The sequence below is a fragment of the Nothoprocta perdicaria genome, unplaced genomic scaffold (assembly GCF_003342845.1).
Source record: "Nothoprocta perdicaria isolate Ctin4 unplaced genomic scaffold, notPer1 scaffold_18, whole genome shotgun sequence".
NCBI classification, from domain to species: Eukaryota; Metazoa; Chordata; class Aves; order Tinamiformes; family Tinamidae; genus Nothoprocta; species Nothoprocta perdicaria.
Genome location: NW_020454982.1, coordinates 4578243 through 4866600, shown reverse-complemented (window position 1 = coordinate 4866600; position 288358 = coordinate 4578243). Strand labels below are relative to the sequence as shown.

The 288358-nt window shown below is 36.9% G+C and overlaps 6 protein-coding genes and 1 long non-coding RNA gene across 12 annotated transcripts in view; 4 read left to right on the top strand and 3 right to left on the bottom strand.

Annotated features, from left to right (window-relative positions):
* SIAH1 (siah E3 ubiquitin protein ligase 1) overlaps positions 1 to 15812 on the top strand; it is a 20270-nt gene extending 4458 nt beyond the window's left edge. The window contains exon 2 of the mRNA XM_026036530.1: positions 13762 to 15812. Within this exon, the coding sequence (XP_025892315.1) occupies positions 13764 to 14612 (849 nt within the window). The 5' untranslated portion in view covers positions 13762 to 13763 and the 3' untranslated portion in view covers positions 14613 to 15812. The remainder of the gene's footprint in view (positions 1 to 13761) is intronic.
* Positions 15813 to 18721: 2909 nt separating this feature from the next.
* Positions 18722 to 50762, bottom strand: LONP2 (lon peptidase 2, peroxisomal). The gene is made up of 15 exons (XM_026036529.1): positions 50454 to 50762; positions 49896 to 50133; positions 49528 to 49659; positions 47858 to 47980; positions 46919 to 47082; positions 46247 to 46341; positions 44638 to 44896; positions 38537 to 38678; positions 32785 to 32935; positions 31531 to 31657; positions 30322 to 30455; positions 23789 to 23931; positions 22527 to 22734; positions 21497 to 21687; positions 18722 to 20068 (listed from the first exon to the last, which is right to left on the bottom strand). The coding sequence occupies exons 1-15, from the start codon at positions 50684 to 50686 to the stop codon at positions 19847 to 19849; spliced, it is 2562 nt and encodes an 853-aa protein (XP_025892314.1). The 5' UTR covers positions 50687 to 50762; the 3' UTR covers positions 18722 to 19846.
* Positions 50763 to 61044: 10282 nt separating this feature from the next.
* ABCC12 (ATP binding cassette subfamily C member 12) lies at positions 61045 to 87937 on the top strand. Its single transcript, XM_026036495.1, has 29 exons — positions 61045 to 61151; positions 61711 to 61866; positions 62982 to 63129; positions 65439 to 65672; positions 65930 to 66103; positions 66926 to 67073; positions 67731 to 67879; positions 69667 to 69774; positions 70349 to 70636; positions 71216 to 71287; positions 71571 to 71695; positions 72411 to 72483; positions 74308 to 74511; positions 75012 to 75146; positions 75242 to 75332; positions 75413 to 75478; positions 76757 to 76846; positions 77217 to 77332; positions 78059 to 78262; positions 79040 to 79266; positions 80684 to 80821; positions 82364 to 82550; positions 83828 to 83917; positions 84057 to 84246; positions 85315 to 85474; positions 86029 to 86107; positions 86417 to 86530; positions 87027 to 87191; positions 87845 to 87937. The coding sequence occupies exons 1-29, from the start codon at positions 61045 to 61047 to the stop codon at positions 87935 to 87937; spliced, it is 4131 nt and encodes a 1376-aa protein (XP_025892280.1).
* A 22874-nt stretch (positions 87938 to 110811) lies between these two features.
* On the bottom strand, positions 110812 to 113333 carry LOC112945014. Its single transcript, XR_003248913.1, has 3 exons — positions 113243 to 113333; positions 112921 to 113039; positions 110812 to 111685 (listed from the first exon to the last, which is right to left on the bottom strand). It is a non-coding gene; the product is annotated as an uncharacterized LOC112945014 (long non-coding RNA).
* A 12923-nt stretch (positions 113334 to 126256) lies between these two features.
* Positions 126257 to 182314, bottom strand: PHKB (phosphorylase kinase regulatory subunit beta). Of its 4 annotated transcripts, XM_026036540.1 has the most exons (33): positions 182192 to 182241; positions 179865 to 179959; positions 177545 to 177562; positions 176167 to 176256; positions 174803 to 174941; positions 173481 to 173580; positions 170710 to 170817; positions 169866 to 169946; positions 166930 to 167045; positions 163939 to 164002; positions 159121 to 159216; positions 157548 to 157745; positions 156838 to 156895; positions 155553 to 155630; positions 155127 to 155285; positions 151559 to 151653; positions 143999 to 144054; positions 143680 to 143773; positions 142810 to 142893; positions 142330 to 142434; positions 141468 to 141550; positions 141292 to 141382; positions 140813 to 140874; positions 140564 to 140726; positions 139644 to 139725; positions 137562 to 137619; positions 135787 to 135877; positions 134495 to 134697; positions 132303 to 132437; positions 131103 to 131232; positions 130595 to 130702; positions 129102 to 129242; positions 126257 to 127123 (listed from the first exon to the last, which is right to left on the bottom strand). In XM_026036540.1, the coding sequence occupies exons 2-33, from the start codon at positions 179917 to 179919 to the stop codon at positions 126986 to 126988; spliced, it is 3279 nt and encodes a 1092-aa protein (XP_025892325.1). In that variant the 5' UTR covers positions 179920 to 179959; positions 182192 to 182241; the 3' UTR covers positions 126257 to 126985. The 4 variants fall into 4 exon arrangements, with proteins under 4 accessions (XP_025892325.1, XP_025892326.1, XP_025892323.1 ...); XM_026036541.1 differs by lacking the exon at positions 177545 to 177562; XM_026036538.1 differs by lacking the exons at positions 177545 to 177562; positions 179865 to 179959 and having other exon boundaries at positions 182192 to 182314.
* A 155-nt stretch (positions 182315 to 182469) lies between these two features.
* ITFG1 (integrin alpha FG-GAP repeat containing 1) lies at positions 182470 to 253564 on the top strand. The gene is made up of 18 exons (XM_026036480.1): positions 182470 to 182635; positions 183833 to 183905; positions 184632 to 184777; positions 185908 to 185965; positions 186212 to 186286; positions 188184 to 188278; positions 203279 to 203340; positions 205539 to 205623; positions 213258 to 213352; positions 220938 to 221110; positions 228437 to 228587; positions 228675 to 228783; positions 232348 to 232391; positions 233857 to 233935; positions 246365 to 246489; positions 247356 to 247438; positions 249474 to 249591; positions 252921 to 253564. Exons 2-18 carry the CDS (start codon positions 183901 to 183903, stop codon positions 252978 to 252980), a joined length of 1563 nt encoding a protein of 520 aa, XP_025892265.1. The 5' UTR covers positions 182470 to 182635; positions 183833 to 183900; the 3' UTR covers positions 252981 to 253564.
* Positions 253565 to 258576: 5012 nt separating this feature from the next.
* On the top strand, positions 258577 to 282084 carry NETO2 (neuropilin and tolloid like 2). Of its 3 annotated transcripts, none has more exons than XM_026036532.1 (10): positions 258577 to 258624; positions 267457 to 267513; positions 268958 to 269098; positions 270020 to 270268; positions 270418 to 270462; positions 270557 to 270684; positions 273389 to 273617; positions 276119 to 276232; positions 277334 to 277891; positions 281915 to 282084. In XM_026036532.1, exons 1-10 carry the CDS (start codon positions 258591 to 258593, stop codon positions 281947 to 281949), a joined length of 1590 nt encoding a protein of 529 aa, XP_025892317.1. In that variant the 5' UTR covers positions 258577 to 258590; the 3' UTR covers positions 281950 to 282084. The 3 variants fall into 3 exon arrangements, with proteins under 3 accessions (XP_025892317.1, XP_025892319.1, XP_025892318.1); XM_026036534.1 differs by having other exon boundaries at positions 277334 to 277927; XM_026036533.1 differs by lacking the exon at positions 281915 to 282084 and having other exon boundaries at positions 277334 to 280354.
* Positions 282085 to 288358: the final 6274 nt, after the last annotated feature.

Below are 288358 nucleotides of genomic sequence, written 5' to 3'. Positions count from 1 at the left end.
AAACTCCAGAGCTGGCACCACGCATTCCAGGGGGGGAGGAAGAGGGAAGGGACTTCTGCAGCCCTGAGCTCTCCAAGCTGGCCTGTAGGAAGACTGGAGGAGCTGACACATGGCTGGGTTGTTACTGAGGCTTTGAGTGTAAAATCTGTATTTCGGGACTTGCTACCAGCTCCAGAAAGTAACCTAAAGAAAAAAATCAGATTAGTCGTAGGTTTAACACTTGTTTTATGCTGTAGCAGTGGTGTTGAAATCAAGCGCTAGAAATAGCGTTGCATTAATGGAAACGTGTTCTAAAATACTACAGCACTTCTCACAGCAGTGAAAAACTAAACAAAAAGAACAGAGGCTCCCAACTGTAGACCTTAGAGTTTGTTGTTTCCCAAGAGTTCTGGCACATGAGATGATGAGCAGTCTGCTCTTGAAAACATGTCATGACAAAGTATCTTGTCCATTAATCTATCATTTGTCTTGGAAAGGTTTTAATACTATAGTCTAATTAGACTGTACTAGAGGAGTTAGCTCAGAAATCTGGTGGCTCCAGCTAAGTAGGTGTGAACTAAGGAAAGCAAATATTTTAAATAGCAGGAGTACTTACTGCTGTTTGAGACATAATCTGTACTTAGATTGAGCGTTGCTGCTGTGGTTAGCCTGAATTGAGAAGGAAGTCCTGCTCAAAGACACCTGCCCCGAGTGCAGAAAAGGGGGGAAGGATGAAGGTGTTCATGTCGGGAGCAACTGTTACTGGTCTCCAGACTTAGACAAATTAAGTAGGACAGTTCATGAACTCTGTTCTTCAGCTAAGATGCAGTGGAATACTGTGCAATTTCTGCAAGAAACACTGTGTTCTTAAGCCTAAGCTAAAATAGCTTTGTTTTATTTTTTTCCTTCATAACATTGTTTCTCATCTTGTAACTCTTGGCTTTACAAGTTGGACTGTAAGTCCTGCCAAATAGATTATCAGTGTGTTTAGCTTTAATGGTTGTCTGTTTTTTTGGGAGTTAAGCTGAACCAGAAGAATCAAGGTAAATGGCATCTGAAACTCCAGGCAGGATATAGGAAACTCAGAATTGTGCAGCTGTGGTGCATATTTCCAGTCTGCAGCAAGCCAAGGTGAAAACTGTGCAAGGTGAAATTGTGTTAGCAGCTGCTGTCGGTGAAGTCACCTGGGTGCCTGGTGTGAGCGTTCCTGCAGGGAGCTGCCCTGGGAGGACACCACGAGCTCTGGCGCATCTCGGCCATTGCTCAGCCTAGACCCAAAGCGCAGGGGTTCCCCGCACGTATTTATTATGTTAAACTTCATGGCTGTAGATGGAAAGTATCGTTTGTACTGGAGGAACTGCTTTTTTATTTGGCGGAAAATTTTTGAAGGAAAATTGGCATTAAGAAAAGTGAAAAACAGTAGTGGGGAAGAAAAAAAAGATTTATAGTTGCTGTCCCTTTTGATGCTAATAAAAATGCATTACACAAATGCATTTTTTATCTTAAGTATATAAGTAATATAAGTACTGGGTGATTACCAGGAGACTTTCTTGCAGGTTTACCTGACCTTTTTTTTTTTTTTTCTCCTCTCCTCTCTCTCCCTGTAAGCACTTAATTATATATAACAAAAATCTTCCCAAATCAGTGACTTGGGTTTGTTTTGTGCCTGTTGCGTGTTTCGCTTTTAACTATGTATGGAAAGTAGACAACACCAGTATTAATGCGATATTAATACATCTGGGTTTTATCAGTACTTTGTTTTGTTTTAATCCAAACTGCTTCTGTAAGGTCCTGGACAATTAATTTAAATATATACCTATTTGTCATTATCTGTAAAATGGTGATTCTTTCTGTTATCGCAGGAATAATGAGAGATTTGGTTACTAATTCCACGGCGCTTTAATCAGATAAAGTGCTAGATAATTACAGTTAGCCAAATGGTGTACGCCTGATTGTGACCGGTTTCCCTTTGAGGAAACCTGGTGCTGAGAACTGACAACTAAAGCTGAGATTGACCATGTTTATAGTGGGAGAAGAGAATTATTTGAATGGTGAAGACAGTATTTGTCCTTTCGCATCTGGAAAAGCATTAAAAGGAATTACTGCACGTATCAGGCAGGGAAAATGGTTTTATAAGTGCAGCAAAAACATCTTCAGACAGTTGTTGACCATTTCCTTTTCTGTTTGCATTATCTAAAAACAGTCTTGTGTCTTTCCTACTAACAATTGATGACCTTGCTGGGATGTGAAAAAAAGCAACAAGAGTGTAATAATAACTATTACCTAAAAATTAGTCATCAGCTCCTTTAAAGTTCTTTGAACTTTGGTATGCATGGTATAAGATCTTCATATTTGCATTTTAAAGTTCTTTCCTATATTTCTCACATATAATACTAAACAGAACTACAGTAACTTAGTTTTGATAAAACACCAAGGTGTTTTTTCAGAGTCTGTGTTTGTATTTCAAACTCTCAAGGAAGAGCATGTAGAATGCCATATGTTTTTAGGAGCTATTTTCACAAACGTGTTCAGATGAAACATGTGAAAGAATATCATAGAATCATAGAATGCCGAAGGTTGGAAGGGACCTCAGAGGTCATCGAGTCCAACCCCCCTGCTCACGCAGGGTCACCTAGAGCACGTGGCACAGGGCTGCATCCAAGCGGCTTTTAAAGATCTCCAGAGAAGGAGACTCCACAACCTCTCTGGGCAGCCTGTTCCAGTGCTTTGTCACCCTCACAGTGAAGAAATGCTTCCTTAAGTTCCTGTGGAACTTCCGATGCTTCAGTTTGAAGCCATTTCCTTTAGTCCTATCCCTGCCCACCACTGAAAAGAGGCCGCCCCCCTCCTCCTCACTGCCTCCCTTGAGGTATTTATACACGCTGATCAGGTCCCCCCTCAGCCTCCTCTTCTCCAGGCTGAACAGACCCAGCTCTCTCAGCCTTTGCTCATAGGGCAGATGTTCCAGGCCCCTGATCATCCTGGTAGCCCTGCGCTGGACTCTCTCCAGCAGCTCCACATCCCTCTTGTACTGGGGAGCCCAGAACTGGACGCAGTACTCCAGATGTGGCCTCACCAGGGCTGAGTAGAGGGGGATGATCACTTCCCTCGACCTGCTGGAGACGCTTTTCTTAATGCACCCCAGGATCCCGTTGGCCTTCTTGGCCACCAGGGCACACTGCTGCCTCATGGTCAACTTGTCGTCCACCATGACACCCAGGTCCCTCTCTGCGGGGCTGCTCTCCAGCAGGTCCACTCCTAATCTGTACTGGTGTCCAGGGTTATTCCTCCCCAAGTGCAGGACCTTGCACTTGCCCTTGTTGAACCTCATGAGGTTTCTCGCCGCCCAGTCCTCCAGTCTGTCCAGGTCAATATATATATATAAATATGAAAAATATACATTAAATTCAGTTAATCTACACATTGTCAAGAAATAGAAAAGGTTTTAACTGGAAGAAGAATATTTTAAAATAAGTTAAAGTGGTAGAGGAGATACTTGAAAATAAATTCTTCAATGTAAAAGTTATAAAGCTGATGTCTAGCTTAGAAATGTAGGTGGTTTTAAAGAGTTCATTACATTTCTTTATTTTGTATCATGTATCTTTCATGGGAGAATATTCTATGTCATCTGTATTTTACGGGGCAGTGATAACTAAAATACTAAATTGATAAGCTGTTTTGCAAATCTTGCTGCAGGCTGCAATGTGATGCAGGTACTGTTTTAAAGAATTGAGAGGTTAGTTTTCCTCTGATAAGGACATGTGACTTATTGCTGACACCATGTCACTTGGGAAGAAGAAATAAAAGAAGATGTAACCCTGAGCAAGGTGTAGCACACGGCAAGTGCAACTCTACAGCAACTGAAGACAGTTTCTGCCAGGACCATCACAATCCTGTTCCTGCCAGGGCTGCCACTCTCCCTGGCAGTGATGCTGGCACTGATGTGCCCAGGATCAGTCCCAAATTTAGTTGAAAACTAATCGCCTGTGAGGGATGCATCGCTGTGCCCTGGTCGCCTCCCAGAATAGCTTGCAGCCCGGTCACGGAAGAGTCAGCGGCGCCGCGAGCGGAGCCATCCTCTGAGGTCACTGCGGGAGCCCTGGGTCCCCACAGCCCCTGTGCCAGCGTGAGCGCCCAGGCGCTCTGCTGAATACATTATCTCCAAGGGAGGAGGAAAAGTAGTGGCAGGCAGCACAGCCTTCCCTTGTGATGGGAATTGGCTCTGCTCCTTACAGAAAGAGTTTACCTCGTGCTCCAGCTTATTGTGCATTGGTGCCCACAGTCAGGAGGCCTGCATCACATGGATTTTTTTCCATTGTGGATGCACTGTTTTCAAGTGTTTGTAATGGCATTTGAAAGCTGTTAAGAAGTACATAACTGAGCAGTTTGTGAAAGTGCTCCTGAAGGATTCAGGTGCTCTTTGAACATCTAGAGCTTCTACTTTCTCTTTGAAAAATAGTATTATTTTTCTAGACTGCCTACAACTTGATATATTGACTTAGCATCAAGACCTTAATGTTGTCTTCTGGTCTGTGAAAATGAAAACTATGACTTTATTTATCTGAATCCACATTAACTTCTGACAGTTTTTTGACCGAACATAGGACACTATTTTTCAGCCTTGTGATGGAGTACCTTAATTTTCTTAATTTATCTAATATAGTTTTGGAAATTATATTTGAAATGAGATTCTATGTACATTTGTGTACATAATTGATGAAGACTTGTTTAATTTTTGAGCCTTAAATTTTGATCTTCTCTCTTGTTACATTTACATGCAGATGTCTTTTAAAAAGGCCCTGTTTAACAAATCTTTTATTTTTGACTTTTGGGGGGGGAAATATACATATATCCCTATAATAATAATGGAAAATAATAAAAATGACTTACAGGGGTTTTTTTGGAGCATGAAGGTGTCAGCACAGTTAAGAGTTAGAGTTACGTATGGCTCATTGCTACATGGCTGATATCGGTGCTTGTGCAAGGATGTAATTTGAAGACTGGTTGCACTGGTGTGACTAGAGGATAATTTGGTTGGCAGAATAGTTATTGTTAATGGTGCCTTGTAATATTTTAGGTTGGCATTGTGCTAGGTCAAGTAAAATCACTAGAAAATGCACTTTGCAAATAAAAAAAAATGCATTCCATAATAGAAATTGAGACACATATTCTTCTTAAACAGCCCCTGTAATTCTAGGTCATTAGAGGAAAATTCTCAAGCACATTAAAGAAACAACTCACCTCAATAGCTTTAGTTTAGATCATGTGTTTACAAGTTAAAGTGCACTTCAACTTGTAAGAAGTTAAGTTCTTCCCAGAGTGCACAGAGGCTTCTCTCCTGAATAGAGCAGGGGTTCGGTGGAGATAACGCCAGAGAAGCTGCTCCTGGGCACGTGTAGGAGGAGGCTTAGGGCTGCCTGTGAAACTTCCCATTTGTTATTTCCTAGTTGTGAGTGCTGGATCCTCAAGCATAATACACTTTGTAACACTTCTGTAAAAGGAAAAGGTTGAAAAATAACATAGTTTACAATTGAGCTCCAGATACAGTCACTGTTAGGATTTGATGCTGTAGGTTCAGCACTGATTTACCTACGTAACAGAACAAGGGATGATAGTGTAGAAAAAAGGATGTGTTGAATTTAGAAAGTGCTGAGAAAGAGAGCATGAAGTAGGAGAAAGACTTATTTGCTCCTGTGATTTCTAAAGCATTTTTATTATCTTGTACTTTTTATTTTCTTATAGTGAACAAGTGAACTGACTTCAGAGTAATTGTGGTTGGATTTTAACTTTGAATTCCAGGAAGCATTTCTAAGGTGATACAAATAAATTCCTTACCAAGGAATTATTTCTCTGTTGCATTAACATTTGAGATTTGCAGCTGGTTGAGGTATTTTAAAGCCTCTGTGAGGCAGGGAAATACTTGCCTGTGATGACTCAGAAAGCTTGTGACAGAGCAGGAACTGAAGGCAGCTCTCCCATGCATCTGCCGTGCCACAGGCCGCTGCTCTAGCACAACTAATCCTTTTTTGTTAGGTTTCAAGGAATGCTGAATCCTGTTGTGCAGTGTGAGAGCCTGTGGAACAGGCAGCCTGCCCCATTTCTGTTTGCCACGTCTCAGGATGATAGTCCTCACTAAAGAGAGCTCTACTTGTGAGATAAAAACACATTTTCTAAAATAATGCTTGTGTGGAAAGCATGTTCTGCAGAGATGAAGTGGCTAAAACTGTTGGTTGAGCACAGTATGGCCAGGGTGAACGTAGCAGTGGCCAAGTTTGAAAATTCAAATAACATTATAAGTTTTTGTTTGTTCTCTCTCTCTCTCTCTCTCTCTCTCTCTCTCTCTCTCTCTCTCTCTCTCTCTCTCTCTCTCTCTCTCTCTCTCTCTCTCTCTCAAACTCTCCCTTAACATAACTGAGGTAATGAGAGTTTCAGCGTTGGTTAGTGCTGGAAGGCCTGATCAGTAACCAGTAACTTCAGATGATGTGAAAGTTTCAGTTGTTGGCAAGAATGAATAAAAGAGGGTCCATGAAGATGCTGGAGTCCTGCTGTCCAGAGGGGTGTTAGTTTTACGGGAGGCATGGAGCTGTGGATCGCAGTGCTAGGTGCCCAGGGCTGCTGTTCCGGGTGCAGGCAGCGTGCCTGACGTGCCTGGTGGCACAGCAGCTGGGGTGTCTGCTCTGCAGTTGCTATCTCGGCTCCTCACCATCTCCTGTGCACTCAGCCGCTTTCATCAGGACCGCACACAGCAATGGCAGGCAAAGTAAGGATTGCAGGAGCAAGTCATTGTGTAAGATTGAAGTCTGTGTGAAGTTAAGCAATACACAAAGCAGAGACACCTTTATAAAAATAGTCAGTGTTCACAATTCTGCCCTTCTGGCTCTTCCTTCTACAGAGCAGCTTTCTGTGTTGTGATCGGGGTCTGTTATGGGCCAGGTCTCAATGACGAGATTTGGTTGTTTTGATCAGGTGTGTTCCCTGATACTGCTCAGTTATGCAAAAAAGTCACCCAGCATAAAACAGGGTTTGCATTTGATTTGGAACAGTTACTGCTGCGTCTTCAGGCACCAAGGTTTTCCGCACAGCTGGGGCTTCCTTGCGTGGCTGCGTGTTCCTTGCGCAGCGGGTGCTGTCCCGGCGCAGGGCGCTGGCGGCGGTGATGCAATCCCGCGCGCGGGTTGCAGCACACGGGAGCCGAGCGCGCAGAGCCGCCCTGCCGGCGCAGGGAAGGGAACGGCCCCGCGTCCGCCTCGCTCCCAGCACTCGCGCAGCTCCCCGTGCCTTTGGAACTGGGAGACTAGGATTGCAGGCAGGGTGCAAGCATCAAGCAGCAATAGGCACTTCCTGAATGCTAGCACGCTACAGTGTGAAAAAGAGCATTTTTTGCCTGGTACTAGTAATTTATTTTGTAGTTGCTCTTCCTATGGGTATCCATCAATTTTATGGCAACATGCAGTAAAACTGGAACTTTTAAAGAGGATCTATTTGGGCTTATGGAAATTACTGGGATGAATTTCTGTTGGAAGATGATCCTGATGAATCTCTTTTCATTGTGCTTTGTGTACAGGGAAAGGAAGTGAGACATTACTGAAAAAAAAACCCAAACTTTTCCCTGTTACATGTTGTTTTAGTAGTTATCTATATTTCCATATGTAGCTTGTCTTTGTTTTCTTAAACTCTGTGGTTTCTGCCCTGCTATTTATTCTGAAATCTGTACTTCTGCTTTATCTTGGGTTTATTACTCAAACTAAGGCAAACTGCAGAAAGGCACTTTCAGTTTACAGCAGAAGTGTCTGGAGGAAGCTCGTGTGGGGCAGCTGCGGTTTTAAATTCAGCGTTTGTTGTGCTGCTTGCCACATGCGTGTGTGTGGTTCAGGTCTCCTCTGCTGGAGCTGGACATGTTGACACTGGGGTACAGAGGTGGCCGACGGGGAAGGGGGTTGGTTGCAGCAACCAGCTGAAGTGCCAGAATATGTAGTACTCATCACCGAACAGGATTTGCCTATCACCGTCCTCACATCTCAGCAGGAGGGGGTTCTGCCATAGTAGCAAGTTTTTTATTTGTTTATTTTGATTTGCTTATTTCTAATAAGGAATACGATAAAGTCCCATTTGTAGGCTATCCGTGATGTCTTATATTTTAATTTTGATTTAAAGAATTTTTCTCTGTATTTTTGTTCTAAGTAAATATATCTGAAAAGATTTTTTTCCTACTTCCTTTGCATCTTTAGTTATTATTGCAATAGATTGCCAAGTGTCAATAATCTTTACTGTTCTTACTTGTATCACTTGATGTATTCGTTTTAGCATATCTTGAATTTTCAGGATTTTCCCTTAGAGTTTGCCCATCTCTTTCCTTCTATCCTACTTCTCCTCCCAAGCTAAGAAGAAGGGCAAGACAAACTTCCTAGTTTGCTTTTTAACAATTTGTTGATAGTCTGAATTTAAAAAGAAAGTTGATTTCTTATTTAATACCAGGTATAACTGTAAGATGTGTGAAGGTTGGGATGTTTTCTTGTTTGTGTAATATGGGAATTCTGAACTGGGGTCTCCACTGCTGGTAGGATGTTTCTATAGTTTTCATTCTAGAATGACGTTTTCTAGTCAGCGAGAACATTGTTCTTTTCACTGAATGTTGTTCCCGAGGAAATCTTTCCTCACAAGACTGGAGTATCCTGGCTGCGTAGTCTCTGAAAGGTCTTGATAACTTTTATTCTCTGGAATCCAGCGCTGAGAAGAGTATGGATTATTCACTTAATTTGTGAAGTTCTTTGTTCTGTTTAGAAATGAGTGCTAGACTCAAGCTGGTAGTTACTGTGCTGAACCTTTGGTAGCTAGAATGAAGTGGGTGATTGCTTAAAATAGATACACAGGACAAATAGTTAATGATGGTAGTTAGAGTCATGTCGCGCTAGTCAAGGCTTAACTTTTTGTTTTTGAGTTAGAAACAGGTCATTACAATTTGGTGGGTGTAATAATAAGCTGTTTATGTTTGTGTAGTGCTGTTTGCATCTACATCTACCACGTAGTCTGTGTTGAATTTGGAGGAGATCTGGATTACCCACTCGCAATGACTCAACTGGTGACAGTCTTATGCAGGAGAGAACACACGTGATAGCATCAGAAACCCGCTGAGTGCTGGGGTCTGGTGGTTGGCTGCAGAGGATGCCGCAGGGAGCACGACGGCTTGCGCAGTTATGTGATTGTGCTGGGGTTTCCTTTGCTTGTGGTTGACGCAGGGAGTTGCGGGGGGGGACTTTCCTCCCAGAGCTGCAAGCAGAAAACTGCTCAGGCAGGCAGGGTCGCTGCAAAGGAAGCTACTAAAAGAGTTTATGCCTTTGGTTTTCGGAATGATGGAATTTGCAGTTTGTAGGACCTATGACTATGTCTGCAATTGGGCTGCGGTATTTTGAATGCACCTGATTTCTGATGAAAAAATGACAATGCGCTTGAAGTTTGGTATGAAAAGGAGAGGACCTGGACAGATATTTTGGGAAAGGAAATAATTTCAACCTATCTCAGTTCTTTAATTTTACCCTGGGATAAAATATTCTGTTACATTAGATGCCTCTGGGTTTTGGTTATCAAGTAGGAAATGAGAAGCTCTGAGGTGTCTGAAATAACCAATATTAAGGGCACTAAAGAAAATGGTGTCTGCCAGGTTGGAAAAATGTATAATTCATAAATAAAACAGAAGCGTATGGAGCCAAAATTATGTTAGGCAGTTGGTTAATAATTTATATCATGAACCGCAGGTATTCCTGAAAGACTTGAGTGGGGCTAGAACCACTGCTGTTGAGCAGCTATGTAAAATTCTGCACCAAACGTAGTGAGGTTTACCGGAGTACCTGTATGTTTTGTCTTCAACTTGTTGGGCCTTTTGTGATCTAAGATCTTCCAAAGTGGTGTAGGACATTGATAGATTCCAAGATGGAAAAAAACCTAGGCCCTAAAATGAGGGGTTTCTTACAGAATTGAAATTCACCGGTTTGTTATTGCTTGAAAAGTATTTACAAGCCCCTCTCAGATATGTTCACACTTGATAAGCTTAATGTTACATGTGTTTGATGACCAAAGTGTGGATTAGGAGGTAGCTGCCTGCTTTGCTGCACACTGACTTTCAGGAGGAGAGGGGAGAGTGGGAAAAGAGATTCCTTAGAAAACTGTTTTCGGTAGTACCTGGCACGCAGAGCTAAAGAGCTGGCTGCTCTGTGCAGGTGTGTTATCCTCAGCAGTTTAAGACTGTTTGTATCATGAGCAGACATGGTACCAAAATACAGTGTGCTAAGGATTTTTAAAACAAAATTAACGGTGCTTTAAAGATGCTGAGAAAGTTCCCCATTGAAAATGCACTACTACCTCTTTGTAATGGGAACAGGCTTTGTTTTTCAAGTATCTTCATTCTCAGTAACATACCAAGTAACATACTTGGGGCTTTGGCATCAGTAACACTTGTTACACTAGTCTGTATTTTCAGCAGCTCATTTAGATTTTATATTTTGACCATTTATAGCTTGTATAGCATCCTGAAGAAACAAAACAGTTTTTCACAGCTTTGCATGCTGGCTCATGAAAAGTATCGATTTCTAGTGCTTTGTGTGCCCCCTTTTTTTTTGAGGAAAAGAAAAAATGCCTCGTTTTCAAATATAATAGGTGGTTGGAAAAAAAAAAGTTAAAGTTTTTTTTTATTATTTTTTCATGGCTCCAACTCATCAATGGAAAGTCTCTGAGTTAAATCAGTTCTGAAATGTGAACTGAAAAAAGATTTTATTGCATCACCTGTAGGAATTTATAATAAGGCACCTTATTTTTTTCTTGAGTCACTCTTTAGTATTATGCAATAAGATCTTTCCCCTCCAGCCATTAAGATGACTGTGCAAGTTGGAGGAGTTCTGTGGATTTGTAATTATTTTTCTTTTTCCAATGCTAACATGCAGTTACCCTCTGAAAAGCAAATTAAGATACTAAACGCAAGTTTACTCAGTTTGATACGAGTGAAGATTATGGAGAAGTGGCTGCTGTTGGCTTGGGTCTGCTGAGGGTCCCATGGGCAGGGCTGGTTCCTGGAGGGGCTCTTGGGCCCGGTCACAGCCCTGGGGCTCCTTCCATGGCACCTGGGATACGTCACCTTCCCAAAGCCCTCCTGAAACAGCCTCCCTTATGTCTGTGCATCTGCCGGGCTTTCCATGCAGGAGGATTCTCGCCTCTTCCTCCAAGGGTGTTGCCAGAAGGGTTCCCCCTCTTTGGGCCCGGCATGGGCCACGTCCTGGCATAGCAAAGGGGCTGCCAAGCCTTCCCCTCGTCCGGAGCAGAGCTGCGGCCGCCCTGGGGCAGGGAGCTGCTCTGCTGTGGGGAGGAAGGCTGCGTGGTTCAGGCGCTGCAGCGTGAGGTGCTTTCAGGAACCTCCATTTCTAGAAAGCCATTTCCGTGCTTGTTTGTTTAAGCGTTTTTTGTGGTCGAGAGCAGTGTTGACACTTCACTGGTGGGATGTTCATGTTTTGCACATATAGTGCATCTTAAGCACACACTGTATTGAGTTAATGGTTGTTGCTGTGGTAGTAATTGCAATTTCTCATACCTGGCTCTATTTGCACGTGTACAACTGATCCGAGCTTCCTTGGGCTTCGAGGAAGAGCAGTGTGGGCAGGACTGGAACTTCAAATGTTTGGGAAAGCATTTTGCAAGACCATTTTCTCAACTCAGATACTGTATCTTGGCACTGGGGTCCTGATTTTGGAAATCAGGAAAGGAAAAATGCACTTTTTCCTTTAATTAAACTGCTTTTCAAATCTGTACAATAGTGCAAACAGTTTGTGCTGCAGAAACTAATATTTTTGAGTATGATATCTATAGGACCTTACTTCAGTCTTGCTCAGGGACTTGTTCCTGCTGGGAGGGAACGAGGAAAGTATCATAAATTGAATTTATTTGATTGATGCAAGTCAAGAACTTTTTTTTTTTTTTTTTTTTATACTAAGGCTTTTATAACAAAAACCATCTCCTAAACCTTTATATCCTGTTGTGTAGTTGTTCTTTCTTGTTCTGTATCTTCATGACAGTATTTGTCAACACCAAAATACATTACATTGTTAACACTTGCCATCAACTTGTTGTCTATAATACAGCTTAAAAAAATTAACTTGCCTGACTTTTCCATGATGAAGTGCCATTCCTTTTTTTCTGTTAGCCAGAGTGGTGAAATGCAGGCTTTGGGCAGGCTTAGGCTTGGTCCCTTCCAGTTTATAATATCCAGTTTCTTCCTTGCCTGTGGAACTTGGCAGTCTGGCTCATGGGTTCCTGCCCTGCGTGTTGGGCTGGGTCTGGCCTTGGAAGCATGTGGGAAGACTGGGCACACACAGAAATGGCAACAAAACAGGGCTGGATGGTGCTTCGCTTCCTCAGGACTTCTGCAGCTTAGAAAGCTCAAGTGGAAGGACACGAGAGCACAAGCAGGTCTACTGCAAAGGTGGTAGGCTGCTTAATTGAGCTGCTGTCTGGCTCTGCGAGGTGTAGCTGGAGAAGCCGAATGTTGCCCAGTTCGTCGGGCTGCCCAGGGAACTGGTCTGAGGCCAGGCTTTCCAGCAGCACTATCTGTGTGTTGTGGATAGTTGCAAGCAAGGTAAAGCACACACAGACTTGCTTTTCCTATCAAAACGTGTATTTACAGGCTTTGAGGGGAAATGTTTGTAGACTCCCACAGATGAATGTGCGTGGCATTTCCAAGCTCTTTCCAAGCAAGTGGCAAGATCACAAGGCTGGTATTCAGCTCTCCATAGCTTGTTCTCCTGGCCTGTGGTACAGTAGTGCATCATCATGATGTTGGATGCTTTGGTTTGCAAAGAAGAAAAGTGGCATTTCTGTTTCAGGAAGCTCACAATGGAAGGGAGAGGTGAAGCTCATGATGGGCCTATGAGAGCCCCCAAAAATGGGGGGGCCCCCAACAGTCTTGGACATAGATGGTTTTCTAGCTCTGGGCTGGAGAGAGAGTCTTTTGCAGAATTTGAAATTGCCTAGGTTGAATATTAAAGGATAAGTTTATCAGGTGTTTAAGGTAAGTTGTTTTCCGTGTTTGACTCTGTTCCTGCCCTTGGTGCCCTGCCAGTGCACATCGTGCCGAAGCATGTGCACTGTGCTGCCTGAGGTATCCAGTCCAAGTATGAGTAAGTTGTGGGTGAAGTGATGATAAATATGGGAAGCTTGCCTATTGCCTAATATTCCCACGTCGAATATAAAAGATTAAGGATGAGATTTATTTTGAGAGCTCTTACATCATCGAAAGATACAGAAGTAGGATACTTGCAAAGTAGCTCATCAGGTGGCTGAGAAGTCTGTTGTGCAATGGAATCCATTTCTGGGTAGCATTTTACTTTCTGGTAGCATTCCTTCATCTAGTGAGGTAAAGTTTACTTTTTCAATTTAGGTGCAGTTTGTGGGTTTTTTTGTTTTTTGTTTTTTTTTTTTTAAGTTGCATTTTTTGGTGTATCGTTACTCATCTTTCCTGCAAGTTCCAATAAGCAAATTCCACTTCAGAGTAATTATTAGGGCTTCTTCACTTGTTAAACTCCATGCCATGTAAGCGTCTGGTGTTCTGTGCTGCAGAATTTGATATTCTCTGTGTCAAGTACCTACAGTTTGCAATGTGTGGGTTTTTTTTATTACCATTTGTATCTTATTTCTTTTGAAGTTTCTTTGTAAATCAAGAAATACTGCATGCAAAAGAAAAAAAATGTGGTTACATGTGCTACCTGCTTTGTACTCATTCTTTTTCTCTCTCCTTTTTTACAGAAATGAGCCGTCAGACTGCTACAGCACTACCGACAGGTACTTCCAAGTGTACGCCATCCCAGAGGGTGCCTGCGCTGACTGGCACAACAGCCTCCAACAATGACTTGGCTAGTCTGTTTGAGTGTCCTGTGTGTTTTGACTATGTGCTGCCACCCATTCTTCAGTGTCAGAGTGGCCACCTTGTTTGCAGCAACTGTCGCCCCAAACTTACGTGCTGTCCAACTTGCCGAGGTCCCCTGGGCTCCATTCGCAACTTGGCTATGGAAAAAGTTGCCAATTCTGTACTATTCCCATGTAAATATGCCTCTTCTGGATGTGAGATAACTCTGCCGCACACAGAAAAAGCAGACCATGAGGAGCTGTGTGAGTTTAGGCCTTATTCGTGTCCATGTCCCGGTGCTTCGTGTAAGTGGCAAGGTTCTCTGGATGCCGTGATGCCCCACCTGATGCATCAGCACAAGTCAATTACCACGCTTCAGGGAGAAGATATAGTGTTCCTTGCTACAGACATTAATCTTCCTGGTGCTGTTGACTGGGTTATGATGCAGTCTTGTTTTGGCTTTCATTTCATGTTAGTGTTGGAGAAACAGGAAAAATACGATGGTCACCAGCAGTTCTTTGCGATTGTACAGCTGATAGGAACACGCAAGCAAGCAGAAAACTTTGCTTATCGACTTGAGTTAAATGGCCATAGGCGGCGATTGACTTGGGAAGCAACTCCGCGCTCTATCCATGAGGGAATTGCAACAGCCATTATGAATAGTGACTGTCTAGTCTTTGACACCAGCATTGCACAGCTCTTTGCAGAAAATGGCAATTTAGGCATCAATGTAACTATATCAATGTGTTGAAATGGCAATCAAACCTCTTCAGGCCAGTGTTTAAAACCATTGCATTTAATTTAGCAGAAACTAGGGTAACCATCTTTGACTGTCAGAGAAACTATTTGGTAGACGAAGGATAGATGTAAATGAAGGTAAATAAAAGGAAAGGCTGTTAAATCACAGGAAGCAGTTGCATGTAGTAACACTAATATATTTAAAATAAGTCAACAGTAAACCACTGAAAATATATATACACCCAAAATGGGCATCTTTTGTATTAAGAATTGATTCTACAGGAAATGTTGTAAAATAATTCTAAAAACTTGTTTGTAGATTGATTGTACTGTTGAAAAGGATACTGTTTCGTGTTTTTGTTTGTGTTTTTTTCCTCCCCTTTGACTGACAAGCCATGTTGAGCGGTCTGACCTCTGGCCGCTGCTTTTTCCCCCACCTTTGTAAGTCACTACATAGTATTGCTGCTGTTTGTGTATATTTTTTGTGTATTTGCTAATTTTTATTAACTTCTAGTTTTTCATTAAATAAATATGACTTTCTTTTCTGTAATTCAGGTTTTCTCTTTTTTGTATCTTTTTAAAATTAATTACAGGTGTCATCTTTTGATATGCATTATTGCTATGGTAAAACTTATATTTCTGTATGTTTGGTAAATTTTGTCTCTTTCCAGTAGTCAATTCATTGGTGATACTGTTCTTAATTGAGCTATTTTGTGAATGTATTGAACTTGAAAGGAGCAATTATGTTCAAAGCTGTGTTGGGAAAGAAGGCTCCTTTAAAAACAGTCTAGATGTTGTTGTACTTTGAGTTATATCTTCTAACAAAAATGGAGAATTATTGAGATTTTTTCTAAATTAAAAAACAAATTCACATTTCAAATTTAGAGATGCTTAGAAACTCAGTTGCATCCTTGTATTAGTTGTTTTTTCAGTACAAAGAAGGTATTGTATTACACAGTATTTGTAGCTATAAAAACAGAGCATTTGTTTAAAAAAGAAAAAGACAAAGCAGTCAGAATGAAATGTTTTCAGTCTTTTTATATTTGTCATTAAAAGAATACCTGGCAAATTTAAAAAAAAAATTGCTTTTTGCTTTAGCTCAAAGTTTGACACATTAATACTATTGCTCAATTTCTTGTCTTCATGTCTTTTGGTTGTTACTAACAAAAGTAATTTTCTTGGACTGATCTTGTATATCATTGTAGTGATATGATATACAGTAAAATGCAAATAATTTCTTACAGGTATAAGTCACCAGCCATAAAGGCTTTTTGTAGGATATTGGGCTTTATGCAGGTTGCCTATATGTGAAAATTTTACCATGAATGTATATGGTATGTGTGTTATAAAACATGGAGGCAGAAAAAGGAGTAAGTTGAAAAAAAATGTTAAATCTCACAATATTTGAAAGAAATCGTTGTCAAACCTAGTAATGATGGACATCTGTTTGGAGAGGTAGTCTGGCTATTAACTACTTTTGTAACACATTAAAATACAGTTTATTTACTGTGCACTGTCTTTAATAGACTGATTTCTGATAAGAAATTTAAGACAACTCTTGCTCAAATTGTTTTGATGCAGGATGAGGTAAGTAGTTTTCCAGGTAAGGACCATGAAAAACAGCAGTGGGGATGCATAAAATATAGAACCAGAGGTGGCTTTGGTTAGTAGAATTGGGAAGTGTCAGGTTTTACAAGACTATTTTATGCTGGTTGAGTTTTCACAGATTTCATCTACAAAATGTACTGGTGTCTTGTGAAAGCAGGTAGATGCTTCAGAGGAGTCTGCAATCCAGCATTATTTTCCTCATGAACATACAAGAATTGTTTGCCAGTCTTCTGAATCCCGTAGTTACTCTCACCTTCATCCACTTGTGTATGTTACCTCAGTTTTATCTTCTAGTCTACTGACAGAAACTTGGCCAAACTTTACATTATTTTTATATACATATATGCACCCACCCAGGCGCTCTCTTGTGAGTGGCTGACTGGCAGCGACAGTGGCTCCTGCCTGTCAACATGATCTGATTTTAACACTCAAGTTTTGTTAAGAAATCCTAGCTAAGTACTTGCTAGGCCAGCCCTGAGCAGGCTCTTTCTTACATCCAAGTGTAACAGGATGGGTAAGCACAGGGTTTACTTAGGGGTGTTCAGCGGTGCTGCTTGTAATTTAAATGGCTCTGTGTCTATCACCTGTCCCAAAAGAACATGGCTTTTAAATTCTTATTGCAAGTCAGTGCTATGATTTAATTTAGGCCAGGAGGAGCTAGTTCTTAAAAAGAATGTATTTTTGAGGAGGATTTTAAAAATTGTGATGATTTTTAGAAGCTACTGGCATAGTCAGGTTCCTTTTGATTGTGTGTTACAGGTAAGAAATGCTATAGCATAACTAATGTGTGCTGAACTGTTACATCGTAAACTAGTACTACTGTATTTGTTATAAAAATTTATATAAAGCATTTGATGTCCACCTGTACATGGAACAATGAAGCATATAAATTATGCTTAGGCCATGATCTTCAAAAGTATTAAGAGTAAAATTCACTAGACCTCCTCTAAGTAGTTATTATAAAGTATTATCTCTGTGTAATTGGGAATTGCAAGTGGAAATACTCAGATTTCTCTTTAAATGAAATGCAGCAGAGCTTGCATTTGTCCTCATTAATTATAGTGCTATTGCCACTGCTATCTCCTTGTGCTTAAAGAACAAAAATTTTATCATAAAGTTGGATGTGAATATTTGGGTTTTGTCTTGATGTATCTTGCTACTTTTTTGTTTACAGTATTGCTTCAAAATTGAAGTAGGTTAAAATCTTCTGTATTGCTGCCTATACCACTGTATTATTTATTGCTGTTTCTTTTCAAAGCTAGTATGATTAAGAGTATGAGTATCACTGGCCAGCTAGTTATATTTATAACTGTTTATAGTGTGGGTAGAAGAAAGGCAATACCACTGGATTCTTAAGCTTTGTTATCGTAGGTAAATGCTGTGAGAGGCACAAGGGACACACTTTTGTTTAATGGCAGCTTTACTTACGTACCCTACCAGTGAACTGGAATTACCTCAGAAGCCCTCAGCTGTTCTAGCTTGCTCAGGCACTTGATTTTTATTTTTGCCTACGTTCAGTAAAAGGATAAAGCACTTAAGCATTAGCCATAGTAACAGAAACTATATGGTCTTTAAAAAAGGAAAATAACAGGACTAAGTCAGCTCTGCAAGTAAGAACACAAAACCCTGTAAATCTGTGTAAGGCTATTTGAGTGGCATAAAGTACTTTACCTTTCAGTCCGCAGAAGCGAGATGTATGGCTAGGAATGGTGTGGCAGGGGAACAGCTGTTGTTTGACTCTTCTTAGATTAGAAGCAGCTCCCTGGTTTATCTGAAGTGAAATCACTGTAATTTATTTATATATTTTCCCCTTGCAGTTAGTTATTCCCCTTTATTTATTTTCCCCTTGTATCAAAGTACTTAATATCTTTAAAAAGTTAAGGGCTTGCTACATGTCTGAGCAGACTGCGCTGGGACCCCCTGCGCGTCTGTCTGTGCCCTGTGCAATGCGCAGGACTGGGACTTGAGCCCCAGTAAGCTGGGTAAGAACAGAATGTTTTTTCCTGCTGGTTTAGATTAAAGGCAATCAGCATATTGGCTATGATACCTTTCTGGTGGCTTACATATTGTCTAGTTTCTTTGAGGTTTTTATTTTTTTTTTGTATTCCAGTAAGAAAACATCCTGGGACTCCCTGCATTGCACCCTGATTATTCACTAGCTAAGTTCCAAACTATGTTATTGGTAAGAGTAGAATTTTTAAAATAATTAAACAAAAATATATTTTTCATTTTTATTAGGTGAAATTTAATAGTCTTCCCATGAATGCTTTAAAAGCTCTTATAAATTGGGTGCAGAAATACCATTCTTGTGTCATTCATAACAGTACTATTATATTCCAAGAAAATAAATTTGTATATATAAATTAAAAGAAACAATTTTAAAGGCTGCTTATATCATGTAGTTTGTGTTTTATAAACTCACCTCCCTTGTTTTGAATTAATGAGCTATAGACTGTAGCATGCTGGTTCTTTCTTTTTTTTTTTTTTTTGCAGTTGACTCTAGTACAAAGCAAAGAAAAACTTAAGAACCTTAGATTACAGAAGTTTAAATTTCTATCTTCACTAACATCTAGGGAAAATGAGGATAGCCTTGTCTCTAGGATAGCTATCTTGAGATGGGATACTGACAGACTTTCGTAAACCTTAAATAATTCACAGCCCCTAATTCAGTATTAATGATCCACTTTTCCTGGCACTGTTAATTAAATAAACCAATTATTTTTTATAGGCAAAACTTGAAGCATAAACATCCCAGAATCACAATGTTCCTAGTTTTGGGTCAGGTAAGATGCAAGAAGGAGGTGTACTCTGTCCCTCCAGAATGTTACCAGGCTCAATCTTTTCATAAAGTCTTCAGCTACGCTCAACCTACTACTTCAGTACTGTTAAGTACAACTTTGCGTACATGAACTTTAGTGCACTCCTTTCTCAACCAAGAACTAGTACATTTAAATTCCTCCTTAGTTGTTTCCTGTATATAAGTGTGAAAAATGAGATCTACATTGGCATCATTAAAATAAGAGTTACTGTGAGGTGCCAAAAGGGCTTGATGATTCAGACAAAAATGCTTGTTTAAACCCTTTAAGCAATTTGGAGATCTCCAAACTGTGCATTTTTCCTATGATGCTATTTATTGTATTGCTTATCTGCATTTAGGAAATTAATATTCACTATTTTACTATTTTTGCACCAAGTCAGTTGGTTTTGGAGTAACCTCCTTGCCATTAGCTTCTCTTGCTGCAGGGATGCTTTTGTCTGAACATCCCATAGAATTTTGTTAACTCCTATTTGTGGGTTTGTTCTCTTCAGAGATGTTATCACCAAATGACAATTATATAACATTATACCAAATAAGCTAAGGAATAGGATTTTTCTCATAGCTTCAGCTCTCATGCTTGAAGCTCTCAGTATCAGGAAATTAGTAATTTTTCCAAGTCTTTTTGCCAACAGTAGTAAAAAGCAGGAAACACCTCCAAAAAATATGGTTGCAGGATGTTAACTGCTGAAGTAATAGCTTTAATTGCATTCACATCTGCATTTAAACAAATCAACTAAAGTTGATAGTTATAATTGCTATATGGTTGCTCATTAATTGATCAGTATTAAAATTTGATGCAGAAATAATCTTAGGCTGTCTGCTTAAAGTTTACTATTCAAACGCTCAACTATGGGCTTAACTGAAAATCCTCCATCAAAAGCTGCATTAAGAACTTCGTCCAGACAGCTTGCCATAACAAAAGTCAGGTCTTGCCGCACGTTCACCGCAATTTCTTCAAGATCTTTTTCATTTCTTTGAGGAATAATAATTCTCTTCAGTCCAGCTCTGTGCGCAGCCAGGACTTTGTCTTTAATTCCCCCAACCTAATAAAGAGGAAAAAAACATTAAAATGAGACTAATCTAATAAAGAATTATTGTAGTAAATTCAGCAATCACACCAGGAGATAAATTTTAATAAAAAGCTTTTCCTCCTCCAATCATTTAGAAAAGTAATTAAAACTGTAGCAATAGTTCTAGCTCATAATATACTTAATAAGGGAAATAAGGTGGTAATGTACTACAGTATACTTTCAGTAACAGTTAAGGGGGGGAAGTTCTGGATTAAAAGAATAATCTATGAATGCAGATGCAAAGAGTATCAACAGTGGGAAACACATTACTTGCAGGAAAAGAACAAATTCTAAAGAAAAACTGCTTTAACGCTTAATTCTTTCACTACAGCATGCTGACATCCTGCAACTGCATTATAAGGCGCCTTCAAGATAAAGGCAGTGATAGGTGCTGCTGTCAGTCTTACCTGATAAATAACTTCAGCTGTACAAGGGAACACACACAGAAATACAAATGTGCACCCCACAACTGCCACAATGGCTCTGGTCTAGGAAAACAGGCTTCGCTTCAGGAAGGCACCTGTTTGAGTTTGTAGTGAGATACTGAGAGGATTTTAAATTTGTTTCTGTTCCAGTCACAGTTACAGCTTTTCCCTTCATCTTTTTTTCTAAACCTACCTCCAGACCAAGTTAGAGAAAAACTACCAATTTTAAAATGGTTTAGTCTCAGACCTATGTGTATATATATATATATAGCAAAAAAATGTAAGATTTACACTGTGAACATTGGGTTCACTTTAGCTTTTAACAGCAGGGAACCTTGCTGCACTAACTGCCACCCAACTCTTCCAGAGAGCCTCTGAGTCCATTACCATATGCAGTTTCTCTCGTTTACTTTCTACTGCGTTAAATAAAATGCTTTATAACCTCAGCGTTGGGTACAAGATAATTCCCACATCCACTTATAATCAGTAATGTCAAGCTCCATGTGCTGCTACTGTTTTTCAAACAGAGTGAGGGGTTTTTTTTTTTGTTTTTTTTTTTTGCCATTGTTGTATGAAAAAGCTTTATGGGAACTTCCATTGAGCTGAACCACATATATTGAACAGCATCTAGAAACCCATATATAGAAATGTCACACATGACTATTTCAGAGTAATTTATGTGAAATTACTGTAAGAGTTTTAAGAAAACTTTACAGTGAAACTAGAGATCCTCTTTTACTAATAGTTTGAGGAAATACATTTGAAGTTGCAATACAAATGTGGAACTGTTTTGAATATTCAGATCTCTAAGTCTGCTTTTCTCATCAGGCATTTTAATACACTTGCCAGGAAGGGAGCATGGCGAGCCCCTGGGCATGACCAGCAAGGCTCTGCTTTTGTAAGGAGGCGCGAACAGGTTTTAAGTCTAGAATTGAAGAATTACTACAACTTAGCTCGTTTCTCAAATGCTACTTACTGGAAGAACAAGGCCTCTTAGTGTAATTTCTCCTGTCATGGCTACATCTGAACACACCAGCCGCCCACTGAAGAGTGAAGCAAGGCAGGTTACTATGGTAACACCAGCAGATGGTCCATCTTTTGTGACAGCTCCAGCTGGGAAGTGCAGATGGATGTCAGTGTTGTCAAGGAGATCAAAACTTCCAGAAGCTTAAAGAAAAAAGAACGGTTTGAATGTGAAAAATTTGAACCTGTTTTGTTTTCTTGGCCTTTATTCTAAAAGGGCACCAGAGAACTACTACTCTTCGCGCTGTTTCTAATGGCACGCTGAAAAAGCATCATTGTATTCCAAAAAAGACAAAACCCCTCAAAACCAACAAACTTATTTAAATTCAGATTCCCATATAAAACCCTTACACATTAACCCATCTGCCACTGTTGGGAAATTCAATATAGAGATTAAATATATGAATTTCTTGATCTCTATATTTTTTTTCTGTTATGTTCTAAACATTAAATGTCAGCTTTCCTATGTCAACAGCAGGAAAGCAGTGCTCTATTTAAAAGTTAATATCTTCCTGTTTATGTTATCTATGTGACATTGCTATAAATAAATATACACACACACTTTCCTCTCTGGTTTAAAATATTGATGCTAGCAGTATTTCCTATGCATTCACTCAGTCCTTTTAGTTTACTAAACTATCTAAACCACTCTAAGGAATGATAAATACTCAACAATTACTGGGCTATTGGTTTGGCTGTTCACCAAATTACAAAGCATCCTCCAGGACTCTGGGGTGTACTTTAAGCAAGAAATCATTGATGACTTGAGAAGCCTTATTCTGTTAACACCCGTTTCTACAATGAACAAGAATAACTGCTAATGTCATTCTGCAATGCCACAATCTATGAGGCATTAGGTCTTTTTAACGCCAAGCAATATTAACGGCCTCCTTTCTGTGCATCTTCGCGCTGATGCAATGGGTGCACGGGAGCACTCAAAGGCTCCCATTCAGTGCCAGCAGCGCCCCTCATTGCCCCCGCACCGTTGGTCAGCTGGTATCTCTTTGCGTTGCTGCGCAGCCAGCTAATGGCCAGATGCGCCGACTCCTTCATGACATCTCCGAGCTGGCCCGTGAGCGTGAGCTGCCCCTCGCCATCCATGCGACTGGCTTCCACGAACATGATCTCGCCGCCCAGCGGGGTCCAGGCCAAGCCTATGGCCACCCCAGGCTGACTCAGCCGTTCTGACACCTGAAGGAAGAGAATGTAGGAAATGAGTTAGGCAACAATCTCAGCTTAAACCACTGCAAAAATACTTTTGATAGCTGCCTTTGAAACAATTGTATTCATTAAAAATCAAAAGATTAATACATTACTGTTGGGTTAAATGCAATCATATTTAATCCAAAAATCATTTTTCTCTGCTGTCTAATCTGTTTTCTCTGCTGCATCATGTTTGCTTTTTGGCCTCCAAATCCCATCAGAGTCCAATTCTTTCATCCAGGAGAGATGAATCTTCAAAGAAAATTCCTTAAAAGGTTTGAATTTCATCCTTTTAGTAGCTTTCCCTTCTGTTTTCTACACAAGTTTGTGGTTCAGTTATCTTTTTTTCCAGGACAAAGACAGCACAACCTGGTGTTCCAGCAGAGCTTTACAGGGTACACTGCTTTACAGATACACACTGCTTATACTCAAGTCAGTTCACTTGGACCTAAAGCAAAGCACCGAATAACTGGCATTGTCATTAAACGCAGCAAATGCAAAAGCAGGAAAGAAACTCAAGGTTCTGGAAATAAACCTACCAAGGAGCAGAGCTGCCTAATCATGAGACCTATTTTTAAGTTGCATTAATTTAAAGAAAGTTTGAGAAGTTTTAGTGTACAATGAAGTGGCTTTAATACCCCAAAATGCTGACTGGCTTTAGGGGATATGTGGGACAGTCCTTAACACAGCTACCTCCAAGGCAGGATTCCTGGGTTCCACTTGTGGCTTCTTTCCCAAGACCACAAACCATTCCCCAGACAAAAGCAAAATTGTTACAAACTGAAAGAACACCAACACATTCTTAAGCACTACTGCAGGCATCTTTGCTCACAGGAAGTCTGTCATGGCATTACTCATCCTCTAAAATAAGTAAGTAAACAAAAATTTCTTTAGGTGAAAAGATATCTACTGAAATATAAAGAATTTTTTACATTACATTTTTTTTAAAGGTAATATTGCACAAACTCAGTCAACAGCAGAACAACAGAGACTATTCAAAATAGAGCGACAGCAGTCAAACAGAAACAAATGAGGCTGTTACCTCCATTTCATACATAGGTGGCCCCAGGATATCTTTTAAAGCATGGAAATCAATTAAAATCGGCATTTCAGGTGGCAGAGCCAGGTCAGCTGTGTCACTGATGGAGTCTGTTTTTGCATCTTCTGTGATATGCTCTTTGCATTCTAAGAAAAGAAAAGATACATAGTCAAATTACAGATAATACGTCATCAAATTTCATTGAGACTAAAGACTAAACACGTTCTGAACTGTCCAGCAAAGACAATTTTAAATCAAGAGCACTGATGGAGAAGCAACTTGCTTCAAGTAGGTCATGTTGCAAAATACATGAAGTTCGTTTAGGATTTCGCTCTTTTCATTAGATATATATAAAAAACATTTGCAGATGATGATGTTTAATATAGTATAATATAAATAATGGAGCTGAATGTGACTATAATTAACTGCAGTCCTTTTTATGTACACTTACTGCTGTGCTGTGGTCTCCTGCAAGGGTTTCAATGCTTACTTCAACTTACTTCCGACATTTAGAAAGAATTGAGCTCTGTCGAATCCAGAAGTGCCACTTAGGCCACATTTACCCAAGTTGTTTTGCCACAGCACTGCGGTTATTAACTCTACTCCGCACCTCATTCAGTAATATCTCCTTTCCAAAACAAGCAGCCTTTTAGGTAACTTGGCCTTTTTGGAAATACCCACTGACACAATGCACCCTTCCAAAAGGGCTATAAACCCCAAAAACCTAATGCTTTCAGACATAAAATACTCAAATCATGAGGAAGGAAAGGCTCACACAAAGCTCTAGTTATGGATTCAGAAGCATGTTCCTTTCTTACTCCATTTTAAGTACCACTGTATTTCTGAGCAGTACAGCTGTTTCCTTAGTGATAACGTTTTAGTTTTCTACACAAATGTTAAAATGAATAATGTTAATGGAGACCCTGTAAATACAAAAGCCTGAAAACTATTTTAACCTCAGTGTGTAGCTGGTTGGTTGCACAAAGAAGCTGGAGAATTAAATATGACTTGTAGCAGCCCTATATTGTGGATGTGCCCAAGAGCCTCGATACCGACAGGAGAACCGGTGCTCACTTGCCCGCTGCATTTGATCCAGGTGCTAAAAGCTCATTTACTGTTTTCTTGAAAGTATAAAGCAGTACTTCAGTGAAACATTTATCAGAAAAATGAAAAATAGTTGAAATATTCCAATATTTCTAAGACTCTGGCAGTCTTACAGCAGTGCCTCCCTGCCCTGAGGCTACCATTAAGAAAAACACAGTGCGCACACACACACACACACACACACACACACACACTCAGAGCAAAGATGCTTCATTCCACCTCAATAATACCCATCTCAAAATCCATTTAAGGCAGGAGCCTGCAAGGCAGGGCCGTGTGCTGAGCCTCAGACCTCCAACACCAACATTGCAGAAATTGTCTATGTTGTCCGAAGCGAATGCCAAGAATGGCTTCCTCTGCATCCTGATATAGGCACAACAACTGAAGATTAGGAAATTTAAACATTACGGAAAGACACAAATCACCGATCTAATCTATTTAATGTAATACTGAAAGTGGGTGTACAGTGGTGCAAAAGTAATTTTCAGAATGGAATGGATGAAGCAGGAATGACTCATTGCACACGATACAAACGACCCTTTTATTAATCCTGATGTATAAAGGTCTTTTTACAGTTAATATTGTTACAATACAATTCTCACTAATGCTTTCATACAGAACCACGAAAAAATGCTCGACATCGCTATTATAATAATAGCATCAATTCCACTTTCATGCAGCACTCAAATCAGGTCGTTATTATCCAACGGCCACTAATCTTTCCATTCTACAACAACTCATTGCTCTACACGCAAACCAATTCCTTTCCTGGGAACACAGCTTTTGTCGGACAGCCCTCCTCTTGTTTCAGCCCATCTCCATATTTTTCTGGAACTACCATTTCTTGTACATTATACATTCAAATACACTAAAAACAGCAAGTATAGGAAACAGGTAACTCTTTGTGCTATACCTGCAAATCAGGTTGTAATTCTGACAGTATTCACCTTAAAAAGCTGAGTAATCTCATATGATAATTCTTATTTTAAAACAAAACTGAGTGTAACTTGTATCTTGTGTGATACTAAAGTACTTCACCTGCTCATGCACACAATGATTTACCATTTCTGCTTGTTTTTATTTCACTCAATTCTCTGTCAACAGCTGAAGCGACAGAGGCTTCTCATAAACAACTGAGTATTTAAGCTTTGAGACCACCTGCCCTGTGAAAAGAATAAGAAACCCTTTGTGCATATATAATCGAATTACTAGACCCTATTTTATAATCTTTAGCAATAACAAACTCCAGACTCCCCTGTTTTCAAAAATGTTAACCTAAACTCTGAGCTTTCCTAAGCTGTTATTAGATCATGCAGCCAGGTTCCCAAAGGTAATTACAAACACTAACTTTGAGAGAAAAAGTCTTATTTGATCACCTTATTAGATGTGCTGACTATAAGGAATTTATTCATTTTTCCATTAATGTCTTATACTTGTTCCCCTCCATCCTAGAAGAATAGCCATAAATTATTTTTAAAAAATAAAATTAAAAACCACCTGAAATGACACTTCTACCTATAAAGACAGGCACATTCAAATTTCCAGAAAGAGGAAATTTGGATTTATTCCAAAAAGGAATTTCATGGCACAAAGATAAACACCAAGAATTTAAGATTCCCACTTTCTTCCAGAGATTCAGTGTAAATGGAAGAGCTGAATTTTTTTTTTTTTTTTTTTTAATCAGGTAGCAATTTCTTATTTCCTCATAAAACATATTTAAAATTAAGCATTAGTAATACAATGCTTTTAAAAACAAAGATGTCTTGCTATAACACAGAAGAATAAAATGGAAACTTGAAAATATTAAATAGCTTTCAAATTGAACCTATCATGCAAAAATACTTAATATATGTTAAAAATAGCCTGCATAGAGAACCTACTTTTGATATAATTTCTGCTTATGGCCTAAACAGAAAAATAACTCCAAGCAATTTGGAGAAAGAACCATGAATTACACTTCTGTAGACCTGCTAAGTATATTTAAGTAATATTAAATTTATTTACTGTTGTTAAGTAGTAATTGTGCTAATGTCAGCACAGTTAAACTTGAACTTGAGCGCCTAAAGAGGCACTACCCTGGGATTCACACCACTCAGTTTTTGCAAAACAATTCCCCAGAGCTAAGGAAGACCCTGTGCTCTTGCCAAGTGCCAGATTTTGGATAGATTACAGAAAGTGTCACTTTCTGGAAGAGTAGCAATGCTACACCTGGCATACTAATACCAAAAAGAAAAGAAATTCATAACCCTATACTTTGCAAGTAAAATGTGTTATATCCAAGTTGGGATAGGGGGAATAAAGCCTGCACATTTTTGATAAAGTTGAGCACTTTAACTTTAAAATCAAAAAAAGTGCAGATTCATTCCCAAACATTAGGACAAACTGTATTACTGGGTTACAGAAAATCTTAAATATTTCTGAAGCCTTGGTTTCAATGTAGGTAGGATTAGTTTACTCAGTTTTAGTAGCTAAATATTACTTTTCCTAAACTTCCTTTCATGTCTGAATCCCATAAATCACTTCTTGCTTCTGGCTTCCAACTGTTGTATCATGTTATGCTGCCTGGGTACACAGCTGCTGCACCGCACACTTGAGGCAGATGCACTAAAATAGGTAGGAGAGACACATATTTTTGTAACTACTAGAATTTCCTCCAGTGTCAAAGACTAGATGAACGTCTCATAAATCTCAGATAGTGTTTCAGTAAAATATCAGATAGTGTTACTGTACACAAGAATGACTCCCTGGAGATGTGTGAAAAATGACTCCATTTGCTTTTGCTGAAGTTCACTGTATAAACTCAATGACTGATGCAAACTAACACTCCTCCACTTGTCATCTTTGTCATAAAGCTCGGGAGCTAGAAGAGGGAGGAAGGCAATACAAAGCTGCCCATTTATTCCAGCTATACATTTTTGGAAACCAGTCTGACAGCATATGCCCTCCATGAATTCTGCTATGGCAGGTGTCCTCCATCCTCATATGAAAGAGCAGCAAAAGCTTCATGTTTACAAAAAATAAACCTCCAAAAAACATTGCTCAGTTTGAGTTATTAATCTGATTCATCAATAATGGGATAGAAACTTAGTGGTTTAGCACCTCATTTCCTTCAATTTTTATTATAAAAGCTTAGGTGAGAGGGCACTCAAGCTCAACACATACAAGAGGCACTGTGCCACTCTTCTGATATGCCAAGAAATATGTGCAAGAAGCCTGCACTTGCCTTCTCATATTCAGAACTCCTGATAATGGAAAGCGCTAACGATGACTCTAGAGCCCACAGGTATCTGACAAGTATATACAGCAAAAATGAATTACAGGTCTTCAAAAACAGACAGAGAAAGAAAAAAGACTTAAAGACATAATACTTTAAAATTAACCTATTAAGAAGTGACTTGACTACCTATTCTTCAAGAGCCATTAATAATACAGAATGAAAAATATCAACACTATGCATAACAGCATGCACACTCATACACTGAGAAGATTAAAAAAACCTACTACAGTCAATTAAGTAATTTAGGCTATAAAGCACATTATGTCCATCAATTTGTAAATTTGGGGATATATATGTTTGGATTTTGTTTTAAATATTTGGTGCTTCCAGATTGAATGAAAGCTAAATGAAACCTAAAATAAACAAAAGCAACTGAAAATCCCACTTCCAACAAATGACATATTCTGCTAAAAATGCAGCTATGTACAAACACATTATTAAGACAAACCACCTCTTTTGCAAACTGCACAGTTTTGTACATATCTTGGTAATACCAAAGATTAACCAGAGACCCACGTGTCCCCTGGAATCCCTTGTGTTAATACAGTGCTTACCTAGTGACAGTTTCAAGGCCAGAGGCACAAAGATAACTGTTTCCAGCTCAGTGCTTTTGGGCCTGCTCCAGTTTGCCAACCAAAAATGCCAAAATGCCTTACATTTTGCCCTCTTTTGAAAAGCTTTGCTTGCAATTACTGTTTTTGCAAGATAAGTTGCAAGCCCAATGCTAATTTTAACATTGTTAAAACCACTCTCATTGGACTGAGTTGTATCTGCTTTAAAAGTAAAAAGATTCTTTCCATTGTACAAAGGGTTGTTCTTTCAAATTCTTCTTGTACTGTTTTATCAAAAGTCTTGAAGAGGAGAGAATGACACTGTTCTTAATTGATTAATCATATTAGATCTTTAAACACATTTTTGGTATGTCTATGCTTTCAGAAGAAAGTTATACTTTAAGTATGAGTTATGTCAAGATTACCAGCACAAAAAAGACAGAAACACAAGGTAAAGACACCTGACCTTCCCTGACTGTACCTCAGAACACACAGCCTGTGTTCTGCTTCAAAAGCCAGTGCAGGGGTATTTCAGAAAAATCCAGCACTAAGCAGCACAGGCGTACAAAATGCAGCATGCAGCATAAATAGAAAGCATTAATAAAGACATCTTAAAATGCTCTTCCTTCCAATGTATGTGGATAATTAAAATTTCAGAGTCTATTTTCCACATAAAGTCACAACTACTGAGAGAGTTCATTCTGCCAAGCTGTCAATGCATGGATTTCTAGAGACAAGCTGGAAAATCTTTTACTGTGGGTAGGAAACCTTTTAGTATATTTTTCTATTTAATAGCCCTGTATTTCTACAAACAACATTTTCCCACTCCCAGATTTTATTCTCTGAAATGAGAGATAGTCACTACTCAGACTTACAAGCTGGTTTGATTTAAAGAAGTGGATAAAGAGTCTTTTTATTTGTCCTCCTGTAAATTGGTCAGGATTCTGAGGTGACTGCATTATGCTCCAAAAAAAACCAAACTGCATACTGCAATCAAAACTGTGAACTGAGAAGGCAATACCTACCTTTCTATATGGGTAAGGCACTTACCTTTCTATGTAATGTCCTACTAAAATCCTACTAAAAGAGGTGCTCATGGAAAGTTACTCATAGAATAAAAAGTCCATGAATAATTTTTCACAAAACTGTAATACTGCAGCTCATGAAAGGCTTATAGATGTCTGGATCACTGGGAATGCTAAATACTTATCTTCTATAAACATGGGAGAGAAGAACAGACTTACTAAAGATGATGAAAGCTACCAGAGCTCCAAGGGACTTAGAACAAGTGCTACTTCATGCCAGGATCAAAATAAACTGTGATACTTGTAAAGTGCAAAACAATCAGATTTTTATCCTGCAGACTCCAGAGAAAAGCCTAAGCTTTCCTTTCTACCCAAGCAGTTAATAAAGTAAAAGACTATCACTAAAGACCACTGAAGCATCACTTCTTAGGTTACTATGTGAGCTAATGAGTTTCATGAATGGCCATAAATCCTTAAGTGACATATGCTGCCTTCTTAAAAGGCCATGAAGAGAGCCCCCAAACGTTCCCAATTACATTAGGAGCTTCCTTTTTAATAATGCATGCAAAAGATACAAACCTTCTCCTTCAGTCACTTCAGCACGATCTGGCTTTGTTTCTTTGTGCTGTCCTTCTGCCACTTTCACTGCCACCGCTCTGCAAATTGCTCCCAGTTTCCGATCCAGAGAGCGGACTCCTGCCTCCCTAGTGTACCTAGCACAAACGCAATCATTTTACAGGGAGACAAAGAGCAGTGTTCTTTTTAATAACAGAGATGTCTTTTGAATCTAATACTTTCTTTGAAAAATATGCATACAAATAAAATGAAATGTCAAAAGCTGTAAGGCCTTGGATTGCTCTGTTAAATGGGAAAAAAAATCATGTGCTAATATCAAACTAACTGTTATTTGTTGATTAAACTGTGAAGAAAAATCGAACTACTGACTCAGGAGATGACACTACTGACATCTGGAGACAAAACTTAGGGAAAAACTAAATAATGCTCTGAATACACTGAACTCCTCTCATGTGAATTAAAAAAATCATATTAGGAAGGGTTTTTTTTTTAATTCAAAATTTAATTCATTGAAAGCAGAGAAACTGACTGGAAAAATATATTTCCCTTCAATCTATGAGTTAAAAAGAAATACTAGACAATAATACTTCAAAAATGTTTTCAAAAATACTCCAATACATTGAATGCTGATGTATTTCCTTGTTTGTAAATGAATTAGTTTCAAGCCTAAAAGGGTTCTGATATCTTTTACGTCCAATTAAAAACAAAGTAGTTCCAATTAATAAAGTCCATTTTAAAACACTTCATTTTTTAATTTAATTTCAATTTTTAGACTAGTGTGGCCCACCAAGTACAAATATACAAAACTACATTCTCCATTTTTTTCTAAAATAACATACTTAAAGCTTGATTAAAATCAAGATTGTGTTATGCCAAAACCATGGATTCACACCAAATTCACTGAAGGCACTAAAGAAATTTTAGCTTGAAATGTTTCTGCCTGTTCATATTGCTTTGTCAACTGGGCCAACACAATCATCTAAGACCCACTCTTAAAATTAGATCAAGGAAACCTCAAGATAAGGAAGAATGTTTCTGTTTAGTGTAGAGAAAAGAGCTAAGAACAATGTGGAAAGACCATTCCATAAATTAAAAGCTGCTGAATTTTTGAATATATAAAGACTAAATCTGAATTTAAAGAAATGTTTCAGATTAAAAATAATTTAAGTACCAGCAAAAAGGTCATTTAAAAGCAATGAACAACTGATTTACCTGGTAATTATGTCTAAAGTGGTTACTTGTGGAATCTGAATCTGCTGTGGAGTCAGGCCATGCAGTTCAAGTTGTTTAGGAATCAAGTGTCTATGTGCAATTTCAATTTTTTCTTCCTGTGTATATCCTTCAAAAGAAAGAATGTATGTTTACTAATGATTCGGCCCATGCACTACTATATTAAATTCATAATCCACTCATAATTGTACCCAACTGAATTTAATAATCCTCCCCCTACTAAGATATCTCTAGATGCACAAAAATGACATGGACACCTAAAGTAGGATTTTAGAAGAATCTAACTAATTCCTAGATATTAACATTTACAGCAGCAACATTCTAGGTACTCAACATATTTAGCTTAGTGTCAAACCAGGTTAAAGAGTTAAGAAAGTCTGTAATTAGGATTGTATGATCAACCTCTATGTTCATTCTCTCTCTAAAGGGGACCTTAATGTGGTACCAAGAGGATTAGGCATATTCTCAATAGTTTAGAAAACTGGGTTTCACACATGCACAAAATAATAATAGAACAGAACTTTTTTTCTTTCATTCATGATGAAAGATGGATAGTTTTTATGCCTTCTAAAGTACCACCCTCCCTGGAAAGTTTTCTTAACAGTTAGGGCGCTCATTGTAAAGGAAAGAGATTTTACAGTACATTACCAAATTACTATTTAATATCAAATATGTACAAATAATCTTCGGTGCAAACCTGCTTTTCCTGCAGCCTGCTTAGTGCAACACTCACAAGACTTGCTTCTATACACGGAACTCAGCTTGGGAAACAGCTTGGGAAACTATAGTCTGAAGGAAACACTTAAAGGTACAAGCATGCCCTGCCTTTACCTCTCCACAGGTATAGTCCTGGTGGTTATTCAGAACATTGTACGAACAGCAAGAGAAGCCTTAGTCTTTGAAAACAGTCTTTCAAAAGTTTCTTCACTTAGATCTTAATAGATCTGTTAGCCACTAGCAGGTTGAAATACAAGCATATCAATTAGTGAAAAATATTACTACAGAATATATGTTATCTCCAAACATTTAGAACTGCATTTTCATAAACACAATGCTAAAAAATCTAGTAAGAGAGGATATAATGTTGGCAACCAAATAGGTGTCTTTTGAAAAGTCTGGTCATTCAGTCTAACTTTCTGTCATGTTTATCTTACAGAACTGCTTTTTACTTAACAAAAAACATCCCAACATTAAAGACGTGCAAGAGGCATTTTAATGAAGACACTTTAGTGTTACCTGGAACTTGAATGACTTCCATTCTGTCCAAAAGAGCAGGTGGGATAGTAGCTGTAGTGTTGGCTGTAGCTATAAAAAGGACTTGGGACAGATCAAAGGCTACATTTAAATAGTGATCGGTGAAACTGTGATTTTGTTCTGGATCCAAGACCTTAAAACAAGAATGAACGTGAATTGACATCCACATTTTATATATATTTTTATATATATGAATTATACATAAATCTGTCAAAACAGACTAACTGCTCTAATTTTCTCCTAAGCTACTATTAATTTTGAAATTAATATTCCATGCTATAGTCAATGTTTTGGTACAGTACTTAAAAGCACAGAGTTAATGATGCACAAGTGGGAGTCCAGAAGCTTTCAGCCACACACTGTCCAGACTGTGCTGGTCTCCAGAAAACCGGGGGCCTCCAGTTCTGCATCAAAAAGTCTTTATATCTTGAAGCTCAAACCACCTAGGGTTTTTTCAGAAGTTATTAGTAGGGTTTAATGAATTTTCTAACCAGCTTTCCTTGTGAACAGTAGCAGTATGTACCTTGCTAGAACCTCAGCACCTAATAACTGAAATAAGCTTGCAGTGCATTCATCTAAGCAACATGCAGATGCTTGATGACATGTAGCTCTATAATAGAGGGTCTATTTTCTCTTTCCATGCATTTTGCCTACTATCACAGAATTAAAAAAAAGTCCCACATTTCCTTTGCTTGGCCTTTTACTAGCAATACAGCCATAAAAGCTCTTCTCATTGTCGTTGATGTCTCTCCCTGAAGTGTCAACTCTGAGTGAGCTTTGGCTTTCCCAAAACCCTCTTTGCACCATTCCTTTTTCTCCCAAGATTTGTGATTTAAAAAACAAACACACAAACGAAATCTAATTATAAACACTGAAGAATATCAACACATACTCTGACAAATCTCAATAATTTACTACTACTGCAGGAAAAGTAAATCCATGTCTTAAAAACAGTATTGTCTTTCTATTGCTGTTATTACTATTTATAACTACTTGCATATATTTGAGCTGTTTCTCTGAAGGAGCTGTTTTTCACTATCAGTATTTACAAGAATCATGACTGCATTAAGTTGCCTCCCCCTAGTTTTGAAATAGAGCCAAAAAATGGAGGTTCATTGTATACTGTATTCTACACTTGGCCTCTATACCAGCACCTGTGTACCCACCTTAATTCTATCTCTTCCCTTAAATTACTGTCATGCTTTTCTTCCCACATGATGAATTATCTATGATATGCTGACATGAATAATTCTCATGTTACAAATAATGGGACCTAAGCATCTCCTGAGAAACAGCACACTGCTGTCAAAATAATTTATATGCTTATATCCCATGAATATACCCCTTGTCCTAGCAGCTTGAATCATAGCCAAGAACAGTGTTGATAATTCTAAAAAACTTTGAATCCAAACAGTTGTTAGCTGACTAGAAAAGAAAAAAAAAAGATTTAATTACTCTAAATCCTACCCAATCTTTGAAAAGTTAAAAAACTTTAGAATAGAAAAGCTTAAATCAACACACAAATCTATTAAAATACTTTTTAATTGCACAGAAGAAACACAGTGGATTTTTAGTAAAATTTCTTTTTTTTTTTTTAGTAAAAGTTCAGGTTTTGAAATGTTGCAGTTTTTAAAAATAACTTTTGGAATGTTATTGTCACTGTAATGAAGTCCCACTTTCCCCTTATGGTGCAATCTTTAAGCATACTGGAGCATGTAGCTAACTTCTGAACATAAGGCTGTATCTCAGTGAACATTATTGTTCACTGGCTGCAAGTTATTCAAAAGCTTCTTTTCTTACCCTCTCTAGTAGGCAGCTGCTATCGTTTACTCTCTTCTTTATTGCTGAAAGCAAAGGCCTTGAAGTATCATGACTAGCCAAGTACACTGATGAATAATTCAATCGAGTTAGTGATATCTCTTACCTCAACTAGTCCCACAGTGTAGTGTCCTACACTACAATCACATGCAGTGCGTCAAAACACAAAGAAAGATAAACTACATCAAACATTAGTCTCATATTCAAGTCTACTTTTGCAGATTTTTCCAAGAAGACTTATACCACAAATCCTAATTGACCTTACATTTTTTTAAACTGATAGGCATCATTTGCACAAATGCCAGTCTATGAGCTCAGCCACCTATAACCTCTTCTGAAGAGGCTCTAAATTCTGCATTATACCAGACAGTTCCTTCTCTTTTTTTTTTTTTTTTTTTTTTTAAGAAAAGCTATCTGTCTCACATGCACATTAATCTCTTTCCCCTTCTAGTTTATAACAAGATTTTCTTATGAATTCCACTTAGTGCTATGCTGTTGACTACAATATTACTGTTATATAGCAAAAAGGTTGCTGTGCTCCTGTCCAAGCAGCACTATCCAATAAAGGCAATGCAAGTTGTAATCAAAACCAATTTAGACAACAGGTATGCAGAAATGTGAATCATCTGAGATTTTTTACAAGTGCTAAAATTTCTCTGGACCAGCATTTTTTGTCTTGGTAAAAAAAAAAAAAATCTTAAAATAATACAGAAAATAATATAATGCCTACTGATTTTAAACAGATTTCCAAAGCACACAGAACTGTTCTTCAGCTGGGTTGCTGCTCTAAAGTTGACATTCAAAAATTCTCCAAAGACATTCAACTAACAGAAAAACACCAAGTACAAAAAGAAAATTCAGTGAACAAAACATCTTGCTTCATTTGTGTCCAGCAGCTCACATGCCTAGAGACATCTCTGTACCAGCATTTTATTACCACAAAATCTAGAATAATTTCCATGAACACTTAATTGCCTGGCTATGCTCCTGGTCTAATTTCCCTGCATACAAATACTTGCTATCAGACACTTGGATCCATTTCTACTTTCTTCTCTTTTAAACAGAGGTCATCTAAATTTAGAATAAAACATTCCTTTGTTGATGAACAGTAACTGGAAATAGGAAGACATTCTGTTTTGCTTAAGCAACTCCACAGAAACACCATAACTAAACACACATCCAGTAAACACAAAAATCAACCCCTGCTTCATGGCTTATAGGGTATGCCAGCTTTCCTTCTGAATATAACCCACTGTGCATAGTCAGTGGGGATTTAACATACCTATATATTAGGAGAAAAGGATGTTCTATTTAAACTTAATGATGGCACTTACCAAAGCAGCAAAGGAGGTTTGGAAAACAAACTCACCAGTTAAGTGACCATGTACTATTACTTGTTCTTCTACCAGTTGACAATTAAGCATTTTATGTGCAGACATGAGTTCTCCATTAGAAGAGGTAAAGCATCTGCTTCAGGATGTTTACAGACAGGAGTAGAGGTATACAGAGATCTCACATAGGAACAGCACCCAGACATGGTTACTAAAGCAATTACTTCTCCAGATGCAACTAATGGCCAATTAGCAGTAATTTGCACAGGGACTGTGGCCCAAGCAGACAGCTGGGAGCTGACCTGAAGAGCCTCAGCTGGAATAATCCATGGCAGGAACAGAATTCAATGTCACTGAGAAAACGGTTTTAAAATGCAAAAAAATAGAATCATTTCAAAGAACAGCAAAGTATCAGCAACTCGCACACAAAGTAATTCACTGATAAATTCATTGTATTTGCCCTCCCATGCCTAGCATGATAGGAAAAGGATGAAATGCTAATCTCTGCTTCAGTATAAGCAATGAAAAATAACCAAATATAAACAGCAGAGGTAGAATATAATTAACAACATTAATGAATGGTTTCACGATAAAAACATTCCCTCTCCCCACCCAGTGATTTTCCTACCAAGGAACGCCAAATTGTTGCTTCATCGCTGATTTTGCTCATCTCATAAACAACAGCCAGCTCACTAACAAAACACAATGTTTTGAATAGTTTTTACCATGCATCGACTAGATTAAGGCCAGTTTAGTTTGATAGTTAAGGGAGAAATTTCTGAAGAAATACCAGCAAACTTGGAAACAGATCCAGTTACCATTAGCAGCAAAGAATAAAAGCCTGCAAGAAATGGGAAGTACATATAGAAAAAAAAAAAATGCATTTGAATATCTGTTACACAATCCTGCTTGTTTTCCTTCTCCTTGGAGGCTTTTCATGCATTCTAGGAATGCGTACCACACACTTGAGAAATACAAAGCTATAGCATCATAATTATCATTTTTAAAAGTTAAGAAGAAAATCTAAGGTATTTTTCAGTAAATATACACTATCTATAGTGTATATACACCGTATTTTGCAGTATCTAACAGAAGGACTATATGGACATTTGTAGAAAGTCATAGAATAGGTGAGTTCATGACATTAAAAATAAAGAATCACTTTGAGTAGGAATTTTCATATTCAAAGCACTGTATTAAGCAATACAGGCAATACCGGTTCCAAAGATTCATTAAAATGACTGTATGCAAATGTTACCAGAGTCATTTACTTTCATTCCCACCCACACCCTCCAGCTACAGCAGTTACCAAACCTTAGCCTGTCAAATGAGATGATTCTAGGATTATTCCCTCAATTATTTCAGTGAAAGAGCCAGTATGGAATGATCACAAAAGCAGGTCAGCTAAAACAATGACAATATATCAGCCTCTTACAGACTGACAGAACACATGAGAGTGGTAAAAAGTAACACCATAGCAGCATAATGAAATTCTAGACACACACAAAAGCAAAATCATTAATGGCACTAGTCCTACATTTGGTGTGTCAGTCCCAAGTGTTTCAGTGTAGCCCAGCCTAACTGTGCCTTCACCTTTCCAATCCTCCACTCTGCCCTTCAGCAATTCCAGGAGGGCAAGATGCACCCGGCCTTCGGCACTGACAGTGGCTGGAAAAAGGCCATGTTCTGTTTCACTCCTATAGCCGCAGAGATGCTCCCTTTACTTTCCAGCAAACTGCTGGAAAGAAACTGCTGCAAATGTAAATCAGTGTGTCCCAGCTGTGGAGAAAGCAACCATACTGGCTTAGTCTCCTATCTTATACTCCACAGACAAAGGCAGGAAGAAGGTTCTGGCAGCTCACTGCTTGTTCTACTGCAAACTCTGTCCACAAGCCATACATCTTGATTCATCTTCATCATAATCTGCCAGTTGTAGCATCCTGAAATCTCCGCAACTAATCTCATTAATAACTTTTCTACAGCTAATGGATCTACCAAAAATTTCAAAATATCCCCTTCATAAAAGTCCTTATTCACATCTCTTAGATTTTGTGTCTTTAAGCAAGTCAGCTTTCACATCTCTATACACCCTATGACAAAATAACTGTATAATATACTTTAAAATTAGATTCATTTTTATCTTGATTTGAGTCCCAGAACTGAAGTAAAAAGAACACATACACATGCATTTAATAGCTGACTCTCATGGAAAACAAATGTATAATTATGCAGATCATAATTAGTCACAAACTGAGTTTTGGGGACTTAAATGATAACTTTAAGTGCAAAAGGTTAATTACAACATTAAAAAATACTAATAAAGGATGCACAACTAGCCCGTATTTATACACTTGTGGCATATGCCTGTGCCATCAAGAGCCTTCAAAAAAAAAAAAGATAAGAAATATTTGAAAAAGTCCAGGTACCTTCAGGATTGTTTACAATTCTTAGCTGTTATTTTAACAAAAAAGCTGTCTTTCCTCAAGTGATATCCTCCTTTCTGAGTGCAATACTTCAAGCTTTTAGTTGGGAAAAAAAAAAAAAAAAAAAAAAAAAAACACAGCTTGCAATTTAACACTTCTTACCTCGAGCAAGGCAGCTGCTGGATCGCCCTGTAAGCTCTTCCCCAGCTTATCAACCTCATCGAGCAGGAACACCGGATTGTTAACCCCAACAGTCTTCAGTCCATTGATGATTCTACCCGGCATGCTGCCAACGTAGGTGCGTCTGTGGGAACGGAGCACGTGGAGAAAATAAGTTGACATATGAAATAGGAGTACAAACAATAAAAATAAAACACAAAGGAAAACTTAGGTATCAGCAGTCTTGTAACAAATCCTGTTTTTTTCCAAAAACTTCTGCAACTAGTAGATAAAAGTACTGAATATGCATTAGAACTAACACAACTGATTATATTAACAGGTGGAAATTCCAGTTCCCTAGAGCATCAGTTGGTCCAGGAAGAAAAACCGCATACATATAACAGTGCATACGTGCATTATGGCTTACAGGCATTTCACAGGATTTAGTATAACCATCTTTGAACTGTACAAACAAGCATAAGCACATTCGGGAACCTCATCAATACCAACACTTAAGAATAGTGATATTGTTTTTCATCTTTTCAACAGAGTTCACCCAGTGTTTTAAAAATCTGGGAAAAATTCCAAATATACTGAACTGTTGATGCCTATCGTATGTGCCACATGCTTTAACTGGCAATCATAAAGAAAAAATCTTATTTATCGTGTCATTTCAACAATCGAATAAAACCTGGAACAGCACAACAGAACAAGAAATTATCAGTTCAAATTTATTTAGCAAAGATGGTAAAACTCCCTGACCCCCACTACTCCCAACACACATAGACAACCAGGATATACATACGTATATACCATTTGATGAATTTACCATAGTCTTTTCTGCTTGTGCAATAAGTAAACAAAACAGTGTGAGTATTTAAAAGTATGAAATGCTGGTCAGTCAGAGACACATGAAGTACTTGGTTACAAGTGCGTATCTCATGACCCTCACAAAGCAGAAATGCAGAACAGGCCTCCTCTGCTGTATGATCTGTTTCAATGCAGTCCAAAATAAACAGGATGGCATTTAGAAAGATGAAACCAAAAATACCGTGGGAGTAATTTCAAAAGATTCTAGGGAAGATTTAAAACAAGAAAATAACTCATAATATGGAGCAATGTTAGTTTTGTGTAATATTTAACTACTGAGGGAACAAATGCAGTTACTGTATTTAACTGCAGATTTGAGTAAAATCAAGTTTTTAGTATATTTTAATAGCTAGATAGAAATAGCTAGAAATGCAATATAATTTCAATTTGCCTATTACCACCTCCATGAGGCAGCTGTTAAAAGACTGACCAAGCAGCATGAAATAGTTTATCACCTCCCAGCTTTTGGGTAACCTCTTTTCCTGCAGTGAGAGAGTAGGTCCATCTCCACTGAGTGTACACCACATGACATCTACTGCAGGTCAAGAATCTGCATGGGGGAACTATTATAACTAGCAAGTCACTTCTTTCTCCACCTGCACACAGTCAACCTTACCAAAAGAATTAAAGCATCCTAGAAAGCACTGACAGAAAATTAGGAACTCAAAGCAGAGGCTCATTTGTCAGTGGAATTAAGTTAATCATTTTAGCTTTTTTTTTTTTAAAAAAAAAAAAAAAAAGGTGCTTATTGCACCAGGAGATAAAGTTTATATACTTCACAGACAATGCAACAAGAACATTTTTTTTAACATGGTATTTATCCCAGAAGTGGGATAACATATTTAGAAATCTTGATCCTTTTTTTCTCATGCACATGCTTACATTAATAAGATATGAAAGGATGTCTTATTTTTATTTTTATAAAGTAAATTACAGATTTATTGGTGTTATGTGTACATATATAAAATCTTAGTTGAGCACTGTAAATTCCATAAAAATTGCAGATACCTATGTACCATCCAGTTACAAAATAAACAAAAAGTTTGAAAAAATACAATTTTAAGAATATCAAAATCAGTGACTTCTAAAGCAAGAATGAAAAATATTCCAACATTATAGAAAATCATTAAATGCAAATGCTAAAACCAAAAATCTTTATCCAAAATATGCTTTGTGTTATGATCTACCATGTGAAAAAAAACACCTATCAGACTGAACCGAGACCAGCATTGTCAAAAGGTTACCTGTGCAAACAATGAATTCTTCAAGAAAATGGAAAAAAAAAACAGAGAATTATTGCAGGTAACACACATTTTTTTTTTCTGCAAAAAAAATTTCAGTTTCCACAGAAATGAAGTTAAAAGAAAATATGCACAGTGACTAGAAATAGTCTATTTTTCATTTCATCACAACTGACTGTTCTCACTCTTCCTTTGCTTGCACTTTCTTCTTCTCAGTTGCATTTTAAAAAATCTCAAGACACGTTAAATTTAAATAACTGACTCCAACATGTTTAATTAATGCATCAAATTTCTAATTAAAGCAAGCCTAAACGTATTTATACAATTTGATCAGTAATCATGAAATACAAACTAACGCTATAAATTTTATAAGAAATATCTAGATATTAATTCATTCTTCTCATTTATAACAGTCTAAATCTATGGTTTAGATCCATCCATTTAGAGATGGAACAGGACCTATTTAAATACAATATCTATTAAAGATCCAAAATTTTCAAGGCATGTCAGAAATGCTAGGGCAAATGTCATCTGCAGAATTATAAAAAACAATAGCATAGTATTTTATTTTAAAAATATAAACACAGATGGCTCCTTTCTACTCTAAGTGGTTTTTATGGAGCCATCTATAAGACATCCATAAAACAGACTCTACAGATATGTGCATTAAAATAAAATAAAATTACATGCAGATATGAGCATTAACCTCTGCTTTGTAATTTCTAAAACTGAACAATGCTATTTGTGAACAGTAGCCACTGACTGCAAGGATATTATTTTCCTCAATTAGACGGTTAAAAGGACAAAAAGCTGATATCCTTCAATCGTAGTGGTTTTCAAACTGTACTTGGCAGATTTGCCAGGAACTAGGAAGAGTTAACAAAATCAATATCACCAAAAAATCCTATTTCTAAACTTATTTGCACAAGTTCCCAATTTTGACAGGTTTCACCGACTCAAGCGAAACCTAGAGTTTCACTAGCCTTTAGAAGCCTATCTATGCTTTGTACTCATGTAACAAAATCATTCCTTGCAAGTGAAACTGTTTCGAGATTTGTTTCTTCCAGCACTGTGCTACAGTAGCACCAAGCTGGCCCTAAGAATTCCTGCTAGCGCAGCACTACCAGTCAGGAATCTCACTCGTTATACTCGGATGCACCCAAAAATGCTTTCAGACCTGGAGAAGACTATTCAGATTTCTGCTAGTTGAATAGTGATGTAATACAACAGTATTTCACACAGAAGGCAGTATGAGGAAAAAAAAAAAAAAAAACGCACAGAAATCAGTAAGCCTTATGGTGATCTCACTAGCACCACTAAAAATAACGAGCAACTACATTCTTCTTTTTAAAAATAGAAAATGACACACATGCAAGAGAAAGATCACACAGTTCCTGTATAAGACAATATATCAGCACTGAAAAGATCTGAAAAATAGGGAGCTTCTTAGAAAAAAAGTTCAGCAAGTCCTTCAGGATGCTTTATTTTTCTTCATAACCATCAAATGCAAAGCAGCAGAGTTTTACAGATGGTACAGATGAGTGGTAAACATTAACAGCAGCTGGAGGATGTCTGCTAAAACACTTCTGTTTTTGTACTGAGGTGACAACTGTATTTGGGAACAGAACAGTGGTTGCTAGTCTTCACTCAGTCAAGAAAGGAATCACGTGAACTCCAGCTGCAGACACATGATCCACAAAACCTGGGCACTTCCAGACTGCCCTGGTTACCCCTCGCAGCACACAGGGCAGTGCACTTGCTGAAACACCACCCTGCTCATTGCCGACTTGCTGAAACACCACCCTGCTCAGTGCTGCAAGCTGCTGTATTGCTTTCTGTACCTACCTTTCACCTACAGCAGTAGTAAGTGGCCAAACAGAGTAAACACTATTATAGTGCTAGTCTTGCTTTCAGCTGAAACTGAGCCAGTTTCTTCTTAAATGTTTTAGTACATTAGGCCTCTAGCAACATACCATCGTATTTCTGCAACATTAATGGAAGCTACTTTAACTTCAGCCTAATGCAGGGCTTCTTGCTTACTTTCTCTGAAGAGAAAAAGAATGGCTCATAATACATGTCAGAAAATATGCTCTCTTACAGTATAACTCAGAGAAGAACAATCGATATGTCCAAAACCTTCACATCACTTCTATGATTCCTTTCTGTGACTGCCATAGGAAGCACAATATGGATTCACTTGGAATCAACTTGGAGGATCTACTCATTCAAAACAACATCACAGAAAGGTTTATAGAAAAACTCTAATTCCAAACTTAATTACATCTGATTTTGAAGAGAAAAGCAGAAAAAAAATAGAACAGATTTTTAAAATTGTTAAATTATTGCTCTTAATTTTACATACACAAATCCTGCAAAAACAGTCGGCTACAAAGGGATGAATAATGCCTTCTCCTCTTAACTGCTACGAATTTTAGTTTCAGTCTTAAGCTATACACTTCCCTGTTTCCTGAACAGTTTTCATATGAAACTCTTAATTATATTAGATGGTATTTTTCCTGATGAAAAATATATTCCAAAAGCATCTACAGTCAGCTAATTGTAAGCTAAAAGCTTTTGATGTTAAATCTGTAAGGCAATTTAACTTCCAGCATGCATTTACAGTTTAACAAAGCACCAAAAAAAGCCACTTTAATGACCGTCACAATCTAAAAGCTTTTTCACTTTTACGTAACTCCGGTTGTCTTTATAAAAACTAAGTGCAAAATAGCCAAAAATAAAATAAGGAAAACAATAAGGAATTGGTGGCAACTCCACAGAAGCTGCTAACAGATTTCCTTCTGTTTATAATGTCTCTTTTACAGCCATGGCCTCCCTATCAGAAAGACGAAAGTCCAACTCCTCCCTGGAAAACTTACTTATGTCTTAAGTGCTGTAATGCTTAGCATTCAACAGCCTCTTGTGGCTTCAGTTTGAATAGCAACATCTTGAATCTCCTTTTACATAGTTTCCAGGATCCAAATTACAAGTAATTTGAAACATTAGAATTACTATATATTAAACAATTAACAGTGGTTAATGGCTAGCAATACAGTTTCTGAATAGTTTCTGGATACCAAGAATAACACATACTGAAGAAGGAGAACATAGTTTTCTTTAACATTCCAACAGTGCTTAAGAAAGGGAGGCAAAAAGAGCACATATTAAAGGTTTATAAAACCATCAGTATCACAGCATTGTTGTATGGATACATTAAAAATGCATTAAAATAAAATTGTTTAATGTTGACATAACCTATTCTAAGAAAATACTTCAAAAAGTTCCTCTCAAGCTAAAATGTAAAGGTGACAAGAACTCTCTGGAGTCCCTGGAACAAAAGTTCCTGTAAATCTGCAACAGAAAAATCTACATAGGAATAAATGCATATTTCTCATTCTTTCAAGCACGCCTAAGCAAAGGTTTACTACTCAATTCTGAATTTTCAAGAGGCCATCAAGTACATAATCACCATTTCCTCACTTATTCTTATCTAATAAATTCTAGTAAGTGATCAATTGTATATTTTGGTCTACATATCCCTAGAATGCCTGAAGTTTAGGCATAGCTTGAGCGTCACACAATATAGCAAGTCTCATGCATTTCTCCTAGTCTCAGTTGTCAGTTTTGTCCCTCTAACGTGTTGACACATGCAATTAGCTTATGCATTTGGAAGTTCTTGAAAAAGAAAAAAAAGTCAAACTGCATTATCTGGAATAGAAGCAAGAAATTATGCTGCACACTGCTGAAAACAGTCATAGTTCCTGGAAAGATAACTGGACATCAGAGAAAAAAACAACAGCTTTAGTTGCAAGAATTTGCTAACTTTTGCAAGGGGAAATTTTACTCAATAACACAACTTCAAATAATAAGATGCTCTTACAGATTCTTAGAGTACTATCAAGTTAATTATCCCAAACCTCCTATACTAACTGTTGGAAACATAAATAGTGATTACTGGAACTAAAAATTATAAGTAGGAGAGAAAGAAACAGTTACCTGTGGCCTCGAATATCAGACTGATCACAGACGCCTCCTAGAGCAATTCTGTGGAATTCTCGACCCAAAGTCTTGGCAATAGATCTTCCAACACTAGTTTTACCGACTCCCGGGGGACCCACAAAACAAAGAATAGGTCCCTTAAGGTTGTTTTTAAGCTGCCTGACAGCTAAGTACTCCAAAACTCTCTTCTTCAGCTTCTCCATGGCATAATGATCATTATCCAAAAGAATTCGAGCTGCACGAATTTCAAGGCGATCTATCGAACATTGACAACAGAAAAAACAAAAGAACATTTATCTTTAAGACATAAACAATATGCTCTGCAGTATGAAAGATACCAATACATTCTCAAGCACGTTGAATAACAGAAAATTCATTTTTTAAATGAATCACTGAACAAAAAACATCATCAAAGTTCCCAACTTTCTGGCCTCTAGTCTATTAACGTATATTTTTACTTACTGTACCTAAGTCCAAAGCACCTCATCTACACATGCAAATAGCAATCTTCCAACTTTGCTGAAAGTAATAATCCTCAAATCATCTATGATATGGAATAACTCTGCAAGCTTAAAAGCCAGCTTTCATGAATGAAACATTCTACCAGTACACTACAGTTTTGGCCATAAAAGTCAAGAAACTCTTCACTCATTTTGTGGTTCTTTGAATATACTGACCTCTGTAGGCCAATTCTTTTACAACCTTATGCTTAACAAAAATATTTACAAGAATATTTGTAAACATCCACGTTTCTATTTTAAAAAGGCTGAAATTCATCAACACATATACTAACAAGGCAAAAATTAGAAATGCTTTTGCTGGTATGCTACAGTAAATCACTTTTAAAAATCAGCTCGTTATAAATGCTGTTCAAAAGCCTCAGTCTTCAATAATTGTTAACGGTAATTAGAAATCCTTTTTTTTCTCATTATTTTTAAGAAAAACTAAATTTAATGCTAAATTTATTGCACCTCTCCCCAATAGCTTACACTAATTATTCTACATTCTGTATTTCCAAATGCATGTCATAAATGTAACTTCTGAATGCTGTGATCCTAACAGATTGCACAGTGACGTCTCAGTGAGCACCATGAACTTTGAACCTGTTTGCAGTGAGACATGAAAAACAAAGCAAGTCCCAACAGAAACCAGAGTACTGCCAGTGTGGAGACTAACAAAAGTAAAATGCAAGTATTATTCCTGTTTTCTAATTCTTCTTCAGTGAGAAAAATCTACAGACGAAATCCATCGTTTTGAAGAAATTGATTAATAGTGTTTTGCTATACACTATTATACACTACATCTTGCCCACACACACACACATATATATATATACACACAATACTAGCACAGATCGTAGTAATAACACCTTCATTTTTCTTTGTAGATATTCCTAAGACTTTTTTTAATTCACATTTTTACGTGTACAACTGAGTCAGCTATCCAGTAGATCTTATTTTAAACCTGGGAGACCCTAAGACCTTAGTAATGTATTGATGACAATTTTACTATCAAGACTAGGAAACAAAAATTTGTGACAGGTGTTCGTATGGTAGGTTCTTGTATTAAAATGTCTGTGCAAAAGACAGCCAACCACTTATATCACCTTTAGTACTCTTGTTCCATGGCAATTCCACCATCAGCTCCAAGTAATTTCTGGTCAAAGCATATTCTGGCATTGACTGAGGCATTTTCTTTAATCTAGAAATACATGGACAAAATACATTAGCTATGCAGAAATTAACTGCAAAGTAACATCTCACCTCTACTACAAGACAGATATTTAAAGTAAATCAAGCTCACACAAAGGATTATCTCCCTGCATGCACAGTATCTATGTACTTTCACTGATTAAGAAACATCATATCGCAGACAGTACACTCATTTCCCTTATCAGGAAAAAACATGGAGAAAAAAAAAGGAAGACTCAAGAGATCTCTGAATGAGAAATATTTGGATTGTTTTATACATTTATTGCTAACAATTGAGATTTGTTTGCCCTTTTTTGAGGTCTTTCCTTCATAATACAGAGAGACTACAGTTTAATGTTATATTAACTTCTAAATCTTGGAAGCCTTGTATTTCATGTCATAGACATGAAGTGATGAAATTTGTATAGAAAGAGAGTCACTCTACTAAAATTTATGAATTATTTCCCAGACAAAAATCAAGAAAAATGCAGTATCAAAGAAAAAAAGATGTAATGTATTTTTCTCAAAAAATAAAATCTTCTTGAAATCTCCTTGATTCTACTTGAATCTACTTGAAAATCTCCTACCTCTTTATTTCCTTAAGACAAACTTTAAGAGCTTGTTCTGACATACTGGATGTTCTAATCTTTTTTTCCAGCATGACAACATCATCATGATCTCCTTCTTCATCCTCATCTTCTGTAGCACTTGGAATGTGATTGATTCTTCTAATAGGACGAATAGCTACGATCTATAACACAGAAAACCGAACCACAGAATAGCACCTTTTTTTTTTTTTTTTTTTTTTTTTTTTTTTTTTATAATAAGACATGCTTTTTTCTTTGTTCAGAAACCAGGAGAAAAACATGCAAGGTACTGAGAGTGTCTTTTTGGTCTCCTTTGCAGTAAAAGACAGATAATAAGATGATAATCTTCTAAACTTTATTAAAAAAAAATAAGAATTATTCACAGCATTTTAAAAGGCTTGGACCTGGAACCTATCATATTAAACAGGGTAAACAAAATCTTTACAAACAAAAAAAAGAATCACCTTTCCTTTTTTATTTCTTGGTTACTTCTTTAGTAAACATGCAACATAAGACTGGGTTGCTAGACTTCAACAGACTACATATTTCACACTACTTATTTTTTAGATGTTATTTCAAAAGCTGTCATACGCTTGCAATGACGTTAATGAAAGGTACATCTTTCACTATCATATTCTGCGCAGGTCAAAATTCAGTCTGCACACAGAATGCAGATAAACTAGGAAATGATTCATTAAAAGAATATGAGGGTTTAAAAAAAAAAGATTAAAAAGTCTAACACCTATCCATACAGTTTAGATATGCAAATTAAAATTGTTAACTAGGTGTTCTCTGCAGCACCAGACTGACTATGAAACCTTATGACTGCAGATTAGACCTTTATGCACATTAAAGTCATATACATTTATTGGTCTGTTTAAAAGCGCACCTTTATACTTATTTAGGATATTTAAGAATCCCACATTTAAAGGTCCATACCCTTTTATCATCATCCTGTTTGGGCTTTCTTGTTTTCTGAAGCAGCTTCAGGCCTTCAATTTGTCTAACAAGCAATGGTATAGTCATCTTGAACCGTTCTTCCAGCCTAACAGCATCTAAAATCTAAGAGGAAGGAGTTATGAGTAGCCAGTATTTTCAGGCTAATAGTTCACCAACTTTGGAAAGGCAGAGAGTTCTATTACCATATTTTGGCAGAGCTATAGGATAGGTGGTTTGCAAAAAAAGTAGTAGTAAGAAAAGGCAAAGATAATATAGTACACAAAAAAATAACCTCAAGTTTACGATATTACTTCAGGATTTGTACACCTGTTGCCAAAAAAAACCAAAAATTGCACAACTGCAATCTACCAAGTAAACAGGGAAAACCTTTTAGAAAAAAGCAAATAAAAAACTTCAAAAAGTGGTATGAGAGCACAGTTTCTCATCTATTGTATGTTGACCATTTTCCATCAGCAAAGAAAAACACAGTATGTTACATTTACTCTAAGAAATTCCTTTAATGAAAGAAAAAATCTCAAGATTTTTCCCCGGTCCCGAGAGATTATATGAAATTTGAAGACTAGATACCCTTGATTTGTTAGCCTGAACATGCTTTGAAAAGTAGGAGGAAATTTGGATTTCAAAACTACAAAGTACCCCAAAAGAATTTCTTATCCTGTGTCTTTTTAAAGTGTCTTTTTATTTCAACTGCAATTTCTGTGACAAGCATCTGTCACTATTTTATTCCTCAGTTATTAAACCTCAGAGAAGAAACAGAAGAAACAATTGTACTTTATTCTACTCTCATGATTAATCATGCCGAAATATGGAAATAAGTAGAATCTGGCTGCCTCTTTTTCACAGTTTCTATTGGCTGCTCTGCTCTTCATCACTTCAAATCCAAAATTGGACATGCTAAGTTTGCTTTTTAACTGATTTTAGGTGAATGATGTACCTTTTTCCAGAATGAGATTCACCTCCAATACACACTTCACTTAAAATCACTGCACTCATTTCTATTTGATGTTTTTTGAAAGAACTTAAGTTATACTTTCAATTTGAGTGTGCAGCACTGGCAGCAGCAACAACAAAAAAAGCACTAAAACTTCCAAGCAAATGAATATAGAAATCAGGCAATTAAGCAGCAAAACCACAAGCACAATTTTACCATATAACCTTATTCTGACATATAATAAAACTACAGTGCCTTTGTGTTAAAAAAAAAAGGAAAAATAAAGCAAAAAATATTTAAAAAATAAAGTTTAAGATGAAAATATAACTGAATCAGGAGCTGTTTCAGGAACTTATCCAAGTACTCTTGAATAAGCAAGAGATCATTATAATTTGAAAGAAGATTTATCAATTTCTTCACCACAAAAAGAGGAAATCATATGATATTTTTATTACTCTATAAAATAGATTCTAACACTAACCAGAGTCATTTTACTATAATGTGAACTCTCCTACTTAAAAATAAATATCTATGATTTTCAAATAACAGGATGAAAACTTTTTAAAAAACCATATACTTACATGTAACATAAATAGTTCTAACAAAGTATTATCACTGTAAGATCTCAAATGTAAAAAAAACCTCAATTATCTAAAAACTGATTTAACTATAAATAGCGAACATTTGATTCCCCTTATAAAGTTCAAGAACATAATACCTGAAGCTTCTCTTGGTTAGATGTACGAATGATGGAAGTCAGTATATCTGGCAAAGCTTCTCTAGGCAGATTGTCCAAAAGACGTCTCAGCTTTGCAACAGCAGGAACAGACATGTCCAGCATCTCAACTAGCTGTGAGGAACACAGACCGAAAGATACTCACTACTGTTGTTTTTATTTTAATATCATCTAAACAAGTATTTAAATGAGAAAGAACTGCAACTTGCAATATAAAACTGCCTAGCTAATTTACTAAAGAGCTAATGAAATGTAAAATGTGAAACGTAAAAATATCCACACCAATCTGCCCCAAATAAACATATGGGCACACAGGATATAGAGACATGCATAAGAACCAAGTAATTCACCTGCACTGCATACTTGTAGAACTGTTCTGACAACTCTCCGAGTTCCTCCTCTGATTTATTATGCTGATTAGTGAACTGCTCTAGTCGATCCAACTGCTCGACCTCAGCCACGGGATAAGGCTTCTCCTTCAGCAGCTGCAGTATCTGGAAGCGGCACAGGCCGGTGACCAGCAGTGTGTAGTGTGGCTTGGGCCAGTTGCTGCCCACCACCTGAACAGCCAAGGCAGCGGTGCCAATCCTACAAACAGGTCAAATTCCTCTGTTATTTGCCACCTTTAATAGCGGATTTTGTGTTCTGCTTTACAAGGAGCAACAGAGATACAGGTTGCAAGAACTTCCCAGGTCATTCAATTCCTTATGAACAAAAACAATCACATTCTGCAGTACATCTTGACAGACCATAAAACATCAAAAATAACGAGTTAGCTATTAAACAAAGCAAAACAGTGTAACCAGAGGCCTGTTTGGCGAGCGCACTTTGGATCAGTAAGCGAATTTGCTGCGGATTAGCCGTTTAACCGAAGTGGCTGCCCGCGCGGCGGGGGCGGCCGGGCGCACCTGTGCAGCGAGGGCAGCTCCTCGCAGTCCGACGTGGGGTCGCTCGTGTTGGGGATGACGCCGATGATGGTGCTGCGCAGCGAGGTGCCCTTGAGCAAGCGGCTGCGCACCAGCTGCATGTTGCGCGGCGAGTCCACGCTGGTGCGCATGGTGGAGCCGGGCAGCAGGACGCCCTCGTGGGTGAGCAGCAGCGGCAGCCGGCTCGGGATCTGGATGGCGCTGCCCGACGCCATGGCCGCCCGCGACGCGAGGCGACCGCAGCTCCGCCGCCCTCCGCGCCCGCGCTCCGCCCCGTACGGGCCGCCGGCGGGGACACGCCGCGCCGCTCCGCGCGGAGCCTGCGCCGCCCGCGGGCGCCAGGGGGCAGGCGGCGCCTGGGCTTCCCCAGGGAAGGACCTTCCTGAAGGGTTATTTATCTACTTATTTATTGCCTTTTTTAACGAGTAAATGAAGGTGCTGTGAATACTAACTCTGACATAAGCAATATGTAACAAAGGGGAGTTTTTTACAATATCATTTAAATAATTTAAACCCTGTTAATTATACATTTTGGATATCTTCTCCTTAGATCCTTAAGCAAAAGCACTGCTGTGCCTCTGCTCCCAGCTTTTCAAGACCCTGCTTTTCATTTATTTATTTATTTATTTATTTATTTATTTATTTATTTATTTATTTTTCCCTGCCCTAGGCGACCCCAATCCCTGTGCTGAGTGGAGTCCAAGGCCAGCACCATCCCGGGCTGGGCACTGGGGAAGATGGAGGTACCACCGCTGCCCACTTTGCAGCAGAGGGAAAAAGGTGCAAGATCAGAATTGCAACACACAGGGAATGCTGGTTGCTAAAGGGCGGCCTGTGGTCCAGCCGCGTGGAGCGCGGAGCAAAGGTGATGCTGCACAGAGGTGAGGGCTCACGTGCACCAAGGGGCTGGCGAAAGAGCTTGCCACACACGGGGCAGCCCCAGCGACAGCAAACTTGCTCGTTCATGCAGTTTATTAATTCCTTCATAGTCCTTTGGCCTACTTGGAAATGCCATGGTAACAGGATATGTGGAAATACTAAGAATACATTTAAATGCAAGAAAATTATTACCTGTGAGAAACCTATCTTCTTTCCAAAGCAGCCATCTCAGGTAACTCAAGAAGAATCTGGAATTTACTGTACTGTTCAACATGACATTTATAAAATATTAACACAGAAGGGGATCTTACACAAGACTATGGGAAATCTTTCTTGAGCTTTCTAGAGCTAAATGTATTTACTTGCTAAAACATACACACAACACACCAGATGTTTAAGTTGGCACATAAACACAAGCCAAATGGAAAGGTTAAACACTTGCTAATCATACTTATTGTTTATTTTTTGCATCACAAAGCCTCATCATGCTTATTCTCCAGGCTACAATTTTCCCTCTCCACTGGAGACAACTATCCCTGTGGTCATTAGAGGAGGTTTCTTATCTCATTCTGGAACAGTACCAAAAAATCTCAGTAAGTGCCCTTCAAACGCCTTTCACTTTCTCCTCCAGCAGTATTTTTTACTACGAATATGCTACTGCCTTTCTCAACCTCTTTCTTGGCTAGCTGAACCTCCCTTGATTCGTGAAGAAACCACCAAGGCAGGAAGGTGTTAAGAGAAGTCTGCCCCTGATGTGAAGGATTTTGGAAAAGAAGGGACAACTGCCTCCTGATCTGAGCTCCCCTGAATCTCACCAGCAACCTCTGTGCAAGTCCACACTACCTGAGCTACAATATATTTCCCACAGAGATGTTCAGCCTTATCTAAGGATTTAATGTCAGAGAAAAGCTACCACATCTACAGCAAAGCTTTTCAATAGTTGTTCAAATTTTCACCTTACTTGTAATATCAAAGACTGGCTTTTGTTGCATCCTTATCTAATAAAGACGAATGAAAAAGTCTTCCATGATCAGGTCACCACTTAACTGCCAGGGATTGAGCTTCTGTATCCTCTCCTTGCTAGACACGATTTTATCATCCTTAAAAGGTGGATAACCTATAACATTTCCCTTAAATGATATATCTGCCTCATTCAATGCAGTGTTCCAAGCAGTGTTTCTACACCTTACAGTGATTTTTGTACTAAAGGGCAAGACATAATACAGATAAATTTTTTTTCTCACACATTTCTTTCTTGTACACTTTCACAAGCCCTAGACTGACTTTTACATAAATGAAGACATTTTTGCTTACATTAATACTCTCACTGGAAACTGCACAGAGGAACTGCCTAGATTAACCTAAGTTGACCTAACCTTTAAACTAATTGCACAAAGAAATTACTTTAGTATTACTCTATATAAAAGCATTTGCTTCAAGAATTATGTCCAAAGGAAAAAAAAAAAAAAACCTTTTTAATACAATAAGTACTTGAATCTAAGTTTTACATTGCATATTCATGATTTTTACTATAAATATTTTGGTTCTTTTGAAATAAATATGAGACACTCTACATGCAAACTCCAAATGAAAAGTCAGAACTGAAATAGTAGCATCCAAATTAGGCTTTGTTTTTTTATCCGGGGATCCTTTGAGTTGTTAAAGAGAAAAAGATTCCAAAGATAATCTGAAAAATGAATGTAGTCTAATTTCTGATGATATGTGTCCTTATACAACAAGCTGCCAAGATTTTTCCATGTATTCTACCTGTCCATCCCTGTTCCTCCTACTGCCCTGGTATTCCCCATGCTGCAATGTTCCTAGCTCATTCCCATGAGTCCTGTGCCCTCTTGGCAGGTGCTCCTGGCTGGCACCAGGGAGCCTGGCAAGCAGCAGTCCAAGAGCTGTAGGCAGTGGCAGCTCTGAGCACAGTAAGTTGCCAGAAGACAAGGTCCATCCCCCATGCACAAGCTGACCTGCATACAGTGTACGCTCACTTGATTATTTCCCTCAATATCAATCCTCCTCCCCACAAGCAATTCCTGCCATCCTGGCATGCAATAGGAGTCCCTCATGACTGGGAAGTTTATATAAAGCAATTTCAAAGGATATCACGATATAACTGAACTGCATTTAAAGGTTCATTGGTTTTCGTATCATGTACTTCTACTCACAGTAAAGTTGCAGTAGAAATTAAGTTGTTTTTTAATGTAAATTTCACATTAAATATCTTCAGTTATTCTTTCTTCATAGAAAAGTGTCTGATTTTGCACATCCAGCTCAATTAAAAGCTGCCAGTTGGATACACAGGCACAGAGAACTCACGCCAGGAAATGCTGGCAGTGCACTCCTAAGCACATGAACAAGCGTGAGACCTTGGAGAAATTTCTGAAGCTGTGTATGGCATTCTTTTGTGGTAATAGTAAATTGTATTTTAGGAAAAACTGCTAACAGACCTCACAAGAACAACTGAGCTTAAATTCAATCTCCTATTCAGAAATGAAAGAGAGCTCCATAAAACAGGGGAAAAGGAAATAGATGCAAAGAGAAAGAAATTTTGACCTTATTCAAATTTGAACTTGGAGTTAAAAGAAGGTAGAACTTTTTGCCTATCATAGAATCACAGAACACTTAAGGTTGGAAGGGACCTCAGAGGTCATCCAGTCCAACCTCCCTGCTCACGCCTACCCAGAGAAGGTTTACACAGCACACACACACCACAAAAGTTACACTTCTGAAGCTTCTGATGGACAAGTAATATTCATGGGGAATTAAAGTAATGGAATCAGTAGAGCTCATCAGCACAATTAACACTGATGAGGATTCAGTTGTAGAGAAAAAAAAATTGAGTTTATAGCTAAGAGGAGTGATTTTTCTCCTGACACCAAGGAGCACATGGAAAACAACAGAGTTCTGGCTTATGGAAGTAAACCATTTTCCAAATTAAACTCAATCATTTATTTGGTCCATAATTTAACAAAACAACACTTAGAAGGAGCTGCAAAATCACCTTTTCATATTCCTCCCACCAGACAAAAAAAATCCTTTTCTGTAGTTCAAACGAGTTTTTATCTCTCCAGCATAAAAGTTAAGCTTTCTCTGCCTCTATCTCCCTGCAGCTGGGCTGGTCTCTCTTTAAGGGGAGGGAAGGGAACCCTGATGCCAGAAGGTTCCTTGCAAGTTGAAAGTGGCAGCTGAGACTGTTAAAGAGCAGGAGAACAGTGGAAGCCAGGGCACAAAGGCAGTAAGAAGGGAGAGAGGCAGGTGACAGGGAAGTAAAGCATGGGGAGAAACTGGCTAGGACACGCAGACTGAGTAAAGATTAAGACGAGGACAAAGTAACAATATTAAAGGAGAAGGAATAGGAAGAAAACAGGTAAATGCCTTAATTTGAATCTCTAACAGACTGCTAAACTCTGCTGCCATTTTCTCAGCACCTCCTGCTGTTACTGTCTTGCACTGGGGTACTCAGGAATTCTCAAACTCACAGTTATATATACCTGTTTAAAAGCACATTATGTTCTAAAAAAATCTCATTTGACTGATTTAACATTGATCTAGAAAAAATAACTGACATTTTTTATATTAAAAAATATGTACAACTGCTAATTTTGATGACACCAAAAAGTGAAGAAAAGACTGTGATTAAAGCTGGAAGTAAGAATAAGAAGAAACCATTAACTAACCATTTCTCTCATCTCATCTAGTGATAAAACCAAAGCAGGACCAGGCCTGGATTCCCACTGGCTGTGGGACAGGCTATTAGAGATACTGTAAATCCTGTAAGGTCGTTTTCCTTTTTGAAGAATATAAAACAAAAATGAGAAGACAGTTCTCTTATTTATCGTATTATCCTTATCTAGTTAATTATAACCACAAAGTAACAAAATAACAAATTTGGATTATCTACATGCTAGGGGACATGTTCTTTTCCTTCGAAGGAAGCTGGGAACTAATGCACAACTCCGCACTACACAGACATCCTGCTTTGGCTCGTCATGGCGGCAGCACAGCCTAAGCTGCCCTCATATGCCTATCATTAATTGATGAAAACTTTCTAGTTCATCTAAGCATGCTTGTTGCTAAGCAATGTTTTGTTGCTATTTTTTTGCACACATTCAATATTACTAAGCTAACTGAGCACAATATCTTTAATGTTGCACCTATACTTATACAATGTTTGGTCTTCAAAAGAAATTTGTTCTGTAAAAGACAACTAATACAGCATTTCCTTAATTTGAAACCTTATTTCAGTGCAAAATCTCATTGAACTTTGGTTCTTATCATTCCCTAAGCTTCACCTGACATATTTTTGTTCAGATAATACCACTCTATTCCACATTTATTGCTCAGACTTCTTTTCCCTGAATCACTTGATGCAGGGTGCTGCAGGTGCACTGCTGAACACCACCCCCACCAGGCCGTTTCACTGTCCTTGCAGGCAGTTAAGACATGTTCAGCTCTTCTAGTGTTTTACCTTGGGCATTTAATTCCCCTTTCTCTGACTTTATACTGTTGCACTTTCTTTTTCTGTATTTGCTTGCCCCAATTTTACACTACAAGGTACTTTCTATCCTATCTGTTCACCTAGAAACTCTGAATAGCCTACGCAGACTGCATGCAGTCACTCTTCTATGTTGTCCACCTGTCTCTGCAGATCCAGTAATTCCAGAACGTTTCCTTTTGAACCTGTTGGATCATTCCCTACATGATGCTTGACCTACTCTTGCTTTTAGTTATTCACCCAACTTTTATCTACATTATTCATTTTTTTCCAGAGCCAAAAACCTTAAAAAAAAGCCAGATAGAAACAGTTATGCTGTTTCTGATACGAACTGAATAGAATCATTAGCCGAATGTTATTCATAATTCCATGCTTTAGAAATATGCTGCAAAATATTACAAATATTGTTCCAGCTGCATTGATTTAAAGGCACTGAGTTATCACTAATGTGTGTTCCTCAAGGATGTTTCGGGAAATTATATACTAGAACCAATTTCCTCTCCCAATACAGTTATCTAAATTCAGGTCAGGTAGCCACTGACCTCATTGTGCGAGACCCTGAAATCTCTATAGCAGAAAAATGCTCTGTGTACATGGCAACCATATTACTATTTTATGCAGATTTATCAAATATATATAAATTAAGTTTTATAACATTGTTTTTCATATAAATGATGTTACTAGTTACACAGAATCTGTGTTTTTACATTTTTATCCAATTGGCCTTCTGTTAGAATATTATGATAGTGAATATACAGAACATGGCAGATGTACCTACATTATCCTTAGTAATTGCTTCTTTAAGTTAATTTCAATATGTACAAACTTTTCTTCACTATGTATTGTAAAAATGTTCATCAGCATTCAAGAATTCCCCAAAAGTAATCATTCAACCTCTCACTTGGGGATTATTTCTTCAGGATGTGAAGAAAAATACAATCCCGAAACAGTGGTAAAGGCAACTGCAAGCAAAAGCAACCTTAACTTATTGAAATTTTAACCCTCTTTGTTCTTCCATTCCTTTCCTTTCATGTCCTCTTTACTAGAGATACAAACACAATTGTCCCTACTGATGTACCTAGGCCATCTGGAAAACAGTAATGTATGTTATTTTTAACATATTTTTTCCTAAATTATGGTAATACTGAATGGGAGAAGAAAGAAGCTGATTCTTTCAACTTTTATTTATATGCTATTTAGGAAGGAGGAGACCAAGTTTCACATTAACAGAGAATGCAAATTTCACATTAGAGAAAGCCCATTAGTTTCAGTTCTGGCATGCCAGCATAAATGAAAGCAGTGTTTTTGTCCTTATCCATTAATTAAATCTAGAGAATATTAAATTGCTCTGCACTTGCACATTTTGTAGTAATCTGCAAGCGGACTCAAAAAGGCAGCCTAGTGAGCAGAGCAGCCTCCTGGAGCGCTCTGCTTCCTCTGCAGCTCCGTGCAAGCTAATCGGCTCACTACACCGAAGGCCAGAGGCTGCGGCTGAAGGACATGTCTAATAATGGACTTCTGCTTTTCTTCCTCTTAATGGAGACACTCATTAAGATCTCTTTTTACCATTTTTTTCTCTTGCAAAATGAATGCAAATGTTATCCTTGATTTTTAAAATCTATCAGTAGGTTTGAAATTACAGCACTGTCACATAGAGGCTGATGGACAGGCCAATATTGTTCTGCCTCACTAGCATTGTTTACAAAGTGGTTACTTGTGATGTGCCTATAGACAGAGAATACTAGAATGTGTATATACACACATATACACACATACACAAACAAACTCTTATGGAGATACAGGTTAATGTTCCAGAAGCTCACAAAAGTTAAGAAAAATATATTATTTATAACGGCAAGCTCCATAAAAAATGATTCTACTGCTATTTAAAGTTTTTCTTATCTTTTATCCACTTCAAAACAAAACACAACAAAAAATGATTTTCCTTTCCTAATAGAAGCATAATGTGAATAAAATTAACCTTTGTATTTACTCACAATATCCATACTCAATTCATAAGGGTTTAGCCTATGCAGTGCAGCTTAATTTAGGTTTAATATCAACCCAAATGCTCAACACCAGGTGGCGCATGCATTATTTACAAGATGAGTACTTCATGATCCTTCATTCTGATTTACTGCTGTACTGGTTTTTTAAATCATTTACAGTACCATTGTTGAAAAGTAAGTATCCTGACAAGTTTAAAAAGAATAATTATTTTTCATTTACAATGGCTATATAAAGAAAGAAGAAGAGAAGAAATAGCAAACTCATTTTTCAAGAAAGATTGGGATATAAGAAATTAAGCAATGTAAAATATAACTGACATAAAGCAGTAGCTAAATTACAAAAAAAAAGAGAGAGAAAAAGACAGCAGGTAGACTTCAATGTGAGCAATTATGGACCACCTATTCCAGTGTTCAATCACTGTCGTAGTAAAATGATCAATTATTTTTATTTATAATATTTTATTTTAAATTCATGTTAAGAGTACATACTACAAGTTTAGCTTTAGAGAAGATTTAGTAGGATAACAGACTGCCAAGATCTCGCAAATCTACTGACCATTCAAGATGAGCTGACAAGCCTTCAGGAGTTTTCAGCAGAAAGCAGATGATGCAAATAGCTCCTTCAAACAACACTGACTAGAGCTTTAAGATCAGACTGACTAAAAACCTAAGACCCATTAGCTCTAGGCAGAGCAAATGCCAAAGGGTCACCAAAAATGGCTTTCTCCATTGCAAAAATTCCAAGAGTAGAAAGAATAAGCAGGAAAAAGAAGTGCAGAAGAGAAATAATACTTTTCTTCGGTGATGATTAAGCATAATATTTAGCATTCCTTTCTTACATTCTGAATTAATGAAAGAGGAAGTATAAGGCTAGCAGCTCTGGAACGCGGGAGCATAAATGTCTTAACCTGATTCAGTGCACGTTTCTGGTCTTGTACTATCATCACCTGAAAATCTACTGCCAGAATATGATCAGTGGTTTCAATACAGTCCTGCAAATCTCTTTGAAAGAGTAAGAATGATGTGATTTGAACATGGCAGTCTGAAAGATCTAACTGGCTGCTGTACCATTAGCATAACAATTATAAATGGTACAGCATTAAATAGGAGACAATTTCTCAGTATCTGGCCTCACAGCCACTAATACTAGATCTCTTTTAATTAATATTTAATCATTTAATTTTAATTATAATTTAATATTTGAATTAATATTTAATTTAACACTATTAATATTTATGATGATTGGAAGAGCTGTATTGTGTCTTGATCAAATATGTAGGCAACAAAATTCTGTAAGAGGAAAAAGACAGAACACAATGCAGGGAAATTATAATGGCAGAAAAACACAATGGAATTCAGTAGGAAATGAGCAGTATTTCTAGGATATTTGCAAATACATTTATGTAAATATAAAAATGCACACGCATAATTCATATGTACACACAAATATATAATCACATATACATCAGCTGTTAAAATACTGGCACTGGGACAAGCTAATTCACTTTGAAAACTTTTAAGTAGAAAATCTTGCAAAGAAATCTGGAAAAATAAATGAGTGGTTATTTTTAAAGTCCTAATGGGGCTTTAATCAACCATAACACTGACCCAATTAAAGTTTACAAAATTCAGACCCTGAGATGATGTTTTTGGGTTTCATCTAGATACAGCAAAACCCAAACAGATTACAGAGACAGGAGATAAGACTATTCTAACTGAATGGTTAGCCAAAAAAAGGTAGAACTTTTTTTTTAATCCCTGAAAATGCAAAATAACAAAGTAATAGGAATTTAAAAAACACAGAAGAAACAAAAGATATAACTAAAGGTCCTAAATTTAAGCAACTATATCTTCAGATGGATACAGGAAGTATATGGCAAGCTTTCAAAAAACAAAAAAATATGATGCAAATGAGTACTGCATTATAGTTCAGTAGAACTCTACAGAGTACTTAAGATCAAAAGGCAAAATGAAAGCACGCCCTTTATATTCCTTTCCATGCTCTTATAATTTTCATCACTGATACTGTGATAAAGGCACTTCTTAAGTTGGGAGATTACATGAAACAGATGCTGATTGTAAGCCTTTTGTAGCCAAACAGTAAGCCTGTTGCACCCATAAGAATACAGCAGAATAAGCAAGATATAATTAATATTTGCTTATCTTGGACACAGACATAAGGACACTGAAATAGCCTAAAAACAGCAATGGTGTATAAGCATTTTGCAAAACTGTAACATTAATAATAGAAAAAACAAGCAGTATTTCGTAACACAGCTATATATATATATATACACACACACACACACACACAGATATATTTGCAGGGGTGAACAGAGACTTGTACACCTACACAAATGAGATAGAAGAAATCATCTGCAAGCAGAAAATTTGTATGAAGGATGTAGAGCATGCAGGGAAGATATCTCGCGATCAGGAAATAAAACAAATAAAACAAAGCATACATTTCTGTAGAACCGAAGTAATTCTGCAATCCTGTATCTAAGAAGGATGACTGGCAGAACCCAGAAGTCTAGGCTTCCCCAAAATGATGAACTATGCCAAGAACAGATAAGCTTATCCCCTTTTCCTTTGAGGGTAGTATGAGGAGCATAAAACACTGAGGAGAGAGGAAAGATGCCTACTTCAGTTCTAGCCTTCCTTGCTGAAGAACCCTCATCACCTTGATTTCTGTGACTCTGACCGCCAAGCACCACGCCATCAGTGTTGACTATACTGTAGGGGCTCCAGGCTGCACACTCACAGCTAGTTCACAAGATGGTTAAGGACCAACTCCATGACTGTGCATTGGTATTGACTGAGACTGAGAACTAACTATTGGCAATGTTCACTGTTAATAAGCATCAGTCCTGTAAAGCTTTTTTTTTTTTTTTTTTTTAAGTTTGAAACTGGCCTGATTTTATTAGTCCTCGGAATATCCCCATCACTGCAATTTCTAATTCCTCAATACATACATGAATACACAGCTTTATAGATATACACATCTGTTCAGTTGGAGCATTTCCCATCTTACATTGTCATAACTTGGAAACTATCAGGGATATTGCCACCAGATGTAAATAGTTCCTTAAAATTGTTAAAGCTAATTATGTTCTTTTATTTTTTTCTCCAAAGGAAAATATGAGTAGGAGAGCCTTTCTGGAAACCAAATATTAGCACAATGACTACTCCGGCACCACACCAGGCAGCTGGGCAAGTAAACAGAAGATCCCCCCTTCAGAAATATGAACCCAGTTTAAAAACAATGATTCCTATACGCAAAGCAAAGTAAGTCACATCTATTTGAAAAATAAAAAATATGCAAGTAGTTGAAATTTCATTACTATGTTATTATGAAATATTGTGTCTTACTCACTTTATTTTATTTGTTAACTGGGTCAGTATGTTGCCAGGATAATTTTTAGCCCTGGTCTGAGCTGAGTGACAGACCATGACATTTCAGCACTGTCAAAAGGTAGTATGTGCATATGCCCTGATTCCCTGTGCATGCCCCAGAGCAGTATGTGAGAAGGATACCACTTATGTGCAGCAAAGTTGTCTTCAAAAAAGAAAATATCACTTCCCGTCTCAGAAGCAGAACGTGCAGCACATTCCAGAAAGAAATGGCTGTGCTCTTAGCCCAGGACTGAGACTTTACTATAAGTAAAGTGTTATTCAGAGCTAGCATCCTCCAAAAACATGCAGAGTAATCCCTCTGTAAGCGTCAAAAGATCTTTAAGTGCTTCAGAACAAATAATTTTTTTACAATTAGCATTTGGAAGGTCAGTCTGACAGCCATAAAACAGACTTCATGAATAGCACAATAATACCTTCTATTTTCCCCTAGGTTTGCTGTTAATCCAATGGATGATGCAGGGCTCTTCTCATCAGTTACATACTCTTGGCTTTCACCTTTAATGATGAAAGGCTATAGACACAGCGTCACTGCAGATAGCTTACCATTATTATCTTATTACGACAGTGCAGATCCAAATATTAAAAGGTAGCACTATTTCTATTCTACTGATTTATTATTCTAAGATTTCTATTTATGTGTCCTTATAGGGTTAGTGTTGATCAGAAACACATAGAAGGAACAAGAAATATATATTAGCTGCTCTTAGCTGCAAAGTAATTTGTAATGTTTCTATTTTTTACTTTGTACATCATACGCATGGAAAAAAAACCATTTTAAGCAGCAGAAATGAAAAAATAAAATGTGTAGGAATTGCATATAAGATGCAAAACAACCAAAAACAAACAACAAAAAAACAGGGGAACAAACTTAAAAATGCTTTGCCGCATCCCTTTCTAAACATTATGCAATGTAGGTTGTAGTTCCTACTCATAAAATGAAAAACGGGGTGAAGAATTGCCCTCAAAATTCAACCATTTGTCTCTTCAGCCAAATTACTGTGGGAGCCTAACCAAAACCAACTAAAGCTGCAAAAGGCTTTTGTGTAAGCTGAATCAGGCCCCAGTGCTCTGACTGGTATGAACATTGAAGAATAGAGCTATATATTTTAATAACCATCATATTACTCGTAATCATATTACTTACATAATTATACATTCATAAGTTCATAGACCATGGGATGGGGTCAGACTGCTCAGAATTTTACAACCTTGAGCCCATGGCACGGCAAAGTTTTCTAAAAGGACTAGTGAGTTTTACATGTGATGTTAACCTCTTGAAACTGCAGTTTCCAGTGCTGAAAACCAACATTCACTCCAGCTTAATATTAGCATTCTGTGAATTCACCCCAGAGGTTAAAAAAGACAACGATTTCATCTTGTTCCACTGTGGTCTACATTTAGCTGAATAATTAAGACTGTCTGTCCTCATGAAACAAATTCTCAATTAATCTTTCATTTTAATAATTTCCTAGAGGAGTCATTTGGCATAATGAATTCTTTTCATGAGATGCTGCTCTCTGGAAATGCTCCCTGTATATTACTTCTAAAGATGTCTTTAAATGAACAGATTGACAGAGTAAGAAGATGAATTCTACTACCTAAGTAGTTTCCTACACAAGTGCTTTATGCATTTTTGGGATTGGAAGAAATGGCATCAAACTTTTCAGATCTACATTGGCAAATTTATGTATTTATTAACAGATTTCGACGTCTTTGGGAAGCAGAGCTTGCAAGAGTTGGGCCTGAAAAAGCTTCATTGGGCAAAGTAGTATGGGAATTTCAAAGAACAAGATTTTTGCTGGATATCATAGTAAATCTCATTAGCATTATACTTGCTGCTTTAGGACCTGTAAGTTGTATTTCATATTTATGAACAATACTACAAATAAGTTTCTTTCTTACATATTTATGGCAGTTAGATATTTTTAGAAAATATTTAAAATTAATATATTTGAAATATTTGAAATGTCACCTGTTTTATGAAGCTAAGCTGTATTGCCTAGGAATTAGTATTAAACGGAAATGTATCAGTCAGTCTTTTTTGTGTCAAAAAATATTATCCTGAGCTACAATTCAAAGTTTGTTTATGCAACAGTTAAAAGAACAAACACAGGAGACAAAGCTGTGATCAGTGCAAAATGGCAAAGTCAGCAATTGTTGTCCAAAACATTTCCAAGCGTCTGTTAATTTTTCTTTAATATTTTTCTTAAATTTTTTCCTCAGATGGATCTTACCATTACTATGTTTTCTAATTTAAAGGTTTAAACTTCCAAACGTACCAAAGCATGACTGCTATTCCTGCACTGTCCCTGTGTTCTTTTTTTGCCTACAAGTCACTCAATCGAAAGTTGCCATTGATCAAAAAAGAGAGCAGGCCTGGTTGCTAAAATGGAATAATTATATTACAGTCAAATAATTTTTTGAATGAAAAAATAAAAGATACGGATGATTTTTGTTTCATTAAAGAAATTTTCAAAAAAAAAAAAACTATTTATCTCACCTTTAGTGCATCTAAAGAGAGATTGCCTTAAACAAAATGCATCTATATCTTTGCATTTTTCATGAAACAATGTCTACTGAGATTATCATTCTTATCTCTCAATGTGGAAGCCATGAATGAAAACTAGTGTCTTACAGCAAATCTAAGATTTTTAACAACACAGAACATGAGTTTCTAATGCTCAGATTCAAAAATCTCATACTCATTACTCCCGGAGATGGAATCAGGGGTGAATATTTCTAGTAAAGTCACTCTACACTAATTTATTTTTTCCAGTTCCAAAATCTTTTAGCAGGTTTTACCCTGCAGTTAGCTTTCTCTGGTAGCTTTCACTCATGTAGGAGAGCAACCGGATTTAGCACCAGTGCACAGCCTTCACAGAGACACTGATTGGCATTCTGCAATGGAAACAGAACACATGCATGGAGCACAGCTTAGCTGCCAGTGCCTTTGATTAAGGAGCAAGGAAAGACAATGGCAAGGCACGCCTCCTGTGACACCAAATAACTTCAGTGGTTGCATTTCCCAGAGTTTAATAACTGCAATTCTTCCCAGTTTTTACATGGATCTACTCCTCCCCACAATATCTGCGAGAATTTAAATAAAAATGCCTTTGCAAGAAGTAAATGTCCTTCTAACACTGAAGTGAATGATGTTCAATTCTTGACTAGAACTACTAGGCAGACTTCTCTAAGGAGTAACCCAAAGATTGCCACTCCTGCGGTCTGGCAGCGGCCTGCGCTCAGATATGGGATCAGGTCTATATCTGCAGTAACCTGGCCTTAACATATCATTCTTAGCATCATACTCTATCACACAAAAGACTCTGGGTTTTCAATTGCATTTAACATCATGGAGTACTGAATTCTTGAGAACAGCTGAAGATGGGGTAGAGTCCTCAAATCGTGATTACTCACAATAACAGTTCATGTATACACAATGTATCTACCCATACATACTCTGACTGTGAAATGGAAATTTCTTCCCTAAGCTGAGAATAAAAAGAAAATACTCACAGGGAACAGTTCAAAGACAGCTGCCTGGGAGGTGTAAGTGCATTTTACCCAATTTAATGAGTATGACTCACGATGAGCTGCTGGCCGGCACTGCAGTTCTCTAGCCTTGTGATGCAGGAGTCATTAATTCCGTGCTGCAAAGTATGAAACAGAGACTTGGTGATCCTTAAAACAGCACTGAGTCAAACCAATGTCTAAGAACTCACAGAAATTATATCTTAAGGCTGTTCCTGAAATGAACTTCAATAGGTACATTAAGACAAAACATACATGAGCAATAATCTAATTTCAGAATTTTTCCCCCATGAAAACCTCAGTTCCAGCCATCTAGTGAGATTTGGACCAAAGTCCACTAAAGCTGGTAAAAATAATTTGTCAGTTATACACGTAAAAGATGACACTGATCAGTGAAATCTTAATTACAGCATTTCTGAATTGCTGAAAAAATCACCTTCCAATAGAATTATACACTATAAATGTTTTGGTGCACTTCCTCTCTAATTTCAATAGTACGTTTAGTATCAAGATAAAGCAGCACATCTCCTGATTTCAGTGGTAAACTGCGTAAAGACTACAAAATAGGAAACTATCATTTACATGAATACAATATACAATTTAAAACATTCTGACATTACTTTGCAGACTGTGATCATTCATAAAATTCTACAGCATAGTGCAAGCACCTCAAAAAACTTTGCTAAGGGAGTTGGACTCTGCATGGCACTCTTTTTTGCTGAACTTCTTAAAATAATATTCTGGCCACTGGCATGGGCCATAAACTACCGCACAGCCATACGACTAAAAAATGCTATTTCTACCATAATATTTGAACATCTACTGGAATTTAAGTCTTTGACACAAGCTTCCACTGGGGAGGTAAGTCCTCATAAACAAATGCTATATACAGTTTGCCTTTTCAGTTATTTTTAAACTGCTTTTGTGAAATGTTGAGAAGATATGCCATATTCACTTAAATCATTTCTTAATAAACACTAAACAGGTAAGCTGATCCTGAAAATCATGGGCCTACAAAACTACTATCAATTCAAAAATTCTTTCAAAATATTTTCCATAAATGAAGAATTTTGCATATATCATATATTGCTCTTAATACATATCTCTATTTCTTGCAGGTAATCAATGTGCTTTCTCATGATGGGTATCATATGTTTGAAGCAGCCATTTTTTGTCCCTTGCCAATCAATGTGCCTATACTGATGATCATTTGTACAGTATATGGTTGTGTTATTCTTGGTCCCACAGCTCTCATAGGCACATTTGTGTACATTCTATTTATACCTCTACAGGTAAGGTGCAACGTCTTTTAATTGCCTTATTCCACATTGATTTATAGTAATATCAACAATGGAGTTTTCAGAGGAAGCTAAGAATAATGTAACTTAATGTTTTATGTGGAATGTGAGCCATCTCTGCTGATTCATCTTCCAAAAATGCTATTATCTGTGTCTTTTGTGATAAAGACCTTCAAATTCATTGTCACAGAAGTATGCATCTATTATAGTACTTTTGTGATCTATACTCGTGTTGCCAAACAAGCAGTTTTATGGTGAACTGGAAGGAATATGATTGGAAGACAAAATGGGGACCAAATTGTCAGGAAAGAAGATATTGTTTTAAAAACAGTATACTGTATACTAAACAGTTCAAAAAAGTCCCACATTAAGAAGTAGAAATAGAATTTCTCTGTTACTTAATGCAAATATTTATCTCCCTTGTTTTCACTTAGAAAGGCAGCAGTAATACAATTATTTAATCAAATATCCTTTAGCTTGCCTGAGCATTAACATGCTCTTTACAGCATTTCTATTGTTTCCACTTGAATTCACAATGACTGTGTCAGCAAAACTCAGTGAATCTACGAATCAAGCTTTTCACGGTTGTAAAAAAAGGTTTGTAAGAGAAGCGGTATTGTATGACTTGAATACAAGTATCTGCACACCAGTTTTTAAATCACCTATGTTTGTGTCAAATCACTTAATCCCAAATTAGCAGTTTGCACAAACAAGATGTCAATGAAGTTCTCAAAGCAAGCTCAGCAATTTAATCAGGTAGTTACTAACAAGTTTTTTTTGTTTGTTTTTAACAAGATTTTTACAAATTGATTGCAGATAAAGATGGCTAAATTCACAACTGTATTCCGACAAGCAGCAATTTCAGTTGCTGATAAGCGCGTGCAAATAATGAATGAGATTTTAACATGCATTAAATTGATTAAAATGTATGCTTGGGAAGAATCTTTTGCAACAACAATCAAAGGTACAGAAAAATATGATTTTAAAGTAGCATGTGCAATTGTGGTTTTCTCTTCAGTAGCAGGAGTTCACAGAGACAACACACATTATTTATATTTCTAAATATTATATATAAAAAGAACTTCATACCTACCTCTTCTGAGCTCTTGCTACAAAGAAGACACAAGAAGACACAAAGAGAACAAAATACCAAAAACTACCTCAACTGAGTAGTAGGAAGGGAAAAAGCAACAATGTAATTGTCACTACTACTTTACCTGTCTCCTCCTTCAGAACTATACTGTCTGTGCATTCTCATTGCCTTTACTGTAAAGAAAGGCATTAACTAGCAAAAAGGCAAAGAGCCACCTGAGGAAACAGGGAATCGCCCAACCATATCTAGGGACTATACTGCGTGGAATCTTAGAAAAGTTTATGCAAATTTAACAGTTTTAATCTCCTTATAAATGATTTGATTTCTCTCACTGGAGATTTTTTGAAATTTTACTCTTAGTAGAAGGGGAAAAAAAAAAAAAGAAAAAAAAGAAACTTTGCCAATACACATTTAATCCCAATCTATCCTGTCCAGTACTTGATTTACAGCCAACTATGATGGTTCAAACACATTTAGTGTGTGTACACAAACATTTTTTTTTTATTTTATTTTTTTTTTATTTTACAGGTACAAGAAATACTGAAAAGAAGCTCTTGGAAAAGGCAGCATATGTACAGAGTGTAAATTCTGCTCTGACACCTATTGTATCAACACTGGCTACTGTCCTGACATTTACTTTACATACCATTTTAAAGCAAGAACTAACTGCAGCAGTTGTACGACTTCTTACTCATTTTTTCATTAGACATTTGCTTTTCTTTCTTTTTTTTTCTTTTTTTTTTTAAACACCTTAGAGTCAAAGTGGTATTTTGTTCATTTGTTTTGGCCATAGCCTTTTAAATTCATGCACCTATCTTGGAAATTTTTACTAAAGGATAACTCTAAAATAAAATTGGCTGCATTACTTCCCTGTGGCCACTCAGCATGAGTGACTATTGTTAAGTACTGGAAGATAAATGTGTAGTTGATAAATGATGGTGATTACTAATTGGAGCACTTTCTAAATGAAGATAAATGGTTTTCTTTAAGAATGGAAAACATTTTTTGTTTAAACAGAAAAACACCTGGGCATTTGGGATCATACATTATCCACTGGTTCTTCAAAGGCTTCAGCTCTGATCAGTACAATATTCTGTTCTGCAAGGTGCAAATATTCATTGTCTTTAGAAATCAGAAACCAAATAGAACATTAATGCAAAGATGGACATTTTAATAGGAAAAAAAATGTACATGGAGTTTAACTTAGAAAAAAATAGTAACTCCATTATAAGATTTGTATGAGGACTTATATGAAAAGAAAAAAAGGTAAAGAAACAAAAAAAAATTTCATTTAATTCAGAGAGTGAGGGAAAGCATAAAATCTGTTACGAGAAAAATGACACAATATGAGTTTCATTTAACACAAAGAAAAATATTTAGTATTTGTGTAGGACTGCATCTCCTAACTGCTTCCTGAAATTTTGTCAAACCTGAACTACACTTATTCATAATCCAGATCAATTTTTTGTAACTGTAACTTCAACAGACCCATTTTCAAATGTAACTAGTGCTCACTCTGGGGACGCCCAATCTGCGATAGCTTTAGAAGAGATTGAGTTTGAAATGGTATGGAACACAAAACCTTTCAAAAATCAATTTCTTGAATATATTTCCAATTTGGCACCTCATAAAAACCGTTGAACATGCTGGCTTTATATATTTCCTCCTATATTGATCAATCATAGGAAAATAAAATGTATCTGCTCTTAAAAGATTACATCCAGCCAGGATTACTTAGGGAATTAACGTAGGACCATGCAAAAAAAAGGTAACACATTTGTGTTCTAAATAAATTACACAGAAATGTATGAAGAAGGTTCTTTGGGTAGAGGCCATCAATAACAAATCTGTCAACCTAATTCCAGTCCTAAGAAAACACTACATTCATTTAATAGGGATGAAATGAGGTCTCACTTGGATGTCAGTAGCAGTTAGATGTTTGCCAACACCAGGAATAAACCTGATTGATTTAAAGGAATGACAGAGAACACAAAGGAAACCAGGATATTGTGCAAGATTTACTCATATTTCAGTGAAATCTTTTGATAGGACATCACACAGGCAGCAGAGTAAAAAAATATGGCTTTACTACAAATATAATAAAACAGGCAGAGAAATTGCTGGAAGGAAGAGTTACTGTTAATGGACCAATTGCTTCCTTCATCTAAGCTAACCAAATTCAGTGATGCTAAACTAAGGAAAAATTTGCCTCAGGGAATACAAATCAGCATACAGTAACATTCCAAAAATCTCAGTGAGAGGACTAACGTTATTTAGATATTCATAAAGGATTTGAGAAAAATAAATGGTAACTAGATAACTGCTCAGTGTACATTTCTTTAAATAGAAGGCACAGATGAACAGTACATATTTATTTTTCCTCACTATATTGCAGAATGCAAATATAACTTTCTTTTCAATGTTTATTGGAAACAATAAGCAATTTTGGCTTTTTCCTTTACAGGTTTTCAGTGTGATTGCTATGCTTAATGTAATGAAGTTCTCAATTGCAATTCTACCCTTCTCAGTGAAAGCAGCAGCAGAAGCTAAGGTTTCTCTAGAAAGATTAAAGGTATATTCTGGTTTTAATACATTTGACAGATTTTTTTACATTATAATCTATTGATTACTATAGAGGACAAGAGTTTTAGGAGACCGACTTCCCAAACAGAGTCACAGAATCACAAAATGGTTAAGGTTAGAAGGGACCTCTAGAGATCATCTAGTCCAATCCCCTGCTCCAGCAGGGACACCTAAAGCACGAGGCACAGGGTGGCAAGTTAGTACTGTTTGTTTATTTATTTATTTATTTGTTTGTTCTTTAAATAAGTATCTTAAAAATGTTTTGGTATCATAAAGCTAAAGGAAATCCCTTTATATTCTCAATATAATACTTAAAATGAATTATCATCATCTGTACTGCTGTAGTATCTCAGTAGAGGTGATTAACTAGAGCAGGGCTAAGGTGTCAATGGGCAAAGATGCATAGGAACATAGTTTACTCAAAATTTTCACTGCATTTGACCATGATGGAAACAAGTCATATCTCTAATGATTTAGGAAAAAAAAAAAATAAAAAAAAAAAACCTGTTTGCTTTCTCATGTTTTAATAAATAATATTCCTAACTACATCTTTCTTATTTTAGAAAATTCTTGTAACTGAAATACCTCCTATTTATATAACTAACCTGAAAAACTCAGAAAATGCCATAAGAGTTGAAAATGCAACATTGTCTTGGGAACAGCTGAATAACTACAGTGAAAAGAGAAATAGTGATAACCTTACAAACACACACAGTGTCCATAAAAATCAAGCAAAACAAAAAGCCCTACCTTCTTGCTTGGAGCCACCATCTCGGATAACACCTAGCAAGACAGGAAGAGAGAACAGCACAACCACCACCTTGCAGAACTCAAGTTTTACAGTGAAAAAAGTAGGTACATCTTAAAGAAATTATACTAACATAATATGCCACAAGGACTAAGTCATCTCTATCACCACACAGCACTACTGCCGTTCACTGCTCTAAAAAATGTCATAAAACTTGACTAGCCGTTCCCATTCCTGCATTTTCTCCAGCTCTTTTCACTAAGGATTTCTCTGTGATGTATTTAATAGGACTAAAAATATGTATTATTATTTGCTAATATTAGAAAATATTAGCATGGATGTCTAGATCAACATCCTATTTTTCCAGATGCTGTGCATGAACAGAATATGATTGAGCAAGTTAAAGCATGAGGTTTGCTTTTATGTCCATGGCTGTAATTTTAAAAAGAAATTTTGAACAGTTATCTAAATTAAATGTTCTTATACTATGTGCTCCACATAAGAACAGATTTCCAAAAGGCTCACATCGTTGCATAAATTAACATGTCTCAGTTTATTAGTTTTACAAGTTTTCCATTAACTACTTAAAACATTTTAAACTTTGCCTCTGCAGATATAAAGACAAGACAGGAATTATTTTACAAATGCAGTTTAGTCATTTTAATAATATGCCTCTTTTTAGGGAAAAATTGTGGGTATTTGTGGAAATGTTGGAAGTGGAAAGAGTGCAATAATATCTGCTATTTTAGGACAGGTATGTATGTCAATAAAGTAACATTTCTCTTTCACTTTCCTTATGGAAAAGACACGTATTTGAAAGAGTTGCATGTGAGCACAGAACGCATACGGTTACTCATATTTGTTTTCCTACAGTAATTAAATAGAGAAGGGCAAATTGTTTACTATCAACTGCATTGCTAAACTCTGTTTCCAAAGGCTCTTCTCTGTTACGTAATAGCTTTACTTACTAATGCTCTAGTGTTTCAAATCATAATTATTCATAAAACATTTTATTGAATACAAAACTGCTGTTTCAGATGAACCTCCATAATGGTACTGCAGCTGTTGATGGAACATTAGCTTATGCATCACAACAAGCCTTTATATTTCATGGAAGCATAAGAGAAAATATATTATTTGGAGAAGAATACAATGAGCAAAGGTAAATGCCAGACTACCAGTATCCCTACAACTGACAACATCTGAAAATTAATAGCTTAAAAAGCCATTGTATATGCATGAATCTGTGGTTATATCTTTTTCATGTTTTGAAATACATAATCAGAACAAATATCTGAGGATATGTTAGTCAACCTCACAGGCTGAGGAAAGATGAAGCTGATAACCGACAGACTATTACATTTATTGTGGTTTACTCATTTGTTCAGTCTTTAGAGCTGGAAGAACAGGAATATTAGGGTCATATTTAATACACAAGAAGCTATGTACTTTATTTTTTTTATACGCTAGATCTTTGGCTTAAAGATGTAGCCATTAACACCAAATAAAATTTCCCCAGACGCTAACTCCTGAGCCATGGCTAGGAAGAGATGCATGTTACACTCTCAGAGAGGTCACAATTTCAGATCCAATGATCCTTGCTCAAGATGTAAGCTAGAAAGTACAACTATGTTTATCTTCTCATAAAGATCTTCCTAATAAGAATTAACAAGACAACACCACAGGTCCGACAACATGATAGTATGATACAGCTACAGCTTTACACAGTGAAAACAAGAGAGCTAGCTGAAGGGCTCTGCCGTATACCTATATGGTTCAAAACACTGTTCTGGGACACAGATGTAGTAACTAATAAAAATGCACAAAGTATTACTCAGATAAAGAAAAATTTAAAAATGCTGAACTTTCATTTTCAGATACAATTATGCAGTCAATGTATGCAGCTTAGAGTCAGATATGGAAATTCTTCCTCATGGAGATATGACAGAAGTAAGTATTACTATATATACTAAAATAGAAACAATTATACTGCCATATAAGAAAGAAGAAGGAGGAATAAAAGAGAAACAAGGGTAGCTTTTAAGATTTTTCTTACACTTTTGTGAATAAAGTTACATTACATCCTCATAAAGAAACAAAAATAGCAGAACTGACTAACGATATCAAGAGAGATTGACTGGTGTCTCTATAGCAAGAAGCTCTGGTTAGCACACTCAGGAGAATCATCATTTTCTCTTCTGCTGTTGTTTCCCTGGATTTGCTTGGTTACTGCCCGTCAGGCATTTACAGTCGAGTAACAAGCGCCAGTATCTCAGCTGGGGTAAATTGCAGTGCATGAAGCTATACTGTACGGCAACTGCTAAGCAGCTGTTACTAAACGTTGAGATTGGCTCTTTCCAAATGGTGAATTAACTAATAAATTTTGCCCTTTTGCTTTTCTGTTCATGTATTTAAGAATCTCAAATGTTTTCAAGTTGATCATAATTTTCAGTGACTAATACCTGGCCTGCATTTAGGAATTCAAAATGCAGATGAAAAATTTTACAGTAGAAAATTATACTATGGCTGATTAAGCTAATTCAACTACTCAAGCAGCATGAATTTCAAATTATATGATTGCTTCTAATAATGACAGCAAATGCTAACCTAATCAGTCTCAAGATCAGGTAACAAGACATTGCAGTGTCTTATATAATCACTTTGTTTCCCTTGAGATATCGTCTTTTTCTTTTAGAAATGGTGATGGAAACCAAAATGAGTTTCAGCATTAGAGACATCTATCTGTCAGCTTGCAATAAGCCTGTTATTCCCTGACTGACCTGCCAAGAGAGGCCACTGTCAGCAGAAAAGATATCTAAATAAAAGCTATATAATTTTCTACTCCTTTTAACTCCCTTTTCTAATATTGTCTAATATTGTTAAGTGTCCCTTGTGGGCATGCTGCAATTCCTATCCTACTTCGAAAAAGGTACAGGTTTAAATCCTTTGGAAAGATCTAGAATGAAATGCTGTATTGAATCCAAAAACCTGTTAGATTTGGGAGAACTGACATCACGAAGGATCACTCTACCCAACTTCTTTCCTTTTACTACTTATGACCATCTGTGAAAAGCACTGATCCTCTTGAAAACTACAAGAAAACTCATGCTCCAGCTAAAACAGATTGTTAAAATTATATGCAAACTATTAGCAAACCTGCAGTAATTTGCATGAGCAATAACCAGTTTGAAGAATTGAAATAATTTTAAATCTAAGTTACTACTATCCACTGAAGATCCCATACTGCTTTTTCACTGTTGAGATAGTCCATTAGTACCTTTAGACAAGTTCTCTGTTTTTGGGGTTTTTTTTTTTTTTTTTTTTTAATTTCATTACACTGAAAAAAACTACTACAAATCTCCATTTTAGTGACTCCTGATCTCTAAAGATGTGATAAAGTAATGAAATTAAGGTCTAAATTCGCTATAAATTCCCATAAGGTTCAGGGACATGTCAGTCAGATTATGTCTCTCTGTGAGGGAATCCTTTCTTATAACTATAATATTATGAAAATGATCAAAGATGAGGAGACCAATTACAGAGCCCTTGTGTGAATGTGTGAAAGCCAACACCTGCACCCCAGTAATACACACATGCACAAGGCACAGAGTCAGGCCTGCCAGAGTTTGAGAGATGTGATGTATCTGCTCAAAGGAAAGGTAAAACTATTTTAGATAAGAATTCAGCCTAACAGCAAATGAAAAATCATGGAGCAATTGTAGTTAGAAATGTAGAGCTATCCTAACAACACTAGTTATTTCTTCCTGTTTAAAGATAGGAGAAAGAGGTCTCAACCTTTCTGGTGGCCAGAAACAAAGGATCAGCTTAGCACGTGCTGTTTATGCCAACAGAGATATTTACTTGTTGGATGATCCCTTATCAGCAGTTGATGCACATGTTGGAAAGCACATTTTTGAACAATGCATAAAAGAGGCCCTTAAGGGAAAAACAGTACTGTTAGTAACTCACCAGTTACAGGTAAATTTAAAAAATTAGTTTAACTGTCTTTCATTTATGAATACTATGGTATAAAAAATATGCAAATATTTGCATAAAATAGGAATATTTCTTAAAACAACATATACAAGTGCTTTATATTTGTTTCCAAGTTTTCTTCTCAGTCATAGGAACTGGAAGCAATCTAACGAGCAAGAATATAATGGTTAGGACAGACATGTTTTGGTGAAATTCATCTACTCAATTTTTACCATTTAAGGTTGAACGTTTATAACAAAAAATTGGTTATATCAGAAAGCTAGTTAAAGTCAGTTTTTTAATGTATATAATTTCAAAGCAAAGATAAGAGCATAGACATTTATATGATGACAGCAAATGATCACCAAACTGCAGAAATTTTCTGATCTGTGAAATGAAAACTGCTTACTTTCATCATTCCATTTGCAAGTACTAGATATTTGCATTTATTTCCATGCCACTGTAATATTTACAGAATTAATTTTGCATTTACAAAACCACAGTATTTAGAATTCTGTGATGAAATAATTTTATTAGAAGATGGAAAAATATGTGAAAGTGGAACTCACAAAATCTTAATACAGAAAAATGGACACTATGCTCAGCTAATTGAAAATCTTCATATGGAGCAAGCAAAGGTAAGTTACCTTTTCATATCAAACACACACCACTATTCCTACGCTTCAGAATATGGCATTTCAAGTTTCATATGCATATTCATCCTATCTTTCAGAAGCCAAAACATATTTTTATTGACTCACTTACAGAAGCACAAGACAAAACTGACATCTCAGGAAGCTTTCATGAAGCAGCTGAAAGTTATGGTAAAATATTTTTTCTCTAAAATCTGAATTGCTAATACAAAGTCTAGTAAATCTATTTAATTATTTTTTCATACTTGTAGTTTCTGATATGGCTGAGGAAGGAAATAAGATACCAAGGGAAGGACCCCAAGAGAGAAGCAATGCAGGTATGCTAACCAGAAACACTTTCCTCCATTTTTCTCCCCAGATCATTGTTTTTAAATAAATTCAGCTTGAAGCTGAAAGTATTGAGCCCTACAAAACACGCTCTTGACCCAGCACAGCCTGTGTCTCCTCCTTAGTCTACTCAGGCTGCATTAATTGTAAGCATCTGAGAACAGATACTCATGCTATTCTCTCCTCCTCCATTCGTGTGTTCTGAGTGGAACAGGACCTGTTAAGCATTCTCCACATGTTCATCAGTTCAAGCTCTGTAGTTTATATAAGCAGCAGTAAAGATAACTTGTATATCTTGATAAAATTTAGGAATTGATCTGGGTTACTCAGATGACTGAGAAACTTCAATTCTGAAAATCTGAGGCAAAAAAATAGTAGGAGTTTGAAAAATTTAAATTTTGGAATGACGCAACCTACAGGACTTGAATGTATTTAAACTCTACTAATCTACATAGCATTCCGAATATTTCTCTTGATATACCCAACTTGCAACTATTTTAAAATCAGAGCCTTCCTGAACCAATTGTAATTTCTAAATATTTAGTAATCCTCAATGGATTTCTTTCTTGCGGACTTACACAGTCCATACATAATGCCTTATAAAAACATATATTTCTACAGATTTACTGCATATGTAATGAAGAAACATTGTCTTTTGCTTGGTTTGCTTTGTATCAAAAATCACACTTACTGTGCTGGAAAATACTGAGCACTGAATTCCTACCCCCTCTCTTCATTTCACTCATGCTTTTGAGGATATCTATCACACCATCCCACAATTACCTCTTTTTAGCTTGAAGGGTCACTTCACAGATAGCAAATCATTTCTCAGCTATGAAATTTCTGCCCTCTTACCTCCATTCAGAAACACTAAGGGACAAAATAGATTAAAAACTGTTCTTTCTTGGAAAAAAAAAAGGGGGTTGCATTCCTTTCTACTGATACTTTTTTTTGTCAGGAATGAGGAGGGAGAAATGAAATACTAAAAGGGTTTTGCATGCAGACCTAAAAGTTGCTCATCACTCTTAGTAAACACATGTAATTCATCACAATCTTCTAGTCATTCAACAACCATTACAAAACCAGAAGGGCTATTTATCATATACCACCAGCCTTTAGCCAAAGCACAGATCCTATGAATAAGTATGTTTTACAAATGCTTTTATGAAACAGCCACAACAAAGATTCTTTTTCCTGGTTAGTGTGTGCCACTGGGTTCAAAAACAGCCATGTCTAGTCCTACAAAGAACCTTCTATTTGTATTGCAGCTCCTAGAAACCAACTTGTTCAAGACGCGGAAAAACGGGAAGGTTTGGTGACATGGAAAACTTACTATGCTTACATTAAAGCTTCTGGAGGTATCTTAAGCAAGCTGTTTTCTACTTCAAGGTGTAAAGTATCAAACTGAGTTTTTCTTTTTTGGGTAAAAATACCTGCTTTAATTTTATGGGAATGTGAAAATCATTCTACATTAAAGAATAAATTAAAAAATAAAGACTTTTGAAAGATGCATAAGCTAGAAAGGTAGATTACTCTTTTCTCTTTAAAGAATCTTCTCACAGAAATACAATAATTTCCATTTTTGTAAATGGAAGTTCTGCACATATAAGAAAATAGGTAAGAGTTAAGCAATATCTCTGCTGAAAAGCTATTCAGCAGATTATATAAGATATATTATCTGTTAAACTAATTTTATTCCATCAACTTGATGCTATCTTCCATTTCTAGGTTTCACATTGTCTTCTTTCATAGTGTTCCTTTTTATGCTGATGATTGGCTCTTCAACTTTCAGCAACTGGTGGTTGAGTTTCTGGGTAGAGCAAAACGCAGAGGTATGTGCACAAGTGTAACAGTTTTCTGTTCACTTTTGATTCTTAGAGGGATAGTTAAAAATATATTTGAACAACAGGAGCAATAAAGTTCAAATCTATTTTATTTATATTTGTAACATACTTACAGCCATCTGTAACTTCTTACAAGAACATGGAGCTCAGATATATCTTGAAAGACTCAAAAAAGATTGTACCCTATAACTGTTAACTTTATCTTGCATGTTAAACATCTCTGTTTAGTGGAGGAAATAGCATGAGTAACCAGGGTATACAGAACCCTAAAGAAAAGTCTATAGGCTTTTAATGTGGATGGAAATGGCAAATCAATAGCCAAATCAAGTGGAAAGTCAATTAAAGGAAGATAACTTAAATATAGGTGAAAAGGCATTGTTCTGTTCTTAAATGATGGAATGGAACAGTGGAAAGTTTTAAAGAGTAATGTGTTATTAAATCTGCAAAGCTATTACAAAAAATTCATCAACTTTAAAACTGACAAAGTCTTAAAAATACTATACCATGAAATATGATATTTACTTGATGAGAGCACTGTATCAAGAAGTTTACTGTACATGAGAATCGCATATCATTTTTCCTCAGACATAGAAGAATTTCTAGGAAAAAGCAGAGAAGAAAGGTATCTTCTATGGTACGCTTCTATGAGCGGCATATCACTGTATATCATCTTATCAGCAAAGATCTAAGGTTTAAATCATGATTTTGTTACTTTTTGCTTTAAAGGAAAGGTATAAATTTTTGGATAATGAAACAAAAGGCATTTCTGTGCTGGAAAATACCTCAAATAATCCTAGAATGCACTTTTATCGCCTAATCTATGGAATTAGCATGGTGATCATGATCATACTAAGCATCATTAAAGGATTTGTTTTTACGAAGACAACATTAAAGGCATCTTCTACATTACATGATAGTTTATTTTATAAGGTAAAGCAGCTACTTTGCTATTTCTATTTAGTAAATAATACTTATTTAACATTAATTCATTTTATCTAGACTTCTTTCACAGTCTATGGGGAGAAACTTCCAAAATGTGATTCACCCTGCTCTGAGGTAAAATGCCTGAAAAGGCAGATGAACAATTCCCTCAAAGTGTGTACTTCTCTCCAGTGACTGCAAAGACAGTTTAGATAACTGGCTCAGACACAGAAATCTGCATTATAGCTATGTGAGGCAAGAGACAAATCCCAGTCTTTGCATTGAGTTTTCTGTTATTATAAAAATACTACCTGTAAGGTATGTTAATGAACATTCATAAAATGTCTAAACCTTCTGCAATGAAGAGTTCTCTGTAAATGGGAACTGTGCAATATGGATCTATACAGGGATTACAGCACTTCTAATTTTTGACAATATAAAGGTGCTATTTTTCTGGTATAAGCCAAAGAATAGCCGAGTAGTAGGTAGTATGATTATGCCCTGAAATCATTAGGTCCTTGATATTCTGACTCTTGCACATTTATTTTGTTTCGGCTTACAAAAGAAAATGAAAAAGGCTTTAAGTCATGCTTATTTTACTTTCAGAAGCTTTATTTAACTTTCTAAGACTCCTTTCTAAATAACCACATAATAAAAGCTATAATAAAATTCTGTTTGCAACTCCTACAATTTTAATCTTGGACAATATTAAAGTTTACTACGTAAACTCTAAATACAGTAAAAGACAGACTACCATCTGATTCTGCTCTTTCCCTTTATCCACAGATCTTGCAGAGTCCAATGAGTTTCTTTGATACAACTCCCACTGGCAGGCTAATGAACCTTTTTTCTAATAATATGGATGAATTGGATGTGAGCCTTCCATTTCACGCTGAGAATTTTCTGCAGCAGTTTTTTATGGTCTTCTTTATTCTAGTCATAATAGCCCTTGTTTTTCCTTTTCTTCTAATTGCAATTACTATCATAGCTATTATTTTTGTTCTGCTTTTTAAGTAAGTTGATGTATAACTCCTTCAAAGTATTTTAAGTGATTTGAATTATTTGCGTTTGACCTGTAAAAATCTACAGCATGTGCTTTTGTATTTTAATATTGAGCTTCAATTCCACATTCTTTTGTAGAGGCTTACCAGAAGCTGAGAGCTATAGAATCAAGCATCTTAAATAGCAAGCCCATCAGGCAGAACATGGCAAACTGACAATTATTTTCTGCTTTTCATATAAAAGACTACACTGAGTCTTTGCTTAAACTATCTTCTGCCAATAGAGACAAGTCTCTATCTGTCCAGTATGATATTAGAGAGGTAGACGGCATTCACAACTGTTTCTTCATCTAGAGCCCTATAGTTATCAACAAAGACCCAGAAATAGGACAGGTCAGCAGCAGTGGCATAGTGAAGTTGCTGGAAACTGAGCACATGACAGGCAACATTCAGCAATGCAGGAATTACGATCATTCAAAGACACCTCCTCACATTGAACCATCATCCCAGGATATTCAATTCTTGTGAAAGGTAGATGTTTGATTAGGTCTGCTGCTATTCCTCAAGCTTCTCTCCCCTTCCAATAACACACAGTTACACTATTATTTTCTCATATGCACACAAAATATGCAAGACATGACATTCTCTAAATTTTTAAAATGTCATATTTCATTGTTCATAGTGCAAAAGTAGTGAAATGAGACAAAGTAATTTCTGGCCAAGAGTCTTGCGTTCTTGCATTACTAACGCATTTTGAGGGATGCAATAGGATAGGGGAGGTTGAGTATTGAAAGTAACAGCTTTTTTTTTTTTTTTTTTTTTTTTTTTGGTACTACAACATTCATGGAAGACCCATGGAGAAACAATATACTTAGTGGGAAGAGCAGACAGAGACAGACTAGTAACTTTTCAACAGACTAGTAACTTGACATAACTTGAAGGAACTGATTCAAATACAGATAGCTACTGTTCAAATAACTTTATTTTTACAGGTGTTTCAAGCTAATATAAATATCTACAGATAAACAAATATCTAAAGTAGCTATTTACTGAATGTGCAAGCCAATAGCTTGTCAGTTACACAGGAACTACAGGGACTATTTTCTTACTGGCTTTTGAGGATGTAAGTATTTTAAGACTTACAAAAGAGAGATGGGTCTACAACCTCAATTTCCTGTAAAGGCAAAACTCTGTTGATAATAAAAATCAAAGCAGATACTTTAGGACTATACAGAATTATGCCTTCTTGGGAGATGCAGATACAATTATAGAGCACAAATCTGACAGCTGTTATTGTACAGGCATTGAAACGTTTCAGTACAAATCACCTGCATGTAGCAGCTTCATTATCAAATTATTAGCTGTGATTTAAACCTACAGGTTTTACAGGCACATAAAACACGTTCATTGTGTTTCTATTGTGTTACAGAATTTTTCAAAGAACTATCCAAGAGCTAAAAAGAATGGAAAATACCAGCAGATCACCCCTGTTGTCTCATATAACTTCTTCTGTGCAAGGTCTCAGTGTAATTCATGCTTATGACAAAAAAGACAACTATATCAACCAGTAAGATAAACAGAATACAATTAAATATTGTTTTACCTTGGCTCTGATTTAAATAGATAACTGCCTTCAGATACAGCTGACTGGGAATACTACAGGCTGGTATCCTCTGTGACTTTGATGAAACACAGACAGCATGATAAAAGGATGGTTTTATCAAAAGTATCATGCTATACAAGCAGCAGAGATTCTGTAGATTTTTATATTTAAGAAATGAGCAGCCACAGGGATGCTACCTGTCTCCACTAGACAATCTCAAAAGAGCCTCATAAAAAAAATTAAAACATCCAATCTCACCATGACAATTTTCAAAAGCAGAATATACTTTCACTTTTGAGTTTTAAGTTATCTTTAAGAGAGATATGGTTGAATGACTTTCACTAATGGGTTCATAAAGCAATAGAGACTTATAATAGAAAAAGAGCAAAACCTGCAGGCTTGATTTACACTGCCACAAACAAATTGGACAATAGCTCCACTATCTAGAGGTGACACAGAATCCTGGAAGCTCCCTTGCCCATTTTTACTCCACTGTGCACAGAATTGAGAGAGAAAAAATAAAATAAAAAAAAAAGTATCACTTGCAGATCACTCTTACAATGGACTTGTACTGGGTGATCAGTAGTCTAGCCCACCACAACTTCTTGCTTTCTTTTAACTCCACAAGGGTTTCTTAGGGGACACACTTTTTAAAATTTCTCAAGGCTACCAGTTACTACAGATCCATATCCAACAGCGGTAGCTCCCGTTCTCTCCTTTTATCTCCTCTGGCAACTGCACATTCACATTGACAGTTGCTCCCCACCAGTACCATTTCCCTCTCACTCCTCCAAAGCCTTGGGGCTCTGATCTGCACAGTCAGCAGGGAGACAGGATGACTTACATCCCTCCTAGGCCTGGGGCAGGAGCTGTGCTCTCCATACTGTGTCCACAGCATATGCCTGATGATGTAGCCCAGTGCAACAGGGCGACGTGATCCTGGTAGCAAGAATGGAGTTGAGCCTGCCCCCTTTGTCTTGTAAACACACAGGTGCTTTATCGCTGTATGTCTTCTCAGGAGAGGGAGAAGGTGGGTCCAGAAGCCACCAGTCCAGCATAAAGAATGGATCATAAGGTTTTGTTTCGTAAAGAAACAGAAAGTCAAGTGCACCCAAGAAGAATGATTCTCTATTAAACTAATATAAGGAAGTTTGGGAGCTGAAAGCAGAGAGCATGTTATGAAAAATATTCCTGAAGTGACAATGACTGATCTAAGCATGTTCATCATGTTGTAGCTTAGTGGAAAGAATGTCTGCCCTACAAGATTCAGTACTTGCCTTACAAAATATTGCAAGTACAGTACTTGCTTTAGAATTGCAGTTCTTGCCTTCGAAAATGCTGCAATGGAAACCAAAGCACGCCAACTTTGGGCAACTTTGCATGCTATTATGAGTGAAAGAATTCAAGAAGAGTATGGTAAAAAAAATCAGTTCTCATTCTTTTAATGAAACTTTATATTAAAACCTATCTATATAAAGCTGAATGTTCATTTTGCCTTCATTACAGGTTTAAGAAGTTAAACAATGAAAACGCTAGACATTTTCTGCTATTCAATTGTGTATTACGCTGGTTTGCGGTGAGAACGGATATCCTCATGACTTTTGTGACTTTGATCGTGGCACTATTTGTTGTTCTGAGCCCTCCTTCTATAAGTGCTGCATCAAAAGGATTAACATTATCTTATATCATCCAGGTGAAATTAATTACTTGTAGGTTATTCCCATTGTAGGAAATTTGTAGGTAGATTAATCATGTTAAATTATGGTATTTCATGTAATTTTCTTCTTTAGCTACTGTTCACACAATACAGTTCAATAATTATATTCTCTTGGGCCATATTCATTTATTTAGCCAGAAAGTACTTAACAAACAGGTCAAGCTACAGCAATGAAAAAAGAAGCAAAAGATAAAATGTCCACACTTCAGAAAGAGCTTTTGTAGAAGTCACACTTGTAGCTAACATGTATTTCATTGTTACTGAATATGTATTTCATTTCACACAAATTCCATATTATAGCTTGCTAAACTCAATTGTAATTATTTTTAAAAAATAAGATTGAAACCAATTCATTATGGGCAAAGCCAAGCCTGTACTTTGGTCAAATTCGGCAAGGTATGTCCCAGTTGTGATTACAGTCTTTTTGTGCTATTAAACCCAAAACCTCTTTGCATAAGTGTTTAAAATGTGGAAATACAACTTAGCTATGTTTAGAATGCATAGAAGAAAGTGAATCACAGTGTTGCTTCACAGGCAGCAGAAGGAATTAGAATATCTACCTCATAAGGGATTAGAATATCTTCTTCATAAAGAAATAAAAGCAAACATTATTTTTGTCCTTAAGAAGCATATTCGCTTTACAATCTTAAGACTACCTTTTTAAAGAATTTCTTTTCCTTGCACTGCAACTGCTGAAGTACAGCTCATCATAATAAAAAACGCTGAGGTGCAAAAGGCTCTTTTTTTTTCTAAATATAAATAAAATTAGTGGACTAAGGTTAAAACTTGAACATCTACTTAAAGTTAATGCAAGAGGAATAAATACACTACAGCAACATTACTGCTAGATTATTGGTGTTGTTAAAAATACATATTTAGTTAAAATTTCACAGCAAATATATTACCTAACATATTTCACTATCTGTGGAATATCTCCTAACAGTAAGAACTGAGGCTAGGAAAAACACAGGATTTCTCATCAAACTGTGAAAGATATTTTTCTAGCTACTGCAGTTCAGCACTCTCCACAGGCAGTTGGAATTTGCCTCAGGGTCTATTACCAAACTGTGCTGTTGACAAGCTTTTGTACTGCTTCTCTCTCTTAAGCATCCTTTTACTTTGATTGTTAATTTTCTCTCCTCAACGGAGCTGTTATAGATAGAAATGAAGGTGATTTTACAACAGCTATATCAGTTTTTTTTTTTTTTTTTTTTTTTTTTTTTTTTTTTTTTTTTTTTTTTTTNAAATTACAGCTGAGTGGACTTCTCCAGATATGCGTAAGGACAGGAACAGAGACTGATGCTAAATTTACTTCAGTTGAACAGATAGTGAAGTATGCCCTGGTAAGAGCTACCTAATAATATGACAAAAAGACCACAGCTTATATAAATATTGTGAACTCTGACAAACAGAAAAAATCCACAGTATTATTCAAGCTGATATATTAAGTATTATACTATTTTCTCCCTCCCCACTTCCAAGACATGTGTTCCTGAGGCTCCAAAACACTCAGAGTCATTGAAATGTCCTGAAGGTTGGCCAACTCGTGGAGAAATTATATTTAAAGATTATCAAATGAAATACCGAGAAAACACTCCTTTGGTTCTCGCAGGCCTAAATATTAAATTTAATGGTCATGAAACCGTTGGTATTGTTGGAAGAACAGGCTCTGGTAAGATGCATTTTTTTCTTTTTTCTTGTGACACCTAATGGCATATTTCTCAAAGACTACATAACCCATGTAAGGAAACTATCTACATTTCATAGCATAGTGAGACTAACACAGTTCTAAAGTTAACATCAATCAAACAAGTACGCTGGAGTATTGTGCACTGATACTGAGAAACATAATTATTGCATGTGAAACAGCTGGGCCTGTGGCAGTCCTCCTTCTAATATCTCACACAATCAGTACTAACTTTGGTATCATTCTGCAACATTGCATTATGCAGAGTAAACATATCCTGTAAAGAGCAAAGCAGTCTCAAGGCTTCCACTTTAAGACTGCACAAACTGCTAAAAATGTTGTCAAATGAGCAAATAATGACAAGTATTTTCCCAACTCGTCAGCAGTCGTTTATGCATTCACAATTCATTAAGTATCATAGGTTAAAGCAGATATTATTAAGTATAGCTGAGGAAAAACAGTTTATCAACTTGTGAATTTTCATGGATATTTCTCAATTCTTTATTGCGCATGCGAAACTGCCTGTTCCAACAAATTGCTCACACGACCTACTGTACATTAGTTCAATAATGTTAATTGTCCTTATGGGAGAATTACCTGCGTAGGTTTGATTTTCACATTGTTCATCTAATATACTAATGCTCTTAAGATTAAAAACCTAAGTGGCCATCAGCAAATTTTCAAAGAATCCTCTTACTGAATAACAAATTAATATAGTGGTACATTTTTAACATATTTGGAGGGCCCAGAATGAACAAGGAAAAGGAACAAATTTTCCACAAGTTAAAATCATATACTCTACTTTTGCACACTTCAAATAATAGCATAATGATCAGTTGGCAGAGATGCACAGCTTTTAAAGTAAGCACGAAGGGTATGACTGGAAAATGTTATCTGTGGTATGGAAAAAGGTACTCCCTCAGAGGTCAGCCAGTGAAGAATCTTCCAGATGGGGACAGTATCCACTTCAGACAACCACTTAAAAACAAACAAACAACAACAACAACACTCAAACAAAAAAACAAGCACCATCCTACGTTTTCTTTCCTACAGGCAAATCTTCACTAGGAGTGGCTCTCTTTCGACTAGTAGAACCCACTGCTGGCACTATCCTAATAGATGATGTGGATATTAGTACAATTAGTTTGCAGGATCTAAGAACAAAACTTTCAGTTATTCCTCAAGATCCCGTTCTGTTCATAGGTACAGTAAGGTAGCTGTTTTATAAGTTCACAATTTTTTCCATAGTAGAATAAAAAATGATAGTATAATAGTGTATTTTAAAACTCACACTGCTATTATAGGGACTTAAAGCTCTGAGATCTTAGCACTGTTATGTTACTACTACTAATTCCACCAACACAGATCAAAACAACATTTGGATGTTTCTAAGATGAAGACAATGAAATGGGAACAGAGACAGATCTTGAAACAAAACTAGAAACTGTACTCAGATTTCATGTTCAGTTACTCAGACATCCTCACTGAACTAGATTGAGAACTCTATAAAGCACAAACTATTTCAAAGTATTTGAAATAACCCATTTTTACAGTAAAATAACTTTTTAACCACAAGTGAAAGTTCCTTTTTTCCCCATGATCCTAAGTAGAAAAATAACCTTGAAAATACTCCATAATAAAATTTGAAATAAAATGCATACAGATAAGTTATTTGACCACTCAAATATTTAAAAATAAATGTTCGATAGTTATTTGGCGCTACTGTGTTTTGCTTTTTTTTTTAAAGACTACTTCTTCCTCTTTCAGATATAATTTAGATCCTTTTGGTAACTGCACAGATGATCAGATCTGGCAAGCTCTTGAAAGAACATTTATGAAAGATACTGTATGTATTCGGGGTTTTCAATCATATTTTCTAATTAAAGTACTAAAATGAATTGAAATAGATAATTATTATTGCATATAATAATCCATGAAGGCTATAACAATAATAACAAATGTGTACTTCCACCAGTGTGAGTATACTATAATGAATGTGCGCTTACTTCATTGTTTCCTCCCTCTCAATTTTATACTGTGAAATACTGCCAGAAATTCATGACAACAGATAACTACAAAAGTAGACAAAGGGGCAACGGAGCACAGCTAGAATAAAGCATGTAAGAAGTCTTGTCATTTTTCTACTGCATTCTAGATACTAAAACTCCCAGGAAACTTCGAGGCAGTTGTTGTTGAAAATGGAAGTAATTTCTCTGTGGGTGAACGGCAGCTGCTTTGCATGGCAAGAGCGTTGCTTCGAAATTCAAAAGTAAGTGATTGTTATATTAGAAGTATATAAAGAATAGTCACATCCTACTCCCACTATATTTTGCCTAAAACTTCTTAAAAAGGGGGAAAAGGGACCTAAAAACAACCCATTGTTTGTCTGTTATTCACATGACCGGTTTATACACAAGACAAATTTGACTGAAACTTCATTTTGTTCTTTGGAATTTTGTTTTTAATCCAAATGCTAAATGTTGATGTTATATATCTTTGGTATTTAAAGGATGAAAAGATCCTGCAAGTTATTATATGCCTGCTAAATGTCTCGGACTACTAATATTGCAACTGGTAAATTCTCTGAAACTTGAAAACATCTTAAGCCCAAGTGATGGGAATTAACTATTAACAAGCAATTGAAGACAGCTACCTAGTTTTCAATATAAATTCTTATCTACTTTCGTATGAAAGCATCCTAAGCTTAGTATTTGGCACTAAACTGCTACTACATCGAATGCCTGAAAGATGCTTTCTTTCAACAGATCATACTTCTTGATGAGGCCACAGCTTCTATTGATTCCAAAACCGATTTTCTAATTCGGTGCACGATCAGAGAGGCATTTAAGGACTGTACAGTCTTAACCATCGCACATCGCATAGACACAGTTATGGAATGTGACAACATTCTGGTCATGAGGGACGGAAAGGTATGGAATTAAACTATTTACGAAGAAAATAAGCCTGTTACATCATCAAACCCCATACACTGTCACTCTCCACCTACTCCTTACAGTATGTTTACTAGAACTATAGGCAGTCAAATACAAAAACTCTGAAGAATGACCATTGTTTTGGCTGGTGAACTTTCCACTTGCAACATAACTGCAAGTTATGTTCCTTCCTGTTATTTAAGCCCACCACAAACTGCTTTCATATCCTGCATGAGAAACAACAAAACCTTTTTTTTGCGCCTCACATGTCCTCTCAGAAATACACTAACAGTGGTGATGGGAGCAGTGAATCAGCTCAAATGCAGCAGTACTCTAACCAAGTCACTTCATTTCTGTACTGATTTACAAAATGCCTTCCAAAAACAGAAATATGGATCTTGAGTTTTATTCCGAGTTATCTGTTAACCAGCAGAATTCTGTCTAGTTATGAACGACTGCTAGAATGAGAATTTAGATTCAGAAATTTTTTTTCCTCTCAATCAAGTTTAGAATCAGAAACCTACAGGAAATTCCTACTTGACTTTCTGCATTGTATTTTATGTCCTCTGCCCTCACCCAAATCACCATTATAGGGAGCAGAACAGAGAAAAAATGGTATTAATGCTTAATAATTTTCTTCTAACTTCCAGGTAGCTGAGTTTGGCAAGCCAGAAGATCTTGTAAAAAACCCTAATTCTGCTTTTGCATCACTCTTAGCAGCAGCAAATAAACTAGCCTCGTAGAAGCCTGTGGCATTTGACTGTATCATGGGAAATGCATGACTGATACTGAATATAAAAGACACCTTACATCCCCTCAGTATGCCCCAGAAAAAAGACTCATTAACATTGTGATATAGCTAACAGTCATGTAACAGAATATATACCATACCAGCTAAAAGGACCAAGCTATTATGAATGCTAGCTGAATGGCTTATGTCATCAAAGCTGTGATATTTGGAGCTGCACAGAACTGTGGCTTAGGTAGCCCACAGAAAGGTGACACAAGCTCCTTGATATTAGGATGTTTATCATCTCAAGTTCAGCATTCTACCTGCCTCTGAGGAAGAAAAAAAAAAATAAAATCAAATCAAAAGCCCAGAGTGTTCAAGACCATTTCAAAGGATTCCAAATAAAACTGTAAGCGAAAATGTTGGAAGCCGTGGCTATTTTTTTAGTACAGGAAGATTTAAACTTTCAAGTTCATTCCAAAATGCAGTAGTCTTATTAATCCCAAAGCAAACAAACAAAACCCAGTTTAACGTCAAGCTTTGTAAAGATAATCAACTATTTGTCACATAGGACTTAGTGATCACTACTAAGATGTTTATCCACTCGAGTATAATTCTCAATTTTCTCTCGCTTACTCTTTATGAATGGAGTAGGCTTTAAGCAAAGCATCTCCATATTTAGATTCATCAAATTTGTGGCTCTGCATGGCACACATTTTTCTGATATTTCATTCAGGATTTCAAGCAGGACTCATTCTCCTGCAAGGATATTTAAGTTCTCCTTATACTAAACCAGATACTATCTAATAATTATATATGCACAGACACTTAGACCTGCATATTTATTACTATATTTTCCTCTCTCTGGATAGAAGGAAAACATCTTCCAACTCTTATCTTTTTTTTTTTTTTTTTAATTTATTAAGACATTCTTAGAGTAGCAGTGTTTTTTCAATTACATACTTTGAAGATACATCAAAGCCTGAGGAAAGAAAAACAGCATAAACTAATATTGAGCTTTCAAAAAATCTTCTGTAAGGGTCTGTAATCCAAAAGGGTCTGTAATCCAAAAAATGACTTTTGGGTAGTTTTATGGCAATAACTGAATTCTGATTTGTATTAATTTCTAAAGTGGAATGAAACTATAATACGGTTACTTGATGCAATTAAAATAACATTTACATACTTTTAAAGACAACTGCACTGAAACTAGTGAAGGTCTACCTCCCGTAGAGAATACACTGCTATGTATTCTTGAACTTCCTTCCATATACAATAGCAGTCCTATAATAGATGAAAATCTCTCTTTGCAGCATGTAAGATCATTTGGGATCTCTAACCAAAAAAAAGTAGCAAGTAACATGTTAGTTCACAACACACTGCATATTGTAAATAATTGTACTGCAGATACAGAAAAGCATAGTTTCTGAGTTCTAAAAGGCATTAAAATGTGTTTGGGTAAGAGTTAAGGCTGATCCGACCTGGTCCTTCCCACACCCACCCACAGGTGTATTGCAACATCCTCCTTCCACCCATGCCAGCTCCAGGAGTTATTTGCTGTCCTGGGAAACTGTATCAGCTTGACAAGTTGGTAGAAATCCAGTATTTTTTAATGCAGGTAACTTTTTGCTAGCTCAGATCCTTAATCTCCTTCATAGCCTGCCTGCACACATGCCACAGCCAGGGGACAGGATGGGACCAACCTAATGAAACAGGATCAGTTTTATGTTGCTGTAGGATCACAACCTGAAAGAAGACTTTATTGTTCCCCAAACTCCTACTGCCATTAGCAGAATGAGCAATTTCCAAAGTCTGCACAACTGATCCTCCATCTCAGCTGCTCTCATGTATACATGAGAAAGTCTCATACTAACATTCTATCCCATATTTTAAAAAGGGCCTGAACACTGGCATCAACTTTGCACCTTATTTTTTCAGGCTACAGAAAAGCCACAGCATACTTTTCAGTACTTTATTGTCCAACTACCCCATCTGTAGAAGCTGTAAAGTGGCCAAGTACTCAGATGTTATAAATTAACCTCAAAATAATGCAGTCTGGAAAATTATGTCTCCAATTATGTGCTGCTATAAAAGCTTAGGCATAATGAAAAGGAAAACACAGATGTTTTCTAAAGAGCAGTGTTTCATCATTCAAACGTTCCCATTGAAGAAAATATATATAAAAACTTTTAAATTGTGTAAGACATGTACTGACAAATAAAATATTTTATATTAGTCACAGGAAAAATAATCTGGCACTGTGATAATATGGGCAGCCTTTTGCTTCTGCTCACTGAAGCAGAATTTGTCAGCAAATACACTAGAGCATCTAATTTACTTACAAAGTCCATGCTGCATTTCTATATGCTCTGTATTTTAACATATCTTGTCAGACAAGCCTTTCATACACCTTTATCTCTCCAGTGATTTTTTAAAATTAATTTCTGACAGCAATTCAAGACAAAAAGCAAGAGTACTAGCAAATGCAAGATAGACAGCTTTAAATAAAAGTCTTTGTTATGTAATTTCTAAGATCTCTTGTAAAGTTAATAATTATCCTAAATTTACAAACCATTTTGGTAGAAACACAGCTGAGTAGCAAGGAAGGACTGATCAGACCTACATTAAATACAATTCAACTGTTTCCAGTACACTAACACGGAAATCTAGCTGGTATCAGTAGATCCCTCTACTCCCAGAGAAAGTTCTCTATTTTTCCAGCCACTAGGTGCTGCTCTGGTTAGAGAAAATGCAATGTTCAGAACTACTAAAAAGAAGAAAAACAGTGACCACTTAATGACAGAAATCAGTATTTTCAGTACTTATTTTCCATTCTATAATTTCCTTACCCTTTTACCCCAGGTAACTGTTTCTACTGGTCTCTCTCCTCCTCTGAGATAAAACAAATGTTTCATGAGAGACTATGAATGATAAAATGAAACCTGATTTTGCTCTAACACTTTCTTGTTTGTTTTACATCATTTAAAAATGTTAAAAAGATCTGTATCTACATTCAATTTACAGATTTTAAAGGATTTTTTCTAGAATTCTCACTGATAGTCACCTGCATCTGCCAACTGTACCTTAAGAAGTTTCACCTTACTTACTGCTTACCCCATTTTTCTACAATTGCCTTAACATGATGAATACATAATAAAGGCATGGAAGTGTGCATGCAGCAGACATTCAGGAGACATCTGTGGTTTGGGTTTGAGTAGTGATGCCATTAATATATATGCAAGGAATTCCAGTCAGCTCTACAGGCTATGATTTCTCAGGTTTAAAATTATATATTAATACAAAGTCTTCCCATTTAATATTCTAACAAATTAATATTTGAACATATAAGATTAGGAAATACTATAATTTTGTAAATCCTTTAACTCTCTGCTCTTTTGATCAAATCAAAATTTTGAAAAATATTTGAAATAGGGAACATTTAGGGACATACACATTTTATATCCATTAAATATGATTCCAGTACTTCATGCACACTGTATTTGTAATATCCCAGGCAGCACATAAAAGATGGTTTTCATGTGCTCCACTGGCAAAACAAAAGGTCATGCAAAGAAGGACAAAGGTGTTTTACACTTCTATCTTGCCAAGAATATATACAGACAGGTGAACTCATGCTTCTCACCCTTAGGTAGAATAATACATATAATTCTTATTGTCAGTTGTTGAACTTTGATTAAGCAGCTACTATCTCCACTAGTACTTAGCCCGTTTCGGGAGAATCTAAGAATCTATAAGCCCTCTACACTATCACTGACTGCATTTATCATCACTGTTATCTTAGAGAAACACAGTGAATTCCAAATGAATTAATAATGTGATGGGACAACTCAAATAAAATATTTCCACCAAGTCCTGATGATGCTCATTTCTGATAGGAAAGGCCAACTCTTCTGTACTCAGAAATGCTGATTTAGCTCAAGTTAAACATAATATGAGGCAGATCTCTTGTTAATTTCTTTTTTCCTTTTAAAATTACTTTGACCTCCATTAGGTCAGTGCACATTTTGAAGCTGACCAGCTGTAGGCAATAGTAAAGGGATTGTTTGGAGAAAGTAAAAAACTACATATAAAGGCATGCAATTTACAGGAGGTTTTTCCAGCCCCATCATCTTTTTTCTGCTGAAAAGCAGCAGTAAAAGCCCAAGGTTAGTTTTAAATGATGTACATTGCCAAAAGAATTGCCTGGTAACTGTTTTTAATCATACCAAGCAAATTCAAATCCCTCCAGACTTTCTTCACCTGTCAACCTTAAACAGAAAAATCATTTGTCTAACACATTGCTTGTTACATTTTTTGCATGAAAATTAACAATCCACTGTTGAAATCCAAAATATTGTTGGAAATTTAATATGAAAACAATATCAGAGAATTGTACTTAAAAATCAGATGCCAGACTTGATCTCTTGAGCATTACAATTTACTCCTGACAGTGTTGCCCTTAGTCTGCACACCATTGTATTATACTATGAATTTGCTTATGTGATTATTTGTAAAGCTCTACTCACTGCAAACACATACAAGAGAATCTAGTTTGGGATAATTAGTGCTACATGGTGCATCATTTTCAAAGCATCTAGTAATGAAACGGCACAGTCCAAACCATAGCCTTTGGAGCTATATTAACATTAAGCATTTTACAAACAAGCAGAGCACCTATGTGATGTGTCCATGGGATGAGACAGATGAAGGATCCAAAATAAACAATAAACATTGAATTCTAATATTCTTCTAGCATGAGATCATGATTCACCAATAATTTTCAGATTAGACATTCAAGGATGGAAAAATACAGTTAGAAGTGCATAAAGACCACTCTTCACTTTTGCAATACTGCTGGTCAATGCTAGGCACAGATAAAGAGGATATCATGTCAGATAAGAAGAGAAATCTCAGAGACATACAGAAAGTAAGGAAGAGACAGAGAGGGAACACATAAGTTAGACTGGAATAAGACAATCTCAAGGAGTATTACTTTGAATTGTATCCTAAAATGAATAGGGAAACAACAGCAGTGCTATAAACAGGCTATGGTGCAGGTGATGAGCTGGAAGAAGCAATAAATGACTTAAAACTGTCAAAGCTTGAGGAGAAAAGTCACAACATTCATTTTCCATAGAAGACCGCTTTTAAGACATTACTTAGCACAAAGAACACACAGAGGCAGAAACACTTTTATATATATATATAAAAAATATATACATATATATATACAGAAAAATAAGAGAGACATACATATATATATACAGAAAAATAAGAGAGACATGTAAAAAGGAGGATGAGCCTGAAGTTATAGCTGAAGAGCAAAAGATATCAGAATGAACAAAAGGTTCCAAGGGCACATTTGGTTAGAAACAGCCACTTCCTATGGTTTGGAATGACCCAGATTTGGATATGACCTAATCACTGTGACAGTATTTATGGAAGAAAGTAGGATGCGAGACCAATGGAGGTATAACAACCCCTTTTTTCAAATATTACTGTATTGACTCTACTAAATTAGTAAGGACACCAAAGTTAGCTTAGATGACTGCAAATGGGGATATAAAAACTCTGGTCATATAAAAGATTTGTCCAAAGTTCTCTCATCCTTCTTCACTGCTGGATTGTTAAAAAACAGCTTGCTTAAACATCCGTCACAGACAGCACTGGTATGTAGATGCTGTTTAAAAGCAAGTAACACAAGATTTCCTCCAACTTTACATTTTTAGGATGGTATCATTCTACAAGAAGTAGGAGATAGGTTCCTCAAGGATTTATTTAGAGCATGATGAAGCAAAGAATCCTGATAATACTAGAATTCACAGCCCATGCTGCTAAGCACAGGAATTGCTTGACATGTTCAAGTTTCTACGCTTTTTCAGAGACTGAGATAGCATGAGCATAGAAAATTTCCATTTGTAAGCCTGCCTAGGAAAATTGTAGAAGAAAGCAGATAGACACGTGTAAGCAGCATTACCAACAGAATATTAGTTATATTATTGTGTAGGAAAAAGAAACAGTCTTCCTAAAGCAGAAATGATTGATTTTTGAAATGCTGTTCGCTTCAGTTAGAACACAACCTGTCAAACTCACTTTTCTACTCTGTGAAAAATACCGCCAAGGGCATAGAGCTTTGCCTATAAAGTGCATTTAAAAAATAATAATAAAATAAAACTTTGAATCCTCCACAATGACTTTTTTTTTTCCACAGGCATATTAACCTTATGACCACCAAACACAGACATACAGTGAAAGTCTGCATAAGCATTGCTGAATGGACTTTCTATTTCTCGAAGCACAGTGAAGCATTTCTTCATAAAATTAAAGAGAAAAATGCGTGCAGTTATGTTTTCTGATGTTACTTGATAACTTTAAAATGTTGTACCACTGAAAAATAATCAAAATATGCATTCTATTGAATTGTCTGCTTTCTCAATTTACAGATCACCTAGCTCATAGTTAGCAATGGTAACACCCTCTAATTTACATTTAACCCTCACAAGAAGATGAGGGACAAAGTGACCTTGTACTCCTTCAGCATCTTTTTTTTTATTATAATTTAATAAAATAATGCTTCTTTGTACTTTAGAAAACAGTATGCTTAGGTAAAGATACGCATTTACAGAATGAAAGGATTTCAGCTCAGACCAAAACAAAGCTTGCTAGTTTACTCTGGTAGCCTCTTTGTTTGCTTCCCTATAAAAAGCAAAAAATACTACAGCACTTACAGCTCACACAGATGTTATCAAGATAAACTAAGATTTAAAATGCTTTGTGCCTCTTTGATGAAAGGTGCTAATGAGCTGAGAAGTGATTATCATCTCAGGCCTGACCTGTTGCATTTTCACTATTTGCCACGGCATCTGCTTCACAGCCCATTACACAAAGCTGCAGCATTGAAGCTGCAATGAAGCTTTCCATCTAGCTGTAGGACCAACAAGAGAGCAATAGCATATTTAGACCAGGCCAAACAGCACATCAAGGTCCTGTTTTTTCAACTGCATGTTTAATTTTCACGAGTCTAAGTCTCCACATTAGCTATTTCATGCAGCCACCTAAATAGCACATACAAGCGTGGCCAACAGAAATGTAAGTCGCATGTTCTATTCCCAAGTGCTTCTTCACATAGTATTTTTTAAAGTCAGCTCTTATACACGTAACATACAGAAGATTCCTGATCTTAGATTTCATAATTATCTCACATCTTTCAATCCTGAATAAAACCCAAGAAAGACAGTATCTGTCATCTATCTAAAGGCCTAACGTGGCTGCTACTGCTGAAGACTCCAAACAATTTCAAAAAATAATGATCATCTTCAAATATTCACATAGTCATTTAGACAGCACATGCATATGTCTGTGTATAGCACATGCACCATTTGCCTTTCCAAAGTCCTTCCAAAGCTTGTCTTCATAAACAAGGTGCTGTTTTAAACTCTTATACTACAGCACTTGACGAAAGCATCTATTTTTGATTTAAACCATTTGGAAAGTCTCATATTTATTTTGCCAAGGGAAGTATTGTTTTGTAGCACACAGCACCAAACAGGAGAATCTGCTTTCTACATTTCTGCAAAGTACATATGAAGAAAACAAAGACACAAGTCTAAATACATTAGTATTCATATATCTACATTAAACTTTTTTAAAGTTTAATTCTCTTAAAATAATTGGTTGTAGAAACTTGCATGCTCTCTATATTATTATAAGCACTTAGGATTCTGCAGGAAAAGTAAGTAAAAGGAATTTTGAGTTAAAACACTCCCAGTAGAGTCTCCAAACTTTTCTTTGCTTTTCCAACAATTTAGCCATTTCTAGAGGAGAATGAGCAAGGAGGCATGGGCAATTGTTTGAAGAATACACAACAGGTCAGGAACATGAGATCAAGAAAAAAAGCAAAGTACAAAACAAAACTGAAGGAGGTAGTAAGAATCTGGAAGATATTTAGTAAGTCTCAAGGGAGTGAAAAGACACACAAGGCATAAGTATTTGTGCCTTATTCCTTCAATACTCCACATAAGACAGCTTAATGATGATTCCTTTTCTTTGGCTTATTAAAAAAAAAGCACCAACAAAACAAACAAAAAAACCCACCCCTTTTGCCACCTTTTCAATACAATGACTTCTAATTAATTTCATTGGGTTCTCGCACAAGGTAGGAGGAATAATCAGTGTTTATGTAGGTAAGATAAACGTAAATCTTCAGCTAGCATATAATTTAAAAAGAAACCATGTGTATTCTCTCTCCTAACACACACAACAGGAGAATTTCCTGTTTGCTGATATGATTTAAAGTCTATTCCAGATTCACTTGATATATTTGTCTTATATCCTTAATATGTTTTGCACTGTGTCATAGTGCAGAAATATAAAGATTTCATAGTAAACTACCATCAAATTTCTTTGCAAAGCTGACTTTCAACCTCACAAAAGATATTTTTTGCACTGCCTCAGGCATTTTTTTTTTTTTTTTTTTTTGAGTTGATCAATGTGCAAGTTAGTTCCTTGGTTTTGCAGCAAGTATGAAGTGTTTGTTCAGAGAAGAAAATATGAAGAATTGCACAAGCTTAACAAACAGATAGAAAAATACTGCTGCAGGTGAAATTACACACAGCACACTGATCATAACAGTCTAAAAAAGGAGGCAAAACAAGATTCAAAGACACTGTGAATATAATTTTTAGAACATAGGAAAGTATAAAAATGTAATGAAATCTTATAAAATGTAAAAAGGTAGCAAAGTCCTGAGGTCACCTATTACAACGCAGCTGCAGGAACTGGTCTGTATCACAGAAGAAAATAACAGTGAACAGTAATGACAGCTATGAATTTATAATGCATTTAGCCAGCAGGCTCGTGCAGGCATGTGAATTGTAGGTATTTTTCCCAATAGTTTGGGCATCTAAGAGATAGTTAACCAATACAAGGCCAGAAAAAAAGGAAACATTAACAAGATTCTTAAAATTCTGGGGGTTAGAAGTAAAAACAAATGTTCTGGTCAATCTGGCTGTATGTTTTACGGTACAGAGTGGCATTAAAATCATCAAGATTTCAAATAAGTGCTTAAAAGAGCAACTCTTATATTTAGCTATAGAGTTTTGTTCCTATTCTGCATTTAGGTACCTCTGAATATTTATGGATTTTCTAAACTACAGTCCCCTCAATATAATCCTTTCTACAGTTGTATCACAAAATTTGCTAACTTGTTTGCACTCATTCCTGCTATCAGATAAGCAACTCTCTTAAAGGTTAGAAACTTTCTGATCTCCAGACTAAATATACTTAGCTACATTTGGCCTTGTGCAAGCACAATCCTTTGGCTAAAACAGGTGTTCTCCCTTCCTGCAATTTACTAATGCTTCCTGTGCCTTATAATGAATAATAATTTATTCTCTCTCTGCCTTCATTTTGTGAAGCTGAACAAAACCCATGCCTTCCATCTCCTCTCAGAAAGTAAAGCTCTCCGTTCCTGTGATCACCATCATATCTGTCTTTTGCACCTGTTCCACTCAATTTAAATCAGAATGAGCAGATGGAGCAAGGGAAGAAGCTATGAGGCAAAGGATATGAGACAGGAAGAATCAGCAGAAAAGAGGATAACCATGTGAAAAAATACAGAGCACTGAAGAAGGCCTCATGCTCAGAGGTCTCAGTGTAAGCGCTGTCAGTGTTCTTCCTGTTGCAATGACTCCTCTTACTAGCTTCTTTCTTCCTGGAGTTGGACTACGGGCTTTGAAAAGCTGTTTTGGCACCAAGAAAAAACATTTAAGGCTGTTAACTCCTTTTACTTAAGAATTATTCACCTTCTTTCCTCCTCATATTGCTTCTCTTCCAAGCATGGTCATTGTGACAGTTTAATTATTAGCGTCCTCAGGAGACTTGTGCAATGAGAAAGGCCAAGCAATTACACTTGAAATGGAAGAGATTCTCTCTTGGACTACTGTGCCACAGCAAGATACAATGGTAAATAAGCAAAATGGCACAAGTTAAACTGACTAAAATATTACATATAACTGCATGTGGTAAGGAGTATGCTAAGTCATCTTCAGATTCTGACTTTTCAGGAAACCCCAGAACTCAGTCTGCATGACCAGAGTTATGGGAAAGAGATGTATGGAATCTTTAAGAAACAAGGTGTTGATAAATGATACAAAGAATGAACCTCTAGATGCACTAGAACTATGAAAAAAATCAGAATGCAAGAAATCTTACAGATGGCATGAGGACAACTTTGACATGTAATCCAACATAACATAAAACTAAATAAGAACTGTGGGACTTTGAAATTACAATTCCATATGGCTGCTGTTACACTGAACAACTAGAGATCAGTGCAAAATTTGCCAAGCTACTTATACAAGCCTATTATCTGAAAAAGGAGGGTACAGTACTACTTTATAAAGGTGAAGAACCTATCAAAAAAGGCAAAATAGATTCATTGTAACATTTGTTATGCTACAAAGGATACATTATTGACATATTTATAAATTAGTGCTGCTAAAGCATTCTGTGCAGAACGCTGATAAACCCTGCAATAATACAAAAAGGTCATTGTGGGTCAGCACTACATAAACACCAGAAGACCAGAGAACGATAGAACTAGCAGGCTAAGGCAGTCATGTGCTGTGTACATTGATAAACTATGGTCACTTGTTTCTATATAAATGCATTCTATATCTAAACACATAGATTATTTTCACACAATATGGATTTGTATTAGGATCCATTTTGTAACCAGCAGCACTTAACACAGTAAGTGGGCCCTAAAATGGCAACAGGCAAAAACAGGAGGTAATTTCAGAATTCCTGCATTACTAGAATTTATTATCCTAACGCATGAACTTATTAATCCTAATGGAAGAAATCCAAGCTGATACCTCTGAAAGCAGTGACAGTAGAAAAGATTACAGCAGCTACTTCTCTCTACATGATGTCAGTAGATGACAGGACCATGAAGTCTTTTGCGAGAACAGCAGATGGAAAACTGCTATTTTTTTTCAAAGAGCGTTTTAGAAAATGTGCTAACTTAAAGCAGCAGATCACCAACTGAACGTTTTTGTCACTGCAAACAAAACCCAGCCGAGTGATTCAGTTTGACCTAAAAAGAGCAAACCACACTGAATTTGTCACAGCAATAAGTACCACGTGCTGAATCAGCAATAGGTTTTCCTACCTAATTTTTCCAGTTTTCCTGTCTTCTTTCTTAGAATAAAGACCAAACCCGGCTCGTTTGAGGTTGTAAGTTAAATTCAAACACTTCCTAAACCAAATAGCTGTTTGAAGGGACATTGTTATCTTGCTCCCTGTGCAGATTTCTATGGAAACAAATGGGACTGTGCATTAGCGCTCTCCCTCAAACAGCAGATGGAGTCCCAATCCAAACAGAAGTCATTGTGACAGGAGTGCATACCTAACATTCATGTATTGCAACACACACGGAATTAAATGTGCAGTACCTTCTTGTTGCACATTATCAATGTGTCAAGCTACAAGCGCTGCACAATAGCTAGTGCACAGACAAGCATGTCACTTTAAGATATTGGAGTATATTTCATTAAAATATACAGTTTTAACTGTAATTTAAATTATAGTTTGAACTCTCAACTACAACTTTTAATCCCACATGGCTTGAATGAATGAGGTAGAGTTGTAATCAGCTCATTCAGTTTTCCTGTAAGATGTCTTTTACATTCAAAATTTTTGCTGCAGGGCAAGGAACCAGTCATGACATGACTGCTGATGTGACAGAACAGATACAGATCAAAATGCAAATATCATTATATACTAGAAACTGATCACTAGAGTTGCCAAGTCTGAATCACTTATCTGTTGTACTATGAGTAATGACCTCCGATCAGAAAATGCGCTGGCAATTTGTTGAATTACTTTTTATTGAGAAACTGTCAAGACTCCTATTTAGACCTATAAATCCTGATTGCTTTTCAAATATTATTTATTTCCCTTCCCATCTTATCTCCTTTTAAGAGCAATGGTTAATACATGATTCATGAAAGGCAATAAGCAAAAGTTAGAACCTCTTAAAAGAAAACAGAAACCCTGAAAACCAGAGACACTTTCCCCAATTTCATTTTATGTGTTCTTTGAAGTTACATCTTCAATTAGTATTTCATACTGTGTACTACCTACTCTGTTTCTCTTCAGCTCTTTGTTCCTGCGTATGTGACAGTCTTGGAGACTCTTTTCTTTGTTATGTACTTAATTTAGAATACTCAAACTGATAATCTTTAGTCACCCTTCTTCAACTGCTAAGCCCATACAAACGGTGAGGACATCTAAAAAAAGCAAACAAAAGAGGTGGGGAGAAACAAAAACAAACAAACAAAACCCAAACAACAACAACAACAAAAACATACATGCATCCTCGCCTTCCCCACTCCCCTCCAAGGTTAACGAAAGGTTAATCAAATACTAGGAGAGGCTGCCCAGAGTGACAGAATCTTCATCTTGGAGGCATCTAAATCAGAGCTCTTCTGAGCAAAGGGTTTGTTTGGATGCTCTTCAGAGGTCCTTTCCAATTAAAAATACCCTGTGATTCTAATTTCTACACAAACTTCATTATCTTGTCATCGATTCTGAACACGTTAGGCATACCAGAACTCTTCACGGGATCCCAGCCAATGAGGCACCACTTCTAGCTGCTCTCCTTATGTATTCTTACGGCTTCAGGTTTTAAGTTTATCTAGTAATTCTGAAGATCTTAGAATTAATATTGAGGTATTTAACTCTCCCAAGGATCTCCACGTCTCTGGCTTCAAGACAGGTATTTCCCAAATGTATCCTAGACACTATAGAATGAAATCTCACTTAAAACAACAATTTTGCCTCACCTCCCTATGGTCCCCCGAATGTCTTGTTTTCCTATCCCAGTGTCAAAAATTTTTAATTGAAGAAAATTAAAATTCAAAATTAATGTGAAAAGGCAGAAGCCCCACAATCCTCTGCACAAGGGAGACACCAAGCCTGAATGTAAGGAATGATCTGATGCAAGCTGTGAATATATAAACCACATGAAGGAATTTTATAGCAAGAGGAGTGTGAATACAGCAGAAAGTAGGGATTGTTACCAGAGAAACAGAGATAAGCAAGAGCTGTGTTGCTATAGCAACTTGGTGACATCAACAGAGTTTTCCTATTCAGTGCACTGGGTGATAATGAAGTGACAAAACACCAGTTTCTGTATCTGCCTGTTTCCCAGAGGCAGGTAGAGCCCCAAGCCTGATTGTTTCATGCTCAGGACATTTCTAACCAGAAAGCTTAAAGGTTTCTTGGCATCACTACCAAAGCCTCTCTCACACTCAGGACATGTCTAACTAGAAGGCTTAAAGGTTTCTTGGCATCACTACTACAGCCTCTTTAACAACATCTAGTTCCTGTATGTGCCCAATAGAAGACATATGGAGTCCAGCAGAGAAGTACGCTGTCCTCCCAGTGTCCCTGGGGTGCAAAGCATTCTGAAAGGGAAGCAGGGAGTCACAGAAAGCCTGGAAACATGGTCCATGACACACTACTGTGCCTCTCAGGCGTAATCGGGCCACAAATGATCAGCCAGCTGCACAATTAAATTTAGTACAGGATAAATTAGGTTATAACTCCTGCCAAATTAATGCTTATTTTTAAGCTTCTACATTCTCCAAGGATAATGGTGTCTCCCTGGATCATCTTATAACATTATGCAGAATGCTTTAAAGGCAGTTACTTTAGACTTTTATGCCAAAGAAGATCTATATCCTAAGTATTTGATGAACTAAATATTCTCTGTGTTGCAGGGCAAAGCAGATGGAAGATAATGCATGTCAACAGAAAATAAAAATTGGCTTGGAGAAACAAAAACAAACATCAGAAAAAAAAACTATCAATAACTATCAGTATTACATTATATCACAAATAATCATCACATCTCCTATTAGGGGCTTAATTTTGTGTCAAGGATTGAAGAAGTTGTCCTTTCAGCTGTCCTTGCAGACAGACCCATCATGTAACCTGACATTTTATCTATGTAAGGGAATACTAAATCTTTATTAATGGCTTGAGATATCATTCCTATTTAAGTGCACAACAATAAGCAAGGTCTAGCCGTAAAAGGCTGCTAAGTCAAGAGCTTTGCAAGTGGTTGACTGCAGCTCTATTTTCTGTGACTACTTAGAAGCACCAGTCTACTTGAGATACCTTTAAATTGGGTTACTTGGACATCAGTAGCAACCTAACTACAGCATCAGTCAATGAAATACAAGCTGCAAATTCTACCAAGAAGCTGAATAAATATTCAATTAGATCACACCAAGTTCCTGCCTACAGTACTTAAAGTGAGACAGGCAAATAACAGATACACACAAATCTGGGCAAAGCTATATTAAATTGTGGTCAGAGCAATGCTGCATCACAGGTACACATTTTATTCAAGGGCAAAGTGAGCAAAGGAAAAGAAGTCTCATGCAAGTGAAAGGTCATGGTAAAGTGAGGAATAAGATAAAAGTATCATATTGTTGACACAATCTCTTATTTAGATTGTAGTAATTCGTGACATCATCTGAACTTCTGAAATTTTATTATGTTTGAGTTTTTATATAAAATTGTATAGATGTACTTCATTTGAGTAAGTTCTAGGTAACTGTAACATGAAGAGGGGAGAAGGAGGAATATCGAAGAAAATATTTGACAAGTCTTGACCACTGATCTCAAGGTTCTGTCTAGTGAGGAAGTAATTATCTGCAGTCAGAATTGAATTTCATTCTTGATCCAACGGTGACAGTCCTTGTGAATGTAATATAAATATCTAATGAGAAGTCCATCTGTTTAGATATTATCCCATGGCAGGAGTATTATGTTGGGGCAAGATTCTTCCTGGATAAGACTATCCTGTGACAATAGATTTTTTTTGCCATTTCAAGGGGATAAATACAAAATAACCTGATCTCGCATGTACCCATTTAAAACCATAAACAAAGGAAGAAAGACTTGAAAGTACAAAAAAATAAAGCATCAGAAGCAAGGCAGTTTCACTTCAAACAAATTCCTGTCCCCAGCATGCCCACACATTAAGGAACAGACAATAACAAGCAGCCTTAAAAAAACAAGAAAAGGAGTAGTAACCCCTGGGAGAATTCACTGTTTTAGAGGCAATTTAGGAAAACAAAGAAAGTAACAACAGCCTAGCAGAGAGAAAACAGAACTCAAAATTATAACTGCATGTAAAGCAGTTGCAAGTGCAAAGTGTTTATTAATTGCTCATCTGTAAGCATCAGATTGCAGTGTGCTAATAAATATCTCTAAAATCCCAGCAGATGTAGTGAAATATATTTCCGGAGCTACCTTTTTAGTATTTAAGTTCTGGTGAATATGTTTATGGGTTTTTCTATATTGCAGTTCCTAAGGGCAAGAACAGTGAGAGAAATCTTCAACATTCTATGTCTTGATAGGATATCGGAAGCAACTAATCATTTCTCAGGTGTTTAACACTCAAAGTGAGAAATCTGGTTTATGCTCACAGGTACCACAGCATTTCACTGCCAGAGAAATCAGTCCTGCGATCACATACAAGAAGCGAAACAACCCCTGAAGTTAAAAAGCAATGCTAAATTAGCCCTTGCACTAATTCTGCCAAATGCTGCCTCCCAGTCAGTAATAACTTCGGTTACCAAAAGGTGCAAGACAAAACACATAAAACAATACTGCTCAACTTTCCTCCCTTTTTAAAGAAATAATATTTTAAATGCTATTTTATATCTGGAAACTCTTTTTTCCTGCCACATCTGAGAGCTGTCCTGAATGGAAGCTAGTATGTACACGTGGGTAGTGTTCAAATTCTTCAGAGCAGTGAGGTCCTGTTAGCCACAACATCAGAAACGCAGTTGTTTCTCAGAACAATTTGTTCCTAAAAGTCACAGATTTTAGTCTAAAAGATACACTGTATAAGCAACTCCCATTTGTATGGGAAATCATGCTAAACCATTCTATGTAATCACTCACAAGCACTTTGGAGCAAGCAACTTACTAGGTTAAGAGAAGGTTTTACTCCAATATTGAGTTGCAGAGGAAAAAAGGAAGACAAAAATAGTTAAAAAACAATGGTTCTCAAATGTATTACGAACAAGCTCTAGTGTCCAGATACATTTGCATAAAAACTAATGGAGTGGGCATGTTTTTCCAGTCAATTATATACCTACCTACTATATCTTGGATTTTTGCAGGATCAGTTCTTCTGAATTCCTGTGTTAGAAATTTGCTGTATTCTAAGGGACATTGTCAATATTAGACCACCTTCTATGCATTACATTTTTAAGAAGCTTTTAGTTTGTACAAATGTACATTCTAGATAATTACAGAAATAAATACTATTAGCTACATATAGTAAAAATTGAAATGTTAAAGAAAGTTCTTCTCAACTCTTCCTAAAACTAGATCAGTCTTCTAAAGTAAAAAGGAAATTAATAGAATATTTATATCTCACAATTTATACACCTAACCACTTTTTATTCAGAAATATTCCTCCTTGAAGCCATTTGTCATTCTGTAAAGTATTCCCCTTCCTTCCTTGGCCTTAACCAGGGCAAGATTATAAACATTACTCACCTCAAACAGCATTTTCTTCCAGATAGTGTTTTCCTATAGTTCTAAAGATGGACTATCACATAACTCACTCTGCAAGACAGGCAGTAACACCAAAAGAACCATGGAATTCATAGTGTCTGTGAATCTAGCAGAGTGCTTCAGTTCTATCAACAAGTTCTACTCTGACTTCAACGTACCACAGATTTAATCAGTTGGAAGAGCACGCTCACTATATTGATTGATTTTTATACAAGTACAACCGGATATACACAGTTCATTTTGTGAAACAGGTGACACACTGAAGCATTTGGAAAAAAGACAGGCATTCTCCAAGGCAAAACATCTGCATCTAATTATCACAACACTAATTAGAAACTAAAGCTACAAAACCCAACTCTTAGAGCACACTTTGTTCTTTGGAAATCAACAGAGGGGCCACTTAAAATTCAATTTAAATTAACTTGTTTCAGTTACCTCTCTAACATTTGACATCAGATAAAAAAAAGTGACATTTTTCTTTGTGTCTTGACATCTTGATTTTTTTCACTGAAATAAATTGCACAGGCCATTTGAAAATAAAGGTTACAAAAGACAAGTACCACGAACAGTATCATAATTTCTGACAGTAACATGCACTACAATGAAAACATTTTCAACAAAAAAAAAGCCTTTTAAAGTTGGTAAATTACATGTATTTCATGCATGACTCTCCCAGTATAACCAGATTTGTTCTACTTAACTAATTTTTTAAACTTAAATCTTTGATGTATGCCATAAAGTCTAAGATTTCTCTTCTCACTAGATATGAGCTCCTACTAAATCCTACTAAGTTAGAGAGAACTACATTACTATTCTGCTATGGAGCTGAAGTTTTCACTGACTCAGATGACTCAAACCCATGCAAATACAAACATCAGGCCACTTCCATAAACAAAGCTGCAAGTCAGTATTTTAAAGAGAAAAGTAAATCCAAAAGTAAAGGACAATTAGCATTGCAAGAGAAAGTGAAATATCAAAGACTACTGTCTAAACATGTGACCGCAGGGCCAGTGGAAAAAGTGAGTTTTTAAACACATGCACCTTCAGCTAAGTACTGCTAATGAATTTATACTGAAAGGCTTTGAAGATGAACAATTTGCATAGCTATGGCTGTCCTCTGTGATGACCTCAGCAATGTCCCTTAGCATGCAAGTTAATAAGTCACACATTGATAGAAGGTACTTGGGTTTTTTGTTTTTGTTTCTTCTTTTGGGTTGTTTTGTAAGAATAGAGATTATTCCCTGAAGATAGATTGTCTGACAGTTGCCATTAGATTTTAAGTGCATTGAGGGGGAAAAAAAAAAAAAAAAAGGGTAAAAAAAGGTAGTAATGAAGGACAAGAGAGAGAAAATGGCTTAAAGTCAAAGTTATGCTTCAATACTGTTTATAAATTTTTATTTATAGGGATAGGGATATTAAACAAAACAAACAAAAAAAAAATCACACCATTCTTCTCTCCCTATACCACACTAAATGTCTTTTTTTTTTTTTTTTTTTATTTCCTCTTTTTACTTGCCACAAATCAAAAGGTGAGGCCCAATTGTAGTTGTGGACTCCTTTCAGCCACATTAATAAAAATGTAACTAAGATATCTAAAGACTATCACATGAAATTCCTATCATTTTTGAATTCTATGAACTAGGGCCACATACCTTGCTTAATAAAATAGCAGACAATCCTCTGACCTCATTAAAATTTCAATGTAGTGAATTCAGTGACATTTTCCTGTCATTTTTGTCCAGTTCATTTAATTCATATATACACACTTCTGTTATAAATACACTCTTAATCAATCTCTATTTCTTTCTAAAGTTAAATACTTTAGACCTGCAATGCCTTTTCTCTAAAGGCTTTTTTTTTTTTTTTTTTTTTTTTTTAAGATCGATTCCCATAAATTAAATCCATATAAGTTAAACTTGCAGTCAAAAAGGAGTTAAAGCTGTCACTGAAGTGACAAGCTATATATGCTGTAATATGATTCTGGCAGTTGAATCTGTCTTTTGCAATGAGCAGTACTCATAGCAGTAGATAAATAGTAAAGAAATCTGAAGGAGGAGGGAAGCAGCTAAATTCTTGCAGGAAACAGGTAAGGAACATGTGAATACAGACACCAGATTTGGTGAGAAGAGAAAAATCTTTTATGAGGAATAAAAAGAATTGAGAAGTTCCTTGTCATTTCTGCTCACCGCACACACATCCTTTTAAAAACAACTCCCTAAAAATTCTGGTATGAAACGTACCTCCAATATGAAATAGTTATACTTTTTTTCTAATTTGCTTTCTAAGTTTTCTAACTTTTTTTTCTATGTAAAACTTAGGCTAGCAGACTTGCCAGGCATCATCTGATCTCCTGATCATCAGGAAATTTTTATTCAGAAAGATTAAGATACAATCACTTGCCTCTGACAAGGTCCTAATGTCACTTTTCTGTTTATATATAGCAAGTTGTCAGCTTCAGGTTGCTGCAATTTTCTGATATATGACATAGTGAATTGGCTTTAGCAGTCAGGAAAAAATTGTATAAATTATCCTGTTTGGACTATTTTTCTTTTATCGTCTCCTTTAGCTATCAATCAGCCCACGACGCTTCATGAAGCCATAGGAAATTTATTACAAATGATCCATTTTGAATGTAATAATTTTAAGAGATGGTAACTTTTGTCTCTCCTACCGCCCTCGCTTGCATGTTTTCTTCATTCCTTTGTGTGATTTTTTTTTTTGAGTGAAAAACATTTCACTGCACGATTATGCAGTATAGCAAGGAAAAGAATGTCCGTCTTATCATGACTCAAAGGAAGGTTTTTTAATTAATCAGCTTACAGGAGAAAGTTTGAGATGAAAACAAGGGCACCAGCTTAGAATCTCCCTTTCCCAGAATTTCATCCACAGTAACATTGGTGTTTATGCAAGGAAACACTTTTTTTGGTTCTAGTTTAGACTGGAAGTGTTTGGTCATGCCATAACCTTTACAAGCTCACAAAGGGATGTGGACTCTCTCTGTGAAAGGCAAGACTGGAGTAATTTGTCATGCTATTCTTATACACGTAGAAAGGTAAGAAAAAAATGCTTTCCATTTTCGGAAACTGAACTATTTGGAGCAGAATACTCTTTGGTCTATTTACACAGCTAAAACACTACATAGGTCGAGTCTAATAAGTAAAACCCATAGTGACATCTTTAGCAGAGGCTGCCAAATAGTAGGAGTCCTATTTTCAGTCACTCACTACTTTAGCTAAAAATATAACCAGGGTGATCAGCTGAAATTTTGGGGGAAACAGCACTAAGGAATAGTTCAGACATTTTGTGGAAACAGTGTCCACATTAATTTCTTAGAGTCATTTAACAACGTTTTGCTTCATTGTGCTTTGTAGAACAGCCTTAAAGTAAGGTGATCCACTGTTTGAGCATGGAAAGGCAAGAAGGCAAAGGAGAATTAGCTATGCATGATCATCAGTTAAAGAGTAATATCAGAGAGATCATCACGGCACATTAAACAATTGTGATTGCTGTGATTTTTTTAAAAAAAGTCCTATAAAAGAGAAAAAAAAACAGTTTTTATTAAATAATGTTTCCCTTTTTCCTTTCTCCATCATCCTTTTTCCTTTTGAGGGCAAAAAATGGATACACCAAACATTTCTATAAAATTGATATTGATATTTCCTAAGGATCAAAGTTCCCCAGCAACCCAGCAGCCTAATTTATATAGCTACTTAGTCTTAGAATACTTGCCCGGTTGTCCTATTTTCAGGAATAAGACTGTGTTTTTAGATTCTTTGCTACAGAAAAAAAAACTTAGAGTTTTCTTGGAATTAATTCATTTCTTATGGGGGAAGGAACAAAATAATAATACAAAAAAAAAAAAAAGAGTCAATATATGCAATTCCCTTCTTTCCTTGAAAGCATGCTGAAATTAAATTGCACTCTTAAAAATTTGAATTTTTATAGCCTTTTTCACAGAATGATAGGAGTTTGGGGGAATAAGTTATTATAATTTATATCACTGTAAAGGAAAAGCTCCTTTAATTATGAAATACGAATTGTGTAATCACTATGGCTACATTAAATCAAGAATTTACAGCACTCCTTTGAGGAATCAGTTTTATGCATCAGAGGTTCTTCTGAACAGACAGCCTTCAATGTCCAATATATTTTGTTCATGGTCTTTCAGAACCTTTACAGTGTATGACTGATGTTTTCATGCATCTATATATTTTAGTTAAAACTCTAAAATAACCACATCTAGAAAGCCACAAAGAGGAGAATCTGGAGGTTAAAGACACATGGTATGAAAGAACAGACCAAGACAAGACAGAACATCATAAAACATACCTTTGGCTTCAAAATGAGCTAATGTTCTGTGAAACTACAGAGAAACAGACACAGTGTGCAATATCTAGTTCCCAATGCTCAAATTTACATGACAGCTATTTACTTGACCGGATTACTCATTATGTGTAACATACTAAGGGAAAGATTTCATTATTATAATAATGAAAAAGACATTATTATAAGCCCTTAATAATAATGAGAAAGACATGATTATTATTATAAGCCCCTATTAGGATTTAAGATTGAGCTGAACTGTCTTACAAACTTCTAGTTATATTCTCCACTTTGTTAAGATTTCTTCTCATAAATTCAAAGTTTGGTTTTGCTCCTTGGAAATTAATTTCAAAAACAAAGATTTCTCAAATAACCTAAAACACCTTCATATAGAATTCAAATATGAGGCTGAGCTTTAGCAGTAGGTTAAGACAGCAATATCAGCACAATACACCTACATATCAGACAAAAAGGTCAAAGTCAAGAAGCCACTAGCAGTTCTCATTATTCCAGAAGAAACAGGAAACCCCTTTCAATCCACCACCCATTAAGCTTGCCATCATAGGTAGAAAGGTTTTTCAAACATCACAGATGAAACTTCAGCTTTAAGATATTCTCACCTTTTCACAGATTAACATTTTCAAATATTAAAATATCCTCAAATTTGAGTACTTTGCAGCTACGATTTGTAATAACAAAATTAAGCTGTCAAATTCATCAATTCTTCACACCAGTTTAGTAAGCAGTTATAACTGCACTAGAAAACAGACAAACACCATTTCTTCTCTTCAGTATTCATCACTGAACCTATTCCCTGCATCACTAGCAGCTTCTCTGTTTGATCAGTATACTGTTAACTCTCTTTATCAGTACTGTTCAGAATATCTACAAATGCAAATTGAAAATATATTTATATAATAGTCACCATGACAGTTAAACGTATAACAGTATATTTCAAGTAAGAAAGCACAGTTAAAATATCTGGTGAGCCAAAAGAATCAAACAAAAACACAGCAATGACAAGACTGAACTTGGAATCTGGCTCAAATCCCTAAAGCATGCTCAGAGACTGGATGAATCTTTATTGGTTTTGCACTAGATTAAAGAAAAAAATGCATTTTTAATCTAATGCATTCTGCAATCATAATCAGGCTTAATTTAAAATGGCAGAAAAAGTAACTTGAAAACACAAATATGTTTTTCTCCTGAAAAAGTCTTTTATCAGCACTACAGATGTACATAAGCTTTGAGATTTTTATGTACAGAGAAATTTGCTTAAAGAAAATCTCGATGTTGCTTGTTAGATGTTATTTTAACAAAGCAGACCAAGTGTTTTCAAGCAACCTAAACACACAATGAGATGTGTCTTAAATTATCGTTTATCATTTGAATTGACAGAACTCTATTAGGTATCATCTTCAATTTTTTTTTTTCTTTTCAGTATAGAAAAAGAAAAATCAGAATATATTTCAAAAATATCAACATAGGCTAGCTAATAACATAACCTTCTGCATTCAAATTCTTGAGCCTTGCTCACACTATAATATTGCATCTTATCTCATATCAAACAGCTATAATTAGCCACATCATCATGATTGCATTTGTTTAATATGAAGGTATAGCAAGAAGCTTTTGTTAGCACAGCAACGTCAGTCACAATTATACTTCAGCTGACACAGCTGTATTTGTAGAAGCACTTTTTGGACACCTGGCCAGACAAGTCAGCTTCTCTTTAAATCTATTTTGGCAGTAACCCTAATAATAAAAACTCCATCTTTAAGAATTCAGACTTTAGCTTTAATGACAGGGATTAAATATGTTATTCCATTAGCAACCCATGCAAACCCGTGCATATTTACAACGTAAAGACTACAAATGAAAAGGCAGTAGCTGCAACAAAGCAACTACTTGCACGTTCTTGCACTTGTAGGTCTGCTTCAACAAAAACAAAACTTCAATCCTAAAAGCACTTCATTCTCTGAAGATAACATGCCCCATATGGTAAAACACTAACAATGCCATTCTTCAAACAAAGAAACAGCTCAACAGAGCTCAAGTATACATTTGCTGAGAAAAATGGTTCATATTAAATCATTTTCAGCAGGTTCCATGCGCCTCCAGAGACGCACAAACTCTGTTGATTGTAATCAACATACAAAGTACATCAGTTCAGATGCAATCAATCTTGAGATTTCTACTGTTTTGACAAAAATGCCTTCAAAGAACTTGAATGAGAGAATTACAAATTATGGTAAGTCCCCTTTTACTCACTGCTTATGCCTATCTAATGTATATAGTTTCCATTACATCTGTAAGAGTAGCAGCGATCACACAAAAATCACAAAAAAAAAAAATCTTCAAAAAGGCAGGAAAATTCATAATTAAGGCTGACACTTGCTATTCATTTCACCATCTCTAGATACTACAATTTACAGAGCTTGTCAAATTACTCACTATCTGAAGATTCAAATTGTACTAGAGGATAAAACAGACATAGAACAATCTCAGATTGGATTCTTTATTCTCAGCGCTATATTTGAAATGGTATCAACAGTAGTTACACATGTGACAGTGAGACTTCCTTTTCATTGAACTGTTTTCCCATTCACAGCACTCAAAATAGTCTTCTGCATAAATAAGAGTTTTAAACTCTGACTTCACGCAGATGTTTTTTGTGGAGTTAAAATCCATTGTGCACAGCATGCATTGATTCTATCTCTTTATCCAGTATAGACAGGGTGGGGCACCCTCCTCCTCAGTCAGTGTTCTAAGAATTCGTAAATTAATTCTTCTTTGCGATGACAAAGCAGGTGGTGGCATTACTTCCAGACTAGTGGATGGAATTTCAGAATTTAGTTTATAGAAATAGATTTAGATTTATAGAAAAACTGTCCTTTCTATATAGTAAAAGAACAATAATTTTGTTCCCAGCAAATAACAGTTGAGAGTTGCATTTCTTCTCCTCTTCCTGCTATGGGCAGCAGCTTTCCTTTTTCACTTGCAGTCACTGATATTTTCACATGATACACTTTATTTTGCTGACAAGTAAATCCTGTCTCCCAATGAAAAGATGGGCAATTCATTGTTCACTCAAACTGCTTTGTTTCTAACAAAGACCAAATACTTACTGTGTGTCATATTGTACTCCATGACTGTTGAGAACTTAACATGAGCTGTACACTTCTATTCTTATAAGTCTCAAATTAACACCATTTTAATACACAATATTAGCATAATTTCCTTGCTTTTGAACAATAACATGCACAAGCAAATTTAAGTAGTTTAAATTACAAGTTTTTATAGGTCATTTAGAATTATTACAGTCTTAGAGCTTGCCCATTCTTTGTCCAAAGCTACAACATTAGGATCACCTGTACAATGGTTTGAATAGAATACTGAATAACATGATGTACTTGTTTTCTGTTTGCTCTCTTCTGTTGCTCTGCACCTTTACGATCTCCTTGCTATTCTAATTGTTAAGTAAATAATACTACATGCAAGACAGCTGACACTGAAAAACCCATACAGGCCACTTTGAGTTAAGAAAGTTTACTTTAGACACCAATGAAGAGTTCTGGCAATCAGCGCCTAGTAACAAGCCAGCCAAAAGGTATAAAAATTAATTTTTAAAAGTGCTACTTCGATGGAGCAAGTCACCAACATTCACATTTAATTAAAAAAAAATGCAAAATCCCTTTCTGCAGGATGCTTATATCCTTTAGACAAAACACGTTAAGCCCTTTCCTGAAGTCTACAAAGCAGCAAATGTAAACATTAAAAGCATTTTGTGGAATCAGAATATCTTCGAGACAGCATCTGTCATGCAGCAGTAGTATTCCTACCTTTTCTTTGTGTATACATACATACTTGTGTTTTATGAGCCTGCTATTTTCCTCAGGGCACACACAAGCCCCCCATTCGCTGCAGTTCCCAAAGATGACTGGGGACCTGTGAGGCTGCAGAGCTTGTTTTCTCTCCCCTAACCCCTCCATAAAGGCAGTGCCCTCGGCCTGCACACTAACTCTGCCCCCAACCATCCCTCTTTCTCCCCAGCTCGGTACCTACCTCCACCTTTTCATTTTGTCTCTTCACCACACTCTTCCTCACAACAAGCGAGAGAGGCAACTTTCCTTCTTTCCACAGAAACCTCTACAGATTCCTTGCTTCTTCCTACACCAGAACTCCTAAAAGGAAAGGGAGGACTGAACTAAAGCAACTCCAAACAGTGAAACTACCCCCATTTTCTTCCACCTCCTCCCCCCTTCTTGAGTATTCCATGGCCCAGGGTGGTGGGGAGGGAGGAAGAGAGGTAGGAGGGAGAAAGGAAAAAAAAATAGCAAACAAATCAGAGAAAAAAAGTTCTCAAAAACGCTGGAACTTCTCATACCACTCTTCCAGAGCAGTCTGTACGTCCCATACCCCTGGAAGGGACGTGCCGGGAAGGACGAGCCCTCGCCGCCCCTCAGGCGGCAGCGACCAGCGCGGCGGTGCCTCCCTCTCGCCTCAGGGCAGAGCTGCGCGCGCGCGCAAGTGAGAAGGCCCGTTAGGACCGTTAAGGCCGGGCCGGGCCGGGCCGGGCCGCCCCGCCCTTCCTGCTCTCGCGCGAGGGTCACCGCTAGAGAAGGCCCCACCCTCTCCTCCCGCGCCAGGATAGCCATTAGGGCGGCCTCTAGCTCCCTTCGACGTTGGGAGTACGCGGTCTGCAATGTGGCTTTCTGGCGAAGAAGGTGACGACCAGGTATGGCCCTGGGGCATGCCGCGGTCTGAGGTTGCACCTTCCAGCATGGAGCTGTCCTTTCCAAAATGGAGGCTTCCTAGGAGCTGTCCCCTCACTTCCTCCTGCCCAGCTTGGGCAGGGGGCCTGGTACCTCACTAGCTCAACTCTTCCTTCAAAGCAGCCCCACTTACCATGAGCTTGCTTTCAGAGACAAAAAAGTGATTGACCCAGGGGAGCGGTTATCATACCCTAGCTCCGCTCCTGCTGGACAAGAGCAATGGGAATCCTGTAGCTTCAGGTCACTGTCCTCCATGGTGTGTGCAGGAGGGGGAGTGCAAATGGGGAGACTGCAACTTACAACTGCAGTCTCTTACAGGACGTGCATGTTGTAGAGCGGTGTCCAGTGTGTGCCTGATGGCTGCCAGTTAAATACAGAAATGACTAATTATGTATCTGAAGGGCTCTTTGCATTTTAATCGACTAAGCTGTATGTGCAAGTGGAGTGTTTGATTGCATGCTGGAGCAGCTAGGGATGGAAAAGTTGGAGCCAAAAACTGATGTAGCGCAAACATCGGTGTAAACCTCTTGAATAAATCCAAACAAGTTTCACCAGGGCTGCCAGATACCACTTGATACAGATACCTGTGTCCAGATGCATCATAGCCTGGTTGTGAGCGAGGGGCAGAAAACAAAAAGTGGTTCTGAAAAGAACGTTCTCAGACGTTCTGGCCCCATCTGTGCCTGCCCTAGCCCTTTCAGCCTCCCTTTACCTAGCCAGACAAACGCCCTGCACACAGCCAGGCTCGCTGTTGCATCTTGAGCTGATACCTGCACCTCCAAGTGCCTTTTCCCAAGCCCACTGAGAGCCCAGCTTCTGCCTCAGCTGCTGAGACTGCCTGGCTGCAGTTCTGATATTGCTATTACTGCAAACAGATATGCTGTTTTACTTGGACTAGTTGTATGCTGATTTTTTTTAATGTATAAATATGCAAATCTTGTTAGATGATTCATACAAGATGTTGTATAAAAAGCTGCAGAAATTGGTAACAATATTTTACTTGCAATGAAATGAAAATAATTTCTGCTTGAAAGTTATCTATTTATTTATGTTATTTTAGCTCAATGTGCGATTCCATCAAAGTGTAATCTTCTGAATAGCTAAAAATCTTGCCATTTCTCCCCTTTCTAAAAGTTAAGGAGGAGTTCTTTGCTGACAAAATCAAAATGTAGACAAATTGTAGCATATTACAAATCTTTAAGTACTGTTTATTTTTAGATATTCATATAAGTATAGTCCCCTCCAGGCTATAGCAAACTGACTTCACTTTGAAAATACTTAAATTTCTCCAATTAGTCTGCCTAAGGGAACTGCTGGAAAAGGTGCTTACAAGAGATGAGTCTTGAGATTGCTGCGGTGCTTGTGCACTGAGGCCCAAGCAGCTGTTAACTAGCATGGAGCTTCTCTTACAATGATGCAGTTGTCTCCAGTTGTTCAAACAGCTGCACTGACTACACTAGCAGGACTGGCTAGTCTAAAAAAAAAAAGCTTGATGGCTTCTGACAGTGCTGCTCTTGGACTCCTGACTGCTACCATGTTGTACATAGGAATCAGACCATTCAGAGCTGAATACACATGAGCTATAAACTTTGTCTGGAGAGGCAAGGAGAGCCTGTTGGGGAGGAAGGCTTTGCAAGAGGACTGAAACTACGCAGATGCAAAGAAGTTACAATCAGAGATCAGTGCCTATTTTAGGCACTTCAGCTTGGCAATTTATTTTATTTTACATTTTTCCAAATCAGTCAGGGTGGGGAAGGGGCTGCCCTCTTAAAAGTACTTGAAACTATTGAACCTGTTGACTCTTTAACAAATAAAGACAGAGATTCTAATTCCCTCTCTTAAGAGTAATATCTTGCTTTATAGCTAACTTCTTCAAGAGAAAAAAATATTTCTCCTCTTTAAGAGACATAAATGTGGATTTGATGCAAGCAAGGGTTTTTAAGTTTTTTTTTTTTTTCTTGAAGGTTTTACCTTCTTGCAATTTTTTTATTCTTACCTTGTTCTGTAGTAATTCCTTATCTCCTGTACTGTTCTTCCGGTGAAATCTTGGATTTTAACAGACAAAGCTTTTTTCTTTTTTTTTTTTTTAGACATATTTCTTGGATGAATGCTTTTTACAGAGAACTAAATGAGTTTGAAAGAACGGGTTGTGAATTTGCTTTGTGCTTAAGTGAGCATTTGTACTACTGGAAGGTGCTACTGGCAGTTTATGATAGAAAATGCCAAAATGCTAGTTCTGAATTTGCTAGACTTCAAATATCTAATTCACGTGAGGAGGGCCTCATTACATTTTCCCGGGGTGATTCAAGTTATTTAGATATAGAATGTGCCTGCTGTGCTTTAGATTACAATAGAGGAACTCTTCAATTGCAAAAGATGTTTTAAATTCAAGACCTACTGCTTGCAGCCTGTGATGCATGTCTCAACTTAAGATAATGAAACCAACTTGTTCCAGACAAATTGCATTTAAATAATTAGTCCAAAGTCAAGAGAGTTTTTTGAGAAGTGTTTTTTGAGAAGTGTTTATTTAGTTCTCTGAAATCCAAGGTCATTGTCCATGACCCATCATTCTTCTTGATGGACTGGGTTATTCCAAGCCAAGCTTGTGGGTTTTAAAACTCTTGCATTCACTAAGTCTTTAATTGTCTGTGAAATGTCTTCATTCACCCCTGGGAATCTTGTACTGTTTCATGGCCATGAATTTAGTTGTGGCAGGAATCTGCACAGGGGGCATTTCTACCTTTCCGACTAAGCTTGTCCAGGCATTAATATAATTCTTTGTTCCAAGTTGTTGCAAACCATCAGAAAGATTCAAAGTCAGTCCATTTAAAATATCAATCCCAAGTATATACTCAGGGACAGGAACAATCATAACTGAATACGATTGTTTTGGGGGGTTCTCTGTTTTCATTTCTATTTGTGTTTGCACAGCTTCAATTTGTTTCCCCCCTCCTGTTTTCATTGGGAAAAAGCTTTCCATTAACTTCAGACCTGTTATGTATAAAGCATTAGTCAGATTTTATGCAAATAGAAGTAATACAGTTGAAATGCTGTGTCAAAATATCAGAAAATTATGTGGATGTGCATAGTTTATTCAATTTTAAAGAGTTAAATATGATGTATTTTCAAATTTGGTCATACAAACCAACTGATTTCCTTATTTTGCAGTACTAAGAATGCAAAATTCTGAAATGAAGATTTGAGAAAATGGTTGTGTATTAGAAGCTAATCTTAAATAATCATTTGTACACTAGAATTGCATTGCTGTTGCGACCTTTATTTTGAGCTTTTCTGCTCTGCATCATAAACAGATTCTAAACGTAGCAATATCTTGATGATATTTTGTTAAATGAGAACTGTATTAATGTGAGGCTTTAAGAAGGTGAAGATAGAAGGAATGTAGTGTGTCAGGGAGTGATGGTTGTTTTGAGAGTTCCTCCTGAAAACATAATATTCAGAAGTTCTTTTGTGCAGTTTCTCGGAATGGAACTACAGCTATAATCCTCAGATTTTACAACTCCTTTTTCCAAGATCTTTTCTCAATGCCTGAAAGAAATAGGGAAATTACTTGGTATAAAAATCCACCACGTTAAACTGCTGCAATAAGAACAGTTTCAAAAGTTATTTAAAAATTCTTTTGCATAGTTGATGTTCTTGAATCTGCCATACTGGGTGGTTCTTAAGCGAAAATATATGTCCTTTTTAAGATGCTTGGCCTCTCTATTTTAATCTGGAAAAATAGTAATTTCATAAACACCAGAAGAGCAGAGAGATATGAAACTAAATATTAATCAAAAATCTATTTTAATTTTCAAGATATGACGTGGGGATCTAGAATACTGGGTTTTAGACATCACTATGAAAACATCCTTTTAAATTCAGTATTGTAACAGCCATGTTCAACAGCTTGCTGAGCTGTTTGCTCAAATAACCTTCTACCTATATTCCACCAAAACAGTCAATTCAGTTGTGCCCTTTTAAGTATTCAAGAGGATTTTGGAGAACATTGCCATGCAAAAAGTATGCTAGCATCAAATATTTCAGTAGCAAAAGAAGCCCACAGGAATAAGATCAAAGATTACTTTTGATGCACTGAGGCTAGAAGTTAGATGGGATTTTATGGTTCATGTCAAGAGTAAGAAAAACACGACAGGAACTAAACACGAAAAGCCAATCTCTGTGGACTGACTACAATTCTAAATGGAACATACTGAGACATATCAATGAGCTGTATTGCACAAGAATAGATGGATGGCAGAGACATTAATTTTTTATCATGTGTATGAAGTTGAAAGAAATATTGTTGCCCACTTTTTAAAATGATCTTTCACTATGAGTTCCACAAAATGCACTGCTTTGACACGTTCAGTATGTCACACTAATGTGTTTTTAAATGGTGTCGATTTGGGCCAATATATCCGAGAGCTGCAGAGAAACATGATCATTTCATTTTTTTTAGACAGCATGTCTGCCAATAAATGTTCTTTTTTTGTTTTAGTATAATTTTTGCTTACATTTTCCCTTTTTATATCTCTTTAGTATTCAGTTGTTATTACTTCGTTTATTTTCCACCACTTATTTGTCACTTCGGTTTTCTTGCCTTTGATGCTTTCTTCCTACTTGTTCTTACTCCTTACGAAGATTTTCTGAAGATTGAATTTCATACCTGTGTGCTGATAAGGCAGTAGCTTAACGCACAGCTTACGTCAGTTTTGTCATCCGGAGAGGTCTCTCTTCCCTTCTCTTGACTACATGTTGTCTGTAGTGTTGGCTTAAGTGTCTGTGTTTAAGGTGTTGAATTAAATCAGGCAAAGATCAAGGGCATAGTTAAGGTGACAATTTCACAGATAACTGACCCAATTAAATGCCACACGAAAAAGGGGTACTTCTTCTTATCTTTTCATTCTTCCTCCTCATCTACTCCTCTACTATGCAGGTCACATATACTCCACAGACCTAGTGGAGATGTTTGGACCGTTCAGGAGTGGTTAGTGATTTTTGCTGGTGTGTGGCAAGTTGAGAATGCTCTGAACTTGTACAGAATAAAAATGCTTAACAGGGCAATAGAACAGAATAGTACTGGCCCATCCTGCAAGAAGCATGGTACAAGTTTCATGTGCTTCTGAATGGCATTTTCATGCACCATGATTTTCATGATCATCTTGGTGATGGAGAGTATAAGTCTGTAATTCCATGGCACCTGCCTATTTTCCTAGCCTACCACTCTGAAGTTTCTGTGAACATATGATTTATGGATGGGCTTATAGAGAGGGATGTCTGGAAGACAGATCTGCCTAAGAACATACCTGAGGCTAACAATGAAAGGTGAGGGAAAAGGAAGAATCGGGTCAATCCAATAATGATCACATTAAATGAGAAGGAATATAATTTTTCTCCATCCATCTTTTCTGTGGAAATTTAATGTCTCCCTCTGATTCTGCTCTCTGTGAAATTCTTTCCTAGAGGTAAGAGGCCACTCTCCTTTCAAGGTCGGTACTGTACTTAGAGAGAAAGGGAGACCACAGACCACCTTGGGGCGTGAAGCAGCTACTGGGGTGTTGTAATTAATCCCAGAAGGACGGCAGAAGTGCAACTGTAAAGGAAAGTGTTCCCACTCCACATTGTGCTTAAATCTCCACATTAGTTAGAAGACTTTGTCCATACTGCATATTTGGTGCTTAATAGTTTTTGGAATATAAGCAGGAATGTATGTGCATATATGGTACAGTGGTGGCAGACCCCTTTCCTCTACCTCTTTCTTTTGCTCACATTTTAAGCCCTTTTTAATGATATTATCTCAATGTAAAGCAGGCAAGTCTTTGCAGTTTGTAGTAAATTGACTTGGTAGCTGCAAGTTGCAGATCACAAAAATGCACTGTTTCCCAAATTGTGCCCTTCCTGTGTTGTAAAAAAGCTCCATATATCATTCTTTTATCTGAAATCTTGAACTTTTGCTGGCATAGTTACCACTTGGTGCTTTGGGAACACACTAAAATAAAGCTTTCAAAATTAATATGTGTCTTTGAAAATGATTCTGCTGTAACATTTATCTGAGAGAAACATTTTCACATCGGATGAGGGCTTCAGTACTAAATATACTAGAATTCCTTAAGTTGAAAGTAATTCTTGGATCAGGAAAATCTTTCCATGATAATTGTACGTCTTGTACTCTCATGCCTACTAGTACTTAAGATTCTGAGTAAAATATGGATCTCCAAAATAATAAAATAGCATTGGTACATAGCTTTGCTTCTGATGCTGAAAAGAAGGCTATGGAGAAAAAAAAATCCTTGGCTAATTCACCTATTATTTTCCCCATTATCAGGAAATTGTTCTTTTCAGAGCAAATGGGAGCCTGTGAGGATCACCTGCAAGGATCAGGACTTCTGATCCCAAATTCAAACGAACATTTATTTTCAAACATTATCAGGTGCGTAGGTTTGTCTCATTTCCTTGAAAACCAGTTAATTTTTAGAATGATTTTATGACCATTGTGATTTTATTGGCTTTGTGATGAGACCTTTGAGATGAAAATCACTAGTTTTAGTAAATCTACTTTTTATCTGCCTCTGGAATTCAAAAGGATCAATCATTCCCGTAGTAATTTCACTGATTTCTTGCCAGGAAACCTCCGTTTTGTCTGCCCAGAGTAAATCTTCATTGCTGACCTTTCACATAGATCTCATCAGAGTGATCAAGAAGTTTAATCTTCTTTGATGTTGCTCTGGGAGTCTTCAGTAAATCCCACAGAACTTGTTCTGCTGTCATTAATTACAACAAGAGCCATAACGCTGACATGAAAAGGAACAGGAATAGGACTGAAGTCCTTTAATAAAATAAAAAGCTTGAGCAAAAAAAAAAAAAAAAAGCCATTCACATTTGTTCTCAGAAGCACACTAGTCATTTGTTGTAATGATATTAAAAGATAGGTCTGTATTAGGTTCCAAGCTGCAGCATTAGAGGCCTTCTGTGTTATGTCTGAGGTGTTGCTTCTGCCCATTTAGGGCCTCATCAGTCACAGACCTCTAGTGCAGTTCTGCCACTGATAACAGTGGCTGGAGCAGAGCGATGATGAGGTGAGAGTATTCACCAATATTTTTACCAACGTATCTCGTAGATGTGCTCTGAGACAGTAAGGAGGCCAGGAGGCAATTTTTGAAATGTTTTTTTCTGTGCCTGTTGCTTGCTGGGATTACAGCAGTTACTCTCACCCACGTGACAGAATCATTTTCTTCTGCAACTTTGCCTGACTGTCTCTATCCATCTGTCTGTTGTTTTATGCCTAGATCTTATTAGAAGGGGAGAGGAAGGGAAAGTAGTTCATATAGTGCCAGGCACAGAGAATGCATCCTTTTTTAAGGCTCCTGTAGATACAGGATACAGGATACAGGATACTGCTGCTAATAATAATAATAATAGAATTTTGTTAATGATGCTTTTCCATCAAATTTTCCAAGTGGAAAGGATAAGATAAATACTTCTGACTGATACAGGCAGATGGGCAGACTCTGCAAACTCTTGTTGAATCAGGCAATTTCATTTTTGATGCTGTGTTGTTCAGTGAAAATATAATACAAGGTAAAGTAACCAAAAATATGAATAAGCCATTTGAAGTACTCATTCATTTAACTCTTATTTAAACCCCACAGGTTCCTGGTACTGAAAACAATACTGAAACTTTTTGTTGCTGTTGATGCTATTTTTAATAGAGAAGGATATGTTAACTTCTTAACAGAGAAAAAAATTTGGATCTAGTTAGCAAGCTACTCAGCAATCTGGAGGCATTGCATAAAGACCTTATGGATCCTGACTGCTTCCTGTTTCTTCTGCATTGCTAAAAGACTGTTTTGCTGTTTATTGCAGGCTTTTATGACCTAACAGCAATATTGGATACATTTCAAAGTATATGAGATTCTCTCTTAACTTTTTATTTCTATTTTATTTCTATGCTATATATGTTACAGAAGTATAAAAGCTGTAGCTAAAAAGATTGGGCTAAAATCTCTGCACATGTTAATGTTTCCTTTACAAATTTTGCAGCACAATTTGCCTTCAGGAATATTCAGTTCAGCTCTGTAGCAGATCTAATTAAATGTGCCATCTATCACAGGGACATAGAAGATTGTGGGTTTTGCTCTCAAGTCACCTCTTATGAGATACTGAAGTGCAGCTAGATGACTGTGTACAAGCAATACTGGCAATCTTCGGTTCTGTTGGCGTAGGTAATTGACTGCCATTTTAAGATCACTTACTGAAAAACTATCCTTCCATTTGCAGACCAGGAGCTTGTATCTAGCTTAGACGACCAAATTAAAAAAACACCATTCCTCTTTTTCTCCTTTCTCGTTCAAGGTGGAATCAGACACTGGGCTTTAGCTTCTGGAACATAACCTGGAGAGGATGCGCATGATTTTTCTGAGCTTCATTATTTCTCAGTGATGTAGTAGGAAGTGAGGGATTTTGTTGTTATCAATTATTTTCATGGGAGTTGTTTTTTTAGTAAGTTATAAGTGCCTAACCCATCAAGTACTACACCTTTCAAGTCTGTTTTGTGTGGTTGTAGAACAGTCTTTCTGTATTTACTTGCACCTTTTGTGAAGATTTCCCAGTGTGCTTAGCCATAGAGCCCCCAGGTGTGTTTACTGTTTCATTAATGAGTATGTTGAATAAGCAATGGTTCTAACATATTTATCTATTTATTCTTGCTACATGTGGTATCACAGTTTTTAGCCCGTGGCTGACTTAAAATGAAAGTACCATTTTGGTGTTTAAAAGTGACAGTCTTCATAGCATGCACCTGTAGGAGTCGGGCTTAGCTGAGGTTAGTCCTTGCTGTCTGATGGTAGCAGGAAAATCTATTCCAGATAGAATCTCTTTAGCCTTAGAGTGTCAATATTTGTGAAATAAGAGATTAAATACTATCTAGAATTTTTCCTTCAGAGCAAGTCAAAAATTATCCTTTGTGTATGTTGGTGAAGAAGGGGGGGAAAAAAATGTAACCTTTTCCTCCCATGTAAAATGTGTTCTTTTAAATCTTTTAAATAATGTTATGTAAAGAATGTTTTTTCCTTAAAAAATTTTTAGGAGTCTCTTTGTGATTCAGGAGAAAATTTCACTCACTACTTATATTTTTCTGTTCTTTATAGTTTGAGTTTCCTTTAATATCCCCCTCTCCAACTGTAGCTTATGCCCAAGGCAAAAAACTTAATGTGGAAGGAAAATACCTGTCCATACTTTGTAGTTTCCAACATCAGTGTTACGTAAGTAAATTAAAAAAAAAAAAAGAATACAGTTTCCTTATCCAACTTTCACATGCTTTAGCCAGCTATTTCTGAGGGAGACAGGGTCCAACTCCCCTTCCCTGTATGGAAAAAAAACTCACCAAACAGAAGTTCCAAAGGAAATCCTTTCTTTTCTCTCTAAAGCACAGAGCCAGCCTTCCTTCCTGCCTTAACACATTCACAGCTCCTCTCCTATTTCAGTGTGAAAGGAACAGAAGAGAGGATGAACAGATTATACAAGCCAGCCTGTTTCCTTTGAGCTCTCTACAGTGTTTCACAATGTTGTTCTGTGCTTATTTCAGAGATAGTCTTTTGTGCTTAATTTTTTCTTCCCATGCCACACGTCTTTGTTCATTAGAGGAAATTTAAGAGACTTGATACTTCAAGAAAAGAGAGTATGTTTGACAGGGGTTCTGTAGATCATAATTGTATAAAAATCTAATCAAGCAACTTTTTTTTTTTTTTTGTATAAGATGCACAGGCTTCAGTGGAGTTAATTGCAACTCTGATTTCTTAATTTAAATTTTAGGTGTATGACTGAACTAGCACTTCCACTTTCTTTAGTAGATTTATTTTTTCCTCTCTGAAGGTGCACTATAAAAATTCTAGGTAAATTTTATGACTGTATTGATATACTTTTTGTTAAATATATATCTTCTAGTGCTGTGTTATTAAGACTGTAATACGTATTTGTACTTCTGTTACAGTCTAATGATAAATAGGTATTGTCTTTTTTTATTGCATTTACTAATGGTAGGTTATTTAACACTATTAGTCTTGCCTTATCATTTTCATTTATAACAGGAAAATTATACTCCTAGACTCTGCTGGATAAATTAAAATTTATTCTTTTAAAATAATTCTAGAGATAAATGTTGCCAACTCGTAAGAAAAATGAGAAAATAGTTCTTTTTATATTTATAGTAGGCATGGTTCATATGCACTAGGTCAAAGAGTTTACAGCTACTTTTCTTGTTCTGGGGGAGTAATTAGAGAAATTTAGCTGAAAAAACTCAGCCTGCTTTTACTGGGTAGTTTTGCTTTAAACCATGTCTATCCCAGTTTTTCCATTATTTTAATGGTTTATACTACCTCTGGGAAACAGAATGTTTTTTCCAAGTTTTGGAAAGCTGTGAAATTTCATAGTAAGAGAATTGAATGGTATGAACCAATATTGAACACTTTGGAACTTATTTCTTTAATGGCTGCTGCAGTTCTTTGACAGTAGCTTTTGTGAGTACACAGGAGGCTCTATCGTTTGTTCCAGCTCCAGCCATTAATCCCCAGTCTGTAAGTTCATTTCTTTCCTTGTCTACCCAAGTCAGAATCTTTTTTTTCAAGAAATGAGAAACAAGTTTGTGAGATATTTATCACCCATTACTTGAACTATGGCTATTTAAAAACTACCTGGGGTACCATTTATTTTCTGCTGCTCTCTCGATTCTCACAGAGGTTTCTGTTCTTTCAGTGGTGTCAAATGTTGAGGGGCCAACATCTCCCAAACTGCAGACAGAAGTGTCAGAATAGCACGCTTTTTCTCCTCTGATTTTTGCTTATAAAATAAAGATGTTTAGGCTGAGGATACTGAAGTGCATATTTTTATGGTGTTGTTTGTCCAGCTATGCCTCTGATGGAAGGTGCAGTTATCGCTGAACTTGTGCTGCCTGTTTGGTTCACAGTGGATGGGCGGTGGTGCAAGGCAGTAGAGCAGGGCTCCGTTTCTTCTTTCCCTGTGCAGACACACACCAAATGTTCACACATTTGGTAACGGACCATGGAGTAGAGGAAGAGTGAGGAGAAAAGCTCATATGGAAGATTTGGAAGGGAGAAGTTGATGAACTCTATGCTGACAACGTAAAACAAGAAAATGAAAAAAAAAACGATGGATTAAGTTGGGGATTAAAAGATGTGGAAAAATGGCAGAAGTAGGACGGTAAGAAGGTAATTCAAGGTATATCTACCTATAGATCTGCCCCTCATTTGCTGAGAATTGCTTTCTTTCCTTTCTGGAAAAAAATATGAACAAGAACCTGTAGAGCTATATAAACAGCAGGCTTCTGGGAGCTGGTACAAATCCACTTATGTTTTTTCATCCACATAAAATATTTTGTTGCTCATAAAAACTGACAATATGAAAGGAAAAGCAAATAAAACATATATACCTGCTGGTGAGAGATACTTTATAGTGGGAAGGAAGCAAAGAGTAGGAAATAGAAGTAGTTCAGCAACCTATTGATGATGGAAAAGCTTTCTGAAACAATAAGACATTCAGCTTAACAGTCTGTAAGCTCAGGGGTAGTAGGAAAACGAGAGCTTGCACAAAAAGCCCTCTTTCTTGTTACGCAGGATGAATCATTCTACGTTATTTATGGTGTATGCTTTGATTTATAGGCTTGTTCATTAATATTAAGGGCTTCTAAAGAAAAACTGAAATGAATTTTCATCGGTGATGCTGTGACTCATTTCTACCTGAAATGGCTGCAGCTGGACCAAGTCTGTATATGTTCCAAATAGTTTGTAGGCCATCACTGTATGACAAATACCTACAGAGCAGAGTTAAAGCTTTCATAGGCTTTGTTTTAACCTTTCAACATGCATGAGAATATTTCAAACCTCAATCAGTTGAGTTGGCACAATTGAGAAGTGAAAACAGTAATATGGAGGGAAAGCAACAGAAGAAACAAACTCGAAACTCGAAACAGCCTTATTTTAACATACTTGCTAAGGAAAATTTTCCTAGCCTTTACTTTGACTGAGAAGCACGTCAGTTAATGCCGTTATGCAGTCAGGTCTCTGACCATCAACTTATCAGATGAAAAATTGTAGACAGTTCAGTTATAAAATAGACATTTCTGTTAAACCTTAGTTTTTCTGTTAAACCTTCGTCTGTGCTTAAAATGATTGAATACAGGCAAAGAAACTTGGTGAGTTTAACTAACCAGGTGGGCGGTAGGAGCCCAACAGTGAGTAAATACTCTGTTTCTTCTGATTTTTTTTCTATTTTTCTTGAGTTACACTTATTTACTATTACTTTTATTATCAGAATGTTTAAGGGCCAATTCTAAATCTTGAATAAATTTTGTTCTGATAAAACATTTTAATAATCTGTTCTCTTGGGTTCATCCAGTAAGACATTAGAGATTGCCCATAACGTCAGTGAGAGCCTTAGGATATAACTCTAAAAGCATTTTTATTGACAGTTTTTACAAGCATTTGCTTTTAATTTTCTTTACCAAAATAAAGCATTTAGCATATATGGCTTTCATACATTTGGATGATAAATAAATGTATCTTGAATTCTTTCATGCATTGATAACTTATTGAATACATTTTTTCTTCATTGCCTTGATGTTAACTTTAAATATAGCTTGCTTCTCCCCCCTTTTTTTCACACATTATCATCTTGTTACCATATGTTTCCTTTGTCATCTTGTAAATTTGCATTAAAAATTTGCATTGCAGTGATATTTATTGCTAGAGCTAAAGTCATTCTGTGAGTGTGAAACTCACATAGCAAGTTAGACACTGGCAAACTAGAACCAAAACAGCTCTGCGTGCTATCAATGGCACTGTTACAGAAAATACTTTAGGAGTAACCTTTTTTTTTAAACGTTCACCTATGTTTTATCTCTAGAGGGCAAACCCAAAAAACAGTCTAGGTTTCAGACTTGCACACTCTTAATTATAGACCTTTAAGATAATTTCTGAATTTCATTTAGAATTAACAGTAATATTTTTCTAATTACAAATAAATAGAGGTATCTTGTACTTCCTTTGTCTCTGAATTACTAGGGAATGCTAAGTGCGTAATTTACGATCATAAATACAATTCTATTCAATTTAATCAAATAAGACCATATTAACTGCATGTTGTATGAGTATCATAGGGGAAAAAAAAAACCTTAGGTTGGCACTTAGTATTTTTAATGGCACTCCTTTCAGTAAGGATGGTATGCATTTGTATTAGTAGGCCAGGGTATAGGCCATCAAAACAGGATCTTAGTATTGCATGCAAAATACTCTAAAGAAAAAAAAAAAACTCAAAGCAACAATTTTTGTGCAGTGTTTCAAGCTTTAGCTAATGATACATGGATCATCCTGGTTTGGTTTCATTTCCCCTTCCAGCAATATGTCAATCACAGCCTTACTCAAGTAACTGCATGTTCCCCTCTTTCCTAATGGGTGAGTGTTGTAAAATGCCGTCATGTCATCCTATAGGAGAAAAAAAAAAATGTTTCATTAGCATTGATTACATAAGGCAGACAGAGGTTCACTGGAGCTAAATTACAGTAAGTTAAAAATACAAATGCATTAATCACACTCTAAAAGTGTGGGGTACTTCTGCTTGATTTTCAGAAAGCTTGAGAATATATTTATCCAAACATGCATGAAAATGAGAATAATAAAACATCACACATATTCCTTTACTGAGTTTTCCATGGATATCTTAATATTTGTAAAATGTATTAGTTGAGAAAGAACAAGTGCTCTTTTGGAATGTGCAGATAGGTGATTGCTGCATGGTAACTTACTGTACTACCATTATTTTATGGGCAGGTCCTTCAGTACAACATTTAGACATACATACAAAACTAAATTTGGATTCCTCTCTAAAAGACACGAAGTATCATCCTAGGTAGGATTTAAAGTAATATTTATGTACTGCATTTTTGTAGAACTGTTTGTATTCATTCACATGTAGTAGTTGCTGCTTTTATGAAGCAGAGGAACAAAATCACCACAGGAACACTTAAGAAAACATCATTGCCTAACAAATGTCATCAAAGAAAGCCTTTCCTTTTGTAAAAGCTGGTCTTGCAAAAAATAAAAACCTATCACTTACGTTGAGGGAACCTCACCACTTAAAAAATGGATCTGAGTGGGGGGTGTTTGTTTTTTGTTTTCTTGGTTTCAGTTTATAGCTACCTGGCATATACTGTGCATATTGGCATTTATTTAATAGCCAGTGTGTGGATGATGTATTTATTTCTGCTATGGCAGCAACTACAGAATTATTATTCTCTAAAATGGGCAGGCCAAAAGAGTCACAACTTGTAGAAAAGTTGTATCCTTTTAAAAAACAGAATTTCCATACAGTGGTGTGTTGCTAGGGCTAGGTTGCTAGGGAAATCTGCATTTCTTTCAAATCCCTTTACCAAAAAGTAGTGGCAAGATCTCTAGAGGTCCCTTCCCACCTGAACCATTCTATGTGAGTGTACTTGAGCAGCACATCCATCTTACAAATGAGCTGAATTTGACTAGAAGTACTGTTGCATATTAGTATAGTATGCTGTTATCCCTAACCTAATAGATTGTAGTCATAGAATAAACTTTATGAATTGATACATTATTCAGAGGTAGCATTGCTGTCCCTGAATATTGTGCACAGTGTACTTCCAGACTGTGCCAGTAAGATCCTCCTCAGTAGTAGAAGGACTTGTCCAACAGCTTTATCCTTATTTCCTACTTCAGCCATCTAAAACATGGTTTTATTGCAGATTTCCAGAGCTTTAAGGCATTGAAACTGAGAATACTTACAGGTTTTTGAAGAACAAAACTCAAAATCTTATATAGTGAGGTAAATCTTAGAAGCTGCTTAATCAGAGCTGGCTTTATTTTGTTTTTAAACATCAGAGAATAAAAGCTGTCTAGGTCAGTAATACAATTCTAGTACACAAAAAAAAAAAAAAAAGCTCAGAATACTGTCAAGATTGCATTTAAAGTTCCTATAGGAAGTACTGTTTGCAGGAGTTTTTTTGCTTGCTTTTTTTGAATATCTTTGTGCTTAAGGTCCTAATTTCACACTTCCTTAAGCCTTTTTTTTTTTTTTTTTTAAAGTGTTCAGCATTCTCAACTCTGCACTATTTCTTTCTCCTCCTGCAATCAACGCCTCGTGTTTTTAACAAATATTCAAGCTATCTCAGCTTTATCCAGGCACTCATTTTAGAGCCAGGTAATACTGTGAGTGGTCACCTAACCAAACTGGTATGAATTCACAACTTCGAATGTTCTACCTTTGCTTATTGTCTGCTTATTGTCTTCTTGTTACGCAGCTCGTAGGTATACTTGTTAGTGATTTGTGTTCCCTTCTGAACTATCAATTAGCTTTTATTTCTGAACTTCACAGAATTAACAATTAGAAACACTTTCAAGAATGGTAAATTCTGTAAAACAGTTGTATTTTACTCACTTGTATTTCAGCTGCCTTTGCCCTGTTCTGGTCTCTCTGAAATTCATTAAATGCATCTTTTACCACTTTGTCCAAGTCCACTTTATCATGGAAAGCTAACTCAGGGTTTCTCTCCAAAATAATCGATATAACCATCAACAACTAGAAGGGGAGAAGAAAGGGGGCGGGGGGGGAAGAGACTGTAAAACCTTGAAGTTGGTTTGTTAAAATTTAAGTTAAATAAAAAGCACAGTGAATAGCTTCATATATTTCATTTAAGCAGGATGCAGTTTAGTAATGGCACTGGTATTAGTGTACAGATAAAAGAATCACTGAAAAAGCAGGCTATAATGAAAGATTACAGTTTCTAAGATCTGCCTATCTAAGGATCATGAGCAAGTAACCAATGACATTAACAATAATTTTGTGGGGAGTCAGGAAGTTATTGCCCAGTTTTCATTCTCTATCACACAAACACTGTGCACAACTGTGCACAAACAGTGCACACTGTGCACAAACACTAGTTGCACACCTAAAAGGGGGAAAGGAGCAAGTGCTGAACTAAGCTTATAAAACTAGTATCTTAGTTTACAAAAAGTAAACTGAGTAGACCCAAGAATTTCCACTTAAGGGAATTTAGAACTTTTACCTATAATAGTTTTAAAATAGGAAGATGAACATCATAAGAGACTTCTTATAGTGACTAGAAACAGGTAGCAGAGTCCGTATTGGTCATCTTTGATTACTCTTAGCAAAAGCAACCTATTCCAGCAGGCAGCACAGCCATTAGCTATTAGCCAGAGTTGAGATGGTTTTGAATTCATCTCGCTGTGAGGGAAGAATCACAGACACCAGGGACAGGTCCTTTGGAACCAATAATGAATGCAATAACTGGGAGCACAGTTATTGGTTTCTGAGGGTACAGATGGTTTTGATTTCTTCAGAAAGCTATATCAGATGAGGGGTGGGAAAGGAGTTCAAGCAGGGTGCTCTAATTAGCTTGTTTTGCTAGTAGATATTGGAGCTTAGGGAGACCGAAAGTTACTTGGTTCAGTAACACAAAGGGATGTGTTACACAGTGTCAGCAAAATGGGAAAGCACTGTTACACAGTGTCAGCAAAATGGGAAAGGAGAATCTGTCACAGGGCAAACTGACTTATGTCTTTACGCATAAAAAAGTGTTAGGAAGAGGCATGGGCTAGGGCCTCTGTGGAAAGTGATTTTGGAATTCATCTTTTTACTCGCTTTCACCCCTGCTATCAAATAATTTGCATTTGCACTGTCATTAATATTTGACCTACCAGCTAAGGGACAGGAACTTCAAACACCTAAATGTGTGCTCTGAGCAGTTTAACAGAAACCTGCACCACCAAATAGAATCTGTGAAGAAAGCACTGAAACAAGTGGTAATACACTAAATACTATTACTTTTCTCTGTTTGAGCCTCAGTTACTTTCTTAAGCTACATTAAAGTCATACTTCTTACAAAATTTCCCTCACTGTAAGCCACAAACCTCCACAATAATTTGTCTGTATTCTGGCTGGTCGATGCTTTGCAACATATCTTCAACTAGAAGGGAAAAATTCATTTCATACATCGTCATATCTGATAATGTTGGTTGCTGGAAAACAAATAATACTCTTGCTGAGAAACAACTTGTGTTATATCAGACAGAGCCTTATTCACTTTTTGAATAAATAATATACAACTAAAAAATATAACCACTGTAGGATCAAAAAGAAAGCACATTTCAGAGTTTGTGATAGCACAGGTCTGAACTCCATGCCATGTAGATTGCCTTCTCGTCTTACACTTTTACAACTATGTTTCGATAGGAATAAGTGACCTCCATTCTGTTACAAGTGTATTTAACACAGAACTAAATAGAAAACAAAAAGTAATTAATAAGTATCAAGAAAGGAACTTAATAAGCTGAAAGGCATATTATGGATCTTAACAGAAAAATAATTTATCACAAATTATGGAGAATAGAAATAACTGTACATCTCTGCATGTTTTACCTGTGGTAAAAAATTTCCTGCTACTATTAAACCATTAGGAGTCCTCTCCAAGATCTGCCAGACCCTGTCGTAGAATCCAGCAGGAGTTCGATTGAGAGAACCGTCTATCTGACGCCTGTTCAGCCAGCTTCTGTGGACAAAGAAAATGGCAAGCTTGAAGGAAAAGAAAAGGCAGTGATTTGTGGTGTAAGCCAGCAAGGCAAGCAGTGACAAGTATCTGTCAGTGATGCATATGCAGTATTAATAACTTAAGCTTTGAGGAGAACAAAATCAAGATGCTCAGGATGTTGATGTTAGTATGTTAGATGTTCTACTAACATCTAGGTGCTAATGCTAACATGCTAACATCTATATCTAGATGTTAATAGAAGAATTAACTGTCACCATAAGTCACCATAAACTAATACTTGGATAAAGTCAAAGTCTCTTGCATATGTAGTAACACAATTTGTTTGGTATCTATGACAAAATTTTGAACACCTTGCAAAAAGGAGTGGTTTTTATTCACTAATATTTTAGATACTGTCATACTACAATATTGAAAATGATTGGTTATATATACACACACACACACACACACACTTATACAATTGTAATTCAGAGAAACTGCATCTACAAAATACAATGTAGTGGATTAGAAACACATACTCTTCACTTTAAATACCAGGTTAAGCTTAGTATGTCTTTAGTACTCTGGAAAAAAAAACTGTATTTAAATGATATAATAAACTCGAAGAAAGCAGGCATTGAATGGCAGATGAACTCTTCTTACTAGTGCAAATTGCTGAAGTTGGGTAATTTTTGGCTCATTTCCCTATATCTAGAAACCTGACACTTTGCATTCCTGTCAATACATTGTAGTTACTACGTACATTGTAGCACTACCTTACTACAATTAAGGTAGTGTAGGTAGGATAAAGGTGAAAAGTTAACTGCAATGTCAAAAAAAAAAAAAAATCTGGACATAGCTGCAAGAATGAAGTAGGACATCTCAACTACCTCTCCTTTAAATAAGAGCATTATTATTTATGTTACTGATATTATTGATAAGATAATTATAGATAAAATAGATGGTATGGATACTACTGATCACAGATACCTAGTTATTTAAGATGTATACAGAGTATTTCAGAAAGGCAGATTACATGAACAGTCTATTATGAATGACAAAAGGTACCACAAACCCATTCCTCTCATTACCTCCCCTGCTGCTGTGGTTGAAGAATATCCAGCAGAAGCTGCTTCACTTCACTAGGGGACATCTGGTATAAGTCTTTGGGTGGCATGTCCCCAGCACGAATTTGTAATTCATACTTCATAGCATGGATGATCCATCTGAAGTAAAAGGAGGAAAACATTCATTAGTTAAAAACAGTCTCCTACAATCAGAAGGAGGCCTAGTAAAATATCTTTTGAGAATTGCTCGTGAGCTTGCTTGTGTATCACCTGGCAGACAGGTGATGCATCACATTCAAACAAATATTCCTGTTCTTACTCTATTATGGATTTAGCATTTAAATTATTATATAAATTGAAAGTAATGCTGTGTAGTTTCTAGGAAACAGGTTGTGAAGTACACACACTGTTCAAAGGGAAGCTATAACTGAGCACATATTCCTTTGCATTTCTCACATTCATTACAACAAACATTCAGCTGCCTTTTGATGTTAAAATTCATACTATTATGCTCTGATAGTACATGTGTTTTACTGATGAGCTTAAAAGCTATACAAATTAAATGATTCTACATTTTAAAGGACTTCACTCTTTACTTATAATTTTAGCCTTTGAAATTCCTTTCTGCAATTATCACTTTAAAAAAAAAAGAATAATGCACTCGCTATTCCATTTTGAAAAGATTTGATTAAAAACTATGGAAACTGAAGATTTTCTTGCCAAAGAACAGCAAATTATGGAAGGGAAACTTCTGTACATAATATAGAAAGAGTGCAACCTCTAATATAATTTCAAAGATGAAATAATATATATATACACATCTAGAAAATTTGAATAATTGAACATGTAGCTTATTCTCTGTAACATCTGTACTGCCTCAGTCCAATTAAGTTTCTTTTCCCTTTGCACAGTAATGCCTAACTAACTTGCATCTTCAAACTGCCAATCATACTATACTTCATCACCATTTGTCAAAAAGCCTTATTCCATTTTCTGGAGAGGAAATGCAAGTCAGGTAGGAATACTTTATAGGTGACATATACTTATTTCACATCACCAGTATAGCTAGGTTTCACAGATATTTGATCATTTAGCCTATAAAGATTTTTTTTGAATTGTGGTTTTTAGTTCTGAAATACTCTAAGTAACTTGACAGGCTTCTAAGACAGCAGGCATACTTGATTCAACCTTGCTGTACACTGGAGACTTCTAGGACCATTCAACAAAAGTTGCCAGATATAGGAGACTATTAGTGGGAATGCTACATTACATAAAGTTTTATATATTTATGTTACTGTGTAAACAGTATGTTTTTACAAAAATAAATTTTTGGTTCAAGAAAAGGTTTGTTTTTCATTGATGATTCAACCAAATCAGTGTGTAAGTCGTGCACTAGTATTTTTTGTTTGCTGTGGCTTGTATGAGTTGATGTAGCAAATGAGACCTGGACCTCCCACTGAACTCTGACAGCTAGGCGGGGAATACAGAACCAGCTGATTGGAGGCCTTTACAGTAACAGGCCTGTCAGGATCTTCATCTATTTCAGACAGGAAAGCCTGAAAACAAATCAATAACAAGTCAGTAAATCAAATTGTTTTTCATGCAGCATATCTGTTACCATGAGGGAACCTCTCAGTGTGCTTGAGTGTATACTTCATTGCTCCAGCTATGAGTTTGAGACCAATTTTCATCTAACAGAACACTCCAACTCATTACACCACTGACAGACTTGCTCACTGTGGGTAATGTAGAGCTACGCAGTCTGTGACAAAGTCACTGCCCCCATGGCTGATAGGTGAGCAAGGCAGAGCCTTCTGCCCCTTAGCTGCTGGCAGGACACAGAAGCTGGGGAGCTACATGCTCGCTCTTCACCAAGTGTAGCTGTGAGACCCCACTACACTGCTTCTGTTTTTAAGCTTAACATGATATGGCTTGAACTTAAGAAAAAAAAAAACATATAGCTTTGTTTGCTATGAAGAAGCTTCAGACTACTGTTAGATTGCCCTTCCTCCAGATTCACTGTTAGTTTACTTGTGTATTGAGTTTTGGCACAATAATTTTAAGCATGCTTACTAAAAAAAGACGAAGTATGCAAAGTTTGTTGAGTCATCTTATATAAACCATTATTGCAGTGGAACAAGCTGCAATCTCAGTTGATGCACATTAATTTCTGTTGCAATACAAGTAATAAGAACAAAAGTTGATCTTTTACTGACCCAACCCGTATCTTCAGCATTCCACTGAAAAGTTCCGGTGAGTTTGAGATGATCCAGCCAATATGTATGACAAGTTCCTGCTGAACTACAGCTTCTCTTTCATCTTGCAAATTACACTTTTCATAGATGATGTTCTTAATCACTGCTGGGGACAAGGGATTGGAAATAACTTCTTCTTCTTGGCCAAAAGCTCCAAGTGTCACCTGCAGTATGTTAGAAAAAACTCAGAAGACTTGGACAGGAAAAAAGGCATAAATAATTCAGAAATTATGCTTAATGAACTCTGGCTAAAATTTCACAATACAAACGTAATCTTCTTTCAGTGACTTCTGATTGTTAATACTGTTAGAAGAAATCTTAAAAGATTCTAATCTATTTTTTATCTATTGATAGTCATACACAGACTGATAGTGATACACAGCAATTTGAATTCTTCCCATCTACTGAGTTATCTTATAGAGAGATAAAGGAATTGATGAAAGCAAGTTAGATTAAAAACATGGAAAGGAAAAAGAAAAAAAAAAAAAACAAAAAACCGAAGACCAGCAGTCATGCTGCATGCACATGCAACTTTCCCTGCAGCTGTGCAGTGCCAGAAGCACACAGTCAGAGCTCGGTCTGGAGTAAGGTAAGGACGGAGCTGACCTAATAGCATTGCATATAGATAAACATACACATACACTTGCTACACTATAAAAAATATATAATAATTGAGTACTGTTGCTTGGAGACAGCTCTTCATAAGCTTAATTTTTAAAAGGCCCCCTTATGAAAGGAAGAAATGCAGAGGATGAAACTCTGGGGCAGAAAACTAGAATTTTGAAAGACTTTTGCTTCATGGGTTGTTCTTTGTGAAAAAATCACTTGGCACCCATCTGTCTTATTGTGTTCAATTACAGAGAGTGTGGCTGTGTGTTCAGTAACAGATCCTTAAAAGCTAAGCTTTACTATTTGAATCCATCTCCTTTCTTTAAAGAAAGTGTGGGGGGAGGGGGCAGGAGAGGAATTAAGGATTTACCCAAAACATGCCCCTTGCCCCTTCTTACCAAGTTTGTTCACTGCACTGTCTGTTTAATATGGCTTAATATTACACAATAAAAGTAAATTAATTAGCTCTCAGCATACATAAGTACTGCCTAGAATGTCTTACTTTTCTCTTTCTCAATAAGGATTTTTAAACTATGCTGTATTTCTTAAAAGAAGCAACAAAAAATAATAGGCTCTTTCATTTTGAAAGCCTTTATTTTCTCTATTATCATTCCTTAATACATTTCTGGAAAGTCAAAACTTACCTGCTTGCCCTGAACTAAAACATTAGTAATAGATGGTGCAAGGCTGTCCACTAGTTTACCTAAAAGACTTGCTGCGAAGCGCACAACAGACCTGAGGGCAGAAAACAGAGCAGTCCCACTACATATCAAAAGCTAGTTTAATGAATTCATACATAATTTTGAACCACATTAAGAAATCACCAAATTAACTTTAAAATGCATACATTATCTATAATGTGGACTTCAGGTCAGATTTCATAAAATATTCTCAGGATTTTCATTAGTCTGTAGTCAAAATATAGATTAATAGATTAAAAGTAAATTTAGATAGAAGTCATTAAACTATAAACTTCATTAAAAAAAGCTTCTTGTTCTCTTTTTTGGCATCATCTGAAGAACAGACAAGTCAAAGATATCAGCTCTTGTTTTGTGACATATCATTTTGCAAGATACCTTTGATAAAATTAAAAAAATAACACTAAGGCTTTGTTTTGTTTTTTCCACATCAAGTTAATTAAGTTAATGATTCACACGTACAAAATAAAGAGAATCATGTAAACTGGTAGTTTTAAAACTAGCGATAACTTTCAAAAACAGATGGATAAATGAAGAAATGGTAATGTTTTAAAAAATAATTGTTTTTAACAATATTTTCCTGCCAAAATAGAAACATAATAAACCTTTTAGCATTTTCTAGCATAGGCTTTCTGGCTGCAAAAAAAAAATATATGTTTCAACAGAGCTGGTGAACAAGCTGTAATATTTTATAATGTTAGTATGAAATTCAGCAACCAGTTGGTGTTGATTCCTGTGAAGACTGCGGTGCACCTTAAGATAGAGAGCAAAGCATTTCAAAAAGGCATGAGCTAATACCATCATAATGCAAATAAAAAGCCAGAAAAAAAAATCTCATGAAGCTCCATGTCAGACATCTGGGCACTTTACCTGTTTCCCATGTACCAGTAAGGTAGTAATATGTGGAGCTATGGAAGAAGAAAATTTCTGTACAAATGCAGCACTGTAGCGCAACACCAACCTATGTGTGTCACATGGCAATCATGGAAGAGAAATGAAGAACAGTTTACATGGTTTGTTTCTAAAAATGCTCTTGATTTTTACTAATTAAAATGGCAGCAAGGAAAGCATCTACTGTACTGGCAAAACGTCCATTTAACTGTATAAACAAACTAAAATGAAAAGTGAAAAACAGTTTGTAAATTTGAAAACTCATCTGTTAGTACTGTTTAGAGAGCATAGGCTCACATCATTTCTTTGATAATAAGAAATGGAATTTCTGCTAAGCTTCGGGGTAGAGATTAATAAAAAATGTGTAAATACCAGCCCACTTGCTGAAACCTTTTGATGTCAAACCAAATTATTTCAGAGTAACAAGCAACTAACTGTGTAAGTTTATCAACACTGTTTTCATTTGATAACCTAACCTTAACTACATAAAGCTATTGATGTTATTTTACCAAGACCTAAAAAAGAAATTTAAAACTATATATGTTTTTCATTATTTGATTTCAACTAGAAATTTCCTTCTGCAAATAAAAGTTCAAAAATAGTTTACTGCTGTTTTATGTTCAAAAAGATAATACTAAGAAAATCAAAAATTTTAAAGCATTATGGACAAGACATTCAGCTGCACTAAAACATGACAGTTTTGTCAGTAAGGCTGCCCATTTTATCTCTTTTTAATATGTAAGGATCTGGTTTTTGTCTTGGGGAAAAATGCTGGAAAAACCATGCATTTTTCTAGCAGAAAAGAAACATTATGATAACTGTATACAAACCAGAGTTTTTTGCTCCCAGCTCGTCTGTAGATTCTTTCAATATGGTCAGCCACTGTACCTAAACATGTAAAGTGTAGGAAATGAGAAGAGCACTGATTCTACATCACAGCAAACAAACAAAGCTTCAGAGAAGAATTCAAGAAGTACAGGAAGGCCTTTGTTACTCCAAGATGTTGTACTAAGACAAAACACTGGACAAGATCCTCAGGGACAAATAGAACTCCAAAGCAGGGGTATGTTTTTGATCTGCTTTTATAGTTGTGTCTTAGCAGGGGATAGGGGAGCTTGTTAGCAAAGGTGAACTGCAATTCCTTACAAAGTCTCCATGTTCAGGATGAGGCTCTGTATTTGTTTCAGCTCTTAGTCATTGGATTGAGTTTTCTAAAGGAAAATCCTGACAAAGCTTAGAAAGTTACGACATATGGTCCCATTTCCATACATCCCGGTATCAGGCAGAGACTGCACATACTCATGTCTATGCAAATCAGAGACTGATGGCAGCCAGAGGGACTGGAATTCAGTAAGAATACCTATCAAGAGAAGTCAGAAAGATGTGCTACAGCAGAACTTATTGGTACAGTTGCATTATTACATGACAGTGCATTAGGCAGAACAATAGATAAATTTCACTTGTCAATCACAGGTGATTGTAGTGAAACAACCTGCTACAGTGGTATCTATTCGACTGTGCAGGGATAAAGTGAGGACTGTTATGTTGAATGTTCCATTATTTAAGTTTATCATGTAGATTTCATACAATCACTCAGTGGTGAACCTCAACATCAGTAGTGAAAGTTGAGTCACAAATCACAGCCTAAGGATATGAAGCCTAGTGCCTGTCAGCTAGTACTCTGGCTTTTATGTTTAGGTTTATTTTTTATTGATCGTGTGATTATTTAATGTCAGTTTCAGTAATCTCCAGTCGTAGGAGGTCAGGATCTTTAGTCAATGATTCAGACTGTTCAAGCAAGGTGCATATTAAAAAGATTATCACCACCTACTGCTTCATCTTGCATAGAACAAAAAGACCTAGTACATATTAATTATGAAGTCATAAGCACAACAGTATTTCTTAAATGTTATCAAGTAGGGCTTTTTTTTTTTTTTTTTTTTTTTTTAAATTCGCTGTCAATATGTAATGGTCAAAAATGGCTCTATGTTGGTTGCTCATGCAGTTTAGAAATTTGCTTCAAGGTGTTTCCAGAACAGGAAAGGTTGCTGCTGTGATTCAACAACAGTACAGGTAACAGTGTTGCATAGTTCACTTAGAAGCCCCAACATGCCTTGTGAACTGATGCTGACCATGACTTTGGCTAACATCCAATCCAGTGTTGAAATACAGTGGTGTTTGTTCTACTCTGTATTGTTTCCAAGACCTTTTTAATATATCAATATTGATAGAATATCTACTTATGTCAACATCAGAACTCTTCATCTCAAGTACCAGCTGTCCCCATCAAAATTATGAAGCAGGGATGTAAAACATGAAGTAGTAAGTTGCAGTGCTTGAGAAATAAGAATAAATAATACTTCTTTTTTTCTCCCCCCGCCCTTTCTGAGAGGAAGCAAAGGCAGGTGAACAAACCAAAGTCTTTTGGAGAAAAAAAAGAAACTTGCAGCATAAGCAACAAGCCTAGCAGGATATTCTGCATGATCTTAAATTAATTTAAAACTCTACTGCATGAAATTAAAGCAAGGTAAACTACAGATATAAAGTCAGATTACATAAAATTTAAGAAATAATCAGTATAAAGCTCCAAATATTTCACACTGATACAGTCATACAAAGGGTCTTGAATTGCAGTTTAATACACAAGATTATGTGCATTTTTTTTATATGTACGTATTCAGAATCACAAACAGGCACAGAAGCTGCATACAAATAACGTAAGAGTACATACATTTTGCAGCTCATTCCACTCTATGAATGTGCATATCCTATTTAAAGTAGAAATTGCTTTAATGATGAAGAAAATAGCTACACAACTGTTTGCATGCATGGCCATTATTCGTGTTCATTAGAGCCACACAGCCAGCTGCATCCTCAGATATTCAGAATAGTCAAATGAAAGTAGCTCTTACCTTCCTTGGTGATGAAATAGGGTCCTTCCCTTTTGAGTAAAATATTCAAGAGTAATGCTTGACTTGCTAGGCAATTGCAATCCTAAGGAAACAAAACCCCAAACCCAAACCTTCAGATTTTCAATGAAGCAAAGACACCTAGCTACTACAAATTTGAAATTAAACAAGATAGCCTCTTTTTTCCTCAAGTTAATTATAAAATTAATTTTTAAGAAGGAATGTTCCTTCATTGCAACTACTTAATATCCTATGTATCCCCTTTCCTTTTCAGTGCTCATTGCAGAGGCTGCTCTAGATTCATACTAAGTTGCTGTAATTTGGCCTCAAAAATATTTCCTGATTTTTTGCTCTTGGCTTTTGTCATTTACAGCAACGATGTGAACCACAAAGAACAAGTGATATGTTCCTGCTGAACTAGGATACTTTAACTAAAAACAGTCACTGGTAGTCCCTAGACAGAGGAAAACTACGAGATTGGAACTCTCCCTCGCTATTATTAAAAAGTCAGTCTATCATAATGAATCCCTACTGCTGAAGGATTTTTTTGATTTAGTCTAGAAATAAAATACTTATACTGCATGACAAATGGCTGCCCTTTTAGACAGACATGTTTTACCTGAGAAAGATTTGGATAGCTGGGAAAAACAAAAGCAAATACTTAAAACATCAGTTCTAAAGGAGTGAGGAAGGAAGGATCAGTTCTAAAATGTTAAGGACTATCAAGAACCGAATTCCCTGGAGATGAACAATATTCAACATTGTATGTTATTAGTTATATTTAAAAGGACTGAAAGTCCACATAAGACCACATTAAGCAGTGACAGTGATGATGTCAATCTCAGTAGGCTGCTGTGAAGAATAACAGTGCATTATTTATCACCTCATAAGCATTAAAGTGTATTTTTATCAAGTTTTCTTACATTCAGTTTCTGAAGAATCTCATATGTTGACTTGTTTTTCCAGTCATTAATGTTTATATCTGGTTGCTGCTCAAGTTCAGAAACATTTGGAGTACTAGACTGTCTCTTGACTTTTGAATGTTTTGGAAGATCCAACTCCTCCAAGCTCTTAAATACAGGTGTCCTAAAAAATAAGTATATAATTTCTTCACAGTTCAGAAAACATTTTAATTATCAAAGTTTATCATTGTTATTTACATATAGCCTTACTCTTCCATTTCAGCGATTCTTAGGAAGTCAAGCTGTTCAACTACTGCTCCAGATATTAGTGTCTGAAATGAAAAATTAACAATTGAAATTGGAAAAAAAAGCCATATATGAATATCTATCTATATACGTATATAGATGTATATATTTATATAGTAGTCATTTGATCTGAGAGCCAAATTCTCACTATCTTGCTAGTGGTTTACATTAGGCAAGTAGTTGTTCTGTCTGCAGTTCCATGTATCCTTATCTTTCATATTTTTCCCCCTCTTTCTTGAAGTCTTTCTTAAAGCAGAAATCTGTTAGGGCTAATGTCTTTTCTTCTGGGGTTCTGATACTCTTTTGCTTGCTATATACAGTTTATCACACAATATCTTTGTGATACTAAATATTTTAAAACTTACACAGAAATGAGAATATATGTACTAATACTAGGAATTATGAACACAACATTCAGAAAAAAAAACAAAGAAAAACCGTACCTGTACTCTGTCAACATGAACTTTCACTCCTCCAACAATTCCCTTTTTAAAGGCTGCCAACATATCTAATATTGGATTGAATCTGCTCCCTCTAAAATTTTAAACAGAATTGCATTAATCCTGTAATTAGGTAAAGTCACATGACAAATGATGCTTTCCTCTCTCTTTCTCTCTACCTTATATTGTCTTCACGTATAAGTACAACAAACAGTGGGCGACCATGCATCTTCCAATACTGCTTAATGAACTGCAGCGCATTCTAAGTAAGAAATATATGTTAGACAGTTAATTATATATATACACAAGTGCAAGATATCAGAATACACAGGGCAACTTATGAAAACAATTTCCGTCTTAAAATAACAGCACCACTTAACAATCAAATAGTTACAAAAACTTTAATATTTAAACATTTACAGTTAGAGATGTTTTCTGGAGAAGATGCTTTCAAGCTTGCTTCTGAGAATAACTCCTACCATATACACTGATTACAGACAGTACGAGGCCCTGAACTACACATAACGACCTAGTGAGTATGCATGAGAAACTGGGTCTTGAAACATGAACACTAGCATGAAATAACCAGTGCAGATTTCTATGCACTGCAAATAGCTGTTCGAGGAAAAGAGATTTAGCAAGTGAACTTTGCACTGCTGCCTTCCCTAGAGTTAGGGAAGGAAGGCAGGTTTTAATATTAGTGCAAAAACAAATTACATTTCCTCTAGCTAAGGCTTTAATAGAAAGATCTCATACCTTTTCCCATCAAGAAAACCTATCTTCCCAAAGACAAAATGTCTGCTGTACTCCAGCACGCACAAACTCTTCCGAGCAAGTTCTTTGTTGCATATAGATACTGAGTCACACCAAACTAGCAGAATATTCATTTGAATATTCATTATAAAATCATCAATTTGCATATTAAAAAGAACATGCATATTATACAGCATTCCCTCTTAGTCTTATATTTTAATCAAAATGCACAGTTCATTCTTCTACAGACTATTTGGTAGTTTTTAAAATGAAAAGTTAGATAAATACCTTAATGTCTTCAATCAACATCATAACATCCTGAGACATGTAGAAATCACTTAGATCAAAAATGATAGAGTAGCAAACTACAGTCTTTCCTAGAATTCGATAAATCTGTTGGGAGATAAACATTCCATTAATCTTTAAAATATTTGAAAAAAATAAATATTTGTTTAATAAAAAACACTAAATATAAAGCCTGCATATCTGTGTTTGGGTTCTCTGCTATTTATCAAGTATAGTGACCTAATTTAAAGCAGAACACTTCATCATCATATAGCCTATTTTGGCTAAGTGTTACTGTAACTGGATGTGTGAACATGTCTCTTCTTAAAAAAATACAAGTTTAACAAAATACACTTAAAGGACTTTAAAATTTGTGAATAAAATTAGATTAAAATTATATTTAAAATAGTTTTTCAAGTTCAGAAACTAATTCCATGTCTAACATGTACATTAATAACAATAAGATAATAATAAGTCAACAACCTTTGATGTTCCAAGGCATCCTATAGGTCTGTCTGGTCTTCCAGATAGTCCTAGTTTGTCATTGACACCCAAATGGAAGTAAGCCTGTAAAGAAGAATCATGAAAACTAAGGAAATTTTGATAAGAGATCTTTCTGTAGTCCTCTATCTCAATTCCTGTGATTTATGTGCATTCTGCTTTAACTAGAAAATTAGATGGGTAAAACTGTGGTAAAATAAAATAATCCTTTTATATTTATATATATATATATATATGCATCCACATAACAACATAACAACAATCACGACAGTGAAAGAATACTTTATTTGGTGCATTTTTAGTTCAAGGACTATATTTAATTACACTTAATCAAAAATGGATATATGTAGAGCAAAGGGAAAAAAAATGAAGAGAAGCAAGAAAGGTAAGAAGTAAGAAGAGAAGATACAAATAGACTGTTCCCTGACAGCCATTCAGTTCTATGGGATTTGCAGCACTGTCAGCAGCCCAGTAAGCTGCTATAGAGGATGTGGCATTTACAGGTCCTGCTCCTTCCTTTTAATAACAAATTAGGGAAAACATATTGCTCGTGACAGAGAGAGGACAGTTCACACTGCTTTTCATTAAGAGTATTGTCTTCACACTGCTGGTAAGCAGCAGTGAAGGTAACAGGTTAACAGCAATGAGGTAACATACAATTTCTAGGCTTCATGTGGGGAGGAAGGCTCTAGCTAAGTATGTAAAGCCAGTTTTAGGATAACCTGTAATAAATAAGTAAGTGGGAATAAAACAAAAGGATACATAAACTCAGAGATTCAACTGTAATAGCTTGATAAAAATTTCCTTAGTTACAAAGAAACATAGTTTTTAAATTAATGCAGAATTCCTTACTTTGACAAGTTCTTTGTGAGCCCAGATCTGAATTGGTTCCACCTGCTGGGGTGTCTGAGTTTGGATTCCATATGTGTTCAAAAAAACTTGTAGACTACAAATAAAAGGATGACAAATTTTAATCACAGATTAATCTTTGTTTTAACAGATTAGATATATGAGATATATGAGCATCTAGATTTTCTTTCATGCTTCCTTGGAACTCAACATTTCATTAAAACATTCCTTTAAAACATTTCCTTTAAGAACCACAGAATCACAGAATATTCAAGGTTGGAAGGGACCTCTAGAAGAAGTCTCAATAATAAGTAATACCCACCGCTGACTTTCTGCAATCAGAGCCACATGTACCACCAAATCATTTTCTAAAGGACCCTACAAAGAAATAACAAATATTTCTTATATTTCAGCCTTATTAAACAAATATTTATTGTTAGATACAGCAATGTGAATATTTAAATACTGCATGAATATGACATTCAACTTAACGCCATTTCAAGTGAAGATCCTCATGTTTTTCACTCATGTATTTCATTATATGAAATAAGCTTTCAACAGAAGTATTACAATGTATACAAAGGGCGAACAGAAGGCAGAAGTGACATTAATAGATACTACATTTTTAAAACTAAAAGCAAAGACTAGGCAGAAAATGCCAGAGCATTCTCCCAACCCAGCAGCCATTTACAGACTGTCATTTACAGACTGATCTAACTTGAGATTCATCTTCAGTTTAACACCCAACTTTATGATTGCTGTAGAACAAAGCCTGAGCAGGACTGCATAACCATGTATTGCATCCTGAACATCAAACTGTGCCTTCCAGCCCACCACCGAGGCAGGACTTCATCTCCAAATATGAAGGCCACTCACACCGTACGCACTGACATGACTCATTTCCAGGAGCCATTGGGGCTTCTACATGTGCCATCGTAAAGCAAGGGAATCTGCAGCACAACCGGCACAACACAGTGTCTGATTTTAACAGTTAAGGCCCTGACTAAACAAAAGTTGGTTGGTTTGTTTTGTAATAGAGCAGAAACCATCAATTTTACCTCAAAATTATAATAGTTTATGGAGTTTCCCCCCGGTTCTATTTCCACTATTCAAAAACTGAGATTCTTTTAAAGGCTTAATACTGAGGCCAAAAGACATTTAATAAATTGATAATTCCTTCTTTCTTATTTAAATCTATTTCCTATATGCTGGATTTCATGGAATGATGCACTTAAAATAATTTATTGATAGCTACTGCAATCTTTTTCTAAAGTAATTTCTAAATGTATTTCTGCTTAAACGATTTTATGCTAGAAGACACAGTTGTGTGAAATAGTGTAAAAAAGGTATTATGGAAGATGGTAAATTGTGATCTAGAAAAATAACAAAACCAAAACCATAAATAAATATACAATATTCATGAAAGAGGCTACATAACCATTTTTTAAAAAATGACAGTGACATATAGCCTCAGCTACCCACACACACACACACACCCTGATTGGTGTATAAAAGACAGTGAAAGAAACTGGAAAAAAAGCATTAAATTCCTAAACATTCCACTAAACAAATCTGGATATTGTTGTTAAAAGTGCCCTCTAGGTGTGTTCACGTCCAGGTTTATGCAGCTCCCCAACCTGAGCAGCTCTTCACACAACCATCAATCACTGTCTCCCTGAGATACTGTACCAGCCTCCCCGCTCCAGGTTCACCCCTCTGCCTTACTTTTTCACACTGGATAGCAGGGAAAAAGGGCTGCTTCAAGTACGTTATCCATGCTGTGCAAATGATAAATATATCCCAGTATTCTCAGGAGACAAAATTACAAGCCAGATCTTTATTCTCCCTCTCCAAAAATGTTATAAGATGGTTATAAACCATCACAGCAGGCTGAAGGAGAACCCCCTGATGCTGGTCCTGGCATGAGAGGGCAGAGCAGCCGCGTGCCGCTCTGCTGCTGCGGTCTCTGAGGACAGCTGCTCTTGCCTGCGCCTTCCTGCCTCGCTCCCCAGGAAACCTCAAAACTCCAAAAAAAATCCATTCATTCTGAATGCGTGAGAAAGTGGGCACAATATCAGAGCATCAATTAAAATGCTTCCTACAGGGCTTTCCAGGCATATGGAGCAAGATGAGGAAATCAGAAATAGTCTGCAAGGGCAGCAACTGGGCTTCACTCACCTAACCCCCCTTGCTGCTATGAACACCAAGCTAAACTGTGGAAAAACATCTCGGAAAGCACGTAAATACTGATGAATGCTTTGTGGACAAGGCTGCTACCACACCAGGCTGCTTTAACAAAAGAGAAATTACACCAGAATGCCTCAAACTTTAATTATCTATTTTAAAATTGTATTAACTGTTTTAACTCATTTTAGCTGTTCTCTTCCCAATATCATTAGTGGGCACTAACCTCCATTTCCAGAGTGAGTTAGGTGGAGTCCACATGAACAACTACTCAGTCATCAAAGCAGAAGCATTAAAAGGAATGTAGCTGTTACATGCGGTCAGAGAATTTAATTAATTAACTGTAAATCTGTGCATACATTTCAAGCTAAATCAAAAGATAAATTACTCTGCCAATTTTGAGTACATTTATTGATAATAAAATTAAATACAAGAGAGTAATAAATCAGCATTCAGATGTTCCAGTGAAAAGCAGAACAAAACCAAACAAAAAAACACCATCTATTTTTCTTAACTGTTACAAAACAGGCCTTATATACTAAATTCTCCAAAATAGATTGCAACAACTGAAACTATGCATCTTCTCTTTGGTTACGGAAATATTATAAGGGAATAATAAAGTAACCTCTTGTACAGAATCCATTTCAAGAGTTATCCCCTGTGAACAAGAATGGTCTGCGTTATCTTCTTTGAGCAAAATAAATGGAACTTGGATGATTCCATTTTCTTTTTTTAACTCATGAATGGGACTCGGAAATAAATGCTACTGTTATTTAATGTTCTATAATACCATTAGCATTACAAAGCAAGTTGTTAGCACAAAGAACCTCTTTGCTTGCCATTAGCTTCCTTTGTGGTTTGAGTCACAGTCTAAAACTAGCAAAGAGAATCCAAGGTCTTCACCACAAGATGGAACATACAACATGCACAGATCTCTTCTTGAAAAATGAAGTGCAAAATATTTGGAGGGGTGTTAAATTAGCTGAGAAAAATATTTCTTTATATGTATATAATTTACAACATAGTGCTATAATATATTACAATCCATATTCTCTCTCTGTCTCTCTAAGGAGACTGACCAATGAAATTAGTATTTTAGTATTAGCAGTCATCAACATGACCACACTGCTCATTTGATTCTCTTTTCTATAAGAAATGAAATTGTCCTCTATTACCAGATTTTGCAAGTTTTAGAATTCATGATGTAGCTTTAATTCTACTGATAGTTAATTTATTAAATCTTGATAAAACTCCTTTACAAACCAACCCTGAAGTCATTCATTCTGACATTTCTGTGTGCCTGACAAAGAGGAATAACAGGCCTTCAGACACAAAGTTTGCAGGCAGCAAATGGTAAAATACAGCCCCTCTGGTACGGACAAGTGCCCTGCGTTATGGGGTTTGCTTTCAGATCACCAGATCAGTAATTTGTGTTCATTAGCTTCCACAGATTGGTCACGCTATCCAAGCAGCATCCCCTATTTTCACTATTTGAGATTCTGCATAGAACATTAGAGTACTCGAAAGAGCACTGCTAGCTTAGTGCCTTCTAAAATTAAAATCATGTTCAGAAAGACAAATGAGAAAAGCATGTCTGTATGTTGGCAAAGTAGAGCACTTAGTATACAATCAAAAGGACTAAAAGTGCTTCCTCAGCATCCCAATGACAAATTCCATTACTGATTCAGCAATATTTTAATGTGGTTCAAGTATATAAATCTATGTATTAAGCATAAATGTCCAAAAATGTAAATAAAACATGTATTTTTAAAAAGATAATATGTTTCCGTAAGATTTAACAGTTGGTCAACACACAAAGTTCTATTTACTGACTTACAGGACATGTTATCTCAATGATATTTGATGTTAGAAGAAAGTAAAAACCATTTCAGAACAAATTCTGAGTGATTCTCAGTTTTCTAGAAATTTATACAAGTTAGTAATGTCACTATGGTATAAGAGGTAGTAGCTGTAGTATGGAGCTGCATAAACATCCTTACATTCCTGTATGCCAGTTTGCCTCAGTAAAACCTCCAAAGTCTCAAAGCACTGCCAGAATATCTATGCAGCCAGTTTTCAAGGGGATTGACTGAAAAATGGAAAACAAGAAGGTAGCAGCTAATATTTGGGCTTTTTTAGCTAAAGTGAAATCACAATAAGGGATGAATGGGTAAGTTTAGAAAGGTAATATTAAGAAAACTGAATGGAGTAGACTTTGATGATCAGCGTAGTTACATTTTTCTGCAGGTGAAACTACAAGCACACGTGTGTACACACTCCTCCCACACCTTCTACTCTGCAGCTTGAATGGACAGTAGCCAACAGCAAAACAACATCCACAAAAGGATACAGAAGTTCTTTGTAGCAAATTATCTACAATATTTCTGCACAACACAGCTCAGTCAACACCACTAAATTTTCAGAAAAGAGCAACAGCAGGCAAGATTCATAGTAATAAATTGAAAAAATATTTTTTCCTGTTTAATTAAAAAATAAATTGAAAACAAACAACAGCACAAAGAGGTCCATGGGAGAAGGATAGGTAGACAAAACCTTGTAATTTTGAGTATGAGATCCAGAAGTGTCAGTGATGATTTAGAAGTCAATAGTTGCAGAAAGTGTCTCCTGATTAAGAAAGAACGTGTCTGAAATCCTTAAATTCCCTCCAAGAGTTTCATTTGCACTCAGGACTACCTTCAGATTATGAGCCAAATAAAACTTTAAGATGAAAGAAATGATTTGAAGCAAATTACTTAAGAACCTATTTCTTCCATATTATGTGTCAATCTGCCTGAAGTGAGGTCTCTGCAGAGGTAATTCTTAGAGAAGGAAATAATTGCAGCTCTCATTGCATTTTTGCTTTTGGAGGTATATAGTCATTTCATTCAAGAATATTCTTCACTAGTAGTTCAAAACAATAAGAAAACTGGTGTTCTAGTATTTTAAATAGTTTTCACTGCTTGCTTAAATCTACCTGATGATATGGGCATCAAACATTCTTCAAGTGACAAAGCCATACAAAACTATTAATCATGTTTTTCAGTGGCAAGTAGTTGCAGCAATTACATTCAGTGCCACCAAAATATCAGAATTTACCTATATGGAAGTCACATTAATCTTTAAAATATTCTTCAGCAGTTTCTAAAGCTATTGTATATGGCCTCAAATACAAATAAAGAGCCTTTCTATTGGTATACTATCTTCCAAAACACTGTACACTGACAAAATTTATACAGGCAAACATCTGAAATTTTTACTTTTCCAGGTTTGCAGCCTACAGGAATTAAATTTATAAAAGCAGAAATGCTTTTCCTTTCTATTCAACTGAATAATTCTTTAGCTATATGGGAAAGAGAAGATATCATTAAAGGAAAGAAACTGTTTTTAACTTCTGAAGACATAATTAACTAATACATATGGTGTTCTCATTTTGTATTTTATTTTTAGTCCATTTCCTGCCCCTTTAAAGCAAATGCTTGACATTGACTTTGCATTAATTAACTCAATTAGATAAAATAGCATAATCAAATATTCAGATGAACTCTTAAAGCAAATATAAAATGCAGATAAAAAAGCAAGGTCAAGGCAGTCAGTTGCAACTCACTGAAGTTTGCTGACTTCAACTGCGAGAGACATATTTGCTGAGAAAACACACCTCGCGCTGCACATGCAGCACATGCATCTGCCTTTCACTTTTGAACCTTGTTGGAAAAATCTCTGAATGACAAAAAAACTTGATTTCAAACCAGGAGCAGCATTCTGCTCTGATACTAACCTAACAGGGTAACACAGCCTGCATGGTACCTGCTGCAACACAAACGTTCCTGTTTGGCAGTACCCCACGACACTCACCATCCAGCTACATTTTGCTGGAGCACTGCTCACACCTTACAGTGGCCTTAGGCACCTTGTATCCCACCTGCCAACTTCTCCCTACTTCAGAAGGGCCTCCTCCTTTCTAAGCCACCTTGGGAAGTACCCGCACTGTCTTCTGAAGGACTTTATCTTTTGTATACCAAGCAAAGCAGCCATCACTCTCTTACAGCAAAGGAGCACCATCGTAGGAAGGCAGGCAGCATCGGGACCTCACGGCTTCTTTCTGTTGATCCTTCATTTGTGTGTTTCACACTTAGGATACTGAACAACTGACAACCCCAAATCCTCTTGCGCACACAAGGATATCCATAGTAACAGGAATTGCTGAGCACCTTGATCTAAGTGAGATTTCCATGCATATTTTAAAGAAGAAACCCCATTTGAAAGCAAGAAACCAAGAGACAAGACAATATCTGTCTAGAATCATTGCCCTTCAAATGCTGACAACAAAAATATTCTTATTATTGATCCCAGTTATGGAAACTTTCAGGCAAAACTTCAGCAAACTAAAGCAACTAAAGGTATCATTTAAAGGGAAAGATTAATGAGCCTCAGTTCTGCCAGGTTGCCCGTGAGAAGCACAATTACACGTTCAAATGGTCTGTGCTGATATCCTGTTATTTTTAAGTGGCCAGAACTAGATTGTTTGGTGATGAAGCAAAATATCAAAATGAACCTTTTTCAATTATAAGTTTCAATTCCCTCAACAGTGCTTAGTCTTTAGAATTCTTACTATATTACTGAATTTTGCTTACTGTTGCCAAAATAAATCCTATACTGACCTTCAAACAAACCAAAAGGGAATAGGATATGAGAAAATCAGTTACTATTTGCTACTTATTTCGGGATGTCATCAGCGTAGAGGATACTTCTCTGAATGTCTGAAAATTCCTTATTATATATATGATACCCTCAAAAAAATGATAATACCATTCTAATAGCAGACTTCCTGGTGAGTCATACAGCATCTCTGGAACTAACTTTCATTAGCTTCTGCAGAATATTTACTGGGGCACGTTAATGGTTTCAAGAATCACTTAAATTAATAGAGTTCGTGGGGAAGTGATGGCCCAGGACAATTTTACAAGCTTCAAATTCTGTCAAGAGAAAAAGATTTCTACTGATTTTCTGAACAAAAAAATTGGATGGGCTGCAACACTCAGTATCTTTTAGGTAGCTTTTTAGGTAGCTTTTTTCTGATGGCACTCTTAAATGTACATATGCTGTACAATTTCTGTAGTATTTATAAACCCATCATGTATGAACAAACAACAGGAACTGGGAAATGAAGTCTCTGAGCTTTCATTATCTCCTATTAACAGAATCGCAGTGGTGCTGGGTGAACAATGAGAAGCCTCATTCATAGGTACCAGGCATGTGCATGTAAGCAAAACACAGGAACACATATGTATGTATCATACATAGCAAAAAGTAACTCACCCTTGCAGCTCTTAGGAGCTCATCATAGAAAAATACTTATTGAATTTGGAAAATTCCACATTTAAGTAGTAACTAATTTAAAGGATTAAAAATAGCAGCTTCCTTCTCACCTTCCTAACCTATCTTGCCTTTCAGAGAAATATATACTTATCTATTAGCATTTATTAGCATTTATTAAACTTATGTTTAATTTATCTTTTTTTTATTGTACCTTACTATAATCTTCCTTACAAAATCCTCCATCAATTAAGAAAGTGTACATGCATTTAATATTTTCTTAGCACTTTAATATACAAAAACTTATATAGCACACTGATAATATTTTTTTCAGTCATTGCATTTTATTAGGTTTTAAAATTACTTAAGCTAAGCTTATGCTTACCTGATTTGAGAATCTCAAGCTAACATTCCGCTGATCCTGTGGGGGTACATAACGTCCTATTGGGTCAATATCTTTAGGACTTACTAACTTGTCAGCTGAAAGGAAACCACAATAAAGATATAAAATGACTTGAGTATTTTCCACAGTTTCTGAGAACGATGCAGGCAAATGTTTTTTTTGTAGTTGGTTCTGCTATCATCTTCATTTTAGATCAATTTACAAACTAAAACAACCTGCAAAATTATACCAATTTTAAAACCATTATCTTCTAAGTATCCAGCCAAGATCTAAGTATCTTCTAAGTATCCAGTATAACACTATATATTTAAAAAATACTTCATTTTTTTCCTAGACAATGTCCAAAAGAACATATGCAGACAATACGTTCTACTGTGCGTGCACATACACACACACACCCCCCACAAAAAAACTTCTTTTCCCACAATTTATGGAATTATCCTATTGTTTTGAATAGAAATTCAAGAATCAAATTCTTGTTTAGCTCTGAAGAACATAGAGCCTCTGTCTCAAGGTCATATATTACATGTCCATAATCCTAAAAGGGACAAAACTATAGCTATATAGTGAGGACGGCTGAAGAAGAAACTGAAGAATAATTAGATATACATGAAACTTGAAAAGACATGGTGTAGAAAATGTTAAATGGAGAAACTTTTGCTGTTCTGAAAGAAAATGAAGTACTCCAGTCAAAGCAGCCTGTAAAAAAGTTTCAATGTGTTAAATAAGGCTAATTATCTGCTGTGAGCTATTACATCCTTTAAATAGGCACTTTCCCATCAAAATCTCATTTTGCATGAAATAGCCCAATCTGTCTTCGTTTTTTTTGTAGAGGTCACAGTGCATTTTCATGTCTCCTATAAATAAGTCAACAATTACAATGGGAAATGAACTGTTAGTCCAAAAGACAAATAACTTACGATGGCATTACCTAAATTCAGCTGCAATTCAAAACCAAACTGTTTTGATAATGAAAATGCTCCTGAACACTACCCTGCCCAGTAGATTAAGGCTAAATTTAAACTGTTTTAAAACTCCAGCATGCTCTAGTTGAGGTTCAGAAGTGTTTTAAAAGCATGGAGAGTAGAACAGAAGATGAAGGGACAGGTGACAAGGACACTGTGGCCGGGCAGCTCAGTGAACAGGACAATAGGGAGGCAAGTGCTGCTGGACACGGTGCCAGGGCTGTGGCCCTGCCTCGACGGGAGGAAGGCTGGAAGCCCCTGCGAGCTGCGCGGGCGAGCGCAGCCCTGGCCCTCAGCGCCCGCCTGTTCCCCTCGCGCCTCCCATACGCCCCGCTTCTCATTCCCTTCTCTGCAGCATCCTGCTTCTCATTCCCTTCTTTGCAGCATCCTGCTTCCCCCAGGAAACAGCAGGCCGGGGCACAGTGCATACTCCGTGCATGCACAGCTGGTTATTTCAAGAAAATGAATCTGGATTTTGAAAAATGACCACATACAATTTATTAGCCTACAGGCACAAGTTGCAAAAACAGATTTTAAAGAAAATATTGGCACCAGTGCACATAAGCAGACTTCTGATATTATCTAAAGGCACTTAGGACTCTTTACTAACTTACATTACATTGATGCTATTAAAAAAAAGTTGCAAAATCAGTGGCCTTTTTACCTCATAGTTCCTAAAGGCAAAAGCTGTTTCCAGAATTCTTACTGTTTTTCCACTGTTCTTTTACAATGACTTACACTGCTCAGCAATTAAAATATGTAGCCAAAATCATTTCTTCATGGAAGTAATTATGCAAGTATAGTAATATGTCATTTAAAGTAATTTTCAATATTTACTATTTACAATTGTATTTAGAGGAAGAATTTCAGTAAATTCTCATCACCATAATCACAAACACAAGTTTAGTGGAATCCAAAAACAGAGTTTTCTTTATTAACTCATCATTTGTATCAGTAAAAGCTGACAAATTTAATCCATTTGGATCTATGCTCTAAAAATATTGCTACAACCTGTAACCTAGTTCCAGGCTGCACTGAATCCACACAGCAGGATACAAGAACCATGAGGAAAAGTAACAGATAGATAAAAGGGAGCAACTAAATGAAAGACTAAAATAACAGTGACTGTTCAGCTATGTTAAAGAGATAATACCGTGTGTCCTGATATGGCTTTCTGTGTTCTGAAAGGGTGTCATTCAGGAGGACTTGGCAAACCTCATCCAGACATAGAAACTGTCTGAAAAATCGCATCACTGTTCAAAATGCATGCCTTTTGTTATGAAACAAGCAAAAAGGGGCATCTACTTACACTGCACAGGCAACCTACTACACACAATCATAGCTTAGGCATGTGGAAAATACCAACAGCTGCTGGCAGATGCTTCCCTGCCTCTATGGATCAGAGTTACAATTTGAACTTCTAACACTTTTTGTATCGCTGAGAGAGGCAATGAGACGGGTAAGAACTGACTCAGTCTCACATTGCTGCTTTCAGAGAAATTGCAACAGGCAGACGCTAGGCCCACAGACAGGGGAGGATCTAATGAGGTGGTGCTGTGTACTTGCCCACGTAACAGAAACCAGGAGGCTGAGAAAAGAGGAAGTTTTAATTGCTACCCCTGAGGCAAGCCCAGCAACTTCTGGAACAGATGATGAAAAGAACTAGTACCTTTCCTTTCCAGAAATCATTGGAGTCAGGCTTTCAACTAATTACCCACAACCACCACGCAAAATAACACACAAGAACACACATTCCAATAAGGTCAAAATTCTGATGTATTTGTCAACAGCACCTAGAAAGGAGTACAATTAAATGTATCAACCATAAACAGGTAAGAATAGGTAGAGTTCTTGATATTTTATAATCAGCACTGCTGATTAACAGATTTAACTTTGTGATAGACTAGCCTTTCTCCTATAAGAAATATTAAGAAACTCCTGTGGTCAGTAGAGTATTTTAACAACTGTTTTGCACTAGTTGCTGATTCCTCTCAAATAAGAATAAAAGTTTGTGACTGAAATTCACCACAAGCTGTAACCATCAGCCTTCAAAATGCACCTTCAAATGCTCATCCAGTAAGGGTAAAACCACTACAGACTAAAGAAAAGATTATCACTTTTATTTTGAGATTGTAACTGTTCAGAATTTCAACTTACCTTGCTTAGTTATAAAGAATCTGAAATAAGTGTTAAAGACAATTCATAAACATCACTGCACAGACACATGACAGTTATACCAGAGTAAGCATCATGTTTATGTAATATAGTTTCTCAGAGGGACAGTCATTAAAAAGAAAAGACAAATGAGAAGCCTACCTCATTGAGACCATTTTGAACAATCTACAAAATAACTTAGAGAGCTTACAATGTGCTGCACGCAGCATGAAAATCTAACATCAAATGAAGAATAAAAAGCAATTTTTGCCTATCACATATGAACAAAGGCAGAGGATGCATGCCACCCACAGTCCATTCAAAACTTAAGTCAATATTTTTGTTCATATTCAAGAATAACACTACCCATACAATTATCCTTCACATCTGACAACTCAAAACCTGATAAGAGTTTCAATTCAGTTTCTTACCCAGGAGCTTTGCAATGATGTAAACTGCCTGTCCCCACAGGAAGAACTTTCCATCGCGTCCATTGTTACTAGGAAATCGCTTCTGACTGCCAGGGTTTTTCTTTTCCAGATCCACAAAATCAGCTGGCACATAATAATATTTGGGTACAACAGGACACCCTATGGAATTGTAAAATAAATACATTAAGTAAATCAATAACATTGCACTTCATTATATGACTATTCCCCTTACAAAATGAAATGAGTGGAAAAGAGGAAAAGCATATCCTGAATCGCCACTCGTTCTCTCTCAAAACCACCATCAGTGTAATAAGCCAAGGGCTATGCCAAATAGTAATTTAGTGAGGAGGAGTAACACCATACAGTAAGAAATTTACAGTTATACCAGCATAATTTTTCCAAATAATAGAATTATTATCACAATACCTTCAGATGTATGTTGAAGCAAAGGATCAAGAAGATCCTGATACTCCTTTACTTGAGAAGAATTTCCTCTAAAAACTCCTAAAAATAACCAAAAAGTAATTCATTTAATGGATGGGGAATCTGTTCTGTGAACTCCATGTGCTTAACAGTGAAAATGAATATACAAACAAAAAAACCTCACACTTCTGCCTGGGGCATATATGACAAAACAGTGATATTCTGACTGCCTATAAATTTCAATTATTTTTTTGTTAAGATACAACAGAGAACAAACAAATACACTTATGTGTAAACAGTTGTTTTACATTAAGAATCATCTAGCAAAGATGTATTGGATAATAACGATCATGATCCATAAGCAATAACATAGAGTTCCTCTGTGTACTAGTAGAAAACATATAATTAATTCTGCAATACATAGTTGCCAGAATTTCTGCTCTTCGTATCTAAAAATACTACAAAGCTTTCATTGACAGAACAGAAAAGTTGATGAAATTATTATTTTGTATTCTGAAAGAATAACTACATATATGAACATACTGAAGTATGTTCTGTCGTATGTTTTCTTTCTCTAAAGAAAAAAACGTAAATGTTATAAACTCCAGCCAGAATTTCATCAATTTATGAAGCAGGATGATTGTAACCCTGACTCATTTTCTTATTCAGATGTTCTTTCTATGTGAATTTGGCTTCCCTGAGGTCTCCCTGTTAACATTTCTAGCATGTCTCCTATTGCCAAGACAAGGTTTGTGGGTAGTGATAATGTTTCTATTAGAAAAACTGGCTACATGGAAAAGATAGGTCTGGAAGCACAGGGCTTTCAAAGAAAAACTTGGTCAATAGTGTCCTTACACCCTCCTTTCTTCTAAATAGTTTCATTTGCCACAGAACATCCAACATAAAATGGTCTGCCACAACATCCAGTTTGTAAACATGCTCTTTCTTAGGAGTAATAATTCCACTGCTCTCATGTTTTGCCAGATTCTGATATTTATGCAAGGCTTTAAGACTTAAAAGTCAATGCAGTTAGTGGCACTGATGCAAACACTAGAAAAAACACATACTGAATCACATTTTAAAAGCAGAGTTCACTTCAAAAATGCTGAAATATGTGGTGGTGCTAGGGAGTTGGAGGAGTGTTTTTTCCTTATGAGGCAAAACTCTAAGTGACATACTTGTCACTGAATTACAGCTTATTCTTCTAGGACAGGAAAATCATTTTATATCTTTCCTCTTTATGACCTATCTCCACAATGCCTTTATAGAGGAAGAATGTAATACTTACCATCAATTATCATGAAAATAAAAAACAGAGGGAATTCACACTCAATGCCATCAAAAAGCTGAAAAGAATAAAAATAACAAGACATTTCAACATTTAGGTTTAAAACATGTATTTGCAAAACCTACTGAACCATTTCAAAGCAACAGGAAACAAATATCAATGTGAAAATACTTTAGTACACGAACTTCGTTTAGTTTACAATTTCTGCCTTACTAAAAGCAGATTCACTGTGCCTTCACAAACGCTACAGCCTTCTTTCAGACAGAATAGCTTTATCATCTACATTTTATCTTCTCAAAGAAACTATTCAGGATTTTTTTTTTTCATTTATATAACCTTTACTGATAAAAACTGTGGTCAAAAGCAAAAATCTTTTCTGTTCACTCAGAACTTGTAGTCAGCTGTGAAATTAAATAATAAATAACTTCCCTATTTGTTATGTGAAATCAACTGTGGCCTAAATGTAAATGGAAGCATATTCATTTACAAAACAAATTAACAACTAACTTGCTGACTTAGCAGTCTCTCAAAACTGCTCAAAAGCCATCATCTCATTCTTTAGAAAAGATTAAGTATCATTGCCAAATTCAATATTCCTAAAAGTAGTGTTGCTTGCTTTTATGCTTTTTCTTTCTTTATTTTTTTTTTCTTAAGCTTAAGGACTATCTAAATATTTTAGAAAATCTTATATAGGCCATGTATTTCTTTACCTTAATTTCTGCTGGTTTATAATAGCGCCGTGTTTTGTCCTCCAGTGCTGTCCTGTATCCATCCCTCAGAAATCTTTTAAAACCATATTTTCCTTTCAATTTTCTAACAACTTTATCTAGTGTTTGACTGAGCAAAGCCTCATCATCCAAAGCAAACGCAGGATAACTAAGACAAGGCAGAAGAGCTGCATCAGTATTCTATGGAAGAGAAGAGGAAAATAAGACATTAATTATATCTCTGAATCATTTGATATACATAAAGAGACTGTGTGAAACTATTATGAATTAAAAGCACAAGAAAAACTGTTAACTAGTATATCAGCACTACAGGACAGCTTACAGAAATACACACACACACACACACACACGCACACAAATCTTAAATTCTAATTCTGACATGATAAGGCATTTTTTTCATTTTTTTTCTTTCTGCTGATGCAGCTAAGAAACAATCATTTCAATTATACATTCGTGCCAAAATCAATAAGTCCAAACCATAAAAATAAATAAATAAATAAATAGGATGCTAAGATTGCTTCTACAGCATTCTAAATGAAGTAATTTATCAATCCAGTTTCTGCTGGAATATTTCAAATCTCTAACAAATAATAAATAGCAAAAAAATCTAAAAGAGCATTAGTCTATAAAGAAGTAGCTGACAGTGCCTTTTATTTTAATTACCCACTGTTATATCTCTACTATAATTCTTCTATAAAAAGAGTACACTATTAATGTTGGAGATTAATAGTCTGTTTCATGTGCAAAATACAATCAGGTCCCATAACAAAGAAAAACACAACAATGCTCTACTATCACTCATTTTAATTTACTGACTTTCATTGATCAAAATTACCTTTCAAGGTTAGCACTAAAATAGAAAATCTTTTTGATAAATCTGTATATATGTCACTTAAATTTACTCACTGATAAATACTTATTTGTAGTAATAGTTTTATAATAAGAACAAATATTCCATATTTGTCAATTTATAAAGATCTTTTTTTTCCTACATATAAGAACAAATTAGAATCATAGAATGCCGAAGGTTGGAAGGGACCTCAGAGGTCATCCAGTCCAAACCCCCTGCTCACGCAGGGTCACCTAGAGCACGTGGCACAGAGCTGCATCCAAGCGGGTTTTAAAGATCTCCAAAGAAGGAGACTCCACAACCTCTCTGGGCAGCCTGTTCCAGTGCTTTGTCACCCTCAAATGTCACCCACCCCTGTCATTAAACCTGAATGAAATATATTGTTTAAAAAATAAAGACACTGAGTCTATTATGGACACTTAGCGATTAGGCCAAAGATAAGACCGTCACCAGAAAGACTGCAAAATCCACCTAAATTCATCATAATGAGCATTCTGACCTAATATTTTATGCCATGGTAATTCCATTTCAGAGAAGCACCCACACATTTAGTGACATTTAGAAGCAAAAAACATCTAACATCTTTCCAACAAATTCCTATTTTTAATAAACAGAATATAAGAGCTATCATAAAGCTAAGAATTATGTTCCTAGCAATTTACTTTCTTCACACTCTGTTGAGGTGAATTCCATTTAACTACTTACATGAGACCTTGACTCCCTGGGTAGCAAAGAACACAAAGTCTGTCTATTACGGTTATGGGCATCAAAATCCACAAATATGACAGACCAAGAGCAGCCCTGTAAACAAAATGTAAAATCAACTTAAAGGCAATATAGATCAGGAATATAGATCAGGATATCAGGTGAAACTAGCTGAAAGTAACTTTGTTTTATTTAGGTTGATCTGTAAAAGTCTGGGAGCTGACAACTTTAACAAGAAAAAGGACCACAACACAAGTTGAATACATTTTAAACAAGTACAGCTAAAAGATTTTTTAAAAGCAAGAGAATGTCAGATAATAAAAACTTTAAGTTTCTTATTTGTCTACTAACAATTACGAAAATAATCACTCATTCAAGCTATAAATTCTTCCATTATTTCTTATACAGCAGGAACTGCTGTCCGCATTAAGAACAAAAAAGAAAACCCACAGTAGTTGCTTCTCTCTGTCTGTAGAACTGTTCCAAGTGGTAATGCTGAAGATTTTATTACAAGTTAAAAACAAATACTTGGATATTTATCTAAGATATCACTTTGGAAAAGGACATCCATAGCAAACAAAGTCTTGCTTTTCTGCTGCTATATTACATTTCATAATATGCATACCCAATTCACTTTTCAGGAAAAATTAAACATGAAAAGTACATGAAGGATGGCAATGCTGATCTTTTTCATAAAATAGGATGGTATTGTTTACATGAAGACCATTTTTCCAGATTCTCTTACAGGGTTTTAAGAAGAACAAAGTCCTGAAAGCCTGGAAGTCTTTATTTCTGATCTATCTCCAGTAAGAAACTCAACTGCAGTTTTAAATAGCTGACATGCATTTAGACAGTCCATTTTCATTGCTTTCCTACAGTTTTATATGATATTTAACCTCAAAAATACAGTATATGATAGGCAAACATTTTATCTATAAGAACAAATGATTTTATTTTTATGCTTATCACAGACTGAATAAAAAGACCTCTCCAGCTCCAGCCTCTAAGCCTTTCTAAAAGCTAAGCTACCCTTAAGTACTACCCACTTGTCTCTAATACAGAATCTAATACAGAAAACTAACACAGAAAAAACAGCTCACACAAATAACTGAAATTATTTATTAAGGTCAAATTTTCAGGCAGCCATTTCCCGTGTGCATGTGCTCCCAATAAGGCAGGGAGAGAGAGAAGGTTTCATATGTCACCGTTCTTGCTGTGGTGATGACCAAGATCTGGTCTTTAAAGAAGAAACTGAGGATCCAGCCAGAAAATATTTCATTGAAGACCTGTCACAGAGGCATTCACTACAGCTATGACTTTCAACTCTCAGTCCACTTTGGGGGATCTGTGGGCTACAAAGCTTTCTGAAGAAGTTAGAAGCCAAATTTTCAGTCAGGCAGACATATCATCTGTGGAAAATTTAGAATACTGATACAGTTTTAAATTTTGAAAGTCACTGCTCTAGAAAGATCAATGTTATCAACACTTACTTCTTGGCAAATGGAATTCTTGCAGCACACATAGGAATTCTTAGATTAGGAATTCATTAGCATTAAAATTTACTCCAAGCTACCTCTAGATGTGATTCATTTAATAATGATGTATTAATACAAACTAAACCCAGAGGTTTGGGTTAACCATTTAACCAAATGGTTTTATCAAATTAAAATAACAAGCTTGGGTATTTTTAGTAGCAATGATTCCAAAGTATTTAGTAAAACTAAACTGAAACACAGACGCCCCCTTTTATAATTCTTCCGTAGCCAATTCCCACCAACATCAGCAGAAGTTATAATGGTACACAGATTTCAGGATTGATCTATGATTAATTCACTACTAAGGGTTATAAGAATTCAGCTACTAAAGTCATATATGTTAACCACTTCATAAAAAATTAAAAAGTCTTGTTTCAGAGTTTTACACAGTACACTGGGGGAAAAATGAAGTCTAGCATAGGATATTAAAGGAAACTAATTAAGAATCAATTGCCGTCCTAACTGAAAAAGATTATCTGTTAATCACTGTACTAATTACTTTTAACATCTTTTTTTATGGTTATATAATCTGTTGTACCTGAAACTGCAATTAAGATTGATCTTAACTTCTAAATAGTTACTCGATGCATTGACATCACAGTTGCAGTAATATAACAGTAACACCAATACCACAAGCACTGTCTGAAAACACAAAAGCAGAAATGGAAATTCTTGATAAATGTCAAGTGGTTGTTGTCATTGCCAAGACAATGGTCGAGATGCAAAGAATGCCAGGGGTACTTATATCAAGCAGCCCTTGGTCCCTTGCCCTCAGGCTTCCCATCTCAATTGCCAGTCCCTTGGTCCATGTGGTTACAGCGCATCCAGCACAGTTCTGTGCACGTCCATGCTGCCATCCTCTACATCTCAAACTTCTTCTCTGAAGCTCCGAGCTGGACTGCGTAATGTATCTGTTCTATGAGGGCAAATCATCTAAATACAGTGATCCTAATGAGCACATCTATCAACTCCTCTATTTAGCAGCAGTTTGGAACCCAGCAGCTAGCAGCAGCAGTCACAGGAACTTTGGGATAATCAATTATTATTTTCTTCAGAGCATCTGCACATGTTCAGTATATTTAACACGTTTGACTTAAGTGCAGACTAAGGAAGATCAAGTACAGATAGAATACTGAAGCAAAATATCTACAAAAAAAAGTCTTAATGTGAATTTGTGTGTTTTCTTAATTCTTTTTTCTTAATTCTTTTTCATCATTTCTTAATGAGTATTTTGTGGGTTGCACTAGTGCAAGTGCAGACAAAATCCTCTTGAGGTGCTCAGCAGGATTTCTCCAAGGAAACTGGAGCACAGCTGGAGATGAGCACAAAGACTGACTCTGCTGCAGCATGACTTAAGGTCAAAATGATTTCTGGTATGCCAAATCTCTTGGAAATAAACTCCCAAAGCATTTAAACGGGTTTTGATTCAGCAGTTTATTCTGCCATTTCAGAATTTAGTAAAATATCATTTTCAAAGTCACACTCGTAAGGGCTTGTGTAAAATTAATTTTATTTTGAGTTTCCAAGGCATATTTATGCTGTGGAAGCCAAAAACGAATTTCCTATTGTTTTTAAAAAGACTGAGCACAGAAATCTGCTTACAAAACACTATCACCTTTTCTGTAGGAGCAAATGTTAATATAGCAAGCTTCATTAATCTAGACTAAAATATGTAGAAAGCTTTTGAATTTACTTGTAGTTTCTAGAAAGATGCTTACAATGAAACATATTATTATTTATAAGTCATGTCTGAATAGCAATAAATATTTCTGCACTACATTTCATCAGTAAATCTAACACAACTATATGTCCACACACTCTGCACAACTGCAAAATTTCTGCAAAAGAGCAAACAGTATAAGTCATATTATATTTTTCAGTTAAAGAGATCTGAATTAATTCCACAGAAATACTGTTTCTTTATATGTCTACTCAGATCCATACGTTCTATTTTACATATTAGAAAATGGAAACACAAATAACTAAGCATGTTTAATCAAACCATACAGAAGCAAACTTAGAATATAATTTTGATCTCCCATTCACACATTTATCATAAAGGTCTATGGTATATGCTAGCTCACACAGAAAGCTCCTCATCATTCTTGTTTCCTGTTTTTGTTTGTTTGTTTTTAAATCAGCTTCTCTCCCGCATCTAATTTATGACAAATCAGTTAATTTTTATTAAGTTTCTTAAAGCTGAGTATTTGAAATGTACAAATATCACAATCTCTAGGTCAGCTCCATCCAAGTTGCAAAAGAACACAGATATTACAGATGTTTTGGATGCTACTCAACCTTAGAAGAGGTACTGCAAAACTAGCATGTTTTATCAGTTAACATTTTTTATGAAATGTAAGCATTTGGGTTTGTGAACAAGGCAGAATGAAAGCTTCCAAGTAGACCGGAAGGCTTCATCAATGTCTTCAGCTCACCACTTCGTGGGTTTACCAACCTATCCTTCTCTCCAACCTATCCTTCTCTCCAGACAATTTATAGGCAGTCATCACCAGCACCTTTATGACTATTTCTGCACACACTTGATGCTATGGAACCTTCCATTCAACTGCACACCTACCTTTTTTTCCCATTCATTAGTAGTGATAGCTTGACAATGACCTATCTCCTCCATTTTTTGTACATTCCCTAAACCACTAATTCTTTTCTTTTAGCTATAGATTACCGTAAGTAAAACAGCTGGAAAAAAAAAATCCATGTAAAGTTTGAGGGTGTAGAAGGAAAAAAATTCACTACAAAAAAGGTTTCTTTTTTGACTGACTTCATCAGTCAAAATCAGGAGAGAAAAATCCAAGCCACGTGAATGGACAATAAAAGAAAAATCTTGCCAGTAAACAACATACTTAAATTTCAAAGCTGATAAAATAGCTGTACAGTGATGAACATGTAACTTGTTTAAAGTCTTCATCAAAAGCCACATGAAGAGAAATAAGGTAAAGTCCGTATGGAGAGATATATTATGTCAGCTGGTAGAACTGTAAAAAACAATCTTTTTTGGCACAGAAACCCTCTTTCAGAAGAAGATGTAATCATTTAGTTTTGGGGTTTAAAATGTAAAAGGAATAAAAATAATAGTTGATAGTGAGGATTTTAATGATTTTTATCAGACTTAATTTCTGTACCTGAAACAGGAGCAATCAGTTGGTGATCTAATTTCTTCAAGCTGGAATTGATTGCACGGTGCAACGTATTTTTAAAATAAGCAATGGTCTATAGTGTAAAGCAATTCTGCTATGAAATGAGAGAAAGAAAATGTTTTTATTACCTGATTGCCAAAGAGATTGAAGCCATTAATTGCTTCCAAAGCTGCTTTTGCCAACCCCACAGAGCTGATGAGGAAGAAGGAGGAAAAAGAATTATCATAATTCAAGATCAGACTGACCAGACTAGAATTTAACATATATTCAACAACTCTTTCAGAGCTATGATGAGTATTTTATGCTTAATCTCTACGTTAATAAAATGATGATGCAGCAAGGTGGGGTTTTTTTTGTTTTGTTCTGTTTTTAATCCTTTGGAGTATTTTGTTTTGTTTTCAAATGTCAGAGACCATCTGGAAAAAAGTGCTTCTGCTCTCACCTTGTTACTGGACAGCTGGCATTATGTTTTCAGGGTCTTGCTAATAGTTCGTTAAAAGAGGATTTACTTCAGCACAATTTTTGTAGTCAGCACTCAAGCATTAAACTTTGAGAGACTGATTGCTGACCACTTTTCAATATAATAAAAGAACACATGAATCTAGACTCCAAAATTAAGAATTTTCTGATTTCAACCATGTAAGTCTCTTACTTCACTAACTCCATGACTGGTATCTACAATGAAAAAAGCTCTCAACAAGCTTTTAGCTCGTTAGCTAAAGGTTATGCTGTAAAATGAAAAAAAACAATAGCCACATACACCAAAATCACTAACCAGTATATAATACAAATTTGGCTGTTAAATTATATGCTGTAGTACACACAAAGTATATGCTAGAAGACTAAAATACCTTTCACGGAAAGTTGAAGAGGACATTTTTTAATGAAGCAGCCTTTTAAAAACTAAAAAAGAACATTCTCTCACAGTATACATGCGCACACCTCTTTAAACAAAAAAAAATCAAAAATTAGCTAATAGAAACCTACATGCATTTGACAAGTTTATATGATAGAGCATGAAATTTTGAATTCCCCTTTTAAACAACATAAAATTACAGATAGACTAATTTCAAATATGTCCACTCTGCTGCAAATACTAATGAGCTAAAGCATTAACATGAAATGCTAATTTTTGGTACATGCTCTCTAAAATTCCAAGTGTTAAGCTCATAGGGCATCTAAAAGTAAAATATTAAACTAGTTAATAGCCAACAGTGCTAGCATTTTAAGAAAGTAATATACAATGCTACTAGCTTTCAGACAGTTTACTATAAAATATAGGCATTCAAATTACAAAAAACACTTCAGACTGCTTACCAAGTAGCCACACAAAGCTATACAAACTAGACAGACTAGCTAATAAAGTGAACCCACGTTAGTCTCCTAGATTGAGTAGTAATACAGATTTCTAACATCAAAATGAAGCCAAAGATAATTCCTCCTACTTTATTCATGAAATTAAAAACCTAAGTTATGCCTTAAGTTATGCCTAAGTTATGTCTCCTCTTAGCTATAGTGCCTACAGCCAGTATACCTTCATCTCTCTGCTACATTTCTACATGTATCACAACAGCAATTTATGGACTTTATTGTTTTATGTGTACCCTAAGTACACATTACTTAGCTGCCTGCTCCAGCTTCATACTTCTTTAAAATTCAGTTTCATATTTCTACTAAACTCTCCACTCCATTACATAGCAGCTCATCTTCCAAGCAGCTTACAATTAGATTAGGATATTTTTAATCAAAAAAAGGATGATAAAAGAGACAACAGAAAATGAAGAAAGCAGAACAACAGGAAGGTGGTGAAATATAGATGTCTACCTTGTGAATTTTTAAAAAGTTATCAGAGCTATGGAAATATGGTAAAAGATAGGAAAAGAAATGAAACTAGAATGAAACAGGCTGACATGACAAAAGATTGAGACAGAGTTTAATAAAAAGACCATAAGGGTAAATTGAAGTGACAGTACAGAAGTATAGGGTTATATATCAGCACTGAAGGAAAAAAGTCTTCAGCCTCAGCAAGATAAAAATCAGTGAAAAGAAGAATTGAAAGTTTTATCTTCCTATAAAGTCTTTCCATTTAATAGTGGGAAAGTTGATACCGCTGCATTTACGTAACAGAATCGTTTAAATGCAGCCACTGTGCAACTGGGCACAATAAGAAAAAAAAATACAAACCAAAAAAACAGCTGTATAGCTATATGCAGATAGTCAAAAAGCCTGAAGTATAAGAATTGGGAAAATTTATGGAAAACAGAGGATATAACTGATGTAACTGGTTTCTTTATTAGTGCAGTGATTTCCCTATAAAAGCTGCAAATAGGGGATACGTATGAACTTTAATTCTTCTATAATTGATAACACTTCTTATTCTCACAGATATTTTAATGGTGAAAATGAAAAATTACTGAGAACCACTGGAGAAGCTGTAGCTGCACAACAGCACATATCACTGATATCACCCAGATAAAACTACCTTATCCCGAAAATGCTCACTAGTCCATATACTATTTAAATACTCCTCTAAGAAAGAATATAAACCTTGGCTGAAAGCGACTCATTTAGTTCAATTTCAACTCATTTAGTCCAATTTCAGCTCTCATTTGAATGAAGACTACAGGCAAGAGCTCTTCAAGTATGGTCTCATCTAAACAAGTCTCAAAAACCTCCAAAAATGCAATTTCCATATTTTTTTCTGAGAAAATTCTCTGGGGTCCACTTTCTTCATGTGCACTCTGAACCTCTCGAAGTGTAATCTGTAGGTGTTATCCCCATGTATCACTGCACATGCAGAACTTTGCACTTCCTCTTCAACTACTACTAGCTGAATCCTCATTCCTCCAGGTCCCTCAAATCAGGCACACAAATTTCAGAATCGTACATCTGCAACTGCACATAATTATGGTAATTTGAATACTCAAATAGCTAAGCATCTATGTGCTTGCCTCGGCATAGACTTGATCATGAAATTATAAAGCAAATTTTCTAAAAATACACCTGGTAATCTTTAGAGAATCTTAACTTAGTCACTTACATTAGCCCCTACTTTCATACCAGGTATTTCTTACTCAAATCACATTTAATTGCTTTGACTGAAAGGTTCTCTCACAAACCTTGAATGCAGCTCTGGACTGCCATTGTTGTACTTATTTCCTCTTTCCCAGACACCAAAGTCAGGAACACGATAGGATCTTTCCACACAAAACACAAGATTTTGAATGAAGGACACCTATGAGGAGAAAGAAAACTCACTGAAGGAAAATTAAAGCATGATTTTTTCCACTTGCATTTTCAGAAAGATGCTTTTTGCAGCTATCAGAATTGTGAATTCCATCTGCAATTCTTTTCAAAGTATTTTGCTCCCAAGTTCAGACATTCTGTTGGCATTCTACTTTATATAGCTTTGCCACAATTTCACATTAGGATCATCACTTGTACATCAAATCTTTTCAGAGTTATCTGCAACTTTCAAGGAAACAGTAGGTCCCACTCTTTACACATATCCAGGACTATTCCTTCCTATAACTTAGTTTTCAGTTGTATTAAAATGACCTTTGTTTGAATGTGCCTTGAATATCCAATTGTTCAGCGTGCATTCTCCTACTTCTGTTCTTAAGTGAAATTTAAAAGCATTAGCTAAGTGAAAAAGCAAAGAGTATCACACAAAAGACATCAGCATGGTTATATATTTTTATGAGTGATGGCATCCAAAACATTTGTGGAAGGAGTGTCAATTACAGATATTTTACAAGACTAAATAAGGATTTCCAAATAGCGGATTTGCAGAAAAAGGAAGCATTTAATGAGGGGAAGAGAAAGGAAAGGGGAAGCAGAAGGTGAAGGGGAATGGGAAGAGAGAAAGGGAAAAAATGTTGCCAAATGAAATCTCAGTCATTCTCATCACAGATATGCAAATGCAAAAAAGAAGCTGGTACCAAAACATTCTTACCGAAATTACAGATTGCTTGCGTTAAGCTTATTTATCCAGATCTCAAGCATGAATATAGCAAGGTGTAATAAAGAATATGCATGCAGCATGGGTTAAGGAAAAGTGTTATGCTATTTCATACTTAGATACCACAATCAAGTTCATTCATTTGCATAATCATATACTGCTCTCTTTGCTATGGATGCAAAGATGGGATTAAATTAATTTTTCAACTGCAAACAGACGGAACTATAAGGATAACGCATTGAGAGTTGCCACGCCTGACAATAAGCAATGTTGTATACAATGATTTCCTACTCCCTGAGCCCCGAGTCTGTGTACAGACACATTCATGTGGACAGCCTGCCAAACATCAGCCATCTGTTAGCAGCTTCCACTATACTAGCACTGGTTTAAAATTCACTCTCTAGGAAAGTAAAGCCACTAAAGTCATGCAATTCATAATAGGAACATGAGAAAACTGAAGGCATTCCACCACAGGTTTAAAAAAAAAAAAAAGAACCATATATGCATTCCCACAAAAGGACACTATGGCAATCAATGAAATCTTATTTTAAATATGAATGAATTGATGGAGCACCAACATGGAAATGGATTTTTTTAAGAAGTTTACAAAATGCATCACTGACTACCAGTGCCTGGAACCACTAGTTAGGAACAGCTGACAGGTAAGGACTTCAAATGACAATGCCCACTTCAGCACTTTGTCCTGCCATTGATGCTCTCTTCTTCATTCTCTAAAACTTTAGGGTCAAGCAGTTAAGAGGAATGTTTTTTGGCCTTTTCAGGTCTTTCATACCCTTAGATATATATTTTAATAATACACTGAAAGAGAGGGTAATCAAGCAGGAAACATGGAAGTCCTAGCAGAGAATTTCAGCTATACAGAATGAATTCCATTTCTTCTTTAAACAGTTCTACATATTTCTCCTAATGCAGTATTTGAGCAAACAGATCAATCCATTAAATGTCAGCTGCCTCTTATGTAAAGACCTTGGGTTGAGATTTCATTCACCCTCTTTCTTGGGCCAATATGTCCAGAGGGACAAGCAGCAGCAGCATTAGCAAATTCAAAAGCTGCTACTACTAATTCCAGCAACAAAAAATATTCTTGATCTTATCTACTGGCAAATCCCAATTTTAAAAATGCAAAGAATCACATGCATTATAACAGCTGCTTCCTGCTCTTGAGCAAAACCCGTAGTGTTTTGCTAGTATTTTATTGCTCCTAATATACAAACCTTTTCTTAATCATAACCATTTTCAGCAGTCATTTACTGTTGACTACCACGTATTTTAAGAACCAAGAACATACTGCTTCCCTAAGAAGTGAAGATTCATCTATTTTTCCTGTGTTTAGTAATAGCAAAAGTTTTAATAAAAGAATTTCTATTGTTCTTTACAATAAATTTACCAAGGCAAAACAGCAGCAACTATTCAATTGCCCAAATTCAAACAAAACAAAATTATAAAAATGGAACAGAAGCCTGTGCTTCTTTTCCAGTCATAAAACTTAATCTCATTTTAGAACAAGACAGTAGACATGCTATCAGATATGTCCTAACTTGGCTTATTTTCAAAAAGGTTATCCTGGCTATTCTTGCTAGCTATTATTATGTTTTTGAAATTACTGAACAAACTTACAAGACACATGTTACCATGGCGGAAAACTGCTATATTGCCAAAAAGAACGTGACAGAATTTTCTAATACAAGTAGGTGCAGATATATTTGAAGAAAGTCCTTCAACTTTCCAGAAAATAAACTTTGTTTATTCATACTGATGAAATTCCACAGGACAATATCTATTGACTGACAGTTTTGAAAAAAATCTTGACCTTGTACCTTTTAGATAGAGCAGGGACCTGGAAAAGTTTTCAATGTCACAGTAAGTTTGCTTTTCACATATCTAACACTTTATTACCTATTCATTTATTTTACTATCCATCTCCATTCCATTTATCCTTACTGACTGCCATTAAAAAGTGAAGAACATTTCCAGTGTATTTCTAGAAAAAATCATTTTAGAGATGGTAGTTAAATAAAACCAAGAAAAAAAATCAATAAATCATGAGTTTTAACAACAGAAATCAATTAGTACCTCATCCGTGTTGTAGATAATCTGCAGTCCCGAGGAGATCATCTCAACCAAATAGAGAAGAAATAATGACACAGCATTTATCTGAAGTAATTAAAGGAAACTGTAATTAAATTTAAGCTTATTGGAGTCAAATAAATAGATAAATGAAAGTTACTCAATAATAAAGATGGTCTCAAGATAACAGAAATTAGTCTTGTTTTTTTTTTTCAGAAATATTATCCACCTAGATGCAGTGATGTAGAAAGAATTGATAGAAAATACTACCAGCACACATTCCTTCTACAACTCCTTCTGCAGTATCAATCTTTAAATTACTTTAAAAAATGATATTAAAGTGATTTTGCTCAAGAATACTCTATTGACCCATACGAAATCACTTTAGTCACAACCTAAAGTGTATCTTGTATAGTGTCTTGGTTAGCCCAAAAATAGTGAAAGGCAAATTAACAGCTAGATAAAGATGTTGGGCATGTACTTTGAATTTTCAGTAGAAATTAAATTTGCTTGGATTTCCAGAAAATTAAGCTGGATGCATATCTAAGAAATGTAGTTTCCAGTATAAGATTACACTGAATCTTTCACTTTACTGACTCCCTCCTTTTTTCTTTTTTTTTGGTGGCAGGGAAAGAAGGGAGGAAGATGAGGCAAGATTCCAAACAAGTGACAGCCACTTGTTTGGATAAAGAAGTTACATTTAAATAAACAAACGCCTCCTCACAGCTATTTCAGTATTGTCTGACCAGGATGTACTACATAATCAGTTTTAAAAATCTGTCCTTTTCACTAAAAGATACTGAAGGAATCTCAATTTGTCAAGTTTTAAACACACACGTGCACGCTTTACCTGAAGATGACCATATTCCTCATGAGAGAAGACCTCATCTCCTGTCTGTGCACTGAAAACAGAATGAAGACATTCAGATGGCTTGGGGTCTTGCTTAAACCGCTGAACCTAAAGATGAATTAAAAGCAAAACATAAAAACAAAGTCAATAATTTGAATGTATTTGGCAACCACAAATTCACTATGTAACTCAGATTTTTGAAAAGTTCCTGGTATAAGCATCAACCTACATGAAATCTGACAAGTTCCTAATACTTATCCAAATGTGTACTTTTTATGTACATAAAGAATAGAAATATTGAGCCAATCTCAATTTCTTGGTAAGAAAAACAAACAATTATAGCTATTTAGTTACCCTCATCTTCTGGCACTATTATTTGATCAAAACATTAGCAATGTTAAAGATCATCAGTATTCTTCAGGCAGCAGTTAAATTTGTTTAGCTGTCATTGCCAGCACATTATCCAAGTTTAATGAGGTTTTCACTGCTGCTTTTAACTTCATAGGGTATCTTTGCCCAACAATGAATCATATAGAGCATAGTACATACCCCAGGTGCAAAGCAGTAAGAGAATCCTGTTCTGTGGAGTTATTATGACTAGTCAATGAACATATTTTTAGATTACAACTCGTATGTTCAGCAGCAGTAGAATGAAACACCTGCATTTTTTGTCACAGAATCATTTATTCAAGCCACAGGTCAGTATTTTAGCTTTTTTTTTCTCAGCAAAATAAATTATACATCTTCCTTCTACTTAGGTCAGCCCATATACAGCCTTTAAGAATAGAGTCCAATCTGAATCACATCTGTTAGGTACCTCACACTACTTATTATTGCACCATGGGAAGAAACAAGCATTTACAGAAATTAAGGTGAAAAATGGCAATCAATATATCAACAGTACGACATTTGTATTCATTTAATGCTTATTATTCATATCCGTGTTGAAAATCCTCAAAACAAACCAGTGCATGTCAAAGAGAAAAGCAGCAGCTCCACTGTAACAAGACCAATTTAGGTCAAGATAAGAGACTATGAAGAAACAGACTAAGACAATGGGAGAGATATTTTGGAGATGTTTTAGGTCATGATAACTACCAACACTAGTAGTATATTTTTCACTTTGAAAAGATTCCAAAACTCTTGGAACGCACTTTTACTGACTTAAAGAGATCTTTGTTGATAACAATCAGCAGCACTAAACATGGAAAGGTAAAATACAAGTTTGCTATATAGATCATCCCATCGATTTACTAACAAAATCTACTCTTCTGTAACATCTAACATTTTTTTTCCTGATGCTTACTTTCATAATGTTCTATACTTGCTAATTAAGACTACAATTCAGTCATTTGTCAGCCACCTATAGAGGACATGGTCACAATAATATTTTCTATTCTTCTTTCACTTTATTTTATACTTTCATCTAGTGTTTTATATTGAGAGAAACAACAACAGCACTTAAATCTCTTGGAGCTTTGATCATCCCTGGCTCCAAAGAACAGCATCAGAAAAGGACGCATTTCTGTTGTATTCCACATCTCCAGGCTTTCACTAAGCCCTGACTCTTATCTGAATCTACAAAGAAACTTATCAGTACAGAGAAAAATAAGAGGGTTTTGCCCGTTGGCTTTATCTCTTACTCAATTCTGCACAGAGGTATATGAAACGATAGCAGTTCCTTGATACCATACTTCTATTACTCCCTGAGATTTGTATGTTTAAAACTGCACAGGTCAAAAGGACCACACAAAATTGCACTGCTACTCCTTCTAACTCCACCTCTTAACAGGGCTAAGAACCTAATCTTGGAACCAAAAGGGAAAATAAATTTAAAAAGGAACACCTCTACTCTTACTGTGCACACACAACTTTCAGAAAGCTCTTGCAAGAGAATACAAGATCACCCCAAAGGACTGTCTAAGGTTCACAACCTCACTTTCTAATTTACACAACATGAAACACAGCTAGGGTACAAAATTTTGCCAAATATCAAGAGTAAAAAAGGGAAAAGCTTTATCCTTCTTTACTTCCCCTGTTACTTTTAATTTTACAGTCTTATAAGCTGTTATGGTTCAAGCTACACATTTCAGATATATGAATTTTAAAATGACGTTAACTCTCCAACACTCATCAGATAAAAGTATCTAATAAGATTGCAAATACTATGTTGAACATGATTCAACAATTGAAAAACACTACTGATAAATAAGAAAACATTTGAATTTTAAGAAATATTCAGGGTATATTCATAAGAGTTTACCCTGTTTCCTCATTTGATTTTGCATTACTGCATTTCTGAATTTATATCAATAAGTCAAAGGAGACTGGAAAGCTACTACTAAAGCAAGCAACCAAAATCATCATGAATGATCACCCAGTAAGGAGAACAACCTCAAATGCAAGAATTAACAGCTAAGTTAGCAGCATAAGGAAAACATTTAATGCTTAGATAAAATAAATTCAGCACTTTTCCTTTAAACATGAAAATAGATGGAGTGATGTTTAAATGTGATAAATAATTGCAGAAGTAACCCTAAGGAAGTTTGAAGTATGCCTTGCAGTTTATTAATTTTGCAAAAGGCTTTATGCCTTTCAAACCTTAAACAATGCTGGAACCTGATAAAAATGAAGCAGCACTTCTTAGCTAAGCCATACTGCAATAGTACGTTCCCCTATTATATTTTATCTATATTTAGAAGAAGTTAGTTTTTACAGTTTTAATTAATCCTCTAGAATTGAGTGCTCACGTCCACACTACAGTGTTTTACCTTATCAGCCTGACGCATATAGCAGTAGAGAATTCCTCTCATACATTTTATAGCAGAATGCTCCAGTTCATGTGTCCTTCCCTTGTCATCATCAATACGCCTGGGTAAGAGAGATAACTCATAAAACAAATTGAAAATGCATTAGAAAAAAAATTAAGGTCACATTAATGCTCTGGAATATCGAGTATTTAACTAACTATTATATAGTGGTACCCATATTCCTATCAATTTATTTATAGCCCTACCCAAAATTCTTTGATTAAAAAAGATTCTCAGTTTACTTTGCAACTTGCCCAAACATTACTGTTTGAAAATTTTTATGTAGGGAAAAAAGCCTTGAAGATGTTGTAGAATAGCAAGCCATTCCATTTTGCTCCTAAAGAGACCCAAAATATGAAGATAATTTCTCTCTAACTCTAGAAAATATCTACCATTCAAAAATAAACCATAGTTTCCTGTTGTTTTTAGCTGTGCATACAACATATTTACTGTGCATATTTAGAAACGTATTTCACATATCTCAGTATTTTCATATCATAACAATTCCATTACATTACTACATTTATATTAAAATAAACCTTAAGCATTGGTTTTAACAATTAAAAATATATGCAGTGGGTAAACAATTCTGATAATTGCACTCAATTTTTAGGAGTTTTTAGGAGTTTCTGATACCTAAACTGAAAACCAAGAAGTCAGCAATAACTTTAAAAATTATAGCACATCCAAAAAAAACAGTCATACTAAAGAGTTTTGGAAAAGAACCACCCAACCACTGATCATGTTAAGAGATGCTAATATCCCATAGGCTTAGCACTCCAGTCCTATTAAACCGTTACAGCAAACACAAAATTGAAACAAGTGATATTTTGTTTGTGCAGTATCAAGCTCTTAGTTCCTAACAAGGAGCAGTTAGTATTATTTTCCAAAACTCTGTTTCTTAGAATAGAAGGAGTCTATCTCCTGGGAGAACTCCAATTGTTACCAACTGTAACCTCAGTTTCTGCTCTTCTTCTATACTGATAATGAGTAGGAGCATTCCTTGAGTACAGTTTACTGCAATAACCTTTGTTTTTAAGAGTTTGCATCACTTCCATTGTTTCAGCATACTGGTTCCAATGAAATTACATGAAAACATCTAACTAGAGTAACATTTTTAGTCTAGCAGCTATGTAAGTATCTTTAATGAGACTCAGAAATGTGTAACACCTCTCCAGGTTTACACAGCTATTTTTGATAAAGCTTGGTCTCTTAGAACTTTCCCAGGGTATTGCATAGCAGAAGGCAAAGGGGGCAGAAACATGAATTTAGAAATTATTCACCTGTAGGCAAGGGCTAGTGCCCAGGCACAAGCAGCACAGTAAAGACAGTCTTGAACTTTTGCCTTTCGGTTATCCCCATAGGTTTTTGTAGGAAAGAGACCTGTGGTTGGGCTTTGATAGAGTAGCAATGTTGACTTAACTGCAAAAGCAAAATAAAAAGAAACAGCATTTATGTTTCTTCCAGTTCATATGCAACTTTTCAGAGAGAAATCAAAATGTAAATAACCAGTTAGGGAATGTACAAGGTAAGGAGATACAAAAAGAATATTTTTCCATGTTAGCATGTTTTATCTTGCTCAGTACAGAATCTCTTTTCAGTAATTTCCACTTAACAGCACACAAATATTTTTCCCTTTTTATGGAAAAGAGGCTATAGTATGTTGACTGCCCCCAAACTCATTTAAATAATCGTCTATATCAATGTGTTAAAAAAGGCGATAATTAAGGAAAAAAGGATGGCTGCAATTATTTAACTCAGTATGTAACCATACAAGCAATATGTGAGACAGCAATTCTCAAGCTGGCAAAAGGAACTTAAAATAGTAGTACTTACCGTGTTTATTGTTTATTATGAATTGCTTCCAAAAACTAAAGAATTGACATGTTACTAGGTACATGGTCCCTGAATATGACACTTGTAATAGTTCACTTAAGACAAAAAAGCACTTCCATCAAAATATCATCAAGCACTAATTAAAAAAAAAATCTCCCTAGTCTTGCATCTAGATTGGATTTCCAATACATACTTCTAATATTCAGCAAAAGATATAGTTCAATCCATTTCTTTTTCTGCTGGGAATTTGAAAGGCACAAATTTAGGAAACTGTTCTCAAGTAGGAAAAAATCAAAAGTTTACTACTGCAAAGGGTAGACAAGGAATGATGGATGAAGGAATGATGGATGAAGGAATGATATTTAACATATCATCAATTACATGATATTAATCTTCTACATCAATTACAATTCTTACCTGAATTACTTAAAGCATTTTAAACTGTGAGTAGATCACCTTAATCCTCCCCATCCAAGACCATTAAGAATCCATTTTTACCATTTGAGAAGGTACTTAACAGCTGATAATTTTGAACACTACCTACAGGTCAAGATTTTTCAACAATGTATAAATATATAATATATATTTGTGTGTGTATATCTATATATGCATTATATTATAACAGGAATCTTATAAGGAATTTGAATGATCAATCCTTGTACTTTTTGGAAAAGAAAATAAAAATTCTTAATAAACACTACAGCTGTTATGCTGAAACAAAGCTAATTCTATTATATCCATACAAGGAAATACTTTACTAATTTACACTTAAAGCCTTCCACAGTAAGAAGAATTCTTAAATTTTACTTACCAATTCTGTAATAATTGTCCAATTTATCCCAGAGACTTTCCTCCTCTGGTCTTGGCAGGTTAATACTTTTAAGTGGCTCATAAATTGAACCTAAAATAGAAACAAAATGAAAAAAGAAAGATCAGAATTAGTTTTACAGTTTTTGTTACTGCTAAATATTACTGTAATATGGTATCTTCATGTTTGTGCTATACATACATTTTATTTAAGTTCAAAATAAAATACTTACACTCTTTCTATAATCTCAAAGAATATAACATTTCTATACATATTCTTTCCATCTTATCTGTCCATGCAAACAAGATCACTACCTGGATCTCCAATGCCTGCAGCTATAGAAATGTCACATACATGCACAGGCAGACTATTTCATGGACTACCACAAAAAGCTGAATTCATGTCTCGAAACACAAAAAAGACAGCTTGGTCTCTAATACCACAGAAGCTTGATTAATCTACTCAAATGACACAGCCACAAATGGCTGACAACGATAAATACAACGCTGTCAAAACCACATTCTTCTTTCTCAATGTCCCACATAGTGGTTACTTTGCTATTTACATTCCCTCTTTCCATTTCAGGCTACACAATGTCCCTTCTGAAAAGTTCAGGGAAACGAACTGCCAAGGGAGTTCCACACAGCCAAGCAGTTCTGGCAAGATGCAGCAGAGTGCTCCAATTCAAGTTCCTTCTTCTGTACTCCCAGCATGTACCCAACCACTAGACAGGAAACTGTCCATATGCAGGCTGTCATTCAAAGAAAATGAATGTGCATGTAGTGGTGTCAGAGGCTTTATTGATCAAATCCCCTAGAATGGGGATTTGAAAAAGTTCCTTTCTCTCACAAATAAACCAACAGCCCACACACTCAAATTAGTATTTCTTTTGCTTTGCAATAATAACAGTTAAATATATACATATATATTATATTACACATACATCCTTCCTTCCCACCAAAAGAAACCTAGACAAGAAGACTCCTATTTGAAAAGGCGCTTGTGGTCCTCCACGGATTCTCTGATTATCTTTAACAAGGCGTTTTGCAGGTACTACCACTACTGCCTTGTACTATATAGTCTACCACTATAATAACAAGGTACAAGAAGTATGAAGGGGAGTGTGTGTGTGTGTGTGTGTGTGTATGTATATATCTACCCATTAGATTTTCAAATGAAAAATAAAGATTCTGACTCTTAGATTTAATTAATAACACATACACTGTATTAGACTTTGCAAGCTTGGAAAGTCAATTTCTTGCAACTATTTCCTGCAAACTGTTAACCCTAGTACCTGCATCATTAAGATCACTGAGTATTCAGACACACACACACACACATACAAAGTTTCCAAAATAAAATCCAGTTTTAAGGTACTTACCAGACAATCTACGACCCTCTGTAGCCAACAGAGAAACAAAATAAAGGTATCATAAACAAAAAAGTATTATCTTTGGATTCTATTCCATTCAGAGCAACTAAGATTTCAGTTTTGGGCAGAAAGGAGACTGAGCAGAATTAAAAAAAAAAAGTGCAAGAGGATCTACAATTTGCATTTGTTTAGCTGTTCGAAACTACCTGCTGAAATAAATTGAAACAGCCAAACTGCTGATGAAACAGAAAGATGATGTGAACTCAAAATTCAATAAAACTGACCAAAAGTGAAGACTTTCCTTCCTTAAAAACTACATATAGAAGAATTCTCAGTCCTCAGAGACAAGCTATTAGCAATGCAAATGCTTCCACATGTACCAGTTTTGGAGATTGGGAATACTGATTTCATCCTGAAAAAGAACTTTCCCATCCACTTTTTATTCCAGTTGCAGTCAAGGAGAGCTGTCTGAAGGAAAACTATGAACTACCCTATATATTTCTATTTAAAAATCATGCCCAGCATTTTGAAAACTTGCTCACAAATTCAGATTTTCAGAACCTTTGAACACCAACAGAGCCTTGAAGATGGCAGACACTGCAAACATTACAGAAAAATAGGCATCAGAATTGAATTCTGGACATAATCTATGGATAGAGATGTGCACATTTCACCATGCATTGATTATTCTAATTTTCAGGATTTCAGAATTTTATTTTCAACATTTCATATGCAATAGAAATAAATGTGAATGTTCATTTACATAACTAAAATAAGTGCACACCAAAAAAAGAAAGCTGAGAATAGCAGATATCTTTCTAGATTTGATGTATAGCATGAGAATCCAAATTGATCACAGTCCTTTAATGCAGCAGTAGTTTCTGGATGTAATCCAAAATTTGAGACATGAAAGAGTCTGGATTCTTACAACACCGTAATTTTCATTGCCCAAAACTACTATAGGCAAGCAAAAATTTACAAAAGGAACAGCTAAAGCACTACTTCTGCACTGCAGTAATCTGGGACCAAAAAGGACTTTATTTGCATCACACACTTTAAGAAATCAAATCAAGACAGTTGGATCATATTCTCCCAACATCACTTCTCCTTTTCCTCCATAATCCTCTCACAACTTATCTTAGGGTGACACTTAACAAAGCACTGAACAGCCAGGTTGTTAGACACAGCACAGTTTATTCTAATAGTTGTTAGCCATGAAATACACCTGTTTTCAATACACCTGAATTAAATCTGAACAGTGTAAATAAGATATTGTTACACCAGCACATAAGCAAAATACACCAAAATGTCTCTACCACAGTAGAGTGTAGCCTAGTACATATAGCCTTGCTACAAGCAAAGCAGGAAATCATTCAAGCCAAGATATTCCAGGCAATCAGTATTCTATGTTGTCATTTGTCCACCTGAAAACTCAAGCCAATAGCACTTCACTACTAAAACTGTTTATTTTGCATCATTATCAAGAAAACAAGTATCAAGCACCAACATAATAATGAGAACAATTTTTCATTATAATGTCAACACACTACAGGTCCTTTGACACCGGAGAGAAAGACAGAAATGTCACAGGCCCAGGAAAGTAGTTCAAGTGACCTTACAGTTGCAAATGAAATCATCTTATCTGGTAACTATCACTAAAATTTATACTGCTTATGTACTTCAGCACACACTATGCAAGTGCTACAGAGACTTCTCTCAGATTAGCATCATATAAGGAGAGTTTTTGCAGTCAATCTCTTTTCAGAGTACTTGGAGCTAAGCTAGAACAGTAATTGTCTTGATAACTTCTTGATAATACTTCAGCTTGTGCTATATAATATCATAGCTGTAGTCTGTTACATTTTATACATACATATATACATACATATATATATAATGTATATATGTATATATGTGTGTATATTTTTTATATATATATATATATAAATATATAAGCTGTGTCAGCAGCAGCAGGGAGAAGGCTTTATTTTGCGTTGACTTAATTTCCAAAGGACAAGCTTTAGGACCTGTTGGAAGGGTTACTTTTTTCTTTATTATAGTCATGTTAAGTTTTATTCTAGGGATTAAATTTAACATTAGTCTTAGGGCACCTTTCACGTGACCATTATCTTAAAGAAGAAATTTCAGTTCAGACATTTCAATTTTAGAAGATTTTCACTCTCTGAGTTCATATATTTATTTAAATTCTGCTGTACAGTTCTCAAAACAGTTAGCACAAAACTAAAACACCACATGAAACACAGAACACAACAATTATTTTTAAAGAATAAAATAGCCACAAACACAAAACACAAAACTATACACTTACCATATCTCAAAAAGGCATGCGCAGAGAAGGTTCTGTCATCATCCAAATTGGCCATTTCAAATTGGTGCAGCTAATCACAAACGGCTCAGGCTAAACTACAGCAATTTTCAAAACCATTTAGTAAATGTTAAAGGCAATCAGCATTAAATTAAGTGAAAGCAATGTTAGTGGAGTTATTAACATAAGGCAGTGCACAGCAGGAAGAATGGTAAAGTTTCATTGTATTACTAAATCTTATCCAAGTAAAATGACATATTCTAGCCAAAGTCCATGATTTGGACATTACAAAGGCATGTAATTCCAGATATTTTCTACTGAAAGAATGCAGAATGAGATCTATTTGATATATTCTACTTAAATAAAAATATTATATAATAAATACATATACAAGTGTTAAGAAACAGTAAAACGAGAAGCTAAAATTCTACTTATGCACAGTGTTGTTTTACCTCATAGATGATTTACATCAAGTTCTTTTGCATTAATATGCATTGATTATGGTACTGAGTACCTCTGTTACTGGAGGTAGAACATCTTCCAGTTTGTAATGTAACAATCAGAAAATACTCTTCATAGCTACTTCAAGAACCTACTTCAAAACTATACAGAAATGTTTGCCTGTCAAAAAAGCCAAAATTTCAGGACCTGCAAGTTGGCCAACTATTGAAAATTCTTATAATCTGCTCCCAATTACAATTATCACAGAAACAACAAATGAAACATGGGGGAAAAAAAATCAATAAAACTTGGTTTTACTAGCAGAAAGTATTCTGTTTTCATATATAATTCATATTTTAATATATATAGACATCATGATACACGTTACAATCTACAAGATAGGGTCTTAAATGATACTTTACCATATATTGTACAACAAGAATCGCTAATGCATTTCACACATGAGTACAAGTATAGGTTCCGTGCTTAATCAACAGTAAAATGGGATTCCTGAGCAAAGAACTCTGCCAATCTGAACAGTATGTAGGGGCTTCAATCACTTTCAGTGACACTACCCCGGCTACTTTTGACAGTACATGAGCAAGGAAATTAACTGCTACTACTAAAGTGAACTACAATGACCTAATACTACCATAGAAAGAATTTTCTTCTGCATTTAACAAAGAGACACAAGGCTGCAGTAGCTAAGAAAAAGTCAAATTATTTAAAATCATCTGAACACCACCTTCTTACAGTCACAGACCTGGTTCTACAAGAAAGTCTTTTGATTCCGAACTCACATACTCATAACGTGTGCCAATGCCTAACTCCTTATCTTGCAGAGCTCTGGCGATACCTTGATACATTAGTTTTCAGAGAACAGTATGGTATAACCAAAATGGGCCTCAACGTGATTATCCATGTATTGAATAGCCCTCACAATGCCATTTCACCAAGCGGTGTTGTGCACAGAGGAACTTTTCAAATCATACACATCAGTCACCTATCAACCACTATTTATCTTTCACCACAAAAGCCTCCACCTGCAGATCTATAGTATCTTCCTCTACTTCCACATTCCAGGCCCTCTGACCAGTCATCACTGCAACAGGACCAACAAAATACTCAAAAAAGGAAATTACAACTGAGCTTGTGAGGATACAGGACAAGAAAACACCACGGGGATCACTTGGAAAACAGTTCCCGTTAGAATGCTAGCAACAAAAGCCCTATTGGTATTAGATGCTATAAAAAGATAAAACAAAAGTCACGGGTTCTTTAACCTGGGAGCACAAGTGAGCAAACAACATCCTCTCCTCTGAGGCCAGAGCCTAGCCGCCAAGGATTCTAAAAACGGACTTAAAAAATCAAAAAGCTATAAAAATATATATATATATATATTAAGAAAGGATGATCCAATGAAGTCTATGCAAGTACTGGTACCTTTGTGTAACAGGTAACATAACAAGTTTGTGTAACTGGTAAAGATGCCGCCAATTTCAAAATATTTGGTCTGCTCAAGAGTTCTATAACACGGGCAGCCACGTACCCTGTAGCCGGCAGCGGTTGGGGAGCGCCCAACGGCTCCCGCCTCACGCCTGAAGCGGCGGTTGGGGAGCGCCCAACGGCTCGCGCCAGAAGCGGCGGTTGGGGAGCGCCCAACGGCGCCCGCCTCGCGCCGGCAACAGGTGCGCGGCGAGCGGGACGCGAGCGGCGGCCGGTGAGTGACACGCGAAGCTGCGCGGAGGAAGGGAGGGAAGGAGCGCGGACGGCGCCGGGAGGCCACCGAGGAGGGAGAAGGGGGAGCGGGGACGGTTAGCGGGGCAGAGGCGCAGAGAGAAGGAGAGAGACCCGCCGGGACCCCCCGCAGCCAAGCCGAGAGGTCAGACCTGAACGCTTGCAGCGGGCCCGCAGCTCCATCATCTTCCAGCTCACGTCGGCCATATGGGCCGCTCCCGCGGCCGCTGCCGCCGCCGCCATCCTCGGAGGAGCTGCGGCTGCCGCTGCGCTGCACTCCGAGCCGAGCCGGGCAGCCTGGGCCCCCTCCCCCTTCGTTACCCGAGCCGGCCGCAAACGCCGCCGCGCAGCCTGTCACGGCGCTGTCGTAAAGCGGTGGGGGTGGCCGCGGCGCGGGGCCGGGCCGGGCCGGGGCCGCAGCAGGATGGGGCGCCGCTGCGCGCGCGGCCTCTGCCTCCTCCTGGCCGTGCTGAGGGCGGCCGCGGCCCTGCAGAATGTCACCGCGCAGCTCTTCGGGGCCGAGGCCCATGGCACGCTCGCGGCCTTCGGGGACTTCAACTCGGACAAGCAGACGGACCTGTTCGTGCTGCGAGGCGGTGAGTGCGGGCCCGGCCGCGAGCCCCGCGCGTCGGCGGCAGCCCCGGCCCTTCCGCGGGCCAGCGGCCGCCCGCCAGCGGCCCCCCTGGCTGCGAGCGCCGGCTGGCAGGGCCTTCCTGCGGTGGGCGCTGGGAAAACCTCGGCTTCCTCTGGGACAGTTGTGTCCCCCGGAGCAGGCGCCTTTTCTTTTTTTTTTTTCCCTGGAAATTTTTAGCCTGTTGTCCTTGTTTTTTCTTCTTATGATGTTTCATTTTCATTTTTTATTATGATGTTTAATGTTTGTATCTGAGCCCTTGTTTGCAGCATTGCTGATGGTGAGAGTGCTGAATAATAAAATTATTTAAAAATTAAAAATTGTCATTGGTTTTATTCCTGAGAGGATTCTTGCATCCAAAAGAGAAATGTTCAAAATTTGCACTGAAATACAGTTTTACATAGGGCAAGAGTTAACTTTAAAGTTAACTTTATGGTTGTGAAATAGACTAAAGACCTTGTCTTTCAGTTTGTACTCGTAACTGTATAAATAAATTGCATGAATGAAAATACTTTCCTGAATGAAAATATACTCTAAAGTTCAGTTTATGAATATTTTTGTACCTTGAAATTCAACTCACTGTGTAACAGAAAATACGAGCCTTTTATACAGATCTTCCTGAAATAATTACATGAAACTAGTCTATATCATGGTGTGTAAATGAGGAAATACTACAGGGAAGTGGATTACTGCTGAGAGCTTCACTTAAGGTGCTCCTGTCAGGAGACCTGGGAATGCAGTTATTAGGTTCCTTCTATGACTGAGTCAGTGTTATAAGACTTGGAGCCTTTAAGCTTTGGTTATTTGTATAGAACTGATAACCTGCTGCTTTACATTAGTAATATTTTCTAATTCATTATCAATTTTTTTTATCTTAACAATGGGGTGAGATAACAATAGGAAATTTTAACACCAAGCCCCAAAGAAGCATCTTGACATTAGAATGTCTTTGTGATGTATTTATAGTCTTGTTGTGAAGAAGCACTCCTCCTGTTTCCTTCTAAAGGAGGAAGAACTGGTTGTGTGGAAATTCTTTGAAGGTTTTTGCTGTTGTGAGAAGTGACTATTCGCATAGTAGCTTGTTATATATTGTTTTCATATATAACTCATGTATGATCTTAACCTTTAAGGGTTATTCATTAAGTCTTACTTGCTTTTTCAGGAAATGAGTTACTTATATTTTTGGCAGACCAAAAGGAACCATACTTCAAGCCCAGAGTTAGGTTATCAATGAAGTAAGTATTCACTGATAAAGCAATGCCATAATTTTTGTTGGAAGTGCATCTTTGCCACTGTGGGAACATGACCAGAAGACCTGTTTCTGTTGTTTTTGCCTGTCCAGTTATGGAATTCAGCTGCTTTTCAAGTTTCTTGATTCATTGACCAATACCTTTTGTCTTGCTTTGTTTAGATTTCTGAGTCATAAGAGAGAATTTGTGGAAAGGAGTTTCATCATTCATGTAATTAACTAGTGGCCATGCAGCTGACTTTAGTTTGAAAACTTTATTTATTAGTAAAGCCACCTGATACCTGTATCATAGGATAAATCTTCCTATAAGGTTGTACTCGTCTCAGTTCTGAGATGTATTTTTCAGGGAAATTTTTGTAGTTTCTCTAGTTACTGCTGGAGTACAGCCAATAACAGAAATAGATATGGAAATGGCATTCTAACATTCCTAAGTAGAGAGTGGTACCTTTCTAAAGTTTAAATGTTTAAAGGAGATTTTAAAATTAATTGAATAAATATAGTTAAAATCTAAAAGATTTTAAATTTATGTAAAAAGCTGTGTGCGCATACACGTGGTAGGTATAGTTTAACCATTACAGGGTATGCTGTTGCATAAATGCTGTTTTATGTCAACTGATAATGATTGGGAAGAGAAGACAAGCCTCTGAAAACACAAACCCTTTCATTTTTCACTCACATGTTTGTGTGATTATTTGCAATGTTTTAATTTTAGACCTCCAAGCATGATAATAACCAGTGTGGTTCCTGGAGATTATGATGGTGATTCACAAATGGATGTCCTCCTGACTACCCGAACTCAAAATCATGGCAAAGATGAACTTTCAGTGTTTATTTTCTGGGGGCACAACCAAACCTTAGGTAAGTTTTTGAGAATGCTTATAAAATAAGATTACTAGACTTTATTAAAAGGTATTTTCAAAAAGTTATAACTCATTTGACTGGGGTGATCCTTTATTTCTGTGTGTGTGTGTATGTGTGTGTGTATATATATATATAAAAAATCATATATAATCACCATATATATATTTATATTTATTTTTATAACCAAAAATGGTATAAAATAGTTATAGGTAAGGCAAGTAATAAATAGCCTTAGATACCATTACTTGGCTTTTATTCAGATGTGAAACAAGCAGCCTAGGAAATGCATTGAATCAAGTTTTAAACACAATAGCTATGGTATTGGAAAAAATGTATGAAGGATTTGGGTAAAATTACACTCTTGCTTCTGAATAAAGGAATGAGAGGCACAAATTAATATATGAAGTATTTTTGGACTTAGAAAAAAAGCCTAAAAATGCAGAAAATGTTGGTACGTAGTGTTGATGTTAATGCAAAGTTATGTGGTGCTTGATTGGATGATGAAAGTGCAGCCAGTGAAATTGAGAGGAAGGCACTGATATACAAATGTGGCAGCTGGAAGGAAGACAAACTTGTATGTAAGAGATAAAGGAAGTTGGGATGATATGGCAAGGAATTGGCGCCACAAGTAAAAGTGAAGTCCAAGAGGAGATTATGTGATTGCAATTTAAAATTTTCATTTCCTTTTTAGGCTATCTCTAAGGTTTATTTTGAGCCCACAGTGTATATGGTTAGAAATATTTTTTTACAGTGACAGAAGTTTCATGTACAATATTACAGAAATATTCTTCATCCCAAGTAGTTCCTGCTTCTTGTAATATGTCTTTGTGACTGCAACCGTACATGGAAATACTTGTCATTAAGATCAGTTTGGAATGATTTATTTTAGTCTTAGGTATTGAAGATTGAAGAAGCTTCAGAGTTTGAACTGTGACTCACTTCTCCCATTAATAGCTTAAATTTGCACGGCACTGCAGGAAGTCATTTAATTGTTTATACTCAATGGTTGTTGATTTGCAATCTTCAAATTAATAGTTGTAAATTAATATAAGATTTATATTTAAGCTAAGTATGCAAATGTCATAAAATATTGGTAGTTTAATCAAATGAATGTTTTCTGTTTTCAGATTTTAACCATAAGAAAGTGTTAAATAAGACTTTTTATGATGAGCCTCTAATAATGGAGTAAGTATATTCTATCTCTTTAGAGAAAAATGTTTGTAACGATGACTGAGAGCATCTTGAATATAGTTTAACATTAAAATCTGAAATACTCTTTACTGTCTTTTATCATATTTTAAGAGGAGAAGGGTTTATGAGTAGAGATAACATTAATTGTTCTAAAAAAAAAAAAAGAAAGATGAGTTAAAGATGTTCATTTTTGATTCCTATAATTTATAAGGTTCCATTGAAATTGTTTTGTATTTTCAGCTTCAATGGTGACTTGATTCCTGACATCTTTGGGGTCACAAGCGATTCAAATAAACCACAGATATTCATAGGCGGGTAAGCTGAGGATTTATTTATTATCATGAATTTCAATAATTTATTGATAATTTACTGATTCTGTGTATAATTAACAATCTGATCGGAAGCTTTTACTGTCATGTGTTTCACGAGAAACCCAGAAGTTGATGTGACAGCTGCTTAGGGTTTATGTAGTCAGTACTTTGGATTCTTGTAAGAGAGTTTCTTACAAAGTCTTTGCATTTCTGCCTCTCTTTTTCTTGAAGTTGTTTTGAAGAGGTGCATTAGTTCTGGAGAAGTCAATCAGATGATTACTATGTTTCTATGACAACAGAGCTTTGGCTTCCTAGCTTACATCTCCATGGCCCTTAAGAAATTATAATTTCAGACCTTTTCATTTTGTCTTTTTCAATCATTCAGTATGGAGTGAGTTTTAAAAAAATCTATACTTTTTGTTATGAACCAGATTTTTTTTCCTTTATAGTTGATCCTTTTTTTTTTTTTTTTTTTAAGTCTGTTCTTTTAACCGAGAGCACTAATGGGAACTGATAGAAAACTAGTCCAGCTAGCATGGTTCAGCATCCTAGTGAGCTTTCTCAAAACTGTTAGAGTAAGAAGAGCTCTCACAAGGCTCTACATGCCATCTCTCTGATAACTTACTGGTAAAGCATTCTTTAAGATTTTAAACATTTTTCAGCATTAATGATACCGTCATTCTGCCCATATATTTGTAAATAAATACAGCTGTTTTCCAAAGAAATTGATGAAACATAGTTGTGTTTAAATCAAATAATGCCCAGAAACTACTGTATTAGGAAGGAATCTCTAACGTAATTGTGTAATGAAGGCATTAAAATCCTAGATGCCTTTGAACTACTCATTGAGCTGACAAACATGGGAAGTGTACATTTGTGTTTACTTATGACTAAACCCCTGATTACCAGAAACTAAACGTCAGGCATACTTGATGTGTTACTGCTTTTGTAGTTACGACCAGTAATTGGCATTGCATGATATTTTTGAACTATTGCTCTGATAATAAGACAGTTTTGGTTTATGGAAGCAATACTTTTGTGTTTCCCATGCATGTATTAGAATTTGAAATAAAAATACCATATACAGCTTTTGGTTGGATCCATAATGGCATTTCACAGTGTTTTTAAATTATGAAAAGTTGATAATTACTTACTAAGGCTTTCCAAATAGCTAGTAAATATATAACTGTTTTTTTAATAAGAAATTAATCTATCATAATAGGTTGTGATTTGAGTGAAGTTACTGAAAGACATATAGCAAAAGGTTTCCATATTCTCTGTTCTTGCTGTTGAGATTTGTAGAACATCATGATCATCTCTGAACTGTTACAGTAAATACTACATTTGTAACACTACTTTGCAACTGTAATAATTCGTTTAGTAATATAGGTAATTTAAAATAGTTTTTAAATTTTCAGGAAAATATGGTGAAGGCTTGCTAATTTTTATGTATTTCTAGGCAGAACCTCTAGCTGGATGCGGGAGCCTGAGTAAAACATGTGTCACCTGTCTGTGAATCACACAGTCTGTAGTCTGATGCAACAGGAGTTTTCTGTTGGTTTAAAGTCCATCAGCTGCTTTATACGGAATGTGATTATATCCCTTTTTTTTTTTTTTCCATCTTTAATCTTCAAGTAGATTTTTAAAAAGTAGCAGCAATAAACCTGCTTGGGCAGAGAGTTGAGGTCAATATTTGAACACTAACAGCTGAAGTCCTGGCACTAAATTCTGCTTCCTTGGTGGTATTACTGTTCTGTGAACAAAATGTTGCTTCAGGCAGTTGACAGAAACCAGCTGAAGGCTCTTTCATTTTTTCCTGTGTTTTTAATAAACGTGTATTTTCGTCATTAACACTCTTTAAGCATTGATGAGATGTGTTACTTTTTCTTTGTGTCTTGTAGGAACTTTTCATGGCATCCTGCTTTGGACATTCCTAGCAAAATGTATATACCGCACTCTCATGCATTTATAGATCTGAATAATGACTTTACTGCTGGTAAGCCATAAATCTTTTATACCTATCTGCTATATTAATGCTGCTCATGTGGGGTTTTGTTGGTGTGTGGTTTTTTTTGGTTTTGTTTTGTTTTGTTCTTTGTTTTTTTTTGTCTACAGTATCTCCAGTCTACTAAATACCTTCCTAACAATACTTGTGAAAAATTATATAAAGTAATGCATTATTTATAGTTGCCTTCTATATTTTAACCAATTTCAATATCATATTTTTTCAAAAATTGATTCTACATTACTATGTTCATTAAGTGACTTTACTACTTTGAATTTTAATCGATATCTACAGTTTGAATTGTTGTTTTTTTTTGAAAATAATTGCTATTGAGTAAACTATTAAAGTCTACTTTGCTGTAAATTTAATCAAAACTAATGCTTGTTCTGAATAATTTCATGTTCACCCTCGAAGCTGCATATCATATTTTTAATGATGTTACTGTAGTATTCAGGCTTTGCAGCTGAAGCTGCAGTGTTTTCTTTATCTTGAGTCTGAATATTGATTCATTCAAGAGGGTTTTTACAACAGTAGAATTTTATACCTAAAACAGTGGAATTTTATAAGTCGGTGTTTCACAAACACAAATGGAGGAAACATTTTCTTATGATAGATAAACTCTATTCTTTTCTTGATGTAACATGCAATGCAATTTAGCCTTGGTTATCGTAATGAATGTATTTATCACTTGTATGCAAAAGTATATGTAAATGTTATGCTAAACTTTGTTTCTCATACAGTAAATTCTGTAGTGCGGTGTCTTCTGCTAGATATATTACATTACAATATATATTAATTCATATGTGGTCCTTTTGGAAAGATTTTTCATTTGTAGTTGTATTGTGCGTTTTTTGATATGTTTTTTTCTTCTATTTAGTAGCATGGAATTGAGAGAGAAGACTGTAGGTTTATTTAATTCATTTGCTTTTAAATGTTAGAGATTAAATTGATTTTTCTAGTGCATAATCAAACCTTATTTTTTAGTTCTGGCAAATTGCTGCATGAAACTGTCAAATAGAAATTCAAACTGGAAAATTAAATACATGATTGCTTAGCATAATCAATGTCATGTAATAACCAATTCTTAAACACTTAGCTGCATAATCCTTTGAAATTTTGTTTTAATGGAATGGGGAGAGTAGATGTGCATTGTATGTAAATAATCAGAAATTGATCAAATAGTGGGCACCCTTTGGGGACTGCTGTTTAAATCTCTTTATGAGGGATATAAATCCACAGAATGTCCAATATGTTCCATTGGTATTGTATGGAAATTCCTCTATTAAAGTAATATTATAGAAACTCTTACCACAATCTGTATAAAGATTGTGTTTTTCATTTGTGTATAACAGCAAAAATGTAATTCCTCAGACTGAAGTCTGTTTATTTTAAATAGACTGGCATGCTAAGGAAAATTTTAAGGAAAGTAATCCATCCTTAGAAGGAAACTGAAAAAATTATCGCCATAAAATTGTTTTCTTTAAAATAACATACCGCTTTCAAGAGGGGAATTAGAGATTGACTTTTGCTGTCACTGTGAAATCAGGACCATATGTGAGCAATGGATATGATGCTGAAAAATAATACTTTATGTGTACATATCAGTGATATCTGATATTTCATGACTGATAGGTGTTAGTACAAGACTGCCCAATTGCCAAAATAAAACACCACCAATCCTCTGCACTTTTCTGCACAGTTATCAGCTATAGCAATTGCTCAACAAGTGCATAGCTGGGGCAGGGGAATGTGTTGGGCAAGAAAACTCATTTTCACTTGGCTTATTAAACTGATGCAACTCACCATGCAGCTTCAAGATTGCCAGGCCATTGTAAGCACAGAGGAAAAGTAGACTCTTCTTTCAGCAGCAGTAGTTTTAGCCTGCCTTTAACCAAGCATGAAATTGCAATTTGAGTTTCATTGTTCTTCTTCCAACAAATGTCTGTTTAATTTTCTCACAGTCTCATGTAATTTGTGTTAGTCTGTGCACAGTTTGGCAAGTGACTCATAGAAGTAGTCAGCAGATATTTAAAAAAAAAAAAGTAATTATGTAAAAAGGGTAATATTGTGATTTTGCCAAACAGAACCAAAATAAGGTGCTGATATTGCTGTTATATGCACACCACCAGCACAATGTCTCTGCGCAGTCTGGATAGGCTTTGAAAAATATGGCTAGATATTGTTCCTGTGTTTGTTTTTAATCTGTATTTCTCCTTAGCATTACTGAAGCTGTAAGGCAGCAGTGCCCCAGCTAAGGGAGGGGCGTAGTTTTCTTTTTTATTTCTTTGCACTGTAAGTGGAAGTCTGTAATTTACTGGATAGCTCAGGCAGGGTTAGTGAAAATGAGAGGATTCTTGTGACTTGATATTAATCTGTGCTACAAATCTTGAGGGAGAGCAGAACCTCACGGAGGACTGGTCCTGGTCTGGATCAAAATTGTATCAGGTGGAAAGGAAGTATTGATGAGAAAGCAGGAGAATACTGTGCATACTAAAATGCTGTTGACTTAATAGCATACTTGATTTTACTGTGGGTTTTTTGTTTGTTTTGATGCTATGGAAAAAGTCAGTTTGTGCTCATGGGCAGTGCTACTATTCATGAATATTAAGATATAGTTGTACCTAAATTGGATACACTTGTGGTGGTGTTGTTTTGGTTTTGTTGTTTTTTCTCCAGATTAAAACAACAAACACATCTTTTACTTTATTGTTAAGACTATTTTCTAGTATTCTGAGATGCTTTGAGGCTCTCTTCTGTTCTGTAACAGGTGCAGACAATTCAGTGATTTTTAGCTAGACTATTTTTGGCAACTGTATCGTTATAAACAGCTTAGGAGATTTAAAGTATGCTTGACATAAAAAAGAAAAAAAAATCCTCTCTGGGCTCAGAATCTTTTTGCTAGACTAACCCATTTTCAACCTGCCAAGAAATTAAGCCCTCAAAACAGTGCTTTTTATTGGCACGCTTCTCTTGCTCTGGGTGAAATGAAGTTGAATTGTTATGATTTCATTATATGAGAATATGTTCATGAAGATATTTTTAATCCCAACAATACTTCATGAAAGGCTAACTGTGTAAGGGCTTTATAAATCCAAAAATCCACTAACCAGAACAAAGATGATACTAATCTTTCTTGGAGAGATTTAAACTAGGTTGTTTCGGTTAGTAATGCTGCTGCTGTTTTTAAATAGAATGTCATCATGTAGAAATTGCAGCTGCGTATAATTTTTAATTCAGTAAGCAATTCTGAGTTAGGAACTCTTCGTAATTCATATAAAAAATTGCAAAAGTATGCAGTTGTTATTGAAGGGTGTCTGCGTGCTTTGTGAATGAGAAAAAAAGTAAATAGAAAATTCAAGAATCTAGTGTACAGGCATTACGTGGGCATTATCCCGAGCACAGGGACTCCACTGCCTCTCTGGGCAACCTGTTCTAGTAACCAGTCACTCCGATTGATAAAGCTTATTCTTAAATTTAAGTGGAAATTATTATGTATCAGTTTGTGCCTATTGCCTCTCAGCCTGTCACTGGCACCACTGAGAAGAGTTTAAGTTTGTCTTCTCTTTTCCTTCTCATCAGATACTTAAAAACATTGATGAGCCTCCTTCCCAGCCCTTCTCAAGGTTAAGCAATCCCAGCACCCATAGCCTTTCCTTCATTGTTAGATGTTCTAATCATTTTGCTCTTTCACTTAAATGTTCTTAAATTTAAGTCATTTACCTAATCACTAAGTAAAGCTTCCTAGAAAACAGTCAGTATTGGTTTAAAATGTATCAGTGAATTTTTAGTGTTACACACCTGACCTTTGTTAAGCAATACAGTAGTATTACAGTAGCATTAATCTATCTCATAGTCATGTTTTCAAATGTCTGGACTTAAGAAAGCCATACACTTTGATACAGTGGGGTGTCCTGTTAAATTGACATGCAAGGGTTTTGCATATAAAGGCATCACTGAACTTCAGATAGAAGTAGTTCTATTGTCTTTTGTTGGGTATATTTGGATGTGCGTTTAAATGTTGTAGTTAAATTTTTCTTCAGCAGTTTGTTAAGGATTTTGCCTGTTTCTTTTGTTTTCATGAAAAGTAGAATATCAATACCTTTAAAAAGTAAATTTAACTGTATATTTAAATATGAATCTTAATGACTTCTTAATACTAAAAAGTACAACATCTGCAAATGAACTTTTGTGGTTATTCCTCTGGATCAATTTGATATGCCATTTGATATCTTCCTGACTTGAGCAATCATTTCGGCAAGAAATGTGTAATTGCTGCTTTTTATATATCTAAAGGTATGAGATAGGGGCCATAGTTAAAGATGTTAGATATAGTCATATGTTTTTATTCACACCTGAATAATGCAGTATTATTCAGGTATCTACTAATTAAGGATGAGCGTGATTAACAGCTAGGTTAAAGAAACAATCTTAAAGCTAGTAATAATCTCCCTGAATGCCCTTGACTTCAAGTATATGTTATAGAGCATGACAGCCCAGGTAAGCATCTCCAAAGCACATTCCTCAAGTGAGAAGCCACTCTCAAAAAGTCCAAAGGATTTACATTATGTAACTTAGAAGTAGCACTTCACCGAGGTTTAACTCTTTTGACTGATAGTGAAGGAGGTAAAAAGTAGCTTCATTGCTTCAGTCCAATCAGTGCTCATGGCCCTGCAAGTATTTAAATGCATTCATATACATGAGACAAACTGCCTGGACTGTGAATCATACTGTATTGTGAATTATACTGTATCAGTCTTCATATATCTTTGAATGCATTAAAGTATTCCATGCCTTATTCAGTTATGCAATTCCCAAGTTTGGAAGTATTGCTTTTGTAACCTGTCTGTCAGTTAAACCCTGGCATAGAACGAGGGTAGTTTCAAATATTTCTGGAGCTGTTCACATACAGTGAAAGAAAATTCATAAATCTGATTTTGGGAAAACTAAAGAGGAAAAATCATTAGCCAGTAACAGCTTGCTATAAACTAATTGCTAATCTCTTCACTGTTTTCTGATGGTTAATTCTCTGATGTTGTTTTGCTTTGGGAATCTAGAAACCTAATGTCCCAGAACGTTTACAATGTGTTTTCTTTTTGAGTCCTGTGTCTCAGTTTATACCCATAAATGTAGATTGTTTTCTTCCTGAAAGCTAATCATTCAGCTCCCAGGTGATTTTTGAGTTGTAATCCATTAAATTTTAATTCTGAAGACACTGTTATGCTTAATGTCAAATTTTTATCTAATTAGATTATATTATTGGTATTGGCTCTTGGTGGAAGCTGCTAGCCTCTTTCTACATATGTATTATCCTCAGAGCTTATTTTACCTAATAGATTCACTTTTAAATTCTCTTTTTAAAGTAGCTAGATGCTGTATCTATCAAAATGTAACTAAAACTTTGTGTTAAAACAACCATAACTATTATGATTATAAGCTACAAAAGGCCAAATAATTTGTTTATTTATCATGAGTGGCACTTTAAATACACACACACACACACACACACACACACAGAGACGCATAAACTCTCTTCATTCTAGACTAAAATTGCTTTTACTCTTTTGACCTTATTCTTCTTTTCCAAGAAAAGTATTCAGTAATGCTAGGTCACTGTTTCATTGCTTGAATAGAGAGGAAAGCAGCGTTTGTTTTGCTATTTGCAAATCTGTTATCTCTCAGTACAGATTCTGTGTAAAGTGTTATCCTTTTATTTTAATTTGCATTCATCCACTTGGTTTTGAACACTGCACAAGAGCAGAATAACTCCCTGCTCTTTCACAAGATGAAGCCAGTATTGGTTAAATTAACTACATCTCTTCCTTAGGCTGCTGAGACAGCTCTGTTTTTGCCATTATCACTTTTCTTGCTCGTAACTTTCCTCCTTAGGACAGATAAGGAATGAATAGGGCTCTCTAGAGAAAAGAAACACCAGTTTTATCTCAAAGTTTTGCCTAAGCTTTCGGAAGGCAGACCCAGTGCGATCTTCTAGAAAGTCCTCAGCGTTGGGCTTAACCTGACTTGCTTTATACTTGTAGGCCAAACAGACATGAACATGACTGAGGTCTGACAGATGTTTTCCAAGAGATAAGGGAATATGCATGCTGTACTATTTGCATAAGTATGAGTGTTTCTGAGTAATTCCAGAGTAAATTCTAATTGGAATGATTGAAGTAGGCTAATGGAAGAGCTGAAAAGAGAAAAACACTCTTTCATGGCAGTGACTTCTATCTGTGAGGATAAAGCTTTAGCACTGGGAAACATGTTTATTTAAAAATTAGTTTTGACTCATACCTCACTGCTGAGATCAATCTTTTTTCAAGATTGCAGATTTTCTTACTGTTTAAGTGTGCCAAAGTGATTTACTTTTGGTGAGAGTTATTTCTGATATTGCAGTGAATACATCAATTTTGATACCAAATGCAAAGTGGTGAAAAAAGCAATATGTCTTAAGGTTTAAATAAGAAAAAAAAAATCCAAGTCTTGAGAAGAGGTCAGGATGGTTGTAATTACTGTCAGTTGGGTACAGTAGTGGATTTCAGTGCTGACTACTGCTGTTATCAGGTAACTATATTTTTGATTCTTCTTTTTTTCTCCACAGGATCAATGAAATACTTAAGAAATGGAAAGGCAGTGCTTGTTGTCTTTTAACACTGTCTGCTGCATATCAACCCACTCTATTTCTTCTTTATATTTTTTCAGGGAATATGTATCATTACAGCCAAGCCACTGGAGTGCATACTGGTGGAATTAACTTATAACCATTTTAATCTAACCCCCCAAATACGCACTTCTAAAATTCCATGTCATTTAATGACATTTCAATGTGTCATTGTCCCTCTAAAGAATAAAGACTAGATACTTTCTAACTGGGACTATAAAAGCCAGTAAGTGCTAATTGTGGGAAAAGGCAGAACTGATGGGAATTGGGCCGAGCCGTTAAGCTGGTGGGCAGTGCAGCGGGAGCCAGGCTGCCGAGCGCTGTGAGGCTGATGGCAGATGATTGTCTTGCTCCTCTCTCTGAACACCAGTTACACAAGGCGGTATTAATTAGAGATGCTGCTATGCCCACAGAGGGTCTCTGTTTTCCAAGATGCTGCAGGAAGGAGCTAGGCCAAAAATTGTCTTTCCTGAGTGAAGAGGGTAAAGAAGATGTCTTTGGTTTTGCCTTGCAGAAAAAGCAGCTCTTTATAGCAGAGATGGCTTTTACCTCAGTCTTATCCTTCTCAGACTCGGGTCCTGATTTACAAATGCCATCTCCTTCTGAAGCAAATCTATCAGGGTTTTGTCAGCAGTCTGGCAAAAAGGGCTACTTAGTCCACCATCTAAAATCATGTAAGTAAAATCATGTAAGTAAGGGAAGCAAAACCTTGCTTATTTCTGTAGTTGAAGTAAACATTTGTGCATCTCATTTCTCTGGAGTTAAAAAGATCCAGGAGTAAGGTTGGATACTAGACAGCACCTCTTCATCCTGGAAGGCCAGACCTGTGCATGGCAGGGAAATGCTGGAAAAGTACTATGATGATTCACTGATAAAGAGAAAAATAATTTTGTAGGAAGAAGCAGATTCAGTATAGAAGGTATTGAAGGAAATCAGCAAGACTTCAAAGGGACCCAGCCAGTCAGTGAAATAATAGATTTAGAAATGGCAATAGAGCAAGGCATTTTGGGGTCGTAGCTAGTTTCTTCAGACATACAGTATATTAGCTTAAAGGCAGTATGACTTCTGTATCAACACATGCCTGTGCAAGTGTGCACATGCAGCCTCTATTTTACCTCTTTAAGGCTGAGAAATTCCTTCCCTAGCATGGCATGCCTAACGATGCAGGCTATTTGAAGGCCTGCTGTTTAGGAATATTACTCTTCAATGTGTGCAGCTTGTCAAAAAGGTAGCTGAAAGAAAATACAATAATATCAGAGCAGATTGCTGTTCCATACTAAATTCTCAGTCTGGATATTGTTTTATTATTATTATTTCTTTACCTAATGTATTTTTGGTTATTACAACAGAAAGAATGTCTGCAGTAGATGATAGCTGTATGCATAACACTAAAGCTAGTCGATTTTCCAGAGTGATGAAAGAATCAAAGTACTTGCTAAATCATTTTGTATTTTGTTGATTTTCTGACTTTTTTTGCTAAGTAGGTTATTTATATATGAGAACTGGGTGGTAGGGGAGAAGAGATCAACCATAAATGAAATCTGCTTTAGCATCATTGAGATACCTGGCCTGTCTTGCTGTCTTTCCATTCTTACCTGCAAAGGAGACATCTCTGTGGTTCCCTGTTAGTTGAGTGAGAATTTGGAAATGGAAAAGTAATTAGGTTTGAGAAGTCTAATTTGGAAACTAGTATATTCATTTTGTAACAAAATAGTTGAGCCCATCTGCAAAGGTCCCTTCCAACACTAACTCTTCTGGAAAGGATAAGGTACCCAGTGAGAGATCTGGTAGCTGAAGAGTTGTATAATGATATTAAATACAAAACCTTAGGAATTTAGAAATTTAGAAGTATATTTAGGAAGAGAGCCTCATCCTGAATTGCTTATTACTGATACAGCTATGTTGCAGTTCAAACTACAGGTTGAGTTCTGCTCAAATTTTACTGTTGGAGGATACTGGCATGCTTTACAAAGATGCATCGTCTGTATCCTATTATCATTAAGGAAATATAGGTTGCTAAAATATTTTTATGGGAATCGATAGCTGTTATAAGCAAGAGGAAAACTGGTTCTGGGCCAAATAGCACTGGAGTGCCTAGGAAGCACTAAATATGAAAAAGGGTTCTGAAAGTACTCTTAATGCTGAGTGGTCATCTTCAGTTGCTTGAAAATACATTACTGGCTTTTTTTTTCCTGAAGATAAATAGAATTTGCGCTGTGAAACATGTTGTATTTTAAATGCTGAAAGAAGAATAGTCCCACCTGATTTGCATAATCAGAAACATAAATGTTCTGCATAAAACTAATTTACAGCTTTTCCATTTAAATGATACTTGTGAATTAATAAGTACATATCTTTTTCTATAGTCACTCAATAATGAACAGGAATTGAAATGTTCTAATATTGTTTATAGTTGTTTATAATCTGCTTTACTACATAGCTCTGATAAACATTAATTTTTGAAAGATTCATTTGAAAAGCTTTAGTACTGCCTCTCATGGAAAAGTGATTCACAATCTCTTTTAATATAAACACATTTCCTAAAAATTTGGAAAACAAATTAGCTTGTTCGGAATGTCCTTTCATTTTGCTTAAATGTTTCAGAAGATGACATTATTGGATGGAATGATTCTCAGACTTACTATTTTGTGTGAACAGTACCAAAAATTCATGACAAGTTAATTGCAAATTCATTGGTATTGGTACTTGTCCTTATATCTATACTGTAAAAACTGAACTATTTTAGCTAGCCATGTTCTTTGTACAATCTGAATGCCAACTGTTTTGTAACATTCATTACTGGCCCCCAAAATCCCCACTCACTGATTGCCGGACAAATCTGAGTAACAAATAATGAAAGGCTCCTATACCTGAGTGCAAAAATTATTAACGCAAGTACAAAATCTATTAATAGAAGCAAAACCAGAAAGAAATACATAGTAAGGAAATAAAATTGACTGCAACTATAATGCTGTTGCATAAAATTAAATTGTACATATCAAAATTACCTGGAATGCCTGAAAGTGATTTTTTTCCCTTTTTCCCTAGTTCAGCATGTTATTTCCATGTGCTGATACATACAAGTAGACACATTTATACCTGCAAGTAACCTCTGACTAAATGATTATTAAATATGTGTCCTAATCTCCCACATAAATATTCGTATCTGATCTCTCATGTAAACAGGGATGCAAGGATTGTTTTATAGGTACAAATATGTGTTCTGTTCAGTTAGTGTCTTATAAGATGGAAGCTCACATTCCTATTCTTGCATTTTGATAGTGTTTTTTTAAGGCATTTTTATTTTTTATTTTTATTAGCTTAAAGTTCTGAGGTAAAATGCAAAGTCAAGCTGTAGCTTAAATGAATATTGTTTGTAACATAGTGGTCCTGAAGACAAGCAGAGATGCTGAAGTTTCTGATTCTGAAGTAAAGCCCTCTGACATTAAACAGAAAGGTCACATCAGTCATTAGCGAAATGAACACTCAGTCTATAAATAGTGCTGTTTTTTACAACACTCAAAAGTGAAGGAAAATTCAGGATATTCAGTAGCAAACATAAACACACAAATTTTGCTCTATTTTTTGTTGTTGTTGTTTCCTAGCAGTACTAATAAGAAAAAGGGCTGTTGGAAGTAGAGTTGGGAATACTTTCTTTCTCCTCTAGTAAGATGCTTGAAATTCTGCAGTTGGGCTGAGGTCTTGAGAGGTATCCATCTTCCACCAGCTAGAGCCCCTCCTAACCTTCAGTTATACTTGCTTAGCAGTTTTCACAAACTGAAGCGGAGGTGGAGCTGAGTACTTGATAATCATTTTTTTTTCCTCCTAAATAATCTAACACTTGTTTGTTTCCTTTGGAAACAGGATTTGAAACATATGCTCTGAAGACAGGAAGATATTTTTGAACAGGCTTTTGCCATTGTAATATGTAGCCCATTGAAGTTTGGTCAATTTGAAACATGTTTTAGAAATAATACAGGAGTGTGTGTTTGTTTTCCTTAATTGATAAAATATCTATCTGTATAGATCATATCACAGCCTGGGATTAACACAGTCTTCCCATTCATTGCAGCCCTAGAGTAGCCAGCGTTTGGACCCTTAACACAGGGAGCAAACGTGTAGGTGGTGTACAGGAAGGAGGAGGAATATGTCAGTAGGTGGTAAAGAATCTGAGCTGAAAGTAGGGAATCAAGAAGGAGCGGGTGAGAAACAAACACGGGGTGGTGAACTGCTGCAAACTGAGGGTGTTAACAGATGGATTAGAAGTCACTAGAGATGGATCTAGGAGTGTGTGGGATAAGAGTAGCATAGTTGCATAAGCCTGAGATGAGAGAGCCTGGGATTGGGTGCAGAATATTGTGGGATGAGGATGGGGGATGGATCCGCTATTGGGAGCGGGGTTCTGTAGCAAAGAAATGTCCCAACTGTCAAGGATCCTACTCATCTTTTTTTAACCTGTTGTCACAAGTTGAGAGCATAAGAATTGCCCTACAGGTTTAGCCTAGTGATCCTCACAGCAACACCCTCTCCCTGGCAGCAGCAGTAGGAATAGACTGTTTAGAAAGTGGCCAGGCTAATTCTATCCCACTGCAGTCCATTTCCATGGCGTTTCTCCAGAATCTATTAACTGTTCTAATGAGGTTGTTAGAAGATGCTTCCTTTCCCATTACTTTTAACATCCATTTGTGTAGCTGTTGTCCAGTCAAAGTTTCCATAATAATGTTTGTGTATGGTGTAGGTACTGAAGTTCCTTGAGCTCAGAGCTATTTAAGCATATAAATACCGGTTGTAAGTATATGTAAGTATATATCCATGAGCATCTGAGCAGAGCACATTATCCAGCACTCAGTACTCTATCTTTGCTTTTTAAACTTGCAGACCTGTGTGCAGACGGTTTCTGTTTACTGCAGCTGAAATTGCTACCAGAACTGCCTGCCAAAGGCAACATGGCAGCATATCCTTAGAGAACTAACTTTTCAAGTTCTATTATATGAAGTATTTTTATGCTGCTTTTCCCATAAATAAATGTTTTATTTTGTCTGCTTTGAATCCTCTTACTCTTTTTCAGAAAGGAAATTTACTTCTAAATATTAAGCATTTAGTTTCTTGATTCACACACTAACAAAATATGTATGAGAATTTGAGATGTGTGCTATGTAAGAAGGCTTAAGGATTAAAAAAAGGAGGACAATTGGCATTATAATAGCGGTTGAAACGTTTGAACTCATGGTGTGCCCAGGGGATTTGTTGTTGTGTGTGTATCAGTGTGTCGGATGGGAAAACATGGCTCATGGTAGTAGCTTCAGAGCAGCGTGGCACTAGTTTATCGATGGTGTTTCTGCTGTGCCAGCTGCTGTCTTGCCCTGCATAGGAGCGTTGCACTGTGCTGGTAACATGCAGTGGCTGGGAACTGTTGTGGGCATGTCTGTGCTCTTGGTTGAACATTGGTTGAACATGATGTATATGCCTCAAGTTAGGGAAAAGGAGAGACGGTGAAGTATTTGAAGGGTTAAAGTGAAAGATGGGCTGTTGTGTGTTATGTTGTTTTTGTTTTGAGGGGGTACTTCTTGGTGAAATAAAGGTATGTGGCTGAATTTAGTCAGCTTTGAGTTACTGTAGAGGACATTATTCAGCACAGCTCTCTTGCAAACCAAAGAAGCATACTTTAGGTTGCATCCTCCAAAAGCATAGCTGTCTCATAGTTTCAAAATGTGAAACAAATGTGTTCGCATTTAAATGCCAGGCTTGTACAGTGGAGGAACAAAGACTTTACATCTGTAAGCACCTCCTTTTTTTTTTCTTTTTTTCTTAACATAGTAAACATGTTAGACATCTAAAATTATTGCCTTTGCATTAGCTCTTTGTAGTCTGACTTGCATTTAGTGTCTTGATGTATTCCTCCCACACGGTGGATAGCTAAATGTATTTGTTATTTTTATTATTAAGCTGGGTGACATCGCAGCCCCTGTGGCTCTCTCCTCCTGTTCCCTCCTCCTCACACTCCCTGCCTCACCCAATGTTTAATGTTTATTTTAAAGCTACTTTTGATTCAGACTCTACTGTCTGGGGTTCTATATGCCTGTCATTCCTTGCCTTCTTGGTATTGCAATTGCCCATGCAGTTGTATTTCCGCATTTTTTTATATGGTTGTTATGGTATCAGTTTAAGTTGGGACAAAACAATTGATGTAGTCTGCATTACACTGAGAAAGTAAAAAATATATATATTTTTTAATATGTAAGAAAAACGTCAAACTTTCCTTTGGTCCCATGCTTTCACAAATCGTATGTATTAGTGTAACAGTGTACTTGTTTGTGCTTTGTTAAAGTAATTTACTGATATTGGAGTGAGCTGGAAATGGCTGTGTTTCAAGATTAGGGCTAAGTATCCTGTGCAGTTTCCATCGCTGTTGCTGTTCCCCAGTCACAGTGAGCAGCTGGCTCCCGTTGTTCTGCTTAGCTAGAGCTACAATCTGGAATATTTGTAGTCAGAACGTGGCCATTATGTTCTCTGAAGAGCTGTGATCTGAGACATTTGCTCTGTAAAGCTCAAAATAAAACTTAAAAAAAAAACCCTATATTGCTACTTATGGATACTTTAATTTTTAGTATTGTTAATGTGGCTTCCAATAAGTTAAGGACTTTCTTTTCTCTCTCTTCTAAATGATCTACTGTAAGGATATTATATGCAATGCCACATTTTTTTCTATCAAAGGATTTTTTTTTCTTAACACACAAGTTACGGCATTTGCCATTATGAAAGGTTTTAAAATTAAGCATGATCGTTAAATGGAATTCCATTACAAGCTAAATCTCTATAAGGGATAATGCTGTTCTGTGAACATAGTTCACTTGTATCTGTATTTTCTATTTGGACTTTTCTACCTAGAAGCAGAACTTCATTTACTTTGGTGCATTTATGTAATGCCATCTGGTTAGGGCTGCGTTTCCCATGGCTATTTCTGAGGTGGGATGGTCACCGTGTCTCAGCGTTGTGTTACCAGGCAATGCCAGGTCAGTGCTCCCCAAGATCACACTCCGGGCAGGGACATGGCGTGAGCAGTTAAAGGTAGGAGGTCATGACTACACAGCGGGAAATGGAGTCAGGGAAGTGAGCGAAACACAGCCCTAGTGCCAACCCAAATGTCTGCTAAAGGTTAGGAAAGGTCAGGCAACTTATTTTATTTACCAATCAGGTATTAGTCGTTTGCTCTGAAGTTGTTTCTAATGCCTAAAGCTACTGTTGTGACATGATCTATATACCCAGCCCACAGGAATTGCAAATTCCAGTACTGATTACAACACAAGTGTGCTACAACCTACTTGAGATTATTATTTGAACATGAAAATTCACTTTCTAATAAAAAATCTTAAGTCCTAGTTGTACCTATAATAATCAAAATAGTGTCAATTATGCAGATTTTGACGATTGTATACTGTATGGTGTCTTAGTATACAATTCAGGTTTCAGGGAAATAAAATTAACTAGCGTATTTTTCAGGGTTAGGAGTGGGTGGGAGGAATCTATAAGCAGAACTTTATTTTTTGATGGAAGACAATAGGCCCTAGTGTGTCACTGGAAATTCCCTGAACAGCATCCCACCTGCTTATTCAGCAGCTCACCTCAGGGGAAGGCATTAATATTTAGTTTTTATAAAGTCGTTTTTTCTGCCTGCAGAATAAACATCATGTTCTAATTCAAATAGTGATGCTATAAACTGGGGGAGGAAGACATTGAAAAAAAGCAGATGAGTACTTAAAGCTAAAGGATATTTTTCTAACAGTTTTTTCAATGCACTAAACTTTTTTTTTAATTCGCTTCACTGTTTTCCTCACCTCTTCCTTTTCTGCTTTTCCTAATAAAACCTCTGAGGCCCTCTTTGGACTGTTCCACCATTAAGAGAATTTTGTTGCTGTTAGCTGTTTTCAGTTTTAGTTTTAACTTGTTAAAAATGTAATGGCATGTAAGTTTTAGGTGTGAGACCTAACATCACCTAAATAAGTGTTGCCAGTGTGCATACATAACATTTCAACACTAGAACATGTGAGACTAACATATAAAACCAATACAAAAGCAGAAGGTGAGTGCAGAAGATAGGTATGTTTATAAGAAAGATTACAAGGGATGAAAGTAGGTTTTTTTTTTTTTTTTTTTTTTTGATCTTACTTGTTTAATACATATGCATTCAAAACACAACTGGAATATAAATTTAAGTTATGAGTTATATATATGTATTTTACATAAGAATGCTATAGTATCTTTGTGGAGTGATATAAATATTTACATGTAGTCTAATGTAAAATATTTTATTTCTCTTCTGTTTATCTTTGCAGATTTGTTCCTTACTACACTACCAGATTCACAAAACATACAGTTTGAGACTTGGATAAATAAGGTAAGGAGAAAAAACAAAGTAACTATTCTGTTAACACATAATAACTTTAGAAAGAGACAAGGCTACCTGTCATTCCTGGGTTTAGGAATGAGTGGAAAAGATGGTAAGACACACTAACTGTAATATTACATTTGGTCTGCAGAATATCATTAGAGGAGATTATTACTCAGTGTATATTCCTCTGCAGATTTTTAGCTATCAAGTATACCATTCAACCAACATCCATAACGCATTAACCTGTAGAAATGGCTAAAATGAGTGAAGAATCTCATTGTCTATACCAGATAGTAATGTAAATTGATTTAAAGCTAAGTTGTGCATCCTTTATACCAAGTTTGCTATTCATAGATTCACAGGATGGTTGAGGTTGGAAGGGACCTCTAGAGATCATCTAATCCAACCCTCCTGCTCAAGCATGGACAGCTGGAGCATGTGGCACGGGGTCACATCCAGGTGGATTTGGAAGATCTCCAAATTACTCTTCACACTCATCCTATGCCCACTCAGTAGATATTCAGGGAATACAAGGCAAGGTCACTTAAGAGTTTGACTTTGTGTGCCTTCTACATATCAAAATACCACTTAAGACAAATATTACGAATACCTGAAAGAATTCAAACATATTTAAAACAGGAAAAATTAAACAGCAGTACTTGGGAGTGGGCCTACACTCTTTGCTTCCTTTCTGAAATAAACTGATGGAATTTCATAAACTAACAAAATGAGAGAGAGAAATCGAGGGGAAAAAACAACAACAACAACACTGAAAAGCAGTGGAAGGAGAGCAAGAGGCCTGAGGGTAGGCAGGGGGAGTATTGCTGAGAGTAGACCGGGAGTAAATGGAGATTAAAAAGGAAGGTTAGGAGTTATAAAATTATCAGCATTTCATAGATTATTGAAAGGAAGAGGTTACAGAGAAATGCCCATAATTTGCTTTACATTTTTTTCAGAACTTTTTCAAGATTTTTGTGAAATATTATTGAAAGAGTTGGAATTATCCTGAGTTATGTGATTGGAAGGAAAACATCGTCCTTGTTGGGGGCATTCCCTGCAGTATTTGAGAGCTGTTGCTGTCCCTACTTCGTAGCAAGTTCATTTCTTTCAGTGCCATCCAGATGTCTCTATCCAGAAGAACTGTAGTTAAGCCTAGCATGTACATATATTAAATTTTGCCTTTTTGTTTTAATAGATGATGATTAATGTTTTTTTTCTAATTAGCTGAGAAATAGATTTTTAAGGCCACATTTACCTGGAAACGTATCCATCATATCACAGTGAATCAGCATGCAACTAGGAATATAATCCTGCCTGTGTCAGCATGGCATTCTTCAGCCAGCTGCTGAGCTGGAAATGTTAAAAACAAAACAAAAAAGAAACCAAGCTTTTCTGTTTCTCAGCTGCCAGGTGGTCTTTAAATGTAAGAAGAGCTGATTCAAAAGAATAAAAAAAAAAAAAAAAGCAGTTGCTCTTTCTTTTTATGTAATTTATTTTCAATTTTCCTACAAAAGGGGGGGCTCTAAATTTATGCATTCTGAATATATTCCTACATAATACATTTAGTATACTTAGATTAATTCTCTATTTGGAAAGAATGAATCCTGTGCTTTGAAATATTCAGCCTAGGAAAATATCTCATACATTTTAGAATTCTCTGGAGTACACGTACCAATCTTAAGACCTGCATTGGCCTATTAGAAGCTATTAAATCTCTCTACATAGCTGTACTATGCTATCAAATGCTTCTAAAATACTTGCCTTTATGATATCCTTTTCTGATGGTCAGTGGAGCTAAGGGCCAAAGTTCTTTACTGCATGGAGATGATTTGCATGAATTAAGGTTATGACCTCAAGCCTGAGGCCAGATAATTCTGTTGAACCAAATACACCATTTTCTTCTTCATCTTTGGTAAATATCTTGCTGCATTAATACAATGTATTAATTCACTAATGAAAATAGTGATATTAGAGTAGACATAATGAGCATGAAAAAGAGGTGTTGCATCAAGAGGTATAATGTTGAAGCTCTGTGTTTTCCATTGATCTGCCTCCTTGATATTTGCATATTTGCATTACATATTTGGAAAAATATGTAATGAAGCATTCCAGGAAAATCTGTTCTTGTTATCTGTAGTTCAAAAGTCAAACTTTATCATTATGTCTATATTTGAGTTTTTCTCTTGTTTTTATCCTCTCGATAGGATGGGAACTTCTCTAGAGTGGGAAAAAGTAAGGAAAAACCTGAGGGTATGCAAGTTGTTGGACAGTCCGTTTTTGCTGATTTTGGTGAGTTTTATTTTCATAAATTACTTACAGCCTATGCTGCTATTAATTTGGTTAGCTATTCTAAATCAAAGAACAAAAGAATAAAAATATTTAGTTACAAAGCTGTTCTCCCTACTTCCTTCTCTCCTTTTTTTTTTAATTGATAACAATTAAATCTCCTTAAGTATAGGTCTTGAAATATCTGCAGATAATGTATTAATAAACTCAACTTTATTCAGCATTGACTGTTCTGTCAAATCCTGTATCACATATGTCTAATGTTTGAAAGCCATATTTGAAGACATTTACAGTTGTTTTGAGGCATAATACAATGTCTAACCTATTTTTGTCAGACATATAAATCCTTTTTTTTTCCAGTATCTTTTTTTTCCTAAACAGGCAAACCTGCATTTAGTGTGCAATGGTTCCTCTAAAACATTTTCTTTACATAAAACATTGAGTCAATGTTCATAAATTGTTTAGTTCCAATTAATAAGAATTTTGTTCCCATTAACAAATCTTCCCCCCATGTACTAAAATCAGAATTTTGCTACCCAAGTAGAAGTGCTACAAGGCTGATTCTGACCTTATTGAAAGGCAGATTCCTTTTTAACTGTCAGCCTGAACTTGCCTTTAAATACTGTCAAGTGGTACCTTGTTACATCATTTTGGTTTTAGCAACTGTGGCATTTATTGGAGTCGACTCCATATCAAAATCTGGTTCTATTCTTCTATACTGCCATTTAAGTATATTCTTAACCCTTGGAGGAAAGCTGTTAGCTGACCTTTAGCTAAGGGCATCTCTGCTGAACAGTTGACTTGCATTAGTCTCTTCTGTAGCAGCTATGGGTTCAGAGATCTCTAGTAAATCAGGGATTTATAGTAAATGAATCTTTCCTCTGCTGTAACAGTGGGGAGGAAATCAAGTAGCGCATCAGATTTTTTCTTCATCTTCCCAGCGCTAGTTTTGGAATAATCAACAGAATCAATAGTTATTTTCTCATTCTACAGCTTTTGAGAATATTGAAGTGAATAAAGTGCTAAAATAATATATACAAGAAATCAAGGAATATAATTTTGGAGTCCACATTCTTTATAAAGTACAGCTTCAAGGAAGTCAAATAATAGCTGCCATTTCCCAAAGAAGCTGTGCCTACATCTAAATAACTTTCTGTAAGAATTGCCCAACAAGCAACAATCAATGAAAGGAAATAAATTGGAATGCAAAGGAGGATCTTAGCCGAGTTGTTCATTTTAGTTCTAGGGAGTTTTTTTCCATACCAATCTAACAGTGAAGAGGCAAAATTTCACATACACACGGTTGCTCTGTATCAGAATAATTACTTTTACCAACTGCGCAACGTCGGTTTGTGTTTGGATACTTCAATAACTACTGTAGGTAGTAACAGTATAGATTCTGCTTGTAGTGTACTGAAGTTAAGGTACACCAAGTATCCTAAAAGTTAAGATACACCAAGTATCCCTAAAGTAGTTGTATAGAAAGATGCACTTTTTCCTTGGAAAAAAAAGATATGCAAATGTGTGTGTGTGTATATACCTCTATAGGTCTCTTTAAGAGCTACAGGATTTCCATATATGCATGTATATATACATATATATACACACTCATAGATATGTAAACATGTGCATGATTTTTCCATGGAAAAACTACATCAACATATTCATAGAAATGTAGTCAATCTTACACTTTGTCAAAATCATACCTTCTAAAATAAGTAGTCCTTTTCTCTGCTAAATAATGACCATGGTTTATACCTGACCAAAGGACAGAAATCAATTGGCAATGTTGTATTGCCCTTTTTAAAATAAATCCAAAATGCTCTGCAACCTATTTATTATAAATGGCAATTCAATTGATTAAGGTGAACAGAGCTATACACCAGAGAATTCTGCACTTATGTGGCTGACACATTGCTCCAAACAAGTAGGAGCTCTTCGTTATTGCTTTTTTCTATTCTTCTCATGTCACTATAGTAATTGCAGAGCTGTGGTTGCTATAGCAAAAATGATTAATCCTCCGTTGTTGTCTGTATGCTAGCAGAGGCTTTTTGAAGGATCTACTGGTACTGTCTTTAGTGGCAATTGTAGATGTTGGATGACATTCTGATAATTAATTATATTTAGGGATAGTTCTAATAGTTTGTGATTTGAAATAGTTCAAAATAGTTATATTCATTAAAGAAAGCTAAGGATTTCTGTGGAACATGCTTGAAATGAGACCAGTTATTTCTGAATAGCAAGATTCATGTGAACTGTATTTTGAACACCCAAACCTAAAGATTTTTTCTTACTGCATTGAAAATTAACAGAATATGTCTTTAAAGGAGTATCCTAGAAGCAAGTAGCATGGAATGTTGTGCTCTCCATCTAGCAGGAATTCATTTTTGCTGACAGTGTTATAACCAATACTGAGCTGTGCAGTTGATTTAGCAGAAACTTATAAATTATCCCCTGTCAGATCTGATGTACATATTGAATTGTTTGGTTCCTTGGTCTGTGGCTTTGCTTAGTTTAGGCTGTGTAACTTGTTGCAGCTTGTACATATAGAGAACCAGTCATAAATTGGTTGTTCAAATTCGACTAGTTAATACTGTCTACAACATCCTTCTAAGTAAATAGGACAAAACTCTCACTTTCTGAGAGTAAGATGTAGCTGACTCCACCTGGGTTCTTTAATTTTTATTCGTAGTTTTCTTAGCTGTTCCTGGGACTCAGTATGTCTGATGAACAGACATAGTCCGCATTTTCAAGTTTGCATTTGCAATGCAAAGATACTTACTTTTGACACATCATCGATTAGGATTACTTAAATTCTTCCTTTTTAGAGACCTGAACTCAAATTTTTCTGATGTTTAAAATTCAGTTACCCAACTAGAAATTCTAAAAATAATATCCCTTGTAATTTCCTCTACCTAGTGATTGCTTTCAAGCATATTAATTTGAATATATATAATCATATAACATACTTAAATGATATAAATTTTCATTCTTCTAGAACGAAATGGTAGGTCCTTTTTGCTAGTTGAGTATGTTTAAACAGAATACCTGAGATTTCCTAATCTTAGTCTTTGCAGCCTTTTGTTGTACTGTGCAAGTGGATTTTGAGGAAAGGTTCTTGGATAAAGTAATTTTGATTATTTTGGAGCTGACAAGATCTTACATACACTGTTTTTTGCCTGCAGAGTTCTGTTTCTATTTTGTAGCTTTTAGTTTTGTATCTGAACTTCTTATATCATCTGAGTTTTCATTAATTTTTTCCTTCTCTCAGAATCTCATATCCTCAGATATAGTAGCTCTGTGTGAAAGACAAGTTTTTAATAATGCATTTCAGTAAATAACCTCTTTAGAAAGCAGTTGTCCTTTGAGTACAGTGTTGTTAAAATCTGCTAGTGGCCCTGTAGTCGGCAGAAGGACTCTTTTAGAGCCTTAAGGTGCAAGATGATGATATTTCTGTGTTGGAAGCACTCTGCATATGAGAACTCTTCTCACTGCCATCAATTTTGGGTGAAACATTAGGAAACCTGATGCTACTGAAGAAATCTGCAAACTTTGGGAAGGAAAAAGCTGCTTTAGTGACAGATAGGCATCAATTAATCTGAAACAGTGGTGTATAGAGGTGTGCAAGTTAATTGCCACTTGTGTTTTGAGTCCACGAGGCATTAGACAAAGTTCACTTATAACCCTAGAGAAGCTGTGTGGTCAGGCGTTGTGGTTGCTCTTTCCACAGTGCAAGGTAGTTGGAAGTTTCAACTTAATCTACAGGAGAAATTTCAACCTAACTCGTGTGGTGTGCCGGAGGGGCTTCTTGTATATAAACTCCTCTCCTTTTCCTTCTTGGTTTCCAGTAAATACTCCCTTTTAAAGCCTTGTTTCCATTGAAGATTGCAGTCCTCATGCCCGCCCGCTTGTGCAGCTTGCTGGCAAGCTCTGCTGCGGTGGCTTTCTTGCAGTGCACAGGTTAATATGGATATGGACAGACTTAAAAGCAGGATTGATCTGCTGTGAAAGAGAGTGTTCTGAGGGCTTTCTAAAATGTCCATAGAACTTTGAGTCATCTTTAAAAGCTCTTTACATCTGTTTTTTGAAGTTGTGATTCACATTTTCTAAAAGCAGCTGACACTGATTCGTTTTATAATACATAATTATCTTAGTAATTTATGATAATTATCACTGTCATGACCATCTCCTTGAACACCTAAAGGCAGAGTGTAACAAAAGAATTCTAATCATTTTACTACTTCAGAAGACAAATTTAGTTAATCAGCTTTCAGATGAACCATTATTTTGTTTGAATATCAAGCTCACTTGTGCTGGTTGTCTTTTTTCCTGTCCTGAAAGAGTATTGTTTTGAACACTGCTCTGGGAGGTCTTTTTCCCCCTTATTTTACTACTAGTCATCAGAAATTGAAACGAAAGGCTCATGAGGAAGGAAAATGAGGACTGGGCAAAGTAGTGAGTGAGGAATGTGAGCAAACTCTAAGCATGAGGTAACAAAGTAGGTAGAGCGGCATGAGGATGCACCATGTTAAATGGGGTTGCTCTGTGCTTACTTGAGCTTCAAATCATTAACAGCATCTTGCTTTATGTTGTGCTCTGATGAAGATTTTCTGCCCCTCCTCACCTTTCTGCAAGCATCTGTGCAGGTTGCTCTGGTGAAAGGCCTGGAACAGGACAGGGCCCAGGGCTAGTTGCTGCACATTAGTGCTGCACATTAGTACTGCATTTCGAGTGTATAACACATTTAATAAGTGTGTTGTTGTTAATCTCATTTATAAGCTTTACTCTTTTTCCTTTCTGCTCTCAAAGTTACTTTTAGAACAGATTGAAAAGATCTGAACTTTTTTGCAAGTGTGACATTCATAATGAAAATTAAAACTTTATCTGCAAGTAATTTTTTTTCATACAGTCCCTCCATGCGAGTTGTACTCCCAGGGCTTCAGTGGATTTGTAGCAGCGTGCAGGCATGGGTTAAATGTTGGAAAGACTTTGTGCCTGTGAGTTTTGTTTGCAATGCAGTGAATAGTCAGTGGTAATCGTTCTCATGTGATTTGTAGTTATCTAGGACTGCTAATTTTATCTTTACGCATTTTTTACATAAGTACAAATTTGCAACTGATGAGTATGTGAAACAGTTCTTTTCTTCCTCCTTTTCTACTGCCTATAAAACTTGATTTTTATTAATAATATTTTTTTAGTGAAACATTCAAACCAGAATCATGTGTTAAGAACATGATACCTAACAATCAAGCTTTTATTTGTACATGGAGCTTGCGCTAAATTGAGAGGTGCTAGCAAAGAACATCTTGAGTCCAGAGTCTGTTTAATCACAAATAAGGCTAAGTGGGATTTCTACCAATTTGAACAGAGATCATGTAATATTTATGCTATAATAGAAAGATAGACTAGTAGACACTATAGCTGAGTCAGGATAACAGATGGTCTCCAGAAATAGATGCTATGACTAGTTCCAAAACCTGACTCCCTAAGTCACTATTTGTGTTAGGATGAAACTGCAAATCAAATTTACGCTTGTATGGGTTTTCAGTGCTGTTTGTTTGACAAAATGAAGTCATTTCATTTGAGGACATTCAGATGGAAAACAAAATTGCCTGAGCCACAGAACCATACAAAAATGCATACAAACTACAGGCACTTTCAACAAACTGTTAATATGCGTCTTGAAAGGAAAAGGACATTCTTTTTGTGATGATAAGTTTTATAATGATCGTATTTATTAAAAAAAGAAATTTGTGTGTGTGTGCGCGTGTTAGTATGGATGTCAGGTTTCAGCAAGACATAGGTTGAAGAAAATTATTAAAGCAATGTTACACAAAGTATCTTTTCTTAATAATTTGAAACTAGCATAACTTGTTTCAGCTGGTCTGGTGAATTCATCCCATGGTTGTCACCAACCTAATATTCATTATTAAGCCCAGCAGAACTTCACATTCATGTTTTCACCTGTGGAAGCCTAATTGAGCTGGAACAAATGTGCTAATGATACTCCTTTTTCATTTCTGCCTTCCTATTTCCTTGTGGAGGAATTTAAATTTAAAGTTTAGAGGTAAAAGTTAAAGGATATTTATTTAAATGGAAAATTAAACCAAGCATGAAGATGAGAGGAAAGCTAGTAAGTCAGAACAAAGTAGCATTGTGAGTGCATGGCAAGTGCATGGTAAGTTAGTTGTTAGAGAAAAAGAGCTCTTTCAGGAGCCCTGCTGGGTTTGGTGTGTGGTCTTCAAGATCTGTAGGTAGCGTTGGGCCAAGAGAGAGCTGGAGGAGAGCCCCACAGACTCCATCTTCAGGATTTTTCTTGCCTTTTTTACATAGGAACTTTTTGTCTTACAAGTATGCTGTAACACAATAGTTACAGTTGCATCTTACTGATCTATTTTTTAACAATTAGGTTCTTAATACATATTTTACACATTAATTGAAGGGAAAATGCATCTAAACATGAGCCACTGACAAAAATTACCCAAAGCTGACCTGTAGATTTTGATCAAAAGGAATAGGGAAACCACTTCTAGTAAGAAGTATGTATCATATTGGTTTTGGTTGCAGGGCAATAATATGCATGTTAACGTGTATTTACCTGCTGCTCATTCTTTGATTGTTTTCATCAAATCCTACTTTTGCAGAGGTATGGCACTTAACCAGAACAGCACATCTTTGTTAGGTTCTGACTGCTTATCTGATTCAGTGAAGGGTCCATCCATTTCCTGCCCTATTAGTCTTCAAAGCTGCTTCGCTTGCTCTTGTCAATACGCTGCAGCATTGCTGAACATTAATTACCAAGGCTAACAAATTGAGTTATCGCTTTACCAAGATGAATGTTGGCAATTTAAGTAGAATAAAATGTTTGTATTCTCTTCTGCTCTATAGCTTAATTTAAAATGAGAACAACCTTGTCATTATCCCTTTATAACTAACCGAGAGCAGGAGAAGAGTTAATATTTGAAGGTTCTTTGTTCTCATCATTTATTGAAAACCTTCTAAAATGACTTTAGGCTGAAATTTCTGAAGAAAAGTGATTAGAAGATTATGTCTTAATTTAAATTTTATATTTTAAAAGACACCTACATTTCTGCAGTTTAATTTTGTTCTATCAATATCTTCAATATTTCCATACTTTATAATTTGCAAATTAAAGAGTTCCTCCATTTTAAGTTTAGAAACAGCCTGCAGTCTATATACTTCTTATGCTAGTGCATGTAAGCAAAAAATTAAAATTAGTAACCTGATTTAATTGTTCTGCCCAAATGATGCAGAAAGGAAACAAACAGCTGCATGCAGCAGATGGTCTGTAGGGAGTAACTAAAGGTGACAGTCTGACTTTATTACCTGGAGTCATTTGAGGTTGTCTAATATATTCATTGTCCCCCCACCCCATTCTGCTTGCTGTTTCCCAGCTTCCTTGCACACACATTAAACCTCGTCTATATTATGTGTCAAAATGGCTTTAACAAAGATGATTTTCAAAAAAAAGACCCAAATTAGAGGAGAGCTTACAAAGGTGAAGGAGTTTTGAAGGTCTTCATCCGATTTTTCACATTCTAAAATAGTTGATCATTTGAAAACAGAATTTCTGATTTTGAATATATACAGTTGACGATTGTTTTTCTCTTTGACAGATGGGGATGGACAAAGTGAACATCTCTTACCAGTCTGTGAAGATCCTAAATGTCAAAAAAGTGCCATCTACTTATCTAAGCTGGGAATGGATCAGGTATTTTGAGTTTGGAATTGTAAAGATGAAGGCAAATATCGTGTTTACATAGGATCAGAAAAAAATATGAGAAAGGAAAACATTTTAAGGATTTCAGTAAAGAATGAACTTTCTTTACAGAGAAGACTACAAGATAGATTACAAGAGAGATTTTCTTTTGCTCTATCTAAATTATTTCTGGTGGAAAAGGTAACTATTTTGGAATCTGTACAATCGATAATTCTCCTTAAGAAACTGTGGATGCTTCTAATGAGTCTTTTTCTTGCAATGCAGAACGTTGCATTCTAAGCAGCATAGCTGCCCTAGCACTAGATCAAAAATAAGTTTGTGATCAAGAGCTGGAAACAGATTTAGTGAATGCAAATGAGCTTCTTTTGACTTAAGTTAGAGAGCTGAGTAAGAAAAGAAACCTGTCAAGGTTGACCAGCCCACACATCTCACCCTCCATTTTCTGTATACCTTTGTTATTTACTCATTAAATATATTTTCCAGATATCAAGTTTCTGGGCTTAAATACCGTTTTTAAGCATGTAATGTTTAAAAAAAAATGTGTTTTGGAGGTTATATTTCCAACCGTGTATACAAAGACTTACTTATAGTATGTATTTTCAAACTTCTACTTCAATTAAACTACTTTAGAATCTTTTGTTGAAGAAACTTGCACTTATTTTGAGAGACGTGTATGTAATTTATGAAACACACTAGCAGATGGTGACATGTTTTAAGGCATATGCTAATCTATTTAAGTATTTACAGTACTTAGAGCTTTGCATTATTATGAAGTTGCACTTTAAAACAAGTTAACCTAAAAGCTGTTTGATGTTTTAATAAATGTTTTTATAAACTCATATTCTGCAGTTTTACATACAAAAATCTATAAGATGCATCATGTTTCTAATTTTCTTGTGCATTATTGATTATTCCCTTAGCGAGAAGTTAAAAGCAGAAATTTTAGCATTAAAAGTATGCTCTATATTTTAGAATTTATGGGTAAAAGTATTAAAAACTTAAGGAACAGTACATATTTCGGTAAGTTGGTTCTTATAAGGGTCTGCAGCTCATATTTATGGTGAAGATGTGTTTAAAAAAGATTTAAAAGGTTAAAAAATCTTTTTGTTTATTCTTGGAAATACAATATTACAGTTGGGTTTGATTATATGCCATGGATTTTGTGTAATGTAAATAGATGCTTAATTTATGATATATATTTTACTTTGTAGTAAAAGGGAGGGATCACTGACTTTTGTTTAGTGTGTTTTGTTCATTAGCTCCCTGTAATTTGCACCTTAATCTCATTTTTGAGTAAATGGAGAAGAATTTAGCATGAATGCCTTACATTGCAAGTTTTCCATTTAATAAAGCACTAAATTTAATTACTTACTCTTGATAATATATGAAAGATATCCAAGACTTTCTATTTAAATTAATTCTCAGTGAAAGTAAGTTCATCATGAAAATCAACCACACATGAACCTCATGTACCCCTGTAAGATGCAAAGCTGTTATTTCAGAGTAGTGGGGGGTTGGAATTAAGCTAAAGCTACACTATGTGTTGCTCATGACACATTTCTAGGAAGGTGTGGGTCACAGGCATGATATCAGTGTGTTGCCAAAAGCAAGTCTTTTATTTTAACCTGCTGGGAAGTGACATGGTATGTAGACAGTTTTTCTGCTCCTTCAGTATGTCATGTGTTGATAGAGGTTAGCTATTGAATTACTAACCCGTTAGATTTTTAACATACCGCTTTTGATATTCTCATTGCTATATTTAGTTCATCTACTTTGCAATTTCACTGTGTAATTTCAATTTTACAATAATTTCCCAGATAATGACACTTGATGAATTAAAAATCAGCAGGCCAATGTTAGTATCTTATTTTTAAAAGTGCAGAATCTAAAAGATTCTCATCATGCTAGAAGAAAGTATATAGAAGTATTGAGTCACCTCGAAACTTTAAAATAATTTTCTCTGCATATTTTTAGAATGACTTTTTAATTAAAAATGGCAATACCAAATCACATTCATTTGTTCTGGCTTTCTCGAAGATTATATATAGCACATTTTTCTCTTGTACTGTTAGACTAGTCTAGAAGAGATGAAGTTATTTCTTGTAAAAGTTACCTTTTCAGTTCCATAACCATGGAAAATAGCAGTTGCTTCATTCATGTGTCTGCAATTACTTCTGCATGCTGTACGTTTTGTTCAGAGAGAAGGAACCTGCTTTTCAGGAGATTCGGGCTCTTCTCTGCCCGTATTCATTTGAAAGTGGTATGTTTTTATTTCATTTAATTTGATCATCTGCAAAATCCAGTTACCTGACTTTGAGTCAGTGACCTGACTTCTGAGCTTTGATTAAATAAGTTAATCTTCGTGCGGGATGATCAACTTCACATGAAGACAGGCTGCAACCAATCCTGTCATGTAATGTTCATGTAATCCATTAAAAGTTTTGAAGGAGAACTAAGGAGCAATTGTGAGGCACAGTGTGTTTCAGCAAGGTGATGGTATCTCGTGTGGAGCAGCTTGAGATTTAGTCACAGTGTGCAGGAAACAGAGAGATTGGAAGCCCAGTATAGAAAAAGAAGTTGATGTTATATATCCGTTATCTCCCTTCAGTTTTTGGTGGTGAAACCAAATGTACAACAGCTAATACATTTGTGTGGTATTGCCCGGGCATGATGTGTGGCGATGGGAAGCATGCATGTCTTGTAGTTCTGAGCACCTGCAGTAAGGAGTCGTATGGGGTGGTGTGTGAATTATAGCTACACGGGGGCAAACTTCGGGTTTGTTGCTCTAGTGGGACCTGGTTCGAGTTCATGTCTGTCAGTCTGCAATAAATTTACTTTTTATGATATCTTTGGCACAGCTGGCTAGATACTTGAAAGCCAGGCAGTTCTAAGAGAATTATTTCAAGGGCTAGGTTCTTTCAGCATAGATTGTAATTTATTTAATGATTTAATTATTATAAGTATTAGAAGTTAATCTCATCTGTTTTCTCTCTTTGGATGGTGAGACCAAAGTAAAGGCCAGAGAAGAACATATGAGGTTTAAGGAGATACAATCCTACTAAAAGTTTTTTTAAAAGCAAATGTTTCCATAGCAACAGCAAATTTGCCATCGAACCTGAAATAGAAACCCACATGCTGTTCTGCCCGTGGCTAGTGTTAGGTGAGTATAAAGAAATTTGAGGTGTCCTGCAGTAACTATAAGCTCAACTGCTGGCTGGTTCAGCTCGCGCCTCAGTTCTGAATGTTCAGCCGAGTTCTCCACCAGCCTGGTTGTGACGTCCCCGATATCACTTCCTGTGGCACGTTTGGGGGCTCTGATGTTCTTAGAGGTGGCTAATGATCTTCTAATTCCTGGTATTACATACGGATTTTCTTTCATTTCCTTCCTGAAGTGAATGGCATCATTTCAGTCCTGTCATTTGAGAGCTTCTTTGGGTGCCCGAGGGCCCTCCTAGCCTGTCTGTGCCGTAGAAGGGCTGCGGTTGCAGCTGCGCCCACCTTGCAGGCTAGGAAGTCTGGAGTGCAGAACCAGGCAGCGTGTCCGACAACTGTGGGTCTTGGACATGGTCCCTAGGCTAGTGATGTGTCTGGCAGCACTGGTGAGCTGCTGCAGGTGGTCACTGCAAGCAGTTTTCCTAATTCCTCTCTAACATCTTAGAAAGGGGCTGGGAAGATTTTTTTTTCCTGCTTTTTTAATAAATCCCATATTCTGCAAGATCCTTTCATCATCGCTGGGTTGCCAGGCTTTCTCAGAGCAGCTGTGTGGTTGTTAGCCATATTCTGGCATCAAAAAAAAAAAAAAGGAAAAATTTCTTCCCTTAGTTACCCTCTTCTATGTTAAAGCAGTATTGAGGCCCTCTCTTTTGGGCTTTGATCATCTGTCCTGTGCTGTAATGGAATCTACTTAGCTTATTTTTATGAGAATAGCTGCTCATAAAAGAGTTACCACAGCCATATGTGGAATTCAGATGACCTCAGTATGTCCGGAGCACTTTGCACATCCTGAAACTCCTGCTTTTTTTCTGCGTGTACAGCTCAGCCCTAGGGTGCATTTGCAGCAGAGGGGGTCACGCAGCCTCCAGTGGTGGGGCCGGTTCTTCCAGCCGCTTTTGACAGTCAGCATCGTCAGGATGCACAAGCGCCCGTGTTGAGAAGGGCACCCTGGCATTGCCAGGAAACGTGCTGGGTGAGAGCAGCCACCGCATGCGGCTCCCACCTCTGTCGGGGCAGCAGCCAGATGAGGCTCCACACGCTGCCGGCTCTGTGGCCGGGCCACAGGCTCCTGAGATGCACCAGGTCACTGTTCTGGTTCAACAAAGGAGTTTCCTTGGATTTCTCTGAACTCTGTGTTCATTTAAATATTTTTAGTTATGCTCTTTCCATTTTACAGTCTGTTTTTTTTTTTTTCCATCTAAATTAGGTAACAGAAATCATATGATCACAGGACCCCCAAAATAGCTCTGCATGTCCTCATTATATCCACTGAATTGTATCTTACAGTAAAAAAAAAAAAAAAAAGCCCTTTTTCCAACTAAAATAGTAACAACAAACATGAAGCTTCAAGTAATTGTCTAGATGATCAAATACATAAGAAATAGCAAATTTGTAATATTGACAAATATATTCTTGTTTTTACCTTCTGAACTGAAGTACATATCTCCGAGGCACATGATCTTACATGCCCTATGTTGCATAATACCGGTATTTATAATAGAATAAGTTTCACTGAAAACATGGATTGCTTTGTGAATTAAAACTGTCAGAGTAAATTACATATGATGTCAGAATCTATTCTGGTCACAGGTAAGACAAAACTGTTGCTTTGAAATGTTCTGTAACTGTTACTATATACACCCATATATAATGAACCCGTGCACGAACCCACAGGTGGTTCAGTAAGAAATATAAATTTTAGTTTGTAGATGCAGAAGGGTGATGATTAGTAGCAAGAGGCCGTGTTTTGGTCTTGTTTACCTGTTATATGCCGGTGTTTCACTATAGCCCTCTTGGCTGTAAGATATTTTTTATGGAATATTCTTTGTGTAGAGTCAGAACAGAATGCAAATTTGGATTTACTCCAAAAAAATCATTTTAAATTTAGTTTCTTTAAAATTATGTTATGCTATCTGGGAACATTTAGGAAACATTTCATGGATATAATTGGATATTATTGCAATGACTCTTTGTGCAAATGATACAATGTAAACTAAAAGCTATATTATACTTCATGGTTCTGATTTCAATCAGTGTTTTTGAAAATTACACTATTTTGCAATAATAGTGTTTATCTGTCTTCTGACTGACAAGTGAGTGCTAGGAAATCTGTGCCTTTGAAAAAATTCTGTCAGGTCGAGAGCCTTTTTCTGCTTTCTGTTTTTTTCCTTAGATTTTTTTACAAACCTTTGGCAGCTCACAATAGACAGAAGGATGTTGACAAATCACAGAAGGAAGTATGTTTAATTTCAACTTTGGGTTTTCAGGCACTGAATAATCATCATTAGTGTTGATCATCTTAGTGGTTCAAACGTTTTAATTGATAGAGGCAGAGATGTGGGCCGTATGGTGCCTGACAGAGCTGCTGCAGACTTTGAAGCTGTCTGTGATGTCCAGAGTTGACCTTAGTGCACATTTCCAGTAATTTTGCAGATTGCTCTAACAGGTATGAAGGTGCATATAATCTCAAGGGACTAGTCAGTGTCACACAAAATCACCCCATGGCAGGAATTTTGCTGATTACTGGATTGTGTTAAATGAGGGTCTCTCCATATCAAGAAATGATGCTGTCAAGCTCTCCTGCAATAAACCACTCTCTCTTTGATAGTGAGCTTCTTAGCCCTTTTGAACTTCAAGAGTGATGTAAAGAGTAACCTGTATTATAGGGAAGAGGCTTTGCTGGGTTGCAAGTGAAATGCAGTGTAATTTATAATCAGGAACTGTTACCTGCTTTGTGCAAGGATCTTATTCTCATTCTTTAAACAACTGAATCAAGTCTTAGATGAGAGACATTTAAGATGATGTCAAGTGCTGTTCAAGTTGGTGATAGGGATCCTTTAGGCTGGCACCCTTCAGTCCTTTTGAAGGCATTGTCTGCTAGTTGATACATAAAAATACTTCTGGCTTTAAAAATGCCACAGAATTTTTCTGTAACATTGAAATGTTAACCCTGGTACTTCAGCTTCATACCAACTTGCGAAATTAGTTTGATTTTAATTAAGATAAATTTCTGTTTATCACCTCTGCAGCACTTTGTGGAACATAAGTGTGGATATATTTTATTTCTTGTCCTAGAGAAACTGCACTCTGCATTTCCCTTATACTTTGAAATTGACACTGGAATATTCATTCCTTATCCAGCAGTTCAGTGTCTAATGCTGCTGGGTGGGGATTTGAGGAGTCAAAGCTCTTGAACTTCTAAATATCCATAAATCATAGAATCATTTAAGTAGAAAAGGACTTCAGAAAGTCCTTTAGGGACCTTTAGGTAGTGTCAGCACTGATTCAGACCAGGTTTGGTAATGTCAGCACTGATTCAGACCAGGTTTGGTAAGGTCAGCACTGATTCAGACCATGGTCCAGACCATTCAGACCATTAGGATTTTGTTGATAAGGATTTTGAAAACCTTCAGGAACAGATATGTTCCAGTCTGTCTGGGTCCCTCTCCTGGTATTACCCTCAGAGCATTTTTTTTACCGCATTATATCCAGTTGCAACCTTCCTTCTTTTAATGTGACCCCAGTCCTTTGTTCTGCTGCCATGTATCTCATGCATCTGAGCAGAGACCTTCTCTCCATCTTTTCAGTTACTTCCTTAGGGCAGTAGAAGGCTGCTATTGTGTCTCCCCAAAGAAGTTCTCTCTCTGTATCCCTCATCTTCTCCTTGTAGTTTGTACAGTGTATGTGGTACAGTCTCCAGGCTGGAGGTACAGTCTCCAGGCTGGCAGGTAAACCACCGCAGCGGTTTACCCCCAAGCACAGGACTTTACATTTGTCCTTGCTGAACCCTATGCGGTTTCCATTTGCCCATTTTTGCCTCTCTAGGTGCCCTCTGCATGACAGTCATGTCCTCCAGCCTCCTGACTGCCCAGCCTCCCCGCTCTGCTGTTGGGCACAGGTTTAATGCAGGTGCATCTCAACTGCTCTTCTAGGCCCTTAATGCTGCCTGTGGCTTGAAACTGCAAGAAAAGCAGAGGGACTCAGGAGCTCAAGGCCTGGTGGTTTGGGCTCGCCTACACTTAAAAAAATAATTTGGACTCCAGGCAAATGTGAATTTCTGTGAAGCTATTCCATAATCACCGTACACTGGGCATGCTCTAGAACACAAGTGCCCTATTATTTCAATCCTGTCTATTCATTCTCTTCTGGAATAACTTACTGCATAGGAAGGATTTCAAATGAGAATTTTCATTTAGTGACATAGTTAAGAAAGAAACCTTATTTTTTTATGTTATGTCCTCTGTGGAAGTTTGTAAATGGTTATTGAGAATTTTGATGCAGCATACAATAGTTGGCTGTTTTAAAGATGACTTTTGATAAATTAATTTCCTTACCTGGATTTTTTTTTTGTTTTTGTTTACAGTGGGTTCCAGTCTTGCAAGACTTCAGAAATAAGGACACGCTTTGGGGCTTTGTACCATACGAAAAGGACAGCTCTTCAGCAGCAGTTTCATTTCCAATTACACTTCACATTGGAGATTATAATATGGATGGCTACCCAGATGCTCTTGCTATACTAAGGAACACATCTGGAAGGTAAGGATGAAATCTTTGAGTTTTGTAAATGAATATCTTGTGTCATATTTGCTTAAGAGCTCAGAATACAACTCGGCCTGTTTGTTCTTCTCATCCTTTCACAGAAAGGATGCCCAGTTCACAGCAGCTGGGAGTCACCTGGTATTAAGCAGTTCAGAATTGTTCCCGATTTACTGTAGCTCAGTCAGTAAAACTAGTCTGTGCTCGTGAACATTTCCAGAAATCAATTTGGCCTTTTTGGTCTTTGTGAATTCTAACATATATTAAAAGGAGACGCTTGTGTCAGTGGCAAGGAGTTTGTAGTTTTGCAAGAAACAGAGCAAGAGATTCTTTCAGGGAGCACCCTGTGCAAAACAGCAAAGCCTGTGGTGATTATGTCTGAAGACAGTTCTTCCAAATTTAGCATATTAACATTTGCTGTCATAATCTCACAACATCTCAGCAATCGCTGAACTACTGAAAACCTGATATCTAGGTTGCAGGCAGGAATTACATGTGCTGTCACTGGAATAGATACCACAGTGCTTAACAACCTAGAAGGAAAGTGAACATTTCTTAGACTTAATCTTCTTTCTTAATGTTCCTCCTCCCTTTCTTCAGTTCGTCTTCCCTACCCGTTGTCTTGCCCCAGCCTAGTGTTAGGCAGGAGTGGGCATCTGTGCTGTTACCCAGCAAGGGGTGTTATACAGCATGTAGCGGGTGTCTGGATGAGACACAGGCCTGTGCCAAGCTGCACGTACTGCTCAGCCACAGGATGAACCTAGCCTGCTGCTCACAAAGGAGAAGCCGGGCAGGCAGCTCCAGCATGGTCACCTTGTCTTTTTCTTGAACTGAAGCTGCATGTTCTCATGTCAATTTGTGCTTGGCAGTAAAAATGATGAATAGAGTTGTCTTAAGAACATCCTTCATAGCTCCAAAGAACGGGCAGGATCTGCACACCAGGCCGTGGCCAGGCTAGAGGTCAGTTTGATGCTGTGCAGTTCAGGGTTCCCAACATCTGAAGAGACATAAGATTATCTGTGCTATTTCCTTTTTCTTTCTTGTGTTATCTACAATAGAAGGAATTTTAATCAATACCTTACAGAGTCTGAGTGCCTGTCATACTGAGGTCGTTAATGAACACTTGCACAGTGTACTACAGGGCAAAATAAGTCAAGTATTTTATACCAGTTGATTTTGTATTTGGCACCTACCATCTGTATTGTGTTTCAGATGAACACATAGCTTATAACTGGAATTAATACTCGGTGAGGATTAGAACTGAAGAGCTCACTTTAGTGTTTAAAACAGAATATAGACAGAATTTAGGTGCTTGCACCTAATAAATTAGTCCAGGTCCTCTAGTACTTCCAACACCAGAGTCCTCGCACACATTTCGAGTTAAGGTGTTCTTTAGATACATAGCTAAAACCCACCACAGTGTGGAGGCTCCGCTCCGCCCATGGCACTGGGATTCAGCGGCAGGGCAGCGAGCGCCCAGCTCTGCCCTGGCCCTCCGGCTTTAGCCCACGGGCACAGCAGCCAATCCCACTCACATGCAGCAGAGCAGAGGGAGGAGGTGCTGCTGCTGCCCAGAGCTTGCACAGGTGAAGCTGGAGCGCCCCGGCCCCGCATGCCACGCATGCCACGCTGTCGTGCTTGGTAGCCCTTTTTCTCAGCTGGAAGTTTGTTTGTGGAACACTTGCTGTTCAGCGGGCCTTGAATAAAGGCTTTAAATAGTCTGACGAGCAGATTAGAGCCAAGGTCTTTCCTTTTCTGCTGAGATACTACAGCACTGAAATTACAAAGTTGTTCTCTTTGTTCGTACTTAGGCTCTATATGGTATCTTCTGTGCTACCTGCTGTGTCTGTACCCTGACACTGTAGGGCACTTTGCGAAGGTATGAAGACTTCAGAAGTGTTTTTTTGTTTTTTTAAGTTGCATTATCCTTCAAAATTATTAGTTGCCTCCCTCCTCTGATTGGTATACAGTAATAATAATATTGTAATATCAAAAAGTTTTATATGGCTAGAAATACTCTTAAAGCCTAGGAGGTCATCTCTCATTGCAATGAATACGCGTACTTTAAGCCTTACTTCTGAAATTGTTCAATTGGATGTCTCTTTAACTTGGCTTGGAAACTTGATTTCAAAGTTATACATAGCCAGACATAAGGACAGAAGGCTCTAGCACAAGATTGGACAGGCTGCAAAAGGGGAATTCAGAGAGCTGAAGTCTAGAGGAGAAAAGAAAGAGGATCTAAGCTAAGAGTTGAGAAATACATTGCTTGTTAACACTATATTTTTCTAGTATTATTTGTAGAAAAATAATGGAAAGAGACTCCTATTTTTGGATGGAGATGAAACTTGCATTTTTAATTTCTGCTTTTATTGTCACTTTGACAATAATATTAAATCATTGTTTCTGAGACACTTAAGCAAATACTTCTCTTCAAAATCTGTAACTGGGTCATAGAGTCCAGAGAATTAAAACAGTGTGGAAATTAAATTAAAAGCCCTTCTTGGATTAGAGCAAATAAAAAGGAAAACCTTATTTAATTGATTTTAAACACTTCTGGATCAAGCTATTTATTTTTCCTTCTCTGAAGCTTTTCATACTACATCTACAGATCTAATTACAGTGATTGATTACTGTGATTAAATGATAAAACCATTTTTATGCACTCTTGACCTCAATCTGTGCTGTAGCCTAGGAAGTCAAGCTTCTAATTGCTATCTCTAACTTAAAGGAGGCAGAAAGCATTTTATTCATCTGGAAGTATACTGATCTGTGATAATGGAGGAATACAATTAAAATCAATTATATGCTTTTACCATAATGTTGGAAACATTCACAGACTGAGTTTTTAAAACTCCCTGCAAGACACTGAAATTAGATTATTTTAAGAATTACTTTGGTCTTGTGTCCTTTCAGGTGAATAAGTTAAGAAAATGATGAATTATATTCTTATATAATATATTCTTATAACTGCATTAATGCCAGTCTGTTTAATCTCCTGCCATATCCTGTTAATTTTGAATAAAAGCATGAAATATACGGAGAGCATGGATAAATTCCTTATTAACAGCAACCAGAAAGGAGTCTTGTGGGTGCTTGAAGTGTGCTGGGGGTTTGAATCCAGGCTATAAATACTAACAAGTGAAGCCATTAAATTCTCAGTAAATTCCTACCTATTATGAATTCTTTTAACTTCTGACTTAAGTCAAAACCTGCATATTAGAATGCCAGTCCACAGGCTTTTCTTTAGGCTGCATAAGTATATGATTTTTTCTTCTCCCTACTTATGACCGAATTAGAAATTTTTAAGTGTCTTGAATGATGATATCTAAAGGAACTTTATCAGTAGTTTTTTATTGGTTCATCTCTGCTTGCTAACTTATTTAAATGTACTCATTTTTCTGCATTTTAGTTTTCAATAGAGTAGTAACATGGAAAGCATAAGGACTGCAGGTGAATCTGTAATGCACGTATTTTTGCTACTTAGAATAGATTTTGCTTGACCACTTGTTTTAGATGTTGAAATTAAATGCTAGCAATTACCACCTTGTATTACAAATATCTTCTAAGGAAGTCTGTTTTCAGTGCGGTTTTTTGGTTAAAAAAAAGAGCCCTTAGACTGGTCAAACGCAGTAGCAGTGTATGTTGAAATACAGCACCTTTCTGACACTAGTGGTAAGTAACAGGAAGGACCAGAAGTGGCAGCTCAACAAGATTTAAACATTAGAATGAAAACCTTGGACAAAATATCATTTTTCATGGTATTCACACTTAGTTTTAAGATATATATGTTTTAATGCTTTGCATGACTCCACTTGAAATTATTTTTCTTTGGCAGGCTTATTTCTTCCTAAAGCCATTGATAGTTGCGATTTGTCAGAAGGCAGCCTGGCTAGCGGGCTTCTAGAAAATTTAGGGCCAAAAAGCAGCCTCTGATTTAGCAAATCTAAAATGTAGAGGCCAGTTCAATGGCAGTGAATGTTTGCAGCAAGATATTAGTCATTTAGCTGTCCTAGCAGTCAGTGTAAATTAAACAGCCAGAAACTGACAGATAAGAGATGTATGAAATTAAGCAGTAAATATTTAATTCCAAGCACAAAGCAATATGTTAAAAAGAGACTCAGATAGAAGTATGTCTTTGGCTTTCAGCTTTGCCTGTAGCAGCAGGGCCTTGCTAAGGAGTGGAGGCCCCCATGCCGCGGGGCCGGGCGCTCCCCACAGCTGCCGCGGAGCCAGGGCCTCCGCTCAAGCCGTGCGGGGGCTGCTGCCCTCCGGTCTCGTGCGCTGGCATCGCTCGGCCTCTGCTCGGCCCCTGCTCCATGTCACAGACAAACTGATTTATATCAACTGCCACACATTACTGTAACAGGAGAATGTTGATTTAATGTTAGCAGTGTAATGCAGCCTATCTTCATGCGACATTTGGGTGTACTGTATATAGATTTGCTAGTATGTTATTACACGTTTTTTTCTTCTTCTGTTTCTTTTTGTTGTTTCTTTTTTGTTTTATTTGAGCATAGCACACCTGAAAGCCTAGGTGGCATTTTAAAACACTAAGGCTGTTTATATACAGGTATAGCTTGAAGGCTACAAGTACCTTGTATCTTATGTGCATGTATTTTGAGGCAGAAACAACTGATATTTCAGCAGTGTTAGTTGACTAATGCTAACAAATTAGCAAATGTCCAAATTCAGATGCTAACATCAGGATACAGTTTTCCAAATTTTGAAAGAGCTGGCAAGATTAGGCCAGGAACATGGAGAAATTAAGACTCAAATATGAATAACTAGAGAGCTGAAAACAAGCCTGTAACTTCCTTGTTCCTGACCACACTTCTGGTCCTGGCCCTTCTCAGAAGGGGGAACTGAGGGTGGGGAAAACCCCTGCGCTGCTCTTGGGCTACAGCATTTCCATGGAAGCCACAGGTCTCCTCAGATCCTGCCGCTCCAAATGGTGCTTTCTAAAGATGCTTTTAGAGGAAATAAAAGTGTGGTGTTGAGTGCTGGTGTAGAATAGAAAATACTTTGAAGCTATCAGTAAAATAAAAGGCAAGGAATTGCTTCTGAAATAGACAAGAAATAAGGCTCAGCTTTTAATTAGAAAGCTAACACAGCTAGCGTAGGAGCTGGGAAGCAAATCCCCGTGCTTGCAGCCAAGTGAGACTTTCTGCAAGTTCCACTTAAAAACTCTTCTCTAAAAAGAGCTTGATATTGCAAGCTCAGACCTTTCCTAGCTCATATTTCTCACCAATAGTAGTAGTTTTTGTTCACTTTAGGAATGCATTATTTTTATGTTTGATATAAATTAAACAATTTTGTTTGATATAAATCAAACAATCTGCAAATTCCTAATAGTAATAACTCTGACTCTTAACAGATTGTAAACTCTATATGACTTCTCACAAAGGTGAAGGTAGCCTGTGTATAGGTGTGGTTACCATTTATAGCACAATCTGGGACCTGTTAATTCTGCAGGCAAGTTTGCCCTTCTGTTTAAGGGGCTTGGCGGAGACCAGGGGTGTTAGCAGGAAATGAAGCTTCCTGGTGCAGTGCGTTTCCCAACAGCCAGGCCCTGCTCTGTAGGGCTTCTGCACAGCCCTGCTCCCTGGCACAGCAGATGATACAGGGTGTTGATGCCGAAGGGTGAAAAATACTGGCATTTACCATTTTATTAATAGCTTCCTATTTTCTCCTGTTTCAGTTGATGCTATGTTATTGTTTGTCCATTTTGAGGTCTTTTTAAAGTCATCAAATGAACGCTATCAAGAAAAGGAAATTATAAAATTACTGTAATAAACTTCTCACGTCTAACCATCCACAAGGTTTATAGTTTAGACTTGAATTATAATTTATATGTACACTATAATGTGAACTTGAAAATCGGGTGCCATTTAAATAATTAGCATATAATCTTTTCCAGCAGTTAAGAAAATATGATTTTAAAGAAAGTGCCTGTATAAAATTTCCTGCAAGTTTAAAAGACAGGCAAGTGGTGCATGGGCGTCGTAAAGAAGGGAAACTGAAACAAGGTGTTTAGCCCAAATTGTCACCTTACCTTGTAGTTGTTAAATGGTACCTGTATAATGTATAAAATACATAAAATGAATGAGAGCGCTTAGTAACTTTGAGTTATCGTTACACAGTTTCAGTTTTTGATAAACAAAATATCTCAAATATTGTAGATAATTTAATTTGCTTTTGGCTGGACCTTAATACATTGCTGCTTCTTACAGCAAAACCGTAAAAAGTGAGTTGGGATAAAACTTTTGATCAAATACAGAGCATAGGAGAAAAGTAAGGGCCTCATTTGTATACCTCACTCAGAAGCTCAAGAAATGCAGTTATAAGGTGTGAATGAAATGTCAAATCCTGCCTTTTTACTGTCACCATGTGTTGGAGAAAGCAGACTCCTACTGAAACCAGGCAAAACCAGTCCCCGGCCTGGCACAGCGGAGAGCTTCTCGGGGAAGTGTTTTGCCCTTCTCCAACTCTGCCTCAGATGGAGGCAGCAGAAACATGAATAGCATGGGATATAATTCTTAGAGCAGCAAATTATCTGAGATATACCACAGAAACACAGGCATAAAAGATAAGCTTTCCTTGTGGGAAATGCTACAGGTGCTGCAGGGTGGGCAGGCTGGGGTTTGCACCATCCCTAAGCATGAGAGGTCCTTAAGCTATAGTTCTCGCTTGCCTCCTTGTTCCAGGATCAGAGCTTTTCGCCCTGTTCTGTTCCTTGTATGTCAGCAAGCATCTAATTTAGTTTATTTTGTCTTATTTTTACTGTGGTAGTAGGTATTTTTTTTGCTTTGACAATGGAAAGCTGATACACTGATAGAGATTTGGGTTAGCCTTGAATCTGTGCAAGGAAAAAAATCATGTGTAAGAGAATTTATTAATGGAGATGATATGGGGAGAGCCTGTCATAAAATAATGAAAATGCACTGTCACTTTTTAAGCAGCATTTAAGATGAAGGACCAAGGAAGGATTAAGAAAATGGCAGATAAATGTACTTGTCTCAGAATAAAGTAAGAATATGTTGGGTCTTTTGAGCAGATGATTAAGGAAACAATTCCTGCTGATTTGGACCCATTTATTTAGTGTACTCATTGGTTTAAATCAAGTGTTATATATTGGCTGTAATTCTGCTTGTAAAATTAATGCAAGTGTTCATGAATTTGAAGTGTCTAGTGGCTGCTAGCCTTTTTTATATGATACTTAGCTTCATTAGGCTCAAATTATTTATTTACAATACTTTTATAATGCCTGTTACTTAGACTTCTTAAAGCAAATAATGGTATCTGTTGTTGTGCATATTTGTTTTCCAGCAACCAGCAAGCATTTTTACTTGAAAACGTCCCATGCAATAACGTGAGCTGCAAGAGCGTACGTCGCATGTTCAAAGTTTACTGGGAGCTCTCGGATCTCAATCAAATCAAGGACGCAGTGGTGGCCACCTTCTTTGATATATACGAAGATGTGAGTTGAGCTCTTGCTGCTGCAGCCCACCTGGGTCCCTGTACTTTAATTTCAACATTTTTTTTTTCCTCTTTTCCTCAACCTCAGGGGATCTTGGATATCATTGTACTAAGCAAAGGCAACGTCAGTAAGGATTTCGCTATCCATACATTAAAAAACAACTTTGAAGCAGATGCCTATTTTGTTAAAGTTATTGGTAAGTGATCACCATAAAATCAAATCAAAATAAGACGTTGCAAGGAATGTGAATATTTGATGCTCTGCGTATGAGAATAATGCCCTGTGTGTGATAATGCTAGAAAAGAGAAAACATCATGGAGACCTTAAAGATTGCAGAAATCTGCAACATTATATAGCATCTTCTTTGTTTTCAAAGTCATTTTTGCTTTCAAAGGTTTTCTTTGGAGTTTTATTTTAGTGTACTTAAATTCACAGTATTTCTGTCAACTATTTTCAATATTCTGGTTGTTTTTAATGTCAGTTTTGACCAGCATGTCTTTTTAAATAAGTGTTTATTGTCTCTGTGTGATTTTGATTTTACAGGAAGGCATGCCGTCTTTCTCTGCTAACTAGAGGCAATTTAAATCTTTGCTTTCATGCTGGAGCTTTCCTTCTCCCCATCGGCATCCTAGCAAAACTCCAAAGGCAGATATTAGGTCTCAAAAACTCATCTCTCAGCTGGCTTCTGCAGGGAAAAATGAGAACTATCGAGTGTCTAAAAATATGAGCTATAAGGAGAGCAGTGTAACGGAGTCATTCAGCCTAAAAGAGAAACGTACAGAAGCTCCGAGTCCTCAGGACACAATCATTTCCTGCAGAGCTGGGGGAAGTGTGTTATATAGGAGGATAGGAGAGAAAGTTACAGACTTAAATTATACACAGCGAATAGTAGGAATGCCATCTTAAATGATGGATTATGTAGTACTAGTGTAAATTTCCTGGAGAAGCTGCAGAGTTAACCATGTTAGATATTCTTAGGAATTTAGAAATGATGCAGTGTTTGTAATAATTAAGAGAAAGCATTGTATTGGATGGACTCCCTTCAGCCCCTAGTAAAGTTCTGTGAATCTTCTGCACAGCGTATTATGTGAGGAGGTAAATGAAGGAAATGTCAATATAAAAATGCCATTATACCTATATGTACCTGTCTTTCAACTTTTTCGTTTTTGATTTTTCACACCTGAAAATATTTGGGATTGGAGGAAGATTAGCTCATTAATTGCTATTTGGAGAAAAAAAAGTTAGTCATGCTTACACACACACTGTAATTACACCAAAAGGAACCAGAAGAAATTTCAGGAATATTGACTTGAATGAAAATGGGTCTTTTTTGTCCCCAGCGGCTGCCCTGTAATCTTGCCTATTTTCAGAAACAGAGGCAAGACACAGCAGCCAAATGCCTTATTTTCATCTGCCCTGTGAGTAGTTGCAATATTTTCTTTTCAGGCAGAGACTTGTGCCCGTTCCTCACACATCTGTCATCTCAAGCTCACTTCACTGTAGTTTTCTTAATCATTTGGAAATGCCATCTAGTGCAAAAAAGGGTGGCTCCATTCCAGTGCCCTTTTGCATGGTGTATTTTGCTTATTCTTTGTGATCTGTTCCAAGAGCCAGTTTGTTTCCATGTGTGAGTCAATTTGTTGTTTTCAACCTAATACGCCGCATGGCACAGAACACCTCTTACCACAGAAGCTCCTAATGGCAATTAATATGGCACAGGGATGCCAATTAATTACAGCCTTGGCTTACAAGGCTTGAGTTAGATTGTGACATTTAGGATGGAGATAATTAGGTCTTGAACTTGCCCCACCATTTTCTGACAGACTGCAAAGGTCCTGAACTCGAGCTCTTTACCTGTCCGTCTGCCTTGAATTTTGAGAGACAGTAAAACATGAAATGCTTAAGTGAGCTCATAAGGAAAAAAATGAACTGTTTTTGTACCTTGGACAGTTACATTTGCTTTCATGTTAGTTGTATGCACATAATCCATTTTATGCTGATGTTTTGCACATTTAAGATAAATAGGATTGCAGCTGCTATGGGAGCTGATGTATTTTTCACTTTCTCCTTAGTTAGGGCTTTATTCCTTCTCCGATCGATTACACTGGTTTGTTATGTTGATGGAAGCCTCATTTTAAATAATTCTGTATTTGAGTAGTGTAGCTCACATGAGAGTGTAGAAAATCTTGCAGAGGAGAAAAAAAAAGAAAAAACACTACTATATTAGATTGTTGTGTGATATTTTGGTCGGGAAAGGAGCAGTTTGCAACACAATTTTTCATTTGTTCAGTGTACATATAACTTGAAAATCAGAGCAAACATTTTTGGCACCCTTGCAAGGTTTGAGTATTTTTGCATATATAGAAACCCCAGAAAATGGCAATTAATGAGTGGTCTAAAACTTTTTTTTTTTTTTTTACTGTAATAAGGGGGAGATCATTTCCAGTGAGACATGCTTTCTGCCAGTTGGTGTGTCATTAAATTCATTGCCAATTATTTGGCATATGGACAATGAGAGCAGTTTTGTTCATTATAACTAATGCCAGATGTACTTGATCAGAATATTTGTTCCAGTACTAAAATTGCAGTGTGCAGTTTTGCATCAAAACAGAAATGCTCCGTGTCCATTGGCGTGCAGACCTCTGTCTAATATGTAAGACATAGTTGGTAACTAAATTCTATCTGTAGATACAGACGTAGTCCTCAAACTGTGCTTTGTCACTCCATTATCTTACCTGCCCAGATATTTTCTGATCCTTTTTTTGGGGCTTTATAAAAATATTAGATGTTTCTGTAGTTGGCACCCCAGGGTTTGTAATTGCAAACAGAAACAAGAGAGTTGTGGCGGTTGCTCAGAGGTGCTGGGCAGCCCGGGAGGGCTCCGTGCACCAAGGCAGCCCCAGCTCCCGAGGCCTCTGCCCACGGGCTGGTGCCGCAGCGGAAGGGCCGGGGGTGATGGAGCTGCCTGGCCGGGCACCGCGTGTCTGCACCTCGTAGAAAGCGCCTCGATGACACGTTCCCATTTTTTCTTTCAGGCGTTTTAGTACTGATGTCTTTATTTTACTGTTTACTGCAACAGGGTGTCCTGGGTTATGGAATAAATGGTTTTCACTGTCCCTCATTTAGCTGATTATAAATAAGCATTTAACAGATTTCTGTAATTCAACTGTTTTTTCCAAGCCACATTTTAAAATGTGCAATTGAACAGCTGTTATAGGCCGTATGTGTTAAGCACCATTATACACATCTGCTAATAGTTTAGAGTTTATAGAATAAACAATGCTTTTTTCCCACAGTTTGTTACAACTTTTAAAAATTTATTTCTATCAGATTCTAAGGCTAAAACTTGTATATAAGAAAAAGACCTTCCTAACCTTTTCACCAATTAAAACAGTAAAGCTAAATCTCTACCAAATTTTTATTAATGGATAGACTTGCAGGATAATGAATAAAGTGTAAGGTGCACTATTTCTAACATATGTTTTAATTGGAATTTCTTTAAGCGGCAAATCTCCCCTTTTGAAGCTGGTTCCAAATAGGTGTGCTAAAACCCGAGCAGCTGATTGATTCCAGCCAAGCAGTGTACTTCAAAGAGAGCAGGAGTTCTTTCATGCCTCAACATAAGGGGTATAGCGGTAACTTTTGTATGTATGTTAATGGCTACATGACACTTAATAATCTTGAATCAATTGCCAAGGTCATACTTGTGAAATGGCTTGTTAGTATAAAAACTGCAAACTAAATTTTTGTTTTTCCGCAGTTCTCAGTGGCCTCTGTTCTAATGACTGCCCTCGGAAAATCACAGTAAGTCTAGTTATAACTGCACATTACAATTTAGCTTCCAAACCAGGCTGGGGTCTCATTACACGGAGAGCCGTCCATATAACTGAGAGGGCTCCTGCCCGGAGGAACGTGTCACACACATCACAAACGACCACGTTCTGCACATTTCAAACCCAAGGATTTTTATAATTTTCTTGGGGAGGAGCTCAGCGGGTGCCTCTTGCAGCCCCATTTTCCACTTGGCGTTCCAGGGGCTGGATGCAGCAGATAGCAGCAAGACCCCTGTACGCCACAGGCTGCGCCTGCTGCCGTGTCCCGCTGTGGGCAGGCGCAACGGCCAGGCCAAACCAGGAGCTGCTGCAGAGCCGCTGCTGGGCGGCACAGAACACACTGCAGCGAGCAGCAGGAGGCTGCAGCCAGCGACGGACGGGAGAGAATCCCAGTTCTGATGGTTGGGTAGATTTACCACGTCTGAAAGCAGTGGAGTTCCTCCTCAATTACTTGAACTATCTCCCTCACCCACCCACTACGTAATTACTCCCTCCAAAGAAATTATTTAAAATAGATAGTGCCATTTGACAAGAGTTCTTTATTCAGTCACTTTCATTAAGTAAAACATGGCTAAATAATGGTAACAGAATTTTGGGTTTTTTTTCAAAGTTTGTGTGGGACTGAGTAGTGTTGCCTTCTTCCTGAGTACCAATTAATTTCATGCCTGACAAAAAGAAAGTAAGTTTCCCTTTATCTGCCCAAACTGAACCAGCAGATCCACTGCCTACATACTGGGTCCTGCCAGAGCACTGCAGAAGAGCAGGGTGATGAAGACAGGAGAACTCGGCACGTGAAGGACAGGGCCAGAAAGTTTTGTTTGTCTCTGACAGGCAAACCTATAATAGTGGTATAGTCCTGAAGTAAGCTTGAAATTCCTTTTAAAGCCTCTTTGGATTGGTTTAACTCGCTTCCCCTAACATCTTAAATACAGTTTCTTTTTTTCAAGAGTTAACAATGTGTCTGATTGTATTGATTTTTTTTTTTCTTTAAGAGAGTGAGTGATCCTTGGCGCTCTTCATAACCTTTGTTTTCACCTTCCAAATCAAGTGTTAGGAAAAATATACTGTATATTTTGCCTATGTTTCTTCCTCAAGCTAATGCTGATATTTTAAAGTATTGAGGAGCTAGGAGCGTGCAAGTTGATTGGTTTGTTTTTAACTATTTTCTTATTATTATTTCGCGTCCTGAAAACAACAGTTTTAGACAGCCTTGTATTGATGTATTAAAAAGTATATTAGAAAAGAACTGATAACTGCAGTAACATTACTTAGCCAACAGATTGCCCTTATTATAAAAATCATTTTGATTTCAGAATATCCATATAGCAAGGAAATTATTAAAGTTTCTCTCTGGTTTACTGGTTTATTTGAATAGCTCTGTTCCTAAAATCCAAAAAATAAATATAATATTTTGACTTTTTTTTTTCCCTTTGTAGCCTTTTGGTGTTAATCAGCCTGGTCCTTACATCATGTATACAACCGTAGACGCTAATGGGTACCTGAAAAATGGGTCAGGTAAGCTAACTTCATAATAAGAATACACATGGCCTGATCTGTAAATACTTCTCAGCAGCTGAGAGAGAGATAGAAATAAGTATACAAACTAAAACAAGACTGTTTTCAAGTAACATGAAGATAGAGAATGGGGCCACATGCTCTGGGTGTACCTGCTTGAGCGGGAAGGTTGGACTGGATGAACTCTGGAGGTCCCTTCCAACCTTGAATATTCTGTGATTCTGTGATTCTGTGTGGCTCTGTATCTTTTCTTACAATATGACAACCACAGGGTATCAAATAAAACCATTAGATGACAGGGTCAAAGCCAATGTAAGGAAGCAGGTCTTATAACTCTAGTTTAACAAGAAATCTTATTGCACAAAATATTGTGGATGCCACAGTTTAAATGAGTCCAAACCTAAGTAAGCAAATTCAAAAAAACTCCATTAGGCCAAACAGTGCTTAGTGCTTGAAGAAGACTCTTTGATATTGATGCTGCCTCCCTACAGCTCTACTCTTGGCTCTCTGAAGGCACAGACTACCGAACTGCGTGGGCTGTTGGGCTAACTTGTTCTGACTTGTTATCTCGTAAGGGACTTGCTGTCGCTTTGCCAAAATTCCCACACTCCCAAGCCAAAATATACTCAGCTTATGCACATCGTTAAGTCGCCCCCTTCCCTGCTCCTTCACAATATGGTAGTTTTGTGCATCTTATCATGTGAGCTGTAGTTGTAGATTCAAATTAAACCCACTGTTAAAAGCCCTGGCACAGTGTCCTGGGAAAACTGTATACCTTTCTACAGAATTAATAGCTGTATTAGGACAATTCAGTGCTAATTATATAGCATATACAATGCTAATTGTAGCATTTATTTAAAACAGTAGTAACAAGGGGAAACATGCAGATACGTTAAGTTCTAAGTCAGTGAATGGTGTGCTCAGAACTGTTTGTCCCACCTCAGAAAAGAAAAAGGGAAAATATAGATGTCCAGAGATAAATTCCAGATGACTGCAAAAACATATTCTGGCATGTACTTCTGTATTCATGTGTGTTTATATATGGGTTTATGTGCCTAATGTTAGGCAATAAGCTTAAAGGATTTAGCCAATATTTGTAACCACTCCAATAATTAATGCTAATATGTTTAAAAAATTAAAAAAGGGGAATTTTTTCATATTTTTATAGAAATTACTTTTTAAAAAATAACCTCCCTACCAATTTTGGTCTTAACTTCATTGTTTTTAAGGGTTTTCTACATGAGTTGTATTTAAGGGCAGTGAACATAGTCAGAAACACTGAGGAAGGCAGGGTGAGCTCAGAGCTTTAGCTTTGTGCCAGCGTAGCAGAGCAGCCCTTCAGCTGGGCACCAACTTGCCTCTCATTTTCAGTGCCAGAGCCAAGGTGCAGCACAGCTTGCCTTGTTCCCCGGGGCAGAAAAGCATGGTAAAAGCTTGTGCAGGATTTCTCACTGTACCCACAGAAAGCCCAATTTGTCATGGACACAAAGCTCATGTCAGCATGCTGTCTGTCTCGTTATTTGTAGTCCCTAGTTACAATTGAATTCACTGGTTTGCTTAAGCTGGTTTTAACTGAAGCCTCAAATGTCTCCAATGACTCTATCAATTCTGTAAATACCAGCAGTTGGATAGAAGGCAGAATTCACTCTGGAGACAGTGACTCCAGACAGAATTCCCGGAGGAAGGCGCCTCACCTGGAGACACGGTGGTTTTGCCCGCAGGCCAGCCAGGTGGCGCAAGGCGGCCAAGCGCGCGGCCGCGCTGCAGCCTGGCTGCTCTTCCCATCGGGAAGCTCGGTGTGCAGCGAGGGCTGAGCATGGGGCGGGTGCCCGCAGGGAAGCTGGGCTGCTCCCAAAGACATGCAGGTTTCATGTCCATAGAAGCCCAGGCTTCCTAGTTTCACAGCTTACCTCTTGTTTCTTAAGCCTCAGCTTTCTACAGATTCATGCCATGTTGTCTCTATTACTTTATTCCACACTGGATGATTTATCTTTTCTATTCTGTTCTTCTTGATGTCTGGGTATCTCAGTTTTATTGGCTTCCACGTTGTGTATTTGCTGTAGAGTTGAGTTTCTCACAGATACCGTTAAGATACAGACTGTTAAATACAAGCAATTTTATTGTACCCATTCCTTTTTAAAAAGACATATGAATGTTGTTTCTCACAACAACAAAAGCATAAACAATTTGAAAAGCACTTAGTATCTCAGTAAAGAGTATAAAAACCCTTCTTTTATAAATTTTTGTAATAAAGAAGACAGGCTGGAGTTTACTTATCTCTCCCTCCTGCTGTTAACTAAGCCACATCTTGATCACTGCACCTGCTGTGCTCTTCAGGGCTGTCTGTTTGGGATGGGACCCATTGATAAACGGCCTTCTGGAGAGCCTCTACCCAAGTTCCTGGAGCCTAACTGTGTAGGCTCCGCATTACTAAGTTTCTTTCTGGCCTGACATGAAAAGCCAGCTCAGCGAACTTGGGGGTGAGCAAGCATCTAAAAGAGCAAATCGACATGCTTAAAATAGTGTTGTCCATTTACTTCTTTAGGCTCACTAGCAATTAATGCAGACCTGCCTAAAATTTGACACACCACGTAAATATAAGTTAACTCTGTGAACGCATCTTCCCTTCATAGTTCAGGATTCCTTTTGCCATATGACTGGGAACAGATATCTACATGCCATTTAATTATCAGAGAATGAGGAATGCCAGTAAATAAGTCTAATCGCCTAAGTAATAAAAAAGTTTATTTTCTGAGTAAAGAAAAACACAATAAAACCGTCCATCTGAGCGATTTTTCTCCTTTGGGGAATGTGCTGTAAAACTACTATAAATTACAACATAGCCATGCTATAATATATCTAATTACCAAAATATGTTATATTTAGGTACCACAAACTAGAATTGTAGCAGAATGAAACTTGACCTACCTGTATGATTTATTATATCATTTCTTTAAATTTGATTTTGTAAGTTAACACAATTTTAATGAAAAGATGGCAAAATAAATGTATGTTTCTACTGGATTTGTAATGTCTTAGGCTCAGAATATCTATTAAAAGGTTAATTTCACACCATTACAAACTGATTCTAAACTCTATCTTGTGGGAACAGGGGTTTGCAAGTTTAGATAGTTTTATTTTGTGTGTACTTGACCTGTTGGTTTTTACTCCTAAGCTGGTAAAATTGAGCTTTCTTCCCTCTCCTGTCACAAAAGGATGCACATGCTCACACATTCTCTGTGGGCAGGGAATTAATATTTGTACCTATTAATTTTATGTATTCTTTTCTTAATATTGTTGTCTCATTTTTGTCTTCTAGGAGCAGGAGCAAGTATATTTTTCTTGAAAATGTTTGTCTTTTGGGCAGGAGATTTTTGAGGTGGCAGAGAGGAAGGTGCTTTTCAGGACTGCAAAGCTTTTGCTCTGAGAAATAGCTATCTAGAATGATTTAATGCTGTTGTAGCACCATTCATCCTTACTGCTGCTGTACTTAAAATAACAAAAGCCTAACCAAGTCCAACCGTGATGAATTTCTTTCTCTGCTTTGGCATTATGAATAACAGTAATGAATTCCGAGTGCATTTGTGACCCTAGCAGTATTGCCATGGGGTATTTTATAAAACTCTCTTTGATCAGTTTCTCAAACACAATATGTTAATAGATTTTTTTAGGAGTTTGTAAAATCATCCAAGAAGTTCTCAAAGTCATTTTCTCTATATTGTTACAACTAAATTTTCTTCTTTTAAAAGAAGTCCTACTTGCAAAATTCAGTAAATCCTTTCCTAACTAGAATTACTGGCCAATAGCCGTTTTGTATTCCGTATTATATAACCTCATGAAGAATAACATGAGGAACAGCTCTGTTTTCTTCCTCCACTGCAAACAGCTCTCATCATGCTTATTAACTGATGCTCTTTGCTGTCTATACCATTGGTCTTAGCATTGGAATGATTATTAGCTGGACCTTGGAAACCAAATTATACCTTTAACTGAAGTTATCCTTTCATCCCTGAGCCAAAGCAAATCAGAGAGTACCCAAAGAAACGTCCCCCGTGTTATTTCTGCAGGGTTTCCGAATCTGGAGGGTTTTAGCTCCGTAAATACAGTATCCTTCACATATACACAGTATTCCTGCAGAGAGGGAAGCAGCGCCACATGTGTGCCTGTCCTTGTCTGCTGCCTTTTAAGGTTCTTTGGGCTGCTGAGTCTTAGCTATGGACGATTTACATAATTGAAAAGTTTTTTGTTTTTGTTTTTTGGGTTTTTTTTTAAGCACTGCTGGAATTATTCCTTTTTACTATTAACATTCCACATTAAAAGATAGTGGATTAACAATTAGGACATATATGGTGCTTTTATTCTCTCATTGCTCAATCAGTTATAATTTTACAACAAGAAATAGTGTTAAATTAGCTACAAGGAATAGCAATTGCTAAAATGAGCATTAGAATTGGAAAACATGGGTCTTGCATCTGTGATTAGATCTTTGCAGCCCTCTTCCCTCAGAGAGGGATTCTCTTGCAGCAGTTCTTTCTATACTGAAGGCATTTTATGCTTGAGATCAGATCAGGATTGGGTGTAAGACTGGGAGAAACAGGCAAATTCAAATTTTGGTTGGGCTTTATGATCTGTTTCCCACTTTCTACCTTCTCCGTTCCCTATGTTTTCTTTTGAAGTTGTTACTTTGAAGGATACTCCACATGAAAGCATGGGTGCTTTCCTAGATTTTTCAGTTCTACATCTGCATTTCCATGTTTTTACGTTTTTTTCTAAGCAATTTCTGATATCATTCTAACTGTTTTTTAGCTGAGCAGTGGAACTGTGAGCAATAATATGACAGCAAAAGTTACAACACAGCATTGAAGCTAAGCATGGAGTATATTGAATTTGTTGGGAGTGAGGTTAATGAAAGTAAAGCTAATCAAATGCAAGTTTTATTTAGCTAATGCTGCATCCTAAAAAAATGATCTGTGATAATGAAATAACCTAATTTTTGTTTTTAAATATAATTTTGCTTAACAGTTAGATAAATGCAGAATTACTATAGATTATATCTGTACTGCTCTGTTTTAATAGTTCAGAGCTTGACTGAAATGCAGTTCAAATTTGAAATAAATATGGTCATAATTGCAGTATGTGTCTACCAAAAATATTAGTTGTGTGGGCCAGGGACAGCAGGCTAATAATGTTATCACATGAATGGGTTCTGTTCAGATGGATCAAGCTGTAAGGAGCTTAGTCAGCCCCATGACTGAAGTCCAAACCTATGTTTAGTTTGTTACTCAGAACAAACTGTAATGTTGACAACCTATATGCAGACTTACTAGCTTTTTGGTTTATGTGCCCTGATTCTAGGATTTAGAATTGCAGATCAAGTCATGAGGCGAGGTTGTGTACTGCATCCATCTAGAGTTTCCTATTTTGTGGAGTAACAAAAGAGGCGAACAGCTAAGTCAGAAGAGAGAAAAGTGCCATGTTCTTATAATGCTGCAGTTGCCCCTGCGTAATTTTAACTAGAGAGCTCTTTCTCCTGTATGTTTTTTTTCTAACCAGCAGTGGGCTACGGCTCCGAAGGCAGCGATAAGGGAACTGAAATAAAGCTTTCAACTAAAGCCAAGAAATTCAAATTCCCTGACTGTCTTTAAGCTTTCAAGTTTGGATTTTTTTTCCTGAAAGCTGCTTTATAATTTTTTTTTTCATGCAAATTCAGTATCTCATTATTATCAGTAAATTTCCTTTTCTTTTGCAGTAAGTCATTTTGGCATATTTTCAATTATACTAAGATGCTGCCAGCTTCAAAAGATGGAGAAACACTTTGCTGCACGCAAGGCAGCAGTGACTTCAGAGCAGTAAATATTGCTGTAGTATTTCACTCGACACAGCTGAAGTGAGGCACGTTCGCGGTGAATTTTACTCAACTCGTGAACTGGCTGCCTACTTCCAGCCACATGTTTGTTGCTCACAGCTTTGGAGCAATTCCTGTGCAATTCCTGCAGGTCAATTTTGGGAAAACTTTCAGCTTTTCAAGGATGCTTATGTGAGTGCAGGCTCCCAAGAAAGCCAACATTCTTCTCTTGTGATAGCACAAGAAAATCCAGGTGCAAGTCTGGAACTATAGGCTACAACTCAGACTCTGCTTTATGTGATGGCTTGTAATGTTAGTAGAAAGTAATCTACATTATGGCTAAAACAAAGCAACTCTCTTTTATTTTTTAACTCTTTGGGTTTTTTTGGTTTTGTTTTTGAGCAAAAGGTTGAGTCATAACTCACAAATATCTTCAGCTATTCTGGTCGACTATGTCACAGGACTATGTCACAGGATATGATAAATGCATCATTTTGCAAATTATAGGGAAATATAGCATCCAGAAGAAAGAATCTTAAGTGGTTATGATACTTCCATTTATGAAAATGCATGTGGGTCTTATTCAGTTCCAAATTAATATTTGGGAAAATCTGAAAATCTAGGTGTGTTATTACTGTATTTTAAATTAATCTCAATCACCTTAACAGACTTAAATGATATTTTGCTGAAAAAAGCTTAAAAAATTAGAATGATGATTAAGGACACTACAGGTTTGAAATTGGAGTTTCTGTTAGTCTGGAGTTAGTTCAAATTTATATATATTTGTGATATATACATTCTGCTCTGTTAATCCATAAAATAAGTTTCTTTAAGCTGCAACTGAGGAATATTAGTGTTGTCATTCTGTTTACATCGGTTCAGCTAGACTAGTTCAGAAATCAAATATCACACAATATCAGTTCTGTTTAAAGAAACAATAAAACCCATTGCCACTACATGCAGTCAGCTTTCTTTCATGAAGTTAAATTGGTTGCATTTAAGCACTTACGCTGCTTGTAGGTGAAATCACCCTGAAATAATCTGGTTTAAGATATTGCAATTTAACCCAGGGCATAGTTGGTTACTCTTAAGCTTTTAGCAAGTATTCATCAGCATAATGGAAACAGAAATATCTTAATTCAGATATAATAAAAGAGCAAGTACTATATGTGTCACAGAGGACACATCATTCTGTTGTTGCAGACAAGACTTTCAAAAGGTTAATGATACAAATTGCTTCAAATTTTATATGCAGACTTCAAAAATAAGGAGATTGATAAAAGTTATGTTCAAAATGATTTCTGAATATCAGATCATGCAAAAAAATTTAAGGTTGAGCTGTTCAACATCATTAGCTTTTCCTTTAAAATGTGGTCTCTGACAGAAGCGCTGCTCTGGTACTGTCCAAGTGCTTTGAAGCGGTAATTTAACTGTCATGGTTTAAAACAAAAATATAAATACTTGCACCTTATCATATGTTCATAATATCTTCGGGTGCTTTCAATAATATTTTTAATAAGAACATACAAAAGAAAGACATATTGCACTAGCAATATCAAAATGAGGATTTCAATGTTGAATAATCCCTAAAATAATGCAAAAATAATAAGGTACAACATGAAGAGGAGAGTTTGGTTTTATTTTGTTTTCCTTAATAACTTGTCTTGATAAAAGTAATAGTGTTGACACTAAAAAAAAAACTTGCCAATGTGGGAGAGACACTGAAATACACTGTGAAGCAAAAGGCATTTTCTCCAGGTCCCTTAAACTTCCAAAAGGTTAGTGAATAACCTTAGTGTAAGTATCAAGTCCTGACTTCCTGCTTGAATAATGAATGATACTTTATTATATTCTTGGAAAAAGTAGAAACCTATTTACAGCAGTTTTACAACAAAGCAAATTTCTAAGGTTGCTATTTAAATGCAAACTAATGATCAATGGCAGAACTTCAAATATAACAGAATAAACCTTTTAAAACTGTCTTTTTTATTTCTAATCTTTATTGAAAGCTTTTATATTCATTTCTCAGGTGCACACTTGTCAGTTAAAATTAAATGTTTGTAATTCTAAGTAGAACATGTAAGTGACCATCAAATTCTTACAGAATTTCTATGGTAGACGTAGAACAAAGTAAAAAATACAGTCTCAGAGATTCTCATTTGTCATCGGTCAGCTTAAATGTAAACAAGTTTCCGAGAATGACTTCTGACCCATTCCTGTTTAGCTAATCTTTCTCAATTTTAAAAAAATGCATTTGTACATTTTCTGCCTGCTCTGTTGAAGAAAACATTCCTTTCTGACCTTTGCAAATGATCCATTTACATTCTGAAGCATAAGATTTCATTATCCTTTTCTTAGTAGGCATAAGAGCCAGGGTTAGTAGCCATGAAATTATTCAATGCTTTAAGAATTCTGGCTACAGTATCTGACTCTCTAACCTCTTTAAGGCTGACTGCACACAGTGTATGACATTTTCTTTTATTTCCTTTAATTTAGTTGTTGGAATGATGTATCATTTCATTTGTATGATGAAAGAAAAAAGGAAGATCTCAATTGCAGTCTCCTCTTCATCCTAAATAACTCAAAAGCAATGCTAAACACTTTTCAACATGAAATGCATTACACCAGCATTCATTCTTTCAGAAAAGTCCTTCAGAATTCAGCTTTAGTTAAAATTTTTAAACTAAATTCTCCATTATGCTATAGCATGATCAATTAATACATACCTCGATATTGGTTTTGTTGTTTTGATTTGTTTTAACTGAGTCAGGTTTAGTAAACTTTGTTCCTTATTACTTCCTTTACCCTGGTAAAGTCTTGTCTTCCCAGTGCCTTCAAATATTAGGCGCTTGCTTACTCTAATTACATGCCTATGAAATAGTTTTCCCCATTTTAGAATTAGAAACTGAGGCATAATGACTAAGGAATTTAGCCAAGATTGTGCAAAAAGCCCGTGACAAGGCAAGGACAGATTCAAGTGCTATGCCATTACCTTAGCTTATTGGAAAAATCCCTATTCTGAAAGAGAAAAGCTTTTCAACCAGTGCTTTCTGCCACGGATTCAGTAATCTAGGAATTCCCCAAACAATATATGCAGCATTTCTAGTGTCACAACAGAGGACTGAAAGTGCAAGTCCTATTTAAATATCTCTATGTCATCCTGCTCATTATTTGGCTTTGCAGGGGGAAAAGTAAGTCTATAGTATGCCAAGTTTTAGTGACAGTTATTGGAAGTTGGGGGCTTTTTATATATATAAATAGTATTTAAACTTGATTAAAAAGTTAATTTTAATCAGATTGATGTTTCACATCTCATCTAGGTCAAATTAATTCAAATTTATCTTCCTTTCTTTTAATAGCATAATCACAGCTGTAATACTACATAGTGTATTTACCCCATGAGGTTGAGATTGGCTTCAAAACAACATTTTATGTCTAAACTTCTTATCTGATGTGCTAAAACTTTAATTCTAGGCAACACATCCATCTAGACTAATGGCATATTGAAATGCAAAGAAGCTTTCATTTCTTGGGCTCCTGTATATTTTCTGAGATGTTCCATATAATTTTCCGTGGCGTATCTGCAGTTCCATATAATTTTCCCACGTATCTGCAGTTTGCCTTGTGCAAAGTTGTGTCACTGAACGTAGATGTCCTGCTTGCTGCCCCAGCACAGCTCTCCAACAGGAACGCTGGTAAGCTGCAGGAGAATTTGCAGTTGAATTGCAAGAAATCCCTCTTCTCCCTTACAATGGAGAAGGGAGCAATTGCAAATGAACTGTAGGTATATGGCCATCATAGCAAATCTTGTGAATGTGTCAGAGTAGCTGCTCCCTGCCCTTTTGTACATATTAAATGTTGTCCATAATGATGCCATATTTTCTATTATTAAGCTGAAAAGAAGGTTTCCAATGGGCAGTGTTACCTGGGTACCATTCTTAAAATTCTTGCAGTTGTTGGCATTAAGCTGGCATGGTCCTTGGGTGCTAGTGACTCGGTGGCTGATTCCGCACAAGCAGCTGTGCCCCACTGCGAGGAGCTTCTCCGGCAGCACCTGGCCAGCAGGAGGCTGCTCCTTAGGCTGCTCTCAGCCAGCACCAGGCAAGGTGAGGTGGAGGGCTCAGGCTACAAGGTGATCTATTTTCATCTCCTTTTTTGACCCTGTTTTAAATCTTGAAACCGCTATAAGCAGCTGCTGTTGCACATCCCACAGGACAGCCCCTTTTTGTGATAACAGAGAAGCCTGAGAGCGTATGGGGAGCTTCTTCCTACTAATGAAAGTAGGGAGCCGCGCGGGGACATAATTCAGGGAAGTGGAACCATGAAGTAATCATCCTTGTGCAGCAGTTCAACATTATCATCAGCCCATAAATAAATTAGTTTGTCCCCAGTAAAAGGAAACAAGGGCTGAATAGCTGCTGTCCCAGAAAACAGGTAAGGAGCTTTTACAGCACTCGCATACAGGCACTGTCCAGAGCCTTCCCATTTGGACTTAACGCATCAGACGTGTACTGTGGTGTCACATGCCATGCACTTACCTAGCTGTCCCTAGGAATCAGGAGTGGGAGTTTTCTTCATTTGTTTTGTTTTGTTTTTCTCGAAATGATGTTTGGCTGAGTTCTGGCCAGGCTCAGTCATGGAGCTTGGAGGGTTTTTTGCTTCTCCCCATTCCCACTGTTCACTACTACTGTGCAAGATTGGTGCAATTGCTATAGCCAGGAGGATGGACTCTGAAGCAAAATACTGATTTTCAGAATTTGAGCCTTAGAAGAAACACAAGGAAAGGCAAAAAGCAGTTGACTGTAAATATAATCTCAGGAAATGCGAAATGTCTTTGCTTATCTAAGTCTCTTTAATGTTTCCCAAAAGTAATGTGATAAACTTGATGGGTTTTTTTGGTTGGTTTGCTTTGTTTGTTTGTTTTAACAGCACAGAAATGGATCTTCCTCTGCTAAACTGTAGAGAAGTATCTGTGGGAATACTAGTGTCTAGCACACTACATCCTGAATTGATCAGCCAAACAGACTGATCTTCTTGATAGCTCATGCTTTGCATTATATTATTAATACTCCCATATAAATACTTACTGAAATCACTGAAGTCGCAAGAAGCAATTGCTTTGCCTGTATGACAATTTAAAATACTTTTTCTCCTGAAATGTCTAAATGAGAGCTTGCAAGTCCATGTCTTTTGGTTGTGAATTCAGTTGATAGATATCAAATATGATGAATGTTCCATTCTAAATACGGATTGAGGAAAGAGCGTATATGGTGCCATTTGAAGTCCACCTAGATTAATCTGAGTCCAGTAAATGCCTGCAACACAACAGAGATAGTGGAGTGCTAATTTCTGGCAGGTCCTCCCTTGCTCGTGGTGACCTGCACCTTGGCTAGAGGTGGGATCTTGGTTTGGAATCGGGATTCAAAGCACTCCCATGCTCTCCTGCACCTCTTTCCCTATGTGTCCAAGTTAAGGTATTAAATTACTTCCATCCCTTTGCCAGACTTCCCCCACTAGCACCACTGGCTTTCACCACTAGCATTGCAACGTTTGTGTTGCAGTGTTCTCTTCTGTAATTCACAGTCTGTTATTTTCTGTTGCTTAGCTGAGAGGTTATGCCTGAAGTAGTGCATCAGATGTCAAAGCAGTGCAAAAATCTTGCACTCAAAAGATCCTGACTTCATATCTTTGTGTAAAAAAAGCTGTTTCAATTGATCATGTAAACCTGCTCTTGGTGTCAAGGGTCCCTGGAACTTATCTCTGTTAGTCCGGTGGAGGCTGAATTCCCGGAGGTGCCTACGAGGTGATGCGATCGCTCCTTCGCTGCAGCCACGTCACTTGCTAAGAGGCGTTTTAGGAAATGAACAAAGAATCCCTGTATGATCCGAATAAGTTTGCAGGAAATGAAAAGATTACAAGATTTTTACTTAAGTGGAATAATCAGCCACATCAGAACTGGGATGTTAGTGAATCTGTAAATAACTAAGAACACTTTATCTTGTTTCCTTACTGCCGTTTTAGATAACAAAGGAAAATGTTATTTTTCCCCTACATTCTCTCCTTCAGTTCTTTATAATTATAGGCTATCACTAGGACCTACCTTACAACTGCTTTTGCAAGGCAGTAATCCTGCTGCCATTAAATCAATTTGCTGTTTTGGAATTTGCTCATGAGCATCTGTTTAGCTAATTTTTGACACATGAGTAATCAGTAGTTACTGATTATTACAAATAAGTGTGTAGATAGTCTTCTCATCGAATATGAGTTTTTAAATCAATGGGGCAAGAGACTCAACAGACCCAAGTCAAAGTTAGTGTGGACAGGGCGTTTTTTTCTTAACTTGTAAAAAATTGCAGAGCTTCAGTTTAGCATAGACCTAGCACTCAGTAGAAATCCAAAGCTCTTTCCAACTTGAGTGTCCACGAGTAGTTTGGCAATATGGGATTTAGCCTTTAAGAACTAAACAGTTATATGATGTATTTAAAATTTCCTCAATGTTTTTATTTTAGATCTTGAAATGTGTGTTTGTATAGAAAAGCTTTTTCAAATTACTTGGTAAAGCCTGTTTTCTAATTTAATTTCAGCTGGACAGCTCAGCCAGTCAGCACACTTTGCTTTGCAGTTGCCGTACAATGTGCTGGGCTTGGGACGCAGTGCTAATTTCCTTGACCATTTGTATGTTGGCATTCCTCGTCCTTTGGGAGAAAAGGTTAGTTCAGATTTAAGCTTAAATTAAGCTATTACTTATGTTCTTACCTTTCCTAATGAAGTTGGGGTGGAAATACTGTAAGGGACACATTCCACCAGAAGCTCAGAGTAGTAAATTTGAGCATGGGAAAGAGTTTGCAAAAATACAACCAACCACTCCTGGAAAAAGAAAGAGTTTGTATGCACATTGTTGGGAGGGAGCAGCAAGAACAGAAGATGACTGAAGCAGTCTACAGATGTTAGCACAGATCTGTAGTGCTCATTTATATGGTAAAAGTGACCAGTTGTTGTGGTGTCAGCTGAAGGTGTCCCTGGGCTTGGTCTGGCTGACATGTAAATTCACACTGATTTCTGCCTCGGGAAGAAAGCCATGACCAGCGCGGTGGGAGGGGGGAATCACCAGGATTACCCAAACACCAGGTGAAACACAAAAACAGGGCTGCAACCTTTAAAGATTTCACGTGCCTACTTTTAAAAGAGAGGTATTCACACTAGTGTTCTAGTCAGTTTTTGATTTGGATAATTGCTTTGCTGGCATGAAATGTCTTTCTAGCATCACTTCTTTTCTTCGTTCCCTGTAATGTTGCTGCTTTGTACTTTCCAAGTAGAGACTTCATTGCATGTCAGCAAAACTTGTTCTGGTTTTTACTTTTATTCATTTTTAAAAGTGCTTTGGGGCTTTCAGGTTAAAAGGTACTTACAAATGTAAGAGAATAGTCATTTATTTTAAGAAAAAAGAGAGGGGAATGTGGTAATTTTAGCTTTTTTTCTCTCCTTGTTCTATGTTTCAACAGAGAATTTCAGAATACTTTGCTTTAAAGTATGTTGACTTATAAGGAATTGAGATAGCTTTTGTTTTTCTTTCAGTCCATAAGAAAACAGGAATGGACAGCTATCATACCAAACTCTCAACTTATAGTCATTCCATATCCTCACAATGTTCCTCGAAGGTAATTGCATCATTTTGAAGTGCACTTCACAAAACTACATTGTTAATGCAGAGTTTAGGCATCATGTAGGTTAAAATAGAATGTATATAGGAAGTAAATTTAAAAAAAAAAACAAGGGGGGACAAATCTATAGCTATGAATACAACAGAATATTTGTAAAGAATTTATAGAGACTCTTACGTAGTCACCATGAACATATGAAATCAATTACCAGCTCCAAGCCTATAAATAAAATCCTATTTGCTAGATTTACCAGTCTTCTTTCAGATAAATGGCAAGCATGGTAATGGCTGAAGCAGGCATTTTTGTCACATCAAACATACAATTTGTGTCTAGTTTCATTAAAAAAAAAAAAAAAAAAAACTTCAATTCAGGCATTCCAAGCATAATATCTGTTGCCACAGGTATGAATGCCTTTCTTTAAGTAAAGGTGAATGGGTTACCTGCACAAGAGCTTTAGCACTGAGTTCATTTTGTAATTAAAATATCCATCCCTGAAAGTCAACATATTTCTTTCTTTGCTATTAGAGAAAACATTAGTCACATATTCCAGCTGCTTTTTGCCGCTTGATCTACTAGTGAGGTCAGTTGCATTTATCATGCAGAAATGATTTCAACATCAGTTGCGACAGTTAATTTTGCTATAGAACAAATAAGAACTAAGCAGTGAAGTGCCACTTGAGCTGCTAATTAACAACCACAGGAATGAGATTTGCCAGATAAAGAAAATTTATAGTATTGAGGTATTTCAAGGTGTGTTATACAGAAATTTTCTTCATTTTCTTATCCTTAAACTATTTTTGTTTTTTCACTGAAGAAGTTTATGGACACTGTACAATAGTGGAGAATGGATTTCTTCTACTGCAGTACTTCTGCAGAATGGCCAGAATGGCTCTTTTCACAAGATTGAGGTCTGCAAGTTCTCTTGTTTTCAATATAAACCAGTATCCTGGTTGACTACTGAAACTATAGTGTTCAATACAGTACAAACAGCTAAGTTTAATTTCAACTCAAAGCCTCTTTACAGAGAAGTTAAAAAATCTAGATAAAGAAAGCAAGCCCCGGTGGAATGCCTTGTTTGAGAGAGCTGGTGGAAATGCTGCGAGGAGGAAATGGAGATTTGTGTCTCCTGTCTGTCCCCGCTCTCTCAGTTAAATGATCCTTGTAGGAGAGAGCCAGGAGAGCGGCCTCCCTTTGCAAGGCTGCCGCCGGAGCCCAGAGCAGAGCCACAGGCTGCCCTTTCCCTGCGCAGCCTGCCCTGCTGTGAGCCGCAGCTCGGCCATCCGTGCGCGCAACTTCATGGGCACGGAGCTACAGCACAAACCAGTTAATTCCCTCTCGGCCCTTTCTTGTTGACTACTTAATAGAAGAAGTTTCACAGATTTTCCTCTGGAGGTGCAGAGCACGGTATGATGTGGTCTGGTTAAACTATAAAAGGGAGTCCGTGGCGGCAGAAGCCTCATGGAGCAATGCTGAGCACCGCGGGCTCCCTGCACAGGGCTGCTCAGGGAAGCAGCTCCGGGCAGCAGGACAGGCTGACAGGCCAGAAGCAGCCTTGAGACTTCCTTGTGCTGCAGCTTTCTCCCCAGCTGCTCCCCTTGAGCCTCTCCCTCATGTGGAGGGAATAAATAACCTACCTTACCCAGATAGCTCATGCTGCCTCTGCAGCTCCCCAGGCCCCAGGCACTTTTGTACAAATTTCTCTTATGCATTTTATTTTTTTCCACTGGGAGAAAAAAATGGATAAATGTAATGAGTCAAAAAAAGTCCCTGAGGATAGCCATAGCACTCCTGGGTAGCTCAACAGAAACTAAATTTAGACATGGCGTTGCCTGAAATTAATTATATTAAGACATATATTTCTAAGCAAACACTATTAAGCACCAGTCTGCAAGTACAGTCGCTAGTAACTGTCCACTGTCATAGGCCATCTTGCATTAGCAAGTTCTTTTTGTTTTTATAAATTAAATCTATTTCCTGCTTCCTAATGAAAGGTATTAATGTTTCCTTGGGTTTTGCTCTTCTGTGTATGTAGCTGGAGTGCCAAACTGTACCTGACCCCGAGTAACATTGTGCTGCTAACAGCTATTGCCCTAATTGGTGTCTGCGTTTTTATCCTGGCAATAATTGGCATATTACACTGGCAAGAAAAGGTAAGTTCAATTAACTGTTTTTTTTTCTGTATTTCTATACTAGTTAGCATTTCCTAGTATTTTACTAGTCTTGTGTGTTTTTTGAGTAGCATTCTGCAGTATAAATTCTGACACATCGGACTGCATTAATTCCCCAAAGATAGTTATTATTAATTCAGTGTTTATTGCAAGCTTAAAAATTAGCATGTTTTTGCTTAAACGCTAAGATAACTAACAAAAAAGGGGGGGAGGGAATTGACAGCTAAGGATCAACAGCTAATAACAGATATCAGTGATATCAGCTCTTGCCACTAAGCTGCTAGTCCCAATGAAATGTGATTTTTGTGGTTCATATCTAAGCTTTCTATTTTGTGGAGTTTTAAAGAATACTATATTTAGGAAGTGCAACATAAACTCAGCTTATTTATCTTGAGCTCTCCTGATAATCTAAAAATAAGGAAAAACATCTTTTTTCTTGTCTCTTTGTTGATTGCACTGACATTAGCATTCATGACTGTATAGGGAGTCAATTGTGCACATATAGGCTGCTTTGCTCGGTGTGTCTGAATTATACATGCAGTGTATAGAAACTCATTGATTTGAAGAAGCATTTTGAAAGGGCCCTTTCATGTCACAAAGGAAATGCATTCCTTCTTTTCCTAACTATGCCCAGTTCGCAATCATTTCCAAGTGGCAAAATTGCCAATAAATGCAGCGACATACCCAAACCATAATCTTAGCTGTCAAATAAAATTATTGCACATTTTGACATGGTAGAACTGTTTGTTATTTTGTGCTTGTGGAAATAAAATGACCTTGTTAAACATTCAGGTAAGTTTTGCACCTGCTTCATATTAAAATATCTTGTCCGACATTCCCCAATTTTCAGAATGTTAAATATTACCTCCAAATAAGGGTAAGATTGGGAATTAAAAAGGAAAAAGAAGGGAATACAAAGCCTGGCCCTTTAGATACTATATTGGCCTTGTTAAGCGGTAGCTTGGTACACACTGCCTGGGTTTGCCTCTGCCTCCAACGCATCTTATGCAACAAGAGTATCAGAAAAGATAGAAGGACTTTGGGTTGGAGGAGGATTAACTCTGGACAGTTCCATTTGGAGAAATGGAGATTAATGTCAACATTTCATACTGACAATAATTCATATATTTTAATGTAAAGAAGCACTCAGCCCAGAGTGAGTGCTTTCTGAGCTCTCTTAAAGACCCAATAAATGAAAATGAATGAAGTGGTATGGGTTGTGTTATAAACTGATTTGACAGCTGCATCTTGCTCAAACTTGGCATAAATATTTGGGCAAATTACATATGTTTTCAAAGTATACATTTTCAAATGTATAAACATTTATTAACTCTTAAAATTTTCAGGGCATTTGTTGGTTTTTAACTTTTCCAATTTACAAAGGAGACAGATGATGGGACAGAACAAATAAGCTTCACCAAGGCTCTGTTTCACAAACACTGACATAACTGGGCTCAAACTCAGGAGCTCCTTGTTTCTGAGCTTATGCTTGGTTATTGCCTATTTCAGTAGCCCTCTCATCAAAGTACTGCGCTGCCTGAATCCTGCTTTCCTTTACAGATCTCTAGAGTATCGATAGCAAAAGGAAGGGGAAATATACTGGCAGTTAAAATCTCTTGCTTCTCCCCCAGAGGATTATCTGTCTGTAAGCTGCAGTGGTTTATACACCAGTAAAAATATATCATGTACTTTGTCCTCTTCAGATGATAAGCGGTAGTGGAAGCCCTTTGTCTACAATGGTTCTTACACAGTCTTCTGCCAGCCAACTATTTTATTGTTTAAATAATATCTGTGGTATTTAAGGATAGTATGTTGCTCTGTCATATTCCTTGGAGACTTGGAATCTATTTAAAAAAAACATGGCTCTCAAACCATATTGTATTTTAGTTTTGGTATAAGCAAAGAAAGGGGAATTGGGGAAGAACTCACAGTACTACTTATTTCACAAAACCAGAGTCTGCTACATGAACTAGGACCTCAGTCTTCCTGAGATCTGATTCTTTTTGCTCTGCTTTGTGGTGCTGGAGCACAGGGACCCCCCTGTGCTTTGACAAGAACACTTATAAGGAAGTGTTGAAAGATTAATTATTGTCTAATTTGAAGTTGTAGGATTTTTCAGGAAGCTTACAAGAAAGAATGAAAACTGCTTTCTAAGTGATGATACAAACTTTTGTGGAACATGACAAGCATTTTGGTGGAGGAAGATGCATGCCACTCCCTCCTTCCCACCCCATCTTTGGCATTAAAAATACTACTGACGTTGATAAAGACCCTGCCAAAAAGTCATTCTGCTACAGCTCGAACTGCACTGACAGCTCTGCTGCTGCCACAAAATGCAGCAAGATCCGTGTGTGAACCCAGAGGAGTATCTGTCACACACAGCGTTGTCTGACGAGGGAATATTTGGTGCTGAGCCAGAGCAGATGACAAACTTCCATGGCAGAACACAGGCACTGGTTTCTACCAAAGCTGCCATTCATATTTATCAACTCAGATACAAAGCTGAATGCCCACACACCAGCATCCTATAAAGGCTCTTCTTCCATTTACTCATTCATTTAAAAAAAAAAAAGCGAGTTGAAGTAACATTTAAATCTCTTATTGCTAAATTCTCTCATGCTAGGATTTATATGCAGATTATCTGTCATGAGGCAAACACTGGGTCCTAGAAAAAGTAATGATATGTTTAAAAGTAAGTGCTTTCATATTCTGTTGCTGTTTTAAAGAATAAGGAGAGGACAACACATTATTACATAATACGTGAGAGAGCTACAATTTGGACATGCTTCTTTTTTCCCCAAGTACCACTCCAAGTACATCCCAGGGAACGCACAAACTGCCTCACATTTCCTTAGTGCAAACTTGGTGCTGTTAATTGTTGGTTGAATAGTTTGATCTTTGTCTAAATTTAGATTTAACAGATTTTTTTTAATTGCAGTATAGATAATATTTATTGTTAATTCAAAGTCATTTCATCTCATATGTATAATGCAGGCTAAATAATTGCACAGTAGAAAACATTTTTCATTTCTGTAATATTCCTTTAAAAAACATTATTAGAATAATAGAAAATAATGGATCATTAATACTAAAACAGCTGAGCATTAGCAGCAGAAGCCAATTTTGAGTAGTTTGTTGCTAGTAAAAGCTGCCATCATTTAAAAGGTAATTATTGAGGCTTTTACTAAGCTTTTTACCTTTTTCAACTGAATGACTTGGGGAAAAAATCAACTATTCTGTGATATTTGACAACTCATTTCTGTAACGTTAGTGTTTTAGGTTCCATAAAGTGTTTGGGTTTTATTTTTCAGAAAGCAGATGACAGAGAGAAGCGACAGGAAGCTCATCGGTTCCATTTTGATGCTATGTGACATGCCTTAATATTTATGAAGAAGCTGCTGCTCATTTGCTTAATTGAAATACTGAATTCTGATTTGTAAAATGATTACTGTGAGACTAGTGCTGGTATGCTATTTGTAAATGTTGCGTTACTTGGTATTTATTTGGAAAGTATTAAAATCAGACCTGAATGTCTCACAAGGCCTTTCAGTAAACAGACTGTATATATTAGTATTTGGTCCTTATTTAACAGAAACTGTAAATTTATTTTTCATCGTGAGGAGGTCATACTGCATGTACCTCATTGTTTACATACCACCCCTTCTCCAGCACTAGTTGCTGGAAAGATGTAAATAAAGTTTAGCGTTTCACAGAGCAGAATATTTGGTATCATTTGAATTGGTCGTCTCCTTTATACGTTTTTGCAAAGTAAACTGCGTTCTGAAAATTAGGCTTGAGCAATTTCTCAGGCGAGACTTTATCTGGTTTATTCTGGTTGTACTAAATGGTATTCTGTCTGAAGTGCTCTGTATTTTTCTTTGTTTCAGTCTGTATGTGCAATAGTTAAAGAATTTAGGAACCTGAGAACTAAAGCAAACCTGTAGCATTAATGCTAGCTTAGTAACTCATCATGGGATAAATGTAATATTAATGTTTAGTAGTTCTAGAGAGAAGGTTCATTTAAAAATTTAGTTCATAAAAATGGATCAGCATTACACAAACTGCTCTTCTAGTTAAACTATAATCACTTTTATTTAAAAAGACATAGAGTCATTACGAAAGTTGGGGTTTTTTTCCTACTTCTAAGAGAGAGGGGAGGTTTTTTCAGAATTTAAAATTTTAAAAAATGGAGTAGAATGAGAATTAAGATTAACTCACCAAAATGAGTTACTAATGGATGAGATACAGAAAGATTAAATAAAGACTATAATCGGACTCTCAGAGTAAGTAGCATCCATAATCTGTGTAGACTACTCTACCTGAAATTCATGAAAAGACGATTAATAATTTCATACAAAGGGAAGATTAGCCCTCTGTATTTAAAGGGCTGAAGTGCAGCTTGGATCCTGGAACTATCTCTATAAATGATCATGCTTTTATTTAATAGTTTTTCCTATATTCATAGTGTTGAGTTTACATGGCTTATTGTGCTTTTACCTCTGTCAACTTGCATTCCTAATAAATACAGTTTAATAAACTAGAAGCCGCTTTCTCACCAGTTTCTCCCCTGTTGTACCTGCACGGCAGCATCTGCCTCTGTCTCGTGTGGGCTGGAATTTGTGCTGGAAGCGGCCGAGCTGCCCATGAGCCCCCAGCGCAGCGTGCGGGTCAGTCTGAGAGCAGCCACGGGGAGCAGGGCAGGGCTGCCCTGCTGCTGCCCCCCCAGTCACAGTGCACAGAATTAGCTGCCATAGCAATGCCTAACAGTGACCGACCCCACATACAGAGTGAGAAAAATACTGCTCAACAGACACACTAAGTTGCAACGTTTAGACTAGATATTTCAAATACAGACTGATTGTATTGCAAGAATGGAGACCTTTATACTGTGTTCACTACTGCTGTTCAGCATAGCACAGTTCCTTAAAACGCCCCTTTTAGTGCTTCTCTTTTCTTTGCCCCCCCGGCAGGTAAAGGTTATTTCTAGATAACCCCCAAGTGCTCCTGTACATTTTAAACCCATTAATAGCATTCTCTAGAGCCAGAGCCCTGCCTGCTGCTGCTGTGGCTGCCGAGTCACCAGGACCCCTTAGCATGGCAGAATAAACAGCCATTACCCTCCTTGTGGGCTTCAGAAAACAATTAGCAGTGAAACACGCTCATGCTGGCATTTAAGCTGTTGTCAAGTTAACAGAGCAATGAATTTGGTGTGTTTTGTTTCAAGGTGTTGTGTGTTTGGCAGTACATTGTTGAATTGCATCGTACATAAGATGTTATTATTGGAGCTTTAATAGCTTTCATACAAGGAAATTTCCTGGCTTACAACAATATATATACTATTTTTGAATACTTAAGACATTGAATATTAAACCTCTTGTCAAAGGTATAGTATCAGACTTTTCAAACCATAGGCATCAAAAATATGTTTCATTAAGAGAGTCACCCTTCTACTAGCAAGTTTAAGAGAGCAACATCAGTGAGGACGTGTTGTTCCAGGTGCTCCTCCCAGTGACAGTGAAGTGAGAAAAAATTCTAGCTACATAAATTTTCAGAATACATCACCATAATGCAGCCCTGGTGAGAAATGCTATGGGAAGGCTTTAGTGTGAAATCTCACCTATATAAAGATACTGTTGACATGCCAGCTGACAGATGGCTCTTCAAGTCTCAGCTTTCTTTGTTCTCATCTTCTATGCAAAACTTTAAGCCTGAATCATGCTCATGGAGTTACCATTGCTGCAGTGCAATGCTCCACCACTGCAAGCTGTGCTGTGCACAAGCGGACACGCTCCCTGGATGCCCCATCCCATCCATGGAGAGGCGGTTCCTTCGCAGGCGGCTGAGTTGCAAGGGCATCCTACAGTTCCTTGTAGACCCACCACTGTAAATGCACTAAGGCAATGGGGGCTTCTGCTTTTCAATGAATGGGAGTTGCAGAGACCAGGAAAAGTGAATACATTTCTACATCCTTCAGTACTCAGTGGAGCTCAACTGTATTGGACAATGTAACAAGATTAACTGCACCAGCTTTAAAGGTTTTTAATAACAAAAGAATTATTTTTAAAAAATCCAGAAAATAAGATTATACTTAAAATAATAATACTAAAAAAAATGCTAGCACCGTTCATTTTATCAAAAATATCTGCAGCTCAAATATTCAATGAGGATGAGTAAATTTTCTGATCAAAGACAACAGCTGCAGTCACTTACAAAGCTAAAATGTTGCTGTCCAGAAGCCCTATGTTATCCATTATTCTCCAGCTTTTTCCTCATGATAACAGACTGTATTTGGTGATGCTATGGTAATATCAGGTGTCACTTTGAAAAAATCAGCTACACAGCACTATTTTATAGTGAATCCCTGTCGTCAGTGAACAGGGTGATCCTGTCTATGATACACTCCATTAAGCTTGTAAAATACACACTAACCTTGTCTTGAAATTCTGAATTTTTATGACCTAACCCAAATAAGTTCCTAGATATATTCTCTTTATAACACACAGACCCAATCACATTGCTGGGCATATACAGAAAGCTTTCTGAAGACCATCAGGATTCTTCATGACCATTAAAAAGGTGACAGTGTTCTTAACAAAGTCAAGTAAAATCCAAGTAAATAACAAAGTCAAGTATATGTACTTGTGTAGGCTTCCCTGATATATTACCACATGAGGAGGCACTGGCAGTTTCCATCATTTTATAATTAGAAATTGTAGATCATGAAGATTTTTCAGATGCTCCTAGTCCCATTGACAAAGCCAGTGACCGCAGTTACACATTAGTGCCAACCTCTCGTCAGAATTACCCATTGCTCCCGGGCACTTGTGGGCACCGTTCACAGGCATGTTGATGATGCTGCCATGCGTGACCATCTCAGGCTCACACCACCGCACTGCTTCCCTAGAAAGCAGCTGTCTCCAGGCTCGGAGCACTGGAAGGCAACTTTTCCTCAAGATCTACCCAAGTTTACAGTGCCATATTTTAAAGCATCATCTGTCCAATTCTCAAAGGCAAAGTACAGGGATGCCCACATAGGGAACCCCTCCAGAAGCAGCTCTAAGTGAGAGCAGATTAGGGCCCAGATTTATGAACTGCTGCTGCTGCCCACACACTGACAGCTGGGCACCGCTCTGGGAAACAGGGAGTGAAAGGTGCATGAGGGAGCAACCTTTCGCTCCCTGTTTCCCAGGATGGTGCCCAGCTCACCCATGCGCAACCGCTCTGCCGCCCTTCGACACCAAACCAGGATTAAACCATTCAGTGTAATTCACTAGAGCAGATTGGGTTGCCTGCAGTTGATACCAACTTGTATCAAAAAAATAAAAAGGACTATTTTTTTCCTCATCTTTCTTTGTTCTGAGACAATAGACGAGAAATTGTTTTCCTGAATGCAAATTCAATTTGAGATCTAAGAATCAAGCTGGCTTCCTCATCTCTTATGTCTTCATCATAAGTGACAAAGTAGCTGAGCCAAATCCTGCCTTTGGCTGTGCTGCACATTCCAAAAAAAAGCCACCCCCTGTCTCCTAACAATCTGTACAAGAGCATAATTGGATTTTGATTTTGTACTTGAGTACTGCAGGGAGAATAAAAAAAAATGTGGATGATGCACAAAAACAGTATAAATTATTAGTCTATTAGATATTTTATAGAATTCCTACTGTCAACACATTTTTGTTAGCAAAGTCTGAAAAAAAATACGAGGATGCAGGGAAGGAATACTTTTTAATATCGAAATTTTCTCTGCAGAATGCAGCATTTAGCGCACTGCTCTGAAAAGCCCGGGTTTGAGGGGTGAGCCTGGAGGAGCGGACCCTGCTGGGCTGCAGCAGCCCCGCAGGAGACTGCGAGGAGCGCTCGAGCGAGCGGAACGACCCTGCTCCCCGCCGCGCGCAGCCCTAGACGGGGCGCTGCCCCCGGGGACCCGCCCGGAGGGCCGCCCGCTGCACGAAGCGGCGGAGCGACCTTTGCTGCCGCGACGCGCTGCCCTCCGAGCGCCGCGGGAAGAACTGGGCTCTCGCAGCACCACGAGCCATGGGGCCGGGCAGCGGCTCGCGGGCGGCTCGCTGGACCCCGCGAGGCACGGGGGCTGCCAGGCGCTGCCGGCGCGGCCCTGCTGCCCGCAGCGCCTCTCGCCTCCTCCGCGCCGCGCGGGCGGGCGAGGGGCGGCCGGGCTTCCCGCCCCGCTGCCTCCCGCCCGGCCCTTCCCGCAGCGCCGCGTGCCCGCGCGCAGAGCTAACGGGCTGGGACGGTAACCTGGGGCGGCCAGGGCAGGCGCCAGGTTAAACGCGCCTTTTTATCAACTTCGTGCAAAGTAAGAGCTCCATTTTAGCTGTCACCGCTGCCAGACAGAACCGCACGGCAGCGCGTGAAGGGCTCTCCCGGGAGTCGCGGGCAGGCACAGGAGAGCGGCGCGGGGCTCGGCCACGAGCGCAGAGCGGCAGCAACGGCAGGAGGGGGAGGAAGGAGGGGAAGGGGAGGCCCTTCCCGCCACCCCCGCCGCGAGTCTGCACAAAGGCGGGCGCCGGGGCGGGCTGCAGGGCCAGGCTCGCGCCGCGTGCAGGGCAGGGCAGAGGCGCTCGCGCGACCGGGACGGGCACGTGCCCAGCGCCGCGGCCGCCCCCGCTCGGTGCCCGGCGGCGGAAGGGGGCTCGGGGGGCGGGCACATGCGTAGAAGCGGCGCAGCCGGGCGGACACCCTCCCATCTTGGGCGAGCCTCTGTTCGCAGCGGGCGCTCGAGCGGCGCTGGGCGGCGCGCGGAGCGCCCGGGGCAGCGTGCGCCCCATGGCCCGGAGCGCGGCGGCGGCTCCGCGCTTGGGCGGCGCGTGCTGAGCGCGCCCCGCTCGGGGGCGCCGGCCATGGCCGCGGGCGGGCGGGGGGTGGCCGAGCCGTAGCCGCGGCCACAGCGCCCTCGCGGGGGACCCGGCCGCGGCCATGGGGCGCCTCTGAAGCCAACGCCGCAGGGGCGCCGCCGGGGGATCATGGCCCTGCGCAACCTGTGCTCCGTGCTGGAAGGTAGGAGCGGCGGCGGGCAGCGGGCGCGGGGGCCCGGGGCGCTCCCGGCGCGGCCTTGGGCCGCCGGAAAGTTTTGCGGGGTGGGAGCCGGGCGGGAGCGACTCCCCTGCGGGCGGGCGCGAGGCCGCGGCGGGCAGGGACGGGGTGCCCGTTGGTGGAGCGCGGTCCGCGTTGAGCAGCCTGGGCAGAAGGAACCGGGGGCTCCCGCCGGCGCCTCCCCGCGGGGCTCCGGGCTCTTGCTGCAGCTTGCGCGGGCGCAGGGGACAGGAGCCGGGAGGGCTCCGGACGCGACCCTGCCCGCGCCGAGCTGCGAGCCGAGCGCTGCGCGCGGAGCCCCGCGCTGGGGACGCCGCCAGCCCGGCCTGCCCGGCGCGAGCGGCAGCGCTGCCCCAGCGGACCCGAGCCCTCAGCAGCCTTCCTCAGTTACTCCATTCGGGGGTGTTTGCGCGCCTGCTCGCGGCATTTAAGCCACAAAGCCGCTGCGCAGAGAAGTGTTTCTATCTGAGCTGCCCAGTACCAAAGTTGCAAAGAGCCTCTATTAAATCCAGCATGTTTCCTCAGCCCATGTAATCCCCTGCTCTTAGTCTGAAGGACAGATGCCTTGAGGGTTAAAGTAAATATTTTAAATTCATTAGCATAATAATTAGTAGAAGATGCTGATTGTCAGTGAGTGGCAACTTGTAGGCATGAGCCGTGTGCTGCTTCGGACACTGCAGGAAGATGGGGTTTGCTTGGGGAAGTGTTTAGATTTTTCTCGCTTTCTGTTAAAGTCACCCAGTTAGATGCCCTAAATCACCATAAAACAACATTAAAATACATCTGGAATCTCTGTTTAATTACCTCTACATATATTTAACTCCACTTCAAATGCTTGCAGTTCCTGAAAATGTGGTTGCACAGACTTGCCTGAGCAGACCTCACTGCAGTCTCTAATAAACTACAGTGTCCAGTTAAAAAGCAAAGTCCTTCCAAGAGAAGTTTTTTTTCTGATTTATAATGTACAAACCCCAGCGAACCACCCGTCAGTCAGTCGCTGTTAGTATGCTAACTGCATCCCTTGCCATGACTACAGAAACAACCTGTCATTATTTAGCATCATTCACTCCCTTTTATCTCCTCTTCACTAGAAGTCTTTATATAGTCAGATCATTACATCTAATCACAAAGAAAAAGGCTTCCTATAAATAGACATGCGATTTAACCCTCAAAGGAGACAATTCCAAGGAAGTCAGTGGAAGCTTCCGTATTTGAGGAGTCGTGTCCTGCAAGCTGTTTAAGCCTTTATGAAGACTACCTACAGCAATAGTAATATTTTTCCTCCTTACAAATAGCTTGAGTTGTTGGGGAATTCTATTTGTACATATCTGAAGAGCCATCAACCTCAATATATTGTGGAAAAATAATGCTTCTTTTAATATATTTAGGAACAATTTTATCTCCTTAACATGACATGTATATGATATACATGTCTGGCATGCACAAAGCTTTTATTTTCTTTTGACCGCATTTCCCAGGGCAGAAGCAGGCCCATGATAGTCAGTTTGTGATAATCCGCATTTCTTATCTTGTCTCAGGTCTCAGTATCTCAGTATTAACATTTCTCTGATTATTATTGCCTCATCCATAGTGTTAGGCACAAACTTGCAGAAGTGCACCGAGGCCCATCTGGCACCGGCTCCCAGCCCCACTTCAGACCCGGCCATGCCGAGGGACGCGATGGGCCCCGTGGCAGCGCGGAGGCTGCAGTCATGCTCGCTGCCAGCTTTGCTGAAGCACAGCCCAGCCAGGGCCCACCTGCTTTCTTAGGAATAGTTATAAACTACCATTTTTTTTTACATTTAAAGGCAAAGCATTTGCTTCCCAACTTCAGTTCTCAACGGGATTGGAAGCACCACTAGGAACAAACTGCAATAGTGCTACCACACTAAGACACTAAAACCCCATATTTCATAGGAAGGGAAAACAGAGCCCTTCTTAATAAAGCCGTGGTTTAGTTATGCTTCAGAATGAAATATTTACCCGTATTTCACCATATCTCTTACTCCACCAAATGTTTGGGTAAATCGTGTTCCCATTCTTTAAAGCTATTCCCTCTTGCCTTCTCATGTACAATTATTTGGATGTTTTTATCCAAATCTAAAACCACATCCTGACTGTGCATTAGTTTCAGCTATTTCAGTTATTATCCTGAAAAGCCCAAAACAATGTTGTGCTTCTTGTCCAGGTATTTCAATAAACAGCCAGTGCTAAACCAAAACACGGCCACCCTGACAGTTGACATCTGCAGTCTTCCAAGGAGCACGGAACTATTTCCAACCCTGGCAGGTTGCAAGAATGTGAACTACTATGATTAACTTCCTGCCATTCTGCTCAGCCCTCTCATTTGCATTTTGGCATGATTTTAACAGCTAATTTCTCACAAACAAGTAGTGTTAGGAAGTAATGCTTCCTTCCACATAAAAGCTAGGAATTATACCCTCCTGTTTCCAAAATGAAAAAAACGTAAAAAACAGCCCAAGAAGCTGAAAGCAAGCAAAGAAATGCATAATTTAAAAATGTATTCACATTTTCATGATTTTTTTCCCCCACTGAAACCAAAAGCAAGGTACTGGTTATAGAAGCTACAGTAGTTCTCGTGAAGACAGTATCAGATGCAAGTCCGAATTTATTTTACCTAAAAGCTGTCACTAATTATGACCTTCTCTGCAGCAATCAAAAATGCTAAGCACCAATCAGCTTGCACTGAATTAAGCAGAAGCAACTGTAGAACAGGCTCGAAAAAGCTGCTGTGTTGCAAACAAATAAGGTATCTGGTTTCTGTGTCCTGCTGATAATGAGTATACAAACTCAGTATCCAAAAGTGTCCCACTTGCAGAGTAGCTTAGCTTCAAAAGCATTAACATTTCCTAGGGCACACTTAACAGTACTGCTATAACTTTTACAGAACAAGTTGGCTCTAAATATATTAATTAAAAAGGTCAGTGTATAAATCAGGTATATAATTATAGTCAGAATGTAAAATAATATCGAAGCTATTGAATTATTTATCCCTATCTAATGAAAAAGATTTTCTGTGTCTTCCCTAAATTTTGTTTCACAGAGAAAGATTAAACATTACCCCCCAGAAATAAACTTTGCAGGCTATTCATCACTGAGGAGCTTGTCAGAAATTCCCAACACAGTTCACTGCAGTCGTAGCAGAAGCAGTTATTGGGGGGTTATTTACTCCCGTAACCAGTGACACGACAGTGGTGGACACGCTCATCTGGACTGAAGCAAACGCTTCTCCACAGGGTCTTGGATACAACCAGGGTTCTAGCACTGCAGAAAAGCTTGCTGCTCTCCTGCCCTGTGCACTCCAGTTGGTTTTTTAATAATTTAAACACCCGTAGTCTTGGACAGCTTACCTAGCTTGCTACCTGTCTTGATACATGACTGACAACTGCTCCTGAAGCTGACTGGGCTACAGGGAGTGCAAGTTTTTTCATTAATAATTAGCAATTAACGTTTAATGAAAAATTTCCTCAATCATCTCTGTGTTTCACTCCGTTTTCTGGAATTACAAAGCAGATCCACTACGTAATAGGAAAAAGCAACCAACTATTAAAGTGCCTATCATGAAACACCTCCTCCTTTAGCATGCAATAAAATCCATGAACAGTCTCTCTTCAAGGGACTGAGAGTGAGGAGCTAGAAAAAGAAAACCATTTATACTCTTTAGGCAAATTGCTCTCAGACATGACAGAAGATGACAGCAGTACTCCCAAGATTTAGCAATAAGTAATCCCCAGGAAAGAGGTTCTCAGAATAGTCATGTACAGCAGGATCAGTCCTGTCCATTACAGGGAAATCTCAGTATATATATTTTGACTAGGTTTTTGAAACCCTCATCAAAATGGTTTGTACTTGCAGCCGCCTTGGCAATCTCTGGCAGCACGTGGCTTGGCAAGGAGGGGAAAAATAAAAAAAATACAGACCAGTACTTCTACATATAAAAAGGAAAGCTGCTATTTTAAAACTGCACAATGTTATTCTGGCAGAAGTTTTGCTGGCAGACATACCCAGGGATGGATTATAAGTATCAGGATGTGGAAAAAATGGAAAAATAAAACTACCTCTAACTGCTTATATATTTCTAATGGAAGAAGGGATCAGAAATGTTAAATGTTTTGAAAAACCTGGAGGGGACTGTCATAGATCTGTCCAAGCATGAATTGCTCTGCAGATGATTTTGATCAAAGGAAAGAGGGAGAACTGCATTTACTTCTTGAATCAGTTGACCTGATTTCTCTGCAGAAATATAGACTCCCAGTTTGTTTCTTTGGCAATCTTAAAGAGAGAAATCCCTATTGGAAACAGCTGGGGTGAGATGAAACTGTTATATCTGAGCACAGACCTGAGTGCGTTCAGACATCCTGCTGGCATGCTAAATGCCTGACAAGCTTTGGATCTCGGAGAGGCGCTAGAGTCTGTTAATAGCTGATGAAGCCCACTTCTGCTATCAGGCTTCTGAGAGGAGAATTAAAACTGGCTTGGCAGTTCCATTAGCATGGGTAATATTGCCTTGCCGAGAGCTAAAGCATGTCTTCCTCAATGCACACCTCCCTCCTTCCCTGTTGCAATCCTACAGCATATTCCAGGATCTTAAAAAAAAAAAAAAAAAAAAAAAAAAAAAAAAAGCAGCTCTAACTGGAGCTGTTAATAGGTTAATCCTAGGCAAGCAACTTCACTGTTCTTTGTTACTCATTTAAACAATTTGCAAATGTCCTTTTGAGGCCACAAGAAATAAGGGAGCATATACAGCCTGTAAGAACACACAGGATTCAAAAACTGCTGTGTTTTCTTCCTCAGCAATAAAATTGTTTGCCCTAAAGAAGCAAGAACAGATGCAATCCAATATTCCTTTTATCAACTTGTAAATGTCACCAAATGCTGGGAAGAGAGAAAAATCTCATTCCCCTTGGACTTTACAGTTGGTCTGTTCCTGAGCTGAAAACGCTTTGAAACTGAAATGCAATTAATTAACTTTCTAAAAGGAAAAGAGGTGACCATCTAGTTAGAGTTATATAGACTTCTCTTTTCCTTCCTGCACTCTACTTTGTCCATCTAAATTATAATATGTTTTTCATAACAGGATCTGAGAATTATTTTGAGTATGTGCATCATCTAATGTCATAGGAACTTCGTTGTGATCAGAGCCCTTAAAAGCAACTACAGCACAAATACTGATGGTGAGACAATATGAAGGGATATAGTATCACAAATGTCTTCAGTACATTAATAGCTAAAATTTAAGTGTAAACGTGGAAATTCATGGGATGCATATGTTGTGATACTGCTATTAGCTGTTACTGAAACTAGCATTAATTTTAGCACACTGGGCAAATTAGGAGCTAGGTTTAAGAGCAGTACATAGAAAAAGATTCTTTCCTATAAGGCAAAACGTGCTATGTAATTAAGATCAAGCACTATTCTAGGCTGCTATCTGCCAGAAAATAGCAAGCATTGTAGCTAGATTTTATAACATGCATGTTGCCAATTTACTGCCTGCTTGGCCTCGATGTATACAAGGTAGTGCCTAACCCAGGCAGCACAGCACCGAGCTCTAACATTGCTCTAAGCAATGTCTGTCATCTTTATTCCTAGTATTCTGACTGCCAGGGCACTAAGGATGTGTAATACTCCACATTATTTTTATTCTAAGAACTGGAGGAATTTTTCACATTTTCCTCAGTTCTACGTGACTGCTTCCAACTTGTTTCTGTGCTTGCCCTGCACGCCGAGTTCCCCAGTGTCATCACTCAAGTAAGACCCTGCTCTCAAAGCCACTCTGCAAATCTACTGCGTTCTCACTGTACATGAGGATCCCTAGAGCGTGCCGAAAAGGCACAAGGAAGACATACCCTTCAGAGCTGAGAGCAAAACTGTATCCCATGAAATCTGAAGAATGCATCTTGCCAGAAAATACAAGCATATGTCAAATTTGCAGCCTAAAGCACTTGTTTTCCTAAGCAAAACACTGATTTCTTACTGTTGGCTGAGAATTCTTTTACTATAAAAAGAGAAACTATCTACTTTACTCCAATTTTTACAGAGAAATAGGTGCCAGCCATTTGTGAATCTCTTTATAAGTCAGTAAACAAATTGATTTTTTTTTTGGTCATATTCATTTTGGGGGAATATTAAGAAATGCCTTCAAAAAAAGCCTTGAACCTCACAACAATGTGTGTTTTATTACACTGGTTCAGGTGATTCTTTTATATTATTCCATAAGCCTATTATAAAAACTGAGTAGTAATAATGATTGCAATATATTGTTAGTGTCTTCACCCTTAAAAATTTAAACAGCTGTCTGCAGGCTATGTGATCTAAAATATTTCATGCAAAGGAGGGAGAAAAGGACAAAGATCCTTTTAAAAACAGAGACAGAACCTTGCAGCTTTTAAAATTTCTAATTAATCTTCACACAGATAAAAACTATCAGAGCTTTAAATGGTAGTAAAAAATTATGCACCATACTTCATGGAATAAGAATCTGTAGCGAATACCAGATTAATGAATGAAAAAGTCCCCCTTAGTTCGTCTGCCTCAGTGGCGCTGCTGCTGCTCACTTGACGACAGCTCTTCTGCAGTTTAGATGCCAGGCAGTAGATGCCAGTGGAACTTGGAGAAGCACCAACCTCTATTATCTGAGAGCTAGCCATGTGCAGGTCTGCAAGGCTGGGCTGCCACAGCTGAGTATCCTCCAGGATTCTCACCACGCGTGTCCGTGGAAAACAAACCAAACCAACCCGCCCTCCCCTGTCTGACGTCCGTCCTGTCCTGCACTGTGCTCTCTGCTTCCACCAGCAAGCCCCATTCAAATGCATTGTTTTAGACAGTTGTCCCCTCTGTCCTGTAACACAGTAAAATATGGACCTAATCTAGATTTTTTTTCCATACACACTAAAGAGCAACCATGTTATCACAGTGATAGGCTTAAGAAAAAGCAAAAAACGTACACAGAAGAGAGGCTGATGGAAGCAGTCCAAAAGGATTACAAATATTTGGCTAATTGTTCTTTTTTTCTTTTCTTTTCTTTTCAATCTGAATATTGACAGGCTTCATTTTCAGCCAAAAAAATTCCTATTTGCTGTCCCATACAGCAAATGTCACAGAAACAGACCCAGTTTAAGGCAATACTAGCTCAGCCCTCTCACAAAGAGCAGGTGCAGCTCTCGCCACCCTTTTGCTAGCAATGCCACAGAGATAAGGACAGCCCACATACAGAATATTAATCATCGAGACACCTCTTTTCTTCATTTTACTATTATGAGGGATAAAAGCAATGGCTAAAGAAAAGCTCTTAAACATTTAGTACCTGGGCTGCTTTGAATACATCTTAAGCATCTTTGACTGCATGAGAAGGACAGGCACTGCTAGAGAAAGACAAGAGATGGAAGAGGTTAAAAATGAAGAGGAAAAAAGGGCAGAGGGACAAAGAGAAGGTGGCCTGTACTTATTATACCCACTCAGCCATATAATATGACAAAAAAAAAGGCAGTAAGACAAATATTCAGCCCATTTATCTGCTGTAATTGCCTGCATATCCACGCTGTTCTGCAGGAAACATGTACTGTTCTTTTGCACTTGCACAGATATACACAGCTCTGGACTATTTATAGAAACAGCAGAGGCTTTAGTGAAAAAAAAAACAGATTTTTTAAAGTCCTTCTAGGAAGCTTGTTTCTGTATCTGCTTCATTTTGAAATGGGAAGCCACTGAATAGCGTAACTGAGTATCTTTGCTGCTGCTGTCTGTCTTTGGAGGAGAAAATGGCCATTGAAGTAAATATAGATAAACTCAGATACCTGATGACATTTTTAAGATGAAAAGAAGAAAAAGGTATACCTAAGAGTTTGCCATAGCAGATAACTATACTAAAATACAGGGGAGTTATTATCTGATAATGACTAGCTGTGTCAATGTTAGTCATGAAAATATTGATTTTCCTTATACTGGGTTTCTGTACTTGTTTGCTTTGTTTCAGAAAAAAAAAAATCATGGTGGGAAGCAGTACAACAAATTATAAAGTGGCATAAATTGCTTTGAGATTATTATGTCCGTGCAAAATAGGGGCTGGGTATACCACTGCATTATCATCTATTTTAACAATTCATTATAATCTATTGCACTTAAACGTGGGCCCTTGAATTTCACGATTGAAACAAAGGATCTGAAAAAATAAACTGAGGGAACTTTGGAGCAAACACACTTGTGTGCTTCTCTCCCAAGGGAAAAAGTACTTGGTGAGAAAAGCCTCATAACCACATAGAGTCTATGGACAGGCCAGTGTGTCGGTGCTGCGCAGCATCGCTGCCAGCAGCCTGCAGGGACAGCCCTACCCACGCTCTGCTCTGTGCTCTGCAGGGGCTCCAGTGCTCTGATTACTTCTTACGAGCCACAGAAGTCTTTCATATGCATGTTATGTATGTGGAGTTTTATTGTAAATATGGTTCACTACAGCAGTCAAACATCTTGCTTCAGGATACTAAAATTATACAGAAGGTAGATTCCATTTACTTTTATAAAATGCTCGCAAGTTGATAGATATTCTGCATAAGATTCTTGAAGCTTTCTTAAGGAGTCTGGGGCCAGTACCAACAGTGACACTTGAACTGCACTAGTTTCCTAAAGCTGAAATTTTAAAGTAGTACATTAATTATTTTTGTATATTCTGATTTTGTTGTTGTTGTCGGTGATACCGGGATTTGCATGCATGAGGGCTGCAGAAGATGGTATGTACATTTTGTTTGATAACTGATGTTTTTCCTGTCCAACTTTTCTCATCAGTGCTGCTGGTAACAATTCTTGTAGTGGAAGGAATTGCTGTTGCACAGAAGACACAAGGTACAGATTTGGGTTGATGACTTTCTTTCAAAAAATGTAACAGTTTTATCATTTTGAAATAAGTTAAATAAGTCAAAGAAAGTATTTGTGTTCAGGTACTAATAGCTTTTCAATTGAAAAAATGAATCTCAGTATTTTTTCCAACTGAACATGCCCATGGTTTAGATACATACACAAAAAAAAAATGAAGCTCACTCACCCAGTTAAAATTTTAAAATTTTTAGACCTTAAAGGTGGGAAGAAACACCACAGAATTTCACATTTTCTGCATCTGACAAGTTTTCTGCAGCTTTTCAAACAGTCCACCCACAAACATTTCTGAATCCAGTGCCTCCCCAGAGAGGAAGGCAACAGTTGCAGAAATCTTATTTTTTCATATGTGGGAATAATCCATACATAGGAGAGAAACTGGCACCTAGAGCACTTTCTTTATAAATATATGGAGGAGAGACTGAGCTTCCCTGTATACAGGAAGGCTGCCGAGATACCAGGGAAAGCTGCTGCTACACCCAGAGGCAGCCAAGCCCCTTCAGCAGGTCTCTCTTTGCAAAGGTCTCCAGGGAAGGCTGCCTAAGTACAAACAACATCCTGAGAGCCCCTCTGTGGGACTTAGGGAGCCTAGCAGAAATGGAAGAGCTTGTGTCTCCTTCTCTGCAGCTTTCTAAGAGAAAAGGCAGAGACACTGTACACGAATGTCAGGGGGATCACACTGTTTCTAAGCCCTTTCTCTGGGGAAAAGGGAAGCCAGACTACGAAAGCTCCTGCAAATGCTCTGCCGTGGCACAGTACCTTATTGAACTACATGAGTTCAGCCAGAAATCATATTTCAAAAGCCAAAATCATTTAGAAGAGGGCTTTGATCTTAAACAAGACCCTTAGCTACCAGTACAGCTACAGCTGTACAGCTATTTGCTACCTACAGCAAATAATTTTACTTCATTAATTTCCATTGCTGTATTTAGTGTATTCGCATATTATCTGCATTCAGTAGACTAACAAATTCCTGTAAAGAAATACTCAGCCTAAGGGTCATGTATTTCAGTAAACTCTGTTACAAATATTTTGCATTATATCTGCATAGGGATGGAAAAGAAGTGGGCCATAAAACAGTGCTGCTGTCATCACAGTGGCTGGCAATATCTGACTGAGAAACAAGAGAATCAAGAGTTAAATTCATTTGGGTAAAAATTACTTCCTCTCTTCCCATTTCCAAGGATTACTGTACAGATCTCATACTCCAAAAGAAAGATTTCTTCTGGATATATCACATTGCTAAATTAAACAAAATGATTTTGCTAGCTAAATATCAACATATGCAGCAAGAGATTTTTCAACCAAAACACACTTCTTTTATATACTATTGCTCTACATAAATGTTTTTCTTTGCAATACCAACTTTGCATGCTTGCTGCAGACATCTGATTATGATATTTTTTCCTTTAAGGTGGGCAAAATATTGGAGTGAACCGCATTCCTCCCACCCAGTGTGATAACTGGGTACGGACAAGTAATGGAGGACACTTTGCTTCGCCAAACTACCCTAATACGTACCCGCCGAATCAAGAGTGTATCTATATCTTGGAAGGTACAGGCTCCATTTCTGGTCTCTTGTGCAGGAATTACTGTCCAACATGGAACTGTTAAGACTGTCATTTTACTTTACAGCTTAATTGTTACCTTATTTTCAGTTTTGATGTTGCTGATAATAAACTGTAAAAGACGGTTGAAGACCATCTTCAGCATTTACCACAACATACTGTATTGCTGCAGGGCCATCTCACAGGCAGAAAGCCTTTATGCTGTCTTTTATTAACAAAAAAGACACACTTGACTGGCACCATAGCACTTTACTAAAAATACACAGGTTTGTTAGCACTACTGAGGTCACTATTAAAATTATATGACAAGGACAAAAAGAAAAAATCATTAACGAGAAAAAACACATTCTAGTGGGAGTATCCTGGATAAAGACTTCAAGACTTGGGCACTAATTCCTTTCTCTCTTATTAAGATGCATCCAAAAAAACACTGAAATTGGCTAAAAACACTAGTCAGCTTTTCCTCAGATTCATATCAATTAATTAGAATATTTCAAGTAACGTGTCAGTGAGGTTTTACTTCTGCAGTCTTATACTTAATACCTTACTCTGTCTTTACATAGGCCATCATTTTTGTTGGTGTGCTTGCATTTCTAGAGCTTTGCATATTCCCTGTAACAGAATGCCCAGTAGAGCAGCCAGCCCGTCCAGCCTGAGCACTGGGACATACCAGGCCATGGCTGGAGCTTCTTTGTGCAAGGCAGTTGCCACGGGGCACAGATTCAGCTACTTCATCTTCACAACAGAGCTAAGATGTGGTTCTTCCTGCAGACCACTGCCAATATGTGCAAATTAAGAGACACACCTTTTTATCTTGCTATTTGGAGGTTCTCTTTTCATTGTTATGATATCTTCATATGTATTTTATATAACTTCCTTTAATATTTTGCTCATTTTTTCTATGCCAGCTGCTCCAAGACAAAGAATTGAGTTGACCTTTGATGAACCTTATTACATAGAACCCTCCTTTGAATGCCGGTTTGATCATCTGGAGGTTCGAGATGGACCTTTTGGTTTCTCCCCTCTCATTGATCGTTACTGTGGTCTCAAAAGTCCTTCACTAATTAGATCAACAGGGAGATTTATGTGGATCAAGTTTACTTCTGATGAGGAACTGGAAGGAAAAGGATTTCAAGCAAAGTACTCATTTATACCCGGTAAATAAATCTGTACTTTCCTAGTGAAGAATCCTGTTGTTCGTAGCTGTCCCACCACTGGTGGGAACAGCAGGAGCATTTACATTAAACCTTGAAGTTATTTTCTAGCATTCATAGCCCTTGTAATTCATGACTTCTTTCTATTACAGATCCTGACTTCACTTACCTGGGAGGCATTTTAAATCCCATTCCAGGTCTAGTATTACACTATCAGTATTTTATGAAATTATATGAAGTTTTTAATCAATATCACATTGCATCTGACAGCAAGTTGTATATTCTCTCTAGACTGCCAATTTGAGCTCTCAGGAGCTGATGGAATAGTACGTTCCAGTCAAGTAGAACAAGAAGAGAAAACAAAACCAGGACAAGCAGTTGACTGCATATGGACAATTAAGGCTACTCCAAATGCTAAGGTTAGTTTCATTCATATAATTCAGTATATGATGGGCTTCCAAGTCATTAGTAACAGGTAATAGGTCATTAACTACGATTTGCATAATGTCTTCCTTTCACTAAAATGAATTATGTATCAGTGGCTTAGGAAATCCAGATAGATGCTTGTTCCTGAATTTAAACTTACGCAGCAGATCCACTGCTGTTTTCTTCCCAATATTTGACATTTAACATAGAAAATAAATCTGAAAAGTGCCTAGGAAACATTTTTCAAGGGCCTTTAACTTGATCTATTTTATGGGAAAAAAAAAAACTGCAGGCAAAAGTGCTGGCTGAAGTCTGACAAACGCCAGCAAACCTCGCTGCCATGGTTTAAAATTTTGCTGCCGGGGTTCTACTGGGCACTTTGTTCTGTTCAAAGTCAATAGAAGACATAGCTGCTCCTCACAGTCCTATTCACAATCTGGCACCTTAATTAAAACCTAGTTTCATGAGCCGTCTGAGATGAAATGCTTTATCTGGAAGTAACTAAGGCACCCTCTCTCCTTCTCTTCCAACTCTGCAGTGAGATCATGTAATCTTAAGTGCCATAATAAAATTTCCTAGAGCTTTCCTACCCAAGCCCTGAAGAGGCATATTAGATGTTAGAGCCAAAAAGTCAATGAGAGACACCAAAGTATGCCTTGTTAATTAATTACTTACAAGTTGCAGTGAAGAATATGTATATTTTTTCCCAATAAATCACTCCTTTGTGATTTTGCATCTGTGTGTTAATGTGAATGCCGCTGTTTGAATGTACCACATGCACATAAAAATCCCCAAAATACATTAAATACCATCGTCTGCCAAGACCGCAAACATGCTCTATGCTTTCTTGCATAATCCTAAGGGTTAACTGACCAGTCTTATTTTTCTACCTCCAAATTAGTACTAAAATAGCAACCTAAGCAAAGCTGATCAGAGAACAGGACAAGAAGGAAACTAAAAATGTATTAATGTACCTGAGCCTTTGAGGAAGTGACTCAACTCCCAAGTGCACTATGACAGACTAACTAATAGTAGCAATTCTTCCAGAAACAATAATAGAAGTTTTCTTTCTATATTTGCACTTGAGTGTACTGGATTTTGCTCTTAAGTATTTTAATAAATTATTGAATGTTGCCAGCAGGCAGAGTTGTAGTTGGGTCAGTCTTGAGATTAGATCATCATCCTAAATTATTCAGTTAAAACATTACAGGAAAATAACTCTTGGTATTCTGACAGTGGTTTCTCAAACTTCCATGCTGGCAGAATTACAATGATAAAATACAGTGCAGTCTCATGTGAAAAATCAACATGGAAAATCCTTGATTTCTTCACTTTTATTTTGTAATAACAGTAAAACTGTAAAACTGACACAACTGCAGCAATGAAAGGACTTTTTAAACTCCCCATAATATAAATTTAATAAATTACCTCCAATAATTACTCCAATAAATTAATCTACTAGTATAGCTTAATCAATATAATCCAAGAGTAAAGACCTTTTATATCTCTACTTGGACACCTGAAGTCTTAACCAGATCTGCTTGCCTGGCACACTAACCAGAAGGAGCTTTTCCTGAGCTGAGCCTTTTTTAATGAAATTTTTCTTCTGTTTTCATACACAGAATAGATCTATTAAAAGTGTGCTAATTTATTTTTAGCTTCCGTCATACTATCACAGCAGATATATAATGGCAATCCTTAAATGAAAATAATGAGTTTCAGACCAAACACCAGCCCCGCAGCTCACACCCACGCCCATGAGACATGATGTCAGTGGCAGACACGTTCTCGGCACAGCTGAGAATTTCTGCCAGTAAATCTGACAAAGACAGCGCCAAAAGAAAAGTATTTACTGAATATCACTTTGCACATCGTGATGCTGAATGCACACACACAAAGTCACAGGGGAAAATACCTACATATAACAAAGTGCTAGTTTCACAAACCCGGGCAAGATGAAGCGTGAGATACTACGGCACAGACTGCCCCTTCTCCCAGCACGTGCAAGGGGAAGTGCCAGCCTCTGTAAATCTCTGGGGAAAGGAAAAGCCAGACAGTACAGGTATTACCAGCCTTTTACTGGATTTTTAACTGTGTCTTTTAGGTGCATGGTGGGGAGAAATTGTGTTTTTTTCCATACAAAAGTGCTGGGTTTATTTTAGTGAAATCCTTACAACATAGTTTCACAGGGCTTTGGGAGTAGCTCAGATTAAAAACAAGATACAGCAAAAGGGCAGAAGAAAAGGTACTAAGCATGATGTATATCCAGCCTGTCTTCCCTTCCTCACAAGTTCAAGAGGAATTTGCAATTATTGCTATTAGGAAATTGCATGAAAAGCTGCAGCATGGCAAATGCTGTGAGCATTCAATGTATCACCTCAGAGGTAACTGTAAACTATATTTAGAACCAGCATAGTTTTAAGGATGTGCTGGAGACCCCATGGATTAGGGCCCGTGCACCCATGGATTTGGAGACCTCAGTCAGGTCTGCAAGTGGACAGAGGCTCCCTGACACAAAACAGATCCCTTTAAAGGGATTTTTTTTCTTTTAAGGATGGACTTTCCCCTGCTTTGGTGGCTCACTTAACGATCCCTTATTCAAGGAATATCTTATTCAAGATCTGCCAGTAAGCTAAGGAAAAGCAAAAGTCCTGTTTATGACTTGTGATGGAGACCATCCTTTCCCTTCCCTGACAGATCTATTTGCGATTTCTGGACTACCAAATGGAGCATTCCAACGAATGCAAACGAAACTTTGTTGCTGTGTACGATGGGAGCAGCTCTATCGAGAACCTCAAGGCCAAGTTCTGCAGCACAGTAGCCAATGACGTGGTGCTGCAGACAGGCACCGGCGTGGTGCGCATGTGGGCTGATGAAGGCAGCAGGCTGAGCAGATTCCGAATGCTGTTCACCTCCTTTGTGGATCGTAAGTAGATTCTGAGGTACCAGTTTGTCCCATCTCTTTCAGGGTTCCTCAGACACTTAGGGAAAAGCATTAGCTGCCTATTATGCAGCAGGAACACACCAAAAAAAAAGCGGTGTTTCTGTTTCCTTTATGTACAGATACGTGAATTAAATACTTGCTATGGTGCTGTTATGAGCACTGGTTCTGAGGAAAGGCTTTCCTTCTTGGTCAGAGGGATTAATTTCCACTTGAATTCAGTAATAATGCAGCCTCAGGCCAATTCTCACTGAGCTCTACAGCAATCTCAGACCTACTTAAAAGACAGCAGGACTAAAGGGCCCTCTCCCAGTAGCCATCAGCTTCCACTTCGGTGCCAGAGACAAGCAGCAGCTCAAGGGTCAGAAGAAACTGCAGAGATCTGCAATACATTGGGGGAGCTGAATAAAGCATCTGACATTTAACTTCAGGAAATCAAAACTACTTTTGTGCTAAAGGTTAAGTTTTCAATAACTTTTGCTTGCAGAATAAATAGTACAGGTTTGGCTTTAAAGAAGTAACTCTTTTGACAGTACATCTGTAGCCAGTCCTGACAAAAATGCTGGTGACCGCTGTGCGGAAAAGCTCAAGTTACAGGTAACAGCCAGACTTTATGTTCTGTTCCATAACTGGTAAAGTTTAACAAAGGATAAAAATTACTTTCTGTAAAATACTCTTTCAAGAGCAACAACAAGGAAAAATATTGTATTGCCTGCTTTATGTACATGACAGTAAGAAACAATGGAGTCCTTCTAAAAATGATCTAATATTTAACATAAAATAGGTTAAACAGGTTAACCTAAAATAGGTTAGATGATAAAAATAGGGCTCAGTAAACTAAAGCAGGGTTTAGTAGGTATTTTATACTGTGATTTTTTGTAAGTACCACCTTTATGCAGTGCTTGCTTGCTGAGCTTCTAATTGCTTTTCCACTACTTTTTATTTTTCAAGGTAATTATCAGTATCAGCGATAGTGTAAGTAATTCCAGCTTTCAGTCAGAAAGAGCAAGAAATTCTGCCAGAGGAGTTATTGATTTATTCTACAAATATTGATTTGAGTATAAGAGGTTGAAACAATGACTGCTCCAAAGGTTAGATAACTTGTTGAAATTTAAGATTTTTACAGTGACTCAGAAGTCATTGCCAAAAGAAAGTCATCAGTAATGTGTGGTTGTTCTTATTAATCTTTTAGTCTGACATACTGTCTTTCTGTTTTCTCAAAGGATAATTCAAAAGTATGGGTCTAAAAAATGTTTCGTTTATTTTTAAATAATTGAGTGCTAAGTAAAATTTTCCAGTTGAAAATAGTGAATCCTTGCTTATCTTTTTTTTTTCTTCAGATCATTAAGCTATTTGTAATTATGGACCATGAAAACAGTCAATATTTCTGAAAAGATTTACATAAATGAACCAACTGTGCATGAGAGACACTTCACACATACGTGGTGCTGCTTGCAGATTTGACAAAGTAATTTAGCTAACAGCAGTGTTAGAAATCAATGTATCTGATTTCTGGCTTGAGTCGATACATGAATAATGCTAGATAGTAACAACACTGTGAACACTGCACCAGTCATAGGAAGCAGCTACAAGAGAAGTCCAGCTGTTACTGAAATCGTGGCCTGGACCCTGTCAGAGAGACTGTTACTGAAATAAAGTGCATGTGTCCACCTTCATGGACATGCAAACATAAGCCAGTAAAGAGACTATGCAGGAACATAAACTTCATATTGTCATAGGGATAAGCCATAAAGAACACACTATGTATATTATACAACACCCTGCAGACTTTTTTTTTTTTAATGTGAAGAACATTCAGAGATGCTTAAAAGTCTTCTTTAGAGGAACTTTCTAGTTAATTTATTTCATCAAATTTTGAACTATAGATGGACAGATAAAATGCTAAATTGTGCTCTCTCTCAATCCCTGCATTAGCTCTATTAGCAAGACGTAAGAGCTTTGCTTCACAGGAAGGAATGACTTTTATGCCTCCAGTTACTGAAATGTCTCACAATTACTGAAACACAGCTCTGTGCAAGCTGAAATCTGATTTGTCTTAACATATTATTGGACTCTAAAATGCAGATGTTCAGGGAGTGCTTCAGAACCAGCTATGCCATCTACACAGCAGATGTACAGCAGATTAAATAAATATATAATTGATGGGGGGCATGTGATTTCTAAGTATTTTGTTTTTAAAGACAAGTATTAAAGCCTTCCTTCATCAGCTGCATTGGATAACAATCTCTTTCTGCTACCCAGTTTAGGTAGGAAAATTTTGTTTGTAGAATGGATAATACATCTGAAAGCAACCAAATGAACATAGAGTAAACTAGCTGATAATGTGATATGTTCAAGGAACCTCACATTTAAACTGCAAAGGAATAAATAATGCATATGCCTATTAATATAATAGGAATTTACTGTTTTGGGGCAATGTGTGAGTTTTGGAAATCCTAATATTGTCTCTCTCTTCTTTTCCACAGCTCCCTGCTCAGGCAGCACGTATTTCTGCCATAGCAACATGTGCATCAATAATTCTTTAGTCTGCAATGGCATTCAAAACTGTGCATACCCTTGGGATGAAAACCACTGCAGAGGTGAATACAATGCAAAGTATAACCTTATCCAGCACGGTCCATTTGCCTTTCAAGAAAATAATGAAATGTCTTTGCCTAAAAATATTCCTAAGACAGCAGTTCTGTTAATCTCAGGAAGGTGTTTCAAATTCTTCATTTAAACTCAGGAGGCATATGAGCATTGTGAAGATTGATCCTACTACTTTATAGTTAAAATCTTTGTTCCTCTTCAAAATATACTTTTTATTTTAAAAGGACATTAGCTTCACAAGAAATAGAATATAGTGTCTGCCAGGTTGCACTGGACCCATTCCTGAAATTCAAACAAAACAAGTCTTATATGGACAACTAATATCATATTAGAAAAAGTGGTACAGTTGGAAAGAGAAAGACAAACCTCCAGGCAGAAAAGGCCTTTTTTTAGGTCTGAAATCTTCAGATCCGAAACTGTAATCTTCAACACTAAGTACAATTCTAAACATTTGTTTGATTTTAACATGTTAATCATTAAGACAGAGAGTGTATGTTGTGTATGTATACACATATACACATGTATGCACTTGTGTATACACATGTATATGCTGTTGTGTATGGAGACTCTGTGTAGCATCTAGGGTTTTTTTTTTCCCAGTGAATATTTTAGATTCTATTAGCACCAAATTCTTTTAGTCACTGGGACAAGTACTTTTGCAGAACAGGAAACTGGAAAAAATTGTCTTCAAAGAGGTTTGGGAGTATGGGAAACCATCTTAACCTGATGCTGCCATCTTGTGTGTTTTCATAAGAAGTGCTGCCCAGCAGTGCCGAGGGATTTGGGTTGGGTTGATTTGGCTTTTTATCCTTCCCTACTGATTTTATTAGCGGGCTGCTACAGTCGGAAGGTACCGGACCTGCCGGCACTGAAACAAGATCAATGCAGCTGCACGCCAGCAGGGCCACTCTGTTTCCAAAGCAAAGACTAGCAGCAGAGTCAGTCATACATCACTGCTGTTAGAACATCTTACTTTAAAAAAATAGATAATTTTAGCACATGGTAATTAGAATATATCTTGATGTACTTTGACACATTATCAAAAAAGTGAAGAACAATACACAATATTAATCCCCACTTTTTCTTTCCAGAAAAGAAAAAGGCCGGATTGTTTGAACAAATCACCAAAACTCACGGAACAATCATAGGCATCACATCAGGAATAGTTTTAGTTCTTCTCATTATTTCCATTCTAGTGCAAGTGAAGCAACCTCGCAAAAAGGTTATGGCTTGCAAGACTGCTTTCAATAAAACTGGTTTCCAAGAAGTATTCGATCCTCCACACTACGAACTGTTTTCACTAAGGGACAAAGAAATTTCTGCAGATTTGGCAGATTTATCAGAAGAACTTGAAAATTACCAGAAAATGAGACGCTCCTCCACAGCTTCTAGATGCATTCACGACCACCACTGTGGCACTCAGGCCTCTAACATAAAACAAAGCAGGACAAACCTCAGCTCCGTGGAGCTTCCCTTCCGCAACGACTTTGCGCAACCTCAGCCAATGAAAACGTTCAATAGCACATTCAAGAAAAGCAGTTACACTTTCAAGCAAGCGCATGACTGCCCCGAGCAAGTCATAGAAGACAGGGTTATGGAAGAGATTCCCTGTGAAATCTATGTCAGAGGACGAGAAGATACTGCACAAGGTTCATTATCTATCGACTTTTAACTTGCTAACGAAGGTGATAACCATGTACATATAGGATGTTTGTGTATATAATGACAGTGTATATATTTAAAATGTACCATAGGCAGCGTGTGAGATGCACACACTTTTAGCTTAATTGTATTTCATTAAAAGAAGTCTTCATAACTTAACTATTGTTGAAAACCAGTGGACTCCCTCCAATCTTACCAAGATTCCTATACAGTTGAGCGACAAGAGAGGCTTTGCATGGAAATTGTCAGGATATGGGGGGGAAATTAACCAATCATTGGTCACTGACAGCAATGGCTACTACCTGCCTCTTCCCATCCATTCCCTTCCTTTGATGTCTGCTTTTCAGGACAATTTTAACACCTTCGTTACATAAATAAAAGTGGTTAAGTGCACCACACATATGTCAACATAGGTGTCTTATTGTATTTGTCAAATTGAAGATAGAGTTGCTGTGTTAAGTGCCAGTTAACACTCAAGAATTATGTTACAGTGATCTGTTTCACCTTGTCTGCCATTTATATTGCCTAAGATTACTGCCTTTTAGCAATATTTTAGCTTAAGTTGTATTAATTTTAGTACCTTTGGGAATATATAAACTTTGCAGCTTGTGATTAAAACTCAACTAGGTTCTCAAATGGTATTCTAGATACAAATTTATACAAAAACAGATGTTTTGCTTCCAGAAGGCTTACGATGTTATAAGATCCTACTATTCTTTATATACCCTTGTAACTCCACTGATTTCACAGCTCTTCAGTTAGAAAAAAATATTGTTCCTGTGTTTTCCAAATACTTGCATAAAAAGACTGCACTGTGCATTTGTCTCTTAAAATAGCCTTGCACTCCTCATGGAGCTCCTCTTCTCTATTGAAGGCAGTGCTAGATACTTCAGGCTCATGTCCTACTTGCATGAAAAGAATGGCTTAGAGGCCTGTGGGATACGTGAGGATGCTGGACACAAGGAGAGATCACAAAGCAACTTGTATCATCCTTTTTTATGGCAACCTTCTTGAGCCCCTTGTTTCCACTAGCAAAATTGCACATTTCATACCTTTTTTAATGGTGGTTTTGACCTAATTTTAACATTTATACAATATAGAACAGTTTTTAAATATAACAATTCTCATTGTGATTTTTAGACTTTTTATATAGTTTGATACTGTACAGACTATTTATTAAATCTAAGTCTAGCACCTGTACAGCAGGCTTGTTTCAGTGTCCATATTAGCAGCTCTGAATAACATTCAGTGACTGCTATACACATTGCAATTTGCCAAGAGTACTTTTAAGATGACTTCTGCATTAGCCTACCTTTTACTCCCCACTTTGTTTGGGTTTATTTTGGTATTTAATTTACATTTTCACAAGACATGACCTACGAGCTTGCAATCTCTGTTCACATCCTTTACTCACAGAGGTACGTAAAATCATAGTTAATGTGAAATATTTTTGTTGTGATGGTTATAGTCCAAAAAGTGCATCTTAAAATATGATCCTAGCAAGTGAAACGTTTTCTTTAAAAGAAAATATGAACATCAACTACAATCACTGAATTCAATTACAATGATTAAAAAAAAAAAAGATCTCACACCAGGCTTAGAATGTAATTATGTTAAAAAAACAGACACAGACAGAGAGAATTGGCCAGCACTGGAAATTCTCAGTGCTTTGTAACTTCAGAATTATTACAACTATCTGAAAGAAAGAACTTAATTGGAAGCTCATCAGTTAGGCCTGTAAGAGTGTGTCTTGGTGTCAGTTTTTGTGCTGGTCACAGATCGTATTTCATTTTGAAAGAATGAAGTAGGGTTTTTTACATATACTTCATGCAAAAGTTAAGTCTTCAAAACTTTAATTTTGATTTGGAAAAAAAAATAATTACAGCACTTCTTGACAGATTCCACTTCTCATTGATGTCAGTAATAAATTCCTCATTATGAACTATATGGCACGGAATGTTATTTGCGACAAACCCTTAACAGTTCCGGAAGAAATCATGTAGTTTCACATAGGTAATTCTAGTCTGTATGACTAACTCTTGTAAGTATTAGTATTTCATAAATAAGTTTTCTTTTCAAGGTATATTTGTCTGTGTAATAAAAGTATTCTGGCCCCTTTTGTCCCTAAATTATATTGACACTGAAGTGATACATATGTTGTAAGAACAGGAATATCCTTGCTTGCTTATTACAAGTAGGGTAAAATTAAGACTGAATCCATAAAATCTGAAAGGAGAACTTGTTTGTTTTATATGATAACATGAGAAACTATTAAAATAAACTTCCTTTTCCAGTATAATGAAATTCCCTTCAATTTGGACTTATCTCTGTTACTCTGAAATGTTTCAGCAATCACAGAAATACTAACTTATATTTAAAGAACATGAAATGTTCTTGTCTGGTATGAAGCCATGACCTTCATACTGAATAAAAATTACTCTGACACATTATAAACTTTACTCTCCTTCTTAACTAAATAAAGAAAAAGAATGGTTATGGATAGAGCTATCATTGACTTACAAGAAAAGCTACTTACTTGGTATGTATATACTTTATAGAATATTTAACAATTAAAAATAAAATTATTTTGTTTTTACTTAATACAGAAAATTCTGTGTATTAGCAGATCTCCCGAATTAAAAACAAAAAAAGGTCTTTCCTTATTTTCCAAACCAATTTAGTTATTAAATAAAATTGTATAAAGCCTGCCATTCAGTAATGATAATAACACTTAAATTGCTAAACTGTTTAAGTATAATCCTTTATCTATCAACATCACAAATGATACCACATAATAAGTACACATAATACTTGACAACTGTATCTCAGATGCCAGGAATAAATTACTGCTTGAAATGAAACAATTTCTGTTCATATAGCTACATAGAAACACATATCTAAAGCTTAATCTTCCTGTACTATCAGTCCCCTGTTCAAAATAAAACTTAGTCATTTTTACATGCCCTTGTTTCAAAGTTTATGATTTTTCAAAAGATACCTAGAATGCCTGCCAAAATAAGACTCCAAATCTGTGTCAAGATAAGCTGATTTTCTATTGAGATCATGCTGTTACAACTGTACATTAATTTGAAGCAAGAAAGGATTTTAAACCTTTCATAGTTGATTTATATTTTCAAAGTCAGGAATTTATAGCATCTATCTCAGCTTAGCAATAAAAAAACTAATATTTCCACAAATTCTGTTCCTGTAACTTCCAGTAGTAACCATGTCTGTATAGGATAAATCCAGCCTATGAATACACAAACAAATCACATGTTGACATATTCTAATGTGCAATTTTCTTTCACCATAGATGTGCAATGCAAGGGTATTTTCACATTCAAGTTCATTTGCTACACTCCATTTTGCAGAATCAGCTTAACAAAAATCTGTTTTCCATCTGCTTCATAGATCATCACCAACAAAAGACATTCGTGAATTCCCAACTTGTTCCCTCTTATCTAGCTATTGAAGATAATCCACCATATACGAGATAAAACAGCTTAATTTTCATAAGCCTCTCTGATCATACAGAGCCAAGCCCAGGGAGAAACAACATAAGGACTTGATGCCTTTGTATGTCTTTCACTTACCATCATGTAATTTATGGTAATATCTTTTATAATGAAGAAACCGATTCTGTTGGGAAAAAAAATGAAGTGTTACAATAAACCAAATAATATACACTTAATATACCTATATACCTCAAAATTTGCAGTTTTGAAACCTGAACCATACCTTCTGGGCAGCAAGGGCTGTCAATGCTGCCAAAGGAGGCACATCATATTTGTTTTTGGGGTTTTTTTGTTTGTTTGTTTGTTTTTTTCTCTGTATTTCTACTTCCTCTTCTTCCAAACCTAGATTTATTAGGATCTGTGAATTTTTAAATCTTATTTCACTGTATAAATTTATACATAGAAATATAATTTTATTATGCACATCTTATAGTGCAAATTTACTCTCAAAGTATGTGATCACCTACACAAAAATTGCTTCTCTTTTCCTTCCAGATATACTTATGGAGGCAAAAAGACATCGGCTTTAAATACAAAATGGGACATAAGCCCACTGGACACTGTATTTTGTAATGCAAAAGAACTCCCTATTGAGTGAAATCAAATTAATCTCAAGGTAATAAAGCATGCAATTATATTTAAGCAATATGTTAGGTTCCCTCACTTCAGTAAACACCTTCAATACCCCTAATAATTTGGCAGATGCCAGCTGTTAGCACTGAGCTAGCTGGATGGTAGTTATTATACCAATAGTTATTATATAAAAGGATGATTCAGTGATTAATGGGGGTGAGAAAGACAAGAAAATACTCTTTAAAGCAGTTATGAGAATAAAAGAGATTCTTAGAAATAAAACTCAAGTCTCTCAAACATGGTAATGAATTCTCTATTTATGAAAAACAAACAGACAAGGTACATAAGCAATATCACTTATTACTGGCTCTTCCACTGCATATTTAGTAACCCAACAGAGCAATTGAAGGCTTGAGGTGAAGCCAAATAGTTTTGTTGTTGTTGTTGTAATGAAAAGCAAAGATCTAGTAGAGTGAAGATGTTCTATTTGCTTTCTACTTACCAGAGGGATATGAATCTGAATAGGCCATTTTATCTTTTGTCACTGTTAACATTTTAGTCTAGACTGCAAAGGGAATTCTTGAATATGTAACAGGAGCACAAAACATCTATGTAAAATTCAAGTGTAGCAAAAACTACTAAAAAAGTACTGGATAGTTAAGGTAATCGTGTATATTGGGTGATTTTTAAAGTTCTGTATGTCTCTTAAGGTTATATAATCTCCTAGGCAATTCTGCATTTATGTCTGTTTTGACAAATTTGGATACAAACAATTAAGCAGTTAATCTGTTCAAGGGAAGATTATTTCTGTAATAACAGAAAACTAAGGTGCTTTTTTTTTTTTTTTTTTTTTTTTTTTTTTTTTTTTTTTTTTTTCCTGTTAAGACCCAGAGCTAAAAATTAAAGCTGCAAGCTTGGACAGCTTTATTATACTGCAGTGTGCTGCTCAGAGTAGGAGTGAGGACAGACTTTAGCATAAGAGCAACACATCCTTTACTGGAACTAGGAGTTATTTTATCTATTGCAATTCCAACTTTCCTTTAAGCATTAGCATAAGAAAATGAAACACGTTGTTAAGGAAGCACATGAATTATCTTGGTCAAAGAACGATAATAAATATAAAGTAGATTAAATTTTGTATTATTGTGCTTAAACTTATGAAATACCTATTTTAATATGAATTTAGAAAACTATTGATAGCTGTATAATATATATTCACTGACTAGCTTACATAAAGACAAGCTGCCAGGTGTGTAACATCAGGATTTAATGACAGCATTTCAGCAGCCACTATAACACTGTCACAGTACAGTTGGTGAATACTAATGCTGGACAGAAAAGCAAGAAGCCTGAAACCACTTCTTTTTTGGTATTCTTTTGTCCCCTTAGGAACACAAATAAAGGCAGCTGACTGCTCTATAGCAACAGCACTGGTCAGGGAGTTCAAGCCAACTGGCAACTCTCAAAGTTTAGTGAAAAATTAATGAGAAGTAGAAAGAGTACAGGATATCTTTCTACATTAATTTTCTCTTCCTGGAAAGGTTACATATCATTTAAAAGCAAACAAACAAACTAAAAAATAGGGTGATCAAATAAGAACCACCCAGGGAAAAATACATCACACTGAAATAAGTTTCACTTGAATCAGAACTGGAGGTCATAATTTATCCATATGGAATCACTACACAAAGCCAGTATCAACCCAAAACTATTGATGTATGGAATTGTCCCTTGAGACTCACAGCACTAAGAAAAATTATTTATGTAAAATTTCAAATAATGCAGTTTGTTTAGTTGTCTGGCTGAGCTTCAAAGGACAATTTTGAGTGGTTGTAGGAACTGGCAGTAAGTCAAGCCTATCTCAGTGCAAAAGAAAGGGCCTGCTGGTATTTGAAAAGTAATAACTAGTCTTCTGGTTGCCTAAGCATGAAGCCACCTTATTTTCTTTAATCATGAAAGCACTTAATACAGTGACAGTAAAATATTTTAAATGAACAGCAATCTTGCCTGCAGGTCCTGGGCCAGCCTTAGCAGAAATCCACAGTATCATACATCCAGGAAAGAAAAACACAGCTTTGCTCCCTCCCTGTCAAGAGTAAAAGTTCTGGGATGTAATGTAAGGCCCACAGGACCCACACAGGATGACTATAAGTCAAGAGGCTGCACAGTAAGTGATGATATCAGAAAAGGGGAGAGCACCAAAAGCAATAGCATTGCCACATCATCCGTGGTTTTTGAAGCAGTGCTTTCTGGAAATCCACAGGGGTTTACACAGCTAGAAGTCAATACCAGCTCTTCAGCTAGCCGATCTTTTCAAGGTAGTAAAATAAAATAGTAAAATACAGTTATTTTTCTACATTTTCCCCACTTTCTATTTTTCCTCCCCACAATGGAATGTTAACTATATTGTACAATATAGCTCTATACCTTATGCTGTCTGATGATAAACTGTGATATCTTATTTCAACTCAGTTATAATTGGAGAGAAAACAGAAACCTTTTGATGTAAGGCAAGATGCCAAGCATCCCAAAACCTGACAGAAAAGAGTTTTGTTTTCCCCAGAAAAATTAATTAGTCTAATTGTCCAGTTCTGGGCTCCCCAGTACCAGAGGGATGTGGAGCTGCTGGAGAGAGTCCAGCGCAGGGCTACCAGGATGATCAGAGGCCTGGAACATCTGCCATATGAGCAAAGGCTGAGAGAGCTGGGCCTGTTCAGCCTGGAGAAGAGGAGGCTGAGGGGGGACCTGATCAGTGTCTATAAATACCTCAAGGGAGGCAGTGAGGAGTAGGGGGGCGGCCTCTTTTCAGTGGTGGACAGTGATAGGACTAGAGGAAATGGCTTCAAACTGAAGCATCGGAAGTTCCACAGGAACTTAAGGAAGCATTTCTTCACTGTGCGGGTGACAAAGCACTGGAACAGGCTGCCCAGAGAGGTTGTGGAGTCTCCTTCTTTAGAGATCTTTAAAAGCCGCTTGGATGCAGCCCTGTGCCACGTGCTCTAGGTGACCCTGTGTGAGCAGGGGGGTTGGACTCGATGACCTCTGAGGTCCCTTCCAACCTTCGGCATTCTATGATTCTATGATTCTAATTAATTGTTATTATTACAGAAGTACAAATATTTGCATTCCTATATGATTTTTAAGGCTGAGTAGCTGCTGATGACTGCATTTCCTAGAACATGAAAAGTTTTTTATTCCAAAAGATTGAGAATTCTTTAGAAAACATGATCATATTTTACATCAAATACATATAAAGCCCATTAAAAAAAAAGCAATGGATAAACAAAAAATATGATCTCCTAAGGAACCAGATTTAGATCTCCTCTGAAACAAAGCTGGGCATTAGCAACACTGAACTCACTGAAATGTTTTTCAACACTAATCTGCCTCAAGTTCAAAGATTTCCAGACAGATTCAACCATCCAGAGTGCAATTCTGAAGGGTAATATGTTATGCTAGTGATTGTATTGATTACGGACAAAACCCTGTTATTAAGGTCAGATGTGCTTATTGATTTCTTTTAAGGAAGCCTTTATATGAATATTAATGGTTAAAATCTTGAATCCTAGAATTGAAAGACCATTTAGCAAATTAAATTGTATCAGCTTCTCTCTGTCCCCAGCAGCAACTATATAAGCATAACTCCACATCTGATCTTGTGCCTATTTTTGCTATTTTTAAAACATTTCTACAGAAAATCCTTAGCAAGGACCATGTCAGAAGGAGGAAAGCTAGGGTGAAAAAAAAAAGGTTAAATTACAAAAGTATTTGAACAGATACCACGCAGTGACAATCTAGAAAAGAAGTAAAAAAATCAGTTGTATGTGTAATCCAAGACATTTCTCACCGTCTCACTAATACTGAAATTGGTAATAATAGGCTGCTTCAGCTAGAGTTCAAAAAGCAACAGCCTTACTGAAACAATACACTATTCTTTAGTAACATTTGTTTAATCTATTCTTGTTCCCAGGAATACTAATCATTGTCTTCTAGTACTCTAGTCACAATCAGAAAAGCCTGGATGCCAAATAGTGCTTTATATTCCATTCTTAACTTAAAGCCAAGCATCAGGTACTAGACTTAGCAAACACTGAGGGTTAGTTCCATAAGAAAAAAATATATTATCCTTGTTCAGGTGCAGTGTTGAAATCTTAACTGTCAGCCCTGAACTTCACCGATAGTAAACCCTTCAACCTTAGGCTGTGTTGTGCTTCTGAGGCATGACAGCATACACAGCATTGAAATGAAACTTTACTTTTCCTCATTTTATTCTTCCCTGAATTAGGATTGTGTTGATTTGCCAGCATTACATCTAAAGCATATGAAAAGCAAAACCAAACAACAACAAGGCATGTAACAAAACTGCATATAAATAACTGATTTATCTGAACTAAGGGGAAGGGAGCACAAGAAAAGAATACACCCATGTACAAAACCCAGCAAGTTACCCAAGTTAACCATCTTCCAGTTGATATGTGTGACTATTTCTGCTGTCACTGGGCAAGACACAACCACTACTCAGTTGTTTCGCTGCAAAACCACTGCTTCCATGTAACAGATTCCCTGCAAGGTAGTCCAGGACTGTGCATGCTGTTACCAAACCCTGCACCATCCTACCTGTTCACAAGGTATCCAGCAGGCTGTCTAAGTACAAGTCTGTTTGTACATCCCACGGATTCAGAACAGGTCCATTAGGAGCCAAGAAATGACTCTGTGTCTATCTAGTGCGCAGTCATCTCCTAGGCAGCAAAGCAAGCAGCAATTCCAACAAGAAGGTAATTTGCAGGTATGGATTAGAGTTCTGAACAAAAATGGAGTAGTCCATTCTCTCATGAAACAAAACCCATAACTTTGAGAAAAAAAAAAAGGAAAAAAGAAAAAAAGAAAAGAAATCACGGTAATGGATTATTTAAAGCCTCCAAGAAATCTTGCTTTGATGGATACTAAGCAGAAAATTAGAGAAATTAGAAACCGAAATTTCATTTATACCTTTTGGCTATGAAAGCACATACATACATACATATATATATATATATTTATAGTTACCCATAGGTTTTTTTTTTTCCCTCTTACAAGAGAAAGACAGTTAGAATAGAAATTCTAAACTCTATGGGTGGTCTCTTATCAAAACAGAGCTCAATACTACATTTTTAAAGTGTCGGAATAAATTTATATATTTTATTTCTAGTCTGAACCTATACTTACCAACACTGGAATTCTTATACATCTAGTTCTTGTCACTTTTTGTAATATTGAGCTAGAGAGAAAATATTTTCTTTATTGTAATTTTTAGTTACTCAGCTATAAAATCTGTGAGAGAAGTTTAGCACTAAATAGAGTAGTAACATTTCCATAGCAAGCAAAATGCTGATGGGGGCTGTATAAGCTCTCTCAGCAAATTCTGTTCAGACATTTCAATCTTGATCTGCATAATCTATATTTTTTATCTGACCTGCAACTCTTGGAGGCTGATGCTGGCAGTTTTACAAATGGAACTTACACCTAAGCAATGTGAATCAGGCAAATATTTTTCTCCACAGTAAACAAGCAGAGGTGAGAAGGTGGTTTAGGATATCTTGGTGCCTTAAGAGGAGAATTTACAAGCTCCTTAAATAATTAAAAATTGGTCTATATTCAAAAGAAGATAGTGCCAAATCCTTTGACTCTGACCTGTACCTTAGTATCTAAGGATTAGAAACTCTCTCACGGGAAGTAAAAAATCTGAACTTTTGAGTTCAGATTTGAACTCTTTTTGAGTCAACATTTGATAAAGCCAGATTTTTCTTTTCTTTTCTTTTCTTTTTTTTTGTTTTTGTTTTTATGTGCACAAAGTGGCAAGACACTGTCTCTTTCTCTTTTTTGGATCTGTTGCCCACTCTACTCTGCCTATTTCAAATCTCTCCACCTTGCTGAAATCCCGCTGGACAAAGAGCTGCTGCTCTCCAGTCCAATGCAAACCAGCTTACTGCAGTTGTAGTACGTGTAGTACACATACAGCTGAATACTTAGCTATCTTTCATGGATCTCTTAAAGAAACCTAATGATTTATAGGAGCCTAAACAGGGCAGGGCAGAGTAATTATACAGGATTTGTGGCATTACATCTTTGCATACAAGTGAGAGCCTTTTCCCTCACTTGATCCCTAACAACGCCCCGTCAGCAATAACTTGCTTTTCCTGAGACCAAAGCTGAACTAGGCTGACAGGAAGCAACATGACACAGTGTTTTCAGCAAGCCAGGCTCTGAGGCGGATTGCAGTGGAACATGATCTTCTTGGCGTGACCAATAAGAAGACCATGGAGAAGAGCAACAAATGACTGGCAATCTTTTGTTTAAATATATTTCAAGAAGTATCAGCAATCCTTC

Bases quoted from the DNA above. Each gene is read 5' to 3' on its own strand.
- LONP2 (XM_026036529.1), bottom strand. From the start codon at position 50,686: ATGGCGTCGGGCAGCGCCATCCAGATCCCGAGCCGGCTGCCGCTGCTG. The intron at 38,679-44,637 runs GTAACTGTTTCT...CCGTTCCCACAG, and splicing joins TCTGATATTCGAGGCCACAG to ACGCACCTACGTTGGCAGCA. The intron at 32,936-38,536 runs GTAAGAAGTGTT...TCTTGTTTTAAG, and splicing joins CAGCAGCTGCCTTGCTCGAG to GTCTTGGATCCAGAACAAAA.
- ABCC12 (XM_026036495.1), top strand. From the start codon at position 61,045: ATGACTACTCCGGCACCACACCAGGCAGCTGGGCAAGTAAACAGAAGA. The intron at 67,074-67,730 runs GTACAGAAAAAT...TTTATTTTACAG, and splicing joins TTTTGCAACAACAATCAAAG to GTACAAGAAATACTGAAAAG. The intron at 78,263-79,039 runs GTAAAGCAGCTA...CTTTATCCACAG, and splicing joins ATGATAGTTTATTTTATAAG to ATCTTGCAGAGTCCAATGAG.
- PHKB (XM_026036538.1), bottom strand. From the start codon at position 182,282: ATGGCGGCGGCGGCAGCGGCCGCGGGAGCGGCCCATATGGCCGACGTG. The intron at 141,383-141,467 runs GTAGAGAGAAAG...TTAAAATTTTAG, and splicing joins ATACGTGAAGACAATATAAG to AGGGAGCAGATTCAATCCAA. The intron at 139,726-140,563 runs GTAAGAAAACTT...TTGTTTCCTTAG, and splicing joins AGATTCTTCAGAAACTGAAT to GATTGCAATTGCCTAGCAAG.
- ITFG1 (XM_026036480.1), top strand. The intron at 246,490-247,355 runs GTTAGTTCAGAT...TTTTTCTTTCAG, and splicing joins CTCGTCCTTTGGGAGAAAAG to TCCATAAGAAAACAGGAATG. The intron at 247,439-249,473 runs GTAATTGCATCA...CTGTGTATGTAG, and splicing joins CCTCACAATGTTCCTCGAAG to CTGGAGTGCCAAACTGTACC.
- NETO2 (XM_026036532.1), top strand. From the start codon at position 258,591: ATGGCCCTGCGCAACCTGTGCTCCGTGCTGGAAG. The intron at 258,625-267,456 runs GTAGGAGCGGCG...TTTTCTCATCAG, and splicing joins CCTGTGCTCCGTGCTGGAAG to TGCTGCTGGTAACAATTCTT. The intron at 270,685-273,388 runs GTTAGTTTCATT...CTTCCCTGACAG, and splicing joins AGGCTACTCCAAATGCTAAG to ATCTATTTGCGATTTCTGGA.